Source organism: Pelodiscus sinensis, chromosome 16, assembly GCF_049634645.1.
Source record: "Pelodiscus sinensis isolate JC-2024 chromosome 16, ASM4963464v1, whole genome shotgun sequence".
In the NCBI taxonomy this organism is placed as follows: domain Eukaryota; kingdom Metazoa; phylum Chordata; order Testudines; family Trionychidae; genus Pelodiscus; species Pelodiscus sinensis.
Window position 1 is genome coordinate 17,056,902 of NC_134726.1, and position 231,978 is coordinate 17,288,879.

General features: G+C 43.7%; 2 protein-coding genes and 1 long non-coding RNA gene across 4 annotated transcripts; 2 read left to right on the plus strand and 1 right to left on the minus strand.

The window, feature by feature from the left end:
- Positions 1 to 7,499: 7,499 nt before the first annotated feature.
- On the plus strand, positions 7,500 to 161,746 carry CPPED1 (calcineurin like phosphoesterase domain containing 1). 2 transcript variants are annotated; one of them, XM_075899349.1, is made up of 4 exons: positions 7,500 to 7,948; positions 23,625 to 23,843; positions 85,922 to 86,344; positions 161,594 to 161,746. In XM_075899349.1, exons 1-4 carry the CDS (start codon positions 7,885 to 7,887, stop codon positions 161,668 to 161,670), a joined length of 783 nt encoding a protein of 260 aa, XP_075755464.1. In that variant the 5' UTR covers positions 7,500 to 7,884; the 3' UTR covers positions 161,671 to 161,746. The 2 variants fall into 2 exon arrangements, with proteins under 2 accessions (XP_075755464.1, XP_075755463.1); XM_075899348.1 differs by lacking the exon at positions 161,594 to 161,746 and adding an exon at positions 125,220 to 127,929 and having other exon boundaries at positions 7,502 to 7,948.
- LOC142818592 (uncharacterized) lies at positions 74,991 to 85,913 on the plus strand. Its single transcript, XM_075899350.1, has 2 exons — positions 74,991 to 81,232; positions 81,484 to 85,913. The coding sequence occupies exons 1-2, from the start codon at positions 81,101 to 81,103 to the stop codon at positions 81,655 to 81,657; spliced, it is 306 nt and encodes a 101-aa protein (XP_075755465.1). The 5' UTR covers positions 74,991 to 81,100; the 3' UTR covers positions 81,658 to 85,913.
- A 7,415-nt stretch (positions 161,747 to 169,161) lies between the features above and the next one.
- Positions 169,162 to 214,679, minus strand: LOC142818593 (uncharacterized). The gene is made up of 3 exons (XR_012896134.1): positions 214,587 to 214,679; positions 196,969 to 197,106; positions 169,162 to 169,877 (listed from the first exon to the last, which is right to left on the minus strand). It is a non-coding gene; the product is annotated as an uncharacterized LOC142818593 (long non-coding RNA).
- Positions 214,680 to 231,978: the final 17,299 nt, after the last annotated feature.

Here is a 231,978-nt window from a genome sequence, read left to right on the forward strand (position 1 = left end):
ATGTGCATTTTTGTCTCTACTTTGTAAATTTAATTCCTAGGTCTAGACCTCCCTCTTTTTCACCTTTCATATTCCTCCATATTTGCAATGTGATTTCTTCCTTCATTGAGGCTATGTCTAGACTGCAAGCTTCTTTTGGAAGAAGCTTTTCCAAAAGAAACCTTCCAGAAAAGCTTATTTTGAAAAAGAGCATCCACACAGCAAAAGTGCAACGAAAAAGCAACGTGTTTTTTCAGAAGATAGCACCCACATTGATTGGACGCTATCTCGCATTTAAGTTGTGATTAGTATGGATGGAGTATGGACCAGAGCACCTGTGTTATTTCCTGGAAGCCTCTTCTTTCCAAAAACCACCCTTTTCCGCATCCACACACACCTTTTTCTAAGAAAACTTTTTCGGAAAAAGTCTTCTTCCTCATAGAAAGAGGTTTACTGCCGTCGGAAAAAACCCTCCATTCTTTTGACTTTCTGTCGAAAGAACTCAATGGCAGCATGGATGCAAGTATTGTTTTTCCAGAAAAACACTGAAGTATAGATGCATCCTAAAGTAGCTCTTTCTTTCAATACATTTTTGAACTGCTGCTCATCAGAAAGTGGTGAATTTAAGAATTAATTACTTGTTATATTAGTGGTTTATTTAAATCCTTGAGCAGTGCAGGGAATTATACCTTAAATTGCATCAATTAATATGGAAAAACTAGAAACTGGATTTTCCACAACTTTCTAATTTTTAAGAATCCATATTGTAAAGCAGTGGTTCTGAACTAGTGTAAATATCCTTGTTGATTCGCGGAAGTCTTCCAAGGGGTACTTCATTTTATCTAGATATTTTCCTCGCTGTACAACTGGATACATAAAAAGCACTAGCAACATCAACATCATTACAAACTAAAATGTATACTCTCTATATACTATACATGAAAATGTAAGTACAATATTTATATTCCAATTGATGTATTTCATAATTATATGATAAAAAATAAAAAAGCATTTTTTCATTAATGTGCTGTGATAATTTTATATTTTTGTCTGATTTCATAAGCAAGTAGTTTTTAAGTGAGTGAAACTAAAGTGACACAGGGATATGCAAGACAAAGCAGACTCCTATAAGAGAACAGTGGTCTGGAAAGGTTGAGAACCACTGCTGTATAGGACACTGGGCCAAGTCCTAGCAGACTTGGGCTATGTCTGTACTGCAGCCGTCTTCCACAAAAGCTTATGCAAATGAAGCGCGGAGTAGAATATTACTGCACTTCATTTGCATAATTAATTAGCAGCTGTTTTTGTGCAACAGGCTTTTGCCCAAAAAGGAGCTATGTAGACAGCTCCTTTTTGCTCAAAACTCCCCTCTTGCACAAGAACCATTCTTCCTGAAAAAGCCTCTTGCGCAAAAACGGCTACTAATTAATTATGTAAATGAAGCGCGACAATATTCTACTCCATGCTTCATTTGCATAAGCTTTTGCGGAAGAAGGCTGCAGTATAGATGTAGCCTTAGATTCTATGGCTATCTTTACTACTATCCTGGGGTATGACCTTGAATAAATCACTTCTCCTTTCTGTGCCTTGTTACCTTTCTACCTTTTGACTGTCTTAGCTCTTGAGGGCAGGGAATGTCTTACTGGGTGTTTATACAGTACCTAGCACCAGTTTGGCCCTCTAGATCATGGAGTCTCAAACTTCATTGTACTGTAGTAATAGAGATGTAGCCGTGTTAGTCTGGTCTTGCTGAAACAAAAGACAGGACTATGCAGCACTTTAAAGACTAACAAGATGGTTTATTAGGTGATGAGCTTTCGAGGGCCAGACCCACTTCCTCAGATCAAATTGTGGAAGAAAACTGGCATGACCATATATACCAAAGGGATACAATAAAAAAAAAAGTGAACGCATATAACATAGTGGGTAATACTCTGGGTGGGTAATTGAGGTTTATAAATGCTTGGTAGAGATCCTGAAGTTTCTGGTTTCTGTCAGTGAGATTAGAGCAGACGCGGTTATATCGAAGGGCTTGGCTATAGACGATGGATCGTATGTTCTAGATGGGAGCTGGAGGCATGTAGGTAACTGTGTGAGTTAGTGGGTTTTCTGTAGAGTGGTATCTAATTTACCATTGGTGATTTGTACTGTGGTGTCCAGGAAATGGATCTCTCGTGTAGAATGGCTCATCCAGAAATATAATTTATGCCATCATGTGCCAACCGTGTCTGTCTGCTATGTATATTGGACAAACTTCTCAGACACTTTGCCAAAGAATCAATGCATGCAAAACAGACATCAGACAGTTTCACAAAGAAAAAACAGTTTCTTGCCATTTCAACCAGTCTGGGCATTGTCTCTACGACCTTACTACCTGCATCCTGCTTCAAAGAGGCTTTAACACAAGACTTCAAAGAGAAGCCTCTAACTGTCATTCATGCTTAAATTTGACACTTTACGAATGGGCCTTAACAAAGATGTTAATTATCTCACCCATTACAAAGATAGCTTTCCCAATTATCATCTTTAATATCATTACCTCATAGACATTAACATCCCCCCCAATCTCCCCCTCTGTTCTAAAATCTGATTTGTCTATTTTATATGTATTCACTTTTTTTTATTGTATCCCTTTGGTATTTATGGTCATGCCAATTTTCTTCCACAATTTGATATGAGGAAGTAGGTCTGGCTCATGAAAGCTCATCACCTAATAAACCATCTTGTTAGTCTTTAAAGTGCAGTATAGTCCTGTCTTTTGTTTCATTGTACTGTGACCTCCTTTCTGACAACAAAAATTACTACATGGCCCAGAAGGAGAGCCTAAAGCCTAAGCTTCCCCAAACACTACCGCTGCTAGCTAGGGAGCCAAAACCCAAGGGCTTCAACCCCAAGCAAGGGCTTGTCACGTGAGCACAGTCACCCAGCTGGTGAGGGGTGGGGGGGTACGGCTTGGGCTTTGGTTTGAGCCTTAAGCTGTGGGGCTCAGGCTTTGACTTCAGCTTTGGGCTCTAGCCAGTCTAAGTCATGCAGGCCTGGCAACCCCATTACAATGGAGCGACAACCTACTTTGGGACCCTGAAACACAGTTTGAGAATCGCTGCTCTAGATGCTACTGTAATAAAATGAATAATAATACACTAAGAGAGGAGAAATTAGGCCAAATTTAAATGGGAGTAACTCTTTTTAGGTCAGTGGAGTTATTACAGATTAACACTGGTGTAAATGAGAGTAGAATGTGGCCTACCGTTAATTATTTACATGGTACCATAATACTCAGGATACTTTTTATGGCACCTCAAATGATGGTGAAAAAGTCTGTTCTCAGTTTAATTGGTGTAATTCTGTACAGGTTGAACCTCTCTGGTCTGACAACATCTGTGGTCCAGCAATACAGTATCCATGACTGTTGTACCAGAGAGCCCCTGGACCAGAGAACCCCAATCGCAGAGATTGAGAGTGACTGGGAGCAGAGCCAATCTGGTGGGTCAGCAGCTTGCAGGGCCAGTGGCCTGGGGGCAGGGAGCCTGGCTGGCAGCCCACATGGCCAGCCATGGGCACCTCTAACCCTATCTCCAGCCCTGTCCCTTTTTTCTAAGGTCCCGCGCCTTCCCTACCCCCACGGGGAGGCAGGGCAGTGTGCTGTGCATGCGCTCCCCCTCCCAACCATGGGAAGAGAAGGCGAATAGGCGGGTGTGTGCTTGACCCAGCCTCCCCAAGCCTGGGGAGGGCAGAGGGTGAGCAGCATGGCCCAGCCTCCCTAGTCCTGGAGGAGGGAGTGCCACGCAAGCTGGCACAACCCAGCTTCTCCAGGCCTGGTGCACTGGAAGAGGAAGGAGGGCTCACCACATGGCATGGCCGCTCTAGAGAGGGAGGATGATAGGGGGTGCGTGGCATGGCCCCAGCTTCCCCAGCCCTAGCTCCAGCCCCAGCCCCAGAGGAGCTCGGAAAGCACACACTGTGAGGCATAGCCTCAGCCTCGCCAGCCCCAGCCTCAGAGGAGCTCGGAAAGCACACACTGTGAGGCATAGCCTCAGCCTCGCCAGCCCCAGCCTCAGAGGAGCTCGGAAAGCACACACTGTGAGGCATGGCCACAGCCTCCCCAGTCCTGGAGGAGGACATGATGCCAGGCCTGGCCAAAGAGTTTGCAGGGCCCAAGGCAGCATGCTGTGGTTGGCTGTGTTGCACAGCTGGCCGGCTCCCAACCAGGGCAGGCAGATGCTGGCAGCGTGGGCCCCTGAAAGCATGCCCTAAGACCAGGCCTGCATGCAGAGTGGTCTGGCCCAGGCCTGCCTCTCCAGCCCTGGAGCATGGGGAGGGCAGGGACTGGGGATAGCAACACTCCACCCCAGAATGCCTACTAGAGGTGTTCTAGGGGTGGAATGTGGGAGGGGCTATTCCTGGTGGTTTGGGAAGACAGAGCCTTCCCCCGCCTTACATACTGGATGCTCCTGGGGCAGGCGGCCAAGAGCAGAGCCCAGCCAGTGTGCCAGCAGCTTGTGGGATTGGGCAGCCTGTAGTGGGTGCCACCCTGTGTAGGGTCAGGTGGCCAGGAGCAGAGCTCCAGGAGCAGATGCCACCCCCATGCAGGGCTGGGTGGCCAGGAGTAGAGCCCTGTGAGCCGGTCAGGAGCAGCAGAGGCAGGCAGGTGAACCGCGGGCAGTGTGATGGCCAGGACAACAGTCAGGAGGGGAACCCTGAGAGAAGCTGGAAGCCTGACCTCCCCTTGTCTGGCAAACTCCTTTGTGTGTGACTGCTCATTTCCCGAGAGTGCTAGATCAGGGAGGTCCAATCTGTAGTAACCCCATTGACGTAAATAGTTAAACTGATATTAATTTAAGTAACTGAATTGAGGCCCATGGAATTAGCCCTCTTTATTCCAGTTTTACTGAGGAGAATTTGGCCCAGGGTTTCAGCTTCAAATAATTGACATTCTAAGTTTAGACAGGTGGGAGAAAAGAGTGGGAGAAAAGAGTACCTGAATCTTTAAACTTGAACATATTATTTTTTTATTTTTTGAAATGAAAACACATCTGCACTCACGCTACAAAAACACAAGAAAACAAACTTAAATTACAACACATGCTGATATACTGCCAAAGGTTCCACTTGAAGAAGATGTATCGTGGGCATCCTGTATATTTATCACACTCGTCTTTGGGAAAAAGCTGAATGTCAGGACACTCATCTGTGATCCACCCCTGAAAAGGGATCATGTACAGTGCTGACGATAGAAATAAAAGAAAGCACTTTATCCCCACCAGCCTACCAAGCAAACTGGAGAATCACAGAGACTTAGGGCTACTGGGAGTCTTTCCCTTTATATCAATGAGCTTTAATGAAGCCCTAAAACAGTGTGGGGTAACCTGCTAGGGTTGCTAGGTTTCCAGTTTTTGCCTGGACAGTCCATTTTTTCTGGCCCCTGTCCGGTAAAAAAAACAACAGAAAATACCTGACATGTAAAATGTCCGGTATTTTCTGTTTTTCTTGGATGGAAGGCTGGCAGGAACATTGTTTCCCTGATGCATCTGGCGTGGGCAGGGGGAAGCGAGGGGCACAGGAATTCTTAAAAGCGCAGCAACCTTTTTTTGTTCTCCCGTTTTTGTGTGTTGGTTTTTTGCTCAACAACTTTCATCTCCTGTTTTTTTGTGTGGTTTTGGGTTTTTTTGGTCAACAAGTTTGGTCTCCCTTTTTTGTTTGTTTGTTTTTTGGGTTTTTTTGCTCAACCACATTTTTTTCCTGCCATGTTCGGGATTTTTGGTGAAAGCAGCTGGCAAGCCTACCTGCAGCCTGCCCGCAGCCGATTAGGGTTCTATCTATGGCCTGTGAGACATGTTTTCTTGTTTTCCATGCACAAGTGTACCGATCCCACTGGTTTCTGTCTGCATAGGATTTTTTTCTACCAGTATTACTAAAATGACACACACTTAAACATGGCATGTGAAGTGAGGTACATGTTGATTGCACACAATAGTGGCTGTAAGAGCCACGTGTTCCCTCTGCATTCACAGTGCTCCTATGGTTCAATTGGCACATCCTGCAAATTCTAGACATACAAACATAGCTAGCAAAACTACCCTATCCTTAGTGACAGTCTCGGTTACAACAATCTTGTGGTCTACTGAGATGAAAGGCCACTCATGCGACTCATTCACTAGCTTAGGTTGCCCATAGCTGCTCTAAGGCACAATTATATACAGCATGAGATCCTCCATTTTTGTAAGGTCGAATCCAGCAATCATTCCACATTTAGGGCTTGCAGTCAGAACTGGAAAGCTTTTCTTGGTTTTTTTTCCATTTCTAGTGAAGACAATGGGAATTCTGTGTACTAAACTGCTGTAGGATTAGGCTACTAGTTCACAAAAACAAAAAAAAACCTGTTAAAAGTAATATGCTACATTGTTTTGCTGAGTTTTGCACACCTTCTGTGCATGTAACGTGTGTTCCTTACACAAAACCAGTACTCCAAGGAGGGCTTGGAGGAGTGTGTTTTAATATATGACAGCACTAGTAAAACACAGAAAAAATGAAAATTAAGGGAGAATGTAAATGTTAAAAGGCCAAAAGTTACGTTTTCTGTAACGAACTACTGCAACATCAGACCAGGATTACTTGCTCCCTTATGATTACTTTTCTGGTAACACAAGAGGTGGGGGAAAGGGAAAGGGAGGGAATGCACTTGTAGATTTATATATTTTCTGTTAACATTTGAAATGCTGCATTGTAAAGTAAGTGCATGTAGTAATGTGGTTATTAAAAGAAACCAAATGGAACAAAACAATGATACTTTACATTTCTCTGGCATGTTCCATCCAAGGTTCTTAAAGCATTTTATATATATGGAATAATTAGGCCTTCAAACTATGTACTAATAATACCTATCTTGATGATGAGGAAATTGAAATGCAGGGAGATGAGTTGATTTAGCCAAAGATGACAAGTCTCTATAGTAGTTCATTACAATGTGCACGGAGAAAAGCCAACGGAATTAGCAACGTAGTATAGTTTTATACCTGAACCTGAAGTTCATAAACAGTTGTGGGAGTGTTTGAGTGAGGACTGCTGCTTCTGCTGCTGAGCTGAAAGGAAAAGGAGGCAATGGTAGCTGGGGGTACTACTGAAGAGGGAGAATGCAAGGCCTAGATCTGAATGCAATGGAGCTGTTACAAGCAACACTACTCAAAGAATTCAGGTCTTTGAAAGGGATCAGTGGGCACCAAGCGCACATGGAGTCAGAGAGGTTGGGCCTTTGGTTTTAAAAGCAGAAACAACTGCAAAAGTCATTAGCGTAGCGTCTTGAAAAAAAAGTTCGACGAGGGACCCACGAACTGAAAAAGAGCCTTTGGAGGCGCGTGAGCCCGAGGGGACTGTAGTTCCTTGGCCTGCCAGTGCTTGTAGGGAGAAACGGATTCCCTGCGTTTCACAAATACGACGGTTGGACCAACGAAAGTGCCGGTTGCTGCCGTTACATGTTAATGTTAACGACAGACTATTGGGGGCAGATTCCGTTCCGGTCTCACGCCAGCGCCACGGAGCAGGGCACGAGCGCCGCAGGCGGCTCCGCAGCGCCAGCGCGGGGATGTTTTCACGGCGCCGCGAGCGCCTGAGCGAAGCCCGGAACTGCCGGCTCGGCGCGCTGCCCCTGCCCGGCGCCAGGTGCTCTCAGCAGCCGCGGGCGTGGACTCCTGCCTTGCCACGCCCCCCGGCCCGAAGCCAGCTCGGGCTGGGCCCCTCCTGTCTGCCCTTTGCTTCCCGCGCTCTTCCCGGGGGCTGGCCCTTCTTCTCCCTTCACCCGCCCCGCGCTCTCCTTCCCGCCGGCTCCGACCCAGCGCGGGATCCCGGGTTTCCCTCGCCAGCAGAGCCGTCACCGGGCGCTTGGGGACGCGGGTGCCCTAGGCGGGCGCTATGGCCGAGCAGCGGGACGTGTTCCTAGGAGCCCGGGGCAGGACGCTGAACGCCTTTCGCGAAGGTACGCGGCCGCCCCGGCCCCCGGCGGAACGTTCGTGCTGGGACTCGGCTTCCAGCCGGGCGGGCGCCTGCCACTCTCGCGCTACCGGGTTTCGGCTCGGACGGTGCTCAGGGCCCGCCGGGCGGGACTGGGGCTCCAGCGAACGTGCCGGGGAATTGGCCGTCAGGGAACGAGCCACTGAGCAGCGGGGGCGGGAGGGTCACTGGCAGCGCCCGCCACCGTCACAGCGCCGCAGGAAGGAGTTAAGGGCGCGCCCCGTACAGGCGGGTCCCCGTAGTCTGAGGTGTCCTCTACACTGAACTGTTAGCAACAAGCTGAGCCTCCCGTTCCCCAGCCCAGTGCCTGGCTCAGACAGACCTCGGCCCGTGCTGTCCGCTATGAGAGAGAGTTGACCACTCAGTCTATAGCCTCCTCCCGGGTAGCTCACGGCTGGTGCGTTTGAGCGTGTTGGCTGCCCATGGCGCGTTCAAAGCACCTGCTAGTAACGCCTCATTCTCTGCAAAGGGCCTGGCTGGTGATCAGTTTGTCTTGAAGTATGGTCACTATGATGTCCGCTTTCATAACTGCACATACGGCTAGTGGTTGCTAAACTAGCCATAAACTTAACTTGATTTTGTATATATTGAAAGTCTGATGTAAAAACAGATGTAGATTTTAACTCTGTGTATTTGTTCCTGAATGGGTTTGGTGAGGTGGCTAGAGAGCTAAAGGCATAAAGAATGGGGAACTTTGTTATATTTTCTTGCTTTGTTGGTGTTCATTCCAAAATATTTAGTCTTACGACCAGATGTTTTAAAAATCACCAATTTTGTCCAATGTTCTCTCTAATCTTTTCCATTCATGCACAGATTGTTTTCATTCACGTGCAGAATAAATATTTTTATGTGCATGGAGGCATATGCAAATGAAGTAACCCCATTGACGTAAATAGTTAAACTGATATTAATTTAAGTAACTGAATTGAGGCCCATGGAATTAGCCCTCTTTATTCCAGTTTTACTGAGGAGAATTTGGCCCAGGGTTTCAGCTTCAAATAATTGACATTCTAAGTTTAGACAGGTGGGAGAAAAGAGTACCTGAACCTTTAAACTTGAACATGTTATTTTTTTATTTTTTGAAATGAGAACACATCTGCATTCAGGCTACAAAAACACAAGAAAACAAACTTAAATTACAACACATGCTGATATACTGCCAACGGTTCCACTTGAAGAAGATGTATCGTTGGCATCCTGTATATTTATCACACTCGTCTTTGGGGAAAAAGCTGAACGTCAGGACACTCATCTGTGATCCACCCCTGAAAAGGGATCATGTACAGTGCTGACGATAGAAATAAAAGAAAGCACTTTATCCCCACCAGCCTACCAAGCAAACTGTAGAATCACAGAGACTTAGGGTTACTGGGAGTCTTTCCCTTTATATCAATGAGCTTTAATGAAGCCCTAAAACAGTGTGGGGCATCCTGCTAGGGTTGCCAGGTTTCCAGTTTTCGCCTGGACAGTCCATTTTTTCTGGCCCCTGTCCGGTAAAAAAATAAACAGAAAATACCGGACATGTAAAATGTCCGGTATTTTCTGTTTTTCTTGGATGGAAGGCTGGCAGGAACATTGCTTCCCTGACGCATCTGGCGTGGGTAGGGGGAAGCGGGGGCAGAATGTTCAGAATAAATATTTTTATGTGCATGGAGGCAGTAAAAACAAAAACAAAAATCTAGCTGTGCGTGCTCTACTAACCACCTGGGCATCATTTGAATCTCTCTCCTGAGTGGCCTCACAAGCACACAGCTGACCAGGAACACTGATTTTGACCCTATGAAATGTGTTCACTCATACTGAAAACCTGTTGGTTTGGAACAAAACACCTGGTATTCTCAGTACCAGTGACAGTCAGAGCCTCCTGGTAACAACTGTATAGTAAAATCTCAACAAAGGAATATCCAGTAACAGTGTAAACATTGCTGAACAAAACTAGATCCAAAAATTTAATGAAATATGGTTGTATGAGAATAGTAATGAACAAAATTCTTTCAAACCACATACATTACAAGTGTTTTCTTTTCAGCGCATATCTGACCATTTAGCATTCTTCAAATAAATACCTCCAGTAAAATCATCTTTTTTGCAAATCAGTATTGGTTTGGATTTACAAACTTGTTCATTTACCTCTTCTGGCTATGATATTCTCTTGTTATAGATTTAGTGTGGTTTTTTTGTAAAAGGCCAATGGAAGTAACATTTAATTAATACATAAAGTGCTGGAAAATGCAGATTCCAGGCTAAATAAACCCAAGATTATTCTATTTAAAAATGAAAAAGATTCACACTTTGGAGTTCCCAAATGCACCTATGTTAATCTGTTCCACAGACACTTTTCCTTTTACCAAGCTTTATACTAAGTTGAGATGCCTCTCACTTACAATGTTAATGTGGCACAATATTTCTCACTTCAAAAATATGAAAACAGTGTCCACTGGCTTTGCTTCCTTTTTGTATTGTCTCTTCTGCTAATCCACTCCTTAATTCTATCCCAGAATAGTAGTTTTGGTGTACTCAGTTTTCACCCTGTTAGACACATTTTCCATCAACTTCCCTCTACACGTGTGAAATTGTGCCTCAAATTCCTCATTTTCTAGAACAGCTGTAGTATTTCAAAGAAGCTGCTCAACTCTCTGTAGTTTAAACAAGTAATTTTGCCAAAGAAAGTATGGAGTGTTAAATACGCTATCTGCCCGTCTAATACTGTGTAGTGCAAACAATTTATTTGGAATTGTACAATGCAGCTTAAAAATGTGATCATGCTTATGTAATGCCACCATAGCTCTATAGAATCACAGCAGAACTAAGGGGCAAAATATTTGGAGGAATAGGTAAGATACCTTTCAACTGTGTAGGTAGCAGGCAAAATAGAGAAATGTGGTTGTATAAGAGGCAGTATTGGCAAGCAGCCACTAATTTGGGGAGGAGAAAGAAGTTCAAGGGAAAAGCATTTTTGTCACTCTCGAAACTCATTGTTAAAAATGACTTTTGTGGAAAGTTCTGCCAGATGCACATATTATGCTTATGTAGTAAAATCTATATATTGCATAAGCAGTGGTCCCCAACCTTTTGGGGCTGCTGGGCACCCGGGGGTGGGATCGCGCACACGTCTGTGGGCGAGGCCACCCATATGCTGCATGCCCAGAGCTGGCGCCACCCATGCGCCACACTCCCGGGGCTGACGCTGCAACTGTGCTGTATGCCCAGGGGTGGGGCCGCCCATACGCTGTGCCCCCGGGGCCGGAACAGCCCATGTCCCGCGTGCCCGGGGGCGGGACCGCCACCGCCCACACGCTGCATGCCCGGAGCCAGAGCCTATGCCATGGGCCCAGGAGCCGGCAGCGCCCATGTGCTGCGCGCCTGGTGGCGGGGCCGCACGTGTGCAGCGCTCCTGAGGCCGGTGCCGCCCCTATGCTGTGCCCGGGTTGGCGCTGCACATATGCTGCAAACCCAGGGCTGGCACAACCCTTGCGCCGCTCACCTGGGGGCGGGGCCGCCCATGTGCTGTGCACCGCTCACTTGGCGGGCTCACAGAAATGGCCCGGCAAGCGCCATGTTGGGAACCACTGGCATACAGGGTTTTATCAAATGATATGTACATTTTAAACTGAAGCTTTAAAAAGTCCTCAACACATTTTCCTTAAGTTAAATAAGAAAGTCTTATTAGCTTTCTAGAAAGCCTTTGACAAGGTCCTTCACCAAAGGGTCTTCAGCAAATTAAGCTCTTAAAGGATAAGAGGGAAGGCCCTCTTATGGATTGATAAATAGTTAAAAGACAGGAAACAAAGGATAGGAATAAATGGTTAGTTTTCAGAATGGAAAGAGGTAACTAGTGGTGTCCTGCAGGGGTATGTACTGAGAGCAGTCCTAGTCAACATATTTATAAATGATCTGGAGAATGGGGTAAACAGTGAGGTGGCAAAATTTGCAGATGATACTAAACTACTCAAGATAGTTAAGTGCAAAGCAGACTATGAAGAGCTTCCAAAAGGTCTCACAAAATTGGGTGACTGGGCAATGGAATGGCAAATTAATTTTTATGTTGATGGATGTAGGGGGATGCATATTGGGAAACAATCCCAACTATACATACTGTACAGAATGATGGGGACTGGATTGGCTCTTACCACTCGGGAGATAGATCTTGAAATCATTGTGGATAATTCTCTGAAAATGGTCACTCGGGCTACGTCTACACTGCAGGGTTTTTGTGCAAGAAGTCTTTTGTGGAAGAGTTCTTGTGCAAAAACTTCTTGTGCAAAAGCACATCCACACATCAAAGCACACTGCATGGGCGCTCTTGCGCAAGAAAGCTCTGATAGCCATTCTCAAAATGGACATCAGAGCACCTGTGATTTTTTTGGCTAGGCTTTATTTGCGCAAGAAACCCCTCCGGAGCATCCACACATGCCTTTTTGCACAACAGCTATAGTGCAAAAAGGAGTTACGCCTCGTAGAAGGAAGTTTACGTACCCTGCAAAAAGCCCTCTCTTCTGCCGTTTTACTGTTGATTTATTTGTGCAAAAGTACGTTTGAGGTGTGTACGCTCCATGGGATTTTGCACAAAAATGACCGTTTTTGCGCAAAAACCCTGCAATGTAGACGTAGCCTCGGTGTGTAGCAGCAATCAAGAAAGCAAAACAGAATGTTAGGAATCATTACAGAGGGGATAGAGGTTACGTCTAGACAGCGGGGAGCAATTCATGTCTTTAAAGTCACCCATTATTTCAAAATATCTTTCAAAATAATGGGTGCACTGTTCCAGCATCCCTGTAACACTCATTCCAGGAGGGTTAAGGGCTTTGTCGGAATAGTGCTTTATTTTGAAATAAGCTTGAAATAAGCACAATTTGCATAGTGCAAATTGTGTAGCTTATTGCGAGGTAAGGGTTCTGTGTGTATGCACCCAGTATATGCCTCAGTATAAATTGCCTCAGTATAAATCCATGGTATGCCCACATGTTGAATTCTGCATGCAGATGTGGCCATCTCATCTCAAGAAGGATATCTTGGCATTGGAGAAAGTTCAGAAGGGGGCAATGAAATTATTAGGGGTTTGGAATGGCTACTGTGTGAAGAGAGACTGATGGAACTTGGACTTTTTAACTTGGAAAGGAGAGGGCTGGGGATATGATACACGTCTATAAAATCGTAACTGGTGTGGAGAAAGTAAATAAGGAAAAGTTATACAGTTGTTCCCATAACACAAGAACTAGAGGTCACCAAATGAAAGCAGGTTTAAAACAAACAAAAGGAAGTATTCATTCACACAATGCATGGTAAACCTGTGGAACTCCTTGCCAGAGGACATTGTGAAGTCCAGGACTTTAACAGTGTTAAAAAAACCTTAGATAAGTTCATGCGGGATAGGTCCATCAATGGCTGTTAGCCAGGATGGGTAGGAATGATGTCATTAGCCTCTTTGTCAGAAGCTGGGAATGGGTGCTAGGGAGGGATCACTTGATGTTTATTTGTTCTGTTCTTTTCCTCTGAGGCATCTGCCGTTGGCCACTGTTGAAAGACAGGATACTGGGCTAGATGGACCTTTGGTTTGACCCAGTATGGCCATTCTTATATTCTTAATTGTAATAGCATTAAAACTATCCTAATTTATGTAAAGATGATTTAAGAACTAGATCATTTTTCTTACCTCTTCCCAAAGGTAATAAATATCATAGTTGTTAGAGTCTTATACACTATTTCCACCTTGCCTAGCAAGTTTTGTGATGCTTTGGATGATGGATGTGAAAAATAAAAATAAATTTGTGTGTCTAATTTAGGGAGATATACACTTTCCCAAACCATCTCAGATTTTCACAACTATTAGGGAAACTTATAACAGGTTTTGACTAATGCACCATGATTTTATGTTGCCATAACATACTTTCCTCCCCTCTTCGTCTTTAAAAAACTCTTCTCAAATGTCTTTGTTGTATATAATGGGCTTAAATGTTATAATTTGAGGGTGAGGATGAAAAAGAAGGAAATACCTTTTTCTTAAACAGGTTAACAAATGCCACTCACATACATAGACGCTAAATGTATCTTTTAAATCTTTGTATTTTGCTAATACATATAGTGAATAAAATTGTTAGAAATATCAGTCTATCACACAGCCTACCAAATTTGTGCTCATCTAAACCGAGTCTATTATCTGGCGTTATTTCAAATGTTGTTCTTTAGACTAGCTTCATATATTTTTACAATAATGATTTCTTTAGTGATAAAAGGTTTTATGTTGCCTCCAAAAGACATTTTCACAAAACTATTTCTCCGCAAATGTTTTAAAAACTTTCCTTTTTGCAGAAGATCATACAACAGTTTACTCTACCCAAGAAGCAAAAACCTCTTATCTTCCTTCTGTGGAGGTTGCTAAGGGAAAACTTTATTGGAAAACCCTCTGTTTTCTGGTGACAAGCCTGATGGTTGAAATTGGTCTTTGTACTTGTTCATAGAACCTACAATGGCAGCATTTTTAAAGTCACAATGGCTGAAATTTTTTTTAGTGTGGAAGAAGAAATTTAAACATTTTAGTACAGTGGTCTCCAACCTTTTTAAACCCAAGATCACTTTTTAAATGACAGACCAAGCCAAGATCTACCTCCCCTCCCCTTCCTTGGAGCCCCGCCCCTTCCTTGAAGCCCCACCCTCTCTATTCTCCTCTTCTCCATCACTTGCTATCCCCAATCCTTATACTGCTGCTTTACAAAAAAATTCTTCTGTAGAAAGAGGTTTTTCCAACATTTGGCCTGTCTAGACTGGACCAAATGTCAGAAAAAAACCCTTCTTTTGGAAGCCCCCTTATTCCTTGTGGAAAGAGGAATATAGGGGTGACTGAAAGAGTATGTTTGCTCTTCCCACTAAAAAAAATGAAAGAACAAACACAACCCTGGATGCAGCAGAGTTTTTCTGGGATATCTCCAGAATTCTGAAAAACTCCTGCAGTCTAGCCGGACCCTCACTGGGTTGAGACAGGATGTGTAGTCTCTGGGGTGGGAATGAGGGATTTGGGTGTGGGAAGGAGTGAGAGGTACAAGCTCTGGGAGGAAATCTAGATGCAGGAGGAGGTAGAGAAGGGGACACTGGCTCGGAGAGGGGACTCCAGGCCGGGCAGTGTTGGGGTACTAAGCAAGCCACAGACTTGTGGATGTGAGGGTGCAGGAATTTGGATTGGGGTATGTGAGGGGCTCAGGGCAGGGGGTTGCAGTGTATGATAGGCTCAGATCTAGGGTCTGGGGAAGGGGGAATGCAGGAGTGGTTGTGGCCAGAGGGGGCTTGGCTCCAGTTGGGGATTTGTTGGCCAGGCTTCATTTTTAAATAAAATACTATGTCAAACACAAAAGGTTTCCGCATTGTCTTTATTTATGAGAATGGCAGGAAACCTGCCTTGAGTCAGGGGTCACTGACCTATAGAAAAGTCAGTCGGGAGCAGGGGACACAGTACTGGGGAGGGGTGCTAGTGGGTTCTGGGGCAGGGAACAGGGTAAAAGTGGGGGCAGGGGAGAGGGGGCAGGATGCCAGAAGGACAGGTTTCTGCAGCAGGGGGCAGGGTGTGGGGAGGGACAGGTTTCTGCAGTAGCGGATAGGGTGCCAGAGGGAACTGGTTTCTGCAGGAGGGGCAGGGAGGCAGGGGAAAGGGAACAGGTGGGCAGGAGGGCGCGGGACGGGTTTGGGGCAGAGGAGAGGGAACAAGGTTCGGGGGCAGGGGGTCCCCTACACCAGCCATGGGGGGAAGCCTCCGTCCTGCTCTCCCTCCGGGGCCGACCCTCCTCCTTTCTCCCCCCCCCCCGTGAAGGAAAGAAGCCTCGTTGCACGCCTCTGCCGGGCCTGACCCCCTCCCTCCCACTGAGCAGGGAAGCCCACTCAGATGACTCCCCACACACACACACGTGCGCCTGCCTGCCCTGGGGCCAATACCTGACCCCTCCCCCGTGGCGCAGGAAAACCCCCGCACATACCTGCCCCATGGTCGAAACACCCCCCCGCGCGCGCGGCGCAGGAAAACCCTGTGCGTGCCTGCCCTGGGTCCAACACCCCACCCTGCCTCCCGCAGCGCAGGGAAACTCCGCACACGCCTGCCCCGGGGACAACTCATGCCTCCTGTGCTGGTGCGGGGAAGTCACCATGCTCCTCTTCCGGAGCCAAGGCCCCCTCCCGCAGCACACCTGGCAAAGCAGCCAGTGCACTTCCGGAACTCCTGGAAGTGGCGCTAAGCTGCGGAACTTCCGTCCACCCGTGGGAAGCCGGCACTACCTCCATTTTTGCTGGAGGTAAGTACTGGGGCTTCTCAGGGGTGGGTGGAAAACGGGGGGGGCCGGAACACCTCACGATTGACTGGTCGAGGCCTTGCAATCGACCAGTTGATCGCGATCAACCTGTTGGTGACCATGGTTTTAGTAGAAGACTTTATTTTTGAAAAACAAGATGCCTTCTGGTTGAGAAGAGTGAAAATACATTTTCTTGGAGGTGAACTGCCAAGCAAGTACAGGAGGGAAAAGTTTTGTCCCTTCACCTTCTTTCTGATTTATGAAGATTGTATTGGCTTAAAATGACCCATCTACTTCCATACTTATTTCTTTAAAAACGTTTGGGTCTCACTTCTCTCCTGAGTAAGAATCCCCTCTCCCATTTCATGCAGATGGATATGTGTAACTTATCTTACAACCATATATAATATCATATAAAACCTTCCAATATTTTGCCAGGGCCCTCCAACAAAGGGAAGAAGTGGGGCCTAATATTTTTGACGTTCCATGTTTAAAACCAAGCAAAAGGGAAGCTTGAGTTAATCTTTATTTAATGTTGTGTAAATGGCAAACCAAACATATTTTCATTCCTTTGCAATTATTGTTTAACGATAGCACCCAAGCCACAAGTTGTTTGTGCTGATTTTTGCTTTCAGAAAGTGAACCTTGAACTAGGATATGTGAATTTTACCACTATTCTGTAGTTTGTAAAAAGGAGAAAAAAATTCAGCCTCGTTGACTAGCTAAACTTTTAGGATGAGATTCCAGGAAGCTCTTTCAGACAGATGTCTTTAAACTTTTCGTCTTTCTGTATGCTGGAGCCTTGTGCAGTCTCCAACATCAATTTGAGCAGTTAGTTTACTGACTGTTCCATAGTCCAAAGTCCCTGACCTGTCTGACTCCCACTCCATCTTACCATAACTGTCATTCCTGGATTGTTTAGAGCAGGGGTGGGCAAGATATATCTCACTATCTGGATCTGGCCTGCCAAGTCACTGGACCCGGCCCACAGGCACAGAACAGCCACTGGTTTAAGCAACTGGCTGCTCCGTGTGACTTTCTGCTCTGGGGAAAGGGGGGGGAGGCTTTGTGTGATTTCAGCCAGTCAATAGGAGCTGAGAGATTAGTTTGTGGGACAGGGGCAGCACAAGCCTCTAACCTTTCTGGAGCTGAGAGTCACATGGAAGGGAACAGCCTGCAGTTTTAAGTGGTCTAGGACTGCAGCAGGCAGGGAGCCCAGCTTGTCTTGGGGGTGTTGCAGGACTGGTGGCCGGGAGCCACTTATATAAGTGCCTCCTGGCAAAAGCCTGCCTCTGGCACGCCAGCTCCTCCCACACCCCAACTCTCTCCCCTAGGTGACTATCCAAACCTTCTGCCCCAGATCACAACTCCCTCCCAAATCCTGCACCTTCTCATATACCCCTTCCCCAGGCCAGAATCTTCTCCTGCACCCATACTCTCTCCAGGACCCTGCTCCCCAGTTCCTTGTCCCAGTGTCACAACCCCCACCTTCACCCAAACTCCTTCTCAGACTCCTCTCCTGCACCCTAGTTCCCCTACCCCATGCACCCATCCTCCATCACAGATCCCGTACCTCCTCCATAAGAAAGTGTGGCTCTTGACCACTTAGCAAAATTTTGGTGTGCCCCCCCCCCTCTGGTTTAGAGGATAATAGTGAGTCACCTTGGGTGTGTCTAGACTGCATCCCTCTATCAACAGAGGGATTCAGATTAGGCACTTTAAAATTGCTAACGAAGCAGGGATTTAAATATTCCATGCTTCATTAGCATAAACATGGCCGTCACTTTTTTCAACATGGAGCTTTGTCGACAAAAAGCAGCAGTCAAGGTGCAGATCTGTCGAAAATAAACCCTTTTTTGTCAGATCCTGTAAACCTCATTTTTTGAGAAATACAGGATCTGTCGAAAAAGGCTTTATTTTCAACAGATCCGTGTCAAGACTGCTGCTTTTTGTTGACAAAGTTCCTTGTTAAAAAAAGTGTCGGCCATGTTTATGCTAATGAAGCACGGAATATTTAAATCCTTGCTTCATTAGCAGTTTCAATGTTCCTAATCTGCATCCCTCTGTCGACAGGGATGCAGTCTAGACACACCCCTTGGCTATGTCTACACTCGCTGCTTCTTGCGCCAGAAATATGCAAATGAGGCTAAGCATGGAATATTGCCGAGCCTCGTTTGCATACCTAATGAGCCGCCATTTTGGCGGAAGAGGCTCTTGCGTCAGAAGGAGATATCTACACTGCCCCTTCTTGCTCAACAAAAACCCTCTTGTTTGAAAATAAGTCTTTTTGTCTCTGTAATCAGAAACCCAGGTCATTTTGTAGTGAGAAATTCACCATAATTTAGTCATTGATGAGATGCTAATAGCTTTTCAGAGAAGTTACTCAAACTTGTAATCCAGTCCAAGAGAAAGTAATTCTATTTTCCTTTTTGATGCCAAGTGTGGTGGACTTAGGAAGCTAAAGTAAAAGCATTGGGGAAGAAATGATGAGGAAGAAATCCTGAAGATAAGTAAAAATACTTTAGGGAAACAAAGAAACAACAGCTATTAAAATGTACATATTATGGTGGTCAGAAACAGTCAAAATAACAGTTTTACATCTTTTAAAAATACATTATAGAGTGATACCAATGGTATAAAAAGACTATTCAAAGCTGTAAAGCCAAAATTCAGCATGTACAACTTAGGGTACTGCACATTGTCAGCCCACTACGTGAAGAAATTCTAGTGGTTCCTCATACTCCTGTTGCTTAGAAAATAATTAGTATTTTACTTTTCAGTTTTTTGTTTGAAAAATTTTGGAATTTTTTCAGTGTGTATTTTTCAAACATTAAAAGTGATTAAATCAGTTTAAAAAATAGGAAAAATCAGGAGGGAGGAAAAACAAAAAAGGTTTTGTGTTTTGTGCTATGCACATCTTACTACAGTATAATTGAACCTTTTTTTACATGTACAAAACAGCTCTGCTAGTTTTTCCAGAACTCTTGATTTGTATATGCCCACAAAATTTTCTTCCAAGTGTCCTCACTCATGTCAATCTTATTGCTGTCTTGGAGGTAATCCAGCTTTGTAAAGGTGCTCTCTGTATCGGTAGATCCAGGAGGTACACTCTTAGCTTGACATACCACTTGGCTGAAATTGGAAGGTGTGTATGGATGACTGTTGCAGAAAGCCAGCACTTCCAGTTTCACAGAGTCAAGGTTAGGCAAGTTCATGTAAGTAGTAAATATCCCTTTCAGATTTGAAATGTAATAGTCACTGGCAAATGGTCGAAACACTCTGGTATAAGTCATAGGGTTTGTCTTCGCTGATGGAGAGATCAGCACTATTTTAGTTGATGCAGTGGGTGTCAGTTTAGTGAGTCTAGCAAAGACCTACTAAATTGATGCCAGAGTATGTTGTAATTGACACCGGTACTCCACTTCACAGAGAAAAGTAAGGTAAGTCGACCAAAGATTGTCTCCTCTTAATGAGGCACAGCAAAGACATCATGGTAAGTTGACTTAATCTTATCCTGGTAGTGAAGACAAGCCCTAAATCTGCTGCAGAATTCACCTTAAGGAAGGGGTGAAATGTCTAGATGGCCTCCAAAAAGAATGTTTGGCACCAAAAACTTCAGGATTCAGATTACAGGTCATAGTCATTTCCTGTTTCTTGTTAAGCATTGTGGTGAAGGTTTTGAATGCTTTTTTGATTTTTCTCATGCTGTGGGGTCGAGTGGATTTCAGAAACAGCTGTGTTTTCTTGATATATATTTCTCTTGCAGCTGAGATTTTGATGGTCAGGATGCAATAAATACCAGTATTTGCAAACGTGCTGGCAGTAATTGGAGAAAACTCTAGTGTTTTCTGTGTGTTACACAGTGATTCCAAGTTTTCAGTATTGAATGGTACCTTGGTGCATGGAATCAGAGGTCATCCTGATTATTTACTAGTCTCCTTAGCCCTGGTCTACACTAGGACTTTATTCTGAAATAACCCCCCCAAGTTTGAATCTATAAGCGGTATATCCACACTATCACACCCATTATTTTGAAATAACGGGCCACAGAGTTCAAACTAAGTACTCCTGCTTTTCATGAGGCGAAAATTCTGAAATTTTCTAATTCTGAAATAGTAATTTCAAAATAACGGTAGTATGGATGCTCCTGTGCCACTAATTCAAACTTTTTGGTGTCCAGGAGGCATCCCACAGCTTTCCAGAGTGCTTCCCGGGGCTCTAAGTCAAGGTAATGTGTCCACATTAACGGAGCCTGCCTCAGACTAATTTCAATGCTTTCCCATAGTGAGGACACATTAGTTTGAATTTGTTAAATTGGAAGTTCTTAAGTTGAATTTAGTAGTTTCAAAATAGTGTCCTACTGTAGACACGGCCTCAAAGTTTCTGCTTTACAACCAACAAACTCAGGATGATCTGGGAGACACATTAGCACAGTCCACGTTATCTACATGACAGTCAGCAAAGCACAAGCTCATCTGCCAGTGTGGCACAATGGGAAGGTAATCAGCAGTCTATTCTGTGCCACTCTCAATGTGTAAAACAAAGCCTTTAGCGTGTTTGGATGCTTGAAAATGGCCTCAAATCCAGTGATGTAGGATTTCACGTCTTTAATTTCTTCTGTAGAGGTAGCTGCAGACAGCACAATGTTAATCAGATGAGCAGGACAGGTAATGCATAGCCGCTTCAGTTTCTGATTGAGTTTAATCTCTTGGGTAAATTTAGCCATGTAGGAAGCAGAATCTGTTAGCCACATGTTATCCTTTTAGTTTGTATTTCTCAAACATAACAGCTACTTCTGTGTCAACAAAACAGTGTTAGCAGAGGGAATGAGTGTCACATCTGCACAGAATAATTCACTTTGAAACAAACAAACAAACAAACAAACAAAAAAAAAGAAAACAAAAGGCCAAGATTTGGATGGTCCAAAGCATCAGGAGACTCTTAAAAATCAGACTAGACATCACATTTCCATCAGTTCATTTAATCAGTTTAGATGATAAAGCATCGTTCTTTTCTTTCAGATATTTGAGTGAGGTTGTCTGCATTAGGATGTGTTTTTGCTGATGGACTTAATTGCTGCACAAGTCACCAATAGGCTCCTCTGTAAGGAAGAGTGGTCATCCGGTGAAACAAAGAGCATGTGCAAATTCTTTGACACAATGATGTTGTGTCCTCTCTTTCATTAAAGCCCCGGGGGAAGCTCTTGATATTGACTAGTTATCAAAAAGCTCACTTTCTTCTTTAAGCTGCTTGTATCGCTTGCTTTTGATATGCTCCTTTATTCTATCAGCACAACCACTGGCTTAGTGCTGCAGTATTTGCAGCACAACTTGCAGCCGTGGCTTCACTTTCCTTGAAAATTTCCCAGCACTCACTTTCTTCTTCATATTCAAGCATAGCTTTCATTTTTTGTCCTATGTTTGCTGTCCTGCTGAATGTAATCAATCCTCCACCTTATCTTTATCTGTGGAGGACTGCTTGATTACATTCAGTGCACATTAAATTGATGCAAAGAAATAGGTGAGCTACAGCTCCTTGTGAGGCTGTCATACTGCATTATTAACATTGATTTTTTCTGACCTCCATCATGTGTGTTCTGTGTCTGAAGCAGTTTTTCAGTGTAAATCTCAGAGCTGCTGGACACAACAATCACGTAAAATGCTAGTGTTTTAACAAAATTAAGTACCTGAAAAAAATGAATGGATTGATTTAGATAGGTATAAATCAGTAAAAACTGAACTAAAAATAACCTGGTAATTAATTGGGGAAAAGTGGTAAACACTGAAAATATGAAACATTAAGAATAATCTAGCTTCTGGAAACAAAACTATTTTTGTTTTATTCCTCTTTATTGATTAAAGCTGTTTATTGATTAAAGCTCAGTTCAAAACTTTTACACTTTTTGGCACATCTGATATATGTTTGTGGAGAAGCTATTATAACTTTCTTATGGCTACATGTGGGAATTAGGAATTAGTAATATTGCAGTATTCTTCTGCCGCTGGCCTTATTTGATACTATAGCATGGCAGCCACCATGAAGCTGGAGATCCAATTTTTTTTATTTTCTGGACTCCACTAAATTGTATGTTGGAATTTGTAAGATGGAAAGGGTGTGGAATTGCAGTCCTTGAGGCTCTCCCTTTCACATAACCACAGAAGTTATTCATTTTTATAGCCTACTCAAAAGACTGAGGATTAAAACAACTGGAAGAGTGATATAAACATACTCCCAACAAAGCCACTGCCTGAAAGAACAAAACAGCTGTACGTCATTGTCCACATTGACCTCAGAGAAGGGGATAGGCAAGGGTGTTCAGTTTTGTGCAGTTAGAAAGCTGACATCCATACCTGATGGATATGTATACATTGCAGTTGTGCAATTTGATTTGGGTTTGTGGGGCTCTGACTGCTGGTCTGTTTACTTGCAATGGAGCCCAGGCTCCAGGACCCAGTGAGGAGGGAGAATCTCAACCCAAGTCTGGGAGGCAGGGGGACCAACAGACCTGCCAGGCCCCAGGTAAGGTGGTGGTGTGATGGGGACAGCTCTGCTCTCCCAGAAGGGGTGGGGCCTCGGGGGAGGCAGCTCTCAGTTCTGCCCTGCACTTGATGCCCCTCAGAGCCACCTGGAGCATGCTCCGCACTCTAGCTGTGATTTAAAATACCCGGGGTCTGGCACCTGCCCTGCTTCAGTAGCAGCGGCCAGGAGCCCCAGACCCCTTTGAATCTCCAGGCCATAGGGCAACTACTCCCTTTGCACCTCCTTGTCAGCGGGCTTCTTGGAGGGTTCAGAAGCCTCAGAAAGAGTAATATAACTGGCACGGGCCAACCTAGAGCTGCTGGGAATGAAGCAAAAATGCTGTGATTCCTACTGGGCTGCTGTACTGCATCCTTTATAGGGGATTCATCTCTAGCTAGTAAGAGTTTCGTACTATAAAGTGAATTTTTCAATATTTCTCTAGCAGAGTAAGAGCAAAAATCATTTAACATAGTAATAATTTAAGTATATTCCTGCTAACACTATAAAATGTAGTGTGTATTTTTAATTTGTTAATTAAAAAGGTGGTAATTGAAAATGAATGTCTTATGTTCCATGCTTTTGAGCTATGTTGTTGTCCTGAAGTTTTAAGCACTATTTGCTTTGCTGTTGGTATGCTTTTTCTCTAGTCATTATACAGCCGCATGTCAGCGTTGCATAATTACAATAGGAAAAAATATAATCTGGAATAGGAAAATATTATGCTTGTTACTCCTCTGTTAAAGTGGCCTTAATTTAAAGCAAGTTACTCTTCATCTTAGTGTTGATAATACAGGGGAAATTTCCTTTCCCTTTTACTAATATTTCTTACCTATTTATTTTTTAATTTTTAAGATGATGAATGCCAATGGAAAGCCCCTTTCTATTTCATCCAAGGAGCGGATCCTCAGTTTGGACTGATGAAAGCTTGGGCAATTGGTGACTGTGACAATGGAGGTGATGAATGGGAAGAAGAGATCAAATTAACAGAGCAAGCTGTGCAAGCCATTAACCAGTTAAACCCCAAGCCTAAGTTCTTTGTACTGTGTGGTGATCTTATACATGGTATGCCAGGTAAGACTATTAAAATGTACACTGGTAATTGTATTCTCCATTCTGTTTCTTAACTTTAGATATGATATAAATACCTTAGTTTTACAATCAGTTTTCTATTGTCATTGTTGTGTACTTCTAAGTCCGTGCGTGAAGCTGTAGTCTGATCTCTGCAGTTGATTCTCTGTGTCACTGTGCCCTTAGTGGCACAGAAAATCAGCTGCAGAGATCAGAAGGTTGTAAAGCAGTTTTTAAACTAAGGGCCGGGAGAAAGCCGACAAATGTAAAGGAGCACATGGTTCGGACAGACACATCTATTAGGGGAGGTTCTATTAATAGAGATGCTCAATGTTCTAGTCAAGAGGAGAGGCTGGAAGTATGGGTCAGATCAAATGAGACACAATCAAATGAAAAAGAGTCTAACACACCAGGAAAGGACAGACAGATAAATATTGACAAATTATTTAAGTGCTTATACACAAATGCTAGAAGTCTAGATAGTAAAATGGGTGAACTTGAGTGCCTAGTTTTAAAGGAGGATATTGATATAATAGGCATCATGGAAACTTGGTGGAATGAGGACTATCAATGGGACACAGTTATACCAGCGTACAAAATATATCAGAAGGACAGAACTGATGGTGGGGCAGTGGCACTATACATGAAAGAAAATGTAGAATCAAATAAAGTAAAAATCTTAAATGAGCCAAAATGTTCCATAGAATCTCTGTGGATAGTAATTCCATGCTCCAATAATAAGAATATAGCTGTAGGGATATATCCTCAACGACCTGCTCAGGACAGTGATAGTGACTATGAAATGCTTAGGGAGATTAGAGAGGCTATCAACTTAAAAAGCATGATAATAGTGGAGGAGTTCAACTATCCCCATATTGGCTGGGTACACATATGTATACTTAGATTTCCAGAAAACATTTGACAAGCTCTCACCAAAAGCTCTTAAGTAAAGTAAGTTGTCATGGGATAAGAGGGAAGGCCCTTTCATAGATCGATAACTGGTTAAAAGACAGGAAATAAAGGGTAGGAATAAATGGGAAGTTTTCCAAGCGGAGAGAGGTAACTGGTGGGGTCCCCCAAAGGTCTGTCCTAGGACCTGTCCTATTAAGCTTAATTATAAATGATCTAAGGAGTAAACAATGCGGTGGCATAATTTCCAGATGATACCAAACTGCTCAAGTTAGTTAAGACCAAAGCAGACTGTGAAGAGCTTCAAAAAGATTTCACCAAACTACGTGATTAGGTAACAAAATGGCAAATGAAATTTTATGTTGATAAATGTAAAGTAATCCACACTGGATAACATCCCAACTATACTTACTATATGATGGGGACTAATTTGGCTACAATTACTCGAGAGAGAGATCTTGGAGTCAGTGTGGATAGTTATCTGAAAACATCCACTCAGTGTGCAATGGCAGTCATATAAGCAAATAGAATGTTATGAGTCATTAAAAAAGGGATAGAGAATAAGACTGAAAAATCCTGTTGCCTCTATATAAAACCATGGCATGCCCACGTCTTGAATACTGTGTACAGATGTGGTCACCTCATCTCAAAAAAGATATATTGGCATTGGAAAAGGTTCAGAAAAGGGCAACAAAAATTATTAGGGGTTTGGAATGGGTCCCATATGAAGAGAGATTTAAAATATTTGGACTTTTCAGCTTAGAAAAGAGGAGACTGAGGAATACGATAGAGGTCTATAAAATTATGACTGGTATGGAAAGAGTGAATGAGAAGTTATTTACTTTTCCCCACAATATAAAAAGTAATGAATAAGGAAAAGTTAATTTTCTTATTCCCACAATATAAAAAGTAGTAGTCATCAAATGAAATTTATAGACCGCAAGATAATTGGCTGAGCCTCAGTCAGGGGGAGGGGCTACCAGGGCCTGTGAGTCAGCGACCAGGGAGCTTGTAAACAGGAGCAACTAACAGGGAATTTAGAGAGGGAGTTCTCCAGGTAAAAGAGGAGTAAATATGGGACCCTTGTGGTAAGTGGCTGTCTGTAGTGTGTGTGTGTGGGGGGGGGAGGGGTTATTTGCTGTGTGCTGAGATTGTGTTTGTCTGTTTGGTTTGTTTGTTTGAAGGAACTTCTAAAAGGTTTGAAATCTAGAAGCCTCTGTTAATTGGGTGAGCCTCAGTCAGAGGGAGGGGCTACCAGGGCTTGATAAGCCTGTGAGTCAGCGACCAGGGAGCTTGTGAACAGGAGCAGCTAACAGAGAGTTTGGAGAGGGAGTTTAGATGAGGATGTTAAAGGGTGCCAGGACTCCTGACCTTCTTTAAACCTAACTTTTATAATAATCTATATTCCAGATGTTTAATAAGCCCAGTTTATACTTAAACTTATTCATAAAAAAATGGAGACAGAAGTCTAGCAGCAGAGTGGGGGCTATCCTGTTTATTACGTCGGGTGTAAGATGTATGATTACCTGCCCTGTGGGCGGGTGGCATATGTGTGCACCCGTTGCAAGGAGCTCCTGGCCCTCAGAGACCGAGTTTGGGCTTTGGAGGCCAGGGTGGCTGAACTGGAGGAGCTAAGGGAAGTAGAGAGATATGTTGATGCGACTTTCCGGGACACTGTAGTACTGTCCCACGTCCAGTCTGAGAGCCCCAGTGCTCTTAAAGAGGATGAAAGTCTCAAGGGAACAGAGCATTTAATGGAAACAGAGGGAAACCATCCCGTAGTTGGGACCCTTCTTCCAGAGGATGTTGCGGTATCCTCTCGAACTAAGGAAACCTCTGAGGGGGAGGGAACGCCAGTTGTTAGGAAGAGGCAGCTGTTAGTAGTGGGTGATTCGATCGTTAGAAACATAGATAGTTGGGTTTGTGATGACCGGGAGAACCGTATAGTCACTTGCCTGCCTGGTGCGAAGGTTGCGGATCTCTCGAGGCATCTAGATAGACTTATGTGTAGTGCTGGGGAGGAGCCAGTACCAATGACGTAGAGAAGGGTAGGAGAAATGTCCTGGAGGTCAAATTTAGTTTGCTAGGAAAGAGACTGAAATCCAGGACCTCTATGGTGGCATTCTCAGAAATACTTCCAGTTCTACGCGCAGGGCCAGGTAGGCAGGCAGAGCTTCAGAGTCTCAATGCATGGATGAGACGATGGTGTAGGGAAGAGGGGTTTGGCTTTATTAGGAACTGGGGACACTTTTGGGAGAGGGGGAGCCTATACAGAAAGGATGGGCTCCACCTAAACCAAGGAGGAACCAGACTGCTGGCACTAAACATTAAAAAGGCCGTAAAACAGTTTTTAAACTAAGAGATGGGGGAAAGCCGATTGGTGCGGAGATGCACGTAAATCGGATGAAAACTTCTCCATTGATAGAGATTCTCTAAGTTGTAGTCAGAAAGAGAGGAGGGGAGAGGACAAACCATGGGCCAGAGCAGACAAACAACGGCATATAAAGGAATCCCATGCATCAGGGAAAGGCAGAAGGGTCCTAACTACGGGATGGTTTCCCTCTGTTTCCATTAAATGCTCTGTTCCCTTGAGACTTTCATCCTCTTTAAGAGGCAGTGGCAAATTTCTAAAGTGCCTCTACACAAATGCTAGGAGTCTGACTAATAAGATGGGTGAACTAGAGTACCTCGTATTAAAGGAGGAGATTGACATAATAGGCATCACTGAAACCTGGTGGAATGAGGAAAATCTGTGGGACACAATCATACCGGGATATAAAATATATCGAAAGAATAGAGCAGGCCGAGTGGATGGCAGAGTGACACGGTATGTGAAAGATAATGTAGAATCAAATGAAATAAAAATATTAAATGAATCAATATGTTCAATAGAATCGCTATGGATAGTAATTCCATGCTCCAAAAATAAGAAATTAGCAGTAGGGATAGATTACTGACCACCTGACCAGGACAGCGATACTGACATTGAAATGCTGCGGTAGATTAGAGAGGCTACCAAAATAAAGAACTCTATAATAATGGGGGATTTTAATTATCCCCATATTTACTGGATACATGTCACCTCAGGAAGAGAAGCAGAGATAACATTTCTCAATGGCTTAAATGACTGCTTCTTGGAGCAGCTGGTACAGGAACCCACAAGGGAAGAGGCAATTCTTGATTTAGTCCTGAGTGGAGTGGAGTGCAGGATCAGGTCCAGGAGATAACCGTTGCAGTTATACTTGGGAATATTGACCATAATATAATAACATTTAACATTCCTGTGGTGGGAAGAACACCTCAGCAGTCCAGCACTCTGGCATTTAATTTCAAAAAGGGGAATTACATAAAAATGAGGAGGATAGTTAAACAGAAATTAAAAGGCACATTGACTAGAGCCAAATCCCTGCAAGCTGCACAGAAACTTTTTAAAGACACCATAATAGAGGCCCAACTTAAATGTATACCCCAAATTAAAAAACATAGCAAGAGACCTAAAAAAGAGTCACTGTGGCTTAACCACCATGTAAAAGAAGCAGCGAGGGACAAAAAGGCATCTTTTAAGAAGTGGAAATCCAATCCTAATGAGATAAATTGAAAGGAACATAAACACTGTCAAATCAAGTGTAAAAATGTAATAAGAAAAGCAAAAAAAGATTTTGAGGAACAGCTAGCCAAAAACTCTGAAAGAAATAATAAAATGGTTTTTAAGTACATTAGAAGCAGGAAGCCCTCTAAAAAATCTGTGGGTCCCCTAGACGATCGAGATATAAAAGGAGCAATCAAGGATGATAAAGCCATTGCAGATAAACTAAATGATTTCTTTGCTTCAGTCTTCACGACTGAGGACGTTAAGGAGATTCCCAAATCTGCACCGTCCTTTGTGGGTGATGAATCTGAGGAACTGTCCCAGATTGAAGTGTAATTAGAGGAGGTTTTGGAACAAAAAGAAAAACTTAATGTTAACAAATCTCCCGGACTGGATGGCATTTATCCAAGGGTTCTAAAAGAACTCAAATGGGAAATTGCTGAACTATTGTCTGTGGTTTGTAACCTATCCTTTAAATCAGCTTCCGTACCTAATGACTGGAAGGTAGCCAACATGACACCAATATTTAAAAGGGGCTCTAAAGGCGATCCTGGCAATTACAGACTGGTAAGTCTAACTTCAGTACCGGGCAAATTAGTCGAATCAATAGTAAAGAATAAAATTGTGAGGCATGTAGAAGAACATAATTTGTTGGACAAAAGTCAACATGGTTTCTGTAAAGGGAAATCATGTCTTACTAATCTATTAGAGTTCTTTGAAGGGGTTAACAAACATGCAGACAAGGGGGAGCCAGTAGATATAGTATACTTGGATTTTCAGAAAGCCTTTGACAAGGTCCCTCACCAAATGCTCTTGTGTAAATTTCATGGCCATGGGATAAGAGGAAAGGTCCTTTCTTGGATTGAGAACTGGTTAAAAGACAGGAATCAATGGGTAAGAATAAATGGTAAATTTTCAGAATGGAGAGGGGTAACTAGTGGTGTCCCCCAGGGGTCAGTCCTGGGACCAATCCTTTTCAACTTATTCATAAATGATCTGGAGAAAGGGGTAAGCAGTGAGGTGGTAAAGTTTGCAGATGATACCAAACTGTTTAAGATAGTCAAGACGGACTCAGACTGTGAGGGACTCCCAAAAGATCTCACCAAACTGAGTGATTGGGCAACAAAATGGCAAATGAAATTTAATGTGGATAAGTGTAAAGTAATGCAGATCGGGAAAAATAACCCCAACTATACGTACAGTATGATGGGGGCTAATTTGGGAATGACAAATCAGGAAAGAGATCTTGGAGTTATCGTGGATAGTTCTCTGAAAACTTCCACACAGTGTGCAGCGGCGGTCAAAAAGGCAAATAGGATGCTAGGAATAATTAAGAAAGGGATAGAAAATAAGACACAGAGTATCTTACTGCCCCTGTATAAAATTATGGTACGCCCACATCTTGAATACTGTGTACAGATGTGGTCTCCTCACCTCAAAAAAGATATTTTGGTCTTGGAAAGGTTCTAGAAAGGGCAACTAAAATGATTAGGGGTTTGGAACGGGTCCCATACGAAGAGAGGTTAAAGCGACTGGGACTTTTCAGTTTAGAGAAGGGGAGACTGAGGGGGGATATGATAGAGGTATATAAAATCATGAGTGGTGTGGAGAGGGCGGATAAAGAAAAGTTATTTATTAGTTCCCATAATAGAAGAACTAGAGGACACCAAATGAAATTAATGGGTAGCAAGTTTAAAACTAATAAAATAAAGTTGTTCTTCACGCAGCGTGTAGTCAACCTGTAGAACTCCTTGCCAGAGGAGGCTGTGAAGGCTAGGACTATGACAGAGTTTAAAGAGAAGCTAGATAATTTCATGGAGGTGAGGTCCATAAAAGGCTATTAGCCAGGGGATAGAAATGGTGTCCCTGGCCTCGATTTGTCAGAGGCTGGAGAGAGATGGCAGGAGACAAATCGCTTGATCATTGTCTTTGGTCCACCCTCTCTGGAGCACCTGGTGCTGGCCACTGTCGGCAGATAGGCTTCTGGGCTAGATGGACCTTTGGTCTGACCGAGTCCGGCCATTCTTTTGTTTTTATGTAAGTTTAAAACAAACACAAGGAAGTTTTTGTTCACTCAGCGCACAGTCAATCTGTGGAACTCCTTGCCAGAGGATGCGGTGAAGGCTAGACCTTTAACAGGGTTCAAAAAAGAGGTAGATAGATTCATGGAGGTTAGGTCCATCAATGGCTATTATCCAGAATGGGTAGGAATAGTATCCCTAGCTTCTGTTTCTCTCTGTAAGTGGGTGACAGGGGAGGGATCACGTGAGGATTACCTGTTGTGATCGCTCCCTCTGGTGCATTTGATATTGGCCACGGTTGGCAGACAGGATACTAGGTTAGATTGACCTTTGGTCTGACCCAGTATGGCCGTTCTTATGTAGTGACTCTGTGTGTGTGGCGGAGCAGGGGGGAGGGAAAGGGACATAGACTGGGGGGGTGTGATAGATCTGCCTTTCTATTAGTATCTTAGTGAAATTTTTGTTTGACCGAAATAAAACTTTTCAGAGGGCATGTAGTAAGCAGGGGTGGCCGTTCACTGACCCTGAAGGGGAAGAACCTCTCTCTAAACCTGGATGGGCCGAGCCCAGTCCTTCCCCTTTAACTCCCTGGAAGCCAAGGGGCAGGGTGAATGGTATAAAAGCCCAGCTCCAGGTGCTGGAGGAAGCAGAGGCCTGCCCTGAGCTTCCGATCCAGGAGAACCCTGAGGACCTTGCTGAGGCTGAAGACTGGCCCAGACCACTGGGTCCCCAAACCGAGGAGGTGATGCTTTTCACCCTGATGGAGGGTTTAGACTATAACTATCCTGAGAGCCAGATTCCCATACATGGAGGGGCAGCTCTAAAGTGTCTCAAGGGCAGCCAACAACAGTCAGGCTGACCTCATCATCCTGTAGGGTGTGAGCGTGTTGGAGGCTGGATACCCGCTGACCCCATTGGTAGCTAGGGCTAGTACTGCTATGGTCCTGGACTGGGATGCAGTGGAGTAGGAGGGCCCGCGTCTCCATTGCTACCCCTCATACTGGGTGGCAGTCTCCCGCTCTCTATTGGGGAGAGGTTGCAAGGTCTGGGTGTGAGGTAAGGTGCAGAAGCAGGCTGGGAGAAGGGTGTCTGGGCAGGTGAAGGGAGCAGTAGCAAGGGAAGGTGCAGTGTGTGGCCAGGAGGGAGGGTGCAGGAGCAATTGTGGATGCAGGAGCAGGATGGAGATAGGTGTCTGGCCAAGCCAGGGGGCAGGAGCAGGTTGGGGGTAGGTTGTCTGGCCAGTGGGGAGGGGGCAGAAACAAGGGAGGGTGTCAGAGTAAGCTGGGAGTGTGGGGTCTTGGTGGGGGGGAGGGGAGTGAGTGAGGGAAATTAGGTTGTGGGGGGCTGGATATGAGACGGGATGCTTATTTGGCTCTGTGTCCCAACTGCTGTGGCCATGTGGTCCCAGGCAGGCCCCGGAGGCACCGCTGCTGTGGCCACATGGTCCTCCGCTGTCCCTGGAGGCTGGAGTTGCTACTGCTGCGGCCACATGGTCCCGGGCCAGCCCCAGAGGTTGGAGGCCCTGCTACCGTGGCCATGCGATCAGGGGCAGGACCTGGAGGTTGGAGGCGACGCTGCCATGTCCTTGAGCAGGACTTGGAGGCGCTGCTGAGGAACCTCCACCCCAGTGCTGCCTCCTCCCACTGCAGCCTAACGAGCTGCGGGGAAGAGGGAGTGTTCGCCAGCGGCTACACGATGGAGATGGGGCAGTGCTGAGCTCCTGCCCTGCGTGTTGCTGAAAATCAGTGGCACGCATGACGTAGGTTGCCAACCCCTGTTCTACATCAGTGGAGGCAAAACTCCCATTAATTTTAGTACTTTAGTGATGGACCCTATCACTTGCTTATCTCTCCAGTGCATAAAGGATTTCCACAGTTTTTAAAGATGTCTGCTTTCCCCATGCAAAGTTATAATGAGTTTTTCAATAAATATCCTCAGTTTGTTTATTTGTAGTAATCTTCCAAATTTGTTGTTTCCAGTATCCTTTTGTGGGAGGGGGTAGGCACAAGGGAACCTCCAGAAGCCAGCTACCATATGTCTGCTGCATCTGTTGGAGTACTTCCAGTCACACAATCAAATAAAGCAGTAAACATATATAAAACTGGTATGTTGGATTTTGCCTTGCATAAGTATTTCCTGAAAGTCATTTATATAAAAAGGCCTCTGACTTAAGCCTCTGAAGAGTTTTGTTATCATGATGGACTGATGTCCATATAACAAGCTCCATCTTAAGTAGCCTTCTTGTTAAACATTTCAGAGGGACGGAGGACTGAATGGGTATAGGCCTTGATGTACCCTCTCATCTCTAGATAATGTTTGTACAGGTCAGATCTGAGCAAGACAGAAAGTTGAAAGTTGGTGGGGATGAGGATTGGATAATGGAACTTTCTAAACAGTACTACCTGTATTATATGATATTAAAACACACTGTGAATTAATTATTATCCAGTCTAAGTTATTAGCCATCCAAGATACTTTTACTATTACTTTTTTATTTATCAAATTGTAGTTGATAAATGACTTGGTCAATCATTTTACTGTGAGGAAAATATATAGACATAGGTTTAAAAAATAATGATTTCCCATTTCTCTGTTTAAATATGAATATATAACTATAGTAAATGAAACATTGACTTTATACTACTCTTTTGGGTAATGTTGATCATTAAATTGACTCCACTAAGGTTCATGAGCATAGGGCTCTGATTTATCGTAATAATTCAAATGCCACTTTGTCAGAGTATGGCAAATTGTTGTCAAATAGTCATCTTAGTTACAAAATATATGAATGTGAAACTGAACAATTTGTAGAGCTAAGGCTACTTATGTTCTGTGTAGTGTATTTGTTATGCATTGTATAAATATTGGCTGCAGCATATTGCTGTTTTCCAGTACAGGTTGAACCTCTGTTAACTGGGACTCCCTTGTCCGGCAATGTTCCAACATCAGAGAGTCCCAGTGGAAGGCTGGTGGCTGGGCTCCCCACAGTTGGACTGCTAGGTACAACCAAGCTGGGTTGCCTGGCAGATCCAGGAGCCCAGCATGTTTCTACCAGGCTTCCCAGCATATCTAGGAGCCTGGCATGCTGCAGCAGGGCTTCCAGGTGAGGCCAGGAGCCCAGTGCACAGGAAACTGGGTTGGAGTTGGGCTGCCCAGCATAGCAATGAAGAGGGGGGTGAATTGTCAGGGTAACGGAGCTGGCAGTGGGGAGGAGATGGGGAGAGAAGCTGGCTAGGAGTAAGGTTGTTAAGTGTAAAGGTTAATTGACTACCTGACTAGTCAATAGGCACTTCTACATTCCTCCTTTGAAATGTACAAGAGCTCCCACTGGTGCAGCATTTCCCCAGAACCTGGGGGAAACTGGGGGAATCCTCAGCTGACCTCGGGCTCCATGCGTACAGCTGATTCCAGGCTCAGTTGTACGGCATTGCCGCTTTGAGATATCCCATCTCTCTCCCCCCCACCACCCTTTGCTGCCTCTATTTGATAGAGGCAGCAAGGAGGGGAAATCGACTAGTCAACTAGTTGACTGACTATCCGATAAGCATTTGCTTATTGGATAGTTGATTAGTCTACTAATCCTTAACATCCATAGCCAGGAGGTCCAGGGCGGGGGAAGACGAACGGTAGCAGGGGGACCAGATATGACCTACCTGGTCCAGCAAAGTCCTTCATCTGGGACCAGTCAGTTCCCGAGGGTGCGAGAACAGATAGGTCCAACCTCTAGTAGCAAAAGGGAGCAATCTCACTTAGCCTTTCCCCTTTGTCATATCTCTTCTTTCTAGTTTGAAGACAACAAGTAACTGTAGATAGTATGGGTATATATTGCTTTGATCCTAACAATCCATTGTTAAAAATGTAAACATTTGACTTAAATCAGTGAAGCAATATTCTATACATCTACTTTATGCTTACTAGACACTTTATGGAAAGTTGTTAAGGAAATATTCTATTAAAGGAAAGTATAGCTTCTACTAGAACAGCTCTTTCATTGCTTTATTGCTATTTACATGTGTTTAACTTTATTTGAATGATTCACTGACACTTTTTATAAATACATTTTAAAGCCAGTAATTTATCTTTCTGTCTAAACTGCAGAGAGACAAAGATACTAAAGTAAATCATTCTATGGTTAAGAGACACTGTGGGCAATGTTCTTTGGATGTTTCCCCAAAAGGTCATTGAAACTTGCTTGAAGCAGCGAGTGGAGTGGAAAAAGAGAAATATTCTACAGATGATAAGAACAAAGAAAAGGATTCTGGTCTAATCATACATCAATTAACATAAAAAAGGATGTGTTGGAAGAAATGAAGTTGGTGGTGGCTGTCAATTCCCCAACCTAGCACTTCGAGTGTAGCTACGGGGGCCAGCTAGCAGAATAAACTCTGTAAGAATCTGTCACTGTAACTCCGAGACACAAATTTGTCCGGTCTCAGTTTTCCCTGAGATCCAAGAAAAAAGTCACTGACATCACCATGTGTCAATTTGAATTAAAAATAAAAAGAGAGAAACCTTCTTACATGGAAGAGACCACTTGGAATCCCTTCCCTGAAGCAAAATTCTCCACCCTGCCCCCAACTTCCATTTTGCTAGGAGTTGGGAAAACAAACAGGGATAATTCACATAAAACAATGGAGCTCTGCGTTTCTTGGGTAATGTGGTTTCACTTATGTACGTAGGTTTAAGGACACAAAAATCAACTAATACGAGTTAACCAAAACAAAAAGAAAACACTTTTATTATTAAAACAAGACTACTGTTGCAAGCATTGTAAATGACTGGGTGTTAAAATCCATGGATTGAAATAGACTCAGGGGCTGTGTCTAGACTGGCCAGTTTTTCCGGAAAATCAGCTGCTTTTCCGGAAAAACTTGCCAGCTTACTACACTGGCTTCTTGAATTTCCGTAAAAGCACTGACTTCCTACTGTAAGAAATCAGTGCTTCTTGCAGAAATACTATGCTGCTCCCATTCAGGCAAAAGTCCTTTTGTGCAAAGTTTTTGCGCAAAAGGACCAGTGTAGACACCTGAGATTTGTTTTCCGCAAAAAAGCCCCGATTGCAAAAATGGCGATCGGGGCTTTTTTGCGGAAAAGCACGTCTAGATTGGCACGGATGCTTTTCCGCAAAAAGTGCTTTTGCGGAAAAGCGTCCATGCCAACCTAGACGCTCTTTTCCGAAAATGCTTTTAATGGAAAACTTTTAATGGAAAACTCCCTGGCTGTGTCTAGACTGGCATGATTTTCCGGAAATGTTTTAATGGAAACTTTTCCATTAAAACATTTCCGGAAAATCATGCCAGTCTAGACACAGCCAGGGAGAATACCTGAACTGTAATCCTTCATTACAAAAGAACAGAGAAAAACAATTAACCAGCTCAGACATGATTTCCAAACCCCCAAACAAGGAAAACAATAAAAAGCTGACGGACTATCTAAACTTTTCCCTACTTACTTATTTCAAGGAGTCTATTCCTAAGAGAGTCCATCTCTCCTCCTACCTGGAGAAAAACTGCATCTTGCTCCAAACAAAGGAAAAATAAAAACATCTCATTTGAAACTCCTTATCTGCATTTCATTGGCTGAATGCCCAAAGCCCCCTCCTTCAGGTGCATCTCCAAATTAGTTAAATCCTTTCCTCACTCTCCAGGTAAGCCAGAGTCTCCTTTGCAGTTCCTGATCATAACAGTCTAATCATACATGAATTAACATAAAAAAGGGCGCGTTGAAAGAACGGAAGTTGTTGGTGGGTCTTGCAGTTTTTCCTAATATTTTCTTTCACAAATTTGTAGTAAGCTGTTAAAATAATTTTAAAAAATCTTTCAAAGGCAAAATGAGTGGAGGAAGAGAAGAAAATTGTGAAAACCCAAATCCTGCTAATGAAGGGAAATATGTATTGAAAATATTTTGAAAAATATATGGAAACAAGTCTGGAGGGTTGATGGATATTTTATTTCTTTTAAAAAATACTAGGCATATCTGTAGTAAATCAAGATGTTGGGTCCATAACATCTCATTTGCTGTGCTTTCTCCACCAAAATTTCAATCCCGTGATATTTGAATTAGCTGCTACTGAGATTTGATCTCTAATTTTCTTGTAATAACATTTGCTTGTAGGAAAACTTGAAAGTGGTGGAACCACAACTTTAGTTCTCTTCTAAATTCCTTTTCTACTTAAGGATTCATATAGCTTAATTTTTTTTCACAAAGAACTGATAAAACTCTTCACCAGACTTCAAAATATCTTCTGACACACCTGAGTGCATGTAGGATACTGTTCTTTGTTTCAAGATCAGAAAATTTTATACCCTGGCACATGGACATTGACTCCAGGGGCTGCTGTTAACCTTGGGATTTAAAATTTAAACGTAATCAAAAATCCGAAAGTGTCATTCTTTTGTCGTTCAGAGAAGCCATAATTAGACTGATGCAAAAAGGGGAAGCAAAGCTAAATCAGCAACTGATTACAGTGAAGAAAATGAAGTTGCTCACATGCATAAAATGTTTGCTGTATTGGGGTTTTAATATTATTTTTATCAGTTTTTTTTCTTTAGCCTTTTAATTTCTTGTGACTTCACTATTTTCATTATTGTTCAACACAAGTTCATTATGATTTACACTAATACATTTGTATTGAAGTGATAGTGACTTCATTTCATGCTTTTCTGCAGTTTTTCTAGCATTGATCTCGGTGTCAGTTTGTTTAAACATTTTAGTTTAGGAGGAAAGGGAAAAAAAAGTTTTCTCCCATGCCTTAAATCACCAAAGACATAAGAGGAGGCAAGTTCTTGATTTCAGTCTGACAGTAGTGAATTTGGTCCATTAATATTTCTAATTGGTATATCAAATTGGTAAAAGCCCTCTAGTTCTGTTGTGGTTTAAACTATACTTAAGCTGACAAAAATAATGTTAATTGTAAAGTACTAAAGTTGTTTTACCAATATGCTTTTTGCTTAAAAATAACACTGAAGTTTGAATACTTACCATCCATTGACTTCATATTATCATCTATGCTCTCTTGGATTATATTTACATTTTAATATGCTCAACTTCTATCTCAGTCGTTAAAAATAACAACCCTATCTGTCTTAAATACGTTGTTTTTTAAGTAGGAGGAATTCATGAAGTATGCAGAGCTTTGACTGTGACTGAATTCTAAAGCACAGCAGATTTTTGGTTGAAACAATGTCAAGACCTTTGAACAGGGACTCCTAGAAATCTCAGGATTCCAACAGCTAGGAGTGATGAATAGAATCCTGATCAGCTAAGCTAGGAAGCAATCAGGAGAACACTTGTTATCCATTACACATGCCATTAAAGGGGCTAAGTAATCAGTGCCAATGTCTCAGTATGTAGATACTGATTACAAGTGATTTGTACTCAGAACATTATTTGGAAAAGTTTTTTTTCTTGATTATATAATCAGAAATAGTGTTACCAAGAATAGTTAACCTAGTATTGTAGCACTACATCAAGAATTTTACAAAATACAGTTGCAGCATAATGTATTACTAAAAATAACTTTTCTACATGTTCCTTAGATATTTATAACTAGCTGTATTGTGATCATTGAAGACTTTTTTTCTTAAAACCTTCTGTGTGTGTTAAGTCAGCATAATTTGGTATAGCAGAAATGTTAACCTGCAAAACACAAAAATATCATTGACTAGATAATTTGCTTGTTTCATTGCTTTGCTGCAACTTTCCAATAATTGTGTATTGAGTTCTATAAATCTTCCTCTTTAAATTATAATTTTTATCTTGTTTAACCCTTAGAAAGTTGTTTCTGTGAGCTTCAGAATGCAGAGGATGGAGGGCTCTATACTCCGCTAGCTTCAGATGATGTATGGTTGCTAATGGACTTGTGCTAATGGACAAAAGTTAATGTCCCCTCTGACTGCTTTAATCTGGGCTAGGGAAGAGAGTGAGGAAACCATAACTCGAGGTTGGTTCTCAACTTCTCCTTTTCTTCTACTGGCCTAGGCTGCCCCGAGTGTTATGGTGAATTTGGGAACCATCCTTTTTTGTGAGATCCCTTAGGCTCAGACATAGTGAATCTATCCTGTACTCCGTAAGTCTGGCAACCTGGCAAATATGCAGGCAGTGGAGCCTCAGAGTTAGTCTCATCCCTCCCTTGCAATGCAGCAGGTAGTCAGCTCACATGAGAGCTGCTCCTTGGTCTGATGGAGAGGTGGTGAGAGGCAGTTGGGGAGACAATGGTTCTGGTTGTGAAACAGCTGATTCAGACCCTTGGGCTATGTCTATACTATAGCCTTCTTGCAGAAAAGCATATGCAAATGAAGCATGGTGTGGAATATTGCCATGCTTCATTTGCATCAGTAATGAGCTGCTGTTCTTGCGCAAGAGGCTTTTGCAAAAAAAAAAATCAGTGTAGACGGCTCCTTTTTGTGCAAAACCCCCCTCTTGCACAAGAGCCATCTACACAGCTCATTTTTGCACAAAAACCTCTTGCGCAAAAATAGCTGTTCATTATTTATGCAAATGAAGCATAGCGATATCCCACGCCGCACTTCATTTTCATATGCTTTTCCACAGGAAGGCTACAGTATAGATGTAGCCTTCCTTTGAAAAAACTCTGAGTACAGATCACAAAGAGCATGTTTTTAAAGTCATAATCAGTTTCACATTTTCTTCTCAATATGTTTGAGGCTCTTAATGGCTGGCTACATGTTGTACTACTCCAGTGATCTAAAGAACATTATCATTATATGTCCCGTTTAGGGAATCTCTTTAGCACGTTTTATTATCCGTCTATGCTTAAGTAATTTCTTGAATCCAAACTAAATTCACTAGGATTATATTGCTGACAATTTGCAAGGGTATGTCTACACTTGCAGCCTAAATCGAATATCCCGCGCTTGATTTGCATCTTCCTGGCCGGGCGCTATTTTTGAAATTTACAAGCCCGAAATAACTGCCCACATCTACACACGGCAGTGAAACGGGCGTTCGAAATAAAGCCCTAGTTCGAACTACCTGTTATTCCTCCTGCAATGAGGTTTAACAAGTAGTTTGAATTAGGGCTTTTATATGTAGACGCGGGCAGTTACTTCAGGCTTGTAAATTTCAAAAATGGCACCTGGTCGGGAAGATGCAAATCAAGCATGGGATATTTAAATACCGGGCTTGATTTGCAATTCCAAATGCCTACATTTGCAGCCCTAGTTCGATTTAGGCTGCAAGTGTAGACATACCCCTAGATGCTTGCAGAAGTTGTGGAGCCTAATGTTTTATGGCAGAGAAAATGAGGAAGAACTGGATAACTGTTGACTGTACATGTGATCCTCAGGGCAGACTGATTTAAACTAAAATGGTTTAACTAAAAGCAATTCTAATAATGATTTAAATCAGCAACTAGGAAGCCTTGATTTAAATAATTGATATTAATTGTGTTTTGCCTTTGTACTTAGTTCTTTTCCTGAAGAGAGGTTGATTCTCATTGGTTGGTAACTATTAAACCATGAGGAATGCTGTGGCACCTTAAAGACTAACAGATTTATTTGTGCATAGCCTTTGTGGGTAAAAATCACTTCATCTCTATGCATCTGACAAAGTGATTTTTACCCATGAAAGCTTATGATGAAATAAATGTAGTAGTTTTTAAGATGCCACAGGACTTATTGTTTTTGCAGATACAGACTAACAAACATGGCTATCCCTCTGAGCTCTATTAAACCATGTTGATTTGCCACTACACAGAGCATTGACACTAAATATGGTTCCCTTTTATTTTCCAGCCAGGAAGGTATGCTATGCCTATAAATATTTATTTATGCAGTTACATAGTTAAACTTACCTTTAGTCAGATTCTAAATGTTTACATGTATTATATTAGAAAATTGTGACTGTTGCATTTTTTATTTACCGAATGATAATTTTTTTTACTTCTGGTTGTGTCCAATCAAATGGTGTGCTACTCAGCACCTCTTGGGTTTCCCCAAAACCTTAGTTTAAAGACTTCTGTACACCCTTTTTAAACTTTGCATACCAGCAATGTGGTGCCATTTTGTTTGAGATGGATCCCATCCTTTCTGTGTAGGCTCCTCCTTTTCTAAAAGGTTCCCAGTAAACCTGAGCCCCTTCTCAGAACACATCTCCTTCATTGTCCATAAATCTTTCCAGATATCTTGAGAGATCCACAACCTTCAAACCTGGCAGGGAAGTCATCAAACAGTTCTCCCAATCACAAACCCATCTAGCTTTTTTTCTAATACTTGAATCCCCCATTATAATTACTTGTCTCTCGCTAATAACAATAGTCCCCTCCTCCAGAGAGAGGTGTTTTTAGTGTGGGGGATACCAAGACATCATCTGGACAGTCCCAAATATGAGGTCATTTTCCTGCTGCTCCTACCTGTTGATCTCCTACTCTTCAGCAACTCGGACTGCGAGATTGGAGGTAGAACCATTTTTACTGTGTCTCTGAAAATCCTGTTTGTGTACTTCTTTGTCTCCCTTAGCTCCTCCAGTTCAACCACTCTCATCTCAAGAGCCCATTCTCTGTCTCTGAGGATGATGAGCTGCTTGCAATGAGTGCAAGTGTATGCTACCTCCTGTAAGGCGGGTAATTGTACATGCTGCATTCAGTGAAATTAATGGGATAGCTATGCATTATTGTCACTTGTTGGGGCTATTTTTTGTTTGTTATTTGTGTGTATGTGGGGTTGTGGGGTGTTACTGATCTAAGTTTAGAGAATCCTTATTAAGCATATCTAGTTGTAATTTTCCTTCCCTAGCCACTCTTGCAAAACTTCCCTCTTTCCTGCTCCTGTTGTTCCCACTCCTTTAGCCCAGGGGTCAGCAACCTGTGGCTCCCAAGCCAAATATGGCTCTTCTGCACTTCGAGTTCAGCCCCTCCCCCCTTGCTCCACCCACAGCAGGGAGCACACACTGGAACTCCAGCCTCACAGCCCCCTTCAAGATTGGAACGCCAGAGTGCTGGCTTCCTGCTTGGGGGCGAGGGGTGGTGACAGAGCCCCGAGCCTCCTTGCCAGATCCAGCTTGTGGGGCAGAAGCTGCACGTGCTTCCGCTTTCCTTTCCCCAGCTGGGGGAACAGCAACACAGAGACATGCTTCCTGGAGGTTTTCACACTGTTCCTGTTGGCCAAAACCTGGCCAATGGGAGCAGCAGGAGGCCATGCCTGGGACGCCAGACTCATGAAAATAAGTAAGCTGAGACCCTGCACCCACACCTCCCTCACACACAACCTTCTCTAAGACCCTGCACCTCCAACCTGCTTCTGTGCCCCTCCCCGCCAGCCAGATGCCTACTCTCACCCTGCTCCTGCACCATCCCTTGCTTCTGTACCTTCCCTCTGGCCAGACATCCTATCCACCCCCAACCTGCTCCTGCATGCTCCTCCTTGGTTCCACAGCCTACCATCAGCCCACTCCTGCACCCTCCCTCCTGCCCAGACACCCCACACCTAATCTGCTCCTTCATCCTCTCCCTTAATCCCACACCCAACAACCAGCCTGCTCCTGAACCCTCCCCCTTGGCCCCAGACCCTACCACCAGCCTGTTCTGCACCCTCCCTTGTTCCTGCACCTCCCCCCAGCCAGATACCCTGTCCACCCCTAACCTATTCCTCTACTTTCTCCTACTCCTGCACCCTCTCCCCAAACCAGACAACCTATTTCCAGCCTCCTCCCTTGTTCCTGCACCCTCCCTTGTTCCTGCACCCTCTCTCCTGGACATGCATTGCACCTTCCCTTGCTCTTATCCCCTCCCCCGGCCAGAAACACAACTTCCAGCTTGCTCCTGCACCCCATCTCCTGCACAGCTCTTGCCCCCTCACCCTCTTCTACATCCCCCTACTGCCCATATCCTGCACCTCCATTCCTCTCACTGGCAGCCCTGCCCTTCACACTGAATCCCTCATTTTCGACCCACCCCAGAGTCTAGGGGGCCTAAAAAATCCACTAACCCTGGAACCCCAGAAGAGTAAATCTGGCCTGAGGCCTTGAACCTCAGTCCTCTTCTCCCCTCCCCTCCTCACCATGGGGCTGGAGCACCAGAGGAGTGAGGTGTTTCAGTTGGGAGCCACATCAATGAGGTTTAGAGGGTTTTTTTTTTACTTCTCACTTGTGTGCTTGACTGATTTTTTTTCGGTGGGTCACTGGCCCTGATCCAAATAAGGTTCTCCCACCCTTGCCATAAATAAAGACAATGTTGAAACCTTTTATGTTGGACATAAAATTTTACGTTATTTAAAATGAAGCCTGGCCAACAAGGCCCCAGTCAAGGCCCAACCCCCAGCTGGCCACAGTTTCCTGTGGCAGGCCCCATGGTCCAGCTCCCGTCTGGCTGCAAGAAGGGCTTATGGTAGCCCCCCCCCTGCTGCGGCTCAGGTAGGAGGGGAGGCCATGATCCGGCTGCAGCGATTCTGGCTCAGCCCCTCATCCAGCCACTGCTGCCCAGGTGCAACAGCCCAGCCCTGGCCAGGTAAGGTAATCTGTCCCCACAATCCCGCCCCCTATACTCTGTTTCTCACTCCCAGCACCCTGTTCTGCCTCCTGTACATCCCACACACCCCAGACCCCTATCCTGAGCCCCTCATACACCTTAACCCTGATTCCTGCATCCCAACATCTACAAACCGCACCCCCAGCAGCAGCATAAGTCCCATTAAATACAGTTGGTGAGTACAATGTTTTATTTATGCTATTATTAATCATCATTGCAATTATCAATAATGTTAAGTTGAATATTTTCAGTCATGCAAATAAGAATGAAGCTGAGCATCTTGAAAACATGTATTTAGCAGCATGTTGTATGGAACTGAAAATGGTTGATAACGAAAGATTAGAAGAGAAGGATATTGGCGTTCGAGAGGAGTTGTTATAGAAAGATCCTGAGAACAGGATGGATGCAGAAGGTCACCAATAAGGAATTATAAAGGAAGATACAGCCAAAAGAGGACCTACTGCAGAAGGTTATACAGCGGAAGTTACAGCTATTCGGGCATATCTGCAGAATGAATGACGAGCGAAAAGTTAAGACCCTGTAGTTCGGCATAATGGATGGTACGAATAGGAGAGGCAGACCCCACAGAGAATGGGTAAATGATATAGTAGGTTGGTGCAGAGCTAGTCTACAGAAAAGAAACCACTCAGCAATGGACAGGGAAAGATGGAAGGAAATAGGGAGGCATCAGACACCAATGGGCATTGAGCCCATGGTGGTTGATGATGATGGTGAAATGGGCAATCTTATATTGGCTCTTTGTTGACTACTTGTTCTGAATTTTGATTTAGTTTGGCTCTTTGGTTTGAAAATGTTGTCTACTCCTGCTCTAGTAACTTATGAACTGGCTTTTAAACATCTGTTCTCCCTGAGTTACCGCCTCTTGCATGTAACCCTAAAGCAGGGCTACTCAACTTTGGAAGCCCTGGGGACTGCAGTAATACAGCATGTACTGAGGGCGCAACTTAAGTGTGGTTGCATATTTATGCAAATAGCTCCTTTCAGACTGACAGGCATGAATACAAAGCACTACCCACAATGCCCTGTGTAAACCCAAACTACACCGCGAGCTGCCCCTCAAGCCACATGTTGAGTAGCCTTGCCCTAAAGGGATTAGGGATCAAAGGATGGCAGGCTAGAACCAATTTAATTTGAACTAGCGGCGCGCTTAGTTCGAACTAGGGAAACCTCATTTTACGAGGATTTAGCCTAGTTTGAACTAGCTAGTTTGAATTAAGGGGTGTGTAGCCCCTTAATTCGAACTAGTGGGAGGCTAACCCTCCCCAGGTTTCCCTGGTGGCCACTCTTGCCAGCACCAGGGAAACTCGTCTGCCCCCCTCCTGGCCCCGGACCTCTTAAAGGGGCACGGGCTGGCTACGGTGCCCGTGCCAGGTGCAAGCCTGCCAGCACCCAGCCAGCAGACCCTGCACCTGACACGGATCGAGCCACCCACCCGATGCCCCTCAGCCCTCCCCATCTTCCCGGGACCAGGCTGGCGGCTCCCGGGAGCTTGCCCGGGACTGCAAGAGGCGGACACCCGCCTGGGCTAGTGCGGACATCGTGGACCTCGTCCACGACCTCCGCACTAGGCACAGGAAAGTGGCCGTCTAGGGCAGGATAGCTGCCAGCCTGGCCACCCAGGAGCAGGTGTGCATGAAAATCAGGGTGGTCCAGTGAGACCCCTAACCCTGAGCCCTGAGCTTAGAATGGCCGTACTGGGTCAGACCAAAGGTCCATCTAGCCTAGTAGCCTGTCTGCTGACAGTGGCCAACACTAGGGACCCTGGAGGGGATGGACTGAAACAATGACCAAGCCATTTGTCTTGTGCCATCCATTCCCAGCCTTCCACAAACAGAGGCCAGGGACACCATTTCTACCCCCTGGCTAATACCACTCTATGGACCCAACCTCCATGACTTGATCTTACTTCCCTTTAAACTCTGTTCTAGTTGTAGCCTTCACAGCCTCCTGCAGCAAGGAGTTCCACAGGTTGACTCTTTGCTTTGTGAAGAACAACTTTCTGTTACTAGTTTGAAGCCTGCTACCCATTCCTTTCCTTTGGTGTTCTCTAGTCCTTCTTTATGGGAACTAATGAAGAACTTTTCTGTATGCACCCTCTCTACCCAACTCCTGCTTTTAGAGACCTCTATCCTGTCCCCCCTCAGTCTCCTCTTTTCTAATCTGAAAAGTCCCAGTCTCTTTAGCCTCTCTTTATATTGGACCTGTTCCCAACCCCTGATCATTTTAGTTGCCCTCCCCTCTCCCAGCCTCTCTCTTCCCCTCTCCCACCTCCTTTTCTCAGTCTCCCCCAGTTTTGTTCAATAAAGACAGATTCCATTTTTGAACACAATTGTCCTTTATTTTGTACATCAGGAAGAGGGGCTAGGGAAGGGTAAGTGGAAGGAGGTGAGGGAGGAATGGGGTACGAGCCCCCGATGGGGAGGACTGTGCTGGCTCTGCTGGCTTCTGGGGGTGGGAGCTCTCCTGCAGCCCCCCAATTGCCCCCTCTCCCCAGATGGCAGCCTGCGGCAAGTGCAGCCGGTCTGATGGCTGAGTGCTGTGATGTGCTCAGTGTGGGTACTTCGGGCAATCCAAGCCAGGACTGCTTTGCAAGCGGGGTACCCCTGAGAACTGTCTGTCCGGGGTGGGGTTCAGGACCCTTTAAGCACAGCCCTCGCTAGCCTGAGACAGCATCTCCACGCTCTAAGTCCTCCTCTGATGCCCTGCCGGCACTGCTTCCAGCCATCCTTAAGCCTGGTTCAGGGTCCACTTAATGAGGACATGCTGGTTCGAATTAGCAAAATGCTAATTCAAACTAGTTTTTTAGTCTGGATCCGTTAGTTCGAATTAGCTTAGTTCGAATTAACTAATTTGAACTAAGTTAGTTCGAATTAACGTTGTAGTGTAGACGTACCCTGAGATAGCTAGTTGATTGCCCTACCTTCTCCATTTGAAAGAGGAGTCCTCCTTTGTTGCTCCTTCCTCCTTGTATTTCTTCCCAGTATCCCACTTCCCCACTTACCTCAGGGCTTAAGTCATCGTCCCTCAAGCAACGTAGTTTAAATCCCTCCTCACTGGGATTGCAATCCTGCCCGGGAAGATGATCTTTCCTATCTTACTTCAGGGAGTAGCTGAGTTAGTCTGTACAAGAAAAAACAACAAATGGTCTGGTAGTATTTTATAGACTAACCCTAAAACTCCGGTCATCTGAAGAAGTGGGCTGTGCCCACGAAAGCTCATGATACCATCTATATGTTTTGTTAGTCTATAAAGTGCTACTAGACTATTTGTTGTTTTTTCCTTTCTTGGTTAGGTGAATGCCATCTCTTCTTAGCAATCCTTGTGCCCGGAACAGAGTGCTATGGTCAACGAAACCAAAACCCTCTCTCCGACACCACCTGAGCAACCACGTGTTTACTTCCATGATTAGACAATCCCTACCTGGACCTTTTCCTTCAAAAGGGAGGATGGATGAGCGGGGCTTGACAAATAATAGTATACTCGCCTGTGGTGAGTAGATTGCAACCCGGAAGAGCCGGGTTCGGGCGATCTGTGCATGCGCTGCGGTTCGGTGAGCCCTGTGGATGAGAATACCACTTGAGCTTCAAATTCCTTGATCCTTTGCATCCCATGCCTTCCAGTAGATGGGGTCTCCTTCTGGTCTCTTCCCTGAGAGGTCCCTTCCAAAGCATTCTCCACAGTAGTGCCTGTGCAGAGAGCCTGAGTTGGCTTCCTTCTCCGGGAGGTTACATGCTGTCAGTTTTCTTCCTTGTTCTGTACTGCCCTCACTGGTTCTTCAGACTGCCGTGCCTGCAGTATTAAATGCTGCCTCCTATCAAGGAAGTCTTCATCCTCTCTGATGGAACGTAGGGTTGACACTTGGGCCTCTAATTATCCAGTTTAGCCTTTAGTTTAGCCAGTTACTTTCACCAATTCAATGGTTTGTCTGTCTTTATAATGTATTATCTCTCTATATGTATAAAAAAGTTTTTCCTGCCAGCGACAGAATGACGTTATCGCACTGTCATGCCACAGAAACAGAGGATTGGTGAGTGTAGTGAGCAGTGAGCGCAGCTTCCGGTAATATATTATAATAATTTTAGCCTTAATGCAGGTTGTCAATTTTAAATGTATTTTTTTAAAAACCTTACGTGAAAAATTGGATTTATTTTTAAATCAATATTTATCCATCCTTGTGGTCATGCTAGGAAAAACTTGTATAATGCAATAGTAATAATGTAAGAGAAAATTTTGAGTCTCTTGAATGGCATAGACCAAATGATGATCACTTAAATTCTCTGAGTGCAATGAGGGATTCTAAAAATTTGGCCTAGTTTTGTAGCCTATGTGCCTCTACTGTATTGGAAAATCCTACGGACCTGCATCTTTAGGTCCCTAAGTACCTTCAACTATCTGCCCCACATCATCTGGCCCAAAGTGAATAATAGGACTCCTGAATTTGAGGGCTTTCGTTTAATTTCTATTCTGGGGGGTAGAAATTTTAAAATTAATTCTGTGTTATTTATTAATTTCCATTATACAATTAATAAATGAATGTTAGCATATAACAAGCAACCTTGTCATCCATTGAGGTTTTTTATCCACTAATGTACTTGCAAAATCCATTGTCAGCTTCAGAATAGCAATGGCCATTTTCTAGATAAGTGGACATGACATCCATGTCCTAGTCTACATTGAAACCTTCATTCGAGGTGGTTTTGTTGGACTCCTAATCTCTTAAACAAAACCGAAAAGGTCTGGAGTCTAATTCTTGCATGGATCAGATAGTAAAGGTGCCTTTTCTGGAACCCTGCTGCTGGACACCTAGTACCATCTCTACTAAGGATGTTAAGCAACAGTTAATTTACTAGTTGAGAAGTAAATATCCATCAGCTACTCAATAGGCACTTCTGCATTCTTCCTTTGAAATGTACAAGAGCCCTCCAGTGGGGCTCTTGTATATTTCAAAGGAAGAAAGTGGTACTCAGCATGCAGCCCGGGGTCAGCAAGAAGTCCTGCTGACTCAGGCTGCCCATGGCATGCCAGCTTTGAAATTTACAAGAATCCCCAGCGGGAGCTTTTGTGCATTTCTAAGCAACAGTGCAGCATGGAGTCCGGGGTCAGCGGGACTCAAAGTTCCCCACTAACCAGAGGCTCCTTGCTGCCCTGCTGCTTTGAAATGCCATGCGGAGCTGGGGTCAGCTAGCAGATGATCCCAGACTCCGCACGGCATTTCAGCTCAGCTGTGCACGTTGTGCCTTTTAAACACTGAGGTGGCATTTGCAAGGCACAGCCGAGGCGGGAATCAGCTGTGCGAGGCTGCCACTTTGAATGTTGCCTTTTTCCCCCACTTTGTTGCCTGTATCTGATAGAGGCAGAAAGGGGTGGGAATAGACTAGTCAACTAGGTGACTGATTATCCGATAAGCACTGAGTCGCTAAGTCCTTAACATCTCTAATCTCCACTTTGATGTGACTAGTTTGCATTACTAGAGCAAAGAGCACTAGAATTACAATCTAAGGAGGGATGAAAGATGAAGAAAGCAAGTTAATAAATAAATTGGGGATGAACTGTTTAAAAGATGAAATAGCAGAAAGGACACATTTTCATCTAGTGCACTGATCCTTTTTGCCATTCTGTGGGAGATGGCTGATGGACAGCATGTGATGATTCTATGTAGTATATTTTGATTTAATGAATGATTTATCACTTCCCTCTTCACTTCATAACAGTAGTTTATTTTGCCCCAAGAAAACAGCTACAACAGACTAATATGTCGAATATGAAGGGCTGGATTCTCTGCTGAGTTAAGTCCGCATAACTATATCAAGCTGAGAGGTCTTTGAAATCCGATCCCAAATTTTTTGGGTATACTTTCGTACCACTGACTTTCCTTGAAGAAGCTTGCTTAAATTCTATAACTTCATTAAGACACTACTGCTATTTAACTTGATATACACCTTGTAATCTAATTTGAATTTTTTAAAGTCCACTACATGGTAGACTTTTAGGGCAGGTGTTTAATTGTGTTTCATGAATTGTACTATTTGTGGGTGGTAGAAGTATGAGTGTAAGTACATGCTGTGACCTCTTACATGCTTCAGTTCTCTCCAGCCGTAAATCAGATGTAGCTGTTAAGAGACTAAATGAAACAAGTCTTGTCTAATAATGTGTATAATCGAAAAACTACTAGAACCTGATTAAGCTTGATCTGTTAGCAATGTGATAATGGGCCAGTGAACAAATAATGTTTATGCTTGTACTGTTTTAGATCAATGCATTTGTATGCATATGTTAATTAGAATTAAAATCACTAAAACTGGAAAGTATTATGGCACTTTTAGCTTCATTGTGAATACATGTGCTAATTGATCTGGTTAAGTGAAGGAATACATTTCTGATCTTTAATGCTTGCTAAAGTTCTGCTCAAGTCATAACGTGCTAAGCAATCTGACACTAGCATCTAGTTAGGCAAGCCCGAGTAGTAGGACTGTTCATTCTCTGAATGTTTGTTCTCATTTTTAGTCTCAAATTCCTAGTGGTCTGGGGTTAAAGCATGAGTCTGGGAACTGGGAAGACCTGGTTTCTAGTCTTAACTCTACTAATGAGTTCAGGTGATCCTTTTGAATGTTTCCTCTGAGTTTAGGAGACTAAGCTATTTATTTGCCACAGACAGAAAATAGGAGGGTGTGAGGTGCATGGATTCCAAAGGTCACCCGAAATGGCAGGGAAATGATTGTGAAATATTCCTGGATATTTCTGGTAAGTGACCTCTACCCACCCACTGCAAAGGAAGATGAAAAAAACTCTAAGATACTCTTAGCTTTAGTTTCTTCCTAGGAGTTTACATCACTCCATGGAGAGGAGTTGACTTCAAATAAGTTTTCTCTGAGGGAGGCAGAGATTTCACTTTTTAAATCCATCTGCATAGGCCAATTCAATCCATCCACGTTTTGTTTTCTTTAAGTTACTAAGTTAGGAATACATTGAAGTCTATTACAGTTCCATGTCTTACTCTCTTGGCATATCTGATGGATAAGTTCTGGATGCATTTTCTTTCTTTTAATAACAAAAAGATTAAACAATATCAGCATCAGAGAGCACTGCTGGAATGGTTTGTCTAAATCTGGATGAGAAAGATTGATAGAGAAAATGTTAGAATTCTTAAGCTCTCTTTTTCAGAACAAAGCAAAATTGTCTCTTGTATGTGAGCATTGGTGGTGGGTATTTAACATAAATCTCCATTGCTGTCAAAATCATTAATTTCCTGAGTTTATAGCATACTATCAAATTATATATTATTTTGGCTTTATATTTAGGCTATTGTCTAATATTTTGTGTTCATGTGAAATGTAATGCTGGTGCCGAGTGCTAGATTGGTATTCTGGATAGGCTAGCATCTTCTGTGTGTCCACACAAGTGGTACAGCCTAAATAACTGTGGTGTAAGTATTGCCACACTATTTCCCCCAGCATGCCTCTACTGTGACCTGAAAGGTACAGCCTCTAATAGGGAGAGAGTAGCTCATTCTCCACAGTCAGTTCAGCTCACTTATGAAATTAATGGACCACTGTCCACTGGAAATGTGACTAACACCAAAGATTTAATGAACATTGAGTGACATTTGAGCTGATAACTAATCTTTGTGGCATAGGAAGACAACTTTTGCATTTATAACCTTTAAAAATGCTGAATGTGTAAATTGAGAAGGAGGTTATGCTTAGAAATGTGTGTAACTTAAAATTTAAAAGGAGAGAAAAAGCTTCAACAGCAGCTTGGTAGAGAGGCAGTTAGAGATTGTCAAGGCTGTTCCCTACTCTGGCATTATGAATGCAGAAGGTGGGAGCCCACAAGAAAGCTTCAAAACCTTGCCTCTACTGGCACTGGTTACAAAAACTCCCCTCCCCCCCCCAAAAAAATCCTAATACACAGATTTTGGGGAATTTGCTGCCAGCATCAGGTGCTTTTGATCTGTAAAAAACCAGGGTTGAATACTTGAAATACTTGAAATCATCCCCAAAAGAGCTTGAAAAAAGAATAGAGAAAAACAAGATGCAGTCTCTATTAGCTGACCTCTCAGTCAGAGGCGTGCAGGTACACACAGACAGACATTCCAGGACACAAGAATCAAATCATCACCTTAAAATAAGCTATTTTATTACAAAACAAAAGATAAACTTGATGAAGTATACTTGGTTGCTAGATGTTACAGAGCAACTAAGGAAATCAAACTAAAACAGAGAAAAAAATCTCTGGCACAATGCTTAGATGGTAAGGGGGTGGGGAGGCATAGAATCACACAGAGCAGTTCAAACCAAACCACAGAATAAAGAAAAATTACCCTGAATGCGACTAGACTCATTTCCCTGGTACTCACTTCTAATTTTCTCTTTGTTCTGTCCGATCCCATGTCCTGAATTCCATGGGAAGAGGGGGCATGGTAGTCCTGCCTGGGTTTAAATCATTCTGTGTGTCTCAACTTCTGGTTTCATTCTCCCACACAAAGAAAGCAAAATACAGGACTATGCAGCACTTTAAAGACTAACAAGATGGTTTATTAGGTGATGAGCTTTCGTGGGCCAGACCCACTTCCTCAATTGTCAATTTGATCTGAGGAAGTGGGTCTAGCCCACGAAAGCTCATCACCTAATAAACCATCTTGTTAGTCTTTAAAGTGCTGCATAGTCCTGTCTTTTGTTTCAGCCAGACCAGATTAACATGGCTACATCTCTATTACAAAGAAAGCAGGAAGGGGGAATGTATATCCAATTCAAACTTCCAAGCCTCTATCTCGATTGGCTCTCCCGGCTCCCTGGCTGACACCTTTGCTAGGTACCTCAGTTAACCTTAGGGTATATCTATACTTGCCCCCTACTTCGAAGTAGGGAGGTAAAAGAAGCATACCGAAGTTGCAAATCAAGCCCGGGATTTAACTATCCTGCGCTTGATTTGCATGTTCCCGGCCGGTCGCCATTTTAGAAATTCACTAGCCCGGAGTAACTGCCCACGACTACACGCGGCAGTGAAACGGGAGTCCGATTTAAAGCCCCTAATTCGAATTAGCTGGTAAACCTCACTGCAGGAGGAATATCAGCTAATTTGAGTTAGGGCTTTAAATCGGACTCCCGTTTCACTGCCGTGTGTAGACGCAGGCAGTTACTCCAGGCTAGTGAATTTCTAAAATGGCGACCAGCCGGGAACATGCAAATCAAGCACAGGATATTTAAATCCCGGGCTTGATTTGCAACTTCGGTATGCTTCTTTTACCTCCCTACTTCGAAGTAGGGGGCAAGTGTAGACATACCCTATCTCTGTCTGACCAGCACCTAGTGACTGAGGGTATGTCTACACTACCCTTCTAATTCGAAATAGGAGGGTAATGTAGTCATACCGCAATTGCAAATGAAGCCCGGGATTTGAATTTCCCGGGCTTCATTTGCATAAAGCCGGCCGGCGCCATTTTTAAATGCCGGCAGTTCGAACCCCGTGCCGCGCGGCTACACGCGGCACGGAGTAGCTAGTTCGGATTAGGCTTCCTAATCCGAACTAGCTGTACTCCTCATTCTCGCAGCTCCCATTGGCCAGAAACAGTGATCTGCTACCAATGGGAGCTGCAGTCGCCTATACCTGCAGAAGTGCAGGTAAATAAAGAAGCAGCAGCCCATGAGGGGCTAACCTTGAGGAACTGCTGCTGTCTTATTCTCGACCCCTGCTCTAGCATCACCTCTTCCCCTACCAATCTAGGCAGACTTTGATCTGGCAACTGCTAAATGAAAGGCTCTCTGTGACAGTTACTGCATTTCTTTTTATAGCTAATAAATTCTTAAAATGTTCTTATTCATCTCAGCCATGTTTAATCAACTTCTGTTAAAATTTTAATTAATATATAGTTTCTTTTTTTGGCTCTTCACTTATATTTTATAATTGCCAAACGAAGAAGAAACTCCAGAGAGCTAGCCCTGGTACCCTTGTAGGATAGGGCTGCTTTAGGCTATTCCAGGCCTTTTAGAAAGGTCTGATTACTGAATGATTTCTCCTACTTAGGGGATCCTCAGACACCATAGAGTTTGTTCCACACCTTCCTCCCGAAGACCCTAAGGCCTGGTCTACACTAGACCAGGAAGTTTGGCTTAAGGCAGGCCTGGGCAAAATACCTCTGTGGGCTGCATCTGGCCCGCCAAGCTGCTACATCCAGCCCACAGATGCAGCAGGGGAGGCTCAGGCAGACTCCTTGCCTGCCCCCTGCACTTTGCTGAGGAAAGCAGCCATTGCAGGGCTCTGTTTGAACAGCTGTGAGATGGGGGGAGGGAGGAGGGGAGAGGCGGAGGGGGGGAGAGGCTTCATGTGCTGCCCTTGCCCCCAGCGCAATCCCATTGGCTGGTTTCCAGCCAATGGGAGCTGCCTGTAACAGACAGCTTGCAAAGCACCCTCTATATATTACTGTATCTGTTTACAATATTATTCATTAAAGACCTGATGCCTGTCATCATAAAGAAGAAAATCTATTCCTCCTACGAAAGGAAATGCATTTTGTGGCATTTCCAAGATTTTAGCAGATCAGATAGTATAGCAGGAGAAAACCTAAGGAAAGACCACAGCCTTGCAGGGCAAAGAGCATTGCAATAGGATTTCTGATGTTTCAAATTAAATGGAAAGGTATAGGATTAACTACACTTAAATTATGTTAGTCATGTCATGCATGACTTCCTTTATTCAAGTCTAAACATTAAGAAAATATCTATGATAATTGTCATATGTATTATGTTGGTTTTCTGGTGAAATATACATTTTGCTTGCTTTCATTTGCTGTTGTGGACTTTCTCAGCATGTTTTTCTGTTTACATACCTGCCAAAATATCTTTCAGATCCTCAGCATGCTAAATGCAGTGAGTATGATCACCCCAGTAAAAATGACAGAAATTGATATTTTTTCAGACACAAAAATGAGTTACAATTTTAGCGAACAGAGGGGCAGCTGGGGAGAATTAAGCTGAAGCTGTCAAGTTTAAACAAAGCTGCCCAATTTAGGACAGTATAGTAATAGAAAACATGAGGGATTGTCATCAACCATGACACCTTATTAAAATACGTGCAGCAGAATGTTCTGCACTAATCAGATATCAAGTTAGAATTAGAATATGAAAGGATAGTTTCAACAAAGCAAAGCAAAATCTGAACAGTTATCAACACGGTCACTTTTAAAATGCCACCATACTTCTGTCTGTCAGTATCTTATTCTTAATTTATTTTTTCTCTGGAATCTGGAATGGAATCTATTCAATACACTGATGTAATCCAAAGCCTATATCATGGGGACAGAGTCTATTTTGAGATAAGGAATTAAGACACGGTGTTGGTCATGAGTGGGTTACTCTAGTTTTCAATCACATATTCACTCTGTGCTGAGGTGCTTTTATTTATTTATTTATCTAATGCTCTAATGCAAAGTCATAAGCAAAGTTCTTATGTAAAAATGACAGTTGCTTATGCCTTGAAGCCAGTGGAACTACTCACATACGTAAAATTAAGTACCTTGCTGATTTGAGGTCTCATTGTAGGTCTTCCTTAGCTGCTAAGGCAGAGTGTGCAATCTTCATCATGCTCCTGCATACTGAGGTTGTCATTTGTATAGCTTTTTACCAAGGTTGTTACCAAGATCAAGTCACTCCTTTCGTCATTTCGTATGCCATTTCTCGTAATTATTAGTAAAATTATTGGTTGTTTACTAGGTAGTGCATTTAAATTCCAGTTGTGTAGATTAGTACAATGTTTTGTGTAATGGAAAAAATCCTCGTTCCTTCCATTATTTTAAAATGTTTGTGTTCTTCATCTGCAAGTCTAACAATTTGTTTAGGTCTACTGCTACCTTGTCCTTTGTCTATAGAGTACCATCTTCAAAGAAGCATTAATGTAAAATTATGTATTTGTTTGTTTAAACCTTGGAGTTACAAACACCGGAGTTACAAACTGATCTGTCAACCACACATTTAATTTGGAAGTGAAAATACACAATCAGGCACAGCAGAGGAAAAACAAATAAACAAACAAGCAACCCTCCCCAAAAATCAGTACAGTCCTATGTTAAATATAAACAGCTAAAATATAAAGCAAAAGCATTTTTCTTCTACGTAGTAACACTTCAAAACTGTATTAAGTTACTATTCAGTCATAAACTTTTTTAAAGAACAAACACAATGTTTTATTCAAAACATTAAACATTTCAGAGTTATGAACAACTTCCAGTCCTGAGGAGTTTGTAACTCTAAGGTTCTACTGTATCCAAAATGTCTTTATAACTTGCCCACGTGTCAGTGGAGCCATTTAAATCATCTGATTTTTTTTAAATATGTTTTTACAAAACCACAACCTGATTTGACTTATATTGTTTCTTTGTGCTCCTTTCTGCATGTCTGCACCTGTTGCCTTCTACTTAGACAGCAAGATCTTTTCACATGGTTGTAAAGTAGCTAACACCTTGTGGTCCTAGTCCGTGACTGGAGCTGGCACTAAATAAATAATAATTTGAAAAGGTTTGTCATAGCAATTTTAGTTGACTCTTTCAGCTGCACTAAATTATGAGCTGCCCACTATAATGGAAGGAAAACTCTATATTAAATTGTATGTGTTGAAATGCTAGTAAATTACTGTTCTCTTTCCTGACATCTAAGAATAATGATGTAGCCTGATTAAACCCATGTTAAATGTCTCTAAGGATAAGTATCAAGTACTTGATTAATCGAATAGTCGATACACTTTTGCATCAACTGTTTGATTAGTCGATAAGGCGCCTCCACCTTTGAAGTGTAGCAACAGCCCTAGTGTGCTGCTGCTTTGAAATCCTGTGAGGAGCCCTACTTTGGACTCCCTGCAGCATTTCAAAGTTGCAGCACCGCATGGAGACCGGGATCAGCTGGGGAGTCCCCAACTGATCCTGGGCTCCAAGTGGCACTGCCGCTTTGAAATGCTGCGAGGAGCTTGACAAGCCATTTCAAAGCAGCAGTGCTGTGTGGAGCCCATCCTCCGCTAATCCTGGGCTTCATGCGGTGCTGCCACTTTGAAATGTCATGGGGAGCCCACGGCATTTCAAAGTGGCAGCAACACGTGGAGCCCGGGGTCAGCTGGGGAGTCAGCTGATCCCGGGCTCCACGCAGCATTTCCAAGTGGCAGCGCCGCACAGAGCCCAGGGTCAGTTGGGGAGACCCCAGCTGATCCCAGGTTCCATGCAGCACTGCCACTTTGAAATGCCGTGAGGAGCCTGACGCTGGGCTCCTCATGGCATTCAAAGCAGTACCGCCGCACTGAGCAGATGATCCCGGGCTCTGTGCGGCTCTGCCTCTTTGAAGTACCCTGCTCTTCTCTCCCCCCTTGCTGCCTGTATCTTGTATCTTATAGAGGCAGCAAGGGGAAAAAATGACTAGTCGACTATCCGATAATCATTTGCTTATCAGATAGTCGAATAGTCCTTTACATCCCTAAATGTCTCCTGTCCTTCTTTCGAGATAGCCAATAGGGAAGTTAGCGTATAGTCACGTAAACATTTAACTGATAAGTCTGGTCTTATTGGCTAATCCTATCAACTACATGCACTCTCTCCCGCACACCCTGCTGTCTCTGTATCAGAGATAGCATGGGGGCAGAGGTGGGAGCTGGTGCCCACCAAAATCCTGCTGAGCTGCCTGCTCCCCCCTCCCTTTGGCGCCCCCCCCACCACCGCATCCCTGCACTGCTGCCTCTGATAGAGAGGCAGTAGCACAGAGGATGAGGGGATCAGGCAGGAGGCAGAACACGTGGGATGCCAGCTTTCAAGCCAGCTCCCTGCTCGTATTGGCTCATGTGGAGCCGCCTGCCCCCCTGTGCTGCTGCTTCCCACAGATGCAGCAGGAAGGGAGCATCAGGAGGGAGCAGGTGCTCAGGGGGAGCCAGTTTAAAAGTCAGCTTCTGCTGAGCACTGGCTCTGCGGAGCCACCTCCCCATATCATGCTGCTGCCTCTGTTACAGTTTATTTTCTGCCCACCACTAACCAAGTACTATAAAATATGTATTTTTGCTATAAGGAAATAATTGTATCAGAAGCAGCAGTGCAGAGCAGCAGGTGGGAGCCCATCTGTGCAGGGACCTGGTTTTTAAACTAGCTCCCCTCGCAGACCAGCTCCCGCCTGCCATCCCATGCTGCTGCCTTTGTATTAGAGACAGCAGCGCGGAGTGGCAGGGCCTTCCTAGGACCCAGGAGTGGGGCCGGGAGCACACTGGCTCCCAGCCCGCCCCGGGGACCATTGAATAATTGTGTAACTGGTAAGATTTGGTGCGGTTACATGATTTTTGGTTAAACAATATCTAACATCCCTAAGGGTATGTCTAGACGACAGGGTTTTTTCGAAGAAAGTGGCATTTTTAAAAAAAAAACTTCTCCTGCATCTAGACTGCTGCCACGTTCTTTCGAAAGTAAATCGAAAGAACGTGGCAGTTTTTTCGACTGCAGAAAACCTCATTTTACGAGGAATAATGCCTTTTTTCAAAAGTGCTCTTTTGAAAAAAGGCAGTATGCCGTGCAAACTGTGCTTTGCTTTTTTGAAAGAGAGCATCCAGACAGCCTGGGTGCTCTCTTTTGAAAAAGCATCTAGCTTTTTCAAAAGAGGCTTTTTCTAAAGTATCTTTCGAAAAAGCCTCTTTCGAAAGAGGCTTGTAGATTAGACCTAGCCTAATAGCCACATAAGTCTAATGCAACGTTGTTGCAGCAGGCAACTTGCCTTATTAGAAATGGATATAATGTCCAGCATAATGCTCTCTATGAAGTGACTAAATCACATGTTAGACATGGAACATACGTGAGGATTTTCCACCCCATATTTGTGTGATTAGGATTCATGATGGCATATGTGGCACCTTTCCCCAAGAAGGAATGTCCAGGTTCTTAGAAGTCTAGGTCATATTCAGTCCTGATGTACTCAGAGACAAATTCCATTGGGGACCAGGCTGAGGCTGACCCTGTATCTTTCATAAAACTTTGTTTTGCTTGTTGCTGAAATGCAGTCATCTCTGGGATGGAATATTATTCTGTACAATCAATGCAAGGCAAAACATGAAGAAAGGTGCAGCGAAGAAAAATGTGTCCTGTTGAAATTTTATTGATGGGGCATAATTACCTGTGCTGGAATTTGACAGTGGCACCAAGGTTAGTAAAGAGCAGAAAATGTTAAAACTTGTCCTAATCCACTAAATATGAAATAGATCATTAATGTTTAGATGGGATTAGTCTAGTGTTTTGATACCAACTTCTATAAAATATGAATTTTTACTATAAAGAAATAACTATAGTTTTTTTTTTAAATATGATGGCTATCTCCTATTATCCTTTAATGAAGTGTTTCTCAAAATGCTCCGTGGGCTCACTCTGAGAGAGCTGCTACTGGGCTGCTCCAGTTTGTTTACTTACGGACTTTGCAGCCATGGAACCTCACGGTTCCCATTGGCTGAGTTTGCTGTTTGCAGCCAATAGGAGCCAGAGGAAGCAGTGGCCCCAGGTCATGCTGCTTCCCGTGGCTCCCCTTGGGTGCAAACAGTGCACTGCAGCCAATTGGAGCTGGTAAGTAAACAAACCGAAGTGGCCTCGTAACCACTTTCTCAGAGTGGGTCTGCAGACCACTTGGAGAAACATTGCCTTAATGATTTGCTTATATCATTGGCACTTTACTCGTATTTACCATCTCCCACTCACCTTTCTTAAACTCTTCTGGCAGACATTGGTATGCTTTACAATTGATACAGAATAAGTCTGAAACATTTACTAGGATCTCTGATTTACAAAGACTTCTTGATTTTGTTTTCAAGTGCTATGTGAAATAATTCATTTTGTTATGGTAAGGAATAAGCTCTAGTGAGCCCTGTAATGTGCACTGAATGAGAGAGATTCAGGAATGCTGTGTACGATGCTGATATATAGTTCTGGGGCAAGACTCTCTGTACATGAGCTGCACTTGATGAAGCTGAGGAGTGGGGAGTGGCCATTCCTAGGACTTAATCCTATATCTCTCTTATTTTGTTTGAAGTGTTTGCTTTTTGTCCATAGATTGTATGAGAGATGTAAAAAGCTCAGGATGTATGTGGCCCTCTAGCCTCCTTGTCTTTATCAGCCTTCCAAGTAGTGATGCTAAAATACATTTAAGTAAACGTGTAACGAATGAAAATTTCAGTGGTTACATGATTACACGTGAGTGGAGGTGGCTCTGTGGTATCAGAGGCAGCAGTGTTGGGGGGAGGCGGCGGGAGCTGGTACTCACAGTATATTAGGAGGTAGGAGCATGAGGAGTGGGAAGGCAGCTCTGCAGGAGCTGGTACACAGAGGAAGCTGACTTAAGTCATACAGGCTTCTGTGGAGCCGCCTGCCCCTCTTCTTCTCCACTGCTGCCTCTGTATCAGGCAGCAGCATGGGGGGAGGCAGGCAGCTTTGCGGGAGCTGGTACCGATGGGGAGCTGGCCCACCGCACGACTGCCTCTGTATGAGAGTCAGCAGTTCGGGGGAAGAAGGGAGCTGCATGTAACTGTGAAGGTTGACCAATGAGCCCGGGCTCATTGGTTAGTCATGTATATGTTTACACTTTAACATTCCTACTTCCAAGTCGGTTTGCACTCTCTCTCTCTAGAGAAGGTACAAAGTTTATTTTTTTTACAGCAATGTGTTTAATTTAATCAGACGTTTTTGGACTGATGGCTAAGATCAAGCAGAGTTAAATCTAATAAATCTTCAATCCATAAACCGTGTCCTCTCTGGGGATGGACACAATGATCTACTAAATGTTAATTATTTTCAATCTCTTAAGCACTACAGTCCTCAAGACAACAGGAGCCAAATTCTGTACAAAACTAATGAACTGTGTCTGCACAAAAGATCATGGGTTCTAGAAATTGCAAACGTATCAGACTGAAATTCTGGATATAGAAAAATGATATCATCTCTTGAGAAACTTGTCAAGCAATTCATCTATCAGCAGAAAAAAGAGTACATGTGAAATATGTGATTTTACACAAGCAGCGTACACCAAATATTTTTTCATTGTAGCAGTCAGTGACTGCACTTTAATCCAGGAGAAAAGACTAACTGAATTTTAGTCTTTTTGTCCACAATAAAAAAAAGCTGCTGATCTTGATGGAGGCAGAGAACTGTGTTAGGGTATGTCTACACTACCCCGCTAGTTCAAACTAGCGGGGTAATGTAGGCATACCGCAATTGCAAATGAAGCCCGGGATTTGAATTTCCCGGGCTTCATTTGCATAAGTGGGGCGCTGCCATTTTTAAATCCCCGCTCGTTCGAACCCCGTGCAGCGTGGCTACACGGGGCACGAACTAGGTAGTTCGAACTAGGCTTCCTAGTTCGAACTACCGTTACTCCTCATTCCACGAACTAGCGAGGTAGTGTAGACATACCCTTATAGAATTAGTGCCTGTGAAGACAAGATTTCCATGCTGTATAACATGTGAATTTGGATAGTACAGGCAGTCCTCGAGTTACATGGATCCGACTTACATCGGATCCCTACTTACAAACGGGCTGAGGCAACCCCGCACTAGCTGCTTCCCCCCAGCAGACCAGGGAGATGCGAAGCTAGCGCCCCTCCCCCCCCCAGCAGACCAGGGAGACTGGAGCGGCTTTTCTCAGCAGACACCTCAGCTTGAGAATAAAGGACTGAGGGAAGTGAGGTGTGGGAGAATAAAACTGAACTCTGGAGAAATGTTTGGCTAGAGTTTCCCCTACAATATGTACCAGTTCCGACTTACATACAAATTCAACTTAAGAACAAACCTACAGTCCCTATCTTGTACGTAACCCGGGGACTGCCTGTATTACTTTTAATGGTCTGGGATCGCAGTAGTGGACCTCCCTGCTTTCTATTGCAGAAAAGCTCCCAAACTTTAAAGCAGCACAGCCCAATTGTTTTATACTACACACTTGCACCACTAAAAACAGTTTTGTACTGCTTCTGTGTTCCCAAATGTGGCAAGGCTTTCAGTAATCTCAGATAGGTGGATATTCTCTACAGGGGAAAAGTAATAGTGGTAATTTTTGCCATGATTTTTAAAGATTGGTGCACAATATTAGGCTTCTAGCATCATATTTAGGCATGTAGATAAGTTGCCTGATTTCCAAATTGTTATAATCAGGGTTCACTGGAGTGGTGTCCTGCCAGGTCTCCTGCTGTGTCAATGGTGATAACCAATCAGCTGCATGTGTTTGATCCCGTTTACTGTTTTGACCACGTGTAATTAGCCAACACAGAAGACTCCAAGAGAGCCCCCAAAGACCACAAAATCAGATAAGTATCAAAGGCCAAGTGTATTGTTAAGCAAAGTACAATAATAGTTGTCAGTAGAGTTTACCAAACCACTACGCATATGTACCCCGTAACAATGGACCAGCTCAGTTAATAGTATGGATTCTACTACTGCCACCTTAGCCACACAAAAACTGCTCTTTGGGATTCACTTTTATACACAGATCCAAACAAGTTGCACATCACTCCTGGCATATCAGGTTTCCATTTCCTGTTGCTTAGTTATCACCCCTTACCTCATACAAGGGGGGTTTGATCACTATCTATCATACTGTCAGTTCGGACCTGGTCATGAACCTGAGTTGGTATGTTGGGGAGGAGGTTGGTGCCAAGATGTCTTTCAATGAAACATTCTGTTACCATCCCCCTGCTGAAATGTTCTTAAAATTTGTACCGGACACCCTCTGTTGTTTGATACCCTCCACCTTAATATTATTAACTAAGTTTGCTTTCTGCTCACAACTTAACTTTGTTTGATCTGAGCAAAGTCTTGACTGTTGCTCCTAGGCTTCAGGCCTCACACCAGGTCTGTGATACCAGGTCTGTTTTAGGCACTATTCTTACTACAAAATCACTGCTACTCTCCCTGACTTTACCACTCAGCAACTTTTAAAGATCAGGACACAAGATGAATTAAGCACATTGACTATACAATACTTGTATAAAGGTGACTTACAAACTGTGATTAGTGTACTCTAGAGAGTGAAGTTATTTATGTTCAGAAGAATTAAAGAACATCAAGGTTTGATAGTGCTATTGTCTAGGTAGAGCTAAGGTTTCATTTCAATTTATAATTACTATAATGTATTAAAACCATTATTTTTAAATCTGTCCTGAGAGACCTACTAACACACTTTTTTTTTTTTGGCATTTATAGGGTTGTCTGAGAAACGTATTTTGTTCAGTGTGCAGCAGACTGAGAGGTGGGGGAAATACACCATTCAAAATTCTCCCAATGAAATGACTACATTTTAAAATCCAGTGTTTTCCCTAGCCATAAAGGGGCATGCCAATTATCAGTATTCTAAATCATATTACTTATGAGGCACTTCTGAGCCTGAAAAGGCACTGAACACTTGATTGCAGTGGGGTCAAGGTCACACAGCACACATCTCGAGAGGCTGTTTTTCAATGTTTTTCTCAAAAGAGAGATTGAGATACTAGGCAGAACCTCTATCTAGCTGTTGACATTTGACCAAAAGACGTTGTCAATGTTATAAATGTGAAAATTCTACTTCCTCTTTAAGCTTATAGGAAAATAAGAACAGCTATATTGGGTCAGACCAAAGATCCAGCTAGTCCAGTATTCTGTTTTATTACAGAAGCCAGTTCCAGGTGCTCCAGAGGGCATGAACAGAACAGGTAATCATTAAGTAGTCCATTCCTGGTTGTTCATTCCCAGCTTCTGGCAAACAAGGGCGACTAAGAGGGAATATAATTGAGTCCATAAGAATCATGATTGATTTAAAGAAAGTAGATAAGGAAATGCCACATACTTATTTTCGTAACACAAGCACTGGGGTCACCAAATAAAATTAATAGGCAGCAGATTTAAAACAAATAAAAGGAAGTATTTCTTCACATTACACATAATCAACCTGTGGAACACTTTACCAGAGGATGTAATGCTGACAGTCTGTATTCAGGAGCACAAGCAGAATTTATGCACTTGTGAGCTAAACGAATAACAGACAACTCCTATGCAAAGTTTTAAGGTTTTGAGCATTGAATTATTAGCAAAATATACAAAGAAAATTAAATACTTGGAACTTTTAAATATTTTTCTTAACGTGCTTTCCCCATAGCATATAATAAATTATTTAGCACTCATCTTTGGTCAAGAGTTACTTTTGTTGTTGCTGTTATACCGCCATTAATTTTGTGATAACGATCTCCTTTGACTTTGTAATTATACATAAAAACTTTCCATATAAAATTGAGGCTTTACAGCTTTTCCAAAAGGGACAGAGACACTTTTAGGGTCTGTTTTAAGAGGGATTTTATTTTAATTAACAATATAATAGTTTATTTTAAAAAATTACTTCCCTGTCCAAAAGTCGAGAACATAAATTGTGAAATATTTGTTTTGTATATTCTTATGGTCCATATTGCTGTGGTTTCTGGTTAAAAAACATTTCCAATGATGATATTTTAAATATGGTTATGATTTTACAAAGTGACTGTAAAATGTCACATTATTAGAACACGCATTTACTCTTTTGTCTTCTCAGAGCTGATCTGATTAGTTTACTGACAGAAACAATTTGTTTTGTTTTTTAAATACCATCACCATAGCACAGCTGTGGAGAAGCCAGCTGTATTCTATTTCACCTCATGCATTTTCAGCAAAATCAGTAGCAAAATCCTGATTTCAGTATCTTTGTTGGGTGTTGGTTTGTGATGGAGTGCAAAGTAGAAAAAATACAGCTTGATTTTTCAGGTACCTGGCTGAGACTTTAAAGATATTTGCACTGGTGTTTAAACTGCTCAAGTTCTACATGAGTTGTTCTGGGAGAGAGTAACTGTGGGATATGAATATGATTGATACTGCCTCAAGTAATGTGAACTGATTTACTGCTGATGGACTGTACATATGTATTCTGGGTTTGTTCTAGTCTCTTGCCAATAGGATAAATAAACTAATGGCCTGAATAAATTTTTCATGTGACACTGTGTGTGGTATTGCTAACTTTCTTGATAATTAGGAAGAAGCCAGAATGACCATAAACTTTAATGGTTTAGATATAATGGAATTCATATCCACAGAATGCTTGACTATTCCTTCCCTCCCCTTCCCTCCCCAACCCTTTAGCCCATTGGTAATGTCCAAAAAGCTTTCTAGATGGAGCAAAAACTGTCAAAGGGGTTTTATGTTCTCTATAAAAATTCATTATATTTGCACATTGCTATGAAAATTATTTATTTGTGCAATTATCTGATTTCACTAAAACCTAATGGAGTGCTTATGACCTCCAAAACAACTTAGTATTACATTTTTTATTTACTCTAATCATCCCAAGAGCAGGGAATTATGAAGTATACTTAGTGCATGATTTACCTCTTTAAAGATATGTTTTTGGCTTATGGGAACAAAGGAGCCATAGTCCAGTGGAAAAGAATTGTATCTGTTGAGCAAGCATGTTTTCATTTAATTCATGTGCTGTGTCCCAGTCCCACAATGAGATCTGCTCTAGTGGATCTTGTGCTTCTGGACAGTCTTGTTGCCTTTAACATAATCTTATCATGTTTCCTATGCTTAAGCTTACATCCCTAATATGATTAAATGTTTATCAGGTAGTTGAGTCAAGTACTCGACTACTCACTCTCCCTTCCCCCCAGCTGCCTTTGTTTCCGGTGCTGCCTCACCGCCACTGCTGCCTCTATTAGGGTTGCCAGGTGTCCGATTTTGAACCAGACAGTCTGGTATTTGAGCTTTCTGTCTGGAAAATAAATTGAGAAAATACCGGACATAGAAATGCTCAGTTAGTAAAAGGCTAATGTCTTATTAGCATGTCTCCATGACAGCAATCTCCAAAAGTTGTAGTTATATTACTTTTGCAGAGAAGGAAGGCCATATTATTTGAAAGTAGAATGTTGAGCAGTAAGTAGAAAACTTTTCTTCTGACCATTTGAACTGAAATTTTTTTTCTACTTCCTCCTTGGACAACGATGATCCATGTCTAACCAGCACCAAGTTTCATTCAGAGTTAATCGAGCTGGAGTAAGATGGAGAATCTTCCATGTGCTAATTTTAATGTTGTCAGTAGGAGACAATATGGTCTAATAGTGGTTCTCAAACTTTTCGGCATCAACGCCCCTTTTTAATTTTTGAAAAACCCTCAACCCCCCCCCCCCCCCCCCCCCGGGCCCAAAAAATAGCAGCAAAACTTGTTGAGAAAAAAAATCTGACTGGGGCAGCAAAACTTGATGTGGGGGGTGACTGGGTTGCCTCCCACCCCCCCTGGAATTTCTTCACGCCCCCCCAGTTTGGGAACCCACAATGGGTAGGGTACTGGCCTGGGAGTCCTAGGAATTCTGTTTCCGAGTCTGCCACAGGCCATGGATGAGCTGCTTCACTGCTCTGTCCCATCTATCTGTTTTTGCCTATTTAAATTGTAAACTGTTTGGTACAGGGACTGCTTGCTGCATTATTCTGTTCAGAGAACTGATGTAAGATTTCTTTTGCTGGTATAAGCTCCATTCCCCTAAGGTGTGTTGCCAGTGTCAGACTGCGTTTATATATATATATATATAGTAAGTATAGACAAGGCCTAAGATAGCAGAGTAGGGAAATTACCCTTTCTATCTTTGCACTTCCATCATAAAATCTCTAGTTTTTTTAGGTGAATAGATCGTTGCTGGGGATTTTTAATCAGGTTTCCAATGGGACTAGGTCCATAGTTTGGTGAAAATATTCGCAGTAAATATTAGACATGTTGATAATTCCTTAGCAGAAGATGAAAAATATTATGAAAACCTCAGAGCTGGTGAGCTGCTTCTCAAAAAAGCAGTAACTGACTTTCAGAATATATTTAAAGTTTACATAGCTAAATATCTACTCCGTGCCACTTGACTAAAAATAGCAATTGGCAACTAAAAACTTGCATCTTCAGTGGTTCTTTATTAATTTTTTTGTAACTTTTGTGTGATTGTGGTAGTGTTCTCATGGTCAACAGTCAGCATGTGAGGTGCAAGTACTAACTTGCATCTTCAGTGGTTCTTTATTAATTTTTTTGTAACTTTTGTGTAATTGTGGTAGTGTTCTCATGGTCAACAGTCAGCATGTGAGGTGCTATCGTATGTGTGTGGCTAAAAGAGCTGAGTGCGTTGAAATGAAGCATAGTGATTATTTTCACAGCAGAAGGTGGAACAATAATCTGAAGGAAGAGATAGTTAAATGGACACCTGTGCCGCTGAAAAGTAAGAAAGAAGTCTGAGTTCACAGTCATCAGTATAATGCAATGCATTGAAACTCCAGGAGCAGTTACACTGCTGTGAAAGATTCTGTTCTCCATTTGTTTCTTATTTCATTGTCATTTCAGAAATAATATAAGCATCCATTATGAGCTAGTATTGTAGTTAATTTTTTGTACTTTTTTGTACTTTTTTGCTTACTTAAATATAGAATGCCCCAATATACTGTTAAATCAGTCTCTCATATCTTAGATCTGGTAAAATGGCAATTTCAGTTCCCAATGAAAAACTTTTTAGGTGTCTTTATAAATCAGGAAGCAATGGGTAATTTGCATCAGTGGTATATTGTATTTTTAAATTGTGGCTTCAGTAACCCTATGAATAGATATATATGTATTTGTGAGGAAAAAATGAGACATTTGTAGGTGATATTTGGACGTAAATCTCCAGTTTTATCTGTAACACATATACTAATGTGTTTACTAAAAAAGATGTCATGAAACATTTTGCCTATCACAACACAGGCTTTTAGAACATGACCACATGCAAATTGTAAAAATGTGACGTAACCAAAGTGCTCTTTTTGTTTGAATTGTTACAACATATTGCAAAAGTATGTGAGTTATTTGCATTACGGTAGTGACGTAGGAGCCCATCTTACCTAATCATGAACCAGGATCCCACTGTGCGAGGCACTTTATAAACACAACAAAAAGATAATCCCTTCCCTAAAGTTCTTACAGCCTAAATATAAAACCAGGTCCAACAGATGGATGCAGACAGATGGGGAAGTACAAGGAAACAGAGACAACATTGGTCAGCATTGTATGTAGTGGTCTCATCACAGAAAAGCAATGTTCTAAGGAGAGTTTTGAAGTAGGATAATGAGGTAGCTTTGTGGATGTTAGTTGGACCTCCTCTAAGTGTGAAGGGCACTGTGTGCTTGTTTGAAAGTTTAACAATTAGGAGATGAAGGCTGGCATCAGAGATTAAAGGGAAGTTGGAATTGACATTTCAATCACAGATAAGTATGTAGAGCAGGGGTGAGCAATAAGCAGCTTGAGGGTCGGATGTGATTCACTAGAGTTAGCCCGATGGGCTGCCAGATACTTTATTTACCTGAACATCCACAGGTACAGCCACTCGCAGCTCCCTTTGGCCATAATTCGTGGCCAGTGGAAGCTCAGGAAGCAGTGGCCTGACCCATGCCACTTCCCACAGCTTCTGTTGGCCAGGAAAGGTGAACCATAGCCAATGGGAGCTGCAAGCAGCCGTACCTGCAGATGTTCAGGTAAATAAAGCATATGGTGGCCTGTCTGCTCCACAGGCCATTTATTGCTCACTCCTGGTATAGAGTCAGACTGTGAAGGGCTTGAAAGTGGAAAAAAAAATAACATAGGGGGACCCAGAGGAGGGATACAAAGAGAGTGATGACATGGTCAAACAAACTGATTAGGAAAATGATCTGTATAGCAGCATTCTGAATGGATATGAGTAGAGCAAGCCTGCTTTTTTCCAAGCCAAGAAAAAGAGATCAGTAAATGAGACATGAGCTGATAAGATTATGGATGAGAGTTTCAGCTGTGGGGATAGTAGGGTTAAACTTAACGTTTATCTGGTTGACAGATTACATGGGATCACATAGATGGGGAGCTGTTCCAGCCCAGCTGCAGCAGCCGCCAAGCCGCCAAGTGTTCCCTCTAAGCTATGCTGCAGCACAGCTTCATGGGTGATTAATCAACCCCGCCCTGTCAGAGGCACAGGGCTCCCTACATGGAGCTCATTGACTGGGCGGGGCTGATTAATCACCTGTGAAGCTGTGCTGCAGCAGGGAATACTGCTGCCAACTGTGGAGCTGCCACTTCCACCGGTCCTGTGAGGCTGCCACTATGGGGGTTGCTGCTCCTTCCCCACAGGGCTGCCACTCCCATTCATATCACTGGGAAGGAGATAGAGATATTATGCAGAAGGAATTGGCAGAAGGTAAGCATAGCCTGGGCATAAGGATAAAGAGAAAAGTCTGAGACAAAAATGCAGCCTCAGCCTCTGTTACATTATGGGCCTAAGTGGTAGGCAGGATCATGTCCTCATGTTTACAGTGACGGGGAAATGGGAAGTTCTTCAAGTCATTGCTCATGTCCATTCAGCGTAGTTGTGTGTGCTTACCCCATGCACTGGTGCTGGAAGTTTTTTCCCTTAACAGTACCCGCGGGGAGCAGGCTCAGGCGCCACTTGGAGTGGTGTGCCCACACCACACTATATAGCAGGGGTTCTCAAACTTTGCGATACCACGACCCCCTAAAATGCTAAATGAATTTGTGTGACCCCACCCCCCTACCCTCACTGCCCTGGGTCGCTTCCTCTCCCCTTCTCACCAGACTCCTTGCCCTCCTGGTGTTCCTTCAAGGCATTTGCAGTCCTCAAGCCCTTCCCCCCTGCAGGCTCCTTCTCCCGTCTTTCTCCTCTGTACCTCTTTTCTGCTCCGCGTTGTGTAGGTTTTTTTCCCCCCCTCTCTCGCTCCTCTCCTCTCCTTTGCCTACTCCTTTGACCCCCATGTGCCCTTATTTACCTCTGGGTCCTCTGCTCCGACCCAATCCCCCAGCCTGCTGCTTGAGGGACCCCGCCCTCTCTCAGCTGGGGAAGCGTTCAGTTGCCCAGCAACCGTGACTCGGCCAGCCCCTTGTGTGTCCGCTCCTGAGCCGGCGCTAGCCTCATTCTCTCGCCGCCTTGCCTCTTCCTGCAGCTGAGCCGTGCTCCTGGAGTGCTGTGGCCCCAGCCACGCTGCACGGCTTGCCGGCGGCTACCTTCCGCCGCCCTGCCGCTCTTCGTAACCCGGGGGAGAGGGGTCGCAAGTGAAAAACCGAATGCAGCTGTGACCCCCTCTAAGTTTGAGAAACAGTTTGAGAAACGCTGCTATATAGGGTGCCTCTGGTCCCCTCCACCCTCAGGCTATGTCTAAACTACAGAGTTTTGTCGGAAAATGCCATTTTTCTAACAAAACTTGACTTATGTTCACACAGCAAGTGCATTCTTTTGTAATTGGTAATCCTCATTCTACAAGGAAGAAGCCTTTTTGCGAAAGAACTCTTTCACAAAAAGGTGTGTGTGGACGGGGAGGAGGGATACTACAACACTATTCCCTGGCACCTTATAAGTCTAATCAAGGCAAGGGCAAGTCTCCTGGACCTGAGAAGGCTGGCACCAGAACATTGATGCCAGTGGACTCTCCTGCCCAACAAACTCCTCAGGTCTCATTGGATCAAGGGCCCCCTGCCTCCTCTCAGACCTGATCTCCAAGTGGAGTGGAGCAGTTGTAGATGTTGTCGACCCCCGAGGCCATACAGGAGGCCCAGGACATCTTGTCGATGCTGGTACCTCTCACCACAGTAGTTGCAAGACCAAGACACAACAGTAAGCCTCACATGGTGCCCCTCTGATCTCAGCAGTGCCAACATTCCCTTTGCAGTGGGACATCCAAGGCCTCATCCATGTGGGGTAAGAGTTGCAGGGCCCACCACCCGGCTTGGTCCCTAGTGAGCACCCGGATCATGGAGGGCAGAAAGTGGGACTCTCCAGGGTTTTGATATAGATCACCGGAGACCTGCACTTCCCTGGTATAGACACTATGCTTGGTACCGTTATTTTCTAAGGTTTACACACCATTCAAGGGACGAATCTCTGATGCACCATCATTCACTGTGCCATTGCTGCTCCCTGGCTAGTATTTCACCTCAATGTGTCTGAGAGAAGCACAGGGGCTGGAGGTCCTACTCCATGTCACAACACTGCACTTGGGCTGATCAGCACCAGTCCCACAGTCACTCCTAAGCCAACTATGACATGAACAGCCACTGTTGCTCATAGCCCTGATCTTGGAGTGGATGGCGATTCGCAGGGGACTGCTTACAGCACTCCTCCGTGTCCTGGGTGTTGCTCTCTGTGCCCAGAGGGTAGCTCTACTCCCATACCACCCCCATTCCTGATCTACCAGGAGCATGCAATCTGCCAGCCTGGCCTTGGTCCAAGCCACGGTATCTCTGGCACAAGCTCCTTGTCTGACACCTCTGATATTGCAGGCGGAACTCCAGCCAACACAGTAGCCACAGGCATGGCTGTCACAATGGTATCCCTGGAATGTGTGGAGATTCTCCATGCCATCCCATGTACCGCACGCTATAGCGGGTATGTCGAAGGCTCTGTAGGGAGGCTCAGCCTCTATCAAGCACCTCCCAGCACCAGAAGAGTCCATGCTCCCACCTCACAAGGGGAGCAAGGTTCTCCCCTGATGCAAGCCTCCTCCTCATCATTCTGGATGAGACCATCATGGGGCCACCACAATGCCTGGTGATGACTGGCCCACCAGGTCTTTCTTAAATAGGTGGCTGCTGACTTAAACTTCCAAGTGGAGGGTTTAGAGCTGGGATTTTCAAACTTGAGTCATGACCAGCCCAGGTAAGCTGCTGGTGGGTTGCGAGACAATTTCTCTAAGCATCCATAGGCAAGGAGTCTCACAACTCCCATTGGCTGTGGTTTGCCATTTCCAGCCAAGGGGAGCTCTGGGAAATAGCTCAGCCATGCTGAGTGGCTCTACCCGTCCTTCCCCCCTTTAACACTGTGTTTAACTGGTTAACCAATTAAACACCATATTTAACCTGTTAACAATTTGAACAGGATTTTACATCCCAATTGCCTCGTGGTAGGGGCTGTTAATCACTGGGAATGGCTACCTGCAGGGCGACCTTGAAAAATAAGGATTTGAAGAGACTGCACTTGATTGGGAGGAAATTTTATTTGTCATCAAGCTTACAGGTGAGGATAGTGAATCATAGCTCACTATGAGATCAACTTTGTAATACTCTGTCACATTTTAAAGTCCTCTCTCTCAGAGGATTCGACCAAGAAGTTCAAGGTCTGGGCAGAGGTGGAAGCCACAGCTGCAAGGGGGAGCTCTCCAGGCAGCCTCGGACTCAGGAGCACACTCCATGGCTTCAGCCATTTCCATGCAGAGGGCATCATGGCTGCTTCTCTCCTGTCTCTTCCATGAGATGCAGCAGTCCCTTCAGGCTCTCCCCTGTGATGGAGTGGCCTTGTTTGCAGAACTGGCAGATACTAAACAATATGGGCTAAAGGACTCCCACATAGCACTCTGAACACTTGGCCTGTATGCTCCAGGTCTAGCTCAGAAGAAGTTCCAGCCTCCAACCACAGCTGCTTAGCCTCATTTGGACACAGGACAAACCAAGTTCAAAGGGTTTAGGACAAGACAATTGAAGTCCTGCTCTTCCATGCAGCGGGGCTCCTCCAATCCCAAGATCAACCTGAAGCACCCATTTTGAGGGTTCGATTGAGGATGATGTACCTCTGATTTCACCGGATCCTTCCCCTGTGATGTTCATCCACAGTCTGCACCCCTTTCTCCTGGCCTGGCGCTCTGTCTCGTTGGACCATTGGGTCCTCAGCTTGGTGAGGTAGGGATACACCCTCCAGCTCTCCTTTACCATGCCGCCGCATCCTACCCTCCTTCCCTGTCCCTCTTCAGAGACCCTTATCATGAGCGGCTCCCACGGCAGAAAATCAATGGGTTACTCAGGCAGGGGGCAGTGGAGGAGGTGCCACAGTGCTACTAGACCCAGGGGTTCTTCTAAGTAAGTAGGGACTTACTTCTGCATTGCCATTTTCAATGGTGATAGACATTTCCTGTGTTTTTTGGTAGAGTCGAAGCGTTACCAGTTTAGTCCTCCCGTGTGGCCTTGCCATAGCCCCTTGGGTCTTTACCAAATGTATGTCAGTGATAGCCACCCACAGGACTCTTCCAATGATTAACTCTCCTGTTATATGGTGCTCTGGTTAGATGGCCACCAGAACCCAAAGGGAATAACCCTTGCTGCATATCAGTGGAAGATATCTAGATATAGCATACCTAGTCTGAGTGCACAAGTTTGTATCTGGTCGTGTACATGCTGCTGGTTGCCCTAAAAAGGTCTACCTATCACACAGTTTATGTATAAAACAGCAGGTGGTGGTATTATGATGAGTGTTTATAAAAATAGCATCCATTTGAAAGAAGATCTATATTGTATAATTTCTCTGTAATAACAGCGAAGGAAGGCGAACATTTATGTTAGACATAAATGGAGAGCTGTCTTTTTGTATAAAATTTACAATAAAACACTTTTACAAAAACTCAAATCTATGGCCCTTGTTATGTGTTGTCTTAAAGAATAATTAGGTTTTTTAACTATATAGTCATCCTGTGGGTGTTACCAAGATCAGTTGAGGCAAAGATTATTAGCAAAAGGATTTTTACCTTTGCAGAATAAACTACAAATACAATTTCTGCTGACTGCAGCAAGCTTTGACAAAGACATTTGCAAAATAGACTTCTTCCTTTCTTGAAATCTGCTCTAACTGAGAGAAGAAAGGTTGTCTTGACTTTTTTGAGCAATAGACAATTGGAAATGTTAGTGAAATAGTGACTTACAAATAACTTGCAATAGACAGATGTACTGCAACACAGAGGTTGGCATTTCCCCTTCATACTTGGGCTCATGTCACTCAACTTTCAAAAAATGGTAGAATAGAAAGCTTGAAGGAAAATTGCAGACAACTGTATACAAGTGACAGTTCTAGCTTCTTTATTTTCCTTAAAAGCAAAACTATCCTTCATGGGCTATTAATTTTTAAAGTCATTTATCTTAGAGCAAAGCTGTATGTACAGAACATAATATATAACATCATCATAGTATGATGTAGCTAGTGACTGAAGGCATTGTGACAGTATAACTCCAGGATAAACTGAACAAAAATGAACTTTTCATTACTTCAGTTATATCCACCCTGACACTTCCCAAGTCAAGTTTCCCTGTCATGCCTTCCAGCAGTCTCCCTGCCATTTTCACGCTTCAAGAAACTGCTACAATAAAATATAGGACTAATAAATATCACTTCACTTTTATTTAACCTTCCCCATGGTGAACACTGTGTTGATATGTGTATTAGACTACATACAGTATATTCTTGCTCATCCAGGGTACGTCTACACTACAGCGCTAGTTCGAACTAACTTAGTTCGAATTAGTTAATTCGAACTAAGCTAGTTCGAACTAACGCATCTAGAACTAAAAACTAGTTCGAACTAGCGTTTTGCTAGTTCGAACTAGTAAGTCCACATTGAGTGGACTCTGAACAGGGCTTAAGGATGGCCGGAAGCAGTGCCGGCAGGGCATAAAAGGAGGACTTAGAGCATGGAGATACTGTCTCAGGCTAGCCGAGGGCTGCGCTTAAAGGGTCCCGACCCCCACCCCGGACACACAGTTCTAAGGGGTGCCCCGCTTGCAAAGAAGTTCTGGCTTGGAGTGCCCTGAGTGCCCACACTGGGCACATCACACCACTCGGCCATCAGCCCGGCTGCACTTGCCGCAGGCTGCCATCTGGGGAGAGGGAGTAATTGGGGGGCTGCAGGAGAGCTTCCACCCCCAGAAGCCCGCAGAGCCAGCCCAGTCCTCCCCATCGGGGGCTCGTACCCCATTCCTCCCTCACCTCCTTCCACTTACCCTTCCCTAGCCCCCCTTCTTATTGATGTACAAAATAAAGATAATGTTTCTTCCAACATTGACTCTGTCTTTATTGAAAAAAAACTGGGGGAGACTGGGAAAAGGAGGTGGGAGAGGGGAAGAGAAAGGCTGGGAGAGGGGAGGGCAACTAACATGATCAGGGGTTGGGAACAGGTCCCAGATGAAGAGAGGCTACAGAGACTGGGACTGTTCAACTTAGAAAAGAGGAGACGGAGGGGGACAGGATAGAGGTCTCTAAAAGCAGGGGTTGGGTGGAGAGGGTGCATTCAGAAAAGTTCTTCCTGAGTTCCCATAAAGAAGGACTAGAGGACACCAAAGGAAAGGAATGGGTAGCAGGCTTGAAACTAGTAAGAGAAAGTTGTTCTTCTTGACAAAGCAAAGAGTCAACCTGTGGAACTCCTTGCTGCAGGAGGCTGTGAAGGCTAGAACTAGAACAGAGTTTAAAGGGAAGTGAGATAAAGTCATGGAGGTTGGGTCCATGGAGTCCTATTAGCCAGAGGGTAGGAGTGGTGTCCCTGCCCAAAGTTTGTGGAAGGCTGGAGAGGGATGGCACGAGACAAATGGCTTGGTCATTGTCTTCGGTCCATCCCCTCCAGGGTCCCTAGGGTTGGCCGCTGTTGGCAGACAGGCTACTGGGCTAGATGGACCTTTGGTCTGACCCAGTACGGCCATTGTAAGCTCAGGGCTCAGGGTCGGGGGTCTCAGTGGACCCCCTTGATTTTCATGCACACCTGGTCCTGGGTGGCCAGGCTGGCAGCTCTCCTGCCCTAGACGGCCACTTTCCTGTGCCTAGTGCGGAGATCGTGGACGAGGTCCACGATGTCCGCACTAGCCCAGGAAGGTGCCCGCCTCTTGCGGTCCAGGGCAAGCTCCCGGGAGCCGCCAGCCTGGTCCCGGCAAGAGGGGGTGGGCTGGGGGGCATCGGGTGGGTGGCTCTGTGCCGTGCCAGGTGCAGGGTCTGCTAGCTGGGTGCTGGCAGGCTTGCACCTGGCACGGGCACCGTAGCCAGCCCGTGCCCCTTTAAGGGGGCCGGGGCCGGGAGGGGGGCATAGAGTTTCCCTGGTGTTGGCCAGAGTGGCCACCAGGGAAACCTGGGGAGGGCTAGCCTCCCACTAGTTCGAACTAAAGGGCTACACAGCCCTTAGTTCGAACTAGCTAGTTCGAACTAGGCTTAGTCCTCGTAAAATGAGGTTTACCTAGTTCGAACTAAGCGCTCCGCTAGTTCGATTCAAATTCGAACTAGCGGAGCGCTAGTGTAGCACCTATTAAAGTTAGTTCGAACTAACGTCCGTTAGTTCGAACTAACTTTGTAGTGTAGACATACCCCCAAATAGTATGGGGAATATAGATTTTATATAATCGGGAGTTTGGACAATTGAGAGGCCCTTAAATAAGCAGTGGAGGAAACAAAAGTACTATCATTTGCTGTATTTAGAAAAAAGAATGCACATTCATTGAAAAGTAGATACACACAAACAAATCAGGTTGCCAAGAAATACTAGCTCACATGAAGCACACTGTATACAGAAGTATAACTCATAATATTCAGCTACAATCATAGAATCAGAGGATTGGAAGAGACCTCAGGAGGTAATTGAGTCCAACCCCTTGCTAAAAGCAGGACCAACTCCAACTAAATCATCCCAGCTGGGGCTTTCTTAAGCTGGGACCTAAGAAACACTGTAGATGGAGATTCCACCACCTCCCTAGATAACCCATTCAAGTGCTTCACTACCTGAATAATGAAATATTTTTTTCCTAATATCCAACTCCCTCCCCCCCACACTCTTCTGTAGATTAAGGCAAAATACTTCAGCCTCTCCTCACAAGTCATGTGCTCCAGCCCCCTAATCGTTCTTGTTGCCCTCTGCTGGATTTTCTCCAGTGCATCCACATTTTTTCTATAATGAGAGCCCCAGACTTGGACACAGTACTGCAGAATAAAGGGGAATTATCACTTCTCTAGATATGCTGGCAATGCTCTTCCTAATGCACCCAAATATGCCATTAGCATTCTTGGCTACAAGGGCACGTTGTTGACTCATATCCAGCTTCTCATCCACTGTAATCCCCAGGTCCTTTTCTGCAGAACTGCTACTTAGCTAGTCGGTCCCCAACCTATAACAATGCTTGGGATTCTTCCGTCCCAAGTTCAGGACTCTACATTTGTCCTTGGTGAGCCTCATCAGATTTCTTTTGGCCCAATCTTCCAATTTGTCCAGATCACTCTTGTCCCTATCCTTATTCTCCAGCTTATCTACCTCTCTCCCTAGTTTAGTGTCACCTACAAACTTGCTGAAGGTGCAGTCCATCCCCTCATCCAGGTCATTAATAAAGATGTTGAACAAAACTGACCCCTGGGGCACTCTACCTGACACCAACCACAAACCAGACATCCAGGCATTGCTCACAACCCGTTGAGCTGGACAATCTAGCCAGCTTTCTATCCACCTTATAGTTCATTTATCCAATCCATACTTCCTTAACTTGCTGGCAAGAATACTGTGGGAGACTGTGTCAAAAACTTTACTAAGTCAAGGTATAACGTGTTCACTGCCTTCCTCAAATCCACAGAGCCAGTTATCTTATCATAGAAGGCAATCAGGTTGGTTAGGCATGACTTGCTCTTGGTGAATCCATGCTGACTATTTCTGATCACTTTCCTCTCTTCAAAGTGCTTCAAAATGGATTCCTTGAGGATCCTCCTCACGATTTTTCCAGGGACTGATGTAAGGCTGACTGGTCTTTAGTTCCCCATTATTCTCTTTCTTCCCTTTTTTGAAGAGGGGCACTGCATTTACCTTTTGCAGTTGTCCGGAACCTCCCCTGATCACAATGAGTTTTCAAAGATAATGGCCGGTGTCTCTGCAATCATATCAACCAACTCCCCCAGCACCGTCAGAGGCATTAGATCTTGCCCCGTGGATTTGTGTCTGTCCAGCTTTTGTAAATAGTTCTTAATCTGTCCTTTCTCCACTGAGGACTGCCCACCTCCTTTCCATACTGTGCTGCCCATTACAGTATTCCAGGTGCTGACCTTATCTATGAAGACAGAAGGAAAAAACACACTGGCTACGTCTAGACTGGCACGATTTTCCGGAAATGCTTTTAACGGAAAAGTTTTCTGTTAAAAGCATTTTCGGAAAAGAGCATCTAGATTGGCATGGACGCTTTTCTGCAAAAGCACTTTTTGCGGAAAAGCATCTGTGCCAATCTAAACGTGCTTTTCCGCAAAAAAGCCCCGATCGCCATTTTCGTGATCGGGGTTTTTTTGCGGAAAACAAATCTCTGCTGTGTACACTGGCCCTTTTGTGCAAAAGTTTTGCACAAAAGGGACTTTTGCCCGAACGGGAGCAGCATAGTATTTCCGCAAAAAGCACTGATTTCTTACAGTAGGAAGTCAGTGCTTTTGTGGAAATTCAAGCTGCCAGTGTAGACAGCTGGCAAGTTTTTCTGGAAAAGCGGCTGATTTTCTGGAAAAACTGGCGAGTCTAGACACAGCTATTGAGTACTTCAGTGTTTCCCATATCATCTGTCACTAGGTTACCTCCTTCATTCAGTAAGGGTCCCACACCTTCCCTGACCACCCTCTTATTCCTAACATGCCTGTAGAAGCTTTCTTGTTACCCTTCACATGTCTTGCTTGCTGTAATTCCAATTGGACTGTGACCTTCCTGATTACACCTCTGCATGCTTGAGCAATATATTTATACTCCTCCTTAGTCATCTGTCCAAGTTTCCACTTCTTGTAAGCTTCCTTTTTGTGTTTAAGCTCGCGAAGGATTTCACTGCAAAGCCAAGCTAATTGCCTACCATATTTTATTTTCTTACTAGACATTGGGATAGTTTGTACAAGGATTATTAGGAAGAGATGGGATCCACCTAACGAAGAGAGGAAGGAGCATCTTCGCGGGCAGGCTTGCAAACCTAGTGAGGAAGGCTTTAAACTAGGTTCGTTGGGGGACAGTGACCAAAACCCTGAGGGAAGTGGGAAAGTCGGGTACTGGGAAGAAATGCAAAGAGGAACGAGCAACAAGGAGGACCCCTGATTCGAATGGAGAAAATAGGGTGATCAATTGGTTACCTGAGGTGTTTGTACACTAATGTGAGAAGCCTGGGCAACAAACAGGAAGAGCTGGAGGCCCTGGCCCCGTCCAAGAAATATGATTTAATTGGGATAACAGAGACTTGGTGGGATGACTCGCATGACTGGAGCGCTGTCATGGAAGGGTATAGACTGTTCAGGAAGAACAGGCAGGGAAGAAAAGGAGGAGGAGTTGCACTATATGTAAGAGAGCACTATGATTGCTCTGAACTCCAGTATAAAGAGGGAGAAAAACCTGTTGAGAGTCTATGGGTTAAGTTTGCGGATGACACTAAGCTAGGAGGAGAGGTAGATATGCTTGAGGGCAGAGATAGGGTCCAGAGTGACTTAGACAAATTGGAGGATTGGGCCTCAAGAAATCTGATGAGGTTCAACAAGGACAAGTGCAGAGTTCTGCACTTAGGACGGAAGAATCCCAAGCATTGTTACAAGCTGGAGACCAACCAGTTAAGTAGCAGAAAAGGACCTGGGGGTTACAGGATGAGAAGCTGGATATGAGTCATCAGTGTGCCCTTGTAGCCAAGAAGACTAATGGCATATTAGGTTGCATTAGGAGGAGCATTGCCAGCAGATCCAGAGAAGTGATTATTCCCCTTTATTCGGCTCTGGTGAGGCCACATCTGGAGTATTGTGTCCAGTTCTGGGCCCCCCACTACAAAAAGGATATGGACGCATTGGAGAGGGTCCAGCGGAGGGTGACCAAAATGATTAGGGGGCTGAAGCATATGACTTATGAGGAGAGGCTGAGGGAGTTGGGTCTGTTTAGTCTGCAGAAGCAAAGAGTGAGGGGTGATTTGAGAGCAGCCTTCAACTTCCTGAAGGGAGGTTCCAAAGAGGATGGAGAAAGGCTGTTCTCAGTAGTGACAGATGGCAGAACAAGGAGCAATGATCTCAAGTTGTGGTGGGAGAGGTCCAAGTTGGATATTAGGAAAAACTATTTCACTAGGAGGGTGGTGAAGCACTGGAATGGGTTACCTTGGGAAGTAGTGGAGTCTCCATCCCTAGAGGTGTTTAAGTCTCGGCTTGACAAAGCCCTGGCTGGGTTGATTTGGTTGGGATTGGTCCTGTCTAGAGCAGGAGGCTGGACTTGATGACCTTCTGAGGTCTCTTCCAGCTCTATGGTTCTATGATACCTCTACCTTCAATAAGGTTCTTTAAAATTCAGCCAGCTCTCCTGGATTCCTTTCTCCTTCATTTTAGTGTCCCAGGGAATCCTGGCCCTCAATTCCCTGAGGGAGTCAAAGTCTGCTTTTCTGGAGTACAGGGTCCGTGTTTAGCTGCTCTTCTTTCTTCCTTTGGTCAGGATCACGAACTTGGCCATCTTATGATCACTGCCACTCAGGTTGCCACCCACATTTCCCCTACTAATTCCTCTATGTTTGTGAGCCACAGGTCAAGCTGAGCATGGCCCTGATTGATTTCTTCAGCCCTTATCATAGAATAATAGAATACTAAAACTGGAAGGGACCTCCAGAGATCATCAAGTCCAATTCTCTGCCTTAACGGCAGGACCAAACACCATCTAGATCATTCTTGATAGATGTCTGTCTAACCTGCTCTTAAGTATCTCCAGTAATGGAAATTTTATAACCTGCCTAGGCAATTTATTCCAGTGTTTAACCACCCTGACAGTTAGGAAGTTTTTCCTAATGTCCATCCTAAACCTCCCTTGCTACAATTTAAGCCCATTGCTTCTTTTCCTATCATCAGAGGCCAAGGAGAACAATTTTTCTCACTCCTCCTTATAACACCCTTTTAGACACTTGATATCTGCTATCATGTCCACTTTTAGTCTTCTCTTTTCTAAACTAAACATGCCCAATTCTTTCAGTCTTTTCACTCATAGCTCATGGTTTCTAGACCTTTAATCATTTTTGTTGCTCTTCTCTGTACCTTCTCCAGTTTCTCCACATCCTTCTTGAAACATGTGGAGAATGTGAGCAATCTACTTTTTCAGAAGATAGTGGCCACGCTGAATGGACGCTATCTTGCATTTAAGCTGTGATTTGTATGGACGGAGAGGCCACCACTCCGTTTTTCCTCATTACTCTTTTTTCAAAAGAACTCCCTCTTTCCCGTCCACACAAGCCTATTTCCAAAAGAGCTCTTTCGGAAAAAGGCTTCTTCCTTTTAGAAAGAAGATTACCAATGCCAGAAAAACCCCTCTTTTCTTTCTTTTTACTTTTGGAAGAACATGATTGTAGTGTGGACGTAACTCTGACAAAACTCTGTAGTGTAGACATACCCCCCCACCTGCTTTCAGAGAGATTCCACCAGGAGGCACCTTTCACATTGGGTGGTCTTCCCAGCCTAGACTTCAGTAAGTGAGATTGCAAGCCAGCGTACCTAACAAACAACACCAGGATCTGGGTAGAGGCATCCATGATCAGGTGGTCTGGCTGGCTACAGGCGCAGGTGGAGGAGACAGAAGCAGTGTTGGCACTGGTGTTGCGGGTCTTCCTATACATATTAGGACTCCCTCTGTCAAACTCCCTCTCAAACTCCCCTGTCTGCAGGCTCCTGTCCACTTTGCTCCCCTGGTCGCTCTGGCTCTAGCTTTTAAAGCCTTCTCACCTAGGTTATACCAGGAAGTTGTTCCCCATATCCTCCAAAAACATCCTGGATTGTCTGGGTACTGCTGTATTTATCTCCCAACAGATATCAGAGGGTATGTCTACACTACAGCGCTAATTCGAACTAACTTAGTTCGAATTAGTTAATTCGAACTAAGCTAATTTGAATTAGCGCATCTACACTGATTGGACGCTGCGGCGCACTTAAGGGCAGCTGAAACCGGTTCCGGCAGAGCATCAGGTCAGTAGTTGCTTTGTGTGGCTGCTGCCTGAGGCTCGTGCTTAAAGGGACCCCCCTGGACAGCCGGTTCTCAGCTTTTCTGCTTGCTTTCCTACCTCACCGAGGGACAGCAAAGCGTTTTTTTCTGCGCCCGCCTGTGTCGGTGCTTACCTTTGGGGATGCTGCCGCAGTTGGCAACATGGAGCCAGATCTCGCCCTGCAGTCCTTTCTGGTGCAGTTTTTGGACTTGCTGCTGCAAGCCCGCCAGCAATGGGTGGAGGCTGCCTGGCACCACCTGGTGCACGTCAGCCCCCTACCTCTCTGCCTGGCCTCCCTGGGGACCGTGGAGGAGGCGCAGCAGCGCCCGGACGCCAGCGTGCCCCGCCGCATCTGGCGTCTGGACACCAGCAGCGACTGGTGGGACCATATCGTCCTGGAGTGCTGGGGAGACAGACAGTGGACCCAGAACTTCAGGATGAAGAGGGACACCTTCCAGGAGCTCTGCGAGTGGCTTGCCCCTGCTCTGCAGTGACGGGACGCTCGCATGAGGCCCGCCATCCCCCTCCAGAAGCATGTGGCCTTCGCCCTTTGGAAGCATGCCACGCCGGACAGCTACCGATCCGTCAGGAACCAGTTCGGCATGGGGAGATCCACCGTCGGAGTAGTGCTCATGCAGGTACAGCACTCACCGGCCACTGGGCCGGGGGGGAGGGAGGCTGCAAGGAGGGGATGGGCCGCCCCAGGGAAAATGAGGGGGGGTAGGAGGCAAAAGTGCCCCGCACCGGAGGGTTCGGTCTGTCCCGGCCGTACTACACGCCGCCCGGGGGGGTTGCTTCCGGGAGTGGGGCACGGGGCAGTGCCAGGGCACGAACACTCCCAGCCACCCGGGCGCCCTAGTGATTCGTGATTTGCTGTGTCTCTCTGCAGGTGGTCAAGGCCATCAACCGGGTGCTGCTCCGCAGGGTGGTCCACCTCGCCGACACGGACGCCGTCATCCGGGGGTTCGGCACCCTCGGCTTCCCCAACTGCGGGGGGGCCATCGACGGGACGCACATCCCCATCTGTGCCCCGGAGCACCAGGCGTCCCAGTACGTCAACTGAAAGGGGTACTTCTCCGTGCTCCTGCAGGCCGTGTGTGACCACTGGGGCCAGTTCACGAACATTAATGTGGGCTGGTTCGGCAAGGCACACGACGCACGGGTGTACCGGAACTCCTCCGTGTGCCAGAGTGGCCTCCGTGTGCTAGCTGTGGCTAGTTCAGAGATCGTGGACGTTGGAGGCCTCCCCCCAAACCTCGATGAGGTCCACGATCTCTGCACTTGACCAGGCGGGCACCCGCCTCCTGCGGCCCCGGGCAGGCTCCTGGGAGCCGCCAGCCTGATCCTGGGAAGAGGCAGAGGGCTGGGTGGCAGCGGGTGGCTGGCTCATGGCATGCCAGGTGCAGGGTCTGCTGGCTGGGTGCTGGCAGGCTTGCAACTGGCACAAACACTGTAGCCAGACCGTGGCCCTTTAAGGGCTCCGGGGCCAGGAGGGGGGCAGAAGAGTTTCCCTGGTGTTGGCCAGAGTGGCCACCAGGGCAAGCTGGAAAGGGCTAGACTCCCACTAGTTCGAATTAAGTGGCTACACAGCCCTTAATTCGAACTACTTAATTCGAACTAGGCGTTAGTCGTCGTAGAATGAGGTTTACCTAGTTTGAATTAAGCGCTCCGCTAATTCGAGTTAAGTTCGAACTAGCGGTTTATATGTGTAGCGCCTATCAAAGTTAATTCGAACTAACGGCTGTTAGTTCGAATTAACTTTGTAGTGTAGACATACCCAGAATGATTAAAGTCCCCTAGGAGAACCAGAGCCTGTGATCTGGAGGTTCTTTTAGTTGTCTGATGAAAGCCTTGTCTGCCTCATCCACCTGATCAATAGCAGACACCCACCTCGACATCACCCTTGTTGCTCCACCTCTAACGTTAACCCAAAAACTCTCAGCTGGCTTTTCTCCCATTTGATACTGGAGCTCTGAGCAATGATACTGCTCTCTTACATACAGTGCAACTCCTCTACCTGTCTTTCTGAACAGTTTATACACTTCCATTACAGAGCTCCAGTCATTTGAGTCGTCCCACCGAATCTCTGTTATTCCAGTCAAATTATAGTTCATCGACTGTGTCTGGATTTCCACTTTTTCCTGCTTATTTCCCAAGTTTCTTGTGTTTGTGAACAGACACCTTAGATAACTAGCTGATTGCCCTATTTTCTAAATACAAATCAGGAGTTCTCCTCTGTTGCTCCTTCCTTTTTGTATTTCTTCCCAGAGTTCCATTTCCCTCTTACCTCAGGGCTTAGGTCACCATCCCCCGACAAACCTAGTTTAAAGTAGGGATGTTAGATGGTGTTTAATAATCGTGTAACCACACCAAATCTTAGTGGTTACAGGATTATTCATTGGTCATCAGGGGCATGGCCAGCAGCCAGTGCATTCCTGGCCCCACTCCTGGGGAGCGCCATGCTCCTGCTTCCTCTCCTTCCCTTCACACAGAGGCAGTCCCCGGGTTACGTACAAGATAGGGACTGTAGGTTTGTTCTTAAGTTGAATTTGTATGTAAGTCGGAACTGGTACATATTGTAGGGGAAACTCTAGCCAAACATTTCTCCAGAGCTCACTTTTATTCTCCCACACCTCACTTCCCTCAGTCTTTTATTCTCAAGCTGAGGTGTCTGCTGAGAAAAGCCGCTCCGCGTCTCCCTGTTCTGCTGGGAGGGGGGGGGGAGCGCTAGCTTCGCGTCTCCCTGGTCTGCTGGGGGGAAGCAGCTAGTGCGGGGTTGCCTCACCCCGTTTGTAAGTAGGGATCCGATGTAAGTCGGATCCATGTAACCTGGGGACTGCCTGTATATATAAAATGTTTCATATTTTTAGTAAAGGTCCAGACAAAAAGTATTTAATTATCCTAAAACTATTCTTTTGACCACTAATATAGCCACCAGAGTTTTTTAAGGGCAGAGACCCTGTTTTTTGTTTTGATGACTAATTTTGTTGTTGTAAGCACCCTGTGCATCTGTTTCCCTATAGCAGTGTTTCTCAAGCAGTGATACAAGTACTCTTAGGGATACTTGAGAGAAGTCTGGAGGGTACGTCAATACAACTGAAATTTGGAGAAAACTGAATTTTTGTTTTAAGTTTTACAGTGCTTTATTATTTTTGTGTTTTTTACACCCAAACATTTCATCACCCGCTCAGCTATGATTAAGTTGTTTAAACAAATGTGTTGCAATGAGGTAGAAAAAATGTGTGGTATCTGAAATCTGCAGGTACTAGGGATACTTATAATTTTTATTTTTTTGAAAAAGGGGTACTTTATTTTAAAAAAAAAGGTTGAGAAACACTGCTCTATAGATAATACTGTACTAGTTGAGGAAACCATTGCATTGCTGTCAATAAAGTGTAAAGACTTTTTCTGCCATGAACCCATTTGCATTTTTCTAGTTTTTTTTCCCCACACCAGTACAGAATCCCAATGATAGTAGTAAAGCACTAGAGTAAAGCTCTGACATTTTGTTAAAGATTCAAAATAAAAGTTGTATGTTGATTATTTTAAGCTTCTGCTTTTGTTAAATGTTCAGTTCCTTTTTTAAAAGAGACTACAGATTGGACCTCCCTGATCTGGCACCCTTGGACCTGACTGGTCCTGGATGAGGGCATTTGCCAGACCAGGAGAGGTCATATCTGTCGCCTCTGCTACTGGCTCCCCACAGCCCTGGATCAGCTGCCAGCCTCCTGGCAAGCTTCCCCTTGCTGCCAGCCTCATTGCCCTGCTAGTCTCCCCACCTCCTTCTCTCCTCCCCACTCCTTCCCTGCTCAGCTACCTGTATGCTAGGCGCCTGTCCCTGCTGTGGAGCACTGAGCTCCTTGTCCTGCCGGGCAGCCCCTCTGCAGTGCACTAAGGTCCTGGCTCCATGGGGCAGCCCTGCTGTGGATCGCTGAGTTCCTGGCCCTTCCAGGCAGCCCCTCTGCGTTGTGCCTGGCTGCTCAGTTTCCACGCATCAGGCAGCCCAGCAGTGGGAAGCCCAGCCACCAGCCGTCCACCAGGTCTCTGGTCCTGGAACATCCGTGGTCCTGCCAGACGACCAATGTTGCTGGACTAGGTAGTCCAGGATTATAAAGGTTCAACCTGTAGTAAAATTTATTTAAAGTCCATATTCAGACTCCAGAAACTTTGAAAAAACATGAAAAAGAAAATGTATAAACCTTATAATGATAGGTACAATTAAAAAGAATTTGAAATAGATTTTATATAAAATGTATGTAGCTGCAAATTCTCAAATTTGTTTTAGTGAACATGTGTTTCATACTTATTACATTATGGACAGCGCTGCAATGTGAGTCTCCATTCAAACCTTTCAAAAAATAAAGACTTTTTTTAAAAATTCAAATCCAGTTTTATAAAACGGCTTCTTGAATTCTAAAATCCAAGTGTGTGAAATTTACCTTTGTAACATTGTTTAAGTAAAACACTTTTTTTAGACATTTAATAGTTTAAATAATGTGTAATAAACACATAGCAACTGTATCTATTTTTAATAAGCATTCTTTTCTCAAAAGTGGAATCATCTTATAGTTTTATTTAATGTAAAATAAATAAAAATGCTCTTCAAAAACTCCTCTTCTTCATGACATCATTTGTATTTCTTCAGAGATTAAATTCCCCGTCCTGAGAGAAATAGGACTTCCTGTCAGCTAAAGACAGAGATAAGGGGTGGAACAAATTGTTAAAGTTTACAGTTACCCTGCATTTTTAAGTCACTAGTAATAATCCCATGTTCTATTAACTGTTAAAATATTCTTATACTATCTAAATGACTTTCTACAAGACAGTTATCCTTTTTCTGAAGTAGGACTAGTAATGAACAAAATCTCAATTCTTTTATTTAGCCATAAAGTGTAAACCAGATGTTTCATTGGTTGCTACCTTGTACAGAAACTTGAACCTCATCTTCCAATTATTCTAAATTTTTCTCAATGAATTGTCAGTCTGTATGATGGGAAAGATGTTTGATGTAAAATAATAACCATGCAACTGCAGATTGTCTTCGGCAGCCTTGTGCATTGGAAGGTATAGAGAATGGTAGGATAATGACTATGGAAGGAAGGAAGGAGGCATGAATGAAAAGACTTCAGAGAAGGTGTCTGGCGTAAATGACTGGATACATTAAAAAGATAATTAAAGAATAAAATTTTACATTTTCTGCATAGTTCCTTTATCAGGACAGTTGTGGCATTTGATTTTACTATCCATGCTGTCTGTATAAACAACAGTTGGTGGTGGAAGAGTGTAGCATAAACATAAAAAGTAAAATAACTTAATTCTTTTTATAGGAACTCAGTGGCGAAAGGACCAAGAACAAGATTTGAAAAATGTCCTGAAGAACCTTGACCAAGACATTCCATTGGTATTTGTCAGCGGAAATCATGATATTGGCAATGTTCCAACCCCGGAAACAATAGATGATTATTGCAAGCACTGGGGAGATGATTACTTCAGTTTTTGGGTCGGAGGGGTTTTCTTTCTTGTGCTTAACTCTCAGTTATACTTCGATTCTTCTAAAAGTCCTGAGTTAAAGCAGAACCAAGATGAATGGCTTAATGCACAACTAGCTGTAGCTGAAAAAAGGAAGTGTAAACATGTAATAGTTTTTCAGCATATTCCTCTATTTCTACAAAACCCAGATGAAGACCATGACTATTTTAACTTGGAGAAGTTAGTTCGGCACGAGCTGATGGAAAAGTTTCATAAAGCAGGTACAATTACTTTTTTAATTTAACTGATTTTTCTTTTCAGCACTTTGATGTGAATTGCTCATATCATAGGATGCAGTAAGGGGACATTTGTTGGAGTTCAAGCTTTATTTTGGGTTTGGCATAAGAAGGAACTTTTTATTTTAAAAAGCAAAAGCAGTTAGGGTAAATTTGTACTAGTTGAGCAGTACATTGTTTTTAGAAGAAGAATAGAAATTAAGTAAGATCATAGGATACTAGAACAGGAAGGGACCTTGAGAGATCATCTAGTCCAACCTCCTGTCCTCATGGCAGGACCAAACAGTTAAAGGAGTTACAGTTAAAATTGAAAAAGAGATCTGAACAGCTGGCAATACTATGTGTATGCATACACACAAATGTAGTAAGATGTGTTACTTGATCACCATGTGTATATTGTCTGTCTTTTTTCCCTCTGCCTCTTTATATGTTCTGTCTTTTAAACTATAATCTCTTCAGGGCGCAGAAGCTCCAACAATGAGGGTGACTTGGGGTACTACAAATGAACTGCATACAGTCAGAAAACTGTTTTTCCATCTGAAACAAATAACCCTTCCCTGACAGCCATTAGTTTGGACTGCCTATTTGACAAGGGCATAAGAGAGAGATGCTTGACTGTGTTGTCGAAGCAAAAGCCTCACTCATTTTACGTGGCTAAACAGACAGCTTTATTGATCAGTAAAGCTAGGTGAGCCAAACGTGGTCCCAGCAGAGCCGGGCCTAGTAAGGCTGGCTAATACAATCAATCCTAGTATCTTTATACCCTAAGCCAAACAGTCTGACGTCAGGGCATCCAATTACAGAAATCATTAATTAAACTTGGAAAAACAAAGCCTTATCAGCAAGATGGCAGACAGGTACGAGGGAGTACATCTCCTGTCCCAACCAGCCCAATTAACACATACCAATAGACCATCCTGTAGGCCTCCTCTCACGGGGTGACAGAAAGTTCACTCTGGTCTATGTGCCAAAGAGAAAAGCTGAAATGGTTTTTGTTATACAAGATGGCTTCTAGCTAAAAAAGAAATGGTTTCTACAGTGTGAACAGACAGTATTACACAGTTTGAAGCCTCCCACTGCCATGTCTACATGTGGACAATATTTTTAAAAATTACATCCATAGAATAGTAGGGGGTTGCTCGCTACATTTGTCAACCCCTCTCTCTCTGGCCACTAATGGTCCTTTAGCACCTCAGAGACTAACCAAAAATATGTATAAATAGTATGAGTTTTCGAGGTACAATCCCCTTCTTGGGTTGTGCCCATGAAAGCTCGTGATACTGTCTATATATATTTTTGGTTAGTTTTTAAGGTTTTTATTTGTTTGTATTTTTTAAGTTACAGATTAACATGGCTACTCCTCTCAGACTTCTATCCAAAGAATAGGCAGTTTCTCATACAAATGAATTATCAAACTGATTCAAGTCTTGTTTAGAATGATGTGTTTGTGAAATCTGTTTGATCTGATGGATATAAAGTTTACCTGTGGTAAAGAGTAGTTTGAGGTAGGTCAGTTCCTTTTTGTTAGCTAATCAGCCTCAGCAGGGCATCTTCCATTTTACATCTCCTGATAAAAAGAAGAGCTGAAGTCACAATAAAATGGCCGTTGCTGCATAGCACCATGTATTTTATCTTGAACACTTTAGCTTCATTATCCATTTTAAAAATGTGCTTTGTGTTGACCAGTAACAAGAAAGAATATGATTGTTCTAAAACATCTGTCTAGGTTGCTGATCACAAATTTCATATACATTTTGGGGATATTTAAATCTATGCCTGTGTGTATATGTACCATCCAAAAATAAATGTCAATATTTACTCTCCCAAGCTCCTAAACCATCACAGCAGCCGAGTGAGCCTCTTTGAATGTTTACATTTTAAAATACATTTACTGGATGAAAAACAAAATAAACCTGCCCCTTTGTATTGTTAAAATTTAAACCTTTTCTATCACAGTTTCACTGACATTGCAATACACCTTGCAGATGCATTATTACAAAATCATACTCTTCCACATTTTATTTTAGTTATTAGATCCCTGCTGCCATCAAGACCCTAATATAAAACAAAATGTCCCAGAGGGATGAGAAGAAATTTATAAGAGGTATAAGGAAAAGTATTATCTTTCAAGTCTGTTCTTGAAGCTCATAGTGGAGGTTCTTGTTCTGTCGGCAGAGGGATGCAAATAAAGCACTTTGAAAGTGCAAATGAGCCCGGGATTTAAATATCCCGGGCTTCATTTGCATACTCACGTTCCGGTGCTGTGCTGATCACGCGCCGTTTTGAAAGTGAAAGTGCTGTGTAGCTGTGGTTCTGCCAACAGCGGGGAGCATTTCCAAAAAATGAGGAGTACAGGATCTGTCGAAAAAGGTCCCCACTGTTGGCAGAACCACGGCTACACAGCACTTTCAGTTTCAAAATGGCGCATGATCGGCACAGCGCCAGAATGTGAGTAGGCAAATGAAGCCCGGGATATTTAAATCCCGGGCTCATTTGCACTTTCGAAGTGCTTTATTTGCATCCCTCTGCTGACAGAGGGATGCAGTCTGGAGGTAGAGAGTTGTTTAACATTTTTAGGCAAAATACAATATGAATTATGTTTATGGAGTTTTTAAATTACTAGTTTAGTACTTATTAATTGTTTTAACGCGTTTAAAAATGTACGTGAGCGCTATTGTTACCTAGGCCTTGTTTACAAAACAGAGTTTTATCACCAAAAGGTGACTTGTAGCAAATAAACAGTGTCCACGCTATATTGCCACCTCTGGTAACACAACTCTTTGGTTTCAGTAACAAAATAAAACCCTCTCAATGAGAGGCGCAAAGTTTTTTATGGCAAACTTAAAGTGACAACGCATTATATCATAACTGGCTTCTCCCAGCATCCCATAATGCCTGGTGTGACTACTCTGTTCCCTGTTTTGAACTTGGTTCTGACAGTTAAGCAGACCACTCAGCTATGACAACAGAGCAAATTACTACTAGGGAATGCTCCTCTCTCCTGCACGATGAACACAGAGTCAGGTTGGCAGGTGTGTAGGAGTGTGTGAAAGAATCACTATTGTGTTCCTTAGAGCTGGGAAGGGACATGGAGACTGATGCTAGAGGTGTTCCCCTCTGCTTCCTCATGACTGGTTGCTTCTGGTGGCTGGCTGAACTTTAAAGATAGCATGCCAACTAGGGATGTAAACGAGTAGTCAACTAGACAATTAACCGATAAGCCTAGGCTTATCGGTTAATCTTCTCAACTACTTGTATTTCCCCCCCTCCTTGCTACTTCTGATTGAGAGGCAGCAAGGGTGGGAGGAAGTGGGAGCCAGCTTAAAAGTTTCCCCCAACACCTTCTCATTGGTGCCGCCTGTCCCCCTGATCCTCTGCTACAGAGTGGCAGCCTCAAAGCAGCCTCTACCCACAGCAGGCCTAGGCTCCCCACAGAGAGAGGCTGCTTTGTGGCAGCATCCCCTGTCCGTGGGGGATCTGAGCTCCCCACAGACAGAGGCTGCTCTGCATCCCCACTTGGGCTCACTGCAGGCTGGTCCCTAGCAGCAGCCCCTGTTTGCAGCGGGTCCCAACTTGGACAGGGCTGCTGGCAGACCAGCTTCTGTCTGCGGCCAGCCTGGGCCTCTGCAGACAGCGGGTACTTTGCAGCAGCCTCCCCCACCCCACCCAAGCAGCCTCTGTCTGTGTGGAGCTCCGACTCCCTACGGACCGCGGCTGGTGCCATCCTGCACTGCTGCCTTGGTTTCAGAGGCAGCAGTGTGGGACTGTAGGCAGCCAGTCTGCATGGGAAGCTGATTTTTAAACTGGGTCCCCTCGTGGACTGGTTCCCATCTGGCACCCAGTACTGCGGGATGGCAAGGGGCTCCCCGGGAGTAGGGCTGCATTATACTGGCTGCCAGCCCCGCCCTCGGGGATTATTGAATAGTTGAGTAACTGATAACATTTTGTGCAGTTACTCAATATTTCTATTATCCGATATCTAACATCTCTAATGCCAACACACTGCCTCCCACATATACGCTCCCTGTCCCGCCACCACCTTCAGTTGAAAAGTGCAGGATGCCTATAAAATAATAGGATTGTGAAACCTGCATCAAGTGATGCTGTGCCTGTCACACATGAAGCATTGCAAACCTTTCCCAACTCTCTCTTCCAAGAGCTGCTAGTGTAGATGCCCTTTGCCATCACATGGATATTCAACAGGAGTTCAATGAAAGTGCTTTCATTAAAGCGACATAACTAAAGTGTAGACAGAGCCTCAAATGAAATGGCTGTCATAAGTCTCCTGCAAATAAATTAGCATTAATATAAAGTCAATGTGTTGTTGTCTTCCAAGTTTATTTTCATTCAGTTAACTTACTAATATTTAGTGCCATTTTATTTTTGTGACATTATTTCTTTGGTATCAGAAATAATTTATATAAAATGCCTTCATTGTAACTGAAGAATGATATTGCATTACACCCTACTGCATTTTAGTCTAACTAAAAACTAGCATTCCACTTGCCTTTTAAAGTTCACATTGTACAGTGCGACTCGCTATCAGAATGTTTCACAGAACTACAGCTTACATAGGCTTATCCTGCCATTAAAGTGAAACTTGGTTGAATGGTACTTTTAACATCATATAAAGATCAATAGTTCCTCTTTCTGGCTGGCTTCAACCATGTTAACTCTTCAGAGAGCTATCTTTTCAGATAAGGTTTACAGAATTAATTAATTTAAAGATAATATAAAATAGTTCATGGCAGTTGTATTTAATTTGGGCATTCTCTGGCTATTATATAGTCTCTCCTCTCAAAGTGATATTGCATGTTTACTTGCCTAAAACATATTAGGAACTACAGTATACCAGAAATGTTAAAATTTTTACAGAACACTAGGTTAGCTTTAAGTTTGGGGAAAAGAGACAATAATAGAAGAGTATTCTAATGAACAAATCACCCAGCCACAAATAATGAGTCACATTCTCTTTGGCTCATGTTTAGATATTTTAAAGGATAATTCTGGCTTATTCTACAGATTAAGTAAATGATTTAATAACTAATACCAACAATCAGTCAGTCAAACATTTGTATTAAATAAATGAAATGAGGACAAAGCTCTAGGAAGCTAGCAATACAACAGCTTAACTGTGAAAAATTCTCTGAATCAAAAACAGAGTTCTCTATGGCTCTGAGTTTCCTTAGTAACAGAGGCATTCTGCTTCCATTTTTTTATTCTTTTGAAGAGCCTTCTTTATATGTGTATAAAATCAGTTATCATGGTAGCACAGATACATAGATGTGTAGTGACACCCGTTATTTTCTGTTTTTTTGCTCTTTCCAGGAATTAATCAAATTCAATATGCCCTTGGTTATCAGATTGGTTTCCCCTATAATTGATCTCGTATATACATGGAGGAAACAAAACCCCCACTCTGGCTCATGCAGTTTAAGGCTAACCTTCTGATCACTTCGTATTTATTCTAATTTTCTGACTCTAATCTGAGAATGTTATTTTAACATCCCTCCACACCCTATACCTCCTCAATATTCTAGTAGTTTTTTCTGCCTCAGTGGGAATGACTTAAAATTCTATACAAAAAGGTTTGTAATGATGAAAAACCCTAGTACAGAATTCTCTTCTGTAAAGGTTAACAAGATATTTTTGTCTGAACTTAGAATATTTTTCTTTTAAGTGTCTCTTTCTTTCTCTCTCTCATCCCCTCCCCTTTTTTTGTGAGCGTAAGCCTTGAAATGAGTATAATCTTGCTACCATCAAAATCTTGGCTCAGAACAACCACAATTTATACAACTATTATTATATTTTAACGAAAATGAATAACACTTAAATACCAAAAAGCAATTTTAATGTTGGGGGATGCCAGGGAAAGTGAGATGGAGAATACATTTGCACTTAATAGTGGGCTATGTAGCAAAATGTAAGCTTGGTTGTACTATACATGAAGAAAAACACAAAGATATTTAGGAAGTAAGCAGGGTACTTTTAGCATTCAAATATTGCATAAAGGTTCTTCAGATTAATTGACTTGATTTCAGAAACCTCACTATCCTTTTCAAGTTTAGAGCTCAGATTTGATGTGGTTACTCTAATAATCACTTACATGTTAACATAATGTTTTTAATTTGATTTCAATATCTCATTCATTACAAGAAAGATAAAAGACTAACTGGCAGAAGTTACATCTGGTGCGAAATGCTGAATTACATTTCTCACATTAGAAGTGTCCTTAACAGTTGGGCTCATTAAAGATAAAATCATGTCCTTATGATAAATATTTATAAATTGAAAATCTGGCACTTGTAAATGTGTACTATTACTTTATGAAGTTAAATCATACAGATAACTGTATCTAACAAATTATCTATTTTCCTTCATACAGTCAGATTTTTGGTTTAGAGTATAGTAGATCATCTCAATTCAAAGCAGTATTTATCAGCAAATATAAATTTGAAACCATAATGCTATAACTTCTGAGATTTAGGCCTCCATTTGAAAAGTCTGGTTGTCTTTATGTGTACATACATTTTTTCTCTTGCTAAGGTGAAAAAAACCTATATGCATAGACTGAAAATGTGTTTGACCAATCCTAAGGCATGTTAGGATTTGCACCTGTAAGGTCAATTGAAGACAATGGATTGAAAAGGGGTTATCTATATGATCAGCTGTTCAGATTTTCCTAGTGAATACTAGGAACGTGAATGGTTAACCAGTTAATGGGTAAGTATCACCTTTACCGGGTGATGCTTATTAGTTATGGTTAACAGGTATGGGCTGGCGAAGCCCCCAGCCCACCACCGGGGATGCTCCAGCCCTGCATGGCTTGCTGTGGGTGGAGAGCACTATAACTTAGCTGGAGCAGTTCCTGTCCATGGCAAACCCTGTTTGGTGCACTGTGGAGCTTATTTAATAATTATTGTAGTAATTATTACATTTGTGATTTTATATTCCAGAACTTTGAATGAACTTTAGTAATTAAAATTGTAATTCTAAAAAGTACCAGAGAATGTAGCATGTGTGCCCCTCCGTCAAGATTTTATGATAGGAGAATAACATAGTGAAGAGTATATGGGAAGCAGGAATGAGGAAATTGGGAGCCCATTGTGCAAGCATCCTCTTGGCAGCAGCTGAGGCTCCCCTGTTAAGCAAGTCCATCCGTCCTGCCCTTCCCCGGCAATCTCCACCTCCCTGGACATCCTGTCCACTGAACCCCAACCACCTGCACCTGGACCCTCCCACCCAAATGAATCCCAGCTTCTCTGCACCTGGACCTCCTTGGTAGGCTTCCCATACCTAAGCACTGCTTGCTGAGACCCAGTCATCTTCATTTAATCCCCCCTGCGGAGCCCTATTGCCTCTGCACATGGAACCTCCCAACAAGCCCCAATGCATCTAGATCCCCCCCCAAGTCACCCCCACCAAGATGTCCCCAAAAAGAACCCTCTTATTCCCACCTGGATCCGCCCCCCCCCCCCCGCACTTAGATCCTGCTGCCGCGTTGAACCTGGTATGCCTGGTGCAGAGGGGTAAGCAGATCCCAGGATGTTTCTGTAGCAGGCATGGCCCTAGCACTGGTCATGGTTGGGTGCAGTATGAAGTCAGGTGATCTCCCACCTCCATGCAGCCAGTAGGTTCCCAGTGGTGCTACCACATTTGACAAACACAATTTGCAGAATTTTAAAATATTGTGCACGGAATTGTAATTGTCTCATGCAGAATTCCCCAGAAATATGGGGTACTATTTAGCTGTGAAGGCAAAACTCTGAGAGCACGTCTAGATTGCCTGCGGCTTTCAAAAAAAGATATGTGAATTCAGTGCAGATTTGCATATCTTATTCTGATCCCGTTTTCGCAAGAGTTTTTTCGGGGGGGGGAAAAGCAATCTATATGTGGTTCTTTAAAAAAAAAATCCCGTTTTTGAAAGAACCCTTCTTCCTAAAAAAATGAGATGTACAAGGTTCTTTCGAAAAAGGGTTTTTTTTCCGAAAGAACAGCGCCTAGACTGCTTTTTTTCTAAAAAAAAACCTTCCAAATTTGCATATTGTGCTGAATTTGGATATCTTCTTTCGAAAGCCGCAGGCAGTCTAGACGTGCCCTGAGGAGGATGCTGGGCAGTGTGAGAGGGTTTGTATGGGGGAGGCACTGGTCAAGAGCTAATGGGTATAGTGAATCTGGGACCTGCTGTCATAAGAGTCAGGGGAAGGTCTCTGGGTGTGAAGGTGCTGGGCTTAATGACAAGGAACTGGGCAGGGGGGTAGCATAGCGCAAACTTGCCCCCATGAAGAGGGGGCATGCTAGCAGCACAGGGCTAGGTAGGCCAGTGTGCATCTGGTAATTGCAGGCTAAGTGAGGTCACTCCCACTGTGCTATGCCTTATTGCCCCCAGCTGGCCCCTTGCTCAGTGGACCCCCCCCCCCCCCCATGACATATGCTATTGGGGAACACACAAAGTTAATCTGGCTTCCATAACCTAAACTCTTTCCTTAGCAGTAAGAGCTAAATTAAATTTTTAGCAATTGCCTATCTCCTAGAACCGGAATGGACCTTGAAAGGTCATCGAGTCCAGTCCCCTGCCTTCCCAGCAGGACCAAGTACCAACCTGGACAAATTTCTGCCCCAAGTGGCTTCCACAAGGATTGAACTCACAACTCTGGGTTTAGTAGGCCAATGCTCAAACCACTGAGCTATCCCTCCCACCAACTTCCTCTTATGCTAACTAAAAGCAGCATAAGGGTTTGGTTGTACCAGAAAAATGGGATGTGCCTGGAATGAGATTGCTTCTCATAAAACCAAACAGAAAAGAGAACAGAATCACCAGAGCAAGTACAGTGCTCAAAACTGACATAACTGAGTGAATATTGAAAGAGACTGAACCAAGATGAGCCAAAAAAATAGGATGAACCTGGAATAGGATTGCTTCTTAATAAACCTTTCAGGAAAAAAAAGATAAAATGGAGACATTTGGAGTAGTCCTTTGTGTTGGCGCTACTTACCTAATACTCATTGGCTACACTACGTCAGGAAAATTATGCAGATTTGTGCCAGAGACTGGACGAACAAGAGAACTAAAGTGAAAGTAAAAATAAAACAGAGTGGTAGTTTTGGAGTGCTTATGTTAATGTCAGAGATCACACAGAGTGCAAATAATAGGTTTGTTTATTAGTACTAGAGTTTAACAGGCATGTGAGCAAAATCAAACATTGCCATGACTCCAATAGATGCTACTCTAAAATATGTCTTTCTTTATTAGATGATCTTAAAATATTTCCAACATGCAATGGTATCAATCACAACTGACATTGTTGCAAAGCGTTCACAAGGATTTCCCAATACGTACTAGGATCATACAGATGTTCCTTTCCTACAGGCATGTGATATTTTCTTCTAAAATTTCAGGTGTGCATTGTGGCCAGTACAGGGAAAATCTCATAGGGTGCACCTACACAGCATCCTTACCTTGAAATAAGCTATGCAAAATGCATAGCTTATTTCGAGGTTATTTCAAAATAGCTTATTTCAAAATTTGGCGCTATCTACGCAGCGTCAAATTTTGAAATAAAGAGCTATTTCAACAAATCCCGTAATCCCCATGGAACAAGGGTTAAAGGGATGCCAGAATAGCACACCTGTAGTTTCTAAATATATTTTGAAATAACAGGTGCGTTTAAAGACTCAGAATAGCTATTTTGAGATACCGGAGGTATCCCGAAATAGCTCCGCTGTGTAGACATAGCCAAAGTGATTTTGCACTCCATATACAGCTCAAGAACTTCCACACCAATACCTTTTTTTTTTTTCCTTGCTCAGGTGCTGGGCATCATTATCATTTTCATAACCTATGTTATCTAGCAAATAACAGTATTCAGTAACTTTCCACACCATCATATCTATCTCTTGTGAAATTAAATTGATTTTTCCCTCATTGCAAAACTCAACTCGTGTGCTATAGCACAATGTACAGATGTGAAAGCAACAGTAGGAGAAATATTAGCAAGACTGTGCAATGCTGAGACAATTTTCACATTCTCTAAAAAGCAGTCACTTCCTGTTCAGTGTGCTCTGACAGAAGAATGTGCACACAAACTGAAAAAAACCTGTCAAGGAGTTAAAATTGTGCCTGTCTGAGAGTACCACCGTCAAGTTAGTACTAAAAAATACCGTCTAATTGTCAGTATCATATGCACATTTTGTGTTTGTGAGCCATATACTACCTCTGTCACTTCATACTAACATTCATCATGAAAATGCAGATTGAGCTATATTTACAAATACTGAATTCTAAGTAGAAGATGGATTTAGAAACTAATCCTGCAGTCAGTACGCCTGTTCTTACAACTCTCTCTTAGTTTAGCAAGTGGAGTGATAACAGAAGAATCAAAGGTCTGATCCAACAAACAGAAGTCAATGGGAGTCTTTCTGTTGACTTTAGTGTTCCAGTACCAGCATCTAAGGGCACGTCTACACTATGCAGAAAATTGACTCTGTCTCGGTCAATCTTCTAGGGTTCGATTTAGTGGATGTAGTATAGACCCGCAAGATTGAACTCAAAGGGCACCCCCCACTGGCACTAGTACTCCAGCTCCTTATGAGGAGTAAGGGAAACTGATTAGAACATTTGCCCCCGTCGGCCTCCCATTGTGTGCAAAAACATGATGTAAGGTACATGGACTTTAGCTACGTAATTTACATAACTGGAGTTGTGTATCTTACTTTGACCTTCCAATGTAGTGTGAACCAGGCCTCAGTGGAGTGCTATTTAAGGGTCTGCCTTTGCTTTATTAAAGTTGATCGCTTATTTGCATTTTGCAAAAGAAGCTCATTATGCTTTATTTAGCTTATAAAGTCTTAGGCTCTGATTTTATTTTTTTTTAAATAAAAGAATATCCATATGAAGTGTTTACAATAAAATTTTGAAAGCAAGTATTCCCCAATTTGGGATAACTGTTTGGAGTACAGTATTTGAAAGCACCCAAAAAAGTCCTGGTTTAAATTATGCTCTGTTATGAAAAAGAAGTCTCGATCATCCAAACTTCAGTTCAGCAAAAACTGGTTACTAACTTGATATGGGTTTTTTTTGTTCATTTTGGAGGGTTTTTTTATAAAACAGATAACATTACAAATGTAGCTGGAGAACAAATACTGATTTCAATACTCAATCCTTTGTTTTTACATATTTAGTTCTTTTAGTGTGTTTTACATTAGTCTTTCTAAATGTATAATTAATTTGGAGCAGTATTTAAAAGATACCCCGTTTAAAGATTAGCAACAAATGCCTTTGAAGTTTTGATCAAAATTTACTGAAATATATTAATAAATGCACAGTTGCAGGACTCCTGAAGAATTTATGCAAAGAAAAGAAAATCAGCAGGTTCTGTAATTATGCAGACTATAATGCCTGTTTGTTAGATCACATCATCAAGAACAAGGACTATGCCGTTAAGATATTAGAGTTATAGATAACATTTCAAGTTAGATCAATTTATGCAACCCTAGTACAAATAATTCCAAAGTCAAAAAGTTTTTGGTTTGATTGCAATAGAGACATTGGGAGAGCAGGGTTATTACACATATATTAGATTGTGCCCTGATGCAGAAAAGTTCTTAAATACATGCTAAAGAAGCACATGCTCAACTGTTTTTCTCAATAAGGATGGGATTACTCTTAATAAGCTTTGTAAAAAATCAGGGTCTTAGTGGAAAGCATAATAAAACATTATTCTTCTTCGAGTGGCCCCGTGGGTGCTCCACGCTAGGTGACGGATCCCGTCCCGGCGCCGCGGCTCGGAGATTTCTCATAGCTGTGCTCTGCCGGCTTGTGCATGCGTGCTTCCCCAGCGAGGCGTTCGTGCTTTTGATCAGCCGTGCGCAAGCCGGTAACTGTCAGTTCCTCTCAACCGCCTCAGGTCGCGGTCAGAGCTCCCTGAATTCTCTTTTCAGAATAGTTTCCGTTAGTATTTGCATCTGTAAATAGTTAAATTTGTTAGTGTTACTCGTGTTCCCGTTAGTTTGTTCTCCTATTCAAAAGAAAGTAAAAAAAAAGAAGTTTTTTCCTTAGCCACTTCTCTTAAAGCGCTGCGCAAAGCACTAAAAGTGAAATTGACAATGCTTATATAGGCATTTAATCTGTACCCATACTGAAAATGCCTGGATCGACCAGATTCAAAAAGCGTTTGGCGTGCTGTGAGCCCATGCCAATGGCTGACGGCCATGACACCTGTATAAGGTGTCTGGGGGAAACTCTTGTCCCTGAGAAGTGCACCCATTGCAAAAAATTAACATCAAGAGCCCGGAGGGAGTGGGAGATGAAGATACGCATGCTGATGTTTGGGAAGGCATTGCAGCCTGACCCGATCCCTCCCACAACCACAAAAGACCCCGAACAAAAACAAAATCGGAGGGCGGCTTCCCCGGGACCAGCCAAATCAAAGCGATCGAAGCCGTCCCCAGCGCAATCCCTCCCTTCAGCATCTGCAGCGTCTTCAGGGGTGTGCAAAGTGATCCCAGGAGGGTCTGGAAATCTGCTGGGGCGGCCATCAGAGAGCCCCCACCGCCGAGAGCGGCTTTGGCGCTGGCATCGGGAGCAGTGCCGCAGCTAGCTAGCAAGCCTCAGCTGTGCGCTCTTTGCAATTGATGCCAGTGCCACAATTGACCAGTTGCTCGGCACCAGCTTCAGCGGCACCGGCTATAACAGCGCCTGCCTCACCAGCCCCACTTATGGCAGCACCATCCCCCACGGCGCTGTCTCCTCTGGCACCGGGCTCCGAGGCAGAAGGTCTTGATGCCTCAGCCTCGGCAGCGCTGCTGACTCCGGCACCAGGCATTCTGCCAGCATCAACGCAGCAACAGCTCTATTGCCATTCGGAGCCTGGCTCTCCTGTGGCTGTCAGGGTAGAAGACACCTCCCTATCTAGGAAGGCATTATTAAAGACTCATTATAGGGACTGTCTCCAGATTTTTCACCAGAAAGGTATGGTCGCTATTGTGACTATAGAGTTTCTCCTACACGGGTCACATATGGACGGTGTAATTGTAGGGACACAGTGTATCTAGAAACACGTCGGACCCGCTCACGATCCCGCTCACCCAGTCGATCCTCAAGATACGAGTCTGTTAGACGCTCCCCATGCCGCGTCTATTATATTCAGCATGGTAGTGCACGCTCATCACGCCACTCCTCCCCGTTGCATTCTGAGCGGTATTATGAGAGCTACCATAGACCATACGATGATCGTCCCCGGTGCGATCATACATCGTCCTCCCGTAGGGGATCCTCCTGCATTTGTCAACCATCGAGTGCAAAGTACTTACCTCATCAATCACAGCACCTAGACTCACCTTCTCCATCTAAGAGTCCAAAGATCCAACTAGACCCTCCTTGTGTCCCAAACTGCATACTTCCTCCCGTGAAGCAATTCTCCATACGCTAGACGTACGCAGAGCCCTTGCCTTCTACATCGACAGGATGCAGGAGTTTCGCAAGACAGACCGCCTTATAATATCATTGGCTGACTGCTCCAAGAGCCAGGCATTATCCTCCCAGCGCATTGCGAAGCTAATAGTTTCGTGTATTACTACCTGTTATTCCATCTCCAATAAGACGCTTCCATCTCAACCTAAAGCTCATTCAACAAGAGCAGTGGCTATGTCTACAGCCTTTATAAGAGGAGTCCCATTCTGTGACATTTGCCAAGCAGAGACATGGTCCTCCAATGTCACCTTCATGAGGCATTATTTGATCATACATCAATTTGCCTCAGACTCCTCGGTGGCTGTAGCAGTACTCCCACTCTACCAGAAACCTTGATTCCGGAGCCCATCTTCTGGGCGAGGGTACTGCTCCAAAGTCACCAGCAGTGGAGCACCCCCGGAGACCACTTGAAGAAGAAGTTACCTTCGTGCAGTAACGATGGTTCTTCGAGATGTGTCCCCATGGGTGCTCCACGACCTGCCCTCCTCCCCGCTCTGGTATCTTGGTTCTCTTTTTCTTGTTACAGATAACCGGGCCGGTGAGAGGAACTTGGCGGGGGCCAGACTGTGCACGACGGATGAAAGATGAGAACGGCGCGAGATGCTGATCGCGCATGTGTGGTCTGGCCGAGCACAGCTGTGGTAAGTCTCCAATCCATGGAGCTGGGACGAGCCTGAAACCAGCAGTGGAGCACCCACGGGGACATATCTCAAAGAACCATCATTACTGCACGAAGGTGAGTAACTACTTCTTTCATCTCGTATGCCAATTATTCCCCACATGCTCTCCCTACTTACAGTTCTATAGTTTATTTTGATATTGGTAATTAGTTTCTTGGACACTGTCACACACTAACTTTTCCCATAGAGCTTTTCCCATGGGTTATGCAGTATTTGGATTCAGACTGGGGCTAGGCTATAAATTAATTCCTAGGCAAAAGGGAGGAGGGATCCAACTCTAGATTCTAGTGTTGGCTCATCTCTGCCTGCATTAAGCAGATTGTTTGTAAGTACAAGTTACCATGTGGAATTATTTTAACAAATGTCAGTCCTTAAAGATAACGCTCCCTCATTTATTTTTCATGCTATTTTAACTTGTTTAGCACTCGCTTTTCAGTTATCACAATTTAGATTCCCTATGTGTTTGAAATGTTCTTTATGCTGCCTGAATTAACTTATTCTAAAGTATGCCATTGGTGCCTGATCTTTGAATGTATCATAATTATTTCATGAAACTAGGGAAACAAATATTTTTCATGAAATTTATCACTTTGCTGGGTTCCTCCCTCCACCCCCGACTTTTTTGGCCAAACTGATTTCAGGGGACTCATTTTGGTCATTTCAAATCTGATGTACTTATTCCAGTAATGTTCTGTTACACCTCTTCCTTCCTGCAAACTATAGAACTATGCAGCTCTGAGCCATTCCTGCCCAGAGCCCTGGTGATTTTCACTGGAAGGTATAAATTAATACATGAAAGCGCCAGTCAAAACTACTCTGTCTTTCAGGTTGTCATTTAAGTAGCACACCTATCAGCAGACACTTAATCCTTAGGGTAGTGCTCTCACAACCCTAAGCCTGAGGCCCGTTTAAGCCTTCTGGAAGCACTTCTTATGAACTCTGATACCCTGTACCCCCTGTGTTCACTAGACTATGATAAATATAATACATAGTATGCTTTATGAGGTGTCATTTGAAGGACTACAAAAGGAGAGAGGAAACACCCCAGATTGTTCCTCCTGTCTGTCTGCCCATGGCATTCCCAACAGTTGAAGAACAAAAGAAACATTTGGACAGGAAGGGGGGAGAGGGATCCTGAATGAAAGATTCAGCCAGTATGACTGCTAAAACATGTTGCGAGAGACCTTTGCTTTGAATTCACTCTATTTTATTAAGTTAGGCGTTAGCTATGATTTACTTGTATTTTCGTGTAACCAATTCTGAGTTCATGCCTCATTACTGGCAATCCCTTAAAATCTGTCTCTTTATAGTTAATATACTTATTTCATTGTTTTATTTTGTGGGGTTGAAAGTTTGCTGGTGTTGTCCTGTAGTGTAATTCAAGGGTAGCTGGCTGTAGCTCTCTTGCAGTACGACTGAGTGTATTGTACGTGCTGACGCCTGTGTGAGCAGATCTGGAGTGGTCACTCTTAACAGCAAAGCAATGTAAAAGACATCCTACCTAGGTTGGAGAACTGAAGGGACACAGCTGTTCATCAGTCCAGGGGTATACTGAATGCACCATTTAATGGCCAGACAATTCTTTTGGTCCATGTGGAGACATAGCCCTTCTTTCTTCTGGCTGTTAGAGCTACCAAGAGGCACTAGCATCACACAGTTCTTGCATTCATTCGATTGCTAAGGGAAAATGAGAGTAGAACAGAACGAGGGGGAGGGGGAAAGGCCTTGGAATCACACAAGTGTAATTAAACAATAAGGTAGGACTGGGGTGTAATTATTGTGATAGAATTACCCTTCAAGGGCATATGATGCATTTCAGCACAGCTAACTTTCTCTGTTTTGGTATGTGTAATTATATCATCATGCTGACCTCTTTCCCCTGGTGCTGCAGAACTGTTATACTAAAGGGTTTATTTGTAAGTAAGTATATATTTCATTAGAAGAAGATGGTGCTGCAGTTTTAAAGTTCTAAATAACCTCACTCAGCTCTCTTGCTGAGTGACAAGGGAATATTCTACTTTAGGATGTTCAACAGATGGTTTCTACTCAAAAGATGAAATCTTTCCTCGTATGTTATTCCTTAGTTTCAGGGTACTGAAGATTTAATTTCTAACTACATTTTAGCTGCCTAGATGTTCTTTCATTATTTCTAATTATTTACAGTGCTGTTCTGGATACTTCTGCATTCCTCGATGTTGTAAACAGTAGCTGTGAAACCATAAACAAGACTACTAGGCCTAGAAGGAGGGGGGAATATCTCAGAACCAAAAGGCCCAGGTTTATATGTAATATCTTGTCAGAACAGTACACTGAAAGTGGCTTCTGATTGTACTGAGATTACCCACTACCATAAACTGTTCGTTCATATTAGCCAAGGATAGATTTCCCCGTCAGAGATCCTGCAGCATACTTAGACATATTAGTTGTATATTATAATAGAACAACCAAAACCTGCAGAGTAATTCATTTTTATTTACTCATTTTAAAAAGAATTTCAGCAAAGTTCTAGCCAAAATGTAACCTAGACTCTGGAATTTAGTTTAGTGGTTTTCAAACTTTTTTCATTTACAGCCCTCTAAAAATTTCAAATGGAGGTGCAGCCCTCCTAGGAAATCCTAGTCGTAGTTTGCAGTCTCCCTCTCCCCCCAAGGATCTGCAGACCATAGGCTGAAAACCACTGATCCAGACCATATGTAATCACATTTGATAAATCAATTTGTGTATCTTTTTCTGATTTTTCTTTGTAGTGTAGACATAACCTCCCATAATTGCTTCTAATTTGGTATGTTGCTCACTAACTTTTGGTTTCAGAAACTGGGCTCACTGGGGCAGGCAAAAATATTTCAAAGTATTATTTTTAATTCCCTTTGAAAATACATGCCATATAAGAAACTGTTATGGATTCTAACAAATTAAGAATAAATAGGGCATATGTTTAATGCTTATGTCTTGAATATTTCCCCAAAATCAGTTACTTCCTTTTTGCTTGATTGTGAATACACACAAAGTATGTTTCATACTTGTAGTAACATACCTTCGTACTTTCTGGAAAAAAATATCTCTTCCACTATCTGTCCCACAGTGTAATAAATACACTCTTAAAGTATGAGCCAAAGCCACACAATCTAATATTTATATTGGTTGTACTAAAACGGGGACCTTAAAAACTTTGATTAAGATTTTCAAGAAATGCAGTTATCAAAATTTTGCAGCAACTGTTAAGTATCATTTGAAGATAAACTACACATTGTCCATTGATTTAATGTCATGAAGCAAATGCTGCTAATGGACTGCTGTGCTCACAGAACTGATAAGCAAAAACTCATTATAAGACTATTACTAGGACAGCATAATTAGGTGGAAAAGCTATACTCAATTATTTGGAACTACCAAATGTTATCTTATCTAAATCACGTCATTGTGACCAGTGTCATTGACTGGAACCATTAAAAATACTCTTCATTTTCCTCTTATTGGAGAATAATAGCTAGGACAGCTATTAACTTAAGCTGAGTTACTCTGGATTCACCCATTGTTAGTGGGGTAAGAATCAAACCCTGTATTTAGGTACTATTTTAAAAGAAGTTCAAGAATTTTTGAATTGTTTGTGTTCAGGTAGTTATGAAGGTTCATCTTCTACCCACAGGCAAGAATGTCAGTGTTCTTAGGGATTTGTGCAACAATCTGAGTGAAGTTTCAATTCAAATTGCTAGAACTATGGTGATGTAGCTGATTGATTCATGTTTTGAAGACCCGATTTAAAATTCATTTCAATTGAAAGTGAGTTTGGTGCTAGTAGACACATTGTCAGCATCATAAGTTTTCACAGTTCTCTGCATGATCATTAGTCTCTGTGTGGGGGGGGGGGGGACATGACTTGGATCAGCAAGAGTTATAGCAAACAAGAAATTATGATTCTCTGGGATGATGAAACTCATAAAAGACTAGTCCAAGAAGATGGCAACGCTTTTCCAACAGCCAGCCCTAAACTCTGGAACTTCCTATAGTACCAGCTACATTTCATGTACAGTACCTTCCCATAGCTGAGGGCAATACTGTAGTGAATCCAAGTATCTTCAGTGTGAAGCTGTATGTAGTTAGATTTAACATTCAGTACACATTCACACACTCTCTCTGTGAGTGAGAACCAAGCAAACAGTAAAACCTTCTAATTCTGTTTCTTTTCACAGTGAAGAAAGAACATGGCATATTAACTTTGTTTTTTGTTAGTACTTCTCTGAGAGTATCATAAATAGATGTCTTTGTGGATCACTCACAGTTTATTTAAATTTGTAACACATTCTGATATCATAATGATAGGTGTGATATAAAAATCTAGATACAGTAATTTTGCAGGTCAAGACTGAGGGAACATAAGCAAAGATAAGTGTAATATTTATTACAGAACCTGCTTGAACTATTCCTGGCTCTGACCCTGTGGCTATGTTTAGACTACATGGCTCCGTCGATGGAGCCATGTAAAATAATTTATTCGGCATAGTCAAAGAAGAAGGGATTTAAATAAATAAAATAAAATAAAATAAATAATTAAAATAAAAAAGGCCGGGGCGCTGTGCTGGATCAGCTGATCGTCTGTATAGCACACTGGCCATTTTTATTTTAATGAAGTGGGGATTATTTAAATCTCCGCTTCTTTGACTGCCAAATAAACTATTTTACATGGCTCCCTCGACAGATTTTATACACTTTATACACTTGCTTTATTTTTAAAAATTGAGTCATTTATTATGCATGGATAGTAATTGATGTAACAGGTCCTAATTTTTGTGAGCAACTTTTGTAAAATCTTCAGTATTACATAACAATTTTGATTTAAAGTATTTCATAAAACTGATGTATACTTGGGAAGGTGCCCATGTCTGGACATTTCTAGGTACAGTGGTGTGTGATTGCTTTATACTTTCTCTCTTGGTACCAGAAGTTTTTCCAACAGCTAGTTAAGAAACCAACACCAGGCCTTCAACCTGAAGAATTAGTAACCATCCACTGCTTTAATCTCTATACTTTCTTTAATATAGCAGGCAACACCACACTGTAACTTGAGACTATTGCTCCTTGTTCTGCCATCCATCACTACTGTGAACAGCCTTTCTCCATCCTCTTTGGAACCTCCCTTAAGGAAATTGAAGGCTGCTATCAAATCCCCCCTCACTCTTCGCTTCTGCAGAATAAACAAACCCGAATCCCTCAGTCTCTCCTCATAGGTCATGCGCTCCAGCCCCCTAATCATTTTGGTCTCCCTCTGCTGGACCCTCTCCAATGCATCCACATCCTTTGTATAGTGGGGGGCCCAGAACTGGACACAATACTCCAGATGTGGCCTCACCAGAGCTGAATAAAGGGGAATAGTCACTTCTCTGGATCTGGTGCTAATGTTCCTCCTAATGCACCCTAATATGCCATTAGCCTTCTTGTCTACAGGCACACGGTTGACTCATATCCAGCTTCTCATCCACTGTAATCCCCAGATTCTTTTCTACAGAACTGCTACTTAGCCATTCAGTCCCCAGCCTGTAACAATGCTTGGGATTCTTCTGTCCCAAGTGCAGGACTCTGCACTTGTCTTTGTTGAACCTCATCAGATTTCTTTTGGCCCAGTCCTCTAATCTGTCCAGGTCTCTGTGGACACTATCCCTGCCCTCCAGTGTATCTACCTCTCCCCCTAGCTTAGTGTCATCTGCCTCTCCCCCTAGCTTAGTGTCATCTGCAAATTTGCTGAGGGTGCAATCCATCCCCTCATCCAGATCATTAATAAAGATGTTGAACAAAACTGGTCCTAGAACTTATCCAAACATACTCTGAAGTAGGACATTAAATGATGCCTGCCTGGACAAAATGGAGCCTTCTTTCTAATAGAATGTATTTCTGAAATAATAATTTGACAGTACGACTTCAGGAAAACATTCTAAGTGAATACATTAAATTTAAGTGCATTACACATCTTATAAGATTCTTTTTATGTTCAAGATCAAAAGTAAGAGAAAAGTAAATTGCCTGCTTGTCATCTCAGTATTGTTGCATTCAGTGGTTCAGAATGGCTTCTTATAGTAACTAACAAATTAATTGAGTGAATACAAATGAAAACCAAAACCAAAACTGCATAAGTGAAGAAAGAGGTTCATCAATTGTATTTGTTAAAATATAGCAGAGATCTATTTTTGTGGTTTTGTTCAAGATGCAACATGCATTTTTGGCCAGCATCTTCAAATGAAAGTGCCTGAAGTAAGACATCAAAGGCCATATCCACAAAGAGCTTTAGGCACCTATGTCCAATATTTTGACCCTCCCTGAAATTCTGAAAATGCCGATTCGGTTGCCAAATCCCCTACATTCCAAGCACTTAAGTTTCTTCCAAAACTGCCTGTCTTGTGAACAGGCTGTTCAACACCATAGCTAACATCTAGTCTCTGATGATATTCTCAGGCAAGTTGTTTCCCTGCCTGTCTTGTTGGTGAGTTCCAGCCTTTTTTTTTTTAAACTATAGAAGACAGTAGAAGGCAAGCAGAGTGGGATTCTTTGCTATGGACTGCGTGCATCCAGTTGTTAGAGCACTCAGCTGGGATGTGGAAGAATCAGGTTTGAATCTCCACTCTGCCCAAATTGGAGCAGGGCCTGAACCTAGGCCCTACACTCCAGTGTGTGCCAAACAACCAGACTGTTCGGTTTTATGGGGTGGGGCTTTCTCTGCATCTCCTGTTGAGGCTGTTCTACTTCATATAATTAATCATTGTTTGGAGATGGGACTTGAACAAGACTCATATACGTTCATAACCACTGGTTATCATGTCAGTCTGTCTTGGTTTCGCTCGCTTGTGAATTATGAATATTTCAACAATTTATACAAAATGAAACAGCTTCAGTGCAGCAGTTTGAGAGCAATCCCTTAGCCTGATGGCTAAAGCATTCCTTTGGAAGGGGTGAAGCACAGGGTTCAAGCCTGCTCCAGATTAGGCAGAATAAGGGTTTGAAAACAGATTTCCTCCTTCAAGGAGAGTGTCCTGGTGTCTGGGTGATATAATGAGTGGGTCTAAGCTAGGGCAATCTCTTGGTAGTGTTATTGATGCCATTTCGGTGCTGTATTAAAGGATTGTCTTAATAAGTGTAACTAAGGGTATGTCTAGACTACATGGCTCCTAGACATAGTAAAATGAAGGGGCAATTTAAATAATCGCCACTTCATTTACATCAAAATAGCTGCCGCGCTGTGCCAGTCAGCAGTTTGGCGGCACAGCGGGGCAGTCTGGACACGGCGCGGTCGACAAGGGAAGCCTTTGTCGACCACTCCGGTAAACCTCATTTCATGAGGCATACCTGAGCGGTTGACAAAGGTATGCCTCATGAAATGCTTCCCTTGTTGACCGCAGCGTGTCCAGACTGCCCCGCTGTGCTGCCAAACAGCTGATCAGCACAGTGCGGTGGCCATTTTGATGTAAATGAAGCGGCGATTATTTAATTCTCCGCTTCATTTTCCTATATCTAGGAAACTCATCTACATGGCTTCGTCGACAGAGCCTTGTAGTCTAGACATACCCTAAGTCAGATATGCATCAAGACCCTAATGCATCAAGAAACATTAAATATGCTTATGGGGGGACAGACCTATTAAATTGCAAAGCTTAAAGCCTTTATGGTTTAAGCAAAATACAGGACTATGTAGCACTTTAAAGACTAACAAGATGGTTTATTAGATGATGAGCTTTCGTGGGCCAGACCCACTTCCTCAGATCAAATAGTGGAAGAAAATAGTCACAACCATATATACCAAAGGATACAATACAAAAAAAAAGAACACATATGAAAAGGACAACTCAAATTTCAGAACAGAAGGGGATGCGGGGGAAGGTAAATGTCTATGAGCTAATGATATTAGAGGTGATAATTGGGGAAGCTATCTTTGTAATGGGTAAGATAACTAGAGTCTTTGTTAAGACCCCTGCGTAAAGTGTCGAATTTTAGCATGAATAACAGTTCAGAGGATTCCCTTTCAAGTGCAGTTTTAAAAGGCTTTTGAAGCAGGATGCAGGTAATTAAGTCATTGAGACAATGTCCTTTCTGGTTGAAATGGCAAGAAACTTTTTTCTTTGTGATCCTGTCTAATATCTGTTTTGTGGGCATTGATCCTTTGGCAAAGCGTCTGAGATGTTTGTCCAATGTACATAGCAGACGGACACTTTCGGCACGATAGCATAAATTATATTTCTGGATACGCAGGAATATGTGTTCTTGATCTTATAACTCACTTGGTTAGGTCCAATAATGGAATCAGCAGAGTGAATATGTGGACAAAGCTGGCAACGGGGTTTGTTGCAAGGGAAGGTACCAGGGTTGGTATAGTGTGGTATGTCCTGTGGTGGTTGGTAAGAATCATCTTGAGGTTAGGTGGTTGTCTATAGGAGACTATGGGTCTGTCTCCCAGAGCCTCTTGGAGTTTAGTATCCTGTTCCAGTATAGGCTGTAGTTTCTTGATAATGTGTTGGACAGGTTTAAGTTGGGGGTTGTAGGTGATGACAAGTGGTGTTCTATTGTTGGTTTTCTTGGGTCTGTCTTGAAGTAGATGGTTTCTAGGTATTCGTCTGGCTCTTTCAATTTGCTTTTTTATTTCTCCGGGTGGGTAAATGCTGAGGTTTATAAATGCTTGGTAGAGATCCTGAAGTTTCTGGTCTCTGTCAGTAGGATTAGAGCAGATGCGGTTGTATCGAAGGGCTTGGCTATAGATGATATTTATGGTTTAAGGGTTTCTTATCACAGTTTAATTTCTCTGAGGGTGTATGAATTTGCTGCAGTATGGTAACAGGCCTGCTAAGCAAGTTTTGAGATTGACAAGATGGGTGGGGTAATTTTTATTGGACCAAGCTTGATTGGGCCAATAAAAAAGCTTTTGAGCTTCAGGGAATTCTTCTGCAATTCTGAAAAAGGTAACCAGAGTATCACAGCTAAATACAAGGTGGGACAGCTTGTTAAGCATAAGGGTTTAACTCATGTTACAAGAAATGCCTTAAAATAAAGTTGACACTGAACAGCTCTGCAGTTATAGGACAAAGGAGCTTTAATAGGTTACGGAGTGTTGTAATGAGCAATAAAACACCAATTCTGACCATAATTTTTACTGTCTACGAGGGTTGTCATGTAAAAACACAAAGCTTATCTTTGAAGGTGTTGTGCAGGTTTTCTTGAAAATGAAGAGTGAGAGGTTGCATAACAGTGTTTTGTGAAAAATGTTCACCTACAAGTGATAAGTTGTTTTTTATTATAATTTATCTGTGAGATTTGTGTGTAGTATTGTCTGATTTCACCTATATAGTTATTGGGGCATTTAGTGTACATGTTATATTATGTTGGCCTGGTTACGGAACCATATTTTATCTCTCTCTCTTTTTTTTTAATAAACATATTCCCATTTATAAGAGAAAGAACCCCTAACCTAGTAGATGATATAGCCTTCACAATGCAGTGTTTTTCGCTGAGGAACAAGTTACTGATAACAGATTTTCTTCTTCGGGTGATGTCCCCGTGTGTGCTACACTGTTGGTGGCAGTTGGTCCCCAGAGCTGCAGTTCGGAGTTTTTTCTTGCAGTTGACAATTGAGCTGCCCCCACGCAGTAGGCATCTCGTGCCACTTACAGTTAGGTGCCTCGCGCAGCAGCCCACCCCCGCCCACCTCAGTTCCTCTTCAACTGCCTTGGTCATGGATGGAGTTTCTAACCTCTCTTGTCTCAGGCATTTGTTAATTCACAGATCTTTGCTATTTAATTACCTCCTACCTTGGACTATTGCCCTTAATTGCTTAGTTGTTACAACTTCAAAGGGAGAACAACAAATAAAAGGACCGGCTGTTCCAGCCTTGGTCCTGATGGACCGCCGCAGAGGCGGCAGCTTTAATCTCTTAGGGTATGTCTACATTATTATGGGAACTAATGAAGAACTTTTCTGTATGCACCCTCTCCACCCTACTCATGCTTTTATAGACCTCTATCATATCCCCCCTCAGTCTCCTCTTTTCTAATCTGAAAAGTCCCAGTCTCTTTAGCCTCTCTTCATATGGGACCTCTTCCAAACCTCTGATCATTTTAGTTGCCCTCCCTTCTCCCACCCTCTCTCTTCCCCTCTCCCACCTCCTTTTCCCAGTCTCCCCGAGTTTTGTTCAATAAAGAGAGATTCTATTTTTGACCACACGTTTTCTTTATTTTGTACATCAGGAAGAGGGGCTAGGGAAGGGTAAGTGGAAGGAGGTGAGGGAGGAATGGGGTATGAGCCCCCGATGGGGAGGACTGGGCTGGCTCTGCGGGCTTCTGGGGGTGGAAGCTCTCCTGCAGCCCCCCAATTGTCCCCTCTCCCCAGATGGCAGCCTGCGGCAAGTGCAGCCGGTCTGATGGCCGAGTGCTGTGATGTGCCCAGTGTGGGCACTCAGGGCACTCCAAGCCAGGACTGCTTTGCAAGCGGGGAACCCCTGAGAACTGTCTGTCCGGGGTGGGGGTCGGGTCCCTTTAAGCATAGCCCTCGGCTAGCCTGAGGCAGCAGCTCCATGCTCTTAAGTCCTCATCTGATGCCCTGCCGGTACTGCTTCTGGCCATCCTTAACCTCGGTTCAGGGTCCACTTAATGTGGACATGCTAGTTCGAATTGGCAAAACGCTAATTCGAACTAGTTTTTTAGTCTGGATGCGTTAGTTCGAATTAGCTTAGTTCGAATTAACTAATTCGAACTAAGTTAGTTCGAATTAGCGCTGTAGTGTTGACGTACCCTAACAGATTTATTGGAGCATAAGCTTTTGTGGGAAAAGACCTACTTTGTCAGATGCATGTGACGAAGAGGGTCTTTGCCCATGAAAGCTTATGCTCCAATAAATCTGTTAGTTTATAAGGTGCCATAGGACTCCTCGTTGCTTTTGCAGAGTCAGACTAACACGGCTACCCCTCTGATAAAGGAGCATAGTAATTCAGATATAAAATATGAAAATACCAATTTAGCTAAGCATGATGGTCAATTTCTCTTTTTTATTTGTGAATGCCAATAAATGTAGCATGTAATTTAAATATGAATGTATTCTTATAGCTAATTATTGCTAACGTGCATTAATTTCACACAATGCAAATCACTTCAGATAGAGTACAACTTAGAAATACGAATTATGCATAAGTAGCAAAAATTTACAAACAGATTTAGCACTACCAAAAGAAACAAACACAAGACCATCAAACCACCTAACTGCTTTGTATGTCAGGATATTACAAATTCCCCAAAGCTGCATACTATCCCATTCTGCTTGGAAACACTACTGGACCAGATGGACTGAAAATCTAAAAATTGCCCTTTTCTCATTACATATAATGTGTACAATTTAATTGCATATTTTAGGTTAATATCGCTATAGAAAAAAATTATACCTGATGTTATGTAAAAATATTATTCATGGTAATTTAAAAAGTGAATGAACTTTTCAAGATTTTCAAAGGCACGTAAATGACTTAGAAGCATACCTTCCATTGAAAGTCAACAGAACTATTAAATCATTTAGGCTATGTCTAGACTATAAAGTTTTGTTGGAAAAATGGCCTTTTTTCGAACAAAACCTGAGTTACATCCACATTGCAATCACGTTTTTCCAAAAGTAAATTGAAAGAACAGAGGGCTTTTTGCGCAACTTGTAATCTTCATTCTAGGAGGAAGAAGCCTTTTTGTGAAAGAACTCTTTCGCGAAAAGATGTGTGTGGATGGGGAAGAGGGAGTTTGTTCGGAAGAAGAGGGAAGAGGAAAAACCACAGATGCCCTGGTGGCCATTCTGTCCATAGTAATCACTGCTTACATGTGAGATATAGCATCCAAGCAGTATGGATGCTCTTTCAAAAAAGCTTATCGCTTTTTCAATATGCTTTTGCAGTGTAGATGCTCTCTTTCGCAAGAAGTTTTTCGGAATATCTCTTTCGAAAAAAGCTTCTTGCGCAAGAAGCCTGTAGTCTAGATGTAGCCTTAGAGTCAGATTTACTAAAGTATGTAAGCACAACATTTAGATGCAAACAGTTCACTCTTATGCATTTTACTTTGCATTTTACTTACCTATGGTAGCAAGACACACAGCCTATAATTCCTCGACTAGCCATTGTCTAATATATTCACAATGGATTTAAATGAGGCAAAATATAAGACAAAACAAGCATCTTAAAGCTAAGAAATATTAGCACAGAAATTCACTACAAGGCTGAATGTTAGTTGCCTTTTTAATGTGTAGGCACAATGGTTCCACGGGGGGGAAAATGAACTATTTAACTATATTCATTTCTGTGAGGTATTGGGGAATAAGGGAGACACCTAGTTTGGTTTCATTTTTAAATGATATAGCAAATACAGATTTAAACATATGGAAGTTGCTTTCATTATCCGTGACACCGCCAACAAAGATTTTTGATCAGATATAGCAGTATATCATCTCTATGTGCATTACAGCTAAACCATAGTTTAAGTAGCCTAAAAAACTCAGCACTGACAGAGAGCTGCCTTCAAGCCAAGAGTATTTATTTCCAGAATCAGCAACCTGATTCGTCTTCAGCACTACAGAGAGGTTCAGAGGCCCCACTTAATTCAAGACAAATTGTCTCAGGAAGCTCTGCAAAACACCTTGCTAGAGTCAAAATCATTTCCAAAGATAATGTTTCCTCTACTCTTAGGATTTCCTTTGGCTTTGTTCACCACTCATGTGACAAGCAACAATGGGGTCTGCATGACTTATTGGTACTTTAGGACTGAAACTAAAAGTACGTTACATCTGAATGAAGCAAGGGAAATTCTCTTGCTTTAAGAGCAGGACATTTTTTGAACTAGCGTGCATCGGGTGCTCTTCAAGCAGTTCATAACACAAGGCATATAATGATTCAAGTCTGGACAGATAAAAACAGAAAAAAATTAAAATTCATACCAAATACAAGATTCTTTTAAAATAAAGCCCATATAACAACTTCAAATTTAACTGAGGTCTAAATTTAGTATAGTTTATTAAAATATTTAAGCAGTGCATGTTTGACTTAAAGGAAGTCTAATCACTGATTTGGTGGAAGTCACTTTAGCATCTGCAACCACTGCCTGAGAAAATGCTAAACCAGCCAGCTTTTGACAACAGCAAATACAGAGAGAATATTTTCTTCGTTGCATTTTATTCAGTTAGATCAGTTTAAAGTTTGAAAAAGAAAAACTTTGTGTCCTTCTCGAAGCTGAATAAAATGAGGAATGAGAGGATCAGAGCTATGTCTGAAATCTTAAAGGAGTTAGTAGCCTAAAGTAATATGTCCATTTCACTAACTACAGCTAATATTTCCTTTGTTTAATAAATCAGTTAGTTTTTAATACAAAATATGGTTTGCTAAGAAAAAATAAACATATCAGTATATGAAGGCAGTTTTCTTTAACTAAAACAATTTTTAAATGCTAGTTTTTGTGCATTTTTAATTGAATTCCAATTTCCATCCAAATTCAGATGGATATAAATCACAAGTAAATAGTCTAGTAAACAGAAAAGAGTGAATGACAATTTTGTATTAATTAAAATGTAAGTCTTATTTATAAATATGCTTTAACCTTACTGGCTTGATCCCTAAGAAGCAAACAAACAAAAAGACACCCAGACATACTCGAAGCACTGGGACTCCCTAGTGTTCCAGTCCCATGGGGCTATCTCCAGCCCACGGCTTCTTGATCTGGCCCGCGAGAAGGCTATAGTCTTCCCTTTCCCCTACAAGCCTCACTAGTGTTCCAGCCCTGCGAGATGAGGGGGACACTAAGGCAAGGAGCCTTGCAGCGGGGCTAGAGCACTAGCACCAGCTCACCCCACTGCGGGGGGGATGGAGCGGAAAGGGAAGCCTCATTACAGGCCAAATTTATCGAAGCCAAGGGCCAGATCTGGCCCACAGACCGTAGGTTCAACACCCTTGCTCTACTGAGTGCTGTCCTGTCCAGTATGCACTAGGGCACTTTCTGTCCACAGGCAGAAAGTCTGTATTACATGCTGGAACATTGCAGATTTACAACTCAACTTTTCTTGCACTATTGGGTCATGCTGATATGCTACAAGCTGCAATTCAACGTAGCTGCTTTCCTAAGTACAAATGCAAAAGATTATAACTGATTTAAAATAAGCCACCCTGAGTAAAACTATATACATTTGAGCAAAAGAGCAACTTAAAGGTCATTTGCCTTAGTCAACGGCAATTCACACATTATAATGTCAACTAAGATATTGAATCTTCAATCAGTTAGCAGAAGAGAGTGGTCCTTCCACCCATCATCTCTGATTCCTACAGACATCATTTAAGCATCTTTAATCCTCCTAACTCCTCTAGACTGAAGTATCTGAAGCTTTGGGCTTAGAATAGGAGGTTTTACTTTCCAAAGCAAAGGGAGTTCTTGCTCAAATGCTTCACAAATCCATGTTTCAGGAAATTCTAAGAACATGATCCTCATGGTGTTCCTGAAAGGACAAGAAATCCAATTTATGTCGCAACTAGGGATATACTGGAGTTCTCTCCAGATGAGCTCTTAATTGGGCATGGGGTTATGTCTCCACTGCAATTAGACATTCCCAGTTGGCCTTTGCCAAAGGCCTGGTTAATTGCAGTGCAGATTTCTGGCCTTCAGGCTTAAGTCTCGGCTCTGGAACCGTACCACTTTGCAGGGTGCATGGGAAGGCATGAGTAGCCCCTAACTGTCTTGAAAGAGGATATAAATTGAATAAACTAAGTTCACAGTCTTCACTTGCTTGTGATAACAACTAACTAGAGAAGTTCAAACGGCTTTGGAAGTATAAACAAAAGTATTCTGCAGCTGTGCACTCAACAGAACATATATAATGACTAGTGGAATATCAATTTGATTATCAGCAGAGGAGTCATCCTTACTTACTTATAAAAGAATAGTCCTATTTCAGTTTTTGATCAAAATGAATATTATGTAGCCAGTGCAATACACCAAATTTGAATCTCCCTAGGATAAAAGTGATATCTATAATTCAGCATAATAAACTTCACAAGACTACTTCCTTCAGTAAGCTGTATGAACTTAGCAAATTAATTTTTAAAATATCAATTGATTTAGCACATCTCCAGTGTTCTTTTGAAGGGTTCTTTTTTAATGAAATAGTGGACTCTCTAAAAATATTGTATGTTATAAATGTGTATCATAGTCTCAAGGGTATGTGTGTTGATTCTCCATGCCCCACCAAGCAAAATTCCCACTGAAGTCAGTCAGCTGAATACCCCATGTGATAATCCTTGGAAGCTAGACAACTATTCTGAGCAAGATGATCATAATAGCACTGCAGTGTACCAAAACTGGGTGGAATATATACACCTAATAACAAAAAAGGTAGTTACTCACCTTGTGCAGTAGTGACTGTTCTGCAAGGCGTGTGTCTCCATGGGTGCTCCACTGTTAGTGATGGGTGGTCCCTGGAGCCGCAGTTCAGAGTTTTTTCTAGCAGAAGGAGGTTTTTTTGACAGCAGAAGGCATCTCATGCCACTGACAGGCGCCTAACACGGCAGCCCACCCCCCCCCCCCCCCGTCAGCCGACGGTCAGGGCAGTGAGTCCCTTATGACCGGCTGAAGTTCTTTTAAATTGTGTTTGGTTCTGTTACAGCAACTGAAGGAGTCAGGTTAAAGCTTAAACAGTTACTATTTTATTGTTACAGGGTAAACTTAGTTGTTAAATGCTACTGCTGTGTTACAGATAACACAGCCACTACAAAGGACAGGACAGAAATTACACTAATATGTCACTTACAGGTACCATGAAACCCTTTTGGTTCTCTGAGCTCTTATTAAATGCATGCAAAATAGACACCTAGCAGGTATATATTCTCACCCCTGCGTTCCAGACTTGGCGTGGCCAGCGTCTTTCTCTCAATCCCTCGGGAAGAAGTAGGGCGAGGTTGGGCGTCCCACAGACCTCGGGAGACAATCAATACCTGCCAGCAGGTATAGATGATTGGAGCTCAAATGGGGTGGGCGGCTGAACCTCTTTTATACCCCTTGGGTCATGTAGGCTTCTTCCTGGGCTCAAGTGGCCAATTAGGAAAAATGGCTTTGAATGCCAAGTTTCCCACGAAGGGTGCAAAGCATAATTTACACCTGGGAAAATGCAGACAATGGGCACCTCTGGTATGTGATGGGCGAAGATTCCTCTCCTGGGACAGTGCAGGCGTGTCAATTACTGGTACTAGCCATCAGGGCGACGGGAGGCCCCGGGTCGTCAGCTAGCCCATTTACTGTCTGGTTTCTGTTTATGGTAGAGTCAGGGACAGGCAGCAAACCTGTGTTCCCAGGGCATCAAAGGCTGACTGCCTTTCTCTTGCTCTCTGGGGGGGGGGGGGGGAAACAAGATGGGTCTCATGGAAAAACAAGATGGGGTTTTGTGTCTGGCTACACCCCCCCCCCCCCCCCCCAGTTTCCGCTTCTACGCCTGAGTTGATAAACCAACTCCAAGTAGAGGGAAGGAAGGAAGAATCATGGAGCACACACAGAGACACACACATTGAAGAACAGTCATTACTGCACAAGATGAGTAACTTCCTTTTCTTCTTCGGGTGATGTCCCCATGAGTGCTCCACTGTTGGTGACTACAGAGCAGTACCCCATAAGGATGGTGGGACTCGGAGTTACTGCTTAGTGGCGGAAGATAGTACCGCTGTAGCCACTGATGTATCCGCTGATATTTGAGGCATGATAGCGTAATGTCTGATAAAAGAGTGGTCTGATGACCATATGACTGCCCAGTATATGTCCTTCAGTGGAACATTGTTCAGGAAGGCGGTTGATGTTGCAGTGGCCCGAGTTGAATGTGCCCTGGGTGGTGCTAGTAGATGCTGGCATGGGCTCACTGTACTTTAACCCAGTAGGGTTTTTTTTTTAAAACTGTCTGAGAGTGTATAAGGGTACATCTACACTATAACGTTAATTCGAACTAACTTAGTTCGAATTAGTTAATTCGAACTAAGCTAATTCGAACTAACCGATCCAAACTAAAAAACTAGTTTGAATTAGCGTTTTGCTAATTCGAACTAGCATGTCCACATTACGTGGACCCTGAACCGGGCTTAAGGATGGTCGGAAGCAGTGCCGGCAGGGCATCAGAGAAGAACTTAGAGCATGGAGATGCTTTCTCAGACTAGCCGAGGGCTGTGCTTAAAGGGTCCCGACCCCCACCCCGGACAGACAGTTCTCAGGGGTTCCCCGCTTGCAAAGCAGTCCTGGCTTGGAGTGCCTGGACTACCCACACTGGGCACATCACAGCACTCGGCCATCAGCCCGGCTGCACTTGCCGCAGGCTGCCATCTGGGGAGAGGAGGCAATTGGGGGGCTGCAGGAGAGCTTCCACCCCCAGAAGCCCGCAGAGCCAGCCCAGTCCTCCCCATCGGGGGCTCGTGCCCCATTCCTCCCTCACCTCCTTCCACTTACCCTTCCCTAGCCCCTCTTCCTGATGTACAAAATAAAGATAACGTGTCTTCCAAAATGGAATCTGTCTTTATTGAACAAAACTGGGGGAGACTGGGAAAAGGAGGTGGGAGAGGGGAAGAGAGAGGGTGGGAGAGGGAAGGGCAACTAAAATGATCAGGGGTTGGGAACAGGTCCCATATGAAGAGAGGCTAAAGAGACTGGGACTTTTCAGCTTAGAAAAGAGGAGATGGAGGGGGGACAGGATAGAGGTCTCTAAAAGCATGAGTAGGGTGGAGAGGGTGCATACAGAAAAGTTCTTCATTAGTTCCCATAATAGAAGGACTAGAGGACACCAAAGGAAAGGAATGGGTAGCAGGCTTCAAACTAGTAACAGAAAGTTCTTCTTCACAAAGCAAAGAGTCAACCTGTGGAACTCCTTGCTGCAGAAGGCTGTGAAGGCTAGAACTAGAACAGAGTTTAAAGAGAAGTGAGATAAAGTGATGGAGGTTGGGTCCATGGAGTCGTAGTAGCCAGGGGGTAGGAGTGGTGTCCCTGCCCAAAGTTTGTGGAAGGCTGGAGAGGGATGGCACGAGACAAATGGCTTGGTCACTGTCTTTGGTCCATCCCCTCCAGGGTCCCTAGGGTTGGCCGCTGTCAGCAGACAGGCTACTGGGCTAGATGGACCTTTGGTCTGACCCAGTACGGCCATTGTAAGCTCAGGGCTCAGGGTCGGGGGTCTCAGTGGACCACCTTGATTTTCATGCACACCTGCTCCTGGGTGGCCAGGCTGGCAGCTCTCCTGCCCTAGACGGCCACTTTCCTGTGCCTAGTGCAGAGGTCGTGGACGAGGTCCACGATGTCCGCACTAGACCAGGCGGGTGCCCGCCTCTTGTGGTCTCGGGTAGGCTCTTGGGAGCTGCCAGCCTGGTCCCGGGAAGAGGGGGAGGGCTGGGTGGCAGCGGGTGGCTGGCTCGAGCCGTGCCAGGTGCAGGGTCTGCTGGCTGGGTGCTGGCAGGCTTGCACCTGGCACGGGCACCGTAGCCAGCCCGTGCCCCTTTAAGGAGTCCGGGGCCAGGAGGGGGGCAATAGAGTTTCCCTGGTGTTAGCCAGAGTGGCCACCAAGGAAAGCTGGGGAGGGCTAGTCTCCCACTATTTCGAATTAATAGGCTACACACCCCTTAATTCAAACTAGTAAGTTCGAACTAGGCTTAGTCCTCGTGGAATGAGGTTTACCTAGTTCGAATTAAGCGCTCCGCTAGTTCGAATTAAGTTCGAACTAGCGGAGCACTAGTGTAGCACCTATCAAAGTTAATTCGAACTAACGTCCGTTAGTTCGCATTAACTTTGTAGTGTAGACATACCCTTAGTCTGTAAGGTGCCACAGGACTCCTCGTTGCTTATGCTCCTTTAATTGGTCCCTGCAAATGGAATTATGTGACCATTCTTAGCTTAGGTCTACACTACACCCAGGAGGTCGGCTTAAGGTATTCAGTTCTAGCTATGTAAATAATGTAGCTGGAGTCGATGTACCTTAGTCCGAGCTTGGCACCATTTCCACAGCAGAAGGTCAATGGGAGAAACACTCTTGTTCAATTCCCTTACTCCTTACAACAGCAGAGAGTATCAGCATTGATGGGGGCACTCTCAGCATTCGATTTAGCAGGCCTTCAATAGATCTGCTAAATGAAACCCTGGAAGATCGATAGCCAGAACTTCAATACTCTGGTAGGTGGAAACATGGCCTCATTCTTGCAGTATTTTATAAGCGTGGATAGTGATAGTGCAGTGAATAGGGATTCTTTTTACCTATTGTTTTTGTATTAAGGTAAAATGTGCACCATTTTAAAACTAATAAGGAAGTTGAACAATGACCTTGTAGTCTGAATCTCATTTATTAAATTCTGTGTAGTTTAATAAAATTAAGAAATAAACTTATCAAACGGAAGTCCACCTAGCAGTGGGCACAATGAACTTCACAGAACAACTTGACAAATTTTGGAAGCGATACATTTGTTATGAATGTATGTTGCTTTTTGTGTGTGTGTGTGAATTATGTTGCTGTTGAAGAGTTGGACCAAGCACTTCCGAGAAGAAAGTCTTCCACTTAGCTACAGAACATATACAGCACCTGCAATCACAGTTCAGGCTTTCCCAAACTGCCTCAGCAGCATGCCTCACCTTTGTTCTAAGCAATCCCATTTAAAGCCAAGGAGATAGCTCATTACATTGTAGATCCTTTCCACTAGAGACTGGACTGAAAACAGCAAATTTCTATGTGATGGCATTAACTTTAGGTTACCACTAGCCTGAGAAAGATTTGAACTTCCAGTGCGCGACATAAAATCTTTCATACACAAACTTGAATGAGTTACCCATTGTGCACTCGCAACTCTTAAGTAACATCAATAGGAGCTAGAAGTGCTTAGAACCACTGAAAATTGGGGAACGTTTTCATTTGCCTATATATGCCTTTAAGTTCATTGATGAGCCTCCATAGACTGAAGATGTTGGCCTCGGTGTATCATAATGCCTGCTATGATAAATAACTCAGTTATTCCAAATTGTCTTGTTCCTCATCATGTTACCTATCGTATTCGTATTAAAGTTGTGAACTTTATTTTATTATGATGCATCATGATTACAAAGCCTTTTATTAAAGGGATCTTTAACCTTACAAAATAGTACAGCGTAAAACTCTTTGATTTTTGTTTCTAAAGCACCAGCTACCAAAAAAACAAAATAAAATAAAAAATGTGTACCAGTCTGAGATTCGAGAATTGAGTTATAATCTAAAGCAGCCAGGGCTGCCAACGGAGGGAGGCAAAGGAGCCTTTGCCCCTTTAAATGGCCATTAGTGCCTCGAATGGTTGATGGAGGGTAGGCTAACCCCAGCTCGTCCCCTTCCACCTGAATCCCTGCTCCTTTTGAGGTTATCCATCTCATCTTGCCCAGGGCCAGCAAGTCTTTCTTCAGCCCTGACCGTTCATAGATGCAAGAAGCTCCTACCAAGTTTCTTCGGCCTTAATTCTCTTGAGAGTGGAGGGAAGCAAAAAGTAGAAGTTCCTGGTTTAGTGATTCCATGAATCCACTTATTCCTGATCCCAGGGAAGCCTCATAGTGGGAATTAGACATCACAGATGAGACAGAGTAGGGCCATGGTTAACAGTTGAAAAGGTGGCTGTCCGCTCTTGACATGAAAATTTTAGGAGGTTCATTCATCTGAGAACAGTGGTACTGCTGTATGTAAGTTGATCCACATATTAGTGACTCACTCACTGAAACTATAATAAAGCTTCTAACAGAGGTGGGTGGTGCAAAGCTTAATCGGTGGAGTAAGACATTTCTATTTCTGGAAGAGTTCAAGATTTTTTTAGTTTCATTACCTGAGCAAAATTATTGAAGATAGGTACAGTTTTCTTCCCAGCTATCTTTAGCAATAGATTGAATCGAAAGTATTCCTTCTTTTCAAAGCTATAGTGACATCACCTCAATATGATCTAAAATACAAATGATCTAATTAAAAAACAATATTAATTATGCAGTGAAAAAATAGATTACAATCAAAATGATTGTATAACACATTCATCAAGAGTTAATTCATGTCATTTTAGTGCCTATTTCTCTTTGTTGCCTGTCATTGTCTCCCCTCCAAGTAGTTTTCATCTTCCTGCCCCTTTCATTTAACTTTGAAGTCTCTTACACTTTTCAGGTTTCTTTGATGTGCCTGGCTTATTTGTAGTCCAGGCATCCTTTGGGTTGTGCCGCCTTGCACTTCTGCACAGGAGATTATAGTCTGTTTTCTCATACTGTGATACAAAAATAAAGGAACCTATGCAGACCCATTATATCTGACCATAGTACTCTTACTGAAGAAATATTGGGACTCAGAAAAACCATCCTCAAACCATTTACCTCCCCAAGACCCAGCTTACTCCAGCACATGAATGACTTCTTCCAATAACTACAAAATTATCAACCTCCCTCAGAATACCATTCTTATTGCTATGGATGTTAGCTACCTACATACCAGCATACCTCACAGTAATGACATTATTACTCAGATTTTTACAAGTTAATGGACAACACTTAACTATCCAAAACACATCCATTTCATTCTCACCTGTAACAATTTTACATTGAACAAACACATACTTGGTCCAAATCAGAGGAACAATCATGGGTATTAGGGTGACTTCCCAAATTGCTCATGTCTTCAGAAATCACCTTGAGGAAGAACTTCTGGGCAAATGCACCATGAAACCAATCCTATACCTGAGCTACACTGATGATATTTGTGGCAGATATCCTCCAGACCTTCAAAACTTTCCAACACAACCTTAGTAACTGTCCCTCCATTAAACTCTTGCTAGAACACTAACACTAGAATCTACTTCCTGGACACCATGATCAGCTTCAGCAATAGAACCTGACAGACAACAAACCTATGGATCACCATAACTACCTTAACAGATCCAGTGACCACTTGAAACACACCAAGAAATCTTACCTACAGCCAGTACCACAGAATATGCTCGTAGTAGAATGTCTGGGATATACATTTAAAACTGCCAAACAAGGACACTGCACCAGATGCATAGATTTGCATCATGGAACAGGATGCACAAACAGTACAAGGAAAATCTGTTTCAATACAGCAATGAAACCCCTTTTGACTACACACCACTAGTTCTTCTTCGAGTAGTTGCTCATGTCCATTCGAATTAGGTGTGCGCACCGCATGCACCACGTCTTCCAGAGCGTTTTCCCTAGCAGTACCCGTAGCATCAGCAGGGCGCCCCCTGGAGTGGCGCCACCATGACAGGGCATAAGTACTCCTGCTGGCGCTCCCCCACCTCAGTTCCTTCTTACTGCCCGTGACGGTCATTGGAGCGTGTGTCTCTGTTAGAGCAGTTAATGGTTCCCGTTTCTCTTAGTGTAGTAAATAGTTCTAAATAGTTCAGTTAGTTAGATAGTTAGTGTCTCTTTGTTTTTCTCTTCTCCCCCATCGGGTGAGGAATGCCAGGGCCGCAAGGCTTTAAGGCATGCGCTGTCTGCGTGAAGTTTATGCCCAAAGGAGACCCTCACAATAGTTGTCTGAAGTTTCTGGGCCATCTTACAGATGCCTGTAAGATCTGTAAGTCGTTTAAGCCGTGCACTAAGAGGGCGAGAGACTCTCGTTTAAAACTCCTCATGGAGGCGGCTTTACAGCTGGCACCGACTGGGCACGCTGCGGTGTGTAGTGCACCAGCGTCCACGTGCGCTGCTCCATCTCGAGAGCGGGCCTCGGTATCGAGGGCTCGGCACCGTTCTCACTCCCCAGCACCGAAGAGATCAAGAGCGCCCCGTGGTAGGTCTCCAAGCTGGAAATCCAAGTCAGGCCTACACCGTGGTGCCGAGTCTCCGGGACACACGTCTAAAAAACATCACTTGTGAGTGAATACATGTCAAAGCCCACCATTCTTATGTGCCCTCAGTCCTCATCCTCAAAGGAAATGTGCACAACACCTTCTAAAAGACAAACACTTAAAATCATAAAAATCATGGACTGAATAGCGACATTGGATTTATGGTTTATCACGGCACTTTAAAACCCACTTAGAAGTCTCTCCTACTTTTCCTCACACAGCCCTATTTTTGGAGAGGTTAGCAGACCACTTCACTTGACTAGTCCCTTGAAATAGTATTAACTACTGTGCTATACAAATCGCTTCCCCCTTGTATTTAGCTGAGACATGCTTACTACATTTCCCAATCTGAAGAACTCTGTGTTGGCTCAAAAATTTTTGTCTCACCAATAGGGGTTGGTCAAATAAAAGATACAGGCAGTCCCCGACTTACGTGGATCCGACTTACGTCGGATCCCTAGATACGAACGGGGTGAGGCAACTCCCGCACATGCGCAGCAGCATTCCCGGGGCTCGCTCACCTGGGTCCTAGAATCCACCTCCTCCTCCTCTTCGGCCGGCTCCTCCAGCCTGCCGGCTCCAACTGGCCTCTGCCTGCAGCAGCTGGCCACAGGGACAGGGATCCCGCAGAGCTGCCGGGCAGAGGAAAAGTGCCTCCCCACGCCCGCTGCCCCCCGCCTCCCGCGGCCTCGCATCCTGCACGCCTCCCCCCTCCCCCCCTGCCAGCAACAGGCTGCCCCCTCCCCTGAGCAACAGGCTGCCGAACAGCAGACAAAAGCAGCCTCTCCACCCCTCCTCCCCCTATACATGCTGGGCTCCCTGGGCAAACAAAGACTCCACCAAAACAAACAAAGTGCTGGCCTCATTGTGTTAGCAAAAAAAGGACCCTCCTCCTAGAACCCTGGGTGGTGTGTGGAAATAAAGCTATTAGCTCAAAGCATGGTGCAGAGCTGTTTGGTATTTGATGAGTTACTCCTTTAGTCCCGAGTTTGTCACAGGGACAGAAATAGATGTGAAATCTTCTGAACAGGGGAACAGACAGCAAAACAAACATTAGAGGGGAGTTAACCTTTCCCTATGCTATCCAAAACTAAAAAAAATGTTTGGCTAGAGTTTCCCCTACAATATGTACCAGTTCCGACTTACATACAAATTCAACTTAAGAACAAACCTACAGTCCCTATCTTGTACGTAACCCGGGGACTGCCTGTATTACTTTCCCCACTTTGTCTCACTTATTATCCTGCCTTTGTTGTATGTTTTAAAGTCATTCACTCTTATAATCATTGTCTCTTTGAGTAAACAGGTTTGAGAGTCCTTTATCCAAATGTCAATTGAAAGGTAACATGTGGATCCACACAATTGACTTTCTGCTCCTATCTACATGCACCACTGTCTTCTGGTTAATTACTTGTTGACAGTTCTTTTGTAATTCTAAATTAACATGCTCTCACATCTTTACTATTTCTGACCAAAGGAGTAATGGGAAAATATCTATCTTGAATCTGAGTTTGTGTAGGGCTCCAATATTCTTAAAGGGGGTGATTAGTTAGTCTGAATATTAGTATGTGGCTTAATATTATTATTTTTTTTTGTAAATGTAGTATCATGTAAATGATTCCCTACTATTTTCACAGTTTCTGAATCCATTCGATTAAAAATGTCCATTAAGAAAATATGGGTAAACACAGCAAGTTGTAGCCATTCTTAGTCATATAAATCTCTCTTGAATTATAGTAACTGCATAAGCATAAGAAAGGAGCTCATACTGTTTTTAAGAGAATTTGCTCTGTAGTCTGAAAGTGTTAACTAAATATATGTTGCAAATATAAGGTATTGTGTATATAAATAAATATATTATTTTAACAGGTATTAAAGCTGTATTTTCTGGACACTACCATAGAAATGCTGGAGGGTTCTACAAGAATCTAGAGATGGTGGTTTCATCAGCAATTGGATGTCAACTGGGAGAAGATACCCATGGGCTTAGAGTGGTCGTTGTCACAGCTGAGAAGATTGTTCACAAATACTACAGTTTAAATGACCTGAGTAGCGGAGGAATAGAAAAAAAGCTTATGGATTTGATTAAGCAAAAATAGCCATTTTCTAACTGACAGGTCTCCAGTTTATTTTTAATTCATGTTTCATTACACAATATATAAAAGACAATCAGCAGCTCAGCAAAAACAAATCAAAAAAAGCATACCGCAGGTTGATGATGATTCCCAGTTGTGTATTACACACCAAAATAGTTATCTTAAATCATTACCATCCTCAAGAACAAAGCAAAACGATATGCAGAGATATTTATACCTCTGAGGGGAAATTAAACTAATTATAATATGAAAAAATAAAAATAATGCTGTTGCTGTTGATTTTGTAATTGGAAAGAAGGAATGAAAAACGCAGTGCTTCAACTCAAGTCCACCCTACTGTTTGATGGTCCGCAAGATACATCTTAAAACTGTGATACTTAACGTTCTGTATTAAGTTATTGGAGATCCTCTGGATAATGACAAAGTAAATGACATTTTTGTATTCAATATGGGTAAATCCAAATCCTTTTCAAGTCAAATGGAAGATTTGCATTGACTTCAGCAAGTTGTAGATCAGACCCTATTTCTGCTTCCACCTGGTTGATGTCAGCTCCTACCCCAAGCACTTATTTCTGTTTTATCTTCAGAACCACTGTAGCAATCAGAAAGCAAACTGGATATTCTTCTGCCTAGCAAATTGCCATTGTCAGCGCTGTAAGAGACTCAAGACTCTCTCTGTAGAAGAGTATTTTACCGTTGACTTTTAGCATTTAACAATAAATTTGCTATTGAGAGTTCCCTGTAAGAGTATATCCTCTTTACAAACCAGCTGACTCCTAGACAAATGGAGATTTATGGTTTTCTTGTTCTACCAAACTTTAAATTGCCAAAGCAGATAAACTGCATATGCTATACATACTTTTAAAAGAAGAAAACAGTATATGTTGGTTTAGTCTGGGATGTAGTTTAAAAGATTCACTAGGTACAGTATAAAATCCCCTGAAATGTCCTGAGAGTGATTTTTTGTTAATGTAGCAAGTTCAAGAAGAAGTAAAGAAGATAACTTTATTTGTTTTTTTAAAAAGTCATGAATTATGCTGCAAATATGTGCATTTCTTAGGACCTGATTTTGGCACAATTATATTGATTTCTTGTGAGCACATACATTTATTTATGCTCTTAAGTTTCTGATATATTTGACATGAACTTTAAAAAGCTGAGTAAGTGAACACATCAGAATATACACCACACAGATATAGTGAGAGCTGTAGCACAGCTTTACAGACTCAGAGTGCTGAAGAACACATGCAATATTGTAGAAAGAGGTACACATCATGTCTTTTGTACATAAGGAAATGATATTTCTGTAAGTGGACATATAGTAAGATATGTGAGGGAATTGATCATCTGTACCCTCGAGTTAATTTCAGTGAAGTCTCTGAAAACCTGTCAGGTAGATTATTACTTAATGTTAGCCGTGTCATCTTTTCCATGGAGATACTCCACACTACATGTTAGGGAGGCTAGGGAGCTTCTGACATTAGTCAAGATTATTCTGGCTACTGACACCATAAATTGAATAATTAATTAGGGTGACATTTCAAATCTGCTTAATATAAAGAAATATTTTTTAGAAACAGGTAGACCAGAAAATCCAAATGTATAGGCTGCCATAAATACCTTAGCAGCTATCAGTTTACACACACAACCTGTGAAAATAGCTTTCATGCTTTAAGAAATGTACTGTATAGAGCCTAAGTGGCCTTACTCAGCTGGATATTGACTTAATAGTCTAGCTTTCAAGGTGCCATCTCAGATTTGACACCTAAGAGCCTTCACCATGACTAAATCCCAGATATATAAAGCTATTTATGGCTGATTTTTCCAAAGGTTCCTAATTCCCATTGGTTTCAATAGTAGTTAGGCACAATATGGGAGTTTCAAAAGTGCCTATCTATAGCTTTAGACTCTCTTAAAAATCTAGGCCCAATGTCCTGAGGTTTTTTTTGTCCATACTGCTAGTTAGTGTTTTGGTGTGGTGATCTCCTTATAGTTTGTTGCAGAAGGAAGAGATACTTAAATCTTTTAACTATGTCAGTTCCCGTAATAGTAGCTCAGCGGAAAGAACAGGGAGTTTGGTAGGCATTGGGTAGTACTGTTGGTCTTGCCCCATAATGTAGAATGAGCACCCAAAAAAGTAAGGTGAGCCATTTAATTGATGGTGACATTCAGGAGAGCCAAGATAGATTTGAAAAGAATGGTTCCCTGTAAATGTAAGAAATTAATAGAATTGGTATGAGTATGAATTATTCCAATTTTGTAAATGTTGCTCTGAACAAATGGATTTACAAAGGATGAAAGTGTTTATGCAAAACCATTTTAATTGTACGAACTTATAACTCAAATTTTAGCATTAATTCCTATTGAAATATTTCCAAGTTGTGTTTTGTAAGAGAGAATTCTATCATACATTGTCTTCTCATTACAGAGTTTCAATATACTGTAAAATCTGTTTTAATTCAATTAAAAAATTATATTCCAAATATTGTGTATCTTGTGATTTCTAAGAACAGTGTATGTCTTACAGAACTCTGTAATATCAATAAGATACTAGCTTTATAAAATACAGCTTCAGTGCTAATCACTTTGGGTGAATTGAAATATTAGATTTATTGGAATTTTTTAAAAGAAATCTATGAGGGATGGTAATTTTACGTGTTTGAGTGAAGTATAAGCTTCAGGAATTATACATTTTAATCATACATTCTATCAAAAGAAAGATACTGTATAAAATAAAGGCTTTCAGGTATGTGACAGGGTGTACCCACCCCACACTAGTTGATGGGGGTTAACTCAGCCCTGAGGGAGTAGGGAGGCCACAGCCCCTCTAGCTTACTGGCGTGCTTGCGCTACACTACTATTTGAGGGTATGTCTACACTACAGCACTAATTCGAACTAACTTAGTTCGAATAGTTAATTCGAACTAAGTTAATTCGAATTAGCGCATCTAGACTTAAAAACTAGTTCGAATTAGCATTTTTCTAATTCGAACTAGCATGTCCACACTGAGTGGACCCTGAACCGAGGTTAAGGATGGCCGGAAGCAGTGCCGGCAGGGCATCAGATTAGGATTTAGAGCTTGGAGCTGCTGTCTCAGGCTAGCCGAGGGCTGTGCTTAAAGGGTCCCGACCCCCACCCCAGACAGACAGTTCTCAGGCGTTCCCTGCCTGCAAAGCAGTCCTGTCTTGGAGTGCCCTGAGTGCCCACACTCGGCACATCACAGCACTCGGCCATCAGCCCGGCTGCACTTGCCGCAGGCTGCCATCCGGGGGGGTCAATCGGGGGGCTATAGGAGAGCTTCCACCCCGAGGAGCCCACAGAGCCACCTCAGTCCTCCCCATCGGGGGCTCATACCCCATTCCTCCCTCGCCTCCGTCCACTTACCCCTCCCTAGCCCCCCTTCCTGATGTACAAAATAAAGGACACATGTGTTCAAAAATAGAATCTCTCTTTATTGATCAAAACTCGGGGAGACTGGGAAAAGGAGGTGGGAGAAGGGAAGAAAGAGGGTGGGAGAGGGGAGGGCAACTAAAATGATCAGGGGTTTGGAAGAGGTTCCATATGAAGAGATGCTAAAGAGACTGGGACTTCTCAGCTTAGAAAAGAGGAGACGGAGGGGTGACAGGATAGAGGTCTCTAAAAGCAGGAGTTGGGTAGAGAGGGTGCATAAAGAAAAGTCCTTCATTAGTTCCCATAGTAGAAGGACTAGAGAACACCAAATGAAATGAATGGGTAGCACGCTTCAAACTAATAACAGAAAGTTCTTCTTCACAAAGCAGATAATTAACCTGTGGAACTCCTTGCTGCAGGAGGCTGTGAAGGCTACAACTAGAACAGAGTTTAAAGAGAAGTTAGATCAAGTCATGGAGGTTGGGTCCATGGAGTGGTATTAGCCAGGGGGTAGAAATGGTGTCCCTGGACTCTGTTTGTGGAAGGCTGGAGATGGATGGCACAAGACAAATGGCTTGGTCATTGTTTTGGTCCATCCCCTCCAGGGTCCCTAGTGTTGGCCACTGTCGGCAGACAGGCTACTGGGCTATATGGACCTTTGGTCTGACCCAGTACGGCCATTCTAAGCTCAGGGCTCAGGGTCAGGGGTCTCACTGGACCACCCTGATTTTCATCCAAACCTGCTCCTGGGTGGCCAGGCGGGCAGCTCTCCTGCCCTAGACGGCCACTTTCCTGTACCTAGTGCGGACGTCGTGGATGAGGTCCACGATCTCCGCACTAGACCAGGCGAGCGCCCGCCTCTTGCGGCCCCAGGCAGGCTCCCGGGAGCCGCCAGCCTGGTCCCGGGAAGAGGCGGAGGGCTGGGTGACAGCAGGTGGCTGGTTCGTTCCGTGCCAGGTGCAGGGTCTGCTGGCTGGGTGCTGGCAGGCTTGCACCTGGCACGGGCACCATCGCCAGCCTGTGCCCCTTTAAAGGCTCCGGGGCTGGGAGGGGGGCAGACGAGTTTCCCTGGTGGTGCCCAGAGTGGCCACCAGGGAAAGCTGGGGAGGGCTAGCCTCCCACTAGTTCGAATTAAGTGGCCACACAGCCCTTAATTCGAACTGCTTAATTCGAACTAGGCATTAGTCCTCGTAGAATGAGGTTTACCTAGTTTGAATTAAGCGCTCCGCTAGTTTGAATTAAGTTCGAACTAGCGGTTTGTATGGGTAGTGCCTATCAAAGTTAATTCGAACTAACGTCTGATAGTTCGAATTAACTTTGTAGTGCAGACATACCCAAAGAGATTGGCTTTGCTCGTTGGAGCTAGCAGCCAGAGTGAGAGGTTTGCCGAGCCAGCTCCCTGCAAGCCCCAGCACGTACCTAGAGGCCAGGATGCTATCACCCAGACTGTAGCCAGGACACTTCTTGAGAGCTCGGGTCCGGGGGAAAGGAGCAGTACCCAGAATACCGAGGGAAGTGGTGAAACCGAGAAGCACCAGTGAGCCAAGACCCAGAGGGGCAAGAAGCAGGGAAGAGTGAGCCACTGTTGAGAAATCAGCATGTTGCGGTCAGGATTTCGCCGCTGACTTAGTGGTGTGAGCAAGCCACTAATGGAGCCCTGGACTAAGGTCCAATTGTGTGGGACAGCCTGGACCCCTCTGCCTGGGAGGACACAAACCTTTCTCTCACCTCCTAACTCTCCAATAGACTACTACTTTAGGGTTACAGCAGGACTATTGAACTGTTCTGCCCTTGTAACAACCACCAGGCAGATTTGAACCTGAGATCCCTGGAGCTTGGTATAGGACTCTAAGCTAAAGCCAGCTGGCTCTGAGCCTATGCTGTAGAGGTCTCATCCGTTGCTGTGGTCTAAGTGCCACTGCATGGGTCAGTGAACCACTCTAGGGCTACGTCTAGACTGGCATGATTTTCCACAAATGCTTTTAACGGAAAAGTTTTCCATTAAAAGCATTTTCGGAACAGAGCGTCTAGATTGGCAGGACGCTTTTCCACAAAATCACTTTTTGCGGAAAAGCGTCTGTGGCCAATCTAGACGCACTTTTCCGCAAAAAATCCCCAAGCGCCATTTTCGCGATCGGGGCTTTTTTGCGGAAAACACATCTCAGCTGCAAAAGGGACTTTTGCCTTAATGGGAGCAGCATAGTATTTCCGCAAAAAGCACTGATTTCTTACAGTAGGAAGTCAATGCTTTTGCGGAAATTCAAGCGGCCAGTGTAGACAGTTGGCAAGTTTTTCCGGAAAAGCGGCTGATTTTCTGGAAAAATTGGCCAGTCTAGACACAGCCTAGATGTGTGGGTTATATACTTCCCCTAGGTGAGGGAGCCCATCCTGAGCTTCAGAGACCCAGTTGAGATCCCAGATGAGCCCCTACTTGTAACCGCCACTGGGCAGATTTGAACCTGGTACCTCTAGAGCTTAGTATAGGAGCTACTACCCTTTGAGCTAAAAGCCAAATGATTCTCTGTTGCTGAGGTCTGTGTGCCTCTGCCTGGGACAGTGAACCACACTAGGGCTATGTCTATGCTGTACCTCTCTTGTGCAAAAGCCTATGAAAATCAAGCATGGATTAGCATATTGTCACACTTCATTTGCATAATTAATTAGGGGTGTTTTTGCGCAAGAGTCTTTCACGCAAAAAGTAACTGTGTAGACGGCTCCTTTTTGCACAAAACCCCCCTCTTGCACAAGAACCGTTCTTCCTCATTTTTTCAGGAAGAATAGCTAAGAAGGAGCCCCTAATTAATTATGCCAATGAAGCACGGCGATATGCTAATCCACACTTCATTTGCATAGGCTTTTGCACAAAAGAGGTGCAATATAGACGTAGCCTGAATGTGTGGGTTACACCCTGACCATGGAGGGCAAACTACTGTACTGTACTTCGACCCTCGGATCGTGGCGGAGGAGAAGACTATTGAACTGGGCTACCTGGACAAAAGAGAGAGAGCGTTGGACTGCAACCCTTGGGTCACTTTGGGGGCCTATTGGCTGGGGCTGTCCTGTCAGTAAGAGTGAGATGTAGGGTGAGCCGGGTGGCTTAAAGACAGAGGAAGTAAAACAGACTCCCAGGTAGAAATAGCGGCTCTGGCTGGGGAGGCAAAGGGCGGGGACAAGTATGCTGAGGGCACGGTGGGCCACTCCCCTCTGCCTAGGATACGGTCATCCCCATAGCTGTGTGACAAGGTCTTATTAATAAAGCATCTTTCCGATTCAGTCATGACACTGTGGGAATAAAATAAATACAAGGGTTGCCAAGCTAGTGGGGGTCACTGCCTTGTTACTATAGGTCCGCTTCTCCTAGCATGAGTTTGCTTTGTTCCTAGACAATTCCTGTCCTTAAGAAGTCCTCCTGAGGCTGGAACCCCAGGGTACTACTTTGTCCTTTTTCAAATCCCTCCCTCAAGACCCACACTTCTACCTACAAAACTGCAAGCTGTGAGGCAGCTGTATGATGTGATTTTTTTTTTACTGGAACTAATATGATGTGCTTAGCATCACCTCACACATTTCAGTGACAGGGATGAACAATTCATCAGCTAAAGCTGGGGGATATTTTGATTGCCTAACATGTACAGAGGATGGCTGCCTATCTTGCTTTCCAGAAGCTGGCTTAGCAGCAAAACTCCAGTTAGCCCTCCAGTGAAGGGAAAGTAATTGCTACTTTTAAAAAATCCCAAAATGTTTGTTGTCTGGCAAAATTTGGCAGATAGGATCAGCACCAGGCTTTTTTTGGCATCCCCATTAGGGATGTGAATGGTTAACCGGTTGTGGTTATGGTTTATCGATAGGCTATTGCAACCGCAGGCAGGGTGCTGCTGCAGCTTGCAGGGCCCACCGCAGTTGAGTGGCTGATTAAAAGAGCGCCCACAGCCAGCAGCGTGTATTTCTACTAGGGGCGCAGAACCATACATAACAAAATGCATTCTGTACATGGATAGAAAAGATTAGAGGGAACACTGATCACAGGCCTTTCTTGCTGTAGACACTAACATGTGCCAGGATCTCCTGAGGCAGGTTGCCCACAGCTGCAACGTTCCAACAGAAATGATGATAGAAGAAACAGGCCCGATGGTAAACATCCTGGCCCTGAGGATCCGTTCCGGGTGTCATTACTGTTAATTAAGACTATTTAAGCTACCATCAAGGTGTTATGGCAGACCCCAGCCTCCCTCCCATCAATGGCTGAAAGGGGTTGAGAGATGCTACTTTGCCCCCCAGGAGGAGGGGTATGAACACTTGTTTACTCACCCTATCAGGGTCACTTGTAGTCGACGCTGTCATCCACAAGGAATGGCAGGTATAGCCAGGGCCTGCCTCCAAAAATAAAGAGGCTAAGAAGCTGTACTTCTGACAAAAGATGTATTTGACCAAGAGTCCCCAGCTTTACCTATTGAATCAACAAGCTTTGTTGAGTGGGTAGGCATACAGCTCCTGGCATTCATTGTCCAAATTCCCACAGACATGCTCCAAGAATTTACTGTGCTCTTGGAAGAGGGCAAAACTATGGTCCTCATCTCCTTACATGTGGCACTGGATTTGTCTGACTTGACAGCAAGAACCATGGCCACTGCCATGACGATTTGGTACAACATGTGGCTCCAAGTATCTGGGTTCCCCTGGAAGTTCAGAACATGATTCAGTATCTTCTGCTTGACTGTGCAGATCTGGTCTAGGACAAAATGGACACCAGGATGCACAGTTGAATAGACTTCCGGCCAGGGACCCCTCAAGTCACTTGGTAATCACACAGCTGCACCTCAGTACAAGCCTTTTAAGTCGTAGCCCCCTTCACACCTGTCTCCTCAGCAGGATCACTTGCACAGACAGGGGAGAAATAATCACTGCAAGCAGCCCACACAATTTTCCTCAGACCAAGATCAGAGCCATCCAAACTGCCCTCAAGCCCTAAACTCACTTTTGAAGGTGTGCCTGACACTGTTCCCCCTAATTTTTTCCATCCATGCACCTACTGAATTTTGGCACCTGTATTGAGATAATGTGCAGGTATGTGCCACCAGTACAAATAAAAAGCCTAAACGTGTATATTTTTAAAAGTTCATAGATATTGAAGGAGAATATTAAAACTAGGCATAATTAACAAGGTGTACTGCTTATGATTTTGAACATGAAATCAAATAAAAGTAAAATTAACACTGCCCTTGGAGTAAATGTATTTTATCATCCTTTCTAACAGCTAATGCTAGTAAACACACCGAAATGTGGTATACTCAAAACAGCTATATAAAGAACAGTACCAGAGGCCCAGTGTAATAATCTACTCGTCTTCGAGTGGTGTCCTCGTGGGTTCTCCACTCTGGGTGCTGGTGCGTTCTCGCGCCAGTGACCGGAGACTTTTCCAGCAGTTTCCACCCCTCCACACATGTTCCATGGCACCCCCTTGTGCCGTTGTGGTCCTTTAGGCACATGGTCAGCCCCTCAGTTCCTTCTCTACCATCCTTGGCAACAGATGAAGCCTCCTTTTCTCTTTGTATTCTATCAAAAAAAACCCATCAAAATCCAGTTTAATCCCATCAGTTACTTCAACTTCCAAGTTATTTTACCCTTACCACCTGCCCCAGTCTAAAAAAGCTAAAAAAAAAAGTTTTCGTTATGGCTTGCCATCTTTCCCCCTGTGCGTCATGTCAGGATCTCCCAGCTTTAAAAGATGCGAGTCGTGCCAAGATGCTATGCCCATTTTGGATGGGCATTCTAAGTGTATAAAGTGCTTAGAGGAATTGCATCAGACACAAAAGTGCCCCCACTGCTCAAAGCTCACAGCTAGAGTGCACCGTGATCGAGCCAACAGGCAGCCAACACTCCTCTATGAAAAGTTCCTTCAACCATCGTCAGAGGACACACCAGTGGCCCCAAAATCGGCCTCCCAGAGCAAGGGTACGGATAAATCTCGTCCCCCTCGTCCCTCGTCCCTCTGTCTCGAAAACAGGTCTCTCTCCAGACTGTTTGCTACCCTCGGCACCAACAGCCATAAGGGTCAGCACCACGGATAGGCCCGGTACTTCTGGTACGGCATCCTCCATGACACTGGCACCTCAGAAGAGAGCCCACTTGGAACCGAAACAGAAACAATCAGCACTGCCTGCACCAATGGCACTGACTTCACCAAAAGCACCAGCCGCACTGGTGGGCCATCATAGAGACCGCTCGGCATGGAGACACCAACCTCAAGCAGCACTGACATCCGTGCCTAAGAGGCCCCGCACCGATATGCCTTCATCAGATCACACGGCACCAGCCACACCACCAGCACTGAGCAAACCACACACCTTGGCACCGTCCCAGGAATACACACACTACCAATCCCCAGTCAGGAGCCGCATGCCAACAGCATTGATTTCACTGGGTTCCTCTATTCAGTCAGGGCACTCGCGCAGATCATCAAACATCTCCCGATCTCTGAGCGAGGTGGGCACTGAATCCAGGAGTAGATTCTCTTCCCAACACTCCAATCCTGCTCACAGACCTCCCTTTTGGCAACCTGGCCCCATGTCATACGCATACACCCCACCTCTACCGCCGTGGTATGCACAACAATATGGCTATCCACCACCGCCATACACTACTCAATGGCAGCCATGGGATCACCAAGTATGGATGGTGATAGTTCTGCTATTGACAGCATGTGCCATTTTTGTCTTCCTCCCAGAAGAAAGAAGGGATTTAATCTGCAAGTTGGTCACCATTTTGGAGGAAAAAATTAGAGGACTGGAGGCCCAAGTGTCAACCCTACTCTCGATCAGAGAGGATGAAGACTTCCTCAATAGAAGGCAACATTTAATCCTGCAAGCAAGGCAGGTGGAAGAGCCAGAGAGGGCAGTACAGCATGAGGATCAGAACTGGCAGCATGTAAATTCTAGAAGGAAAAAAAGCCAGCACGGGAATCCCCCATTCCGACAGAGGTAATTGCTCTCAGGCTTTCAGGCTCTCTCCACAGGCTCTGCGATGGTGAATGATTTGGAAGGGACCTCACAAGGAAGAAATTTGAACAGACCCGATGAACCACTTCATCTGGAAGGCATGGGATGCATAGTCCTAGGAATGGGGGTTCCACGACCACCACCCCCAAAAGAAGAAGGCTGGTGGTGGTGGTCGGGGACTCCCTCCTAAGAGGGACTGAGCCATCCATCTGCCATCCAGACCTGGAATTTCGAGAGGTGTGCTGCTTACCGGGAGCTCGAATTCAGGATGTGACTGAGAGGCTTACCAAACTGATCAAACCTTCAGATCACTATTCTTTCCTGCTTCTTCATATGGGAACTAATGATATGGCCAAGAATGACCTTGAGCACATTACTGTGGATTATGTAGAGTTGGGAAGAAGGATCCATGTATTCGGAGTGTAAGTGGTGTTCTCATCCATCCTCCCTGTTGAAGGGAAAGGACAGGGCAGGGATCGTCGAATTGAGGAAGTAAATGCATGGTTTTACAGGTGGTGTAGGAAAGAGGGCTTTGGTTTCTTCTACTTTGGGACTCTGTTCCGGGCACAAGGATTGTTAGGAAGAGACAGGATCCACCTAACAAAGGGTATGTCTACACTACCCTCCTAGTTCGAACTAGGAGGGTAATGTAGGCATACCGCACTTGCAAATGAAGCCCGGGATTTGAATTTCCCGGGCTTCATTTGCATAAACTGGGCGCCGCCATTTTTAAATCCCTGCTCGTTCGAACCCCGTGCCGCGCGGCTACACGCGGCACAAACTAGGTAGTTCGGACTAGGCTTCCTAGTCCGAACTACCGTTACTCCTCCTTCCTACTGAAATAGTTTTTCCTAATATTCAACCTCCATCTCTCCCACTGCAACTTGAGACTATTCTTGCTTGTTCTGCCATCCATCACTACTGTGAACAGCCTTTCTCCATCCCCTTGGGAACTTCCCTTCAGGAAGTTGAAGGCTGCTATCAAATCGCCCCTCACTCTTCTCTTCTGCAGACTAAATAGACCCAACTCCCTCAGCCTCTCCTCATAGGTCATATGCTCCAACCCCCTAATCATTTTGGTTGCCCTCCACTGGACCCTCTCCAATGCAGGTCAGGCTCCACATGAGAGGCCTTCAGTCGTGGTTAGCCACAACCTACATGCAATCCAGAGATCAACTTTCCAAACTGGTTACCACAAAACATGTTAGACGAACCCACAAAACATGTTAGATGGGGTACAATTCCAACAACCTTCCCCCGCACTTATAATGATGATCGACACATCACTCATGGGTTGGGGAGCCCATTTAGGGACCATCACAGCTCAGGGCAAATGGTCCTTTATGGAACAAACATTTCATATCAACCTCCTGGAGTTATGAGCAGTCAGATATGCATGTCAACACTTCCACCCTTACATAGCCCACAAGTCCATCACTATAATGATGGACAACACCACTTGCATGTACTACATCAACCGACAGGGAGGTGCATGATCCCCTTCCCTTTGCACAGAAGCCATCAAACTATGGAACTGATGCCTTATGCCGGTAGCCTCCTACCTTCCTGGAGTACTCAACGTCATGGCGGATGAGCTAAGCGGCATGTTCCACGACCAGCACAAATGGGAAATAGACAAGCGCACACTCTATCTAGTGTTTCATCAGTGGGGCCAAGCATACATGGAACTCTTTGCCACCAGAAGCAACAGGAAGTGTCACCTCTATTACTGCAGGGCAGCCCTAGGGAAGCACTCCCTCAGGGACGCCTTTTCTATCAGGTGGGACGTTCCACTCTTTTACGCCTTCCCACCTTTTCCTCTCCTGCACAAGATCCTCAACAAGATCAGGACAGATCAGGCTCGAGTCATACTGGTCACACCAGTATGGCCCAGACAGACTTGGTATCCTTACTTTCACAAGATGACAATGGCAGATCCGTATGTCTTCCCGCTTCATCACAACCTTCTATCGCAGAACCACGGGAAGACTCTCCATCCAGAACTCCACATTCATCTCCACGGCTGGCTCCTTCATGGCTCCAGGAAGCCGAAAATCACTGTTCAGAAATGGTGAAAGAAATACTGATCAACAGTAGAGGACAATCCACCAGAAGAACGAACCTCTATAAATGGAACAGATTTTCTCACTGGTTCAAACGATCACATACGACACCCATGGAATCCACCCTCCTCCCCATTCTGTTGGACTTCATATTATACCTTAAACAATCGGGCCTCGCTTTCAGCACTGTTAAAGTACACTCAGATGCCATAGCAGCTTTTCATCGCACCAAACAAGAGATTTCCTTCCTCGCAAACCTGATAACCAAGACATTCCTTAAGGACCTACAGAACACCTTTCCACCAGTCCGCCCACCAGTTCTGGTCTGGGATCTGAACCACATACTTAAGAGCTTGACAAAACCAACCTTCAAACCACTAGCAACTTGCTCTTGGTCACATCTATCGATGAAGGTGTCCTTCCTCATTGTGATAACCTCAAGCAGGAGAGTGAGCGAGCTCACTGCGTTGAGGGCTGAACCCTCGTACACGGTGTTTACCAAGGATCTGAGAAAGTGGGTCTGGCCCACGAAAGCTCATCACCTAATAAACCATCTTGTTAGTCTTTAAAGTGCTACATAGTGCTGTTGTTTGGTGTTTACCAAGGACAGAGTTATACTTGGATCCCACCCAAAGTTCCTCCCCAAAGTACCTTCACCCTTCCACGCTCGCTCCTCTTCAATCGCATCATCCAGGGTGGTGTGACAAGCTATACTATCCATAGTGACTAACCCAGAGCTCCAAACCCACAGGCCAACAACTGCTGTGTAGTCACCCAGAGTGGAGCACCCACGGGGTCACCACTCGAAGGAGAAGGAGTTACTCAGCTTGTACAGTAATGGTGGTTCTTCGAGATGTGTGTCCCCATGGGTGCTCCACTAACCTCCCTCCTTCCTCTGCTTTGGAGCCCTATGCTCTAACAGCAGAGGTCAAGAAGGAACGGCGGGGCTGTGCCATGCGCGCACCTAATGGACAACAACGACACAAGGGGGCGCCACAGTGTGTGCTCGGTGAGGTGGAAACTGCTGTAAAAGTCTCCAGTTGCTGGCGCGAGGACGCACCAGCACCCAGAGTGGAGCACCCATGACGACTCACATCTCGAAGAACCACCATTACTGCACAAGCTGAGTAACTCCTTCTTCCTACCATACATAAACCACTAAATTTGCAGGGAAAACGTCTCTCAAAAAATGAAGCATCTGCCAAAACACTACCATTCTATGGACTTTTGCAGTTCACAAAACCACCCCTGTTGCATGCATACCATCTGCATACATAGCTCAGCTTTAAGATGTTAAGCAAATCTATGAGTCAACCAGAAACAGTCATGCTCTCATCACAAATATTACTACAATATTTTCTGATACTGAAAGGAGAGTAAAAGGCATTCACTCAGCCTTATACAATTTCAAAGGGATATCAACTCAATTTAATACTTCACACATAGAACATAGTAAAGAAAATAATAAAGCAACACATAGCAAACAAAATTGCAAACAAACAAATGGTAATACTGAAAATACAAAGGGAAGTAAAACAAGTGGTTGGTTGTGTGTGTTTTGAATGAGTATTTATGACCCATATACTGCAAATGCAATAGAGCCCAGTAGAAAAGGCAGTTTTCTTGTTCCACACTATATTTCACTAACTTAAAAAAATCAGAGTAGGGTCATTAAATTGTTATGCACTGCTTAAGGAAACAGCACACCTTAACACATGGCATTGGAGTTTGGATCTCTGTTTCAAAGAGCCTCCAAATAAGGTTTTTATCCTACAGAGTTTAACACCAAACCTAGAGCTTATGAGTCACTGAAGTACTCTGAAGAGCCAGGGCTACACTAGATAACAAAGATCTGCCCTTAATGGTTTTCAGTACTTGTCTCCAAACAAATTCTAAAACCTAATGGAATCTTTAGTCTGGAATCCAAATGATTTCCATTAAGTTTTAGAAATAGTCAGGGAAGAGGCATTTCTCCTGGCCATGGCCACTGCAACCCCTGAACGGAGGCTCAGACGTGAAACGTTAAAAATACAAGGGTTTGGATTCCTTTTAAAAAACAAATCACGGTTTCTGGAGTTATTCTCCAGCCAAAATGTGTCTCCTCCCACAGCCCAGCTGGGGCTCAAAGGGAATCTGACCCCCCTGTCTACCACCCCAGCACAGCTGGTGCTGAAACAGAGGTGGACTCTTCTTTACAGGCTCCACACACACACACACACACACACACACAGCTGACAGAGCAGGGTGTTCGTTCAGTGTTTCAGAGCCTGCAGGCAACCCAATTGAGGCTGCAGGGAAGTGAGACTCTCCTCTGCCTGCTGCTCCAGCACAGCTGGAGGAGTGAGGACAGCCCAGCCCCTGCCCCCTCCCCAATCAGTTTAGCTGGGGCTGAAATGGAGCTGGATCCTCCTCTGCCTGCTAGCTGCTTCTGTAGCAGGGACTTTCCCTGGCTGTTGCTGCCAGCCCGGCTGGGAGTGGGACACCCCAAACCTAATCCCCAACCCACCTGACCCACTGATCCTCACGCACTCTTGTATTCCACATCCCCCTCCCCCTGCCCTGTTCCCCACACCCGGTTACCTTCCACTTTTTCTATGGGGTCCAAAAGGCACCTAATTAGAGGATCCACAACCATGCCAGTGTGGCTCCACTAATTTATGCATGGCCCTTCATTTTCTTGGATGCACAACCGCACACCCTACCGGAAACTGTGGCGCCCAAGGGTGGAGCACCAGTCTATATCCCAGATCTCCCACACACACATCCCACTACCCACTTCTACCATCCCTGGGCCCATATCACCATGGACTGCAGGGTTCTGAGCATGTATGAAGAAGGGATATTCCATCCAACTCTCTACCTCCCCGTCCCTCTTCAGGGACCTCTCTCATGAGCCGCTCCTCAATCAGGAGGTGCAATCACGGGTTGCATTGAGGGCACTAGAGGAAGTTCCTCAGAAATTCAGGGGCACAGGGATTCTAGTTCCAGAATTTCTTAAACCTTATCCAAGGGAGGGCTCATGTCCATTATGGATCTTCAAAACCTAAATATATTTATAAGAAAGTTCTGGTTTTGCATGGTATCCCTGGCCACATGATTTCCTCCCTAAATCCAGGGGACTGGTATGCTGCCCTCCACACGAAGAAAGCATACTTCCATATCTCCATCATTCTGGCACACAGGAGGTTCATTATTAATGGTCACCACTATCCTACTGTCCAGCCTCTCCAGCCCCGTGAGTGTGCACAAAATGCATGGCAGTAGCGGCAGCATTTCTGCATGAACACGAGGTACAGGGCTTCCTGCACCTCGACAGCTGACTCATCAAGGGATAGTCCCAGGAATAGGCCCACCATCAAGAGGAGCTGGAGCTCGTGACCTTTGCCAAAGTGGGGTTCATTCTGAACATCCACAAGTCCAAGCTGGCCCCAGCTCAGCAAATAAGAGTTCATTGCCCACGCAAGAGCTTATTTTCCTGAGTCTCGTTTTGAGACAATCATGGACCTCATTCACAGTCCCTGAAGGTTCCCTACCACCCCAGCAAGAAACTGCATGAGGCTCCTGGGGCACATGACAACCTGCACATTTGTCATACAACATACTAGACTCAGTCTCTGGGCCCTTCAAACCTGGTTTGCTAAAGTGTAGAGGCCCAACAGGGACCCATTGCACAGTCTGGTCACTCTCCCTACCTCGGTTCTCCAATCCCTTGATGGGTGGCTGAAGCCACAAGAGGTCTGTGCAGAAGTACCAGTCACCAGCTGCCCACCCACATCTCTGGTCTGAAGAGCACTTGGGTTAAGGTCTCAGTCAGAATTCTCCCTGCACATCAATGACGGGGAACTCAGCACAGTTTGCCTCATCTGCCAAATCTTTCTTCACCAGCTACAGGGCCAGAACATCATTGTACTGACAGATAACACAGCTGCAATGTGCTGTATCACAAACATATTGAAGAAAAACAGTTACGAAAGGTAGGTAAACCATTTTTTAATTTAGGACATTAAGATGGATTAAATCTGATTTATATTTTAATAAGAAATCAAGGAGAATTTAACTCTAAATATAATTGAATCAACACTTTTCCAAAGTAGTAAAACATTACAGGCAGTCCCCGGGTTACGTACAAGATAGGGACTGTAGGTTTGTTCTTAAGTTGAATCTGTATGGGTATGTCTACACTGCATCCCTAGTTTGAACTAGGGATGCAAATGGAGACAATCGAACTAGTTAATGAAGCGGAGATTTAAATATCCCGCGCTCCATTAACATGATCTCGCCGGCGCGCTAGTTCGAATCACAGCTGATTCGAACCAGGAAGTGCGCGCCGGGACGCGTTAGTTCGGACTAAAGCCCTTAGTCCGAACTAATGTTACTCCTCATTTTTTGAGGAGTAACATTAATTCGGACTAAGGGCTTTAGTCCGAACTAACGCGTCCCGGCGCGCACTTCCTGGTTCGAATCAGCTGTGATTCGAACTAGCGCGCCGGCGAGATCATGTTAATGGAGCGCGGGATATTTAAATCCCCGCTTCATTAACTAGTTTGATTGTCTCCATTTGCATCCCTAGTTCGAACTAGGGATGCAGTGTAGACATACCCTATGTAAGTCGGAACTGGTGTCCAGATTCAGCCGCTGCTGAAACTGATCAGTTTCAACAGTGGCTGAATCTGGACGCCAGTTCTGACTTACATACAGATTCAACTTAAGAACCCCAGGCATCCCCAAGTCAGCTGCTGCTGAAACTGATCAGCGGCTGATTCCAGGAAGCCCCGGGCAGGGGCTTCCTGTAGTCAGCCACTGGTCAGTTTCAGCAGCAGCTGACTTGGGGACGCCTGGGGCAGAGCAGCTGGGGTGCTGCTGGGTTGGTCCAGTAGCACCGCCGCTAGACCAACCCAGCAGCACCCAAGCTACTCTGCCCCAGGCATCCTGATTCAGCCGCTGCTGAAACTGACCAGCAGTGGCTGAATCAGGATGCCTAGGGCAGAGCAGCTGGGGAGCTGCCAGGTTGGTCCCGTAGCGCCCAGAGCGGCGCTACGGGACCAACCGGCAGCCCCCCAGCTGCTGTACCACAGCCGCTTGGAGCAAATCCGCGGAGCACGGGGGCAGCGGGACAGCCCAGACGCGCCATGGCTGTCCTGCTGCCCTCGGGTTCCGGGGCTTTGCTCTGCTTTGCTCCCCGTCCCCCTGGTATGCAGACCAGGGGGACAGGGAGCAAAGCAGAGCAAAGCCCCGAAGCATGCGGGCGGCGGACAGCCCAGACGCGTCTGGGCTGCCCGCTGCCCGCGTGTTCCGCTGCTTTGCTTCCTCTCCCTGGTCGGCCCCGTTCGTAAGTGCGGATCCGACGTAAGTCGGATCCGCATAACTTGGGGACTGCCTGTATTTAAAATGGGGGGAAGTTATCTCATCCTAATCTACATGTTAAACAAAGTTTATACCTGGACACATTTACAATATTATCATGGATCATCAATAGGAAAGGTAGGTTGAAGAGTCATTGTAATGCAGGATATAGAATATTTTACACTAGGATGGTGGTGGGTAATGGAAATGAGATCGAATGGAAGTTCTAGCCAGGTAATAACTCCAGGCTTCAATCTGTAGCAATTATATTTACTCAATCTTGAACAAAATAAGTTAAAAGCTATTTCATAAGCACAAAGTCCTGTGATGAACTTTTTTGTTTTACAATCAGATTTTCCTTTTATGAATTCTCTGTCTCTCTCCTGTTGTTATATTAGAGACTTACAGAACCATTTCTCCCATGTAGTGAATGTCAGTGACTACACACAAAATATTGTCAGATACACTAAGCAAGAAAACTGAAAGAGAGAGAAACAATATAGTCTCTTTAAATTTGTCTTTATAGTTGCTGCTTGTAACAACAGCAAGTAAGAGAAATATCAGGCAGCAGTGTGACTTGATAGTATCCATTCAATACTGTTTCATTCAAATCTAATTAGCCTGGATAAGCCACATAGCTAAAATGGTGACACTGATGTCCATCACTAAGCCATCTATTTTCCATTATTTTCTCCTGAATATGAAAGTAAAGCAGGAATATCTACATACTCTCAGATCTTAGTGAGGATCTGATGACTAGTGTGTGTGCGGGGGGGGGGGGGGGGGGGGGTTGGGGAAGAAGGGAGCTAGATACTCAAGCCGTGACTAATAATTTTCATACTGAAAGTGTTTCTCAGTTCTAATTTTTCAGGTATTTTAAAATGAACGGCCAAGATGTTAGACATGATAAAGCTGATTACATAATTTGCCATCATTTCAAACTTGGGTCATCTGCACTAGGTTATCAATAGTGCAACAGTAGCTGAGTTAATAAGTGCTCATAGGTAACATTCTTGTTAGCATGTGTTTAGGCACAGTTAGCATGAACCTTATGAATAAGGTATTGACAAAAAAATGACAACACTCTTTCCAGTAAGGGTTTTAAAACCTGAATTTATTAACTTTTTTGTTGGAGAGAGAGGAAACTTTAATGATCCATTTTGAACAGAAGGCAATCAATACTGGAACTGAGCAAATAATTGCCTTATTAATTTGGTCCCATCCCTAATACAAAAATCTAGAAAAATTAAAAATAGTTTGGTCAAACAAAAGCTGATCTTTTTTTACCTGGCAAACAACAACGTTTTGTTTGACTCAAACTACTTTTTTGGGGGTTTCATTTTGTTTCTGGGTGTTTCATTTCCAATGTTCCCATTTATTTAAATACATGAGTGCTCTGAAGCATGCTACTTACTATGTTGTACTTAGCACCTATATTTAAGTATATTTTAAAGTTCTTTTCTATAATTTCCTTTTAATCTGCAAGCACTGTTTCAAAATAGGTTTTTAAACAATTACATCCCAGATCCTGCTCCCCCACTGAACCCACTAACCCAGCTTAGGCACTTCAGAACCTGAGCTCCAGCTGCTAGACTTGTGTTCACCTTCGTGTTGCACCACACAAGGAGGGTGCCCCTTTCACTTCTCATTGGTCACTCAAATAGGCAGTGGGGAGAGTCGTTTCCCAGTGCAGCAGCAGCAGGGACTGAGAGACTCTGCAAAGAAGGACCCATCTTTAATATTGAGGAGAAATGCCCATCTCATGAAATGACATGCTGTCTTGTACATATAAATTTATATTTTTCTTTTCTTGCCTCAATGAATAAAATGTCTCTCTCTCCCCCATGATGTGCTCATATTATTTAGGTAACTGTCTGTTTATTGACTAGGCAGTTGCAGGGAATAGGGAAGTTAAACGTATTTGTAATAATGCAAAAAATACATAATACTCGTCTATTTCGATAGCATACTTGTAAGTACTTTTCTAATAGTGTAATTGGCACTTACATTTAAGTCCATTTTATCAACATTTAAGAGCAACACTGTTTATTTCAAAAATGAATTTGTTTGATTTAAAATTCCAATATCCTGGCAAAACTATTTGCCATATTTGACAAGAATTAGTGATTAGCTTTCTGTGTCCAGGAAAATCTATGTTGCAATGTATTTAATAGATGCTATAAACAACTCATCCTGCTCTAATCAATACCCTTAAAAGAATAAGGAGCCAACTTCTGCTTCAGGTCCATTGACCTAAATGGACTTGTATCAATACAAGCGAGAGCAGAACATGACCTAATTTACAATCTATCTTAACCACAATGGAATTGCTTGGCATATACCACCACTGTATTTTTTTAAAAATCAATTTCTAACCAGCATAAAAATGACAAGTTTGTTGGATTCATTTATTTTGCCAGACATAATTAGCTAATTTAGCATTAATACTGATGTCTTAACTAATTAGAAATGGCAGAGGTCCTTATGGTCACAGTGCCTCATCTTGTTTATGTACAGAAAAATAATTCATACTGTGTTAATTTATGAAGAGTCCACCCATGGAGACACTAATTATCATTCAAGAAAACAAGCTTTTGATGTTATGGAGATATTTCTTTCTCTCCAACAGAGCTGATAATTGTAATTCCTGTCTGTGTATAAGTGCCTTTGGAGTGGGATGCCATAAAAACCTCAAACTGCTGCTGAAACAAAGAATAATTGTATTCTTATGCATTTTAACGGTCCCTGCCCTCACTCTAGGTGAAAAAATGTATAATCGAATGACCACAATTCATCTTTGTTTTCAGAAAGCAGCTAAAAGTCTAAGGTCACCTCTGAAGAATTTTATCATGTGTAGAAAATTCAGGTTAAAAACACTAGAATAATTTGTGAGAGAAATCTAATTCTTCATAATTAAATTCAGTCTGAAGGAAAAACCTATGCTGAGGGTGCTGACAGGACTCTCATAATAGCTTTGGCAAAGCAGACTGCCAATTTCTGTTTTTCATTTTACTTTCAGAAGTAAACTTTTCCCTCTGATCGCATCTCTCCCCCCAAAAAGCCTTATCCCTTGAAATCATGCATTTGTTATTTGAATTCAGTCACTTTTCCCTCCTCCCCTTTTACCTTTCTTGATTCAACACTGTCTGATCTTGTGATTCTAAGTAACTAATGATAGAGTATTAGTAGTTCTAAGATGTTACTGTATTATTTTTTACATAGTGCCACTGATATACATATTTTAGATATAAGCAAGGCAGAGGTCTTGCCTGTGAGTGATGGCAAACCATGCATTGAAGAGCATTATTTGAAGCGTTCTTATTTAATTACACGGTTTTATGGTGGTTCTTAATTACTTTTAGATGTTTTAGTGTTAACATGATCAGCCCATGAGGGGAAAGAGCAGAGAGCTGACAGTGCCAAAAGAAAAGCCAACTGGGAGAAGTGGATTTTAAAGAAGGAAGAGAGAGAAGGTGATCAGAATACAAAAATGCTGTAGCATTTTAAAGGGCACCAAAGCAGGGATGGGAGGAGAAGACAAATGCAGAGGGGGATTCCAATCTGAAAGTGACTGCTTTTGTAAAAATGGCACCTTCTAAAGCAGCATACCTGCTCTACTTTAAAAAGGTCACCCCTAACCTTGCAGAGTCAGCACAACCATGAGAAAATGAATTGATTTAGCCAGCTCTTTGTGCATCAATAGAATTCTTAACTAAGTTTCTCAGGTCAGACAAATTTCTGCCTCCAGTGTCTCCTTTGCAGCCCAAAAGAAAACACTGATATTGTGCAGGCCTCAAGAAAGGCAGACTATTTCCTGAAAAAAACAAAGAGCTCCAACTGGATTTTGAGTTCACAGTGTCAGTTTCAGGACTAGCAATGAAACACAATTTTTTTTTCTTGCACCAAATTATGGAAATTTGATCTGGAAGTCTTGACACAGGGGAGACCAGGCACACTGCATAGAAATAGGGGCCTTAGCTAAACTGCTTTTTTATACTGGGAGACAAGGTGTGAGATGGAGGAAACACAAGTTGTGATGTGGTATAGATTAGGGCACTTCAATACAGTGAAATCCAGTTTTTGCCATAGGCTGGGTTTTTCCTAGCAGATTAATAAACTTTTAATATTATGCCATAAAGCCATCAACACCCAGGCTGTGTCTAGACTGGCCAGTTTTTCCAGAAAATCAGCCGCTTTTCTGGAAAAACTTGCCAGCTGTCTACACCAGCCGCTTGAATTTCCGCAAAAGCACTGACTTCCTACTGTAAGAAATCAGTGCTTCTTGCGGAAATACTATTCTGCTCCCGTTCAGGCAAAAGTCCCTTTTGCACAAAACTTTTGTGCAAAAGGGCCAGTGTAGACAGCTGAGATTTGTTTTCTGCAAAAAAGCCCCGATCGCGAAAATGGCGATCGGGGCTTTTTTGCGGAAAATTGTGTCTAAATTGGTACGGACGCTTTTCCACAAAAAGAGCTTTTGTGGAAAAGCGTCCGTGCCAATCTAGACACTTTGTTCTGAAAATGCTTTTAACGGAAAACTTTTCCGTTAAAAGCATTTCCAGAAAATCATGCCAGTCTAGACGCAGCCCCAGGGCTTTGTCTTCTGTCTCAGTTGGCTGACAGTACTTAGTGCATATTGTAGTGCTAGTTGAAGATATAGAGCCTCTTGCAGGAGGTTCTCTGTCCTTGGCAAGACTCTTTCTGACTGCTTGGCTACATCTACATTGGCACCCCTTTCCGGAAAAGGGATGCTAATGAGACGAGTCGGAATTGCAAATCCGTGGGGGATTTAAAAATCCCCTGCGGCATTTGCATTTACATGGCTGCCGCTTTTTTCCGGCTTGGGGATAAGCCAGAGAAGAGCGCCAGTCTAGACTCGATTCTCTGGAAAATAAGCCCTTTTCCGGAGGATTTCTTATTCCTACTTTCAAGTATTTAAACCCCCCGCGGATTTGCAATTCCGAAGTGTCTAATCTGCATCCCTTTTCCGGAAAAGGGGTGCAGTGTAGACACAGCCCTTTTGTATACCAGCTTTACAATGAAAAATATAATTCTCAATGGTGCTGAGTTCAAGACGTTATCATCATGTGGGTGGTTTTAGTGGCTTAAATAATTATGGATGAGTCCAACACAAGCAAATATTCACCATATTAAATCTGAATTTTTCAGTGCTTAAATATCCATGTTCCCTCACTCTGTGTATTTCCTTGAGCAAGCCACTGAAAGCAAATGCAGTATTGTTTCCACTAATGTTAATGCTGCCAATAAGCCTCTTTTGTTGATATTCGCACTAAGCCTACTTTGCAGCTGTAGTCAGAACACTAATACGCTAATGTCCTTTATGAGAAACACTTATAGGTATGCTAATTATTGTCAAAAATCCCTGCCGTACAGAATTCTGGCAGAAACTCCCTAGCACTGTGATGTGCACATGTCAGACACAGAATTCCAGTATGTATAATGACATAGCAATAGCGGGGCAAGGTTAGATTTATCTTAGTCTCCCTAATTGTTATCCATCCAATGTGAGGAAACATCGTTCTGCCAACTCAGTTCTGAGCCCTAATGAGTCATCACATCAACACAATGCTGGGTTCTCATGAAGATATGCTCACTGTTTTTTTTTTAAGTGACAATTCTTGATGTTTTAACAGGGATATTTCCCCAAAATTGCATAGTCAGAGCAGGCAAATGAAAATCGGGGTGAAAGTAAAATTATTTTCTTCCTGGGATGGTGGGGGAAGAGAGCTTTCAGAAAACAGCAGCTGAGGGGACACTTGACCCAACCCCCCAAACACACACTTGACTCTGCCCTGTCCCCGGCATGCAGCCTCCATGCTCTTCCTTTCCCTATCCCATGTTACCTAGCAGGGCAGTATATCAGTCAGAATTGGCAGTAGGTATGAGACAAGGGAAGGCAATGCCTCCCCTGGGTCTTAGTGCTCACCCACTCCACTCTTCCTATCCCTAGTCTGACCATTTTGGCAGGCTCCCACAGCAGGCTGTGTCAGCCTTGTGAGTCTTTCCCCAGTGGATCTATTAATATAAAAGTGAAAAGCTTGCCAAACCTACTAGCATAACATTGAATCTGTGAAAGCCCCATTAACTGGTGATAAAGCCATTTAATAGACATGTTCCTATCCAGAGGTATAATCTGTCAGTTTCTGAACTTACTGACAAAAACAGCCGTGCATTACTGTAATAGGATAAAGTTTGCTTGAAATAGTTTGTTGCTGGTGGTCATAAAATCACATTGCTCAAAAAAAAATCTTTGCGTCAATTTTTAGGTGCACAATCTGAGTATTCATCTTAACCCTTAAGTGTTTGGATCTTCAGACATATTTTTTTTAAAATAAAGTATTCAGAAGACTACCCTTATCTAAAACACAAACTTTAATGACTATAGTATAAAAACTTGCTTCCAAAGTCTTCCTATCCATCTCTGCTCCCCTGTCCTCCCCTTGTTGAAGAGAGCCCTTAAAGCCTGGTGTTCAAACTCATTTAACTTGGGGTCATTGTGGGCATGTCTACACAGCAGGGCTAAAGCTGAAATAAGCTACGCAACCTGAGCTACGTTAATTGCGCAGCTTCAGTCGAAATAGCTTAATTCAGCGTTTGGCTCTGTCTACCCAGGAGGAAGTCCAGGAATGAGCACTCTTCCTCCAACTTACCTTACTCCTTGTAAAATGAGGATTACAGGCGTTGGCGTAGAAGTCCTCCAGCTCAATGTTATTTTGACATTATGTCGAAATAACAGCTTGTAGTGTAGATGCAGACTATGTTATTTCAGAATAATGTTAGTTATTCTGAAATAACACTGCTGCGTAGACATAGCTTGTCAGTCCTCAAATTCTTCTAGTGGGCCAGCGGGCACTCTTCTCTGGCAGGACCCTAGGGGTTGGGGGGTCTCCCCTCCCATTCATCCCCCTGCCATCCCTAGGCAATTTAAAGCCTGCTGTGGGCCCCATCCACCAGCATCAGCACTGCAGTGGGGTTACTGTGGCTTCCCGCTGCTAGCTCTATACTGATGCCAGCGTGTCCCTGTGACTGGTGATGGGGCTTTGCAGAGCCCATATGTGTAATCTGTGAAACTATTAACTTATTTTGTGAAACTGACTAGCTATCAGTAATGCCAGCTGTCCTGCTTTGACTACAAGCTTCCTGATAATTGGGGCTTTATTTTTCTGGACAGCCCCAGCCATGTTAAATTAAGTAGATTAAATAGAATTAAGCCTGTTCTGGAAACTTCACTACCTGATGCCATTGTGCCACTTCAGCTGTGACTGCGCTGACATTAGTAGATGCTCCTTGTTTGTTGGTGCATGGTATTAGAAGAGACTCCCAGCCAACTTTCACTTAGTTTTCTTTTCTTTTTAAAGGGAGACTTTAGGGCTCATGGTTTGTGGAGAAAAACTAGAAAACGTGCCCGTAGTTTAGCCAAAGACCTCAAACACCAATGCCAAATAAAAAGATCCTCAAGTGTGTTTTTATCTGTGATTTCAAGAAGGCATCCTCTTTCTGTGGGGTGAGGGGAGGTGGTTCATGCATTTTGAATGCTTGGTGTTGGCAATACAGGACATGCAAGTTGATAGTGGCTCCCCGGTGTCCAGGAACCCAGATAAAGACCAGGATCCTACAAAAGAGATGAAACTGAGTCCTCATCATGACACTCCCGTGTCCTCATGATCCTCATGCTGGGACGCCCCCGTTCCAAGCTAATATCCACGTCCTGGCCCTGGGATGCCCCAGCCTCATCCAGGGTAACCAAAAGTGAAACCCGCCAGCCCTGTCTGACAGAAATGTGTCAGCTCAAGTGGCTCCCTGGTCAGCATGGTTCACACTGAGGCAGAAGCACCCAACGCGGCTTCCCAAGTGAGTAGTACCCTCTGTGGTTGGGACCATGTGGGTGCTGGGGGCCTGGGTGCTTCTGGTAGCCATGTGAAGGTACATCCCTCTATGCCACCCATCCACCACCCCCAACCCTTTGTTGGCAGCCACATGGGCCTGATTAAATGACTTTTTCAAAATATTTCATGGGCCAGATTGAGGAAGTGCAGGGAGTGTGAAACCCCTGCCTTGAGGGGACCAAACCCTTTTTCTTCCAGATCATCAGAAGAAATGGAAACTTATTTGTCCAGCTATTTGATGAACTAGTTTTAAGAGAACCTTCCACCAAAACCAGTGCCTAATAAGAGCCTTTGTTATGCCTAAAATCTTTGGAAACATATTTATAACATAAACATGATCGAATTTCATAAACATGTCTATTGTTATGGAAATCACACAAAATAAGGTAGTGTTACCTTTTTCTAAAAGCAATGAACTTTGTTATGAACACACTAAGCTACTCTGCTTAATTTAAAATAATGTGTTTGTTTCAGTGTGTTAACTATGTGATAATCTGGAATGATAGCTTTATGAACGCATAAGAGTACATTTCAAAAGTAAAATCATCTTAGAAATACCGATTAGGAAAATGTAAAATAGAGAAGAGCTGCATCACGTATTCCATAATATTTAATATTGTATTCAGCAGCACAGCTGACTTGCCCTTATTACTAAGATTTTGCAAATAAATCTGATTAACTTCAGGGAGTATCAAAAAACCTGTGACTGATTTTTTTTATTCTCAAATTTAGTGCTTTTAATTAGGTGCCTTCTGCATGTCTGGGCTCCACAATCTGGCATGAAGTGGAAATATGTTCCATTTTTTTAGACATACATTTTAGAAGAGATTTTATTTTCAATGTAATTTGCTACATTTGGGTTCAGGGATTTGGCTGGAAGGGGTGAGGAAAGAAGGGGAGGGAAGAGAAGAGAGAGACCGTGGGCAGCATGGGGACAGTGGAGCAGAGGTGGAGTATGGGCAGGGCCACAGGCTGGGGAGCTCGCCACCCCAAGCAGCAGCTTCATCCACTTCCCATGGCAGCCAAAAGATCTGCCAGCAGTTCTGCTACTTTCCTTTCTCCGCCCTTGCCAGCGGGGAAAGGAGAAGCAGCCCCAGTCCTGCCCCTCTTTGAAGCTTCTCTCATTGCCCCTCGCTGGCTCCATCTGTACAGATGGCCATAAAGTCACTATACAGACCCAGCAGCTTGGACCCAGCTCTAATAGTGCACTCCCCTCAAGTGTATTATAGCTATGCTGACCATACGTCCTGATTTTTCCGGGACAGTCCCACATTTAAATACTCTGTCCTGGTGCCCCATTAAATGGTGAAATGTTCCAGAAAGCCCCACCAGACATTTCACTACTTGATGGGGATGCTGATGCAGCACAACAGCCTCCTTCCTCTCCTGCCCAGCTGGGCACGTAGGGCAGCCTGAACAACTTCCAGTGCCATGCACCCTCCCTTACCCTCCCTCCCCCCATGCAACCACCTCTGCCGCAAGGGGTCCTGGTCCGGCAGCACCACCTCCTCCTCCTCCGGGCTGCCTTGGAGCCCTGGCAGAAGCAATGTGGAGCCATGCTGGAGCACTGTGGGGCAGGATGTGCTCAGGCTCGGTAAGTGCTGGGACCGTAGCAGAGGCCGCCAACAATGCTATTTTTAGTACTGCTGTCCAGGTCCCTTCTGGCGGCCCCGGCTCAAGCTGGAGTCATGCGGCAGCTTCACAAGGCCCATTCCAGCTGGGGCAGCTTCACTGGAATGGTCCTCATGCGGCTTCCGCTTGACTCCACCTGGAGCTAGGCAGCCCATGGGGACCAGGACCAAGGAACTAAAAATAATACCACAGGTGGCCTCAGCTCCAGTCCTGGCACACGGTCCTGCCCCAAGAGCATCTGGGGCTTCTGGAGCCAGGCCATGGTACTAAAAATAGTGCCACAGCCCAACTCCAGCCCTGCAGACTGCTTTCCACATTGAAGGCAGGTGAGGGAAGGGGGAAGAGAGAGAACTAAGGGGGAAGAGGAGGTGAGGAGAGAAAGGAGCTTGTGCTGAAGAGACAGGGGGCCAGGGCAGGAGAAGAACAGGGAAGGCACCAAGGGACAGGGTAAAGGAGAGACAAATGCCAGGGGGCCAAGAGGAGATAATGAGGAAAAGGGGGAGAGGAGGGGAGGGAAGGGGTCAGTGGGGATAGGAGAGGGAAGGGGACAGGGTGATGGGGGGAGAGGAAAGGGGAAGGACAATGGAGGCAAGAGGGAGGAAGAGAAGGGAGGAGTGGGTGTCATAGAAGAGGGGTTGAAAGGAGGGATAGGCATGAGGAAGGAGCAAGTCAGATGTGAGGGTGCAGAGGGATGTGAGGAGAACTGGGCAGAGGGTGGTGATGGAGTGGGCACGAGGGCAAGGAGGGGAGGGGCTGTCAAGGAAGGGGGAGGCATCAGGAAGTTGCAGGTGCCAGAGGTTTGTAAGGGTGAAGCAGAAGGGCAGACACATGGAGGGGAGGGACGGGCACCAGATGAGAGAGGCAGGGCAGGTGGGTAGAGGGAGGTGTTAAGAGAGGGGATGGGAAGGGGTACTTTAGATGATCAGAATGGGGCTAGAGTAGGAGTGGACACAGGGGGAAGAGAAGGGCTGGTGCAGGGGCAGGTCCCCAAAGCTCTGAGGGGACCGATAAGGGCAGGAGCCAAGACAGCAAAGGAGGGTGAAGGGTGGGGGGCAGCAGCAAGCACCAGGGGAGCTGATGAGGGGAGGGGAAGGGAGTAGACATGGCAGCAGAGGGAAAAGAGAGATATTTATAAGATATTTATTAATAACTTGGGTGCCACAGTGGCTCACATCCGAACAAGTGCACATGAACTCAATACTGGTGCACAAGATAAAATACACTCCGCTCATGGGAGGAAAATCTTAGAGGAAATACTTCCCTCAGCCTCTCCCCTCGAGTTAACGCAATGCAAGTTGGGTTAATTCAATTTCATGATAGTTGCATGGGGGGTGTTGTGGGGGCCAAACTCATCCCTAATGGTAGGAGGATGGTGGGAGTTCTTAGAGAGGTCACATGACATCCTTTACTTCTGTTCATGTGTCCCTCTTGACCCCAGGAACACTCCCTCCAGGGGTGGGACTTCTTGTGGTTGGGGGTGTGGCTAACGGGGGTCAGGAGGTGTGGCTAATGGGGGGGAGCGTCAGACAACGTGGATAATGTGTCCCTAATTTTGGTTCCAAAACTATGGTCACCATAATTTTAGCACCTGTTCTACAACAGTGACAGCCACAGTGCTGCTCAGTGCTAAGCTTCTGTGAGGAAGCACTCTTTTCCCATCTCCCATGCCTGCTGCTCCTCTACCGAGTCAGTTTATAATTGCCAGGTACAGTCAGGGCAAGATTCTTCTGTCAGTCTCACAAGGTTACTGGGACAGTAAAGAACACAAAGAGAGAATCAAATAAATTAGGTTGATTTCATACCTGCATTTCTCTGGTATCAACAGATTTGCGCCACATGGACACCTTTTGTAACTGCATAGATAACAGTGGAATACCATTAGGGCTGTGTGTGGCTTGGTAATTACAGATTTTTAATCCATTTTGGGTTAATTTTTTAAATAAAAATTGTTCCTTTGGCCCATACTGGAGTGGGGAAACACTAGCAGTGGTTTGCTTCCATGCTAGTTCCTGTCCTCCCCACCCCGTGAAAGCAATTTTATTAATCGTTTGGTTGTCAGACATCCCCAGGTCAGGAAACTCAAAGTTGTTAGAGCTGCTACTGAGAGACATTTGCATTTAAAAAGATATGGTACAAGCTGCATACATTGTATGGCAAGAACAGAGTTGCAGCCATCACTATAACCTTTAGATTAAACTCCAGCCTAAATGAAATCCAACTCCAATACAGCAGACATAAAATAAGAAAATAAGCTAGTTTAAAGTGACTGAGATAAACCAAAATTGCTTTAACCACTCAGGTGAAAAATAAAGCCACACTTTCATTCAAAAACACAGCTCCCCCTCTGAAACTTTCATTCAGAGGGAGCAAAAGGTGATGGCTTTTTATTTTTCAAATGACATTTTCATCTGTTTTCTAAAAGCAACTATCCATTAGAACGTTTATCAATTGCAGGAGGTTGACTAAGAATACCTTTTTAGCTCTAAAAGGCCTGTGAAAAGTCTGCTTCCCATTTTAAAAGCAGAGTGTTATTTAAACTTTGGGTAGCTAGCAACTTACTGAACATAAATATTGTTCAATGCTTTAAATGTATCCTCTTTATATTTCTCTAAGCTTATTGTAAAACCAAAGAAAGACTTTGGCTCAAAGGTTGCAATAGGATGCTGAAATTGCTAATAACTCCAATAGGTTGACCTCCCAGCATTGCTTGATTGTCCAATCATATTCCTTCATGTAACTCTGAGTCTTCCTCTTCAATTTCTTTGCAATGTCTGCATGGAAATTGAGGAAGAAGACTGCTCTGCACTTCCCTACTAAAAAGGGGACATATAGAGTGTGTCTAGACTACAGGGTTTTGTCGACAAAAATGGACTTTTGTCGACAAAACTATTCCTGTGTCTACACTGCCACTGAGTTCTGTCGACATAACGTTGACAGAACTCAGGAGTTTTGTCGACAGCTGTAAACCTCATTCTATGAGCAATAATGCCTTTTGTCGACAAAAGGCGTTATTGCATCTACACTGTCTTTTGTGTCTACATTGTCATGTCAACTACGCGGCTTGCTTTGTCGACAGAACTGGATGTAGTCTAGACACTCTTTGTTGACAGAAGCTTTGTCAACAGTATCTGTCGACAAAACTTCTGTCGACAAAAGCTTGTAATCTAGACATACCCTGAAAGTCACAAAGGGTGTGTCTACACGGCAGAGTTATTTTGGAATAACAGCCGTTGTTCCAAAATAACTATGTGAGCGTCTACACAGTTATTCTGTTATTTCGAAATAATTTTGAAATAACAGGTGGCTTATTCTGAAATCTGAAACCTCATTCTACAAGGAATAACATCTATTCAGAAATAGCTATTTCGAAATAAGGCGTGTGTAGACACTCCACAGCTGATATTTCGAAATAGCCCCTCACCAGGACCATTCTAAGTTATTCCTCCCCACTGCCTCCACAGGGCTCTAAATCGAGATTGTATGTCTATATTAGGGAAGCCTGCCTCAGACTAAATTTGAGGCTTCCCTGCAGTGTAGGCGTGCTATTTCGAAATAAGCTATTTCGGATGAACTACTCAGGAATAGCTTGTTTCTAAATTAATGTGAATCGTAGATGTACTCAAAGATGGCAACTTAAATATTTCTGTGAAAAAGATTAGACCACAGAAACTACTTAGCTAGTCACAATGCAAAATGTCAGCTACCAAACCAGTGACTTACAGCTGGATGAAAGGAGAATATGACCATTACAGAAGTATATCAAAATCTACTTAATGATCCAGGATTTAATAGTGGGCATTAACACAGCACATTAGCTTTATAGAGTGTGCATCGGATTTTTTTTACATTTTGACAGAGGTGTCATTTAGTTTGATCATTCTTATTGATATTAATTTGTACTACAATCCCAATACTGGACAAAAAGTGTCAATTAAGCTTAAATCCTTTTCAACAATATCAGTAAGATTACTGATTCAGCTGAAGAACGAAATAGGAACTAGCTTTTCATATGAGCAGCCAATCTCACCCCAATAATGATCAGAGTTTCAATTACTGGAAAAGGGAGAACCGGGTCTGTTTCCATGACCTAATGTGAATAGAGAAGTAATAGACTGATTAGTCTAGAGAACAGCATCCACTATTGCTATGTTGCAATTTAGTCCAGGAGATAAATGCATATTGCTTCATACGCAGCCCAACCAAAATATACTTTTTTCTCCTCTTATCTTGGAGGGCTGCCACCAAAAGGGAATTGGAGAGAAATATTTGATAAATTTACCTTATTTTTAATTAAATCTTACTTCACTAGGATGTGTGCAAGTAATATTTTCAGTGTAGTTGTTTAAACTTTAGAATTAGTTTTGCAGTGCTAGTTTGTTAGTAGAATTAGTCTGCAGTAAAATCAGAATATCAGAGTATAAATAAGATATGGGAAACAGTGAAACAAGCTATTTGGAACATATGAAATGGAGGAATCATAGGAAAGCCTATGCAAATACTGTAAGAACTTACCTGGTAATAGGTACTTTTATATGTCAGGATTCTACTTGGTATTTACAAAAGTATTGTATTTATTTTAATGCTGTTATTATTTCACCAATAGCTGTTTGTGTTGATGATAATCTTAAAATATATCTAACACCTCTTTATTAATAATACATACATTTAATGCCTCTCCTCATTGTCCTCTAAGGAACAGCAATACTACTGTTAATGTGCTTCCTCATTAGAGATGTGTTGTATTTTTGATTGATCTAACAAGCTGATAACTTCAGTAGTTTGACCTTCCAGCATTGCATGATCTTTGTATTTCACTCAAATCCTGTGAAGTTTATTTTTAAGTCTTCAACATTGTAATTATGCTCCCTTGCCTTTGGTTTACTAGAAATCCATTTTAAGTAGAGCTCATTCCATTGGTGCTTGTATATTAACTTAATATTGAAGATAAGTATAACCAGAAAGATTCTAGGCATCTAGAAAGCATCATAACTGAATGCAATTAAATACGTTACAATTTACTGTGCATTTTATTTTGTTTCTCCATTTTTGTATTATCAGCAAAAGCGGTTATTTCATCCCAGATGACCTTAAATATTAATTCCAAAATTGATGAAGATTAGCATCAATAAACTCAATTAAGTCAATATTAGGAGCTATAAGGAAAAAAACCTGGAAAAAAACAGATATTGCCAAATCCAGCAACCCCAGTCTAACATGTAGCATGCTCAGAGCAGGATTAGGTACCCTCAAGCTACAAATTCTAGGATCTCATTCAGCAAAAGTATTTAAGCATATCAGCAAAAATGCTTACATTTTGTTAATGCTTAAAAGTACCTTGCCAAATTCATGGCCCTTCTCATCACCATTTTAACTTGCGTTCACAGTTAGAGAATTCCACATTTCTGCTCTGCAGAATCAAACTCCATGTCTATGTTTTATTTTTTCAAAAGAAGAAAGGGTAGTTTCCTTTGGAAGGGGAAACTGATGATAAGACTCAGGGATTTCCTAGTGTTTCTTTTTTTGTGTACAAACATGATTGCACCCAAGCCCCCTTTTCCGGAATACAGCAGAAACAGACAAGAGGCAGGCAGTTGCCATGCTAAGAAAGCCAAGACTGCCCTTCCAGCAAGTATGATGCCTCTGTTCTCTCTTGGGCCATGCTCACAACTGCGTCTTTCGCTTTCTGCCTCCCACAGACAGAACTGTAACCAATAAAGTCCCTGCCTTTACCATCAATCTCACTGAAAGCCCCAGCCCATAGGCTTAGGTTCTGATCAGCATTGCTATGAGGCTGATTGCTTTTGGCAGTGGCTTGCTATTGTTTCAGCTATCTCTGCAGAGAGGGATGTTTAATTGCTCTGTATGTTGAGCCTGAATGAAAAGTGGCTAGGGCATTAACACCTTTCAACATCATATTTAAAATGAAATAAATGATTACATCACAAGAGTAAACGTCTGTTTACCTGGCTATGAATTACTATGGACTAATGCAGGGCTACTCAACGTAGGAAGCCCTGGGGGGGGCCACAATAATACTCATAACACATGCCAAGGGCCACAACTCAAGTGGGGTTGTAGATACATGCAAATATATATGCAAATATATGCAAATAGCTTCTTTTACACTTTGATGGGCATGAATGCAAAGATAAAGGCAAGACTACACACCACACAGCTCCCATTTAAGTCAGTTCTGCTGATATTAATAAAATGCAATATTTACCTGATTTCCACCCATATGACAGCACTTTTAATGAGAAATGACAGTCCAGGAATTTAACTACTAAAACGCATATCAACAGCAGACCATTATACTGACTACTTTTTTGTTCTGGCTCCCACCCATAGGCTGCTTGTGGATCCCTGCATAAATCCAAACTGCACCACGGGCCACAAACCCAAAGGTCGGGGGCTGCATGTGGGCCACAGGCCATGTGTTGAGTAGCCCTAGACTGATGTTTTTTCATTGCCTGATGGTTACGTAACATTTTGTAATAACTTTGGCTTTACAGTGATGCTAATGAAAAACACTGTGCTGTATACTTGACAGGAAGATGTTGGTAAACTTGGTCAATATAATGTTAATTATCAAGGTCTCATGTTCCATACGATCTGTTAGAATACATAGATATTAAATTATTTACCCTTGAAAAGATATAGGAGCAAGTCCTAATTAGGAGAATAAAATTTCTAAAAAATTTCAGCTAACATTATTAAGCACCTTATTTGTGAAATATAATTAACAGTTGATTCATAGTGAGAACAGTTTCTTGCCTTTTGAACATGCAATCTGGTGGGCTGAGGGGGAAAGATTGAGTTTTTCTTTTAAGACTCAGCATGGTGGTTTGAAGAACACAAGATGAATTGTTGCAATTTACTTTGATCTCACGTAACTTTGTTTCTGGGATGTCTCAGTGCACTATTTTATAGAGGATTCTACAGAGGATTATATCTTTTTCCTCCTCATGTCATGATTAATAGCAGGCTGTAAAACCAAAATTCCATTTGAAAAAGATTTCATATGGGTATAGGACTTGGGTATGTGTGGGAAACACTATAAAATAGCTACACCTTCGATATTATCATTTTGCCAGGAAAAGTAAAAATAGTAATTAAATATAGTTTATTAAATTGTGCATTGTAGGGTGTTCACTGCATTCTTGTCATTTTGCATTGACTGTACCGTTCAATATTGCTTTAGCAAAGATCCATCTTCTCTACAAATCATTTTTGGAGCTGTTCAGTCTTGTACATTATATTTTAAAGGAATCTTCCAGAAGGAAGGAAGAAATGGGCCTAGCTATGCTACAGTTAACGTTTCTCTATAAACACAATCCCTTGTAATGCAGCACCATTCTACATACCATTCCTTGCTGCACTACAAATGGAATCCTGCTGCAAAATGGCACCGGGCTTCAGCGCTAAGTCACGTTTTTACATCTAGCATTAGTAGTGACAGAACACGTGGGTTGATTGCTAATCTATGCACAGTGAGTGGATTGTCTCAGACCAATTTCTAATAGAGAAGTATTCATAACACAGTCGTCATTGCCACCGCCACTCCATTTGGCACCGACATTATCAGTTGCAGAGAGGTCAAGAACTAGGAAAGGAGACCAAATTAACATAGCATGACTGACTCCATGGCAGGGTGTCACTACAAATGTTGTGGTCCACCAGTTCCCCAAATGTGGAAGCCTGATGGATGTACCACAGCCTCAGAGAGTCAGCCATGATAGGCATGCCAGACTCTAGGCTTTAAGCTCTTGGGGTGCTCTCAAGAACTCTTGCCCATTTCAAACAAGGCAGAGTGTTTCTTGATTATTGGAAGTTAACATGGCATCTAACAGCAACCTAAGAAGTTCCTGACAGTACATTAATTAATCCCAATTCCTCCAAGGCCAAGCTGAGAAGGAAAGTGGAATTTATGGGAAATTTACATTGCCAGGGTGACAACTTCCATCTTTGTTTATAAACCAGTTAAAATGTTGGTTCAGAGAGGAGCTTGTAACGTACTCAGTGTTCGGGCCCTGACCTGGTGAAGTACTTATCTTAATGTTCAGCCCTTGAGCAGTCCCATTAAAGACCGAATCCTGAGGAAGACGTTACAGTTCATGAATACTATTTAAGTGAAAATATTACAAAATACTATTTCACTACATCGTTGTGATCAAAACTTAAAAGCCATTAAAGTGCCAACATGATTTAGAAGCCTAAAGCCCAGAGATACTCAATGGAATTCAGATTCTTTCATTTACGTGCTTTTGAAAATGTTATCTACTTTCAAATAGGTTTGTCCCCAAATTAATACTGTGTAAAACACAAATTAAATTAGAGAGAGAGAGAGAATATTCATTTAAGGGTATACTTTTGATTTAAAAAATAATATAGCTTAATAGTAAAGCCTGCTCCAAAGCCCATTGATGTCAATAAAGTCTCACACACATTTCAACGATCTTTGGATGAAGCGGTGTTTGAATACTAAGGACTTGACTACATGTAAAATGCAGCAGCAGCAGTGCAAATACACGGCTGCAGCTGCACTACTGTACCACCTCAGTAAAGGCATTACATACACTGTCGTGAAAGAGTCTATCATTGGTGTTGGATAGTAATGCACCTCTCTGATGTGGAAGCTAGATCAATATGAGAATTCTGTTCACTTGCCTTCAAGCCTGGGGTCATTTTAACTGCATTGTTCCAGGTGTGAATTTTTCATACTGAGCAATGTAGGCATACCAACCTCATTTCCTGGTCTACGAGAGCAAGTATCTAAGGACCTGAGTCTCATAACTATTTCCTTTCTTTACTTTCCACAGACTCACTTGCCAATGTACTGAAGGCAGAAAAGACTAAAGAACATTTTAAAATCAACCTCATTGTGAAATCTCAGTGAAGACACCTGGTTAAAGCAGAAAGGTTCACACATGATTTTCCTCTTACTATTTCTGAAATAAAGAGCCAAAAAGGGATCAAGTGTGCCCTGTGCAATCATTTGTTTTTCAGTAGGCAAAGTTAGAGGACCTCTTCTCTGACTCTGACGTGGATTCTACGCTCATTACTTTAATGCTTCCTTGTGCCCAGTGTTCTCACTAGAAGAACTTAAAAGCTGTCGCCAGCTGTGAACACATGGCTTTATAGTGAGACACACAATGCATTAAAACGATACAGTTTTACTTTTGTGGGTTCTTATTTTGCTAAGCCAAAATCGTATCAACTTAAATGTGACAAAATGGTCTTAAATTTGTATTTTTGGCAGGAACTTAACAGGAATTGTTCATCTCGTTCTATATTTTCAGACTGTTTAAGGGGGTAAGGAGAAAAGGGGAAAGAGGGATTCAAAAGGTTTTTCTTGTTCAGTTGAACAGTCCTTGCTAACTGGCACCATAACTGTTGTTACGTGATTGTTCAAATGCATAGAACTTTTTTATTACCTCAGTCTTGTGCACACCTTGTTACAGTGATAGGGACTGAATAAGACACATGACCAATGCATTTTAATACACTTAGAAGTCTTGGCAAAAACATTTATTGGACAGAGCCTTTTAATAAAAAAAAAATCTGATGTTAAGAGTTTGCGTATTTGTACAGCTTTTGCAAAGCTCAACAGAGTTTTACTCATATTAAGATTTTAGAAGGTTTCAGAAACATGGCTCAAAAACATGCAATGTACTGAAATTGTGAGCCACTTTATAAGAGATATCAAAGGAGAAAAAGGACAATTAATAATCCTCCAAAATATTCTGATTTGCTGACTTGACCCTAGTATCAAACTAATTTGGAATGGCTGCATTCAGCAATGCTAATATTTGCCATCACTATTTCTGTTCCTGGGTATTAGAATTTACTAATCATAGTGGAAAACTTCCAAAGACACCAGGACATTTTAGTACATGGTATCCAGCAGCAACCGAAAATCAATGGCAGTGGTGTTGCTGCTTTCTCTACTTATAATGTTATGATTCCATATTATTACTTCAAGCTAGGTCAAACATATTTGATGAATAATGTATTCAATGAATTTCATAATATATTTTCAATAAATTATTCAAATTTTTATTATTCATGCATTTTAGCATGATACAATATAGTTCAAGCATTTATTCAGTTTATTTTGAGACAACATTTAATAAATTATTCAAAAAAAATTAAGCAATTATTCAGCCAGGACTGATTATTAGCAACACGTCACCTGGTGCTCTGTGGTGTGTCTAGTTTTTTTTCTTCACCTGAGAAAAAATGTCCAGCTGTGGGAAGACATGTTGTGGTGATGGCAGGTTGTGTTATGCAAGGTTCTGAGCGGAGGGAGCTGGACAAGCCACAGGAGAGTGGGTTCTCTATCTTGGTCTCTGAGCAAATGCTTGAAGTGCCTGAGAACTGGGCATTTGGTGCCAGGCTGAAAGGATGAACTGTCCTGCATGTTGTTAGCCCATTTCATTTCACGACTTGTATGTGTATGGAAATAAAATAAGTTCCACTTAGACATGGGGGACATGCAATGGAGGCTAAGGGAGGGTAAGCCTCTCCAAACCTCATGCCACTTGGTGGGGGGACAGTGTCAGATTTGGAGCACCCTGAAAAATCCACTCCGCCATGCCCAGGGGATGGAGGGGCCACAGCAGGGGCACAGAGCTTTCCTGGTTGCACTCAGGGCTGCAGCAGGGGGTGAGGGAGCTAGAAGACAGTGGGGCCTTGAGGGGAATGAGGTAGAGTGGAAGTGGAACAGGGCAGGGGTCTGGACTCAGACCTCCAGCCACAGCAGAGTTCTGCCACAGGGCTGGCTGAGGCTGAGAGCTCAACCACCCTTGCCCTGACCTGAGCTCTCAGCACACCCCCTGTGTCCCAGCCAGCACCATGTGGGGGAGGGGCCAAGCTTTCAGCCCCACTCCCATCCCAGCTGGAACAACAGGAGGGAGGGGCTGAGAGCAGTGAGTGAGTTGAGCAGTAGCCTCAACCAGAAGAGATGGGGCCTTGGCTAGAAGAGGAGGGGCAAGGGGCAAGCCTCTCCAAGAGGAACTTTCACTCACCACCCCGTGCACTTTAGAATATACCTGTACTCGGTGTCACTAGCCACTGTCCAGTTGGAAGCCAAGCTTCAAGGCCTTGGACATCTACCACCACATAAACCGTTTAAAAGAAATCTTAAACAGCGTCCAATTCCCTTCCTTCCCCCATGTACAGAGGTTCTTAGTTTGGTTATTTAAGAGATTTATTTTTTCCTAAAGTGAAACTTTCGCACATATGCAAAGTTCCAAACCCAAACTGAGCCCTCCAGAGTCTGAAATTTTGTCTTTCCACATGGCAGCAATAGCACTGGCTGCAGAAGGGTTGGCTTCCCTTTATCCCTCAGCTGGATATTACTAAGGCCTGAGAGGTTTCTTCAGCCTCTATTGCCTCTCTGCTCTGCTAACACTGCCAGCAAAGGTGCCATCTGTGATAGTAATTGATTTCATGAAGCCCTAGGACCCTGTGGTTTCAGTGATCTTTAGTAATTAAGTAGTCACTGGCTCGCAAGCAAGCTGGAGATTGCATGGTGATTTACACATCCTAAGTCAAGATAGTGATAGAAATGTAGCCGTGTTAGTCTGGGGTAGCTGAAGCAAAATGCAGGACAATGTAGCACTTTAAAGACTAACAAGATGGTTTATTAGCTGATGAGCTTTCGTGGGCCAGACCCACTTCCTCAGATCAAATAGTGGAAGAAAATAGTCACAACCATATATACCAAAGGATACAATTAAAAAAATGAACACATATGAAAAGGACAAATCACATTTCAGAACAGGAGGGGGATGCGGGGGGGGGGGGGGAGGAAGGAAGGTAAGTGTCTGTGAATTGACGATATTACAGACACTTCAATTCACAGACACTTACCTTCCTCCCCCCCCCCCCGCATCCCCCTCCTGTTCTGAAATGTGATTTGTCCTTTTCATATGTGTTCATTTTTTTAATTGTATCCTTTGGTATATATGGTTGTGACTATTTTCTTCCACTATTTGATCTGAGGAAGTGGGTCTGGCCCACGAAAGCTCATCATCTAATAAACCATCTTGTTAGTCTTTAAAGTGCTACATTGTCCTGCATTTTGCTTAAGTCAAGATAGTGATGTGATTCTGCTTTCACCTAAAGCAGGGTAAAATAAAGAGCATTTGCACTGAAACCAAAAGAATTATAGCAGTGTAAATCAGAGGCGAACCAAGGGCAGTGCATTTGGGCAGTAAACCTACCTAGAAGCATCTGAACCAAAGAGGATTTGGACGGCTGTTAATGTGTGTGTACATTAACTTATTGCTCTAGAAAGATACCGGATTGGCAACTCTTAAATATAATTATTTGCTATCCAGAGAACAGACACAGCCAAACTGCAGCACTGTTACATTAAATCTGAAATCTATTCTATATATATGAATTAATAATAAAATATTCTAACAACAAGTTGGAGATACTGCCTCTGGGGGCCAAGATGACTGGTCTCTATTCAGTCCATTGTATCTTTCCTGAAACCACCACCTAGGTTGCAAAGGCTAAAAGGCAACAGTAGTAAGAAGCCGACATGTCTCCATCAGGAGCTGTTTAAGGCCTTGAACATTTAAAAAAAGAATCTTACAGAAAGTGGAAATGTGGACAAATTGCTACAGATGAGTACAAAAAGTGTCAAGCATGAAGGGACAAATGAAAAAGGTTAAGGCAGAAAATTAATAACACCAAATCAGAGGCATAAAAGAGAATGAAAAGAGGTTCTATGAATGTGTTAGGAGCAAGAGAAATGAAGAAACCAGTAGATTCTTTACTTAGGGTACAACTACACTGCTCGCTTATTTTGGAATAAGCTATTCTGGAAGAAATACTCCGAAAGAGCTTATTTCAAAATAACATTTCTACACAGCAAATGCTGATCAAAATAGCACTGAGCTATTTCGAAATAAAGTGTCCACTCTCGTTGGATGCTGAATCACGTTTAAGGCCACCCAGAAGCACTTCAGGCAGGACATCAGGACAACACTGGAGGCTCAAATTTAAAGGACCCCCTTCCCCCCCGTACAGCCATGTCTCAGGCTCTTCTCCTTTGCCCACCTCCTCGAGGGACAGCAAAGCCTTTTCACTACCTGATGTGGCTGCGCTTGTGGACACCTCAGCACTCCTGCCATGGAGCCGGAGCTGTCTCTGAGCAGTCAAGAGCTTTTACAGGTTGTGCTGCACCTCCTGCAGCAGTTTCTGCAGGCTGCCTGCCTTGCCCTGCAGGAACACAATGCCCAGCTCATTGTGGGGGAACATCCTCATCCCTCTGCAGGTACTGCTCATGCAGTACGACCCCACCGCCCACTCCTGCACATCAGGCACCGCTGCTTCTGGCATCTGGACATCAGTTCTGACTGGTGGGACTGGATTGGTATGGAGGGGTGGGATGAGCAGCAGTGGCTCCAGAATGTCCACATGCAGAAGGACACCTATATGGAGCTGTGTGAGAGGCTCGCCCCTGCCCTCACATGATGGGACACCCACATGATACCCGCCATCCCCCTCCAGAAGTGGGTCACCATCGCCATCTGGAAGCTTGTCATGCCGGACAGCTACCAATCCATCGGGAACCAGTTCAGCATGGGAAGATCCACCACCCGGGCCATGCTCATGCAGATATGGCACTCTCAGGCTATTGTTCCAGGAGTGTGGTGACCTTCTGGAATTGGGTTCCCCAGGGAAGGCGGGTGCTGGTGGAAGCCCCCTTCCAGGGAGGTTTTTTAGTCCCACCTTCACAAATCCCTGATGGGGAATGAGGTAAGTAGGGGGTTGCTCCTGGTGTGTGGAAGGGAGTGGGAGGTTGGCTCATGGACCTCCCAAGGGACCTGGCAACCCTGTGGGTTTGTTTGTTTGTCTCCTTCTACAGGTGGTGCAGGCCATCAACACCATCCTGCTGCACAGGGTCATCAACTGGGCAACGTAGACCCCAGCATCCCCAGCTCTGCCACCATGGGCTTCCCTAGCTGCGGGGGTGGGGGCTATTGACAGCACCCACATCCCCAACCACTGGGCATCTAAATACATCAACCGCAAGGGGTACTTTTCAATGGTTCACCAGGCCCTCGTCAGCCCCCAGGGGCAGTTCGCGGATGTCTACATTGGGTGGTCAGGAAAGGCGCATGCTGCATGTGTCTTCCAAAACTCCAACCTCTTCGATAAGCTGCTGGCCGGCAACTTTTTCCCCAACTGCACCATCAGGGTCGGGGATGTGGACATGCTGACCTGTATTGTGGGGGACACAACCTACTCTCAGCTCCCCTGGCTAATGAAGCACTACACCAGACACGTGGACCAAAGCAAAGGATGTGTCCATGCCATACTCAGCAGGGCCTGGATTGTGGGCCCCTTTCAGCATTTGACAAGGAAGTTACGCTGCCTCCTCAGCCGCTTCGATGTCAGGGAGCAGAACATCCCCCAAACGGTGGTAGCGTGTTGTGTCCTTCACAATATTTGTGAAAGCAGAGGGGAAGATGGGGGGTGGCAGAGGCTGGGGGGGAAAGCTCCAGGGTGCAGGGGGCAGAGGCTGACCGGATCCACAGGGCCTTTGAGCAGCCACACATAGATGCTATCTGGCAGGTCCAGTGAGAGTTTCACACAAGGAACCCAGTAACACTGTCCCCAGCCGTCCCTACAAGAGGCCTCTGCATTGCCCCTCTGCCTTTCCTTCCCTTGTCCTCTCTTCTTCCCCTGCAGAGACAATAAACTACACTTTTTGTTTGCAAAAAATAAACTCTTTGATTTTATTTGGGGTAAATGTAACTGGGGACAGATCTAGGAGGGAGGAGGCAGTTGGAAGGGAGAGGAGGGGGAGAAGAAGCTCATGGCTGTGGCTGGGAATGGCACCCGCCTTGGGTGGTCCCTCCACTTCATGTGCGGGGCCCTCAGCGGCCACAGTGAGGGGCCTAGAGGGAGAAGCAGGCGCTGGGGCAGGAGCTGGGGCAGAAGTGGCTGCAGGAGCGGGCACCGTGCTGGAGATGACTGCTTGGAGAGTTGTGCAGAAGGTCCGGCCCTGCTCCAGCAGTACCAGGTCTCTCAGGGTATGTCTACACTACAAAGTTAGTTCGAACTAACGGACGTTAGTTCGAACTAACTTTAATAGGTGCTACACTAGCGCTCCGCTAGTTCGAATTTGAATCGAACTAGCGGAGCGCTTAGTTCGAACTAGGTAAACCTCATTTTACGAGGACTAACGCCTAGTTCGAACTAGCTAGTTCGAACTAAGGGCTGTGTAGCCCTTTAGTTCGAACTAGTGGGAGGCTAGCCCTCCCCAGGTTTCCCTGGTGGCCACTCTGGCCAACACCAGGGAAACTCTATGCCCCCCTCCCGGCCCCGGACCCCTTAAAGGGGCACGGGCTGGCTACGGTGCCCGTGCCAGGTGCAAGCCTGCCAGCACCCAGCTAGCAGACCCTGCACCTGGCACGGCACAGAGCCACCCACCCGATGCCCCCCAGCCCACCCCCTCTTCCCGGGACCAGGCTGGCGGCTCCTGGGAGCTTCCCCTGGACTGCAAGAGGCGGGCACCTTCCTGGGCTAGTGCGGAGATCGTGGACCTTGTCCACGATCTCCGCACTAGGCACAGGAAAGTGGCCGTCTAGGGCAGGAGAGCTGCCAGCCTGGCCACCCAGGACCAGGTGTGCATGAAAATCAAGGGGGTCCACTGAGACCCCCGACACTGAGCCCTGAGCTTACAATGGCCGTCCTGGGTCAGACCAAAGGTCCATCTAGCCCAGTAGCCTGTCTGCCAACAGCGGCCAACCCTAGGGACCCTGGAGGGGATGGACCGAAGACAGTGACCAAGCCATTTGTCTCGTGCCATCCCTCTCCAGTCTTCCACAAACTTTGGGCAGGGACTCCACTCCTACCCTCTGGCTAATAGGACTCCATGGACCCAACCTCCATGACTTGATCTCACTTCCCTTTAAACTCTGTTCTAGTTGTAGCCTTCACAGCCTCCTGCAGCAAGGAGTTCCACAGGTTAACTATTTGCTTTGTGAAGAAGAACAACTTTCTCTTACTAGTTTCAAGCCTGCTACCCATTCCTTTCCTTTGGTGTCCTCTAGTCCTTCTTTATGGGAACTCAGGAAGAACTTTTATGAATGCACCCTCTCCACCCAACCCCTGCTTTTAGAGACCTCTATCCTGTCCCCCCTCCGTCTCCTCTTTTCTAAGCTGAACAGTCCCAGTCTCTGTAGCCTTTCTTCATCTGGGACCTGTTCCCAACCCCTGATCATGTTAGTTGCCCTCCCCTCTCCCAGCCTTTCTCTTCCCCTCTCCCACCTCCTTTTCCCAGTCTCCCCCAGTTTTGTTCAATAAAGACAGAGTCAATGTTGGAAGAAACGTTATCTTTATTTTGTACATCAATAAGAAGGGGGGCTAGGGAAGGGTAAGTGGAAGGAGGTGAGGGAGGAATGGGGTACGTGCCCCCGATGGGGAGGACTGGGCTGGCTCTGCGGGCTTCTGGGGGTGGAAGCTCTCCTGCAGCCCCCCAATTGCCCCCTCTCCCCAGATGGCAGCCTGCGGCAAGTGCAGCTGGGCTGATGGCCGACTGGTGTGATGTGCCCAGTGTGGGCACTCAGGGCACTCCAAGCCAGAACTTCTTTGCAAGAGGGGCACCCCTTAGAACTGTGTGTCCGGGGTGGGGGTCGGGACCCTTTAAGCGCAGCCCTCGGCTAGCCTGAGACAGCATCTCCACGCTCTAAGTCCTCCTCTGATGCCCTGCCGGCACTGCTTCCGGCCATCCTTAAGCCCTGTTCAGAGTCCACTCAATGTGGACTTACTAGTTCGAACTAGCAAAACGCTAGTTCGAACTAGTTTTTAGTTCTAGATGCGTTAGTTCGAACTAGCTTAGTTCGAATTAACTAATTCGAACTAAGTTAGTTCGAACTAGCGCTGTAGTGTAGACGTACCCTCAGTGCGACTGGAGGGCCTCCTCCAGTCTCCAGTCCTGCCAGTCCATGGAGCGCTGCAGGGCAGCAATATGCTCCCTCTACAGGTCCTTCTGTGGCCTCCAGTGCCAGCAGGTCACATGGGGTCAGGAGGTTAGCACGGGAAGTGTTGATGGCTCCCCTCCTGCAGCTGGTCCAGCTGTGTAGAACAAACAGAAGGTCAATTATCCCTGGAGACATTATGCCTGAAGTCTTGTCCTCATCTCTGAGCCGAGACCGAAAGGTCTCACATCAGATGAAATTGATGTACTTTGAGCAAGGCCACCTGTGGCCTAGACAGTTGGCCATTTCCTTCAGGGGCACAGATTTCCATGGGGGAGCCTCATTACCCCACATCCAGGGGACAAGCAGGCATGGGAAAGTGCCAGCCAGACTGGAAGCGTGCAGGTGGGAGGGGGCCATAGGGTTGCTGGGCTTCCCTCTGTGCCATGTACATACCAGGTACAGCACTGGCAGCGTCCCACAGGGAGAGGACTTGTATCCCTGGCTGCTGGAGGATAGGGGAGGCAGGTTGTTGGGGGAAGGTGTGTGTGAGCGGCAGATGCTCCTGCACCTTGCTGCATTGACCCCAGGAGCGGATGCCACCCTGAGAGTATGGGCATGCCTGTGTGTGTGTGTGTGTGTGTGTGTGTGTGTGTGTGTGTGTGTGTGTGTGTCTCCATATCCCAGTCCCCAGCTTCCTTCTAGTGGTGGCTTGTGGAAGGAGGCCCTGCACTAGCACTCCACATGCACCATTGTGCACAGGTTGCTGCATGATCCCCAGCCTGAGAAGGCCGAGCTGTCTACACATGCCCTATTCCAAAATAGGGAATAGCTATTTCAGAATAGGCATTATTCCTCATAGAAAGAGGGTTACAGGCTCTGAAATAAGCCACATGTTATTTCAAAATTATTTCAAAATAATGGGCTTGCTGTGTAGACACTCGCATAGTTATTTCAAAATAATGCTAGTTATCTTGGAATAATGCAACTGTATAGACATGCCCTTCATGGGGCAGAAAGGCATAACTACTCAGCAAGAAAGCTGAAGTGTTTAATTCCTATCTTGCTTTTGTCTTCAGGGAAAAGGTTGGCAGTGACCAGTTACTCCTCATAATTCATATTAAAAAAGGGGGAAGAAATGCAAATCAGAATAGGGAAAGAACAGGTTAAATAATATTTGTGTTAATTAGATGTGGAAAGGACCTGATAAAATTCACCCTCTAGTACATAGGGAACAAGCCGAAGCAATCTCAGAAAAGTTAGCAATTATCTTCAAGAACTCATGGAGGACAGATGAGGTCCTAAAGGATAGGAAAGGGGCAAACAGAATATCTATCTTTAAAATAGGAAACCTGGAAAGATTCTGCCACAAATTATTAAACAATCTGTAAGCACCTAGAGGATAATAGGGTCATAAGGAATGCTATATGGATTTGACAATAACAAATCATGCCCAACTAGCCTAATTCCTTTCTGAGACAGGGGTTAGTGGCCTACTGGATGGAGGAAATCAATAGCTGCTGCATATCTTGATTTTAGTATCGCATTTGACAGAGAGCCACATGACATTTTCATGAGCAAACAGGGGAAATGTGGCTTAGAGGAAATTACTATAAGGTGAGTGCAAAACTGTTTGAAAGGCTGTACTCAAAAAATAGCTATTCATGGTTCATTGTAAAACTGGGAGAACATATTGAGTCCATCTTGGGCTTGGTTATGGTCAGTATTTTCATTAACAACTTGGATAATAGAGTCGACAGTATGTTTATAAAATTTGCACGTGACACCAACCATTTAGAAGTCAGGATAAAAATTCAAAACAATCTTGAAAATTTCAAAATTATTTTTCAATTTAACAAGATACAGTTAAATAAAAACTAATGTAAAATTCTATACTTCTGGAGGGAAAAAGGCAAATACACAAGTACAGAATGGGGAATAATGGACTAGGCAGTAGTATTGCAGAAAAGGATCGGGGGGGGGGGGGGAGGGATTATAGAATCATAGAACACTAGCACTGGAAGGAATATTAAGATGTCATCAGGTCTAGTCTCATGCCCTGAAGGCAGGACCAAGCACAATCTAGACCATCCCGCAGTGGAAAAGAAATTGAATACAAACCTACATTGTGATATAGCTTCAAAAGAGGGAAATATCATGCTGGGGGGGGTAATAACAGGGGTGTCCTATGTACAATTCAGGAGGTCATTGCTTCCCTCTACAAGCAGGCCCTCTCAGAGAATGACAGAGGTTCGGGCCACTTTGAGTTTAGAGGCCCTAGCCCAGCCCTAGGCCCCCAGCTTATCTAACTTCTCATCCACAAGGTCATACTGAAACCAAAAGAATATATGAAAATGAATACTTGAGAAATGTATTTATTAACAATTAAGTCATTATACCAATAGCATGTGTATTAAAAATGTAACTTTAATTGTGAGTTTCCACTGCAGGCAAAACTCTTCATTTTAGGAATGCTTTTCTGCCTTTGTTGTGTGAAAACTTGTTTATAATTGAAGAAAAATCTAATTTACGTGCATCATCACTGTTAATGTTAAGCACTGCGAGCCCATTCAAACGCTCTTGTTCCCTTGTAGAACAATGGTAGTTCTTTACTAGTTTTAACATGTTGAATGTTCATTCACCTGAAGACACTGATGCAGGGAGACTGACAAAAATACATAACACAATTATGATATTAGGAAATACATTTGATAGGCTGAGATTGAATATTTCTTGAAATAGTTCTTTTGGCTTGCTGTCTGATTTAAAGTTGGTGGAATGTATACATTTCAGGAAGAGGATCTCATCACAGAGATCCCTTGAAATGTCATTGTTGTACCTCTGTTGAAACTGTTCAGCCCCTGAATTTATAGATCTTTATCACTTAGTTCTCTGGACTCCCAAAGAAATCCAAAAGGGGGTACAAATTTGTTGCAGAGACTCAAATTGACATGTAAGACCAGATTTGATGGAGTCAATAGTAACAAAAAAACCACACCTATTGACTCAATAGTGCCTTTCTGCATCATATTGAAATGTTAGGCTCTTATTGGTGGAAAATATTGATGAAACATCAATACCCTGTGCTACTGATTTGGACTCAGAAAGGACAGCATCCCATTGGCCACAAATTTTTTGAATATTTTTAAGAAGTCATTCAATGTTATCTCTCTCAACATCTAATGTAGCATTGCATGCTTCAATTACAAGATTAGTTTTAGGGATCATTTTTAGCAGCTTCATCCACATGAATGTCATTGAAATTCATTCACATTTGGAGGCATACTTCTGAACTGACTTAAGCTCAGTGCGAGCTTGTGCTGTGAGAGTTAGAGATTCAAGCTTATTTAAAACCTCTCTCACAGAGTCCAAATGCTGTGCAACTGGTTTAACGCCATCAATTCATGCTGACTATCTCATTGTCAACACACCATGAAGGGAAACAGTTAGATGCTGCTTCAGAATTTCCCACTTTCGAGGACTGCTACTGAAGAGATTGTACAATTGCTGGATTGTTCCGAAGTATGTGATTGCTTCCCTGCATGATTCAGCACTATCAGTGCCGACAAGATTTAGTGTGTGGGTGCCACAACTGGAGAAAATATCATTTGGATTTTTCTCAAGAAGGACTGCTTGTACTCTGTTGTACCTCCCAGCCATATTGGATCCATTGTCATAGGCTTGGTCAATGAAGAATTGAAAAATTAATTTGAAGCCTCCCCACATTTCTAATACATAAATGGCAATTTCTTTTCTAGTTTTTTTTTTTTTTTTTTGTGAAATTATCGTACAAAATGAATCATTCTTCAATGGAAACTTTTGAACTTCCTACAATTTTAACATATTTAACAATCAAGCTTGTCTGTTCTTTATGAGAACAGTCTGGAGTCGCATCAATAATAATTGAAAAGTACTTTGCATGTCATAGGTCTTCAAGAATCGTTGTTTGCACAAATGTCCTACACAGCTCAATAAACTCATTTTGAAGTCTGGTAGACAGATAATGGACTTGCATGTGTTTTCTACCCTCTTGTGATTTAAGAGCATGCTTAACATGGCCTGATAAAAGTGGGTCAATCTTGCTAAGAAGCTCAAATATACCAACTTTCGGCTTCATTTGCAATTTCAAATGTCTTCGTTTGCATCCCTTTCTCGAAAGAGGGTGCAAGGGTTGACATACCTGTAAAGAAATGTCAAAATTTGAGGCCCCTTTGTCTCCTAAGGCCCAGGCCAAATGGCCCTGCTGGCCCACATAGGGTCTGTCTACATGGCACTGATAAGGTCTCAGCTAGAAAACTGTATCCAGTTTCGGGTGTTACTGTTTAAGAAAGACATGGACTAATTGGAGAAAGTCCAGAGGAGAGCAACCAAAATGATCAAACATTTGGAAAACCTGTTCTGTGAAGAAAGGTTTAAAAAAAACCTGAGCATGATCAATCTTGAGATAAGAAGGCTGAGTGGGGACCAGATAACATCACTGAAGTTTTTAAAAAACAAGCTAGAGAAATGCCGGTAAGGGGAAATCTAAGGGTCTTGCCTAAGGGGGTGGGGAGCACAAGATGACCTCTTAAGGTTCCTTCTGTCTCTACATTTATGACATATTTGATTATGAAAAGTCTTTCTTTGCTGGGAAAACATGGAGGTTTCTAATGTTCTATTAATGATCTCTTTACTATATGTCATACACTCAATGAATGCATGATTGGAACTCATGCCTCTCATCTTTTTATATATAAATTACATTTCATATTGACTACAAATAATCCAGGCAAATGCACTTCCAAATGATTATTGCTCTCCTTGTACACTTTAGCCATAATCCACCAGAGGCATGTTTTCTATTTTTTTTCACAGAACACTACAGTAGGTTTGCAGTCTGGAAAAAAAAAAATGTTTTTAGAAAGGATTTCTTAAATACCAAATTTAAACTAGTCTTTCAATACACAGCATCTACAAATGGGAAAATGTTTAGTGATCTTCCCTTCTTGAAGAGAGGTCCAGACGAACCCTGCATCTGAATAAAAGTCCTTTGATGCAACATGCTACTTAGTAGTCCGCTCAGGAAATCACAAGCTAGAGTTATATCCCTAAAGGGGTGAGCCTTTGACCACAATTGCATAAGAGAAATGACAATCCAGTCCAAGGGAGACCTTGATTTTTAACTGAGGTTTTACAAATGAAGTAGATAATGAGTTTGTGAAAAGCTGTTTTCATACCTGCCTTCAGCACAGTGCGCTATTTTCATTTAACCACTTTTTATTTAGTAATATCAGCTCTCAGAATATCTTGGGCTACTCCAACTTTTTCCCATGATACCTCTCATACAAAAACATCAGGCAACTACAGCTACATATGCATACTGAGGGTCATGGTCAAGGAATGTGCCTTTAGAAGAACAAATGGGTCTCCATTTTCAGAAGCAGCTGCTAAATTTGCCTCCATTAAATTTACCACATTTATCAATGGTCTAGAACTTGACAATTCTTTATGAAACTCCTTTCCCATTCGATTGAATTCCTGTCTGTCACGAGAAAAGCAGACATGAAAAACTCATCTTTCAGATGACTACTGTTCAGTTACCATCTCCTTTACTCTTCCATTTAAACCAGGAGTGGGCAATAATTTTTGCCCAGGGGCCACATCAAAAATTTTTGAAGTAGCCCCATGCCACCCGGGAAGGGTTGTTGTCATAATAAGAAGGGGTGGGGACTAAACAGGAAGGGGCAGGGCTACTCCACCATCATGGTCTGGGGTGGAGTCCCTTTCCCCCCTCTTCCCACTAGGCACCCATGCCCTGGAAGAGGCTTGGCATACTCCCCCACCCCCAGGCCAATCAGGGCCTGGGGGTGGGGGAATGCAGGAAGCCTCCTCCCGCCTTGCAAGGAGCACCTGGCACTTTGAAGTGCTGCGGGCTCCTTGCAGGGCTGGGGCAGGGTAAAGGAAGCTTCATGCAGCTCCCCCGCCCTCAGGTCCTGATTGGCATGGGGTGGGGGAGCGCTCGAAGCCTCCTCTGCTCTTCCCCATGTGCTGCTCACAAGGCGGGACGAGGCTTCCCGCTCTCCCCCACCCCCAGGCCCTAATTGGCCAGGGGTGGGGGAGCAGCAGGGCCTCCGTGGGCTGGATCCATGGGATGCAGCAGCAGAGGCCCTTTTGCCCACCCCAATCTAAGCACAGCAGCATTAGAGAGCCAGTCCAGATGATCTAATGATTTCTTCAGCAAAAACATTGGTTAAAAAGATTGAAACTTCTATTCAAAGATGCACAGAAGCTAAAAGCTAAAGGTCTTTCTTGCAGAGTACCTGGGTGGTACTCAATGATTGGATGGCTAATTTTAAAAGCTATTACTCATGGCAACAGTGGATGGGGGAATTTGGTGGCATGAAGTGTCTATTTTCCTGTCAATATCCAAGACACCTTTACAGCCCTTACCTTTTCCACATGGGTGCTAGTATCTGAATGCAGAGATCAGCACATTTAGAGGGGATTGCAGGCACACACAGGAATGGACAAGGACAGCAGCACATTTTGGGCACACTAAAACTAGAGTCCCGGGATGCAATGATAAAATTGATTTACCGCAGGTTATTTTATCTGCTGGTTGTAGTCCATTTAAGTCCTACATTCTAATGCCTTGGAAAATTTGGTAAAAGTTGTTCTCTATGTTTGTACATGGAAAATGTTCAATCTGCTTATAAAAGTGAAATTTATTTAAAGAAATATGGGTTATAAATGTTTAAAAGTGTTTACTATTTGTGTGCATGCTTCAGTTTGAGACACCTTGCATGCAGCCAAGCTCGGCTTAAAGTAAGCTGACTCCAGCTACATATGATACATAGCTGGAGTTGTGTACCTTAAGCCCACCTTCCAGGTCTACTGTAGACTTGGCCTCAAAGTCACACATGGTGAGCATCTCTGTTTAAAAAATAAATAAAAAATAAAAATAAAAAAAAGAAAGAAGAAGAAGACAGAGACTATTTAAATTGTGCATCCAAAATTTAGGCACTTGTAATTAGGGCCAACTTTAAAACATTTTGACACAAATCTCTCTCATTTGCATATGTAAGTGCTGTCAGCATGTATGAATATTCAGGGGGCTGAATATGAAAACAAGGGTCACAATAAAGCCTCCTTGAAATCATGTTCCTCTGTTTAAATTTAAAACCCAAAAGACCATTTATGTTTACATAATGACTGAATATTGAAAGTACGGGTATTAAAAAATTCATGGCAAATTCAGCTAGTCATCAAAGTCTGATAGAGCTATAAGAGTCAAGGGGGATCATCACTAGGAACTACTTAATCTGCAGGCTAATTTTGCCTGCTCAACCCAAATTACAACAGGCCTCTAGCCACCTCAGCAACAAAACCACTGTTATGTTTCCATGGTCTCCTCCATGAACTAGGGAACACATCACATGTCCAGAGAGTACTTTAAATTTGTTGTCTGGAGGTTGATGGTTGGTGCACAGACACTGATGTAGATTGTTGTCCCTTTAAGGGCTTATGTCTGTGACCTTGTGACTCAAAGCACCACTGCTGCTGTGAATAGATAGTCTGGTGGTTTCACTGGGGCATTTTCTTGGGTTTGAGGTTATAGATACCAAAGGTTAATGATACCATAAGATCAGAGTGTCACTCATGACTCAGTGAATGAGTAGAATGAATCATCTGTCTTCTCAGTGAATAGTTTGGGCCCCTCGAAAGGCAAATCTTCCACCATGAATTGCACTTGTTTGGGGAAGCCAGAAATATAGAGGCATTAGACCCTTCTCACTACATTGGCCATCACCACTGATCTTGAATCCATGTCTACAGAGTCACACGTAGCTTGGAGGGCTGTTTTGAAAATGAGTTGTCCCTCTTGTCCTCAGAAATAAATTTTGTCAATTCAGACACTTTTGTTTAGATTACCTAGTCATATTTGTCTCTGCAGAGGTGTTTCATAGCCAAGGGGTAAGCCTTATGGCCAAACAGATCAAGTCTTTTTCAGTCCTTATCGTGGGTTGTGTTTCTGGACTGATGTTACCTGGCATGTTCCTGGACTGCGTCTACCACTAAGGAATCAGGCACTGGATATGAGAAGAAACACTCTGTGTCCTTGGCTGGTACATAATATTCCTTGTTAGATCTCTTGCAGGTTGGAGGGGCAGTAGCATGGGTCTGCCTAATGGCTTTGACAGGGTCCATCAGGAAGGGTGATTTTGGATGAAGCAGATATATGTAACATGTACACTAGCTCATGTTGTAGCACTTAGAATTCCTCAAGGGAGATGCCCAGAGAACTAACTAACCTCTTAAATAGATCTTGGGAGAGTCTGAAATCATCCCCTATATCGGGGGGAGACAGAATAATGGAGTCATATGTGGACAATGATGGCAAGTGGGTAGATGATGCCCCCTCTCTGCTTGGGGGTTCTTTCTCCTCTTCCTCCATGTCCCCTGCTACCACTGAGGGTCTTGGTACAGAAACTGCATGTGATTGCTGAGTGCTGGGTCTGGACATAGCAGGCAGTCCCTGTTGTGTGGTATGTGGCCCATGGGTTCCAGTAATCCCACTAGGGTGAGGGCAGCATAGGGGATCCCCAGTGTTGTCCATACTTTTTAAGTACTTGGGGTCATTGTATTATGCCCCTTGAGTGGCTCTTAGGTTGGCTGGTTCCTGGGAGGCAGGGGACAGTGGAGGAAAATCTCTTTGTTCTTCCTCACACTCTTCCTCGCTTGAATAAGGAGCAGGGATTTTGTTGAGGATTCTAGGAGACTTGGTACTGAGAATGAAATGTTCATGTCAGTACCAATAAGAGGGGAGTCAGGGACACATCCAACTGTCAGATCCCTCTATTTTAGGAACTGCTGTGGTGGTTGTTTGATTTGTCCCTGAAACAGCCTACCTGCTGGTTCTCGGGGCTCTAGAGCATAACACGGCACTGAAGGCTGTGCTGCTATGTGTGTCAGGCACGCCTTGGAGGAAATTGCTGTTCGTGCTGATGCTGTGTCTCTAACACGGTTTTGGTACTGGTGGTGCAGAAAAATGGGGTTTTGATTTCCCCATCGGGCCTCTATCAGAGCTGGGTCTGTAATGGACAGAAGGAGTGCTGACCAGCACCCGGTGACTAAGGGGTTAATCTCAGGTAGCTAACAAAGGTTTTGGCCAGTGGGCCAGGAGAACCAATCGAGCTAGTGTTGACATTTGAACTGGATATAGATTTCTTGCCTGCTTTCTTTGTGTGGGAGAGGAGTTGAGAGACAGAGAATGATTTAAACCCAGGCAGGACTAGCATGTCTCCAAGGAATTTGGGGCATGGGAGTGGACTAAACAAAGAGAAAATTGGAAGTAAGTAAGGGGGAAAGTGAATTTAGTCGTGTTTAGGGCAATTTTTCATTATTTTATGGTTTGGTTTGAACTGCTTTGTGAGAGTCTATGCCTCCCCTCCCCATTTACCATCAAGCACTGTGCCCACAGACTTTTCTCTGTGTTTTAATTTGTATTCCTTAGTTGCTCTGTAACATCTATCAACCAAGTATGCTTTATCAAGTATATCTTTTGTTTTGTAATAAAAAAAATCACTTTTTTTAAGGTGATGATTTGATTCTTGTGTCCTGGAAGGTCTGGCTGTGTATATCTGCATGCCTCAGACTAAGGGGTCAGCTACCAGAGACTGCAGCTTGTTTTTCTCTTTTCCTTTTTCAAGCTCTTTTGGGCCAAAAGAGCTTGGGGTACCCATAGGGGTGGGTCAAGTGTTCACTCCCTGTTTTAGGGATAAAAAAATCACTTGATGGTGGCAGCGATTCTCCAAAATCCATGTATTATGATTCTGGGGGGAAGGTTTTTTTTTTTTTTTTTGAGCTCTTTGTGGGTCCCCATTTTCTGTACTCAGAGTGCCAGAGAGGGGAACAGCCCTGACAGGGGGTCTCAGAGTCCCTCTCTCCAACAGTGCAGGAATTCCCACTGCTTCAGCTCCTGGTGCTGCCAGCATAGCCATTGCCAGTGCTACACGTCCGTTCATGGAATGGGTCTTCTCTTCTTGGCTGATTCCTGCAGGGGGCAGAGAGGGAGGTGGTGTGGTGAGGTGTCTGCCTCTGTGGTTGAGTTCTTGCAGGTTGCTCCAGTGTAAGTGTTGAGGGTTCACTGTGGTCAGCAAAGTGAATCTGGAGGGGGGTCAAAGTTTTGGGCTCTGCTACTGGTCTGAGAGACTTCTCCAGGACAAGGAATTCGAGCTGCAAGTCTCCAGCCCGTCTCGTTCTGGCTGTGAGCTTGAGGCAGTTGATTCGCCCAGGCATCAAACACACTGATCATAGCTGTCTGAGACAAGTATCACCAGCTCACAGTTGAGGCAGCATTTAAAGACCAGGGAACTGGGCATTCCTGTTGCAGATGGGGGAGGAGCAGTTGCCTGCAAAACTGCTGAGGTTTGTCTGACGTTTTCCTCAGTCAGAAGCCCACAAGTCACAAGGAAAAAGCAAAAGGAAACAAGCTAAGTAGCTGAAGGAAACTAAGTAACTAACTGTAAATTAATTAACCACTAAGTAGCGAGGCACTGCTGACTGCTCGGACTTTGTCACACAGCATCTACAACTGTCACACAGCATCAGTAAACTGCCTGCGACAACACGAGCTCATTAAATGCAACTGAGCCTATGCACTCTGAGAGCAAAGAAACAAGGGTGCCGGGATGGTTGGATGGTCAGTAGGTGCTGCTTCTTGGAATTGCCTCTCAACCCTGACTGGATATTTACCCCTGAAACTTTAGGATACTTCCATCAGCAGAACGCACTGGTGTATAGCCAGCAACTCATGGCCCAGAGGCTGTCTTCAGCCCATCACAGAATGCTTTCAAATCATGTCTATCGGCTGTATCTTGAAATCTGACTGCTTTACATTTCCACCAGTTCTCTTTCATTTGCATAATTTGACTTGTGCCTTCTGCTTAGCTCAAATGTAAGCTGATTTCCTGGAGGCATTCTCGTTATCCTTGACCCAGGCCAGGTGTGTCCCATGCATTTGATCAAAAAGAGCTCTGGCATCTTTTTCCTTGTCATCAAGCCAGTCTTTGTGTTTGCAATCCTGGAAGCTTAGTATTTTGATAACAGTTTTGTAGGTTGTTTCCTTGATGTGAATCCAGTCCTCAACAGTGGATGGCTGCTCTGGATCTTCATTGTTGATGTCTATGGAAGCATTAATACTAAGTCGGAGCAATGCTTGTGCGTTGGGCATTTCAAATGTATCTACCTCCAGCTTTCCCTGGCACACAGCGGAACGATGATGTTTTGGAGGACAAAGGCTCCAGGAGGTTACCCTGCCTACCATGTAATGGTCAGACCAGGAGCCAATGCCACACACTGCACTAGTCAACTTAACATGAGGAAAATCTCCACTACCACTGTATCTTACGTATACAGCAGCTTTTGTTCAGAACGCATGTAATGTCACAGTACAAACAAATATAGGACTGGGTTTTTTTGCCACTTTAGGCAAGCACTGCCTGGATCCCTCTCTCTTGCCCCAGGTCCCTACCCTAGCCCTCCTGCCCCGGCTTTGAACACCTTTCAGCATGCTAAATACCTCAGCCCCAGCTCAGAGCCCCTTCTGCACCCCAAACTCCTCAGCCCTGGCCCCTAGCCAGAGCCCTCATGCACCACACTCCAGCCCCCTTCCCCATTCTTGAGTCTCCTCCCATGGCCACATCCCCTCCCATGCTTCAAATCCCTCTGCCCCAGCTCAGAGCTCCCTCCCCTTCCTCAAGCCTCTCCTCCCCTGTTCTGCCCATAGCTTCCACCCCCAGCCAGAGCTCCCATATCCCCTACATCCTAACCCTCTGCCCCAGCCCAGTGAAAGTGAGCAGGTGACTGTCTTCAGAGAAAGGCCGGGAAAGAGGCAGGTCCTCAGAGAAGAGGTAGGGCTGGACAAAGGTGCTCAGTTTTGTGCAATTGGAAAGTTGGCACCCTGCAAAAGACTCTCACACCCGTTTACACACTATTACTGTGAATACATCTAAGTAAAAAAGGTAGCAAAAAGAGGCTTCGCTGTACATGGGAGGCAGAGGATCCCATAGTGACAGCCCTCAGTGGAAAGCCCTGATTCCAAAGTGTCAATTTTCATACTTTGAAGTGATTAATTGTTCTGATGCCACTGATGAAAATCTTACTTATCCAGCAGCTTTTGTTCAGAACACATATTATCACAGTAAAAACAATATAGGACTGTTTTAGCCCTCTGCAAGAGGAAGCAACACTTCCCTGACCACAACCCTTTGTTTCTCTGTCCAAGACTGTGGAGCAACCTCCAGGGGTGGCCTGTCCATATAGGCGAACTAGGTGGTTGCCTAGGGTGCCAAGTTAAATGAGACGCCAAATGGTGGCGCAATATCATTGAGGGGTTTAGAGGTGGGGGTGCCAATTGCATGGTTCGCCTAGGGCGCCAGTTGCTGACAGCTGGTCTAGGGCCACCCCTGCCTCCCACTATTCTGCCTTCCCCTTCTCCAGATCTCCCACCCTCGCCATTCCCCCTTCCCCACTCTGTCCTGCCTCCCCTCGCTACAGACATCCTCTCTTCACTCCCCAATGCGGTCCTGACCCATACCTCCCCTCCACCCCCCGTCCTACCTCCCCCACCCAAATCACCCTCCCTCCTCTCCACTCCCAAGCCCCGCCCTGTCTACCCCTGCTCCAGACACCCCACTCTCTTTTCTTGCCCACTCCACCAGTTCTCTTCACTCATTCCTCTCTCCTACATCTCCTGGAAGTTCCTTCCCCGGCAACTTCTAACTCTGCCTCTTGCTCCCCATTCACCATTTGCAGTGTCCCTGTTGCCTGTATCCTGGCTGGTGCCAGCTGGTCACACAGAGGGGGAGCCATCTTGCCCGTGAGCATTGCTTCAATCTCTCTGAAAGCAGTAGGAGGTACAGACAGCTTTATTGGGGTAGAATCATTTCTGCAAGCAAGTAACTGTAGGGAAATGGCAGCAAAGTTGCTGGGTTCAGCCCCACTGATGGCAGTAAGTAGTGGGACTCTGAATAAGGGAACATTAGTAAATTGACAGGTTTTCATCATGTTTTCATGAGACAAGAAAAACACATCTCAAAATTGCTACCAGTATGATAAAATTGTGGGAGTTGGCAATGCTGGATTTTGGGACTGGAGTCAGTCCTGGATCCAGTGGTATTGAATATTTTGATTAATGACTTGGAAGTTGGAATGGAAAGTAGGCTTCTCAAATTTGTAGATTATGAAATGGAAGGAGTTGCAAGAACAGGATTGGAATTCAAAATGACTTGGACATATTGGAGGACTGGTCTGAATTCCACAAGATGAAATTCAGTTATGACAAATGCAAAGAACTTTACTTTGGAAGGAAAAATCAAATGCAGTTACAAAATGGGAAAGCACTGGCTAGGCGTCAGTTCTGCTGAAAGGGATCTGAGGGTTGCAGTGAATCATAAACTGAATGTGTCAATACAGTGATGCCGCTATGAAAAGGGCGAATATTATTCCGAGGTGTACCAACATGAAGCAATTGCCCCATTCTACACTGCCCTGGTGAGGGCTCAATGGGAGCCTGTGTCCAGTTTTGGGTGCCAGACTTTATAAATGGAAGGAGTCAGGAGGAGCACAACCAAAATGATTAAAGGTTTAGAAAACCTGATCTATGAAGAAAAGTCAAACATCTGGGCACATTTAGTCTGGAAAAGGAGGAGTAAGGGTGGGGGTGTTAAAAGTCTTCAAATATGTAATGGGCCATTAGAAAGAGGGCGCTGATCAATTGTTCTCCATGTCTACTGAAGACTGGACAAAAAGAAATGGGCTTGATCTGAAGCAAGGAAATTTAGATTAGTTTATCTGCTAAAGGAGCACTCAAAGATGATAAAGTCATTGTGGAGAAGCTAAATGAATTCTTTGTTTCAGTCTTCACGGGTGAGGATATTAGGGGGATTCCCAAACACGAGCCTTTCTTTTTAGGTGACAAATCTGAGGAATTGTCCCAGAGTGAGGTGTCATTAGAGGAGGTTTTGGAACAAATTGATAAACTTAACAGTAACAAGTCACTGGGACCAGATGGCATTCACCCAAGAGTTCCGAAAGAACTCAAATGGGAAATTGCAGAACAATTACATGTGGTTTGTAACCTATCCTTTAAATTGGCTTCCATCTGTTATTTCAAAATAGCACCATAATGCAAATAGGCAAATGAAGCATGGGATATTTAAATCCCGGCTTCATTTGCAATTTCAAATGTCTTCATTTGCATCCCTCTCTCGAAAGAAGATGCAAGTGTAGACATACCCATAGTTGAACATAATTTGTTGGGGGAAAGTCAACATGGTTTCTGTAAAGGAAAATCATGCCTTACTAATCTACTTGAGTTCTCTGAGGGGGGTCAACAAACTTATGGACAAGGGGAAACCAGTGGATATAGTATATTTAGATATCCAGAAAGCCTTTGACAAAGTCCCTCATCAAAGGCTCTTAAATAAAGTAAGTTGTCATGGGATAAGAGGGACGATCCAGGTATGCCTCATCCCAGGAGGTATACCTAGGTGGTCGACAAATGCCTTTGATGTCGACCCCCGCGTATCCAGACTACTGCGCTGAGCCAACAAACAGCTGATCGGCTCAGCGCGCAGCCATGTAAATTTAAATGAAGTGGCGATTATTTAAATCGCCGCTTCATTTTCCTATGCCGGGTAGTCTAATCTACATGCCTCTGTCGCCAGAGGCATGTAGTCTAGACGTACCCTGAATGTGCAGCAGCAGTCAAAAAACCAAACAGAATGTTGGGAACCATTAAAAAGGGGATAGAGAATAGGACAGAGAATACCCTATTGCCTTTATATAAAACCATGGTACGCCCACATATTGAATACTTCATACAGATGTGGTCATCTCATCTTAAAAAAGATATGTTAGCATTGGAAAAGGTTCAGAAAAAGGCAACAAAAATGATTAGGGGTTTGGAATGGGTCCCCTATGAAGAGAGATTAAAAAGACTTGGTCTTTTCAGCTTAGAAAAGAGGAGGCTAAGGGGAGATATGATAGAGGCGTATAAAATCATGACTGATGTGGAAAAAGTGAATAAAGAAAAGTTATTTACTTGTTCATATAATATAAGAACTAAGGGGGTCACCAAACGAAATTAATAGGCAGCAGGTTAAAAACAAACAAAAGGAAGTTTTTCTTCACTCAGCACATAGACAACCAGTGGAACTCCTTGCCAGAGGATATTGTGAAGACTGGGACTTTAACAGGGTTCAAAAAAGAACTAGATAAATTCACTGAGGTTCCATCAATGGGTATTAGCCAGGATGGGTAGGAATGGCATCCTTAGCCTCTGTTTGTCTGGAAATGGATGACAGGAGAGGGATCACATCATGATTACCTGCTGTGTTCCCTCCCTCTGGGGTATCTGCCATTAGCCACTGTTGGCACGCAGTATACTGGGCTAGATGGACCTTTGGTCTGACCCAGTCTGGCTGTTCTTATGTTATTAGGAAAAGCTTTCTAATAATAAAGGCAATTCATGTCTAGATAGAATGGGCTTCCAAGGCATGTTGTAGAATGCCCATCATTCAAGGTTTTTAAAGCTAAGATAGACAAACACTGGTTTGGGATGGATGGTCTAGGTTTACATGGCCTGGCCCTGCCAGAGCACAGAGAGACAGACTTGATAACTAATCAAGGTTCCTTCCAGCTGAACATTTCTATGATTCTATGTAGGACACTTGTCCTGGTACTGCATGCCAATCTGATTACACAACTAGAGCAAAAGCAAATCAACATGGTACACACTAACTGGATTAAGAATTGGTTGATAGTTCTCAAAGTGTAATTGTCAACTGGGAATTGACAACTGAACAATTTCAAGTGGGTCCCTTAGGGATCAGTTCTTTACCCTACACTATTTAATCTTGCTATTAGTGACCTGGAGAAAAACATAAAACCATTAGTTATACATTTTGCAAATGACACAGATTGGGGGAGTGGTAATAATAAAGAGGATAAGTTACTATTACAGAGCTATCTGGATCTCTTGGTAACCCGGGCATGAGCAATCCATATGTTTTAATACTGCCAAATGTAAGTTCATACATCCAAGTAAAAATAATTTAGGCCATTCTTACAAGTTGGGGTGTTCTATCCTGGGAAGCAGTGACTCTCCATGGACACTGAGGGCAAATGGGCTAACGTGATCCTTAAGTGTATAAACAGAGGACAGTCAAGCAGGAATACCTTTGTATTCCGCACTGATGCAGTGGTTACTGGAATAGCTACTGGAATCTAATTCTGGTCTCCACACTTCAAGACTATTGGAAAAATTGTAGTGGGTTTAGAGAAGTGCCACAAGAATGATTAAAGGATTGGAAAACATGTTATAGTCTTAGAGTGAAAGACTCAAGAAGGTCAATCTATTTAGCTATCAAAGAGAAGATTAAAGTTTGACTTAATGACAGCCTATGCTATCTACCTGGGGAACAGAAATTGGATCAAGCTGGGCTCTGTACTAAAATCCCAGTGTCTGGCAGTTGAAGCTAGATATATTCAGACTAGAAATAAGGTGGATGTTTTTATCAGAGAAAGTAACTAACCACTGGATCAACTTACCAAGGTCTATGGTGGATTCTCTATCACTCAAAAATTTTAAATCAAGATGTGATGTTTTCCCAAAAGCTTTTCTCTGTTCAGCCATTGCTCTTGACCATGACAGTAATACGTTTAGTTCAGACTAGACACTCACCATCATTCCTTCTGGACTTTCAAAGCTATGAATTTATCTAGACATTGGTGTTAGCTCTCCCACGCTTTCAGATTCCTTAGTGCCCCTGAACTCAAAACTCACAACAGAATCAGGACACAGGCTTTAGATCCAAAGGTGAGATTAGCACACTGTCCCGGTAAGAAAGGAGTCGCTTGGGGAAGAGGCTTTGGATTCAAAGAGGCCTAATTCAAAAAGACCTCCAGACTACCAAAAAATGCAGTGTTTTTGCTGGGCCTGGGCTGCAGCCATCAACACCCTTGCGACATTAATCCAGCACTGTCTGGTGGGGGGCTGGGAGGAGGCAGCTCTTCACACTGCCATTCCCTACCAGCTCATAGAAAGCAGGGAGGGAAGCTCTACCCATCCATACGCTGCCTTGCCCTTGCCTGCAGGTGATGCCCTATTGGCCTTGCCTGCATGCGAGGTCAGTGCACAGAGCTATCTCCCCTCTATCTGAGCCACAGCCAGGGACATGTTGGCAGCAGCTTTTGGATGTGGCATAGGATGCGGCCAGACAGCCTTGCTGCATCACCCAATTTGAGATGCTCAAAGTGCCCTGAACTCCAACCCTTTTGAAGCAGCCCTGAGCCCCCCCTACACCCTAACTCTATCTTATACTCACTCCACACTATGACCCTCTGTCCAAGCCCTGAGCCCCCCTTGTACCTTAACTTCTGCTCAGACCCCACAGCACAACCACTTGCCCCAGTTCAGATGCCCCTCCTGCACTGTAACTCCCTCCAGACCCCATATTATCACCCCAGCCTCCTGCACTCCAAACCTCTTGCCCACCAGCCTAGAGTCCCCTCCTGTACCTCACACTTCTCATCCCCACCTCAGAGCCCACACCACCAGTCTGGAGATCCCCTCCCACATCCCCAAACTTCATATTGGCCCCACTCCAGAGCCTAGAGGAAGCCAAGAGCCTCCACCTCACATGATTATTTTGCTTTAAAATTAGAAAAGTACTTGTATACAGGGGTGCCACAAAATCTAATAGTTCTGGGCACACAGAAGACTTAATCCAGCAGGGTCATCGACCGGGACCGGGACAGGGACCGGGACTGCTCCAGCCTCGAGCCCCACCCCCCAGCCTCCTCTTACCCTTTCTGTTCTGAGCTCCCTACAAACAGACACCAAGCCCCCGCCTAAACTTGTGCATCATAGGAAAAGAAGCTATTAATTACAGAAAATCAGATTTATCACTTTAATTACATTAACTAGAAACAAAAGTGGGGTTGTGATATGACAGTAACTGTACGAAATTTCAGTTACTTTCACCCGTTTAGACCATAATTGAAAAACAAAGATAAATAATGATAAACAACACACATGACATAGAGCCCCTGACATGACCAGTAACAAGTCTCAGGTAAGCAAGATGCTATATCATCAACTAGCAGGATAAGGCTTTAATCAAGGCTTTCAACATGCTAGACAGTGCTGCAGAGGACTGGGCATTCCAGTGGGCTGGGAATAACTGATATTAAAATTTAAAAATGTCAGTAATATTCTTTACTAACAAGAAAGACATGGAAAGAGCTGAACCAAACCACTGAATCAGAGCCACTATGATCAGATGCAATCCTTGGAAATGATTACCAGACATTTAGAGTGGCCTTAATGTGCGCTCGATTAGAGCTTTGTACACAGAGTTGCGTAATGCTAATAAAGAATATGTGGTGATACATAACATCACCCTAATTCCCGACTATTACATTGCTAAATGTTGGTTCTTTGCCCTTTTGTACAAGATTGTGTGCTAAGGAAAACAGATAGTATTATTTTCCATTTCATGCAAGTTTTAAAACTTGACAGGTCAAAAGAACACCCAAGATGAAATAGTTTTATAACCTCATTTACCCTTGACATTCAGCACAAAATATCTATAAAATATGCACAAAGATCTTGGTGTCACACATCCACAGTTCTGCACTGTCCCACTATTGTATTATGTAATAGAAATTGCACTGTTACTAAAGGGCTCAAAACAGCTCTGACCGTTGTTTTTGGGTTGTTGTTTTTGCTCACACTCTCTCTCTCTTCTGTCAGCAAACAGGAACTCAAAGGGCATAAAGCTACAGAAGTCCTGGTGTTTACAGTGACACGAAGAGTCAGTACGGTACTTATAGCACAATATAATCCTACTACATGATAAAGAGAATTCATAACTCCTTTGTAGCAGTGGGACAAGGTTATTTTTTCATGAACACACTGAACATAAGAACATAAGAACGGCCGTACTGGGTCAGACCAAAGGTCCATCTAGCCCAGTAGCCTGTCTGCTGACAGTGGCCAGCAGCAGGTGCCCCAGAGAGGGTGGACCAAAGACAATGATCAAATGATTTGTCTCCTGCCATCCTTCTCCAGCCTCTGACGAACAAAGGCCAGGGACACCCCTGAATGGAAGTTGATTTTTTTTCAAATATCCATACTACGCACATTTGTAATGTTTATTTCTTGGAGGAGGATGCCAGTTGGATCACTCAATAACTGTAGCTAGCTTTTGTATATCCATTTTTCTCTCATTTCAAAACCAGGCATTAAAAAAGAGAAATGTGTTTTTTATTGCTTCATGCTACTTGAGCCTAATATTGCTGACACCTAGCATTCCTGCTGCTAAATCATTTACAGAGGTGAGTCTATTTGTCTAGACAACTTTCTTGGCTCAGCAAGTTTTTCGCCAAGATGTTATGTAGAATTATAGCTGAGGGCCAGATCCTGAAGAATGGTCAGTATCTCTTAGGAAATGCTGAGTTGTCCTTTGCTCCCATTGTTTTTTAAAAATTGCTATTTGGATTTTGTTCTTAAATAAATATACTCAGGTATGTAAGAAAATGGCAGCACAAAAGTCAGCCTTAATAAACCAGTGCTCTCCTTTACCAGGAAATTGCCAACTACATCTGCTAGGAAGTTACACAAATCTAATATACTACCAATTCACTACTGTAAATCCAAGTATCAGCACTCAGATTCCTAGTCCGCAGAGTAATACCGGGGTGGGCAATAATTTTTGCCACTCCAAAAATTTGGTAAGTGCTCCAGGACTGCACTCTTCCATGATATTAATGGAGGAGGTGTGGAGTCTGAGATGAAGGTTGGGTGCAAAAGGAAGCTTTGGGTAAAGGATTGGGATGCAGGAGGGAGTTTGGGTGGGACCTGGGATGGACCTGGGAGGGAGTTTGGGTGAAGGAGGGGGTTGTGACCTGGGTCATGGCACTGGGGTGCAAGAGGGAATGCAAGGGTTTGGGTTGTTACCTAGGGCAGGAGTGGATCTGACCTGGGACAAAGGATTGGGGTGCAAGTTCTTGAAGGGGCTATGAATGCAGAAGGGGGCAGAGGGTTTTAGTCAAGTGGAGTGGGGGGTAGAGGATTGGGATGCCAGAAGCAGGCTCTGTTTAGGAGACATCTACATGGGCCACACCCGGCAAGCAGCCCAGCAGGTTCCCTGCCTTCCAGCTGCAGGGTCACTTGTGTTTGTGAACAGCTGGGAGCCCAATGTGGGCAGGAAGGTGCTTCCTGAGACTCAAACAAGCACCTGCCATTGGCTGGAATCTAGCTAATGGGAGCTGCAAGATTGTGCTGTGGGTGGGGTCAGCACACAAAGCCTCTCCCCCGTCTCAGGCTTACAGCTGTTCAGACACAAACAGGGCTCCACAGCCAGCTTTTCTGAGTAGCGTGAGGGGGCAGGGCAGCGAGCCTGACTGAGGCACCTGCTGTGTCCCTGGGCTGGATCCAGTGGCTTGGTGGGCTGGATCCGACCCACAGCACAATATTCCTCCATACAGCGTTTTTAAAATAAAGAAAGGACAGATGAGTGAACTCTATTGTTCCTATCAGCCTGGGGAATGAAAAAAATACAAAGGTGAAATGGACAACAGAATCTTTGAAAATACCTGCATTAATAGTAATGGAAGTAGGATCTGAATAAATTATCCTCTCATCATTTTTATTATAATTAGTACAGGTTGCACCTCCCAAATCCAGGATTCTCTCATGTGGCAACATCTATGGTCCAGCATGACCTTGGATGTTCCTGGATGAGAGAGCCCTGGGCAGGAGGGCCAGCAGCTGGGAGCCCAGTGCAACCCAGCCAGTCTACTACCCGCGGGGCCGCAGTAGCTGGGAGAAGCGTGATTGGGTCTGTCTGCCACACGGCAGTGTGACCCAGAACACAGCAGCCCAAGAGGGGGACGTCTGGCTGGGGTGCATCAGCCTGGGAAGCAGTGGGGCTGCAGCAGCCTGGGCAGTGGCAGGGGAGGTGACAGCAGCGTGATTGGGGCTGATTGCCGCCCGATTGCGGCCACGGCAGCCTGGGAGGGGAAGCCAGCCACAGCAGCTCAGCAGGATCAGCGCGGCCGGGGCCACATGCCACAAAGCAATGGGCTGGGGCTGCGGCAGCCCGATCAGACAACCTGGGACTGGAGCTACTCAGCTGGCCGGCAGCAGAGCTGGGGTTGGGGCTGACCTGCAAACAGCCGTACTGAGCTGAAGGAGCAGGCAGTGTGAAGGGGCAGCAGGCTGAGGGGCTGGTGTCAGGCTCCTCCTGTCCACCAAATTCTCACATCGGGGACCCATTGGGTCCCCAGGGTGCCGGACGAGAGAGGTCCAACCTGTAATTATCCCCTGATTCTCTAGAGCCATGGAGGCTGGGTTGGGAGTAGGGGTGGAGCATTGCCTGGTGCCAGAAGTAACCAGCTGCCAGTGTCCACCCTAAGACTGAGCCATCTCCTCCTCTTCTAGTTGTGTGCCAGCAGTCCTCTATGGCTGGATCGCTCCCTCAGTCTTGGATGTCTCCTCTCAAGGAATTTCTCATGGACGTGATCATCATAGCCACCTCCTGCTGTAGCTCTCCCACCTATTTTCTGAGACATTCCACCAGCGAGCACCTTTCACATTGGATGGTCCCCCCAGCCTGGTTTTCTGTAAGTGGGAAATGCAAGCAACGGTCTCTACAACACCACACCAGGATCTGGGTAGAGGCATCCATGGTCAGTTGTCTGTCTGGATCCAGGCACAGGGGGAAAAGATAGGAGCAGTGTTGGCACAGGCAATGTGGCCTCTCATACCACATATTAGGACTCCCTCTTACAAACTCCCTCTCAAGCTCCCCTGTTTGGGGTCCACTGGTTGCTTAGCCTCTGGCTTTTAAGACCTGCTTTCCTAGGTCAGCCCTACCCCCTCATTAACCACACAGGGAGAGTATGGTCACCAGGCTGATGGAGGCTGAGCAAAGATGATCAAGGGAACAAAGACTCAAACAATCCCCAGACACAGGATCCCAAATGACATGCTGTGCTTGGGAGCCAAAGAACTTGAATTACTAACTAAGCTAACGGCTGCTCCACAAACATTCACACAGTCATGAAATTCAAAAAATGAAGTTTTCAGCAGCAATACTACAGCAGCACTCACTACATGATTAAAGCACAACGAGCAATGGCTCCACACAAGCAAATCCTACCCCACTGAAGTCTGATGAGACACATTTTCAAAACCCATGATGGGTTTCTTGATCAGCTCTTTCAGGACATACATATGAAGCCATTTAAAATTGTGAAATTATCTCTGTTAGCATCAAAATTCCAATCTTTTCCCATTTTGTCCAACATACTTTCTTTTCTGTTCAACAAGAGATTACGCTAAAATTAATGTTGTCTATATTATTCAGCTGTATTTCTCCTTGCTGCAAAGGATGTAGAAAGTCAAAACTAAGAAGTTTAGGAATAATCTCTATAGATAGTCACTCTAATGCCCTTCCTACCACCCCCCATTAAATTTTGCCTTGTAATAATAAACTACTTATTGTTAGAAAGTAATATACTTCTTAGTGCTCTCTCAGCTAAATTTCTTGCTCTATCCTGTGATGAAAATAAAGAGATGAGTTGTGATTTTTTCAACATAGTCAATAGTAATATTCAACCTACTTCACAGTGCCTGCCTGCCTACCTGCCTGCTCTTAGAATATCAATCCAGATTCCCAGCTGGTGTAAATCTGTGTAGTTCCACTGACTTCATTTGACATCATCTGAGGACTGGATCCATCTACTTTACATTAAGATCTACATTTGTCTCCTTATACTTATTAGTGACAGCAACTGCTGAAGATTCAACATGCCTGACGTGCACTTTTTATTCTCTCTCTCTTACACACACACACACACACACACACACACACACACACACACACACACACACACACACACACACACACACACTCTACATTTCCCAAGTTTAATCTTACCAGAGAATAAAAAATAAAATGGCTCTGCATGGGTTTAATTACTAGAACATTACTAACTGCATGGTCTGCCTTTCTCCAGTTAAACGCTTTTTATTACTATTTTCTAGAGTATTGTACCATTTGTTTTTCACTTAGTGAATGAGATATTGCTACATTAAATTATTTTGTGACACTTTTCAATATAAGCAAATGCTTTGTTGCCTGGGAACTGCACACTGATACCAAGCCATGAAATCGTTTGTGCATATGGAAGCATTTTCCACTGATTTTTGGTGGCGCTAAAAGGAGCTGGAAAGCAGGAGGGCTTTGCAGAAGATTTGTACATAGCAGAAACCTGGCTTATTTGTCTTTTTTTACAGAGATTTGCAGAGCTCCAACATCTACCTTCAAAACTATAGACAATAACTACCGTGATTCCTGTTAATGAGATAACAATGGGATCACGGGCTAAATAAACTTCAAAATGGAGATACATTAGCAGGGGATATAGTTATTACTGGAATAACTAATGAACAATATTAATGACAAACAACTGATTTGAAGAGGTTGGATGGGTTTTCTAGTTTGTTTCACAAGATCTGGATGATATGACAAGTTGAAGTGAGCATGTTCATAGGGGGCACACATGGATGGACCAAAGTGCTCTCATTTGTATATAGTATTATTGTACTGTTTACAGTGGTGACCACAGAGCTGTAACTACGGAGCATCCATACCTTTTGACAGATTGAGACCAATCTATTTCCAGAATAATTTATAATAAGAAAAATATTAGAAATTTAGAACCTGTCTTTGTGACACCTGCATTTGAATTAAACTGCACTTCGTGACACATGCTGGGTTTTTTTGCAAAACTGAGTCTCTGGTAAGATGTATTGATTATATTTTTTCATACCTCTCTTTGATTTCCTTTTCTCCTAAGCAATATGTCTCTGAATGCCATAGCATATCTCACTTACAGCAGACTAAGGTTATATCTAGACTATGCTCTGTTTTCGAAAGAGGATCTTCTGATCTCACTTTCAAAAGCACATATTTTGAAAGTGAAAGTAGTCTGGATGCTTTTTTTTGGAAAAAAACATTTTTTGAAAAAAAAATGCTCTTCCTTAAAAAATGAGGTTTAGGTGGTTTTTTTCGAAAAAGGGTTTTTTTCCTGAAAAAACCACGTCCAGACTACTTTCACTTTCGAAATAGAATGTAGTTTAGATGTACCCTAAGTACCAGTAGGCAAAATCACAGGAGAGAAAGAGAAAGGATCTCATAGGCTCTGATTCTGCAAGCTTCTTCATACAACAAAAAGAAGTCCCTGTGTGGGGCTAACATTTTATAATACACAGCACTCAGATGAACAGACAGAATTAACCATGTGCCTGCATTTGTTTTTAATTCCAGTATTATGCTCTCTGTATAGACTATCATTCCCTTTACTTGATGTGAGAGAGAAAGCAGCTGTTTAAAAATGTGGGCAAATACGGAAATCATTGTCGATACAAATTCTTTTAATAAAAGGAGTAATTAGCTGAAGAATACAATGTGCTGCACTACTTGTAATTTTGTAGCATGGCTTTTCTGCCATTGTTCATTAAAATGCACGTTATGTGCACCCTAAACTACATGCTCTCATTTCACCAACTCACCCTGAATTTGACAAAACTACTGTAATTATTACTCCTCTTGTACTTGTGGGGAAAGGTGGCTACTGTCTGTTTACTTCTGTGCTCAGCATTCTGCACTGTTGAAAGAGCATGCCGTTCATGGGTGAAATTCTATCACAAAGCATATTTCCCAGAAAGGAGCCATTTGAATTTCCAGTGTCTGGGTGGATATCAAAACAAAAATTGCTTATAGCAACAACATCCCTTGCCAGCTTTAAAGTCAGTTTGCTTGCAGTACTTGTCCTCATTAGAACCTTTTTTTAATCTGCAGATTTGTTTAAACAGACTCCAGCATTTACAATAGCTATTATCTGCTGTTATGGTAAGACATTGTGGGAAAGGGTATCTCTCTACCATTCTAAAGATAATGAGCGTTCCTATGGCACCTTCAGGCATGTCAACACTAGGAAATTATTTCAAAATAATATATTTCAAAATAATAACTCCTGAAATAACTATTTCAAAATAGCGTGTCCACACTATTTCAGGCTTGAAATTAGTCTGAGGCAGGCTCCCTTAATGTGGATACACTACCTCGAATTAGAGCCGCAGGAAGCACTGGTGAGTAATTACTTTGAATGATTCTGGGGAGTAGTTATTTTGAAATAGCAGCAGTGGAGCAGCCGCACTACCTCTATTTTGAAATAACTCTTCTGTACACACACAGACTGGCCTGGCTCTTGTTCCCACCCCTGGCTGCTGGGGATGGCCTAGGGCCAAGGCTGCCCTTGCTTTTCTCCACACCCCCGACACCAGGCAGGGCCAGGCTGTGGTGCACCAGCTTCAGCTCTCCCTCCACTGCTGGGGGGACTGGGCCAAAGCTGCGCCAGCCCTGGCTCTCCCCAGGGCCACTGGCTGGGCTCAGATAGCGAGGGCACCCAGCTCCAGCAGCACAGCTGGAGCAGCCCACGCGAAGCAGCTGCCCCAGCAAGCAGCTGAGGGCAGAGGCAGAGGTGGAACTGCAGGCCCAGAGTGACATGATGACATCACTCTGTTATCCCGCAGGAATTTTTTTTTACGTATATAAAGAGAAACACCCAAGGAGCAGAAAACATACTTCCAATGATGTATCTGATCATGATGTGAAAATTATTGGATTATTTCTTAATGCTTCCCTATCAAAATGTCCTGCCCTGTCCTCTGCTGTAAGCCAAAGATAGGAGTCAGGATATTTTCAACATAATCAATAGCAATATACTGCCTACTGCCTTCCTGAATTCCCTTGATAGGTTCAGAACATGAAGATCGATATATTTGTCTCCTAACATGTATTAGTTATGGTTGCAGACTGCAGTTGTTTAGCAAGATCAGAATACTCATCAGAGGACTCCAGATATTATACTTCCCCATAACTGCTTTGCCTGGTAATCATTCCACCCCATCCCCACCCCCACCCCATTATAAATGGTGTTGTACAAACATAAGAATTTTAAGAGAGAAATTTAAGAGCAGGAATAGTTGCAAAAATCAAAATCTCTGACTTCTCTTCTGGAATACACCTTGAGAAACTGTACCTGATGACTGACAGTGGGGGAGGTTATACTGGGGGAGTTCAAGGTTGTATACTAGGAAAAACTATTTTACTAGGAGGGTGGTGGAGCACTGGGATGGGTTACTTAGGGAGGTGGTGGAATCGCCATCGTGAGAGGTTTTTATGTCCCAGCTTGATAAAGCCCTGGCTGGGATTATTCAGTTGGGGTTGGTCGTGCTTTGGGCAGGGGGCTGGACTTGATGACTCCTGAGGTCTCTTCCAGCCCTAGCAGTCTATGATTCTATGACTTTACTACTTGTTTATGGTGTGTGCATACAGGATCTATGGGGAAAGATAAAGGCCTTACCTTGAGGGGAGGAGGGAAATGGAAAAATAACTGATTAAAGCAATTGTTTCTACCTGTTTGCTTACAAAGGGGATTGACAACAACATAGAGGCTCCAGATCACTTGTTACAATGCCTTCAGCAAAAGTGATAGAGATGTAGCCGTGTTAGTCTGGTGTAGCTGAATCAAAAAACAGGACTATGTAGCACTTTAAAGACTAACAAGATGATTTATTACATGATGAGCTTTCGTGGGCCAGGCCCATCACCTAATAAGCCACCTTGTTAGTCTTTAAAGTGCTACATAGTCCTGTTTTTTGATTCAGCAAAAGTGACTGAATGCTAATCATATGGAGAACTAGATGGCTCAGAGGACTGGTAAAGGGATATGGAGCCTTTCACATTGTCTGCAGTGGTCAAAAATTGTTGCCATCAGATCAAATCCATGGTAAACAGGTGTTAGTGTGACATCTGAGCAGATAGATAAGGCCTTGTATAGAATAACCCTCCTCGAACAATCCCTCCGCTTCAATACTGAGACAGGGCATTGAGGGAAGCATGTGCTGTCAATCTGATCTATAAAAAGAGGACTTCAATATCACAGGCCACATTACGCAAACACTACATTTACTTTTAAAAAGGGTCACGAGAAAATTATTGTGGTGTAGCTATTCAATCCTGCTACAACAAAAAATGTTTACATGTACTCACAAGTATGTCTTAATATGGAGGGGTGCCTAAAATAAACCTCTTTTAAAGCAAGCTTTTTCATCAAGTACATCTTACCTTTGAAATGTTATATGTTGCACAATTTACAAGGTCCACTAGATAATCCACACAGCTTGCAAGATCAAGAGTACACACAGCTTGGGTCCCTTTGGGATTTATAGATCTGCTGGGGCTGCTGCCACCTCTACAGGGATTCTGTCAAAACAAATTTTTTTAAACTTAAGGGAATCTCCAGGCAAAGGAAACTTTTTACTTCTGTTTTGAAAAAGCCCTTAAGAGAATGTGAAATATTTTAAGCTTGAAAAATCCAAGTTAACTTTAACCCGAAAAAAAAAGATTGAGCATTTGGATATGCACAGATGAGATCACTGAACCAGATGCCTTAACACTACCCTGTATCATCATACTGAGTACAGAAACTGTAAGACACACTCATCCATTTATCACACTTTTGTGGTCACTAATGAACCTGTGCAGTGGAAATGACATTATTTGAATGTTTAACTGCTACACAGGCAAATAAGCAGGCTACATGCAATATCACATGGTATTTATGGATTTAAATACAGAGTAAGACAGCACAAACTATCTTGAATACCAGTGAAATATTTTGATCTAAGGATGAGGAGTCATGTTCTCCATAATGACTCCTGTGATCTCTGCAATAGCATTTTTCCTTTCAATTTTATTTTTCCTTCTCTTTCTTTTCTTTCAATCTGAAACATGCAAACTACAAAATCCATGCATCTGAATACATCTTTGAACATGTACTATATCAATATGAATGTTGCTGAATATTTAGTAGTAGTTTCACTACTATTTATTATATGTTAAAGTGAAAATCTGATTCTGTTTTCTCCTAAGCCAGTTGATACTGATAATTACACACAGGCATATGTGTAAATCTTTGATCTCAATACTCACCTCTTCTATAAAAATCTTTAAAATGACATTGAAAGAAAAGACTAGAGGCAGTACATAGCATAGCCATAATTTGAATCAATTCTGTATCATAAAAAAGCAGCACAGTTGGAAAGGAGCAGGAACATAAGCAAAGAGAGATTTATAGTCTATGGTTGAGTAGAACAGACCAGAAGGTGATTAAATGTCAATGCAGGGAACCTAAATAATTCTTTTTACAGCTGACCCAAAGCCAGAACTTGCATAGTTTATTTACATACCTGCACTTCTACTTTTATTTGCATTCTCTAGAACTGAGCAGACATGGTGCTGTTGGTAGATTCTTCACCTCTTAAAATTCAAAGCTTAGAAAATAGAATTTAGAGAGTGTAACCCAGGGGAATGTGTGTTTGCTTATAAAAGAAAATCTCCTGCTACTGGAAGTTTGAAAAATAATGTATGGGAATATTTCTATTATATTTGGGTGTGTCTAGACTACATGCCTCCTTCGACGGAGGCATGTAGATTAGCCAGATCGGAAGAGGGAAATGAAGCCGCGATTAAAATAATCGCGGCTTCATTTAAATTTAAATGGCTGCCCCGATCTGCCGATCAGCTGTTTGTCGGCAGATCGGGGCAGTCTGGACGCAACGCGCCGACAAAGAAGCCTTTCTTCATCGGCACAGGTAAGCCTCGTGAAACCAGGTTTACCTGTGCCGATGAAGAAAGGCTTCTTTGTCGGCGCATCGCGTCCAGACTGCCCCGATCTGCCGACAAACAGCTGATCGGCAGATCAGGGCAGCCATTTAAATTTAAATGAAGCCGCGATTATTTTAATCGCGGCTTCATTTCCCTCTTCCGATCTGGCTAATCTACATGCCTCCGTCGAAGGAGGCATGTAGTCTAGACACACCCTTTGGGTTTTGTGAACTAGTGACCTGTTTAGCTAAGACTTCCACCATTGCTTAACCAGTGTTAGCAACAGTGGGAAATGTTTCAAAAAGGTCCCTGTTACAGAAAGAGCTAAGGAGAGTAGGCATTGAAGAGGCAGTAAGCTGAAGCTCTGCAAAACAGCAATTTATAGAAGCATGAAAAAGGAAGGAAAAAAGAAATAGGACTGAGCTCTCTAGCAGCCTGCAGCTTCCACCCTTTCACTCTTGCCAACTGTGCCAATGATGGAAAATAAAGTTTCAAGAATTTGGAGTCCAATGGCTAGATTCAAGCTGGGTGTAACTATGAACCCCATGGGACTTAGATCTGCGTCCACTGGCTCTGAATGCAATTACAGATATTTGAAAGTCTACAGAGCAGCAGGATTTGTTTCCATCCATGGAGGAAGAGGAAATGCTGCCCTATTGCAACAGAGGTCCATGCACACATAGCACAGACTCACCTTTATGATGACATGACAAAGGGCTCCGCATAGCCGAAGGCTTTTTCTGAGGGTCTTCTGTGTTTTCAAACTTTTCTGGCATAGCCAATTGAAAAGCTCTGCTGAGCAACTTGGGGGTTCTGACAATTATCCTAAATAGGGTTGCTAACTTGGGAAAGAGTTTATGAAAAGCAATGCCGGGCCAGAGTGCCTGCCCTGAGTGGCTATGGAGCACTTCTCTTCCCAGTCAGAAGACCTGATAGCACAAGTTTCCATGCCCTAATCTGCACCATACAACAAAGGGGAAGAGCCCTTCCTTCAGTCTCTGTGAGGAGAAGGAAAGTGAAGTCCCATTTCCCTTCTGTCAGTGTGGAAATGGGTGGTATGCGCGCACGCACGCGCGCACACACACACACACACACACACACACACACACACACACACACACACACTATCCTAGTGCCACTGTGTCCTCTGACTCTGTGTGGAAATAGGTAGGGGAGAGAAGAGATATGAGGGAAGACTGGAGAAAAAGCTTATCCCTTGCATCATGGTTTCCATGAGCAGGAAGAAGAAAAAAGACCTCCCATTACTCAGGAGAAGAAAGAAGGAACAACATACACCCTGTGTCACTGTAGGGGAAGGGGAAGAGGTTGAAAAGGGCTCAACACGCATTATGCAATCAATGAGGTAGTCAGTAACTCCCAGTGCCAAATGGGCACCAAGTCCAAAGAGCTAAATCCAGGCACTTCTTAACTGATTCTTAATTAAGAAATTCCTGATGCTTTACGTAAGCATGGGTGAGGTATAAACAGGGGCCCTTAACCAGTGAAGGCCACAATAAGTTTTCTTCTCTTTTTCCTTCTCTAGTATCTTAGATTCCCCTCTTCTGCCTCTCCCTCTTTCCTCCAAGCCTCTTTATTTTAAATTTCACCCCCACTGGCTTTCACTATGCTAGCACTCTGCCTAGGAGCTTGGCAAGGTTTTCCTGTAAAATAAAAACATACCCTACGACACAAGCTTGCTGAGAGACAGCTTTCTGCAAACCCTCACATCTCTGTATAATATTCAAAAATGCAAACACCTACACTTCACTAGAGATGTTCCAAAACACGCACAAGCAATGTGTACAATCAATACTCACTAGAAAAACATGACCTGTGACTGCCTCTGCTCCCTGATTCATTTTTAATGAGTTATACACCCACACGCCAAGCGCAACAGTGAAAATATTGTGCTAGGTGTATTTTTAAATAAAATATTTAGTCTATGGGTTTTGCTCTCCGTGTGAATTTTCCCCATGCCTGCTATGTTTTCTTCTTAACTCTCTGGCACACAGAATTGTCAGAGTGCTTTCAAGTGTGCAACTCACTCACTAACTTTGAAATATGTAATTTACTTTTTGAATTATTGTATTATAGTCTACAGCAGGGATTCTCCAACCTCATTGCACTTGCAACCCCCTTCTGACAATAACATTTACTGCATGACCCCAATAACATTCACAGCCAAAGCCTGAGTCCACCTGATTCCCACTGCTCTGGGTGGGGACCCTAAGCTAAACCATAATCCCCACTGCCCTGAGTGTGGAAGGGGACAAAGCTGAAGCCTATGGGTTTTGGCCTCAACCATGGGGCCAGTAATCTGAATCCTGCTGCCCAAGCCTGAATCCCTCAGGCTTTGGCCTGGTCAGTGCACTTTGGGCTTCAGTCACAAGCACCTGTAAGTCTAAGTCAGCCCTGACAACAGCATTAAAATGGAGTCTTGACCCACAATTTGAGTATGGCTATGCTACAGAGTTTTGTCAGAAAAAAACGTCCATTTTTCCGACAAAACTTGAGGAACATCCACACTGCAATTGTGTTCGTTTTGCTATTTTTTTTGAAAATCAAAGAGGTGTGTTTATTGGGAGGTCAGGGAAAGGGTGAAGGGAGGGGTTGTAGTGAAGAAGGGATATGTAGTTGTCGGGAGTGGCAAGCTTCCAGAGGGCTAATGTGACCCAATTCTCCAGGGGATGGCAGACTGCAGGTGGGTATTGCATCTCCGGAAGATGGGGGTGAGCCAGGCACATACCTCCAAAAAGGTGACCTTCCACATGCAGACGTTTTGGAGCCACTACTGGTCATCGCACCGCTCCATGACCAGCCAGTCCCACCAGTCCGAACTGGTGTTGAGCCTCCAGAAATGCCTCTCCTCAGTGGGGTGCGATTGCCAGTGTGAAGCAGCCACAGCCACGGAGAGGATCCCCAGAATAAGCTCGGGGTCCAGGTCATGCAGGACCAGGAAGGCAGCTGAAAGAACATGCTGCAAAAACTGCAGCATAGCCGAGTGGGGCCATCGCATGCCCAGGGACAGCTCCAGTTCCATTGCACAAAAGAAAAGGCTGTGGCATCTACAAAAGAAGAAGGCAACCACAGCAGGCACTGCAAGAGCTTTGCTGTCCCTCAAAGAGGTAGGCAAGCACGCAGCAGAAGCAGAGAAATGGCTGTCCAGAGGGGTCCCTTTAAGCGCACGTCTCTGCAAGGCTCCAGCACCAGCACTAGGAAGCAATGGGTGACCTAAAGTCCTGACTGAAGTGGTTCTGGTGGCCTTTTAAGCAAGACAGTGTCCAATCAGTGTGGACGCTCTCTTTCGCAAAAGCACATCACTTTTTCGATGCGCTTGTGTGTGTGGACATGCTCTTTTGCAAGAAGTTTTTTCAGAAGAGCTCTTCCACAAAAAAGCTTCGTGTGAAAAAGCCTGTAATCTAGACGTAGATGTAGCCTTTGAGAACTGCTGATCTAGAGCAGTGGTCTCCAACCTTTTTACACCTAAGATCACTTTTTAAATGACAGACCAAGCCAAGATCTACTGCCCTGCCCCTTCCTTGAAGCTCCACCCCTTCCTGGAAGCCCCGCCCTCTCTAGTCTCCTCCTCTCCATCACTTGCTATCCCCAATCCTTATACTGCTGCTTTTTTTAAAAAGGTTTTTCAACATTTGGAAGTGGCGCTCAGCCAGGGTACACCACGCTCCATGTGGGCTGGTGCAGAGAAGAAGCTGCCTGGCCAGCTGGCTGTGGCCTTCAGCCCAGAGGAGGCTGAACTGTGCTCCAGCTGATGGGGTGGCTTCCCCTCTGCACCTGCCTACGTGGAGCTTGGTGCACTCTGGCCGAGTGCCGTGGCCAGCTGGCCGGGAAGCTGCTTCTCTTCACTCCCGCCCGACTGCCCTGTGCTCAGCCCGGGAAGCTTGCTCCAGCACAGCTGGAACTAGACGCAGCCTCCCTGGACTGAGCGCAGGGCAGCCGGGCTGGAGGGAAGAGAAGCAGCTGCCCGGCCAGCTGGCCACGGCACTCAGCCAGCGTGCACCAAGCTCCACGTGGGCAGGCGCAGAGGAGAAGCAGCCAATCACCTGGGCTGTGTCCAGACTCCATGCCTCCGTCGACGGAGGCATGTAGATTAGCCAGATCGGAAGAGGGAAATGAAGCCGCGATTAAAATAATCGCGGCTTCATTTAAATTTAAATGGCTGCCCCGATCTGCCGATCAGCTGTTTGTCGGCAGATCGGGAGAGTCTGGACGCGATGCCCCGACAAAGAAGCCTTTCTTCATCGACACAGGTAAGCCTCGTGAAACCAGGTTTACCTGTGTCGATGAAGAAAGGCTTCTTTGTCGGGGCATCGCGTCCAGACTCTCCCGATCTGCCGACAAACAGCTGATCGGCAGATCGGGGCAGCCATTTAAATTTAAATGAAGCCGCGATTATTTTAATCGCGGCTTCATTTCCCTCTTCCGATCTGGCTAATCTACATGCCTCCGTCGACGGAGGCATGGAGTCTGGACACAGCCCTGGAGCGCAGGGCAGCCTCTTTCAGTTGAAAGCCACAGTCAGCTGGCTGGGGTGTTTCAGCCCTCCCAACCTCCCAGCTCCCACCATTCCTCGCAGCTACTCACCTGTGCTGTTGCTCGGTGAGTAGCAGCTCCTCAAATGAGGAAATCTAATGTAAATGTACTGCACAGGCGTGCAGTTCAGAGAGGGCTCAAGAGCTACTCTTAGAGCCCCTGAGAGCTACCGGTAGATCGCGATCTACTGGTTGGTGACCACGGGTCTAGAGGAATCTGCATCATACTATAGTATCCTTGCTCCTCTAATTTTTATGCTGCAGTTCACCACTACTGAGCAGATAATATTGTAGAAAATGTTCTAATCCATTTTACTCCACAGACAATTGAGAGATTTTGATCTTTGACATGTGTAGGCTACTAATAAGCTATTATGCCACCTTTCTTGGACTAAGCAGTGATTCCTTGTCATTCACTTCTCATTCTGAGAAATTGTGAATCTGTTCCTGCTTCAGAGATGAAAGTTGGTCAGAGTTCTGAGCTTCAATTCTTGTAAATCTAATGAGGGACAGAAAGGATCAACACCCTGCTCCAAGGGTTTTCTACTACAGAAATATGCAGATCAGGCTTAAAGCCACCCATAGTCAATGCATAGTTTATTTAACCCAGGAAAGACTCAGGTTTATAAAGGAAATGGTAAAAGGGTACCCCTGAGGCAAAACCATTCCCTTGCTGTGTAAAGTATGATGCAGAACTATAAGTATATGTACCAAAGAAATGCACCGTCTGTAAATAGGAAGTTACATAACTGGGAAAGTAGGGACCTGGGTTTATTTGTAGCATTTTCCATTTATAACTGCAAGAAGTGACATGAGTCCACTGAGTCAGAGATGGTGTAAGGTAAAACACATCTCATGCCAGGCTGTCGTTAATTAAAGAAAGCTTGCATAATTCCCCTTCGTCAACCAATTTCTTAATTTACTACAAACTGTTCTGATAGTCTTGCATGAAAGTGCATTGCAGCAATTTAAGGATAATGATAAATTGTACTCCATACAGCTTTTACATGAGGTTTTATAGGTAGGACAAGGGATTAGGCATTCATATTCCTGCGTTCCATTCCTTGCTTTCTTACTGACTTGTTAGGTAGTGAGGTTATTTTAGGGTACCTCTGGTAATCCTGGCTCATGTCATGTTGTGATGGGGTGTTATCACAGAAGACCCATTGGGGCTACTTCCCGGTGTGTCCATAAAGCCACTGACTCTTGCTCTCTGGGGCTTCTCATTACCCTGTCCTGCTGGGCCAGATCTCCTGGTCTCCCCAAGCTAAGACCCAGAGCTGAGATCAGCCCTCATCACACGCCAGAGAGAAATGCAGATACTGAATCTCTTCAGCTCTGCAGAGAATGCAGTTTCAGGCACAGGGTCCAGGAAACCAACCCCCAAATGGGATCAGAAACCCAAATAAATCATTCAGGCAATTTCCTTTTAACAATGAAAGGAGGCTGATTGCTCCTCCAGGTAACAATTATTTACAGTGAGTTTGATAGTAAATAAAGATAATTTTATTAAGGACAAACAGTAGAATTTAAGTGGTTGTAAGTGAAAACAGACAGAGCAAAGTAAATTACAAATGTAAAATAAAAGAAACTGCATAGCTAATTCTAACACATTATTAAAGCTTTTTGAAAATGTACCCAAAAGCTATTCATATTTCAGCTAAATCTTCAAGCCAGGGAAGATCTTTTTTTCCTAGAGCCTTTGGTTATTCTCCCAGGCTGTGTCTAGACTGCACCTCTCTGCCGACAGAGGGATGCAAATCAAGCACTTTGGAAGTGCAAATGAGCCCGGATTTAAATATCCCGGGCTTCATTTGCATACTCACGTTCTGACGCTGTGCCGATCAGGCTCAGTGTCAAAAGTGAAAGTAAAGTGTAGCCGTGGCTCTGCCGAAAGCATGCAGAGTGTGTCTAGGGTGTGTCTAGACTACAGGGTTTTGTCACAAAAGTGGACTTCTGTTGACAAAACTATACCTGCGTCTACACTACCGCTGAGTTCTGTTGACATAGCGTTGACAGAACTCAGCAGTTTTGTCGATGGCAGTAAACCTCATTCTACGAGGAATAACGCCTTTTGTCAACAGAGTTCTGTCGACAGAAGGCGTTATTGCATCTACACTGTCCTTTGTGTCTACACACTCATGTCAGCAAAGCGGCTTGCTTTGTCGATAGAACTGGATATAGCTTAGATGCTCTTTGTTGACAAAGGCTTTGTCGACTGTATCTGTCGACAAAGCCTCTGTCAACAAAAGCCTGTAGTCTAGACGTACCCTTAGAATTAAAGGACAAAGGATGCTCTTTACAGGCAACCATCCAGACACTGAGGTGTCCAAACAGTAGAAACACACTTAATGGCTTTTATTTGCACATTTAAAACCATAAACCATATCTCTAACTTAACATACAAGAGTGATGCATACACCAAAATAAGATATATAGATCTGATAGGTTACATGAGGTATATTGTCCATAGTATCATTGAATTATGCATATTTGTATACACAAGACAATTTTATAAAGTGTGTGTAGGGGGAAAGGGGAGGGGATCATCACATATGCAACCCATGTTTTTTGTCAGCACTCCTGTGTGTGACACCTTTATTGCACTTCTACTTCCTTCTCTTTCAACATTTATAAAATGAGGCGCTATATTAATTAACATTCGTGGCATGGTTTGGAGACAGTTGGATGTAGGATGCAGTTGCACTGCAAAATATTCTTTGGGAGGAATAACAACTAAAAGAATCTATCCCCAGAACACAAACCAAACTCTTTCTGAGGCTTAGAAAGGTTGGATTTATGTGGTTGACTGGTTACATTCTTGGTTCCAGTTGGTTTTGGCAGTGGAGGTGCCAAAATACCACAAGAGAGTCACTTCTCACTGGGATAGGATGCAATCACAGAAGCCCCCTTGCTGTTGTTCTCCCCTGTGCTGATCATGCCACTGACGCCTGCCTTCTTGCAGTTAGTGTGGATGCTCAGCTACTGCTATTTCAAAACAATTGGCCTCCAGAGGCCTCTCACAGCTGCACTTGTGGCTGCTCTGGCCACACCCCTAACAACTCCACAGCTCCCCTTCTCCTGCAGAGTTTAAAGCTGACGGCAGAAGGGAAAGGGCTTGTGGCACCAGGACAGCCCTACTAGCCCCATGCTACACAGCACCCATCTTTGGAGACATGAGTGACCCCGGCACTACCTCTGCACCCCACTTCCCCATGACGGCCAGCACATCTGCAGCAACCTCTGATGCCCCTGGCCAGGGATGAAAGAGGGGACTTGCCTGGACTGGTGCAGACATCCTGGACATCATCAAGGTCTGGAAGAAGGAGACCAACATCCAGGATCTCTGTTCCAAGAGGAATGCCGATGTATACAGCTGGATGGTCATCAGTGTGGTGGTGAAAGGACACATGCGGACCCTCAACCAGGTGTGCACCAAAATCAAAGAATTCCAGCAGGCCTACTCTAAGGCCAGCGAGCAAAGTTCTCACTCTGGGACAGCACCGCACACCTGCTGCTTCAATAAGCTGCTGGATGCCATCCTGGGAAGGAGGCCAGTCACCTCCCCCACCATTATCATCGACTTTGGTCAGGACACGCCCAGCATCAGCGTCCACAAGGGTGGGTTTGTGGAGGAGAAGAATGACAACAAGGAGGAGGAGCAGACCAGCCAGGACACCATACCCACCAGCTAGGAGATGATCCTCAGTGTGGAGCTGGCCCCCCTCTCCCAGGATGACTCCCAGGGCCTGGACACTCCTGCGGAAGGCACTTCAGGTAAGTTCCATCACTTTCCCTATACACACACAAGGGCAGGCAGTTGGCTGTGAGGGGCTGTGCATACCTCACTCAACCTTCTTGGCCTGAGGGTTGCACAACAGCTTGTGCACGTGGATTCACACGGAGCACCAGTTTGGTGTACCCAGCCCCATGATGCTCTCACACAAAAACCCCTCACTCCTCTCACATGGTTCCTAGATAGGCCCGCCTTACTCCTGCCTCCATGGTGGGACATCTTCCCACAACAAGCCACCACTAAGGAGCACCACACATGGCACAGGCTCATAGCTGGGCAGCATCCGTTCCTGGTCAACTGCTGTGATGCAAAGGAGACCGATCCCCTGCATGGGAACCTGCTGAAGGGAGGAAGAGGAGAGACCCCAGAAGCACTCTCTACTGCTCACATACGCTACCCCCAACTCCTTCCTCCTCCAGGGGGCAGGGATAGATATTCTCTCTCTGTAGGACGCTGCCAGTGCTGGACCTGATGTGTGCAGGAAGCCAAGCTACTCCAGCCTCTCCTCCTACCCACAGACTCCTGCCCTGGCCAGCATGTTCCTATGCCTGCTTATTCTCAGGACATGAGGGTAACAAGGTTCTCTTGGGGTGTTGATGCCCCTGCAGGAAAGTGCCCGCTGTGCAGATGGCCTTGCTCAAAACACATCACGAGTCCTTCAGTGTCGACTCAGATTAGGGCTTTACACCCAGAGTCTCCTCTGATATCATCTTCTTGATTCCGTGGGCTCCGCTGCAGAAAGCACACCAGGGGTGACCAGATGGCCTGACTCCAGTTGCTCATTCAGAGGTTCGATGAGGAGTGCCAGAAGCAGGCTGCTGACTGAGGAGTACTGGCCTGACCAGGAGCAGCACAAGGCCATGTGGACCAATTAAAACTTAAAAAACAACAAATAGTCTAGTAGCACTTTATAAACTAACAAAACATGTAGATGGTATCATGAGCTTTCGTGGGCACAGCTCACTTCTTCAGATGACCAGAGTGTTGGAAGTCCAGATCCAAGAATAAATAAAGGAACGAGGGGAAAGGGGAAGAAAGAAAAAAATTGAAGGGGAGGAAGAAAAAAAAGACAGTGAGTAGATAAGCTTCAGAGGGATAGCCGAGTGAGTCTGTAACAGGAAAAACTTAAAAAATAACAATTAGTCTAGTAGCTTTTTCGGATATCTGTCCGAAATCCACACAAATCAGATATCCAAAAAGGCAACACACAAAATGGAAGTGCCGTGGCATCTACAAGGGCAACCAGAGCATGCAGTGTGAGTTTGGTGTCACACCGGGGGTAGGCAGTGGACAAGTGGCGTGTGAGGTGCAGCTGTAGAGATGAGCTCCTTTAAGCTCGTTTCTCAGCTAGCCTCAGTAAGCAGCTACCAGAAGTGTCCACCCCCTATAGGTGCTCTCCCCAAATTGCTTCCAGGGGCTTTAAATGTGATGCAGGCTCCAATCATTGTGGATGTGCTATTTCAAAATAATGCTGCGCTATTTCAATGCTGCCTTGTTATGCGGATACACAATTTCAAAATAGGTATTTCTGGAGTTGTTATTTCAAAATAAGCTGTTTTGAAATTATTTCCTTGTATAGACATGTCCTTTGGATGTGCCAGGCAGTTTCCAAAGCCAGCTGAAGACAAAAGACAATTGCTTCGCATTGCTTAAATAGATTTCCCCAAGGATGGGAATCCATTGTTGGTATTTTATTGTGGGATGGGAGAATGCCAAGTTCAAAATGGATTCCAGAACCAGGTGGCATGGTCATGTGTCGTTCTAGACTGACCACCCTTTGGGCTTATAGGACAAACAAAGCTGTTTACAGGTCACTGAGCTGATCACCAAGCCATTAAGTTTCTAGGGCACTAGTAATGGCTCTCTTTAGCACACTTCAAACTATAAGCATATTCACACTTCATGTTTCTAATTTCACATAGAAGAATGATACGTGCACAGAAATAGGATATACACATCCAGCAGACCGTAACTATAACTTTGAGTTATGCATATTCATAGTCATAAGCCAATTCTCATAATGCATGGCCAAGCATCAGAGCCAGTTTCTCAGTTGGCCCAAAACTACAGAGTACCTGTTTGAATATTTCAGGCCTGCCTGGAAACAGGTAGGGATATATATATCTCAAGGAAGCCTGTTCTTAGGAGAATCCAACTCCATTTTACAAACCCAAGAAATCTTGGCTGTTTACAAGCTTTGTGAGGGTTGGCCATTAGGAATGAAAGCTGATTAAGAATATAAAATATTTTAACTGGGTTAATTCAGGCAAATTGCTATGGACATTTTTTTTAAATGAAAACAGCCTCTATCAGTTGATGACAGTTTAGGACACGAGAAGGGAGTTATGACCATGATCTCCATATAAAATTAGCTTTATATCTATCTGAAAAAGTCAGAATTCTGTTGAACCAGTGAGTAGGGCAGGCTTCCACCAATAAATATAAAACTTGTGTGCACTATGAATTCTGAAAACTTTCCTCATTTGAGTGGCTCTGACCCAGTGAGTTTAGCATATAGTGGGCTAGATTCTCCCCTGAATCTGAGCTCTCTGCAGGAAAGTTGGGGATGGAGTATAAGCATCCAGAGGAAGGTGCCCTGATCTTGTGCCAGCTCTAAAATAAATTACAGCAGCCTCAGGGTTGCTTTAACATAGGGCATATTTCTGAGGGTCCCCATGTCGATGGTGTTCTCCATACTTCCTGATCGCCCCCTTCATTGGGGGCTGGTATATAATTTGGCTCTGACAAGTGTACACCAGCACAATTCTCGGTGGGGCATTTGGGCACAGAACCTGGCTCCTTTGTGGTAGAGAGGCAGCACGAACAGGTCAGATCACAAGGTCTCTTGTCATATTTGAGTTCCTAACCATTTGTTGAAAAGGCACCTCTGGTGTTCCAGTCAGCATCCCATTACATTCCTCCAGAGCTTTGAAAGTCCTTTGACTAAATGAAAAGTATGGAATCTATTGATGTATTTTGATTCAATCTTTCCCTTTTCAGCTCAGCCTCAAACTTAGCCTCCATTTTTGAAAGTACAATTTTGCAGGTTCTGATAAATAATTAGACATCTATCTGACTTGGCACCCACAGTGAATTACAAGCAAAGCAATATAGTCCGATTATTTACAGGTACCGGCTATGTTTTTCTTTCTCTGTCTCTCTCTCTCTCTCTCTCACACACACACAAAATCACTTAGCACTGACAACCAGATGCAACAGTGGCAGGTAAAAGGACATTATCCAATTCACTGCTTCTTTTGCTGTGAGTTTTTAAAGTGACGACTAGTGAACCTTTTACATTGTTAGTGTCATTGCAGCTCATATATTCCTTTTAGCCTAGACCAGGGGTGAGGAACCTTTTGGGGGGTTGCTTTTATGGGGCTGCTGACTCACAGGAAAATCAGCTGCACACAAGCGAAAGGGAGAAAGACATTCTCCACATTTTCCTCACACACCAGAGCCTTGGGGTGCCCAGGCTAGTAGATTTTGTGTGCCAGAGCCCTGTGGAAGGATGGTAGGGGAGGGGGAGGCTGGAGCACCAGTGCTGGTTCCACAGTGCTGGGTGGGGTGGGGAGCCTCAGGAGCCAGATCCGGACAAGCTGGATCTACATCTGGCCCCTGGGCTGAGGTTCCCCAACCGTGGACTTTTCCTAAACCAAAACTGGAGATCCACACACCACTGAAAGGCTGTGGAATGTCAAATATGCAGCCAGGATGGTCTTTAGATTTTTTCCTGTGGGTTTCACAGGGAGATGAACTGCTGAAGTTTGGATTCTGTGGAATGCAGAGCTGCTATAGCTTGTTGGCGAGAGATTTACAAATATTTTATAAGTTAAGTAAATGTTAGGAAAAGTTGTGTTACTTTAACACTTGCTTTGCTATTAATTGGTGAGCCCATTTGATCCCAGTATTCATATATAATCGCATTTAATTTGTGTAGAAAGAAAAGGATGAGCAAGGTAATCATAGGAGAATATATTGTAAAGGTTACAGCATTGAAAACCCACATCTCAGTATTTATTGCTGAAAATGTATTGGACATTAAATATCTAACGCCTAATGCTGAATCCAAACAAAAAAAAGCAATCTATTCTCTACGGATTCACAGTAACAAGAACAGGAAGTGATAAGCTGTAACCAATTCAGTCATTGGCTAAGTACAGTCCACAAATGCCTTTCCCGATACTACTGTATATCATGGGAGACTAATGCCCGCTCTAATGCAGCACAACAGTAAAAGCTAAAACCAATTTTTAAAATTACTTTATCTTTCCCTCAGGCTACAGCAGGGACTCGGGAGGAGGGAGAGGAGAATGGCAGTGCATGTAGACTGAGGATTATAGGAGTTAAGGGCAGGTTCCCAGGGGTTGCAAAGACCCTGTAGTAAAATGTGGCCTGGGGCTGGAAAAGGCCCCAAAGGGAGGCTGCAAATTCTCAGTATGTGTTGGTACCACAAGGGCCATCCCTATGGAAGTGCAAGGCCCAGGAAATGCCCCCCTCCCTTCTGCCACAGGCCCTGCCCTTGTCCCACCTCACATTGCCCCTGCTTCACCCATGCCCCAGCTCTTTCCACCCCTGCTCCGAGCCTGTGTTGGATGGGGGAGCAGAGCAGCCTGGGGCCAGGTCACTCTGCTTCCAGCCACCGTTTTGAAGCAGAATGACCTGGCTGTGAAATGGCAGGGCAGAGCAGCCTGCTGCAGTACTCCATTCCTGCAGCTCTCACCACCGTGGTGAAGCAGAATGACCCAGCTGGGATATGACGAGGCAGAGTAGGCTACTGCGTTACTCCATTTCCCAGAGCTCCTGCCACTGCAGTATGAGGGACTGACCCCTGTTGCCAGCCCCAGGCCTCCCCTGCTAATTCTCCACACTACCCTGGGCCCCATGATTGAGGTCGGAGCAAACCTCAATATGAGATGGTTGGGCAGCTATTGTGGGGCCTCATTCTTCCCTTCCTCATCCCACTCAAAGAGTGTGAGCAGAGTATCCCGCACTACCTCAGGAACAAAGGCTACCAACAGGTCCCTGGAGGAACAGTAGCAAAATCCTAAGGCTCCTACCCCTTCTCCATCCTGGCTGGCTGCAGGAACCTGAGCTCTGACTGATGGAGCAAGAGATGAGTGCCGGGCCTGCACTGCATGCAGCCTCCATGGCAGTTGCCCGTAGACCTGTCAGCCGACGGTCAGGGCTCCCTATATCTGTCCCTTAAGACCGGCTGAAGTTCTTTTAAATTGTGCTTGGTTCTATTATAGCAACTGAAGGTGTCAGGTTAAAACTTAAACAGTTACAGGTTTATTTGAGGAAGCTTATAAATCATATGGTTGCAATGGCTATTGTTCTATTTCTTAACTACTAGCAAAATATAGATCTTAAAAATGGTTACAAAGAAGATAAAGATAGAAAAATAGAAATAATGGTACCAAGTAACAGCTTACTCTTTCTATGTGTACACTTAAGACAGAGGACCACATCCAGGTACCATTTTTACCCCCTTCTGTGCCTCTCGACTCCAGCATGTCAGGCCAGGGCCGGTCCCTCAATTCCTAGGAAAGACGAAAATACGAGGTGGGCGTCCCCATAGAACCTCGGGAGGTCAAACACCTAACCCGGCCAGCAGGTAGAGGGTAGAATGACACTCAAAGTGAGTGTGTGCTGGGCCCATCTTTTATACTCATGGGGTCACGTATTTCTCTTTCTTATCTGTCATGCCAAATGGGGCTGGTCTGTCTTTTGTGAGACCAGTTCTTACAAGGGAGTTGTGAACTTAATTTACACTTGTAAGAGAGATAACTAAATTGGAATTACTGGGGATTCTTTTCTCAGTGGGAAATTCCTCTTCCAGGGACTGTGTGTGTGTTTGAATCAACATAGGTGCCAGCCGGTGGCAGTTTCGCATATCCTGATCTCTCCTCATATCTATGTTTCAGCTTCTCAGGATCAGATGAGCCAGCATAGACTATGCTGATATTATTGTTCCTTCTCTGTCCTGTATGCTTCAGAGAGGCAAATAAGATGGATGATATGGGGGTTAGTCTGTCTGGCTACAAGACCATTGTTCTCTCACTCAGGTAAGCAGCAGCCCTGGCCTCCATGAGTGGGAGAGCACCAGGGAAAAATCCCTCCCGCGCCAGACACACCCAACCTGGCCTAAAGAGATAGGGAAAGAAGATTCCTACCCTTCGATAGAGGAGATTCCACATGGCAAAGCAATGCTGAGGCTGGGAGAGAGGGGTGAGCAGGGACAGGCCACAGTCTGAGGACATACCTTCTCCATAGCACAGAAATGGAGACAAGATAGGACCTGGCCCACTGGAAGAGAAGATGTGACTTTTTCTAAATGGCCATTTAGGGACTGGAGCTGTCTGGCTGTGGCAAATGTTAAGGGCCAGCACTGTCTGTCTTTGCTACATCACATACTACCTGGGCAAGTGCAAGAAGATATATGTGTTGGTGGTACCAGTGGCGGATTTAGAGTTATTGGAGCCCTGTGCTCAGCTTCATTTGTGGGGCCCCTTGAGACCCAGCCGAGAAAAAAAACATTCACTCTTCCTGACCCTTCCATTTTTCATTCTTTTTTCTTCATCCTCTTACTATGTTATAAGTAATGAGAAGTAAATGAACATAAAGTGAGGTACCTTGATTGTTTTTGAAGTCTAACTTTTTTTCCACAGACTGATTGAAAATTGCTGAGGGTCTCGGTGGACCACTTAATGAGCTTTCCAAATATTGTTTGTACCATTAGCTAACTATTGAAAAGTGCTTTGGATAAGAACGCTTTCTAAAAAACCCCATAATAACCTTTCCTCGGTCCACCTGAATGGAGTTCTCAGAGCACAGTTTGAGAACTTCTGGTCTAAATTAAAGCTTGAATTTGCATTAAGCAAACATGAAAATTGTGTACAAATAAAATGCATCGATGACGCATGAATGGAAAAATAAAAGTTAACTTTCTCTGAAAGAATGTACATTTGAAAAAAAAATATTCACTAGCTTTCTTTCTGCACTTTCTCTTTACAAAATCATCCATTCAGTCATTGTAATATTTTATAGAGGCACTTTCAATTGTCGGTATAGCTGAACTTGTCAAACATTCCTCCCTGCTCACTTGCTCCCCCCACAACCCTCTCTGAAGTGGAACTACCCCTCCCCCCCACAGAGCAACCACCCCCTGTGCAGGGACAGAGGGTTGCTGGACCCAGTGGGGAACTGCCTGGACCTGGGGGTCTTGTGTCATGGGGGGGATGGGATATTTCATTGTAAATCCACCCCTGGGTGGTGCACAAAACGGTGCTGCATTAAGTATCTGAGGGTATGTCTACACTACCCCCCTAGTTCGAACTAGGGGGGTAGTGTAGACATACCCTGACAGACTGGGGCTGGGAGTGTGAGGAATAGTTTTTAAGTTAAAGTCAGTCCCCCCCCATTTCCAAGCATGGTTCAGCTAGCAGGCCTGAAAGCCTCCCAAGTCTGAGCAGGGTCAATTTCCCTCCAAAACTGAACATAATCTCATTTGTAAGGCTTATTTCCACTACTCGTGCAGTAAGCAGTCATAGCTAGGTTCAAAGTGTCTCCTATTATGCACAGGCACACAAATGGGACAGGCACACAAATGACACCACAGGGGCATCAGGAGTAGGTCACAAAGGGTCCAATATGTGCTTGACCAAAGAACTTAACAGGAGGCATTCAGCACCTCACAGTAACTGTCTCTCCCTGACCCCCACTCTTACCTATAGACATGGAACAGTGTGAAGTCCGAGGAATAGCTTGTCAGGTAGCTGTGCAATCTTGAGAATTCTAGCTTGGGGTTAATTACTATCCCTTAAAAATAATTAAAATAAATATTAAAAGGAAAAATATCATTACATTTTTGATGCCTGGCAAGGAGTGGGAGAAGACAATCTCTTTGCAGGAGCCACATCTGAAATACTCATTAACAAACTGGAATGGCTAGTAATTGGAAATGTCTTTCATTTGTGAAAATTCCTCAGCGCTGTCAAGTCTCATTGTAGAGAATGAGAATGTGGCAGATGCTTTGTCCAGAGGGAAAGATTTGTAGGAAGAAACATATTTATACTAGTAGCTTTGAGATGGGCTAGAACATTTACAGCTATTCAAAAGACCCTACTAGAGAGGTTTATGTACTTCTGGAATTGCGGATGCACTAGCAACAAGCTGGAAGGAGACAAGATTCTTAAGGTGCTCACCATTTCAAAAACAAAATCCAGTTCTAGTTGGGATGTGACTTGAAAAATTCCTAAATCTAGGTGCCAGAGCTGGTCAGAACATCACCTTCAACATGGAATTCTGAAAACTCATGCCCCCAAGTTTTCCTATCAGTTGTGTTGCTTTCATGCTGACTTCAGCATTTCTTAGCAGATATCCTGTTATTATTAAGGAAGGTTATGGGTGTTTATAAATGGACAATGAGTCTTGGAAACTGCTAGTACTTGATTCACCTCTAATCGGGTTTTTTTCTTCAATGGGAAAAAAACCTCTCTCACCTATTCTTCAGGGAGACATGAGTCTATTCACTGGGTCTATATAGTACTTGTGTACTTCCCCCCTTGGCTGGACTCAGAAGATTAAGATTCTTTTTAGAGAATTGATACCACTTTTTATTTTAATTTTTTCTGTCTGGCAAGATAAAAAAAAATATTCCTCAACTTCATGTATCTCTTTATCCTTCTGCAAGATGAAGAAAGGAATATATACTACTTCTAAGGGCATGCAATTTGAGCAGATAAATTTGCATAGTCTAGTTTTAATGATGCTTTGAAGGACAGTTCAATGATTCTTGACCATTAGCAACTTTGATCTTTCAAGTTCTCTTTCAGAAGAACAAACAACGGTTGGTTGAAATATGAACCATGGTTGCCTGGACTTCCTGTTGCATTTACAAAATACAGGACTATGTAGCACTTTAAAGACTAACAAGATGGTTTATTCGATGATGAGCTTTCGTGGGCCAGACCCACTTCCTCAGATCAAATAATGGAAGAAAATAGTCACAATTATATATATACCAAAGGATACAATTAAAAAAAATGAACACATATGAAAAGGACAAATCAAATTTCAGAACAGAACGGGGATGCGGGGGGGGGGGGGGGGAGGAAGGGGAAGGTAAATGTCTGTGAGCTAATGATATTAGACGTGATAATTGGGGAATTTATCTTTGTAATGGGTAAGATAACTAGAGTCTTTGTTAAGACCCCGGCGTAAAGTGTCGAATTTTAGCATGAACAACAGTTCAGAGGATTCCCTTTCAAGTGCAGTTTTAAAAGGCTTGCATTTAGTGAGATATGAACTGTTGCATTTAGTGAGATATGAACTCAGCCTTTTCTTGTGAGTGTGTGTGTGTGTGTGTGTTCATCCTTTTATGCTGGAGTCTTCTACTCTTTAGTTGGTTTGACTGTGAAAATATATTACTATTTTCTTGCTCCCAATTATGCCATAGAAATTATGTGCACATATTTAACACCTACCCTAAATATGTCTTTGTTAGACCCTTCTAGATGTTTATTCAGTTTCAAATATTAAGCTGCAGAGAAGCTTCTTTGTAGAAATCAGGCACTAAATGAAATTCTACCTTTACTCTTCTCTGTAATGGCTTGTCTATTCTACAGGGGCAGATCAATCTAAGTTACACAACTTCAGCTACATGAATAATGTCACTGAAGTCAACATACTTTTATCTACTTACCATGGTGTCTTTCATGCAACATGTTGATGCTGTTGACTCCACTGAGGTGGAGTACTGGTGTCAACAGGAAAATTATTGGCAGTTGATTTAAAGCATCTATACCAGACACAATAAATCAATCCCCACTGGACTGATCGCTGCCCCATTGATCTGGCTTACAGTGTAAAACCTGCCCTCGGTCCTGATCTTAGCAGTACTTGCTTATATGATATCAGAAGACTTACCCAGTGTTGCTCTGGTCATTCAAAGCTGCGGGCTGGAGATAGACAGGTGCAGGAGTGAGGGCCAGGGTTTGGGGATGTGGGAACTCGGGGCATGAGGTTGGGGGTGGGAGGGGTGCTGGAGTCTACCCCTTTAATGTCTCGGGGGGTGGGGGAGAGGAGAAGAAGTTTTCCTGGATTTGCCCAGAGTGACCACCAGGGCTCACTGGGAAGGACTGGAGGCCCCCTATTTTGAATTAAGGGTATGTCTACACTAGCCCCCAGTTCGAACTAGGGAGACTAATGTAGGCATTCGAAGTTACAAATCAAGCGCGGGATATTTAAATCCCGGGCTTGATTTGCATCTTCCCAGCGGTGCCATTTTTGAAATTTACAAGTCCAGACTAAATGCCCGCATCTACACGTGGCAGGACCCGGTAATTTGAAATAAAGCCCTAGTTCGAACTACCTGTTATTCCTCCTGGAATTAGGTTTAACAGGTAGTTTGAAGGAGGGCTTTATTTCGAACTACCGGGTCCCTGCCATGTGTAGACGCGGGCAGTTAGTCCAGACTTGTAAATTTAAAAAATGGTGACCACTGGAAAGATGCAAATCAAGCACAGGATATTTAAATCCCGGGCTTGATTTGCAACTTCAAATGCCTACATTAGCCTCCCTAGTTTGAACTACGGGGCTAGTGTAGACATACCCTAGGTGTCTACACTGCACTTAATTCGAAATAGCTATTTCGAATTTGGCGTTACTCCTCATAGAATGAGGTTTACCAAATTCAAATTAAGCACGCCACTATTTCGAATTAATTTCGAAATAGCAGTTTGCATGTATAGACACTATTAAAGTTAATTCGAAATAATGGCTGTTAATAATTTCCCCTTACTGTTTAAAAGGATTCCTGGTCTTGACCACATGGACTCCCAGATGGACAGATGGACACAGAGAGACAGATACACAAACTTTCTCAAATATATAGTAGGTATTTAGCTATTAATACACTTTTCTCGTTACCTTTAAATGTGAAAGTCTTTGCTGCAGAGATACGTGGCAGTGCTATGAGGCAGTTCAGGGTGGCTGCTATTAGAGAATAAGCCATGCACTGTGCACTCTAAATTACGTTGCTTTTTGTTTTGTTTTCCTTACCCTGCAATAAATTCTTCAAGATGGCAAGTACCTGTTGCAAATTACACATGGGAAATAACATTCTGTATCAGCCATCAGAAAGCATATTATTCTACCTTTCTTATGTTTGTGGTCTTTCCAGAGATACTGAAGTGACTGCTGCTATGAGCACACATAAGCTACACCAGGAAACTATTTCAAAGTAACTAAATTCAACTTAATAATTCCCGATTTTACAAAATCAAAATAGTGCTTTCCCACTACAGGGAAACCTCAAAATTAGGCCAAGGCCGGCTCCATTATTGTTGATGTGCTACCTCAATTTAGAGTCCCAGGAAACACTGGGGGTAATTAGTTTGAGTAACTCTGGGGAGTAGTTATTTCAAAACAGTGGCACTAGAGCATCCACACTAGCACTATTTTGAAATAACTATTTTGAATTTAGCATTATTCCCCTAGGAAAGCAGGAGTACAGATTTCAAAATAAGCAGCTTCTTGTTTCAAAATAATGGGCTTGGTAGTGTGGACACTCCACTTATAAATTCGACCTAAGGGGGGTTATTTCGAAATAAAGCCCAAGTGTAGACCAGGGCATATTGTCACACTGGACATGACAGACAATAACTGGGTTTTCACTTCTCCAATACTCAAGTGCTGATATGCTATCATCACAGAGCACTTCATGCACCATGTACAAATCTAAATCATGCTTGAACTCCTTTTTCTTACAATGGAAAATTCACACAGTAGTTTCGTAATCACTAAAACTGTGAGACATCTGAGCCTTGACAAATAAATCAAACACTTTAGTTTGCAGAAAGCGATCCTGATGCATAAAGTCTGTCACATTCATTGAGGGCTATAGTTGCCTTCAGTTTGTTTTGAAATTCTGATACAAAAACACGCATTACAGAGTTAAGGAATTGCCTTTTGGAGTCCACTAAATTCTTGTAATGTACTACATATATCATCAACAACTTGTAAAATGCACTCAAGCATTACATCAGGGTGCATTTCCATTTGCAAATGAACCTGATGGGTTTTTCCCCAAAATATATAGAGATAACTTGCAAAATAAATCTCCCAGGTTTCCATCATCCTAGATTATCTAGCATCCTAGATTATTTCATTGCCTTCTTCAAGGTGACTACAGCCTCTTTTTTAAAATCTGTTACACGTTTCCATCTGCATGAATGAATTTTATTGTTTCAAATCAGGAAAACATTTTTGCTTGTTGGCGTGTATAAATATCACTAGAACATGTACCACAAAGTTGAAGACATTGTGGAAAGCATCAGTTTTCATTGCATGACCAAAGGGTACATGTAAAAGATGAACAATATATGGAATGTGCAGCAGATGTGAATATTTTTCTGCAACATCCTTTAGTAAGCATTGCAGGTATGACAGTCTCTTCTTGATTGACACCAAGTTCTCTCAAGTTTGGCCAAACTCTCACAACACACCTTGAATCCAAATTGAAGTGACCTCCACATTGTAGCGGAGAATGGAGAATTTCAATAGAACAGTATTTACTGATTTATTTTTGTCACTGTAGAACAGTATAAGGATGTCAGTTCTGGAAAGCTCTGTGGTGAATAATGAGGGCTCTGAGACACCAGAATTGAAGGGGGTTCCCTGCACACGAGGGGGTCCAAAATACTGGCTCCCCATGGGTGCTAAGGATGGGGAGAGCAGAGACTCCTGCCCAGTGCATGTCTTCCTGCCCCACCGCACTTCCAGGTAGTGAAAAAGGTCATTAGTGGCAGGACAGTTGGGGGCTCCTGGCAGGGCTATGGAGTCAAAGACAGCAAGGCTGTAGGGTGCAGCCAAGGGCCCAGGATACTGATTACTAGCCATGGATTTTTATATATGTTCATTTCTGTGTATCAAGTAAAATTGACACTTGCTGCTGGCTAATGATTTAACTCAAATCCTTCTCCAAGCCTAATTATGGACAGTCTCCAAAGAGACCAGTAGGGTTCTATTTGTCAGAACTGTCCTCTGGCATATATGTTTACTGTCTGCATACACCTTGACTGCTCGAGAACAGCCGGCTTTCACAGATTATTTTTTGTTTTGTAGGCAACATATCAGGGTTTCCCAGAGCTCAGTTGTGATGTAAATATTGCCATTGGCTGATCTCATTTCTTGGCATAATATTAACGTTCATAAGTCTAATGTTGATTAGCCTTGAGTTTTCTTAATGCTGATTCTAATATTTTATAAGGACTGAAAGTTTTTAGAAATTTAAACTTTGTTAATTGAAGATCCGCAAATGCAGAAGCTATTTCAGTGGTTTTGCTTAAGGCAATTTGCAGATTAGACAACACACTGATTGAATAGAGCTGGTCTACTGTTTTCTTCACTTCAGAAACTCTGCTTACATAGGTCTAGCACTGTGCTGTAATGCTTATCTTTATCTTGGTTTTGTCCAGAATGCTTTTTTCACTCATCTAGACATGACCATTTCTAGATTAGTTGATCCAAATAGGTGATTTGTAACCCAAGTCAGAATGGCAGGGGTGAGGATATTTACTCCTGTTTCCATCCAATCACAGTGACTGTTAGTCTTAGATAGAAATGTCCATGATTTTTTTTTATTCCTTTGCAAGAGTAGGTTCTGCCATCTCTTTCCTCCATCAGAATAGTAAAATCCTTTTGGTCTACCTTGGGTCATAAGAATAGTGGGGGAAATTTTCAGCCAAATAAACCAAGATCTGCTCAGTAAAAATGGGAAAGGCAAGAAAATAAATGGTTTTATATCACCAATTATCCAGCCATGAATCCTCTCCCCATTCTAACTGATTATGGAATGGGTCAAAGCAGGGATGGCCTTTGCTCATGTTAGAGGACCCTCAGTGCTTCTCTAACTCACATGGACAGGTAACAACTCTCAATGGCCACTCTACCAGCCAGAGGCTTCTTGTCAACTTTCTGGGAGTGTCCTGGTGGCCTTGGGAATTTAAAATGTATCATTAATCAAAGCTTATGTCCCGCACTGAAACATCCAGGATTATGTCTGACCAAAACTGGTTCCCTTATTCTTGAAAAAAAATCACATTGACATGTTTCTTGAAGGATTTCTATTGAGAAACATACTTATGTATATGCTTAAAGATCAGCTTAAAGATCAGCTTGTGTTTAAGCACTTTCCTCAATAAGGACAAACTTAGGGTACATCTATGCTGCACCCATAACTTGAAATAAGCTACACAATTTGAGCCACGCGAATTGCATATCCTATTTAGAGTGTACTTCAAAATAGCTTATTTTGAAATTTGGCACTGTCTATACAGCACCAAATTTCAAAATAAACCACTATTCCAAAATGTCCCTTAATCCTCATGGAACAAGTTTTACACGGACTTCAGAATAGTGAGCTTGTTATATTTCAAAATAATGGGCTTGCTGTGAAGATGCGGAAAACGCTATTTCGGGATACCAGAAGTATCCTGAAATGGCACTGTTGTCTAGACCTACCGTTAGGGATTTGCTAAGATTCTTTCCTGGACTGGGAGCCTTAATAGAAGATCAGGATCTAACCCACAACACTTATGGTCTTTTCATTTTTTCCAGTCAGCACTTCCTCCTCTTTGTCCTCACTCAGGCTTTTAGTTAATATTCTTTTGTGTTAATAAATTAACTTAGGGTAGGCTGTGTCTTAGCAGGTTTGTATTATTTTAAAGGTAGAGTTCTCAATTATATGGCCATAGAGCTAACACAGAGAACTCTGTGTAGCAACAGATGTGTTCTTCACAATATGTTCAGAACTAAAATAAATATTTATGCAAAACTTTGGCTAATATATTGTTTCTTTGCATGTTGCGTGGCATTTTTACCATGTGGGCTTTAATTTTGGAAGATGTTTGAATTTTGTATTTTTTAATCAAACAATTATTCAGTGCAGCCATTTTGGTAATGGAAAACAAGTTTTCATGGGGATGTAAATGGAAGAACATGTAGGGTGAAAAGCAAGTTTATTATAGCAAAAACTGCCATTTCATAAAAATGAAAATGCACAAATTTCAAGAGGAAACCATTAAATAATGTTTTCATGTGCACCAGTGAAAAAATCAAATTGTGCTGGCATTTTAAACAATGTGAATACATTTTCACATTGCTCCATCAGTAAATAAAGTTGTAATAGATTTATATAAAAAACACCCTGGGATTCTGTAAGTAGAACATTTAGGAATGCAAACATAAATGGTAGGTAAAAAGTATTTTTATTGGCTATAACAAATATAGATCTTCAAGGAGAAAAGCAGTTGGAATATAAAGATACTACCTAATTCTGCAGAAAGATCTGTTTTTAGTGCAGAAAATTATTCAAACACAATTCACCCTCTACATACAATTACATCAAAGTTTCTTAACTCACCTGAAATTAAAAAATTATTTGTTTAGCACACAACAAAATTACACAGTTTTAGTCACTTCAGTATGAGCATGATCCCTTTTGTGAACAATAGGCTAACTACACAATAAGCTTTTTTCTACTCTGCTACTCTAATATTTTTTATAATACCACTTAGTGTAGCCTCATTTTCTCAGGTGGCTCCTTTTGGGGTCCCATTATACACAATCAGTCAGCTTTATGTGCTTCAGAATTGCCTCTGATGCTTTTCTTTCATACTAAAAAGCCTCTGTAGCACATTGCCCCACTTTACAAATGAAGTATCATACCAGCCTTTTATGTACATATGTAAATTGGTTTCATTTATTTATGCCAGTGGCCTGTATGCTCTAATTGCGTAACTGGTGAGTAAACAACCTTTTTCTGCCTGGATTATTTCTTTTACAAGGTATATATTTATATATTTCATGCCACTCAGTCTAAAAAAGCCATTTATTCATTTGCTTTTAACATTGCATGCTTCCTTGCCAAAGCAGTAACATAGGTTTGGCAGGTTTGCAGCAGGTCAGTTTCTTGTTGGAGAAGAAGTTAATGACAGAGACACAGGGTTTCCTAGACTCATTCATTTATTTATGTTGTTTACACAAGTCCTGTTTATCTTGAATGGGGATGTCAGAAACAGCAGCCTGGCTTCGCAGCTCCCAGCTGCAGAAACCCAGCCAAGAAGCTAGTGCAGAGGTCCCCGAACTGAGGTGTGTGTCCTCGAGGGGGCACAGGGGAACATTCAGAGTACAGTGGGGCATGGGCTAGCCCCTAAGCGGGGTTGAGAATGAGCACCACCCAGTCCCATTCCACTCCTAGTTCTGCTCTGGCCCCAGTCCCAGCTTTGCCTCAGCCCCTGACTGCAGCCCAGCAGTGACTCTGCACCTGATCCTAGCCCTGTCCCTCGCCTGGGCTCCTGGCCATAATTCTGTTCCTGGCTGTGGCTCTGCACCTGGCCACCACACCCCTGTTCATGGAGCCACGGTCCCATTCCCGGCTCATAGTTGGGAGGGTAGTGGGCAGACATAAGAAAGGGAGGCATGACCCTGAAAAGTTTGGGGACCACTGAGCTAGTGGGGTACAGCCCTGTATTGGAAGAACAGCACTCTCTGACTTTTGGTCTTTGTCTCCTTTCAGCATTCTTTGTTCCTGTGTCCTAGCTGTCATCTGGATGCACAGCTGCCAAAGCCCTCAGCTGTACACCACGATATAACCATTGGCAGACTGGTAAACTCTACCCTGGTCATAGGATAGTTCAGTGATACTCAGACTGAGGCTCCCAGCTGCAAGTGGCTCTGTAAGGTGTCTCCTGTGGCTCTTAGGAGCACATGACAGTAAAACACTATGGGTATGTCTACACTACTCCGCTAGTTTGAACTAGCGGGGTAATGTAGGCATACCACACTTGCAAATGAAGCCCGGGATTTGAATTTCCAGGGCTTCATTTGCATAAGCGGGGAGCCGCCATTTTTAAAACCCCGCTGGTTCGAACCCCGTGCAGCGCGGCTACACGGGGCACGAACTAGGTAGTTCAAACTAAGCTTCCTAGTTCGAACTACCGTTACTCCTCGTGAAATGAGGAGTAATGGTAGTTCGAACTAGGAAACCTAGTTCGAACTACCTAGTTCGTGCCCCGTGTAGCCGCGCTGCACGGGGTTCGAACAAGCGGGGTTTTAAAAATGGCGGCGCCCCGCTTATGCAAATGAAGCCCGGGAAATTCAAATCCCGGGCTTCATTTGCAAGTGCGGTATGCCTACATTACCCCGCTAGTTCGAACTAGCGGGGTAGTGTAGACATACCCTATGAGATTTAATTAGTTACCAATCTAAGTTACTAATCAATCAGGATGTTATTAAGCAATTGTAGTTGATAAAATAATAATTATTGGTCAGTAATTTTGCTTTGAGAATTGTATATACATACACTCAGCATTTCCCATCATTACTATTTAAATATTTATATAGTACTATAAAACATGAATCAATGATGTCACACTACTGTGGCTTTTTTGAATAATGCCAATCACTAGTTTGGCTCCTGAACCACTGAGGTCACTGGGCTAGTTCAGTAAAGGTCTAGGATTTGACCCTGTTTTTGTTCAGCTGTTTTGCACCAAGCAGGAACTCTCCACAAAGATTCAGCTGTAACCGATGTTCACTGGAGTGGAGTTCTCTGTGCCTCTTCATTCATACAAGAGAGTACTTGACACAGCTCCAGTTAACAACTATTGGGGTGTGTCTGTTGCCGCCAGCCCATAGGGGGTCTTTAAAGCAAGCCTAAGCCTCTCTATATTAACCCTTTCTGTGGAAAGTTTGATATCAAGCACTCATGCGTAAGACATAAACACTTATCCTGATAGCTTTTTTTTTTTGACCGCAACAGAGAAATTGTTGGCTATTTCCATCCATGAGAATGTGGATCAGAAAAACAATGACAGAGAAAAATAGGAAACACAACCATGATATGAGATTAACCTCAGAAACTGTCTGGAGAAGGCTGACTTTACGAAGACAAGTTAATAGAAAAACAACTGCCCTGGACTGAACAAACTGATATTGCTTATTAGAGCTCTGACAAAAACTGTGGTTCTGATCCTGCTCTCAGCTAAGTCACTGGCAAAACTCTCAACTTCCTTAAGAGCAGGATTAAGACCACTAGTATCTACCACATTATATATATACACACACCCATATACCAGAGCCATCTCCTTGCAAATGTCCTTCGTGAAGAGTATTACAACTGGCATGTTTACCATTAATAAAGCATCTGTCACACAAGTTTTTTTTCCCAAAAGCCAGTCTAGAAAATGCTTACGTCTTTGAAAATAACAGAAATATACCAACTTGTCCATTTGAGAAGCCAACTAACAACCATGACAACAAGCCAATTAGGCAGCAACAGATGCTAAGAAAAGAATGGTGAAAAATTCTTGTGTTAACACTTGTTTGCTCAGAGTGGCACATTGTCCTCTTCTAGTGGTGAATAGGCCACCAAGAGATTGATGAGCTTGCGACAGCCTTGGGACCTGTATCTTTGAACTTAAGCAGCAACAACTCATGCATTTAGCACCAAAGGTTCCAATTTTGATCCTCACTGTCAGTACCCCTCTGGGAGTCAGGATTATGTTTGAGAGGTTTTTAAACACTTCAATGAAAGCTCTTCTAAATATCTTTGTTAATTGTTTTTATTTCCTTCCTTTTCCTACTAAACCCAATTACTAGACTTCTCACCTACAATAAAAGAACATCACATTTCCTATTAATTATGTGCCATATGTCATTAAGAAATAATAAAGCATTGTTTGAGTCAGAAGAGCATCCAAAAATAACTTATCTGGAGATTCCTGATGTAGAATCTCAAGCTTTCCATTGTTCTTCAGGTTCCATTTAGATCAGAAACAGGCTACTCTCTCAGTGTACAAGAATGTCATCCACTCCAAAATGAAAAATGGAAAACTAGAGAAGCCAACTAACAACCATGAAGTTGAAGTGCTGAATATTAATTATTTATTATTAATGTGCTTTTTGGATTCTAGCTTGCTCACACTATTAGGTTATAGAACTAAGAGTCAACACAAATAAGTCACTTATGGAACACCCTATCTCCTCTTTGATCAGTAGAAAAACTGACCCAATTCAGAAGAGCATGAAGTATAATATTTTTTCACAGTCTATTAAAACTCTGCATCAAGACACTGTGACATATTAGAGAACCTCAGAAATGCTCCAGTCTTGTGAGTTACCCCATCTCATTGATAGCAATGAAGTTGGGGATATTCAGCACTGCACAAAAGATGAATGTTGTAGCATCAGGTCTACGCATCCTTCCTTTGAACTAACCGCTTTGCCAGAGCAAACCCTGTTTACTGCTAGAAACAAAATGTGACATTATGATAAACTTTAAGCTGAAACTTAAAGAAGCTTATAATTAATGAACATCCAGGCAAAACTGAATATTTTGAAGATACTGTGATCCAATTTTAAGCAATCATGATATGTAAAGATATGGGAATGATATACCAATGGATGTATATTTTTATAGATATATTGCCAAATGAATTGTTCATGTACTATCATGACACTTTACGACCTGTATATGAGGCACGACAACACCCTCCATTGATAAATCAAAAATATAACCTGAAGCGCTACACATTCTAGATGAATATACTGAAAAAGCAACAACGAAGTTGTAAGATGATTTTGATTGTTTCTGACAATGTGGGAAAACCAGTCATCAGCACTAGCTCAAGATAAAGAGAGATCCTTTCACTTTGCTGAGATCATCAGATGTATTAAAGGAACTGTAATTTTCTCAGCAAATATTAAATACAATAAAAACACACACTGCAAGGACAAAATATTCATAATCACCAGATGAATTCAAAGCATTTTTAAGTCCAATTTGTAGAGACTTGCTTTGGCCTTGGTGTCCATACCAGATAGGTTTCAGGTCAGGTCAAATTTTAAAATTTTGAGGTTAAATAGTTTCTAAATACTTCAAAACTTTACTTGGAAAGTTGCAATATTACAGCTAAATACTGGAATTCAATATAACACTATGTACTGTGTATATATCATAAATCATGCTCCCGGACTCCCCTGAATGTATTTGTTTGATCGCTTTAAGATTCCTCCTCTGGAATCACTGTAGCTCGATGGCAATCAACAGAATTATCCCAGTGTACATCATCTGACTCTCTGGTCCTTTGTTTATTTTTTAATGTAACTACTTTTAATGAATAAAAAGTGAGGACTACATAGATGAGAGGAGAACACTGGTAACAAAACTTTACATGCCATAAATTATTAATAATATCGAGATTTTAACAGTCGACATTATTGACTGGTTTTAAAATAATAGCCTGGCACCTACTCACATAGGCTATGTCTAGACTGCAAGCCTCTTTCGAAAGAGAGCGTCTAGACTGCACACGGAACTTTCGAAAGAGCAAGCCGCTTTTTCGAAAGAAAGCACCCAGTGAGTCTGGATGCTCTCTTTCGAAGAAGCCCTATTTACATTCAAAACGCCTTCTTTCAAAAGAAGCACTTTCGAAAGAAGGCGTTCTTCCTCGTGAAATGAGGTTTACCGCCGTCGAAAGAAAAGCCGCGTTCTTTCGATTTAATTTCGCGGCTGCAGTCTAGACGCAGGTGAAGTTTTTTCGGAAAAAGGCTACTTTTCCCGAAAAAACCCCTGAGTCTGGACACAGCCATAAGGACTAAGCCAACTAGGCCAGGCAAAATACAGCTACACTTGCCCTTCCATACACAATGCCATACATATGCATTTTACATTGCCAGATTGTCACTGCTGCAAAATACGCAATTATTTACCTAATCAGTCTTGCATTCTCACATTAATGCTGGTGCCACCTCCTTATTAACTCAATTAAAACTCATTCTCTCCTCCACACTTTTGGTAAACTATTGATGAAAACTTGGTTATACCTTCCCATTCTACTCCTGAGTGTGCAGAAATCCCATTCTATGGGCTTGTCTCCACAATGTTGGGGATCGATGCTGCAGAGATTGATCCACCAACCATCGATTTATTGTGCCTGGTTAGACATGATAAATTGATCTCCGAGTGTTCTCCTGTTGATGCCAGTATTCCACCAGGACAAGAAGAGTAGTTGGTGTCAAAAAGCAGCTCCTGCGACCTTATTGCACACAAAACTCCATGGTAAATACATTCACTTCAGCGATGCCATTTGCATAGCTATTTATATAGCTGAAGTCACCTAGATTAGATTGATGGCAGGGGTTAGTATAGACAAGGCCTCTCTGTTCCTTCTTTCTTCCTTCTTTACCTAAGTCCTCCCCCCCCCCCACCTATTTTTCACTTCAGCGTTAGCTTGAGTTAACCTAGCCTGGCTATGAGCAGCCCCACTTGTTGTGCAAAGCACTACATGTAATTTTGTTCTCGCTAGTGTTGCACCCCCATGTGGGGGGAATGAATAGTGCTGCACACCTCTGCACTAGGTTGCAATGCCATTTTCTCAAAATCATTCTGGCTGTTGCTCCATGATGATGGTGGGACAGTTGCACCAACTCGGAGCAGTACAGGGCTGTATGAGAATGGAGTGTGCAGAGCCAGGCAGCTGGCATTGGGAGAAGCCATCTGAACCTGGGATGACAACAGAATGCAAAGCTGGGTCTGGGGGACACCAAGTGTCCACAGAGTCCAGGGGGCAGTGGATGAGGGGTGGGTAAGGTATGAGTTGTTGGAGGGCTAAGGAGTGAGTGAGGAGAGTTACAGAACTGCAGAGGAAGGTGTTGGGGTAATTGGGGGGACTGGGGGGAAAATGGGATCAGTATTAGGGGCTGTTGATAGCAGTAGGGTTGGGTTCAGATGCTGGTTTGTGGGGGATGATGCTGGAGGCTGTGGCTGGTGGACTGAGGGGTTAGGGATTGTGGTGAGCAGCATGTATGCCATGTTGCTGGGATACATGGAAGGGCTTTCAGGATAAGTGGAGGCTGGTGCAGTGTTGTTGAGGTATACATGTGAGATGGTAGGGGCATTCAGGGGTCTGGGTGTGAGGTGGCGTATGTATGGGGAAGGGGTGCTTTGCGGTCTTGTTTACAGAAGGTGACCAGGGGCCTGATTTTCTTAGTGCACATGGCCCAGAATTCTTTAATCTGGGCCCGGGCATGTCCTTAAAGATGCAGGGGCTCTGCTTTCCATTCCTATGAAAACACAGTGACTCAAACTGCCCTGACACCACCTTGCTTCCAACTGTGGGGCTAGTCCTTCCTCTCTCTGACTAACCTTCATGTCAGTATCCACCCATGTTAGCCAGTGTTATCAATGGTGTAAAACTATAGCTCCCATAATGATTCCATTCAAAGCATTCCCTTTCATTTTATAAGAATACTATAGAAATAGTGGCAGAGGCTAAAGTCAATGGAGCGGTTGTTGCTGATTGTCTCAGAATCAAGCCCAAAATTACTGAAAAGGGAGCCAAGATTCTTGTTCACAACCTCTTCATGTCAGATGCATTGCAACACTTGCACGTGGCCAGTCAGGCACGTACATGGTCATGTGCATCTGCAATCCCTGACATGCACATGGCCACTGGAAAATTTGTAAGAGTACATTTGACTCACTTTAAAATTGGGCCCAAACTTATTGCCATTTCCTGATCATCTGCTATTTTTATTATTGTCTTCATGTCTCATGCCCCGATGGAACCGGGGAATGGTATGTGGGAATTTGTGGAAGTTTGTTTCTCTTTTATTATTCAGCAAGGGAACATCCAGCATCTGACCAATATACGTGAAATTACTGTAGCAGTTTTTAGTGATTTAACAGGAGACCTAAGGAGCCAAGTGGCAAGTTAGAACCAATAATTTTAAATTATAAAAGTCTGATCCAAACTCCAGACATGTTTGGCACCTTTAACTTATATGGATATAGATACTCCTTTGCTTCTCAGTGCTCTGACACGTATTTGTGTGTGGTAACAGGGTCTGAATGAATTTCTCCCAACAGCTATTTGGGAGCCTTCAGTAGGAAAGACTTCTTCTGAAATCTTAAACTTAGGGATCATAGCATGTACCAGTGACTGATGGATGTAAAAAAGAAAGAGGGTCCCCCCCCCCATAACTGAAACTTACAACTACTGTACTAACTATAATTACTACTAGAAACTATATACAATGAGCTGCTGATCTGCTTGCCAAAGCAACAGAAGAGGAAGGGGAAGTTCCAGCTACCATTAATGGCAGAAAAAGGAATTGAGGGGGTGGCAGGTCTGCAGGGCTCTATGTTGAGTGCCATGAAAGCATGATGCGAAGGGGTGCCCAGGCCAACTCTACAGATTGCTGCTAGAGGAAAAAATTTCTGGCTACTGTGCATGTACATGCACATGTACCTGGGTGGAATGAACACAAACAAACATTCAAAGAAGAACTGTATTTACATGAACACGTCTACTCTGATTCGATATCCAGCAGAGAGAACAGTGTTGCTCAAAATAATAAACTTTGAGTGGTGTTGGGTTACAAATCAGTTTAGTACTGAAAGTAGGAGTAATGAAATGCTCTTACCTAAGTTGTCGTCATTGTAAGAATAAAGAAGAGCATAACTGTGCTTAACCTGTCCCAAATGAGGTAGTCACCCTCAACCAAAAGGACCTCAGTAAGCCAAAGGCTTGAATGTCAGAGCCCTGTGAAAGTAAAGCCCAGCCCAAAGGTTGTAGACTCTCCAAGGGTCCCTAATGTGGTTTAACCTGTACCTCCCCCATTGTTCAAAGAAAGAGCTAAATAGGCTTCAATGGGAGCCTTTTGTTTGTTAAAGTGCTCAAATGAGAGCTGAAATTGAAATTGAAATCCAGCCACACTTAGCAGCACTAAAACCTGAATAGACAAAACCTGTATTGATAAAATTTAAAATAATTTCTATTGCAATCAAACCTTGAAGTTACAGATTTGTCTTTGCAAATAAAAGAACCAGGTATGAAAATGCTTTAAAAACACAAAACAAGAACTAGCTATCCTGTACTATGAAAAACTTTTAGACAAATCCACTTTCCCTAAGTGCTTCATCACTACATTAGTAATAGAGAGGTAGCTGTGTTAGACTGGTCTTGCTGAAACAAAAGACAGGACTAGCTGGTAAATATAGTCATGCCAATTTTCTTCCACAATTTGATCTGAGGAAGTGGGTCTGCCCACGAAAGCTCATCACCTAATAAACCTTCTTGTTAGTCTTTAAAGTGCTGCATAGTCCTGTCTTTTATCACTACATTAGTAAGGCTTGTAATATCTATTTGTTGTATAGAGAAAAAATAGCAGTTTTCCAAGAACACTTAATTAAATCCTTCCTTGGGGAACAAGAAAGGATTGGAGGAACATATGGAATGTGCTCTCTCTCTTTCCATTTAAGAGGGAATCAGTTGCAAGTTTGATAGAGAGAGGGAAAATGCCCCCCTCTGGAATTATTGTCTTCCACATTTGCTTCTGTGCTTCACCTATGCTGGCAGAGTTTCATAGAGCTCAGGGATCTTTCTGGCAGTTTCTCATACTGAGTTGTGTTGTCTTACCTTTAATCATTAGATATGCCTCAGAGAGGAGGATGAGCTTGTGGTTACGGTATTTGACTGAGAGCCAGAAAATATTAGTTGAGTTACTGACTGTTCAACAGACCTCCTGTGTGACCTTGAACTTCTCTCCTTGTGGCTCAGTTCCCCAGCTCTGCGATCACCTTCTTTGTCTATGGAGACCATCAGCTCAATGGGGCACAGATCATCCTTTCATATGTGTATATACGATGATTTGCACAGAAATCGGTTAATTTCGGAGTATACGTATGAAAGCGTGAACCTGTGTACATTTCAGTAATATTTGTGTGCAGTTGGATGAGCATCATGGATTGTGTGGCTGTTCTGAATTATCTGAGAATGGACATTGTGAAAAGGTTAGAAATGTTCATTATGTATTCTCTATGTATTGCCTGTCTTCTGGTGTGCAAAGACTGTCGTTTAGCAGGACTGTTGTAATAAAGTATCAAGAGGTCAGAGGCAAGAGTTTAGTTCAAGGAGATTTTCAGTTCTTTGATATAACAAGAACTAAAAATGGTGTTAGGAAGCATGCGGATGTGGTGGAATGTATGATGGCAGTGTGCCTGTACCAGAATATGGGTTTTAGAAGTGGTGCGCTTGTTACCTTAATTTACCA

Bases quoted from the DNA above. Each gene is read 5' to 3' on its own strand.
- CPPED1 (XM_075899348.1), top strand. From the start codon at position 7,885: ATGGCCGAGCAGCGGGACGTGTTCCTAGGAGCCCGGGGCAGGACGCTG. The intron at 7,949-23,624 runs GTACGCGGCCGC...TTAATTTTTAAG, and splicing joins GCTGAACGCCTTTCGCGAAG to ATGATGAATGCCAATGGAAA. The intron at 23,844-85,921 runs GTAAGACTATTA...TTCTTTTTATAG, and splicing joins TCTTATACATGGTATGCCAG to GAACTCAGTGGCGAAAGGAC.
- LOC142818592 (XM_075899350.1), top strand. From the start codon at position 81,101: ATGAGGCCCGCCATCCCCCTCCAGAAGCATGTGGCCTTCGCCCTTTGG. The intron at 81,233-81,483 runs GTACAGCACTCA...GTCTCTCTGCAG, and splicing joins TCGGAGTAGTGCTCATGCAG to GTGGTCAAGGCCATCAACCG.